Source organism: Eleutherodactylus coqui, chromosome 12 (assembly GCF_035609145.1).
Source record: "Eleutherodactylus coqui strain aEleCoq1 chromosome 12, aEleCoq1.hap1, whole genome shotgun sequence".
In the NCBI taxonomy this organism is placed as follows: domain Eukaryota; kingdom Metazoa; phylum Chordata; class Amphibia; order Anura; family Eleutherodactylidae; genus Eleutherodactylus; species Eleutherodactylus coqui.
Window position 1 is genome coordinate 28,396,176 of NC_089848.1, and position 288,358 is coordinate 28,684,533.

Here is a 288,358-nt window from a genome sequence, read left to right on the forward strand (position 1 = left end):
AAAGACTCGCCCGACCCCTGGAGAGACTCGCCCGGCCTCTGAAGAGACTCGCCTGGCCCCTGGAGAGACTCGCCCGACCCCTGGTGAGACTAGCCCGGCCTCTGGAGAGACTCGCCCCGTCTCTGAAGAGACTTGCCTGGCCCCTGGAGAGACTCGCCCTGCCTCTGGTAAGACTCGCCCTGTCCGTGGATAGGCTAGCCCGGCCCCTGGAGAGACTGGCCTGGCCTCTGGAGAGACTCGCCCGGCCTCTGTAGAGACTCGCCCGGCCTTTTTACAGACTCGCCCCGGCCTCTGCAGAGACTCGCCCGGCCTCTGGAGAGACTCGCCTGGCCTCTGGAAAGACTCACCCGGCCACTGGGGAGATTTGCCTGGTCATTGGGGATACTCGCCCGGCCTCTGGAGAGACTCGCCCGGCCTCTGGAGAGACTCGCCCGGCCTGTGGAGAGATTTGCCCGGCCTCTTGAGAGACTCGCCCGGACTCAGTAGAGACTCGCCCGGCCTCTGTAGAGATTTGCCCGGCCTCTGGAGAGACTCGCCCAGCCTCTGTAGAGACTCGCCTGGCCCCTGGAGAGACACGCCCGGCCTCTTTAGAGATTCGCCTGGCCTCTGGAGAGACTCGCCCGGCCTCTTTAGAGACTCGCCCGGCCTCTGGAAAGACTCGCCTGGCACCTAAAGAAACTCGCCCTGCCTCTGTAGAGATTCGCCCGACCTCTGGAGAGACTCGCCCGACACCTAAAGAGATCCGCCCGGCCTCTGGAGAGACTCGCCTGGCCTCTGGAGAGACTCGCCCTGCCTCTGGAGAGATTCGCCCGGCCTCTTGAGAGACTCGTCCGGCCTGTGGAGAGATTCGCCCGGCCTCTGGAGAGACTCGCCCGGCCCCTAAAGAGACTCGCCCGGCCTCTGTAGAGACTCGCCCGGCCTCTGTAGAGACTCGCATGGCCCCTGTAGAGACTTGCACGGCCTATGGAGAGACGCGCTCAGCCCATGGAGAGACTGGCCCAGCCTCTGGAAAGACTTGCCTGGCCTCTGGAGAGACTCGCCCGGCCTCTGGAAAGACACGCCCGGCCACTGGGCAGACTCGCCCTGCCTCTAGAAAGACACGCCCTTCCCCTGGAGACACCCGCCGGGCCTCTGTAGAGCCTCGCCTGACCTGTGGAGAGACTCGCCCGACCTCTGCAGAGACTCGCCCGGCCTCTGTAGAGACTCGCCCGGCCCCAGGAGAGACTCGCTTGACCCCTGGAGAGACTCGCCCGGCCTCTGGAGAGACCCGCCCAGCCTCTGGAGAGACTCGCCTGGCCTCTGCAATGACTCGCCCGGCCACTGGGAAGATTCGCCCGGCCTCTGGAAAGACTCGCCCGGCCTTTGGAGAGACTCGCCGACCTCTGAAGAGATTCGCCTGGCCTCTGGAAAGACTCGCCCGGCCTCTGTAGAGATTAGCCCAGCCTCTGGAAAGACTCGCCCGACCCCTGGAGAGACTCGCCCGGCCTCTGGAGAGTATCGCCCGACCCCTGGAGAGACTCGCCCGGCCTCTGGAGAGATTCGCCCGACCTCTGTAGAGACTCGCCCGGCCTGTGGAGAGACTCGCCCTGCCTCTGTAGAGACTCGCCCGTCCCCTGGAAAGACTCGCCCGGCCTATGTAGAGATTCGCCCGACCCCTGGAGACACTCGCCCGGCCTCTGGAAAGACTCGCCCGGCCTCTGGAGAGACTCGCCCGGCCCCTGGAGAGACTCGCCCGGCCCCTGGAGAGACTCGCCTGGCCTCTGGAGAGACTCGTCCGGCCTCTGGATTGACTCGCCCGGCCTCTGGAGAGACTCATCAGGCCTCTGGAGAGATTCCCCCTGCCTGCGGAGAGACTCGCCCGGCCCCTGGAGAGACTCGCCCGGCCTCTGGAGAGACTCGTCCGCCCTCTGGATTGACTCGCCCGGCCTCTGGATAAACTCATCAGGCCTTGGGAGAGACTCGCCCTGCCTCCGGAGAGACTCGCCCGGCCTCTGGAGAGACTCGCCCGGCCTCTGGAGAGACTAGCCCAGCCTCTGGAGAGTATCGCCCGGCCCCTGGAGAGACTCGCCCGACCTCTGGAGAGATTCGCCCGACCTCTGTAGAGACTTGCCCGGCCTGTGGAGAGACCTGCCTGGACTCTGTAGAGACTCGCCCGGCCCCTGGAAAGACTCGCCCAGCCTATGTAGAGATTCACCCGGCCTCTGGAGAGACTCGCACGGCCTCTGTAGAGATTCGCCCGGCCTCTGGAGAGACTCGCCCGGCCTCTGGAGAGACTCGCAAGGCACCTGTAGAGATTCGCCCGGCCTATGGAGAGACTCGCTCGGCCCCTGGAGAGACTCACCCAGCCTCTGGAAAGACTCGCCCGTTCCCTGGAGAGACTTGCCCGGCTCCTGGAGAGACTCGCCCGACCTCTGTAGAGATTCGCCCGGCCTCTGGTGGGACTCGCCCGGCCCCCGGAGAGACTCGCCCGGCCTCTGGAAAGACTTGTCCGGCCCCTGGAGAGACTCGCCTGGCCTCTGAAGAGACTCGCCCGGCCTCTGGAGAGACTCACCCGGCCTTTGTAGAGACTCTCCCGGCCTCTGGAGAGACTCGTCCGGCCCCTGGAGACACCCGCCGGGCCTCTGTAGAGCCTCGTCCGACCTGTGGAGAGACTCGCCCGGCCTCTGGAGAGACTCGCCCGGCCTCTGTAGAGACTCGCCCGGCCCCTGGAGAAACTCGCCCGACACCTGGAGAGACTCGTTCGGCCTCTGGAGAGACCCGCCGGGCTTCTGTAGAGCCTCGCCCGGCCTGTGGAGAGACTCGCCCAGCCTCTGGAGAGACTCGCCTGGCCTCTGCAAAGACTTGCCCGGCCACTGGGGAGACTCGCCCGGCTTCTTGAGAGACTCGCCCGGCCTCTGGAAAGACTCGCCGGGCCACTGGGCAGACTCGCCCGGCCTCTGGAAAGACTCGCCCGGCCTATGGAAAGACTCGCCCGGCCTTTGGGGAGACTCGCCCGACCTCTGAAGAGATTCGCCCGGCCTCTGGAGAGACTCGCCCGGCCTCTGTAGAGATTAGCCCGGCCTCTGGAAAGACTCGCCCGACCCCTGGAGAGACTCGCCCGGCCTCTGAAGAGACTCGCCTGGCCCCTGGAGAGACTCGCCCGACCCCTGGTGAGACTAGCCCGGCCTCTGGAGAGACTCGCCCCGTCTCTGAAGAGACTTGCCTGGCCCCTGGAGAGACTCGCCCTGCCTCTGGTAAGACTCGCCCGGCCTTTTTACAGACTCGCCCCGGCCTCTGCAGAGACTCGCCCGGCCCCTGGAGAGACTCGCCTGGCCTCTGGAGAGACTCGCCCGGCCTCTGTAGAGACTCGCCCGGCCTTTTTACAGACTCGCCCCGGCCTCTGCAGAGACTCGCCCGGCCTCTGGAGAGACTCGCCTGGCCTCTGGAAAGACTCACCCGGCCACTGGGGAGATTTGCCTGGTCATTGGGGATACTCGCCCGGCCTCTGGAGAGACTCGCCCGGCCTCTGGAGAGACTCGCCCGGCCTGTGGAGAGATTTGCCCGGCCTCTTGAGAGACTCGCCCGGACTCAGTAGAGACTCGCCCGGCCTCTGTAGAGATTTGCCCGGCCTCTGGAGAGACTCGCCCAGCCTCTGTAGAGACTCGCCTGGCCCCTGGAGAGACACGCCCGGCCTCTTTAGAGATTCGCCTGGCCTCTGGAGAGACTCGCCCGGCCTCTTTAGAGACTCGCCCGGCCTCTGGAAAGACTCGCCTGGCACCTAAAGAGACTCGCCCTGCCTCTGTAGAGATTCGCCCGGCCTCTGGAGAGACTCGCCCGACACCTAAAGAGACTCGCCCGGCCTCTGGAGAGACTCGCCTGGCCTCTGGAGAGACTCGCCCTGCCTCTGGAGAGATTCGCCCGGCCTCTTGAGAGACTCGTCCGGCCTGTGGAGAGATTCGCCCGGCCTCTGGAGAGACTCGCCCGGCCCCTAAAGAGACTCGCCCGGCCTCTGTAGAGACTCGCCCGGCCTCTGTAGAGACTCGCATGGCCCCTGTAGAGACTTGCACGGCCTATGGAGAGACGCGCTCAGCCCATGGAGAGACTGGCCAAGCCTCTGGAAAGACTTGCCTGGCCCTGGAGAGACTCGCCCGGCCTCTGGAAAGACACGCCCGGCCACTGGGCAGACTCGCCCTGCCTCTGGAAAGACACGCCCTTCCCCTGGAGAGGCTAGCCCATCCTGTGGAGAGACTCGCCTGGCCTCTGGAGAGACTCGCCTGGCCTCTTTACAGACTCGCCCGGCCTCTGCAGAGACTCGCCCGGCCTCTGGAGAGACTCGCCTGGCCTCTGGAAAGACTCACCTGGCCACTGGGGAGATTTGCCTGGTCATTGGGGATACTCACCCGGCCTCTGGAGAGACTCGCCGGGCCTCTGGAGAGACTCGCCCGGCATCTGGAGAGATTTGCCCGGCCTCTTGAGAGACTCGCCTGGACTCTGTAGAGACTCGCCCGGCCTCTGTAGAGATTTGCCCGGCCTCTGGAGAGACTCGCCCAGCCTCTGTAAAGACTCGCCTGGCACCTAAAGAGACTCGCCCTGCCTCTGTAGTGATTCGCCCGGCCTCTGGAGAGACTCGCCCGACACCTAAAGAGACTCGCCCTGCCTCTGTAGAGTATCGCATGGCCCCTGGAGAGACTCGCCCGGCCTCTGGAGAGACTCGCCTGGCCTCTAGAGAGACTCGCCCTGCCTCTGGAGAGATTCGCCCGGCCTCTTGAGAGACTAGTCCGGCCTGTGGAGAGATTCGCCCGGCCTCTGGAGAGACTCGCCCGGCCTCTAGAGAGACTCGCCCGGCCCCTAAAGAGACTCGCCCGGCCTCTAGAGAGACTCGCCCTGCCTCTGGAGAGATTCGCCCGGCCTCTTGAGAGACTAGTCCGGCCTGTGGAGAGATTCGCCCGGCCTCTGGAGAGACTCGCCCGGCCTCTGGAGAGACTCGCCCGGCCCCTAAAGAGACTCGCCCGGCCTCTGGAGAGACTCACTCGGCCTTTGTAGAGACTCTCCCGGCCCCCGGAGAGATTCGTCCGGCCTCTGGAGAGACTCGCCCGGCCTCTGGAGTGCCTCGCCGGCCTGTGGAGAGACTCGCCCAGCCTCTAGAGAGACTCGCCTGGCCTTTGGAAAGACTCGCCCGGCCACTGGGCAGACTCGCCCTGCCTCTGGAAAGACACGCTCTGCCCCTGGAGAGACTCGTCCGGCCACTGGAGAGACTCGCCCGGCCTATGGAGAGACTCGCCCGGCCTCTTTACAGACTCGCCCGGCCTCTGGAGAGACTCGCCTGGCCTCTGGAAAGACTCACCCGGCCACTGGAGAGATTTGCCTGGTCACTGGGTATACTCGCCCGGCCCCTAAAGAAACTCGCCCGGCCTCTGTAGAGACTCGCATGGCCCCTGTAGAGACTTGCACGGCCTATGGAGAGACTCGCTCGGCCCCTGGAGAGACTCGCCCAGCCTCTGGAAAGACTTGCCCGGCCTCTGGAGAGACTCGCCCGGCCTCTGAAGAGACTCGCCAGGCCCCTGGAGAGACTTGCCCGGCCTCTGGAGAGACTCGCCCGGCCCCTGGAGAGACTCGCCCGGCCCATTTAGAGACTCGCCCGGCCTCTGTAGAGATTTGCCCGGCCTCTGGAGAAACTCGCCCGACCTCTGAAGAGATTCGGCCGGCCTCTGGAGAGACTCGCCCGTCCCCTGGAGAGATTGGCACGGCTCCTGGAGAGACTCGCCCGGCCTCTGTAGAGATTCGCCCGGCCTCTGCTGAGACTCGCCAGGCCTACGGAGAGACTCGCCCGGCCGCTGGAGAGTTTGGTCCGGACCCTGGAGAGACTCACCTGGCCTCTGGAAAGACTCGCCCGGCCTCTGGAGAGACTCACCCGCCCTTTGTAGAGACTCTCCCGGACCCCGGAGAGATTCGTCCGGCCTCTGGAGAGACTCGCCCTGCCTCTGGAGTGCCTCGCCCGGCCTGTGGAGAGACTCGCCCAGCCTCTAGAGAGACTCGCCCAGCCTTTGGAAAGACTCCCCCGGCCACTGGGCAGACTCGCCCTGCCTCTGGAAAGACACACCCTGCCCCTGGAGAGGCTAGCCCGGCCCCTGGAGAGAATCGCCGGGCCTCTGGAGAGACTCGTCCGGCCACTGGAGAGACTCGCCCGGCCTATGGAGAGACTCGCCCGGCCTCTTTACAGACTCACCAGGCCTCTGCAGAGACTCGCCTGGCCTCTGGAGAGACTCGCCTGGCCTCTGGAAAGACTCACCCGGCCACTGGAGAGATTTGCCTGGCCACTGGGTATACTTGCCCGGCCTCTGGAGAGACTCGCCCGGCCTCTGGAGAGACTCGCCCGGCCCCTGGAGAGACTCGCCCGGCCTCTGGAGAGACTCGCCCGGCCCCTGGAGAGACTCGCCCGGCCCCTGGAGAGGCTCGCCCGGCCTCTGTAGATATTTGCCTGGCCTCTGGAGAGACTCGCCCGACCTCTGTAAAGATTCGCCCGGCCTCTGGAGAGACTCGCCCGTCCCCTGGAGAGACTTGCCCGGCTCCTGGAGAGACTTGCCCGACCTCTGTAGAGATTCGCCCGGCCTCTGGTGGGACTCGCCCGGCCCCCGGAGAGACTCGCCCGGCCTCTGGAGAGACTCGTCCGGCCCCTGGAGAGACTCGCCTGGCCTCTGAAGAGACTCGCCCGGCCTCGGGAGAGACTCACCCGGCCTTTGTAGAGACTCTCCCGGCCTCTGGAGAGACTCGTCCGGCCCCTGGAGACACCCGCCGGGCCTCTGTAGAGCCTCGCCTGACCTGTGGAGAGACTCGCCCGGCCTCTGCAGAGACTCGCCCGGCCTCTGTAGAGACTCGCCCGGCCCCAGGAGAGACTCGCTTGACCCCTGGAGAGACTCGCCCGCCCTGTGGAGAGACCCGCCCAGCCTCTGGAGAGACTCGCCTGGCCTCTGCAATGACTCGCCCGGCCACTGGGAAGATTCGCCCGGCCTCTGAAGAGACTCGCCCGGCCTCTGGAAAGACTCGCCGGGCCACTGGGCAGACTCGCCCGGCCTCTGGAAAGACTCGCCCGGCCTTTGGAGAGACTCGCCGACCTCTGAAGAGATTCGCCTGGCCTCTGGAAAGACTCGCCCGGCCTCTGTAGAGATTAGCCCGGCCTCTGGAAAGACTCGCCCGACCCCTGGAGAGACTCGCCCGGCCTCTGGAGAGTATCGCCCGACCCCTGGAGAGACTCGCCCGGCCTCTGGAGAGATTCGCCCGACCTCTGTAGAGACTCGCCCGGCCTGTGGAGAGACTCGCCCTGCCTCTGTAGAGACTCGCCCGTCCCCTGGAAAGACTCGCCCGGCCTATGTAGAGATTCGCCCGACCCCTGGAGACACTCGCCCGGCCTCTGGAAAGACTCGCCCGGCCTCTGGAGAGACTCGCCCGGCCCCTGGAGAGACTCGCCCGGCCCCTGGAGAGACTCGCCTGGCCTCTGGAGAGACTCGTCCGGCCTCTGGATTGACTCGCCCGGCCTCTGGAGAGACTCATCAGGCCTCTGGAGAGATTCCCCCTGCCTGCGGAGAGACTCGCCCGGCCTCTGGAGAGACTCGCCCGGCCCCTGGAGAGACTCGCCCGGCCTCTGGAGAGACTCGTCCGCCCTCTGGATTGACTCGCCCGGCCTCTGGATAAACTCATCAGGCCTTGGGAGAGACTCGCCCTGCCTCCGGAGAGACTCGCCCGGCCTCTGGAGAGACTCGCCCGGCCTCTGGAGAGACTAGCCCAGCCTCTGGAGAGTATCGCCCGGCCCCTGGAGAGACTCGCCCGACCTCTGGAGAGATTCGCCCGACCTCTGTAGAGACTTGCCCGGCCTGTGGAGAGACCTGCCTGGACTCTGTAGAGACTCGCCCGGCCCCTGGAAAGACTCGCCCAGCCTATGTAGAGATTCACCCGGCCTCTGGAGAGACTCGCACGGCCTCTGTAGAGATTCGCCCGGCCTCTGGAGAGACTCGCCCGGCCCCTGGAGAGACTCACCCAGCCTCTGGAAAGACTCGCCCGTTCCCTGGAGAGACTTGCCCGGCTCCTGGAGAGACTCGCCCGACCTCTGTAGAGATTCGCCCGGCCTCTGGTGGGACTCGCCCGGCCCCCGGAGAGACTCGCCCGGCCTCTGGAAAGACTTGTCCGGCACCTGGAGAGACTCGCCTGGCCTCTGAAGAGACTCGCCCGGCCTCTGGAGAGACTCACCCGGCCTTTGTAGAGACTCTCCCGGCCTCTGGAGAGACTCGTCCGGCCCCTGGAGACACCCGCCGGGCCTCTGTAGAGCCTCGTCCGACCTGTGGAGAGACTCGCCCGGCCTCTGGAGAGACTCGCCCGGCCTCTGTAGAGACTCGCCCGGCCCCTGGAGAAACTCGCCCGACACCTGGAGAGACTCGTTCGGCCTCTGGAGAGACCCGCCGGGCTTCTGTAGAGCCTCGCCCGGCCTGTGGAGAGACTCGCCCAGCCTCTGGAGAGACTCGCCTGGCCTCTGCAAAGACTTGCCCGGCCACTGGGGAGACTCGCCCGGCTTCTTGAGAGACTCGCCCGGCCTCTGGAAAGACTCGCCGGGCCACTGGGCAGACTCGCCCGGCCTCTGGAAAGACTCGCCCGGCCTATGGAAAGACTCGCCCGGCCTTTGGGGAGACTCGCCCGACCTCTGAAGAGATTCGCCCGGCCTCTGGAGAGACTCGCCCGGCCTCTGTAGAGATTAGCCCGGCCTCTGGAAAGACTCGCCCGACCCCTGGAGAGACTCGCCCGGCCTCTGAAGAGACTCGCCTGGCCCCTGGAGAGACTCGCCCGACCCCTGGTGAGACTAGCCCGGCCTCTGGAGAGACTCGCCCCGTCTCTGAAGAGACTTGCCTGGCCCCTGGAGAGACTCGCCCTGCCTCTGGTAAGACTCGCCCTGTCCCTGGATAGGCTAGCCCGGCCCCTGGAGAGACTGGCCTGGCCTCTGGAGAGACTCGCCCGGCCTCTGTAGAGACTCGCCCGGCCTTTTTACAGACTCGCCCCGGCCTCTGCAGAGACTCGCCCGGCCTCTGGAGAGACTCGCCTGGCCTCTGGAAAGACTCACCCGGCCACTGGGGAGATTTGCCTGGTCATTGGGGATACTCGCCCGGCCTCTGGAGAGACTCGCCCGGCCTCTGGAGAGACTCGCCCGGCCTGTGGAGAGATTTGCCCGGCCTCTTGAGAGACTCGCCCGGACTCAGTAGAGACTCGCCCGGCCTCTGTAGAGATTTGCCCGGCCTCTGGAGAGACTCGCCCAGCCTCTGTAGAGACTCGCCTGGCCCCTGGAGAGACACGCCCGGCCTCTTTAGAGATTCGCCTGGCCTCTGGAGAGACTCGCCCGGCCTCTTTAGAGACTCGCCCGGCCTCTGGAAAGACTCGCCTGGCACCTAAAGAGACTCGCCCTGCCTCTGTAGAGATTCGCCCGACCTCTGGAGAGACTCGCCCGACACCTAAAGAGATCCGCCCGGCCTCTGGAGAGACTCGCCTGGCCTCTGGAGAGACTCGCCCTGCCTCTGGAGAGATTCGCCCGGCCTCTTGAGAGACTCGTCCGGCCTGTGGAGAGATTCGCCCGGCCTCTGGAGAGACTCGCCCGGCCCCTAAAGAGACTCGCCCGGCCTCTGTAGAGACTCGCCCGGCCTCTGTAGAGACTCGCATGGCCCCTGTAGAGACTTGCACGGCCTATGGAGAGACGCGCTCAGCCCATGGAGAGACTGGCCCAGCCTCTGGAAAGACTTGCCTGGCCTCTGGAGAGACTCGCCCGGCCTCTGGAAAGACACGCCCGGCCACTGGGCAGACTCGCCCTGCCTCTGGAAAGACACGCCCTTCCCCTGGAGAGGCTAGCCCGGCCTCTGGAGAGACTCGCCTGGCCCCTGGAGAGACTCGCCCGGCCTCTGGAGAGACTCGCCCGGCCCCTGGAGAGACTCGCCCGGCCCCTGGAGAGGCTCGCCCGGCCTCTGTAGATATTTGCCTGGCCTCTGGAGAGACTCGCAGGACCTCTGTAAAGATTCGCCCGGCCTCTGGAGAGACTCACCCGACCCCTGGAGAGACTTGCCCGGCTCCTGGAGAGACTTGCCCGACCTCTGTAGAGATTCGCCCGGCCTCTGGTGGGACTCGCCCGGCCCCCGGAGAGACTCGCCCGGCCTCTGGAGAGACTCGTCCGGCCCCTGGAGAGACTCGCCTGGCCTCTGAAGAGACTCGCCCGGCCTCGGGAGAGACTCACCCGCCCTTTGTAGAGACTCTCCCGGACCCCGGAGAGATTCGTCCGGCCTCTGGAGAGACTCGCCCTGCCTCTGGAGTGCCTCGCCCGGCCTGTGGAGAGACTCGCCCAGCCTCTAGAGAGACTCGCCCAGCCTTTGGAAAGACTCCCCCGGCCACTGGGCAGACTCGCCCTGCCTCTGGAAAGACACACCCTGCCCCTGGAGAGGCTAGCCCGGCCCCTGGAGAGAATCGCCGGGCCTCTGGAGAGACTCGTCCGGCCACTGGAGAGACTCGCCCGGCCTATGGAGAGACTCGCCCGGCCTCTTTACAGACTCACCAGGCCTCTGCAGAGACTCGCCTGGCCTCTGGAGAGACTCGCCTGGCCTCTGGAAAGACTCACCCGGCCACTGGAGAGATTTGCCTGGCCACTGGGTATACTTGCCCGGCCTCTGGAGAGACTCGCCCGGCCTCTGGAGAGACTCGCCCGGCCCCTGGAGAGACTCGCCCGGCCTCTGGAGAGACTCGCCCGGCCCCTGGAGAGACTCGCCCGGCCCCTGGAGAGGCTCGCCCGGCCTCTGTAGATATTTGCCTGGCCTCTGGAGAGACTCGCCCGACCTCTGTAAAGATTCGCCCGGCCTCTGGAGAGACTCGCCCGTCCCCTGGAGAGACTTGCCCGGCTCCTGGAGAGACTTGCCCGACCTCTGTAGAGATTCGCCCGGCCTCTGGTGGGACTCGCCCGGCCCCCGGAGAGACTCGCCCGGCCTCTGGAGAGACTCGTCCGGCCCCTGGAGAGACTCGCCTGGCCTCTGAAGAGACTCGCCCGGCCTCGGGAGAGACTCACCCGGCCTTTGTAGAGACTCTCCCGGCCTCTGGAGAGACTCGTCCGGCCCCTGGAGACACCCGCCGGGCCTCTGTAGAGCCTCGCCTGACCTGTGGAGAGACTCGCCCGGCCTCTGCAGAGACTCGCCCGGCCTCTGTAGAGACTCGCCCGGCCCCAGGAGAGACTCGCTTGACCCCTGGAGAGACTCGCCCGCCCTGTGGAGAGACCCGCCCAGCCTCTGGAGAGACTCGCCTGGCCTCTGCAATGACTCGCCCGGCCACTGGGAAGATTCGCCCGGCCTCTGAAGAGACTCGCCCGGCCTCTGGAAAGACTCGCCGGGCCACTGGGCAGACTCGCCCGGCCTCTGGAAAGACTCGCCCGGCCTTTGGAGAGACTCGCCGACCTCTGAAGAGATTCGCCTGGCCTCTGGAAAGACTCGCCCGGCCTCTGTAGAGATTAGCCCGGCCTCTGGAAAGACTCGCCCGACCCCTGGAGAGACTCGCCCGGCCTCTGGAGAGTATCGCCCGACCCCTGGAGAGACTCGCCCGGCCTCTGGAGAGATTCGCCCGACCTCTGTAGAGACTCGCCCGGCCTGTGGAGAGACTCGCCCTGCCTCTGTAGAGACTCGCCCGTCCCCTGGAAAGACTCGCCCGGCCTATGTAGAGATTCGCCCGACCCCTGGAGACACTCGCCCGGCCTCTGGAAAGACTCGCCCGGCCTCTGGAGAGACTCGCCCGGCCCCTGGAGAGACTCGCCCGGCCCCTGGAGAGACTCGCCTGGCCTCTGGAGAGACTCGTCCGGCCTCTGGATTGACTCGCCCGGCCTCTGGAGAGACTCATCAGGCCTCTGGAGAGATTCCCCCTGCCTGCGGAGAGACTCGCCCGGCCTCTGGAGAGACTCGCCCGGCCCCTGGAGAGACTCGCCCGGCCTCTGGAGAGACTCGTCCGCCCTCTGGATTGACTCGCCCGGCCTCTGGATAAACTCATCAGGCCTTGGGAGAGACTCGCCCTGCCTCCGGAGAGACTCGCCCGGCCTCTGGAGAGACTCGCCCGGCCTCTGGAGAGACTAGCCCAGCCTCTGGAGAGTATCGCCCGGCCCCTGGAGAGACTCGCCCGACCTCTGGAGAGATTCGCCCGACCTCTGTAGAGACTTGCCCGGCCTGTGGAGAGACCTGCCTGGACTCTGTAGAGACTCGCCCGGCCCCTGGAAAGACTCGCCCAGCCTATGTAGAGATTCACCCGGCCTCTGGAGAGACTCGCACGGCCTCTGTAGAGATTCGCCCGGCCTCTGGAGAGACTCGCCCGGCCCCTGGAGAGACTCACCCAGCCTCTGGAAAGACTCGCCCGTTCCCTGGAGAGACTTGCCCGGCTCCTGGAGAGACTCGCCCGACCTCTGTAGAGATTCGCCCGGCCTCTGGTGGGACTCGCCCGGCCCCCGGAGAGACTCGCCCGGCCTCTGGAAAGACTTGTCCGGCACCTGGAGAGACTCGCCTGGCCTCTGAAGAGACTCGCCCGGCCTCTGGAGAGACTCACCCGGCCTTTGTAGAGACTCTCCCGGCCTCTGGAGAGACTCGTCCGGCCCCTGGAGACACCCGCCGGGCCTCTGTAGAGCCTCGTCCGACCTGTGGAGAGACTCGCCCGGCCTCTGGAGAGACTCGCCCGGCCTCTGTAGAGACTCGCCCGGCCCCTGGAGAAACTCGCCCGACACCTGGAGAGACTCGTTCGGCCTCTGGAGAGACCCGCCGGGCTTCTGTAGAGCCTCGCCCGGCCTGTGGAGAGACTCGCCCAGCCTCTGGAGAGACTCGCCTGGCCTCTGCAAAGACTTGCCCGGCCACTGGGGAGACTCGCCCGGCTTCTTGAGAGACTCGCCCGGCCTCTGGAAAGACTCGCCGGGCCACTGGGCAGACTCGCCCGGCCTCTGGAAAGACTCGCCCGGCCTATGGAAAGACTCGCCCGGCCTTTGGGGAGACTCGCCCGACCTCTGAAGAGATTCGCCCGGCCTCTGGAGAGACTCGCCCGGCCTCTGTAGAGATTAGCCCGGCCTCTGGAAAGACTCGCCCGACCCCTGGAGAGACTCGCCCGGCCTCTGAAGAGACTCGCCTGGCCCCTGGAGAGACTCGCCCGACCCCTGGTGAGACTAGCCCGGCCTCTGGAGAGACTCGCCCCGTCTCTGAAGAGACTTGCCTGGCCCCTGGAGAGACTCGCCCTGCCTCTGGTAAGACTCGCCCTGTCCCTGGATAGGCTAGCCCGGCCCCTGGAGAGACTGGCCTGGCCTCTGGAGAGACTCGCCCGGCCTCTGTAGAGACTCGCCCGGCCTTTTTACAGACTCGCCCCGGCCTCTGCAGAGACTCGCCCGGCCTCTGGAGAGACTCGCCTGGCCTCTGGAAAGACTCACCCGGCCACTGGGGAGATTTGCCTGGTCATTGGGGATACTCGCCCGGCCTCTGGAGAGACTCGCCCGGCCTCTGGAGAGACTCGCCCGGCCTGTGGAGAGATTTGCCCGGCCTCTTGAGAGACTCGCCCGGACTCAGTAGAGACTCGCCCGGCCTCTGTAGAGATTTGCCCGGCCTCTGGAGAGACTCGCCCAGCCTCTGTAGAGACTCGCCTGGCCCCTGGAGAGACACGCCCGGCCTCTTTAGAGATTCGCCTGGCCTCTGGAGAGACTCGCCCGGCCTCTTTAGAGACTCGCCCGGCCTCTGGAAAGACTCGCCTGGCACCTAAAGAGACTCGCCCTGCCTCTGTAGAGATTCGCCCGACCTCTGGAGAGACTCGCCCGACACCTAAAGAGATCCGCCCGGCCTCTGGAGAGACTCGCCTGGCCTCTGGAGAGACTCGCCCTGCCTCTGGAGAGATTCGCCCGGCCTCTTGAGAGACTCGTCCGGCCTGTGGAGAGATTCGCCCGGCCTCTGGAGAGACTCGCCCGGCCCCTAAAGAGACTCGCCCGGCCTCTGTAGAGACTCGCCCGGCCTCTGTAGAGACTCGCATGGCCCCTGTAGAGACTTGCACGGCCTATGGAGAGACGCGCTCAGCCCATGGAGAGACTGGCCCAGCCTCTGGAAAGACTTGCCTGGCCTCTGGAGAGACTCGCCCGGCCTCTGGAAAGACACGCCCGGCCACTGGGCAGACTCGCCCTGCCTCTGGAAAGACACGCCCTTCCCCTGGAGAGGCTAGCCCGGCCTCTGGAGAGACTCGCCTGGCCCCTGGAGAGACTCGCCCGGCCTCTGGAGAGACTCGCCCGGCCCCTGGAGAGACTCGCCCGGCCCCTGGAGAGGCTCGCCCGGCCTCTGTAGATATTTGCCTGGCCTCTGGAGAGACTCGCAGGACCTCTGTAAAGATTCGCCCGGCCTCTGGAGAGACTCACCCGACCCCTGGAGAGACTTGCCCGGCTCCTGGAGAGACTTGCCCGACCTCTGTAGAGATTCGCCCGGCCTCTGGTGGGACTCGCCCGGCCCCCGGAGAGACTCGCCCGGCCTCTGGAGAGACTCGTCCGGCCCCTGGAGAGACTCGCCTGGCCTCTGAAGAGACTCGCCCGGCCTCGGGAGAGACTCACCCGGCCTTTGTAGAGACTCTCCCGGCCTCTGGAGAGACTCGTCCGGCCCCTGGAGACACCCGCCGGGCCTCTGTAGAGCCTCGCCTGACCTGTGGAGAGACTCGCCCGGCCTCTGCAGAGACTCGCCCGGCCTCTGTAGAGACTCGCCCGGCCCCAGGAGAGACTCGCTTGACCCCTGGAGAGACTCGCCCGGCCTCTGGAGAGACCCGCCCAGCCTCTGGAGAGACTCGCCTGGCCTCTACAATGACTCGCCCGGCCACTGGGAAGATTCGCCCGGCCTCTGGAAAGACTCGCCCGGCCTTTGGAGAGACTCGCCGACCTCTGAAGAGATTCGCCTGGCCTCTGGAAAGACTCGCCCGGCCTCTGTAGAGATTAGCCCAGCCTCTGGAAAGACTCGCCCGACCCCTGGAGAGACTCGCCCGGCCTCTGGAGAGTATCGCCCGACCCCTGGAGAGACTCGCCCGGCCTCTGGAGAGATTCGCCCGACCTCTGTAGAGACTCGCCCGGCCTGTGGAGAGACTCGCCCTGCCTCTGTAGAGACTCGCCCGTCCCCTGGAAAGACTCGCCCGGCCTATGTAGAGATTCGCCCGACCCCTGGAGACACTCGCCCGGCCTCTGGAAAGACTCGCCCGGCCTCTGGAGAGACTCGCCCGGCCCCTGGAGAGACTCGCCCGGCCCCTGGAGAGACTCGCCTGGCCTCTGGAGAGACTCGTCCGGCCTCTGGATTGACTCGCCCGGCCTCTGGAGAGACTCATCAGGCCTCTGGAGAGATTCCCCCTGCCTGCGGAGAGACTCGCCCGGCCCCTGGAGAGACTCGCCCGGCCTCTGGAGAGACTCGTCCGCCCTCTGGATTGACTCGCCCGGCCTCTGGATAAACTCATCAGGCCTTGGGAGAGACTCGCCCTGCCTCCGGAGAGACTAGCCCAGCCTCTGGAGAGTATCGCCCGGCCCCTGGAGAGACTCGCCCGACCTCTGGAGAGATTCGCCCGACCTCTGTAGAGACTTGCCCGGCCTGTGGAGAGACCTGCCTGGACTCTGTAGAGACTCGCCCGGCCCCTGGAAAGACTCGCCCAGCCTATGTAGAGATTCACCCGGCCTCTGGAGAGACTCGCACGGCCTCTGTAGAGATTCGCCCGGCCTCTGGAGAGACTCGCCCGGCCTCTGGAGAGACTCGCCCGGCCTCTGGAGAGACTCGCAAGGCACCTGTAGAGATTCGCCCGGCCTATGGAGAGACTCGCTCGGCCCCTGGAGAGACTCACCCAGCCTCTGGAAAGACTCGCCCGTTCCCTGGAGAGACTTGCCCGGCTCCTGGAGAGACTCGCCCGACCTCTGTAGAGATTCGCCCGGCCTCTGGTGGGACTCGCCCGGCCCCCGGAGAGACTCGCCCGGCCTCTGGAAAGACTTGTCCGGCCCCTGGAGAGACTCGCCTGGCCTCTGAAGAGACTCGCCCGGCCTCTGGAGAGACTCACCCGGCCTTTGTAGAGACTCTCCCGGCCTCTGGAGAGACTCGTCCGGCCCCTGGAGACACCCGCCGGGCCTCTGTAGAGCCTCGTCCGACCTGTGGAGAGACTCGCCCGGCCTCTGGAGAGACTCGCCCGGCCTCTGTAGAGACTCGCCCGGCCCCTGGAGAAACTCGCCCGACACCTGGAGAGACTCGTTCGGCCTCTGGAGAGACCCGCCGGGCTTCTGTAGAGCCTCGCCCGGCCTGTGGAGAGACTCGCCCAGCCTCTGGAGAGACTCGCCTGGCCTCTGCAAAGACTTGCCCGGCCACTGGGGAGACTCGCCCGGCTTCTTGAGAGACTCGCCCGGCCTCTGGAAAGACTCGCCGGGCCACTGGGCAGACTCGCCCGGCCTCTGGAAAGACTCGCCCGGCCTATGGAAAGACTCGCCCGGCCTTTGGGGAGACTCGCCCGACCTCTGAAGAGATTCGCCCGGCCTCTGGAGAGACTCGCCCGGCCTCTGTAGAGATTAGCCCGGCCTCTGGAAAGACTCGCCCGACCCCTGGAGAGACTCGCCCGGCCTCTGAAGAGACTCGCCTGGCCCCTGGAGAGACTCGCCCGACCCCTGGTGAGACTAGCCCGGCCTCTGGAGAGACTCGCCCCGTCTCTGAAGAGACTTGCCTGGCCCCTGGAGAGACTCGCCCTGCCTCTGGTAAGACTCGCCCTGTCCCTGGATAGGCTAGCCCGGCCCCTGGAGAGACTGGCCTGGCCTCTGGAGAGACTCGCCCGGCCTCTGTAGAGACTCGCCCGGCCTTTTTACAGACTCGCCCCGGCCTCTGCAGAGACTCGCCCGGCCTCTGGAGAGACTCGCCTGGCCTCTGGAAAGACTCACCCGGCCACTGGGGAGATTTGCCTGGTCATTGGGGATACTCGCCCGGCCTCTGGAGAGACTCGCCCGGCCTCTGGAGAGACTCGCCCGGCCTGTGGAGAGATTTGCCCGGCCTCTTGAGAGACTCGCCCGGACTCAGTAGAGACTCGCCCGGCCTCTGTAGAGATTTGCCCGGCCTCTGGAGAGACTCGCCCAGCCTCTGTAGAGACTCGCCTGGCCCCTGGAGAGACACGCCCGGCCTCTTTAGAGATTCGCCTGGCCTCTGGAGAGACTCGCCCGGCCTCTTTAGAGACTCGCCCGGCCTCTGGAAAGACTCGCCTGGCACCTAAAGAGACTCGCCCTGCCTCTGTAGAGATTCGCCCGACCTCTGGAGAGACTCGCCCGACACCTAAAGAGATCCGCCCGGCCTCTGGAGAGACTCGCCTGGCCTCTGGAGAGACTCGCCCTGCCTCTGGAGAGATTCGCCCGGCCTCTTGAGAGACTCGTCCGGCCTGTGGAGAGATTCGCCCGGCCTCTGGAGAGACTCGCCCGGCCCCTAAAGAGACTCGCCCGGCCTCTGTAGAGACTCGCCCGGCCTCTGTAGAGACTCGCATGGCCCCTGTAGAGACTTGCACGGCCTATGGAGAGACGCGCTCAGCCCATGGAGAGACTGGCCCAGCCTCTGGAAAGACTTGCCTGGCCTCTGGAGAGACTCGCCCGGCCTCTGGAAAGACACGCCCGGCCACTGGGCAGACTCGCCCTGCCTCTGGAAAGACACGCCCTTCCCCTGGAGAGGCTAGCCCGGCCTCTGGAGAGACTCGCCTAGCCTCTGGAGAGACTCGCCTGGCCTCTTTACAGACTCGCCCGGCCTCTGCAGAGACTTGTCCGGCCCCTGGAGAGACTCGCCTGGCCTCTGAAGAGACTCGCCCGGCCTCTGGAGAGACTCACCCGGCCTTTGTAGAGACTCTCCCGGCCTCTGGAGAGACTCGTCCGGCCCCTGGAGACACCCGCCGGGCCTCTGTAGAGCCTCGCCCGACCTGTGGAGAGACTCGCCCGGCCTCTGGAGAGACTCGCCCGGCCTCTGGAGAGATTCGCCCGGCCTCTGGAGAGATTCGCCCGGCCTCTGGGGAGACTCGCGCGACCTCTGTAGAAACTCGCCTGGCCTGTGGAGAGACTCGCCCGGCCTCTGTAGAGACTCGCCCGGCCTCTGGAGAGACTCGCCCTGCCTCTGGAGAGACTCGCCCGGCCTATGGAGAGACTCGCCCGGCCTCTGGAAAGACTCGCCCGGCCACTGGGGAAACTCGCCCTGCCTCTGGATACACCCGCACGGCCCCTGGAGAGAATCGCCCGTCCTCTGGAGAGCTTCGCCCGGCCCCTGGAGAGACTCGCCCTGCCTCTGGAGAGACTCGCCGGGCCCCTGTAGAGACTTGCACGGCCTCTGGAGAGACTCGCCCGGCCCCTGGAGACACTCGCCCGGCCTCTGGAGAGACTAGCCCGGCCTCTGGAGAGACTCGTCCGACCCCTGGAGAGACTCGCCCTGCCTCTGGAAAGATTCGCCCGGCTTCTGGAGAGACTCGTCCGGCCTCTGTACAGACTCGCCCGGCCTGTGGAGAGACTCGTCCGGCCTCTGGAGAGACTCGCCCGTCCCCTGGAAAGACTCGCCCGGCCTCTGGAGAGACTCATCAGGCCTCTGGGGAGATTCGCCCTGCCTCCGGAGAGACTCGCCCGGCCTCTGGAGAGACTCGCCCAGCCCCTGGAGAGACTTGCCCGGCCTCTGGAGAGACTAGCCCAGCCTCTGGAGAGACTCGCCCGACCCCTGGAGAGACTCGCCCGGCCTCTGGAGAGATTCGCCCGACCTCTGTAGAGACTCGCCCGGCCTGTGGAGAGACTCGCCCGGCCTCTGTAGAGACTCGCTCGGCCCCTGGAAAGACTCGCCCAGCCTATGTAGAGATTCGCCCGGCCTCTGGAGAGACTCGCACGGCCTCTGTATAGATTCGCCCTGCCTCTGGAGAGACTCGCCCCGGCCTCTGGAGAGACTCTCCCGGCCCCTGGAGAGACTCGCCCGGCCTCTGGAGAGACTAGCCCAGCCTCTGGAGAGTATCGCCCGGCCCCTGGAGAGACTCGCCCGGCCTCTGGAGAGATTCGCCCGACCTCTGTAGAGACTCGCCCGGCCTGTGGAGAGACCCGCCTGGACTCTGTAGAGACCCGCCCGGCCCCTGGAAAGACTCGCCCAGCCTATGTAGAGATTCGCCTGGCGTCTGGAGAAACTCGCACGGCCTCTGTAGAGAGTCGCCCGGCCTCTGGAGAGACTCGCCCGGCCCCTAAAGAGAATCGCCCGGCCTCTGGAGAGACTCGCCGTGCCTCTGTAGAGATTCGCAAGGCCCCTGTAGAGACTTGCACGGCCTATGGAGAGACTCGCTCGGCCCCTGGAGAGACTCACCCAGCCTCTGGAAAGACTCGCCCGGCCTCTGGAGAGATTAGCCTGGCCTCTGGAGAGACTCGCCCGGCCCCTTTAGAGACTTGCCCGGCCTCTGCTGAACCTTGACCGGCCTCTGGAGAGACTCGCCCGGCCTCTGGAAAGACTCGCCCGGCCACTGGGGAGACTCGTCCTGCCTCTGGATAGACCTGCCTGGCCCCTGGAGAGACTCGCTCGGCCTCTGGAGAGTTTCACCCGGCCCCTGGAGAGACTCGCCCTGCCTCTGGAGAGACTCGCCGGGACCCTGTATAGACTCGCACGGCCTCTGGAGAGACTCGCCCGGCCCCAGGAGACACTCGCCCGGCCTCTGGAGAGACTCACCCGACCCCTGGAGAGACTCACCCGGCCTCTGGAGAGATTCGCCCGGCCTCTGGAGAGATTCGCCCGGCCTCTGGAGAGACTCACGCAACCTCTGTAGAAACTCGCCTGGCCTGTGGAGAGACTCGCCCGGCCTCTGTAGAGACTCGCCTGGCCTCTGGAGAGACTCGCCCGGCCTCTGGAAAGACTCGCCCGGCCACTGGGGAGACTCGCCCTGACTCTGGATAAACCCGCCCGGCCCCTGGAGAGACTCGCCCGTCCTCTGGAGAGTTTCGCCCGGCCCCTGGAGAGACTCGCCCTGTCTCTGGAGAGACTCGCCGGGCCCCTGTAGAGACTCGCACGGCCTCTGGAGAGACTCGTCCAGCCCCTGGAGAGACTCGGCTGGCCTCTGAAGAGACTCGCCCGGCCTCTGGATAGACTCACCCGGCCTTTGTAGAGACTCTCCCGGCCTTTGGAGAGACTCGTCTAGCCCCTGGAGACACCCGCCGGGCCTCTGTAGAGCCTCGCCCGACCTGTGGAGAGACTCGCCCGGCCTCTGTAGAGACTCGCCTGGCCCCTGGAGAGACTCGCCCGGCCTCTGGAGAGACTCGCCCAGCCTCTGTAGAGACTCGCCCGGCCCCTGGAGAGATTCGCCCGGCCCATGGAGAGACACGCCCAGCCTCTGGAAAGACTCGCCCGGCCACTGGGGAGACTCGCCTGGCCTTTGGAGAGACACGCCCGGCCTCTGTAGAGATTAGCCTGGCCTCTGGAGAGACTCGCCCGGCCCCTTTAGAGACTTGCCCGGCCTCTGCAGAGACTCGACCGGCCTCTGGAGAGACTCGCCCGGCCTCTGGAAAGACTCGCACGGCCACTGGGGAGACTCGCCCTGCCTCTGGATAGACCTGCCTGGCCCCTGGAGAGACTCGCTCGGCCTCTGGAGAGTTTCACCCGGCCCCTGGAGAGACTCGCCCTGCCTCTGGAGAGATTCGCCCGGCCTCTGGAGAGACTCGCCCGGCCCCTAAAGAGACTCGCCCGGCCTCTGGAGAGACTCGCCGTGCCTCTGTAGAGATTCGCAAGGCCCCTGTAGAGACTTGCACGGCCTATGGAGAGACTCGCTCGGCCCCTGGAGAGACTCACCCAGCCTCTGGAAAGACTCGCCCGGCCTCTGGAGAGACTCGCCCGGCCTCTGGAGAGACTCGCCCGGCCCCTCGAGAAACTTGCCCGGCCTCTGGAGAGACTCGCCCGACCTCTGTTGAGATTCGTCCGGCCTCTGGAGAGACTCGCCCAACCTCTGTAGAGATTCGCCCGGCCTCTGGAGAGACTCACGCAACCTCTGTAGAAACTCGCCTGGCCTGTGGAGAGACTCGCCCGGCCTCTGTAGAGACTCGCCTGGCCTCTGGAGAGACTCGCCCGGCCTCTGGAAAGACTCGCCCGGCCACTGGGGAGACTCGCCCTGACTCTGGATAAACCCGCCCGGCCCCTGGAGAGACTCGCCCGTCCTCTGGAGAGTTTCGCCCGGCCCCTGGAGAGACTCGCCCTGTCTCTGGAGAGACTCGCCGGGCCCCTGTAGAGACTCGCACGGCCTCTGGAGAGACTCGTCCAGCCCCTGGAGAGACTCGGCTGGCCTCTGAAGAGACTCGCCCGGCCTCTGGATAGACTCACCCGGCCTTTGTAGAGACTCTCCCGGCCTTTGGAGAGACTCGTCTAGCCCCTGGAGACACCCGCCGGGCCTCTGTAGAGCCTCGCCCGACCTGTGGAGAGACTCGCCCGGCCTCTGTAGAGACTCGCCTGGCCCCTGGAGAGACTCGCCCGGCCTCTGGAGAGACTCGCCCAGCCTCTGTAGAGACTCGCCCGGCCCCTGGAGAGATTCGCCCGGCCCATGGAGAGACACGCCCAGCCTCTGGAAAGACTCGCCCGGCCACTGGGGAGACTCGCCTGGCCTTTGGAGAGACACGCCCGGCCTCTGTAGAGATTAGCCTGGCCTCTGGAGAGACTCGCCCGGCCCCTTTAGAGACTTGCCCGGCCTCTGCAGAGACTCGACCGGCCTCTGGAGAGACTCGCCCGGCCTCTGGAAAGACTCGCACGGCCACTGGGGAGACTCGCCCTGCCTCTGGATAGACCTGCCTGGCCCCTGGAGAGACTCGCTCGGCCTCTGGAGAGTTTCACCCGGCCCCTGGAGAGACTCGCCCTGCCTCTGGAGAGATTCGCCCGGCCTCTGGAGAGACTCGCCCGGCCCCTAAAGAGACTCGCCCGGCCTCTGGAGAGACTCGCCGTGCCTCTGTAGAGATTCGCAAGGCCCCTGTAGAGACTTGCACGGCCTATGGAGAGACTCGCTCGGCCCCTGGAGAGACTCACCCAGCCTCTGGAAAGACTCGCCCGGCCTCTGGAGAGACTCGCCCGGCCTCTGGAGAGACTCGCCCGGCCCCTCGAGAAACTTGCCCGGCCTCTGGAGAGACTCGCCCGACCTCTGTTGAGATTCGTCCGGCCTCTGGAGAGACTCGCCCAACCTCTGTAGAGATTCGCCCGGCCTCTGGTGGGACTCGCCCGGCCCCCGGAGAGACTCGCCCGGCCTCTGGAGAGACTCGTCCAGCCCCTGGAGAGACTCGGCTGGCCTCTGTAGAGACTCGCCCGGCCCCTGGAGAGATTCGCCCGGCCTATGGAGAGACACGCCCAGCCTCTGGAAAGACTCGCCCGGCCACTGGGGAGACTCGCCTGGCCTTTGGAGAGACACGCCCGGCCTCTGTAGAGATTAGCCTGGCCTCTGGAGAGACTCGCCCGGCCCCTTTAGAGACTTGCCCGGCCTCTGCAGAGACTTGACCGGCCTCTGGAGAGACTCGCCCGGCCTCTGGAAAGACTCGCCCGGCCACTGGGGAGACTCGCCCTGCCTCTGGATAGACCTGCCTGGCCCCTGGAGAGACTCGCTCGGCCTCTGGAGAGTTTCACCCGGCCCCTGGAGAGACTCGCCCTGCCTCTGGAGAGACTCGCCGGGACCCTGTATAGACTCGCACGGCCTCTGGAGAGACTCGCCCGGCCCCAGGAGACACTCGCCCGGCCTCTGGAGAGACTCACCCGACCCCTGGAGAGACTCACCCGGCCTCTGGAGAGATTCGCCCGGCCTCTGGAGAGATTCGCCCGGCCTCTGGAGAGACTCGCGCGACCTCTGTAGAAACTCGCCTGGCCTGTGGAGAGACTCGCCCGGCCTCTGTAGAGACTCGCCTGGCCTCTGGAGAGACTCGCCCGGCCTCTGGAAAGACTCGCCCGGCCACTGGGGAGACTCGCCCTGACTCTGGATAAACCCGCCCGGCCCCTGGAGAGACTCGCCCGTCCTCTGGAGAGTTTCGCCCGGCCCCTGGAGAGACTCGCCCTGTCTCTGGAGAGACTCGCCGGGCCCCTGTAGAGACTCGCACGGCCTCTGGAGAGACTCGTCCAGCCCCTGGAGAGACTCGGCTGGCCTCTGAAGAGACTCGCCCGGCCTCTGGATAGACTCACCCGGCCTTTGTAGAGACTCTCCCGGCCTTTGGAGAGACTCGTCTAGCCCCTTTAGAGACTTGCCCGGCCTCTGCAGAGACTCGACCGGCCTCTAGAGAGACTCGCTCGGCCTCTGGAAAGACTCGCCCGGCCACTGGGGAGACTCGCCCTGCCTCTGGATAGACCTGCCTGGCCCCTGGAGACACTCGCTCGGCCTCTGGAGAGTTTCACCCGGCCCCTGGAGAGACTCGCCCTGCCTCTGGAGAGACTCGCCGGGACCCTGTATAGACTCGCACGGCCTCTGGAGAGACTCGCCCGGCCCCAGGAGACACTCGCCCGGCCTCTGGAGAGACTCGCCCGACCCCTGGAGAGACTCACCCGGCCTCTGGAGAGATTCGCCCGGCCTCTGGAGAGATTCGCCCGGCCTCTGGAGAGACTCGCGCGACCTCTGTAGAAACTCGCCTGGCCTGTGGAGAGACTCGCCCGGCCTCTGTAGAGACTCGCCCGGCCCCTGGAGAGACTCGCCTGGCCTCTGGAGAGACTCGCCCGGCCTCTGGAAAGACTCGCCTGGCCACTGGGGAGACTCGCCCTGACTCTGGAAAAACCCGCCCGGCCCCTGGAGAGACTCGCCCGTCCTCTGTAGAGTTTCGCCCGGCCCCTGGAGAGACTCGCCCTGTCTCTGGAGAGACTCGCCGGGCCCCTGTAGAGACTCGCACGGCCTCTGGAGAGACTCGTCTGGCCCCTGGAGACACTCGCCCGGCCTCTGGAGAGACTAGCACGGCCTCTTGAGAGACTCGCCCGGCCTCTTGAGAGACTCGCCCGACCCCTGGAGAGACTCGCCCTGCCTCTGGAGAGATTCGCCCGGCCTCTGGAGAGACTCGTCCGGCCTCTGTACAGACTCGCCCAGCCTGTGGAGAGACTCGTCCGGCCTCTGGAGAGACTCGCCCAGCCCCTGGAAAGACTCGCCTGGCCTATGTAGAGATTCGCCCGGCCTCTGGAGAGACTCGCACGGCCTCTGTAGAGATTCGCCCTGCCTCTGGAGAGACTCTCCCGGCCCCCAGAGAGACTCGCCCGGCCTCTGGAGAGACTCGTCTGGCCCCTGGAGAGACTCGCCCGGCCTCTGGAGAGACTCACCCTGCCTCTGTAGAGACTTTCCCGGCCCCGGAGAGACTCGCCCGGCCTCTGGAGAGACTCGTCCGGCCCCTGCAGAGACTCACCCGGCCTCTGGAGAGACTCTCCCGGCCTCTCTAGAGACCCGCCCGGCCTCTGTAGAGACTCGCCCAGCCTGTGGACAGACTCGTCCGGCCTCTGGAGAGACTCATCCTGCCTCTGGAGAGACTCGCCCGGCCTTTGGAGAGACTCGCCCAGCCTCTGGAGAGACTCGCCCGGCTTCTGGAGAGACTCGCCCAGCCTCTGGAGAGACTCGCCCGGCCTCTATAGAGATTCGCCCGGCCTCTGGAGAGATTCGCCCGGCCCCTGGAGAGACTCGTCCGGCCTCTGGAGAGACTCGCCCGGCCTCTGTAGAGACTCTCCCGGCCCCCGAAGAGACTCGTCCGGCCTTTGGAGAGACTTGTCCGGCCCCTGGAGAGACTCGCCAGGCCTCTGGAGAATCTCTCTCGACCTATGGAGAGACCCGCCCGTCCTCTGTAGAGACGCGCCCGGCCTGTGGAGAGACTCGTCCGGCCTCTGGAGAGACTCACCCTGCCTCTGGAGAGATTCGCCCGGCCTTTGGAGAGACTCGCCCGGCTTCTGGAGAGACTCGCCCGGCCTCTAGAGAGACTCACCTGGCTTCTGGAGAGACTCGCCCGGCCTCTGGAGAGACTTGCCCGACCTCTGAAAAGACTCGCCCGACCTCTGCAGAGACTCGCTCGGCCTCTGAAGAGACTCGCCCCGCCCTGTGCAGACTCGTCCGGCCTCTGTAGAGACTCGCCCAGCCTCTGAGAGACTCGCCTGGCCTCTGTAGAGACTCGCCCAGGCTCTGTAGAGACTCGTCCGGCCTCTGTAGAAACTAGCCCGGCCTCTGGAGAGACTCACCCGGCCTCTGGAGAGACCCGCCCGGCCTCTGGAAAGACTCGCCAGGCCTCTGTAGAGACTTGCCCGTCCTCTGGAGAGGCTCGCCCCACCCTGTAGTAACTCGCCCAGCCTCTGGAGAGACTCCCACGGCCTCTGGAGAGACTCGCCCTGCCTCTGGAGAGACCCGCCCGGCCTCTGTAGAGACTCGCCCGGCCTCTGGAGAGACTCGCCCGGCTTCTGGAGAGACTCACCCGGCTTCTGGAGAGACTCGCCCGCCCTCTGGAGAGACTCGCCCGGCCCCTGTATAGACTCGCCCGGCCTCTGGATAGACTTGCCCGGCCTCTGGAGAGACTCGCCTTGCCTCTGGAGAGACTCGCCCGGCCTGTGGAGAGACTCGCCCTGCCTCTGGAGAGACTCGCCCGGCTTCTGGAGAGATTTGCCCGGCCTCTAGAGAGACTCGTCCGGCTTCTGGAGAGACTCGCCCGACCTCTGGAGAGACTCGCCCGGCCTCTGGAAAGACTCGTCCGACCTCTGGAGAGACTCGATCGGCCTCTGAAGAGACTCGCCCCGCCCTGTACAGACTCGCCCGGCCTCTGTAGAGACTCGCCCAGCCTCTGAGAGACTCGCCAGGCCTCTGTAGAGACTCGCCCTGCCTCTGGAGAGACTCGCCCAGGCTCTGTAGAGACTCGCCCGGCCTCTGTAGAAACTAGCCCGGCCTCTGGAGAGACTCACCCGGCCTCTGGAGAGACCCGCCCGGCCTCTGGAGAGACTCACCAGGCCTCTGTAGAGACTTGCCTGGCCTCTGGAGAGGCTCGCCCCACCCTGTAGAAACTCGCCCAGCCTCTGGAGAGACTCGCACGGCCTCAGGAGAGACTCGCCCTGCCTCTGGAGAGACCCGCCCGGCCTCTGGAGAGACTCGCCTGGCCTCTGGAGAGACTCGCCCGGCTTCTGGAGAGACTCGCCCGGCTTCTGGAGAGACTCGCCCGGCCTCTAGAGAGACTTGCCCGGCCCCTGTATAGACTCGCCCGGCCTCTGGATAGACTTGCCCGGCCTCTGGAGAGATTCGTCCGGCCAGTGGAGAGACTCGCCCTGCCTCTGGAGAGACTCGCCTGGCCTCTGGAGAGACTCGCCCGGCCTCTGGAGAGACTCGCCCGGCTTCTGGAGAGATTTGCCCGGCCTCTAGAGAGACTCGTCCGGCTTCTGGAGAGACTCTCCCGGCCTCTGGAGAGACTTGCCCGGCCTCTGTAGAGACTCGCCCTGCCTCTGAACAGACTCACCCGGCCTCTGGAGAGACTCGCCCGGCCTCTGGAGAGACTCACCCGGCCTCAGGAGAGACTCGCTCAGCCTCTGGAGAAACTCGCCCGGCCTCTGGAGTGACTGACCCTGCCTCTGTAGAGACTCGCCCGGCCTCTGGAGAGACTCGCCCGGCCTCGGGAGAGACTCGCTCAGCCTCTGGAGAGACTCGTCCGGCCCCTGGAGAGACTCGCCCGTCCTCTGGAAAGTTTCGCCCGGCCCCTGGAGAGACTCGCCCTGCCTCTGGAGAGACTCGCCGGGCCCCTGTAGAGACTCGCACGGCCTCTGGAGAGACTCGCCCGGCCCCTGGAGACATTCGCCCGGCCTGTGGAAAAGACTCGCCTGGCCTCTGGAGAGACTCGCCTGGCCCCTGAAGAGTCTCGCCCGGCCTCTGGAGAGACTAGCCCGGCCTCTGGAGAGACTCGCCCGACCCCTGGAGAGACTCGGCCTGCCTCTGGAGAGATTCGCCCGGCTTCTGCAGAGACTCGCCCGGCCTCTGTAGAGACTCGCCCGGCCTGTGGAGAGACTCGTCCGGCCTCTGGAGAGACTCATCCGGCCCCTGGAAAGACTCGCCCGGCCTATGTAGAGATTCGCCCGGCCTCTGGAGAGACTCGCACGGCCTCTGTAGAGATTCGCCCTGCCTCTGGAGAGACTCGCCCGGCCCCTGGAGAGACTCACCTGGCCCCGGGAGAGACTCTCCCGGCCCCCGGAGAGACTCGCCAGGCCTCTGGAGAGACTTGTCCGGCCCCTGGAGAGACTCGCCCGGCCTCTGGAGAGACTCACCCTGCCTCTGTAGAGACTTTCCCGGCCCCCAGAGAGACTCGCCCGGCCTCTGGAGAGACTCGTCCGGCCCCTGCAGAGACTCGCCCGGCCTCTGGAGAGTCTCGTCCGGCCCCTGGAGATCCTCGCCCGGCCTCTGGAGAGACTCATCCTGCCTCTGGAGAGACTCGCCCGGCCTTTGGAGAGAGTCGCCCGGCATCTGGAGAGACTCGCCCGGCTTCTGGAGATATTCGCCCGGCCTCTGGAGAGACTCGCCCGGCCTCTGTAGAGATTCGCCCGGCCTCTGGAGAGACTCGCCCGGCCCCTGGAGAGACTTGCGCGGCCCCTGCAGAGACTCGCCCGTCCTCTGGAGAGATTCGCCCGGCCCCTGGAGAGACTCGCCCGGCCCCGGGGGAGACTCTCCCGGCCCCCGGAGAGACTCGCACAGCCTCTGGAGAGACTCGTCCGGCCCCTGGAGATCCTTGCCCGGCCTCTGGAGAGACTCGCCCGGCCTCTGTAGAGACTCTCCTGGCCCCCGGAGAGACTCGTCCGGCCTCTTGAAAGACTTGTTCGGCCTCTAGAGAATCTCTCTCGACCGCTGGAGAGACCCGCCCGTCCTCTGTAGAGACTCGCCCGGCCTCTGGAAAGACTCGTCCGGCCTCTGGAGAGACTCACCGTGCCTCTGGAGAGACTCGCCCGGCCTCTAGAGAGACTCACCTGGCTTCTGGAGAGACTCGCCCGGCCTCTGGAGAGACTCGCCCGGCCTCTGGAAAGACTCGCCCGACCTCTGGAGAGACTCGTACGGCCTCTGAAGAGACTCGCCCCGCCCTGTACAGACTCGCCCGGCCTCTGTAGAGACTCGCCCAGCCTCTGAGAGACTCGCCCGACCTCTGTAGAGACTCGCCCTGCCTCTGGAGAGACTCGCCCAGGCTCTGTAGAGACTCGCCCGGCCTCTGTAGAAACTAGCCCGGCCTCTGGAGAGACTCACCCGGCCTCTGAAGAGACCCGCCCGGCCTCTGGAGAGACTCGCCAGGCCTCTGGAGAGACTCGCCCGGCTTCTGGAGAGATTTGCCCGGCCTCTAGACAGAGACTCGCCCAGCCTCTGGAGAGACTTTGCCGCACTTCTCCTCCTGAAACTCCAGCACACTTCTCTGCAGTCTTCAGCTAGGGCTTCCTGGTCAGGAGTCTTAAAAATCCCACCTCCAGGAAGCGCTGGCTCTGATTGGTTCTTGAGCACCGCAGCTTAGCCAGTCACTGCAGTGCTAGATGAGTCAATCACAATGGCTGTGATTGGTTCATCAAGTGTTGTAGTGATTGGCTGAGCTGCGGTGCTTGAGAACCAATCAGAGCCAGCGCTTCCCGGATGCTGGATTTTTGAACCCATTGACCAGGAAGTGCTGGCTAAAGACTACAAGCAAGTACGGCGGAACTGCCGGAGAAGAATTGCGGCCTGTTAGGTAATGTATTCGCTTCTTTTGTTTTTTTTTAGTGCAGCCAGGGCTTATTTTCAGGATATGGATAATATTTTAAGACCCCCTCACCCCTGAAAATCCTGGCAAAAGAGTGCTAAAAGTCACACGACTTTGTAGCGCCACAAAATCACAGCGAAAACACAGCCATATAGCACAGAGCACAGCTGCAATATCGCTGCGATTTTCTTGCGCTATATTGCTGTCGCCCATGTGAAAGAGGCCTAAAGAACATATAAAATGTTAGGTTTATAGATCCACTAACGACAGATCAGCTGTAAAGCTTTATGGAGCGTTCAGTGTTGCTCCATTAAATAGACATTGGTGAAAAATGGATGAAAATGTTTTTCCATCCTGATTGTTTTAGTCTGATGCCACTCACCGCCCATAACCAGCCATCTTCATGTCACAAAGAAATAATCCCACTGACCAAGAAGCTTCCTGAAAGAGACAGGATTCATTACAGTCACAGAGAATGAGAAACAAGATTTTCCATGATGCATCCTGTACGCCGCGCCATAAATGCGTCACGATGCCAAGCGATTGCTGATGTTTGACAGCCTGACACAATTATGAGATGTAGAATGAATTGATGTTATATAGTTAGAACTCCCCGAAAAACTGGTTACATTTACAGTTTATCTGTTCTACGCGGCTCGTTCAAAAACAATCAGATTAAATGTTTTAGGCTTGGGGCTTATTCACATGAACGCATTTGTGCTGCGTAATACGCTGATTGTAATGGATTCGTTTAAATTAGCGACTTTTGTGAGTGCATCTTGTTCACACAAAAAATATGCTGCAAGTTCTATTTTCATGCTCATTGCGATCAAAAATAGCATATATTAACCCATTAAGGACATGGCCCTTTTTTTTTTACATTTTCGGTCTTTTCTTCCCCCCTTTTAAAGAATCGTAACTCATTTATTTATCCATCGACGTCGCTGGGCTTGTTTTTTGCAGGACGAGTTGCATTTTTCAATGGTGCCATTTAGTGTACCATATAATGTACTGAAAAACTTTTTAAAAAATTTTGGAGTAAAGTGTAAAAAAAATGAAATGCCACCATCTTTCGGTGCAACAGAAATGACATGATAACTGTATTCTATGTGTCAGTACGATTACTACGATACCAAACTACATAGGTTTTCTTTTTCTGTACTACTTGTATTTTTTTTAAAGATATTTAATTTTTTAAAATTATTCTCTGTTGCCATCTTCTGCGAGCAATAACTTTTTAATTTTTCTGTCGACATAGTACTGCACGGGCTCATTTTTTGTAAAACTTTTTTAAACTTAATTTTTACTTTTTTTTAAGTTCCCAGAGGATCAAGAACTTGCGATGCTTTCATCGCTCCTACAGTATGATGTAATGCCATAGCATTACATTATACCTCGGTCTGACAGGCATTCCCACGGGCATGGCTTGATAGGCATTCTACTGAGACAGCCCTGAGGTCTCTCAAGAAGGCTCCTGGCTACCATGACACCCACACAGCCACCCGCAATCTCATTGTGGGGACCCCGTACGGGACCCTAGAACTTTGGTCAGGGATTTAAATGCCACTGTCAGAATTGATGGGAGCATTAAAAGGGATAACAGCTCCTATGAACCGCGCGACTTATTGGAGCTGTTGCGGACAGGTATCGGCTGTAAAAAATAGCTGATGCCCACGTTGCATGGATGGAAATCACCCCACAATCTCCCTCCATACACAACCAAAACATGCAGGACGTAGCCTTGTGACATGTGTCGTTCAGGGGTTAAATATGGATGGCCTATCAATATCTGATTGGTAAGGCTTTGACATCTAACACACCCACTGATCAGTTGTTTGTAGGGGTCATGGTACTGTGATGAAATGATCTGCTACATGGCCTTTCTGCAACTCAGTCCCATGTCCCATTGACATGAATGGGATTAAGCTGCAATACCAGGAACAGCCACCTGGCAATGTATGGTGCTGTGCCTGATATACGAGGGGCTGCTGCTAAGTCTTTGGCTTTGTGTTCTTTTTTTGTTTCTTTGGTAACGAATGTTACATCACATGAAAGCCTTATGTGTCTAATATATGTTTTCAAAATTTTGTGTTTGTAGATTATGGCAACAGTGATCTAGGCACACGGAAAAACAAAATTGCAGAGTGTAAGGCGATATTCACAGCAAATGAGAGCAGAGGAGTGATACAATTCTTGTTTCTGCAAGGAAAGTCCGCGAAGGATATTCATGGTGATATGTGGTAGACATTGGGGGATCAATGCCCTTCATATTCTACAGGTAAGAACTGACGGGCCACTTCAGCACCAATGATGAGGAACATCCTGGACGACCGAGAGAGGTTGTTGTTCTGGAGATCGCCGATGCTGTGCACAACCCCATACTGGAGAATCGGCCAATTTCAGCTGCAGGAATAGCAGACATCATGGGGATTTCTGGTGAAAGTGTTTGTGTCATTATCCATGAACATCTGAACATGAAGAAGCTATCTGCAAAGTGGGTCCCCAAATGCTTGACAACAGATTAGAAAAGCATGCGAGTGAAAACTTCCCGGTCCATTTGTCAGCGTTTCCGGACTGATAAGAACTTCCTGGATCGACTGGTCACTATGGATGAGACCTGGATTTATTTGTATGACCCTGAAACCAAGGAGCAGTCTAAAGAGTGGAGGCACAGTGGTTCTCCTCGCCCAAAGAAGTTCAGACACTAAGGTGATGGCGTCTGTGGGATAAGGAGAGCATGCTGCTAGTGGACTACAGGTAGTCCCCGACTTACGAACAGGTTCCGTTCCAGGAGCCTGTTCGCAAGTCTGTTTTGTTCGTATGTCGGATTCTATTACTTGAATGCACATTCAAGTAATAGAATCGTTGGGTGTAAAAATAGTAACAAAAATAGAATCTTACCTTGATAAGGTGACACAGCTGGAGTACGTGGACTGGCTTTCTGTGGGAAATTACAGACTGGAACTGGAGGAGACGTTGGGCGATGGTGGAGCAGCAGAAATGGGAGACACTGATGCATCAAGAATTGGAGAGGATGAGTCATCAGCACTCAGTGGTAATGGGACATCAACATTAGAGGGAGGGTGAGAAGATGTTGGCGTGGATGCTGTAACACCTGACGTCGATGGCATTGGTTCAGTGTCATGATGAGACTCATCGCATCTTTCCATCCTCCTAAAGAACCGGTCTAAGGATGCCTGGGTGGTAGCTGCCTTTTTGTCATCGTATATGGCCTGGTAGCAATGAAGTGCATCGTGGACAGATGCTGCAACCTTGGTGTACCGTTCCACATTTAGGTCCTGTGATTCAAAGAGTGCCAGAGAGTCTTCAATTATTTGAAATGCCTTCGCCATCATCTTGGTCTGGAAATGCTTCGGTGCTGGTTCCACTTCCAGTTCGTCCTCTTTTTCTTCCTCCTTCCTCTGGTTTTCCAGTTCCATGAGATCTTCATTTGTCAGCTCCTGGTTGTGCACAGCAAAATATTCATGGAAGTCCTGTTCCTCAAGATGAAGGTCAAGCTTCTCGCTGATGCTCACTAAGATGTCGACTACATTTTGTTCTTCTGCCTGTCGCTTCGCTAAACTAGGGGAGTCGTGGACAAACATGGGGCACAGTTTCTTCCTAACCCCATTCATGGTGGCCATGGTAATTTCACGCCATGAAGCATCAATGTTATTTATGGCATTATAGATAGTGAAGTTCTTCCAAAATTCACGCAATGTCATCCCAGATTCACCCTCTGTTGCCTTCAGTGCCTGACGAAACGTGCGACGGAGATAGTATTTCTTGAAGGTTGCAATGGCCCCCTGGTCCATTGGCTGGAGTAGGGAGGTAGTGTTGGGTGGCAGGAAAACTACCTTCACATTTGCATGAAAGTCATCTAGGAAAGGAGGGTGGCCCGGTGCATTATCTAACAGGAGAGGAATATCGAAGGGAATGTTCTTATCCCGGCAGCATCGTTCCACCTCGGGGACGAAAAGGTGATAAAACCAGTCTTGAAACATAGCAAGAGTGACCCAGGCTTTTTGGTTACTCTTCCAAACAACACGAGGTGAGGCCTTAGCTATATTTTTCAGGGCTCTTGGGTTTTCAGCATGATACATTAACAATGGCTTGATCTTCATATCTCCTGCAGTATTTCCGCCAAGCAGTAGTGTCAGTCTGTCCTTTGCGGGTTTGAAGCCAGGCATAGACTTCTCTTCCTTACTGATGTAGGTTCTGTCTGGCATCTTTTTCCAATAAAGGCCTGTTTCGTCAACATTAAATATTTGCTGAGGTGAAAACGCACCTTCTTTGATAATTTCCTTAAGTGTAGCGGGGAACTCCTGGGCTGCTACCATATCTGCACTTGCCGCCTCTCCTGTCACTTTTATGTTATGGAGGTTATGACGTGCCTTGAAGCGGTTAAACTATCCATGACTTGCAGTAAAGGTTACATCTGCTGCTTCTTCCCCATATTTTGTCTTTACATCTTCAAAAAGACTTAAAACCTTCTCTTGAATCAGCATTAAGCTTAGTGGCTTTCTTTTCTGATGACAATCCTCCAACCAAATGCTCAGAAGGTTTTCAAGTTCTTCTATCACTTTTCCACGTTTCTTACTAATAATAGTAGAATGCATAGGCACTGAACTTCTCACATGTTCCATGATCCTATCCTTGCTCTTCAGAATGGTACCGATGGTAGAACGATTCATCTGGTATGAGCGAGCAACATCAGACATCTTCTCACCGCGCTCCACTCTTTTTATGATGTCAGCCTTTGTTTGCATCGTGATGGCCTGGCGTTCTTTAGAAATTCCAGCATCACCACTTCCTTTGCGCTTGGCACCCGACATGTTTGGAGTTCACAACACTCGTTGTACTGAAACCACGTGGGTACAGTAAGAAAGAGCTACTGTTTGCGGCAGGCGCGGTTCCTGCTCGCTGCTGCCACCACTCTGCCGCCATGTGAATTAGCCTTAGGAGCTTGAGGACGACCTTGTTCGTATGTACCGAAATTCGTAACTCGAATGTTCGTATGTCGGGGACTATCTGTACCTTTAAAATGGTTCCACCATCAACGCAAGGTATTACATTGAACTTTTGGACCAATTGAAGGCAGCTCTGAAGGCCAAAAGGCGCGGCAAGCTGTCCAAAGGAATCTTGTTCCTGCAAGACAACGCCTCCGCTCACACTGCACAAGCGACCACGGCAAAACTGGTGGAGCTAGGCTTCCAGCTGGTTGACCACCCACCTTATTCACCATATCTAGCTCCCTCCGACTATCATCTGTTTCCAAACCTGTAGAAACCCATCAAGGGTACCACATTTCACACCATTTCTGATGCCATGGCTGCTACGGATGACTGGTTTGAGGCACAACCGAAATCCTTCTTTTTACAAGGCTTATAGAACTTAGAATGCCAATGTAAGAAGTGTGTTGGCATCAGTGGAGTGTATGTGGAATAAATGTAAAGTTTCATCTTCCTATCTTGTTTCTTTCTGGGTAAAGCCAAAGACTTATCAGCAGACCCTCGTACAAAGAAGACAATTAAACACTGACCAGAGCTCTGTGGCCACTTTAAACAGTAGACCATTGGGGGTCAGGGGGTCAGATCCCAATGATTTGAAATTGATGACCTATCCTAAGGATAGGTCATCAATATTTAAGTCCCAGAAAACCCTTATAAGCAGAGAGCTTAATAATACAATGTGTCTAATTAACATTGCAATCTAATGGAGTACCAAGAAATTAATAGAAAACTTCAAGTACATTGTTGCAGATTAATAAAATTAGTCATGTTAACATTTATGCAGTATGACCTTAAAGGGGTTGTCCCGCGCCGAAACGGGTTTTTTTTTTTTTCAACCCCCCCCCCGTTCGGCGCGAGACAACCCCGATGCAGGGAGGTAAAGAAAGCTCACCGGAGCGCTTACCTTAATCCCCGCGCTCCGGTGACTTCTCTACTCACCGCTGAAGATGGCCTCTTCCTCCGTGGACCGCAGCTCTTCTGTGCGGTCCACTGCCGATTCCAGCCTCCTGATTGGCTGGAATCGGCACGTGACGGGGCGGAGCTACACGGAGCTACACGGAGCCCCATAGAAGACTGCAGAAGACCCGGACTGCGCAAGCGCGGCTAATTTGGCCATCGGAGGCCAAAAATTAGTCGGCTCCATGGGAACGAGGACGCTAGCAACGGAGCAGGTAAGTAAAAAACTTTTTATAACTTCTGTATGGCTCATAATTAATGCACAATGTACATTACAAAGTGCATTATTATGGCCATACAGAAGTGTATAGACCCACTTGCTGCCTCGGGACATCTCCTTTAAGTCAATACTGAGTGGATGCAACGCAAAACACAAAGGTGGTTATAGGCTAAATTTTAAAAGGGATTTGACAATTATTACCATGAAGAAAATGGCATTTGTGAACTAGATTGTTTTCTAGAGATATGAAATATTACATATAGTAAGTAGTTTGATAAAGACCTATTTTCCAGTCCCTTGTAAAGCTACTGCTAAACTGAAACTCTAAAAATCACTCTATTCCAAAAGTTTCTTTCCATAATAATATATTGAATCACTTAAACTTTCTGCAGTCACTGATAGCATTTTTATAAGTAATTTCAGAGAGTAGCACTTCTTCTATTCAGTGTAGGAATGCAGTACATAGAAGAGCCTGTGGGGGGCTGCAGACAGGACTGCTGGTACTAATAGAGAGAGAGAGAACACCTGGTGGGTGTAGCAGGAAGGAAGATAAAAAAGGTCAGTTCCTGCCACACTCAGGGCTCCTTCACATGGGAGATTGCCATATCGCTGCTAGAATCGTGTCTTTGTTCCAGTGATTGTTGAGTGTCATCGTTGCTTTTTCTCGCAAAAATATTGCAGCTGCTTGCAAGTTTTCTCATGTGCTTTTTATAGCGCAAAAGTCAATAGGACTTTCTAATGTTAAAAATTAGAGATGAGCGAGTATACTCGCTAAAGGCAATTGCTCGAGCGAGCATTGCCCTTAGCGAGTACCTGCCTGCTCGAGGCAAAAGGTTCGGGTGCCGGCGCTGGGCAGGGAGCTGCGGGGGAGAGCGGGGCGTAACGGTGGGGAGATCTCTCTCTCCCTCTCCCCCCCCCCCCCGTTCCCTCCTGTTGACTGCCGCTACTCACAGCTCCCCCACGCCGGCACCCGAACCTTTCGTCTCGAGCGGGCAGGTACTCACTAAAGGCAATGCTCGCTTGAGCAATTGCCTTTAGTGAGTATACTCACTCATCTCTATTAAAAATGCATCACATCGTACGTTGTGATAAAAAGGGGGCTCCATAGGGAAACAAGGCCAATATAAAAAATTCGCAAACCACAGAAAGATAGGACGTGCTGCGATTCACTTGTCTGAGTGAAAACATTGCAAATGGGATGAAACCATTGCAAATCATTGGTTTCATAATTTTTCATAATTTTTCACTCGCTCTCTCATCACGCAAAAATCGCGCAACTTTCTTGCCAGTGTGAGGGCACGTTCAGGTGGAAGAAAGCTGGCTGCTATCCAGAGTGAGAGGCAGTCTGAGGAGCCACATCAGGAACTGGGAGTCTGAGTTCCGGTGTGGACCAGTTTGGGCTCATCACTTAGTCTGAAAGAAGAAGACGCCCTCTAGACACCCCAGGTGGGGTTAGTGATGGAGACCCTGGGAGTTATGCACCCTGGTTAAAGGACTGTATGCTATGTACATTTGCTTTGCTGTGTGGGGAATAAAACTGACAGGCGCCAGATTTTAAAGACATTCCAAGTCTCCTGAGCCATTTCTATATGTGTGGTGTCCATTCTGGTCCGAGAGGTGGGCGATCCGCAGGTGAGTAACCCCGGCTTACCACATCAGTAAGAGAAACCTTACAGAAGAATACATTTAACTTTCCAGAAACTTTTTATGTTATGAATAATCTACAGAAAGTCCAGTTACATAAAGTCCCATCATAGCCCTAAATTGACTAAAGGAGTCTCTTGACAATTTTTAGGGACTCTACTCTCCTTATATTCTTAAGCCTCATTTAGATGGATGCAGTACACACACCGTTAACAGCAGGGCTGTTTCTAGGCTCTGGAGGCGAGTGTTGTGCCTAGGGGTGCGATTGAACAGAAGGGTCCCTTCATAATGAATGGGAACTTTTCATGTAATACCAAGCCTGGCCACCACACTAAGAATGGAGCTTTCTTATTCCTGCAGAAATCAGCTGAGTACACAAGCATGCCAGCCTGCAAACAGCTGATTGGCAGGGGGTCTCGCAAATGGACCAATCTTCTACTGATTACTTATCCTGAGGGTAGATCATCAATAGTTTACAACCAGACAACCCCTTTATCCTGGTTGTTACCATGTTAAACCACCAAGGAAGCAGTCAATGACCCCATACACTATTCTAAACTAGCAGATAAGCGGTTGTTAACCCCACCACCACCCTGGACCACCAGGAAAGCAGGGGTTTAAGGGTTTGTCCAGTTGTAAACGGACAATGCACTCCTAATTCTCCCATCCCCAGCTTATCCAAACCCTTCCCTTGGTTATTTAAGTCACCTAATCTACTGGAAAGTGCCTGAGTAGTAGACCAAGAGTAGCCCAAAGTCAAATCAGTCAGTGACACAGTGGGTCCATGCCGTTGTATTATAATCATTAATGGGTAAATTACTGTGGAATAAGGTTGGCATAAATAAAGTTTAAACATATTTCTAGTGTGGAGAATTTACAAAGACGTTAATTTAAATTCTATTGCGCCAACTGCAAATGATGTAAAACAAGTGTTCTTATATTAGCAAATCACATCTGCTCACATCATATTTTCTACTCTGAGACACAGTGCAGCAATAATTCTGCACAAGGCTGGATTAATGTAGTTGCTGCATATAAATTACATATGGTAGGAGTAAGAGCAAATTTCTATTAGTTGAGAGAAATAAGATAATAAGAATCAATGTAACCATCTGTAGGTAGAATTTCCCTTTGTGTTTTACCTTCTGATGTACATGTCTGATTAGTACATAATACATTTTTGTTACACAACTTTTTATGCTTTGTGACTTTTGATATTCTGCTTGTATGGACTCATCTGGGTGATTCATTGTTTCTTCTCATATTCATCTTTTCTTATCTTTGTCTACTGCAACAGTTTTCAGCTCCCTTTAGATGGAATGATTCTTGTTCGCACGAGTGCGTGACGTCACCACTAGCTCGTTCCCTCTTGTTCAGCCGATTTTCTTTCATCCCTCAGTCATTGGCTCGCGTTTAGACTGTAATGATTACACTGTGCAACACAATTTTTGTAACTGATAAGCAGATAGGCAGTTTATAGTAACTTTAGTGCGCTGAATTCAAATATGATGTTCGTCTTTTTTTGCTACGTAAGGTTTTCCAATTATGGGGAATAATGTAATCCAATTGCTGTATTGTATTGTATGCCTATACAATTAATCTAGCAGGCTCACCATTAACCTGGTTAATAAAAAGAACAAAAGTGATTGCGCAACAATTTTTCAATCACTGTTACACACCGCATGCTGACTGAACACTATAAGGGTAGGTTTATGTAACATATAGGGTATGTTTCAACGTGGTGGAAACACTGCGGACCATCCACCAGTAAGTTTTTATGTAATTAATGAACTGTGTTTTTACATTGAGTCATTAGTTAGACTAAATAAAAGAATCAAAATCATAAAACAAAAATACATGTTTGGTATTATTGCATCCATAAAAGTCAGAACTACCAAAATAATGTATTATTTACCCTGCACAGTGAACGTCATCAACAAAAAAAAATTAAGAATGCCAGAAATGCACTTTTTTTGGTCATTCAGTCTCCTAGAAAAAATGCAACAAAAAGTCATCAAAAAGTCGCATGTATTTCAAAATGGTACTAACACCAACTACAGGACATCCTGCAAGAAATGAGCCTTTGCTCAACTATGTGGACGGAAAATTTAAAAAGTTATCTCATGCAGGAGATGGTGGCAAAAAATAATTTAAAAAAAATTAAATGTCTTTGAAAAAAATAAAAGTAGTACTGCAAAAAACAAAAACTTCATAAGTTTGGTATCGTAGTAATGGTACTGACCCATAGAATAAAGTTATCAGGTAATTTTTGTTGCAGTTTGTACGCCATAGAAACATGCGCTCACTGAGTGACTCTTTTTAAAATCTCATTACATTTACATCCAGTAAAATGTAATGCTAGGTATACAGTAGTTGCCTGCTTTAGACCACCATCATTAACCTCTTCTCCTTAGCCATATAGTAAGAAACGTTATAATTCTATAATAATACATTTTTGACACTTAACCAACTTAAGTCCTTCAGGAATATTAGATATTCACCCGTAACCATTCTAGACCATCATGGATAATAATTAGTAACCCCATCATAACCACAGATACTATGTATTAACTGCTAAGCCACTCTAGACTCAAGAGATATTACAGGAATACTGTCATTGGCCTTAATCCACATAATGAAAAAAATTGATATATATAGTAATAAAGGTAGAATACTAACAAAATAACCACTGAAGTAGAAGTGGAAGGAAGTAAACTTTCCTTAATCTATCAACACCAATTCACTTATTAACACCCCTCTTAAAATATTACATTTGCCACAGGGCTTCATGACAGCAGTAACAGGTAGCAACATGGAATAAAAAAAATGTACTTAAAGGGGTTGTACCAGAATAGACTTTCATCACCTGTCCATAGAATGGGTGATAAAAGTATAATTGGTGGGAGTCTCACCACTCAGATCCCGAGAATGAGTGTGCCATATCCCACTGTCCTCCTCATTGCGTGCTCACTGCAGTGAAGAGATGATTGAATGGAGTGGAGGTTGTACTCAAATGCCCGCTGCTCCAGTCCCTCATGGTTTCCACTCACTTTCAAGTAGCTCAGACTCGTGCCATCTGCGGATGTGGCCACTGCGGCCAATCCCTGGCTTCAGCAGTGGTACGTACAGCTGAGACCAATGATTGGCCCAAACTGTCATGTGCTTAGATGGCCTCATGACAATAATCCACCTAAGTAAGTGGAAAATGGAACCAGAGCGGCAGGGATCTTAGCACCAGAGGTGACAAAACAGGTGAGCATAGTCTGGTTTATCCAACTACTAATGACCACTTGTCCATCCAGTTTGTATATGTGACCTGTGAGTTATATTCAGAGCCTGACAGCACCTGTGATGTCAGTTACCGGCTCTTAGCTCCGCCCCCTGATCACATGACTGTGATGTTATCACAGCTCCTTTATCCTCCTTCTGCAGTTAATGAGGAATAATGGGCAGACTACATCCTCCACAAACCCCTGGGCCTCAGTTGCTATGGATACAGCACTACTTAGTCTGCCACTTTGTACCTGGTTGTCAGATTGCTGCACACCTCCAATAAATGGCACCTCAAAAATTTGATCAAATGAGAGTGACGTCATCGCAGTTCCTTTACACATACATAGCAGGCGGTGCATATTGACCTACAACATTGAAGCATAGTCCTTCCCCACAATCTTCACATTTCCTATACGTGATATCATGTCATCTCAAGTGCTAATGCCGCCAACACCAGTCCAGCCTTCATCTAATCGTCAACTGTTGTAAATGTAGTGGCCCAGAGTTAAGTGTGAAAGTTGTGTTTGTCCCTGTGATGTGTATTTGTTTGTCTCCTGTCATTGTCAGACATTGTAGATGTTCAAAAGAAAGAGAGTGACTACTGGATACAAACTTGTTGAGGGAAAAATTCTCAGAATAAGTTTGCATGTTAATACTAGAGATGAGCGAACGTACTCGTCCGAGCTTGATACTCGTTCGAGTATTAGCGTGTTCGAGATGCTCGTTACTCGAGGCGAGCACCACGCGTTGTTCGAGTTACTTTCACTTTCATCTCTGAGACGTTAGAGCGCTTTTCTGGCCAATAGAAAGACAGGGAAGGCATTACAACTTCCCCCTGCGACGTTCAAGCCCTATACCACCCCCCTGCAGTGAGTGGCTGGCGAGATCAGGTGTCACCCGAGTATATAAATCGGCCCCTCCCGCGGCTCGCCACAGATGCATTCTGACAGAGATCAGGGAAAGTGCTGCTGATGCCGGAGCTGCTATAGGGAGAGCGTTAGGAGTGATTTTAGGCTTCAAGAACCCCAACGGTCCTTCTTAGGGCCACATCTGACCGTGTGCAGTACTGTTGAGGCTGCTTTTTGCAGTGTTGCACATTTTTTTTTTTTGTATATCGGCCGTGCAGAGCATTGCGTCCTCAGTCTGCAGTCATTGTACAGAGTATAGGGCCAGTACTGGTGAGGCAGGGAAAGAGATATTCAGGCTATATAGGCAGTGGGCTTTTTCCAAAAAATTGGGGAAAAATACTATATTTGGGCTGCCTGTGACCGTCTTCAGTTTACTGCGTGTCTGCTGGGGGTAGTAGTCCTAATTAATACGCAGCTAAGCGTTACAGCAGGCTTGCGCAAAATTGTTTCCTGGATCTGCTGTCTCTGTTACATCAGCGCCGTCATCCCGCCAGAGGGAAACAGTATACATAATATTATACGCTGCCTACAGTATCTATCTGCTGGGGGTAGTAGTCCTAATTAATACGCAGCTAAGCGTTACAGCAGGCTTGCGCAAAATTGTTTCCTGGATCTGCTGTGCGTTCTGTAAGGGAAGTCAGCCTCCAACCACAGGCCAATAAGCGGCACATTTAATTACAGCGTTCTGTTTCTGCACTACTGGTAATACAGCATGCTGAGGGGTAGGGGTAGGCCTAGAGGACGTGGACGCGGGCGAGGACGCGGAGGCCCAAGTCAGGGTGTGGGCACAGGCTGAGCTCCTGATCCAGGTGTATCGCAGCCGACTGCTGCGGGATTAGGAGAGAGGCACGTTTCTGGCGTCCCCACATTCATCTCACAATTAATGGGTCCCCGCGGTAGACCTTTATTAGAAAATGAGCAGTGTGAGCAGGTCCTGTCGTGGATGGCAGAAAGTGCATCCAGCAATCTATCGACCACCCAGAATTCTGCGCCGTCCACTGCTGCAACTCTGAATCCTCTGGCTGCTACTCCTCCTTCCTCTCAGCCTCCTCACTTCATTACAATGACACATTCTGAGGAGCAGGCAGACTCCCAGGAACTGTTCTCGGGCCCATGCCCAGAATGGCCAGCAATGGTTCCAAATCCTCTCCCACTGGAGGAGTTTGTCGTGACCGATGCCCAACCTTTGGAAAGTTCCCGAGGTCCGGGGGATGAGGCTGGGGACTTCCGGCAACTGTCTCAAGTGGGTGAGGAGGACGATGACGATGAGACACAGTTGTCTATCACTCAGGTAGTAGTAATTGGAGTAAGTCCGAGGGAGGAGCGCACAGAGGATTCGGAGGAAGAGCAGCAGGATGATGAGGTGACTGACCCCACCTGGTTTGCTACGCCTACTGAGAACAGGTCTTCAGAGGGGGAGGCAAGTGCAGCAGCAGAGCAGGTTGGAAGAGGCAATGCGGTGGCCAGGGGTAGAGGCAGGGCCAGACCGAATAATCCACCAACTGTTTCCCAAAGCGCCCCCTCACGCCATGCCACCCTGCAGAGGCCGAGGTGCTCAAAGGTCTGGCAGTTTTTCACTGAGAGTGCAGACGACCGACGAACAGTGGTGTGCAACCTTTGTCGCGCCAAGATCAGCCGGGGAGCCACCACCACCAGCCTCACCACCACCAGCATGCGCAGACATATGATGGCCAAGCACCCCACAAGGTGGGACGAAGGCCGTTCACCGCCTCCGGTTTGCACCGCTGCCTCCCCCCCTGTGCCCCAACCTGCCACTGAGATCCAACCCCCCTCTCAGGACACAGGCACTACCGTCTCCTGGCCTGCACCCACACCCTCACCTCCGCTGTCCTCGGCCCCATCCACCAATGTCTGTCAGCGCACCGTCCAGCCGTCGCTAGCGCAAGTGTTGGAGCGCAAGCGCAAGTACGCCGCCACGCACCCGCACGCTCAAGCGTTAAACGTGCACATAGCCAAATTTATCAGCCTGGAGATGCTGCCGTATAGGGTTGTGGAAACGGAGGCTTTCAGGGATATGATGGCGGCCGCGGCCCCGCGCTACTCAGTTCCCAGTCGCCGCTACTTTTCCCGATGTGCCGTCCCAGACCTGCACGACCACGTCTCCCGCAACATTGTACGCGCCCTCACCAACGTGGTTACTGGCAAGGTCCACTTAACAACGGACACGTGGACAAGCACAGGCGGGCAGGGCCACTATATCTCCCTGACGGCACATTGGGTGAATTTAGTGGAGGCTGGGACAGAGTCAGAGCCTGGGACCGCTCACGTCCTACCCACCCCCAGAATTGCGGGCCCCAGCTCGGTGGTGGTATCTGCGGCGGAGTATGCTTCCTCCACTACCACCCTCCTCCTCCTCCTCCTCCTCCTACGCAACCTCTGTCTCACAATCAAGATGTGTCAGCAGCAGCACGTCGCCAGCAGTCGGTGTCGCGTGTCGTGGCAGCACAGCGGTGGGCAAGCGTCAGCAGGCCGTGCTGAAACTACTCAGCTTAGGAGAGAAGAGGCACACGGCCCACGAACTGCTGCAGGGTCTGACAGAGCAGACCGACCGCTGGCTTGCGCCGCTGAGCCTCCAACCGGGCATGGTCGTGTGTGACAACGGCCGTAACCTGGTGGCGGCTCTGCAGCTCGGCAGCCTCACGCACGTGCCATGCCTGGCCCACGTCTTTAATTTGGTGGTTCAGCGCTTTCTGAAAAGCTACCCACGCTTGTCAGACCTGCTCGGAAAGGTGCGCCGGCTCTGCGCACATTTCCGCAAGTCCCACACGGACGCTGCCACCCTGCGCACCCTGCAACATCGATTTCATCTGCCAGTGCACCGACTGCTGTGCGACGTGCCCACATGGTGGAACTCTACGCTCCACATGTTGGCCAGGCTCTATGAGCAGTGTAGAGCTATAGTGGAATCCCAACTCCAACATGGGCGGCGCAGTGGGAGTCAGCCTCCTCAATTCTTTACAGAAGAGTGGGCCTGGTTGGCAGACATCTGCCAGGTCCTTGGAAACTTTGAGGAGTCTACCCAGATGGTGAGCGGCGATGCTGCAATCATTAGCGTCACCATTCCTCTGCTATGCCTCTTGAGAAGTTCCCTGCAAAGCATAAAGGCAGACGCTTTGCGCTCGGAAACAGAGGTGGGGAAGACAGTATGTCGCTGGATAGTCAGAGCACCCTCCTGTCTATATCTCAGCGCTTTGAGGAGGAGGAGCATGAGGAGGATGAGGAGGAGGGGGAAGAGACAGCTTGGCCCACTGCTGAGGGTACCCATGCTGCTTGCCTGTCATCCTTTCAGCGTGTATGGCCTGAGGAGGAGGATCCTGAAAGTGATCTTCCTAGTGAGGACAGCCATGTGTTGCGTACAGGTACCCTGGCACACATGGCTGACTTCATGTTAGGATGCCTTTCTCATGACCCTCATGTTACACGCATTCTGGCCACTACGGATTACTGGGTGTACACACTGCTCGACCCACGGTATAAGGAGAACTTTTCCACTCTCATACCTGAAGAGGAAAGGGGTTCGAGAGTGATGCTATACCACAGGACCTCGGCGGACAAACTGATGGTAAAATTCCCATCCGACAGCGCTAGTGGCCGAAGGCACAGTTCCGAGGGCCAGGTAACAGGGGAGGCGCAGAGATCAGGCAGCATGTACAGCACAGGCAGGAGAACACTCTCTAAGGCCTTTGACAGCTTTCTGGATCCCCAGCAAGACTGTGTCACCGCTCCCCAGTCAAGGCTGAGTCGGCGGGAGCACTGTAAAAGGATGGTGAGGGAGTACGTAGCCGATCGCACGACCGTCCTCCGTGACGCCTCTGCCCCCTACAACTACTGGGTGTCGAAGCTGGACACGTGGCCTGAACTCGCACTGTATGCCCTGCAGGTGCTTGCTTGTCCTGCGGCTAGCGTCTTGTCAGAGAGGGTGTTTAGTGCGGCTGGGGGAATCATCACAGATAAGCGTACCTGCCTGTCAACCGACAGTGCCGACAGGCTTATACTCATCAAGATGAACAAAGCCTGGATTTCCCCAGACTTCTCTTCTCCACCAGCGGACAGCAGCGATACCTAAACAATACGTGGGCTGCACCCGCGGATGGAAGCATTGTTCTCTATCACCATCAAAAACGTGGACCTTCTAGCTTCATCAATCTGTGTATAATATTCATCCTCCTCCTCCTGAAACCTGACGTAATCACGCCGAATGGGTAATTTTTCTTAGGCCCACAAGGCTCAGTCATATAATTTTTGTAAACAATTTTTATACGTTTCAATGCTCATTAAAGCGTTGAAACTAATTTTTATTTTAACTGGGCTGCCTCCAGGCCTAGTTACAAATTAAGCCACATTAACCAAAGCGATTAATGGGTTTCACCTGCCCCCTTGGTTGGGCATGGGCAATTTTTCTGACGTACATTAGTACTGTTGGTACACTAATTTTTTCGGGCCCTCGCCTACAGTGTAATCCAATTAATTCTTTGCCCACCTGCATTAAAGTTGACGTTACATCAGCTGTGATGGGCACTGCAATGGGATACATTTATGTACAGCCGGTGGGTTCCAGGGAGCCACCCATGCTGTCGGTCCACACGGAGTTGTAACTGCATGTGTCCACTTCTAAAGAACCCCAGTCTGACTGGGGCATGCAGTGTGGGCTGAAGCCCACCTGCATTAAACATGACATTACCTCAGCTGTGATGGGCAATGCAATGGGATATATTTATGTACCGCCGGTGGCTTCCTGGCACCCACCCATGCTGTCGGTCCACACGGAGTTGTAACTGCATGTGTCCACTTCTAAAGAACCCCAGTCTGACTGGGGCATGCAGTGTGGGCCGAAGCCCATCTGCATTTAATCGGACGTTACCTCAGCTGTGATGGGCAATGCAATGGGATACATTTATGTACAGCCGGTGGGTTCCAGGGAGCCACCCATGCTGTCGGTCCACATGGAGTTGTAACTGCATGTGTCCACTTCTAAAGAACCCCAGTCTGACTGGGGCATGCAGTGTGGGCCGAAGCCCACCTGCATTAAACATGACATTACCTCAGCTGTGATGGGCAATGCAATGGGATATATTTATGTACCGCCGGTGGCTTCCTGGCACCCACCCATGCTGTCGGTCCACACGGAGTTGTAACTGCATGTGTCCACTTCTAAAGAACCCCAGTCTGACTGGGGCATGCAGTGTGGGCTGAAGCCCACCTGCATTTAATCGGACGTTACCTCAGCTGTGATGGGCACTGCAATGGGATACATTTATGTACAGCCGGTGGGTTCCAGGGAGCCACCCATGCTGTGGGTGCACACGGAATTCCCATTGCGGAGTTGTACCTGCCTGTGACTATTTATAAAAAACCGCGGTCTGACTGGGGCATGCAGACACCTTGACAGAATGAATAGTGTGTGGCACATAGGTTCCCCATTGCTATGCCCACGTGTGCAGCTCCTGATGGCGGTGGCACAGGATTATATTTCTCATTGCTTCTGTACAGCATTGTGGGCTATCGCCCCGCCCCTTTTAAAGAGGGTCGCTGCCTAGCCGTGTCAACCCTCTGCAGTGCGTGCCTGTGGTTCCTCCTCATGGCAGACGCACTTATAAATAGACATGAGGGTGGTGTGGCTATGAGGCCAGCGTGTGGCATGAGTGCAGCTGAAGGCTGCGCAGGGACAGTTTTGTGTGCGCTGTGGACACTGGGTCGTGCGCGGGGGGGGGGGGAGGTTGGACAGCATGTAACCCAGGAGCAGTGGCAGCGGAGTGTCATGCAGGCAGTGATTGTGCTTTGTTGGAGGTAGTGTGGTGCTTAGCTAAGGTATGCATTGCTAATGAGGGCTTTTCAGAAGTAAAAGTTGTTGGGAGGGGGGGTCCCACTCTTGCCGCTATTGTGGCTTGATAGTGGGACCTGGGAACTTGAGATGCAGCCCAACATGTAGCCCCTCGCCTGCCCTATCCGTTGCTGTGTCGTTCCCATCCCTTTCTTGAATTGCCCAGATTTTCACAAATGGAAACCTTAGCGAGCATCGGCGATATACAAAAATGCTCGGGGCGCCCATTGACTTCAATGGGGTTCGTTACTCGAAACGAACCCTCGAGCATCGCGAAAATTTCGTCCCGAGTAACGAGCACCCGAGCATTTTGGTGCTCGCTCATCTCTAGTTAATACTTAAGACTGTTTATGGGGTGTATTGGAATTGCACAAGTTGCATTTATAAGTAAAGGAAAACCGAGTGCCTCCAGTTTTTGAAAAGTTATTAATTCGTCTGTGGACTCAATAATTTGCACCAAACATTGGAAAGGCGCACTGGCGTCACGAAGAGAAACAGGTATCAAGTGGTTCCTTGCACAGATAATATTTACGTTGCCTGTACGCGACTGGGATGCCTACGCCTGGGGCCTATAGGAAAAGGATAGTAGAGACACCCATGACAGAGTAAGTTCTTTACCCTGCCATCCAGCCCCAGCACCTGGGAGTGGTGCTGGGCCACTGCATAAACATATCACCACAGAGGGTTCAACGCCGCTTACATGACACAGGGACAAGCCACGATTTCACCCCAGCCACCAGCTGAAGTTCTTAAAACACATGCAGCTCATATGTGAAAGCTACGTAGCAGAGCTGTGTGAGTGTGATGTGAATGTAGTAGAGCTGTGTGGTGCATTGCACCACCAGAAACACTGGTACTATAATTTCCTAATAATTACTAGTTATTCTATAAGGAGTCACTGTACTTAGACTAAAAATGTTATTCCCTGGACAACCCATTTAAATCGTGTCATTAACCAAAGAATAAAATGCAAAAAGTTTATCTTCTACTAGTCTGTATAGCATTTTGCTTATCGTAGCAGCAGTTTGTGCTCCAGAGCTACTTTTCATCTGCAGTTTATATGTTTGATGGCTGACTTTGGTCACTCAATTAATTATCCCTTTCTAGACTCCTCATATACTCTATAAGGCTCCATTTACACAGCGTTGCGATGGCCCGGCCCACAGATAGCCAGGCTCAGGCTCACAGCAGTTTGTGTTCCAGAGCTACTTTTCATCTGCAGTTTATACGTTTGATGGCTGACTTTGGTCACTCAATTAATTATCCCTTTCTAGACTCCTCATATACTCTATAAGGCTCCATTTACACAGCGTTGCGATGGCCCGGCCCACAGATAGCCAGGCTCAGGCTCACGGAGGACAAGATAGCCCAGCTCAGACTCAAGGAGGACAAGATGGCCTGGCTCAGACTTACAGAAGACAAGATCGCATAGCTCAGGGCTCACGTATTTTGGCCATGTAATGCGAGACAAGTCGCTAGAAAAATCTATAATTTTTGGACAGATCAGTGGCGAAAGAAGACCTGGCCACCAAACGACTAAACGGCTAACAAGAAAACAGCAATAACATACATGAGCAACTCCTAAAAAGGAGTTGCAGCTGGTGTTGAACTGTGGAAGTGAAAGATTTGTGATGACTCCCAAGTCTACCATGTATTTAAAGAGTAACCACAATGGCAGGAACACCTCCAAACTTGTTGCTTGACACCTTCCTGAATGTATTACTCCCCCTTTTTATTGTACTACTTTGGTACAGATCCCCTAGGCCTGCCCTTAAAGGGGTTGTCTCACGCAAAAACGTTTTTTTTTTTTTCCCATAGGCCCCCCGTTCGGCGCAGGACAAACCCAAGGGATGTGTTAAAAAAAAAAATATATATTACTTACCCGAATCCCCGCTCTGCGACTTCTTCCTACTTCTTCCTTCACCAAGATGGCCGCTGGGATCTTCACCCACGATGCACCGCGGGTCTTCTCCCATGGTGCACCGTGGGCTCTGTGCGGTCCATTGCCGATTCCAGCCTCCTGATTGGCTGGAATCGGCACACGTGACGGGGCGGAGCTACGATGACCAGCTCTCCGACACGAGCGGCCCCATTCACCAGGTAGAAGACCGCACAGCGCAAGCGCGTCTAAAAACGCCAGAAGAAAGCAAAATTAGACGGAGCCATGGAGACGAGGACGCTAGCAACGGAGCAGGTAAGTGAATAACTTCTGTATGGCCAATATTTAATGCACGATGTATATTACAAAGTGCATTAATATGGCCATACAGAAGTGTATAACCCGACTTGCTTTCGCGAGACAACCCCTTTAATTACAGGATGGCTATCATATAGGCTGTCTTCTGGGTGTCTGTCCTACTTAAATGTACTCTTTAAATAAACTCTACTGGACAATTTTCATACTCGATTAACCACACTCAGCTGTTTGTTAGTTGAGCAAGTTTATTAAATTGTAGTACTATGTTTCATGCAATCCTTTTCCCATTCTCTTGTATATGTATACTGATTCTTTTTCACTAACCTTTAATTGGTTAAGTAAAAGAGTAACCACATTTTATTTATTTTTTTCTAAAATGTGCAGAATATGCAATTACAAGTATTTTACAATATGTTTAATCAGCCAATTCTGTACACTTTTCATAGAAAATCCCTATTCAGCTATGTAGATAGGGGAAGACGTTGCTGAGAAATCTGTCTTCAGTTAACTGCATAGCTAAACAGGGAGCTCCCGTCTGCACTGTTATCTCTGGTGCCGGCACATCAGCTTGCATAGAACACTTCTTATAATAAAATATCTGCCTTTAAGTTTTATTAGTTATACTTTTCCCCCATTATGTTCTCTCCTTGCACTGTACATTCTAGAAGCAATTAAATGACTAATGGCTATTCTACCTTTGACTAGGGCTCGCGCAGCAGGCGGATTACCCAAAAGAAACAAAAGGTTGTTAGAGCAATTGTCATGTGACGCCAGTGCCTCTGAGAGAAATGTCATTAGCAAATAAAGAATACAAGCCAAATAATCTCTGCAAAACTAGAGGCACACAGTTTTACTATCTCTTGTAGGGTGATGAAGATTACATACACAAAACAGTTCTTTCAGACAGGAGAAACTCCAACAGTACTTTACAAAGTCATATTGTTAGGAGGAGGCTCACCGTTGGGGGCGTTCGTTCCCGGCGTGGGCGTGCTGGCCTTCCCGGTGCCGTCAGCGGTCGGGCGGGCGGTGCTGCTTTGGGTTCCCCCGTACTGGTGGGCACTCGGGCTGATCGGTGATGCAGGTCCCGCCGCGCGTGCGGGCGGGTGTGTCTGCACCGGCCGGACTTTGGGTTCCCCTGTTAGGAGGCGTGGCTGGAGGCAGGCCGAGTTTATTGTATCACCGGCCGGCGCATCATTACGTCCCGCCCCGCCCTAGGTGGGGACCCCTGTATTTAGCTCGGCTGACACTGGAACCTAGATCACACCTGAACTAACGTTCTCAGTAGGAGCGTTTATCTGTCAATATTGTTTTGGGGTTACCATGGTTATGTCTTCATAACCCCGTTATTGATTGGGTAGCCTCTTAGTTGATACAGTGGGGAGCAGGTTGTGGAGATCATTTAACATCTGTCCAACTGCATTCTTCCAGTTGTGAGGTTCCTGGCCTGCCGAAATACCTAAAGGAGTTCGCTGATGTATTTTCTAAGAAACTTTCTGAAGCGTTGCCCCCTCATAGAGAATGGGATTACAAAATTGTTCCTGGGGGTAAGATTCCCAAGGGGGAAATCTACAATGTTACAGTCCCTGAACGGGAGACCATGAAGGAGTATGTAACTGAGAGTTTGGCCAAGGGGCATATTCGTCCCTCTGAGTCTCCTGCGGGGGCTGGGCTCTTCTTTGTTGAAAAGAAGGATGGTAGTTTCCGGCCTTGTATTGATTATCGAGCATTAAAAAAAATTACGGTTAAGAATCAATACTCACTTCCACTGATCCCCGATAAGTGGGTGATTGACAGGACACAGAGTGGGTTAGGGTGATTAATATACTGACAGACACAAGTTAGACAATACTGACACCAGACAATGACCTGTATATGACATGGCTAGGCCAATACACATAGAACAATACACACAGACAGACAAACACACACCACATGAGATTAGTCACATAAATAATGGGGGGGGGGGGGGGCCCTACTTCAGGGCACTACGCAGTGCTAGCAACTGAGCCACCACCCTACTTCTTTTTGCAACCACACGCATCTGTTCTGCTACAGACGAAGATGAGAACAACAACAAGAATAAACCCAAAGAGAACATAAAAACCCCATCCAGATTTTCCTCTTGACCATATTTTAACTTTGTACGCCAGCATTGCAAGGCAGCAGGGGTAACAACTGAACCACCACACTACTTCTTTATATAAAGGTGGTGACAGATTCCCATTAAGATGTATTATATGTGGCTTTAAGGTGCTGCCAAAGAAAGAATAATGAACAGAACAATTCTTGCTGGGTCTGTGCCTCGGGGGACATCAATGAAATGCTGGTCACCGTTTCACTTTGAATTACTTTATTTTGTATTAATTGTTAATTATTCGTATAATATAACATTTAAAGGTTGGCTTGCTTTGGGCTGAATTACATCCATGTTGACATGTTGTACTCGGTGATCCATGACGGGCAATGAAACACATTGCCTGTCACCTTCTAAGACAAGCTGGGACCATTTTATATTACGGGAATACAATGATGGTACAAGTAGTATGGAAAATATAGAAAGTAGTCACTGGTTGTATATCTATTCCATAGAGAAGACATAGACAGATCGATCTCTACTTACAGTTGTGTTGTGTCCTTTATACATCTGTAATATCTATTTATCTAGGATTCACTTTCCTCTAGAGCCATATGCAATAGAGTATAAAGCCAGTATAAAGCCAAGGCAAAAATCAATGTCAGACAAGTGTCTTGTGAATAACAAGGCCGTGGTCTCCTCCCAACTGCTTCAGTTAGATGTACTGTATATTAAGTGTGGAGATTCACATATTAAATAGACCAATACATCTTCATAATATCGCACTTAAGCCTCTATAAAGAAATAGGAGATTTAGCAAAATGACTTCAATAATTCACTTCTGAAAGTACTTTGCATAGAAAATCTAGGAATATATCACTGCACCAAAGTAGACTGTTATACATATTTAAAGGGGTTGTCCGGGACTATTGATGACCTGCCCTCAATGACCTATCCCTTTCATGAAAAGTGGTTTAATTTTCTAAGTACGTAAGGATTGGCCAAGATGTTGCGGGTTTTGACTTGAAATCAGTTGCATATCAGCAGCTGATTTCGGAAGATACGGCGCCCCCCTCAACTCCAAAGTCTTTGGCTGTCAGCACTCCCCGGCACCCGGCGGCCTGTAGCAAGCACAGTGCCACTGGTCAGATCATGTGGAAGCGGTGTCACCTGACCAGCGGTGCTGTTTAAACTATAGGCTGCCTGACAGCCAAAGACTTCAGAGGTGAGGGGAGTGCTGTATCTTCCGAAATCAGCTGCGGATATGTAACCGATTTTGATTCAAAATTTATATAACTTTCACTATAATATCAGTGTAAGCTTACATGCCACGCGGGTGGCTGCCACGCAAATATGAGCTGTATTAAAGTATGAGCTGGGGAAAGTATGATACAGTTCCATCATGGCAGTTCGACAGGGTAGGCGACAGGTAGGCCACAAACTCTGCCTTAATGCTTTACACTTAAAAGCTATCACTAATGTTGTCACTTCTGTTCTCATTCTTGCTCTCAGTTTCAGAACTTCTTTCAAGTGCCAACCTCTGGGGCACTCTATTCACATTAGCCCCTCTCTCCTGTCCTCACCTATGCACAGCTCGCATGCACTCTTTACCTTCTTGCTTAGCCTCAAACCCCCTAATGCCACTAACAAAAATAACAGTCATCCTCATAAATCTCCTAACCATCTGCTAACCCTAACTATTCTGCTGTTACTAGCTGCTGGGGATATCTCTCCCAATCCTGGCCCACCCTCCACTGCTCCTAGCTATTACCCCCTACCTGACTCACTAATAAAATCCCCAAGCCCAACTGCTAGCCCATGCATACCCTCCCCTGACTCCTTTAAATGTGCACTCTGGAACTGCCAGTCAGCATGTAATAAACTCCCCACCATCCATGACTTTTTTACTGCTAAATCTTTAAACCTGCTAGCTCTCACAGAAACGTGGATACAGCAGTCTGACACGGCCTCCCCTGCTGCACTGTCCTACAATGGCCTGCAGTTCTCCCATACCCCGAGACCAGATGACAGGCGTTGCGGAGGAGTAGGTGCTCTTCTCTCCCCAAAATGCACCTACCAGGTCATCCCCCCTGTACCCTCACTCACTTTTCCATCATTTGAGGTACATATGCTACGGCTTTTCCGCCCACTGTCCATGCAAGTAGCAGTTATCTATTGCCCCCCAGGTGCTGCTCGCCTGTTTTTGGACCACTTTGCTGCCTGGCTCCCCCACTTCCTATCCTGTGAAATTCCAACCCTCATCTTAGGTGATTTTAACATCCCCACTAATGACCCCAACTCCCCATCTGCCTCTCAGCTTCTTTCACTCACCTCCTCCCTTGGTCTCTCTCAACTAACAGCCTCTCCCACTCACAGGGATGGCAATACTCTGGATCTGGTCTTCCTCCGGCTCTGCTCTGCTGCCAACTTCACTAACTCCCCTCTCCCGCTCTCGGATCATAACCTCCTCTCTTTCTCTGTCACGCTCCCTAACATCTCTCCAGACTCACCTACCTACAGTACCTTAAGGCCATTCACACCCAGAAATTTGCTGAATCCCTACAGTCCTCTCTGTCCCCCATCTCTCTCCTCGCCTGCCCCAACCTGGCTGCCGCTCACTACAACACCGCTCTCAAACATGCCCTGGATGAAGCGGCGCCCCCCAGGACCCGAGCCATCCGATGTAGACCACGGCAACCCTGGCTCACGCCTCAAACGCGCTTAATCCGGCGGTGCTCTAGAAGTGCTGAACGGCTGTGGAGGAAATCGCAAACGTCCGCAGACTTCCTCCACTACAAATTCATGCTCAGAACCTACAACCTTGCCCTCCACCATGCCAAACAAGTCTATTTCACCTCTCTAGTCTCCTCACTATCCCACAACCCTAAACGGCTCTTTGATACTTTTCACTCCCTTCTCAGCCCTAAACCACAGCCCCCGATGACGGATCTCAGTGCCGAAGAGCTGGCTGCTTACTTCAAAAAGAAAATTGATGACATCCGTCAGGAAATAACTTCCCAACCCCAGACTAGCCCTGACCCTAGTCTTGTTAGCACTGCATCTAGCTCCTGCTCACTGTCTGTACTCAGACCAGCGACAGAGGAAGAAGTCTCCAAATTGCTCTTCTCTGCTCGCCCCACCACCTGCGCTAGCGACCCCCTCCCTTCACACCTCCTCCGTTCCTTTTTCCCAGTGGTCATCTCCCATCTCAGCACTATATTCAACCTCTCTCTGACCTCTGGCATCTTTCCCTCTTCTTTCAAACACGCCATCATATCCCCACTGCTAAAGAAGCCGACTCTGGACGCGACTGATGCTGCCAACTACCGACCCATCTCAAACCTCCCCTTCATCTCCAAACTACTAGAATGCCTGGTTTACTCCCGCCTTGTAAGCTACCTATCAGAGCACTCTCTCCTAGACCCCCTACAGTCTGGCTTTCAACCTCAACACTCGACAGAAACTGCCCTTACAAGGGTATCCAATGACCTACTGACAGCCAAATCGAGGGGCGATTACTCCCTACTGATCCTCCTCAACCTCTCCGCAGCATTTGACACTGTTGACCACAAACTCCTCCTCAGTATGCTTCGCTCCATTGGCCTAAAGGATACTGCCCTCTCCTGGTTCTCTTCCTACCTATCTGACCGCTCTTTCAGTGTCTCCTTTGCTGGCTCTACCTCCCCTCCTCTTCCCCTTGCTGTTGGGGTCCCCCAGGGCTCTGTCCTCGGCCCCCTTCTTTTCTCTATCTACACAGCCCCTATTGGACAAACCATCAGGAGATTTGACCTCCAATACCACCTGTATGCTGATGACACCCAGCTGTACACCTCTTCCCGTGACATCTCTGCACCTTTACTCCAAAACATCACTAACTGTCTGTCCGCTGTCTCTAACACCATGTCCTCTCTCTACCTAAAACTAAACCTCTCTAAAACTGACCTGCTGGTATTTCCACCCTCCACTAACCGACCTCCTCCTGACAACTCCATCTCAGTGTGTGGCGCCACCATAACTCCTAGACAACATGCCCGCTGCCTTGGAGTCATATTTGATTCTGATCTCTCTTTTACCCCCTACATCCAATCTCTGGCCCGAACATGTCAGCTGCACCTCAAGAACATCGCAAGAATCTGCTCTTTTCTCACTGTGGACACGCAAAAAATGCTTACTGTTTCCCTCATCCACTCCCGGCTTGATTATTGCAACTCGTTGCTGATCAGCCTCCCCTGCACCAGACTCTACCCTCTCCAATCCATCCTGAATGCGGCAGCCAGGCTCATCTTCCTGTCCAGCCGCTACTCGGACGCCTCTGCCCTGTGCCAGTCACTGCACTGGCTGCCCGTTAAATACAGAATTCAATTTAAACTTGCCACCTTCATCCACAAAGCCCTCCACAGTGCAGCGCCTCCCTATTTCGCCTCCCTCATCTCAATCCATCAACCAGCCCGGGCTCTCCGCTCTGCTAACGAAACCAGACTGAGCGCCCCTTTAATTCGAACTTCTCATTCCCGCCTCCAAGACTTCTCCAGAGCAGCACCGGTCCTCTGGAACGCACTACCAAAGGCTACCCGAGCAATCCAGGACTCGCAGAACTTCAGGCGTGCTCTAAAAATGCACCTCTTCAGGGAGGCATACCGAATTCCCTAAACAAACCCCTCTGTACTCCCCTGATAACATGCTCCCTGACCTACTGACTGCAATCCCTGCTAGCCATCATAAACCGCTCCTGCAGTCATACTGTTTCTGCCGTCACACGGCTAAATGTCTGACCATTGTCTATGTGTATATCACCCCTCACTTTCCACCTCGCCATACAGTGCACATTTCCAGCCCCTTTACCTTCTGTATCACCCCATTACTTGTAGTATGTAAGCTCATTGGAGCAGGACCCGCACCCCTATTGTTTCCATCAAGTGATTACTATGTAACCGTGGTTCTGTAATGTTTGTACTTTTGTCTTTCTGTATCCCCCGTCTATGTAAGCGCTGCGGAATATGTTGGCGCTATACAAATAAAGTTTATTATTATTATATCAATCGTACGCATTTCGACTCTGTTTTGGATGCTGAAATGCTGCAGAATTTACAGCGGAAATTCTGCAGTGTTTCCACTACATGTAAACATAGTCCTAAGGAATTCCATGTGTCAGTCTCTTACCTGTATTTTTTCTTGCTGCTTCTAACGCTAGATATCATACTGGGACATATGCCAGGGGGCACAAACTCCTATCACACTTAGGTCTCATGTCCACGGGTGGGTCGGGTTCTGTGGGCGGGAGCCCAGCCGCGGAATACCACCCTGCTCACGATATGAGGACATTACTTACCAGTCCGGATGTGTGCGGAGCGTCAGTCTTCTTCTCTGTGCATGTGGGTGGGCACGCCGGCATGTGGGCATGCCCGCCGGGTGGCACGCCTCCCGCACACGTGCAATGCTGGTGTGCCGCAGATCGGACGGCTTCCATTGACTTCAATAGAAGCCATCCCTGTGGGATTCACGGCAAAATGGAGCATGCTGTCGATTTTCTATGGGCGGCTTGAACTCCGGATCATCCGCGTGGGTGCCCCACATGGATCCCAGAATTCAAATCCGCCCGTGGAAATGAGCCATCAGTGCTGATGTTTAGATAGGATTTTGTCACGCAGGTACAGTTGAAAAAACAACCCTTTGGAACTACCTTGATTTCTGCATTGATCACTAATAAAATGTCGTCTGATTGTTCTGTAAGCCACAACTATAGCCAAGCACAATCTAAACTAATAACACAAATAGTTGTACCCTTCATGTCTTTTATTGAGCAGATCCACGAAAGGTTAAGAGAACTGCTGTATTAATGGCTTCTCCAAGAGATGTTTGGCAAACTGTGTTTCACTTAAGGAGAGGAGATTTGGAGTGTGAATTTCACATGAGCTTTCCCCATTAAATAAAGGCACACAAAGCCTGATTACTGACAAATCTGCTCTTCTTAAGAATGCAAACAGTTTTCAGAAGACTTCAGAAGATGCGTTATTGAGACAGAACCTGAGCTGCTGAGCCCCAATGCAAAATCTGTAAGTATAATGCTTCATTGATAGTACTTGTCTCCATATATGGGGAAAAGAGACATTATTGGCTCCCTAACGCTCCAGGGCCTGGATGTGACTGTTTCTTTTGCACTCATCATAATTAGGCCCCTGTTGGAGAAAATACTACAAAAGCATTGCTAAAGACCTGGGTGTACATCACACAGTCCACATTTACACTATTATATGATAATATGCAAATAAGGAAGATGGAAAATTACCTCCACAGTGCCACCTATAGGAAGGCAGCATTCCTTCAAGCCAAAGTTAGACTCTTCATACAAGCCTTGTAACAATGACAAGAAATTAAAAGCAAAGCCAGACTCCATGTACAGACAGCTGTTTCAGGGTATTTGCCCTTCATCAGTGTACAGTAGGAGTCTGGCTTTGCTAGTGAGAGGCCTGGGATGGGGGTCAGAAACTACGTCTTTTCTCCTTAGGGAGAGCACCTAGACGGTGAATGAGGAGACTCAAAAGGCCATTCATATGATGATGGAAAAACTTAACAGCCCACTATGGAAGCTCAGTTAACCCCTTATGGCTGCAGGATGTAAGTTAAAATCCTGGGTACATGGTACTTAACACAACAGGATGCAAACTTTTGACCTGTGGATGGCATGGGCCTAAAAGTGAGACCGCACCATCCCGGCAGCAGGAGCTAGCTGTAACTGATAGCCAGCCACTCATGGCAACAGCAGGGATCAATGAGTACATCCAACCCCAATCTTAACCACTTACACGTAGCAATCAATGTACATCACGGCATTTAAAGGGATCACAGAGGGAGTGCGCATGGGCCCTATGTTTTGTAATCGGAGAGGGCTGATGGGTTGGCATGGCAGCTGGACGCCATACACTGGTGTCCAGCTGGCCATGGCCTGTGATTGCTACCGTGAGCGATAATGCATTGCAGTACAGAAATAATACAATGCATTATCATAGCAATCAGATCTTTTGTGGATCAAGTCCCTTACAGGGACATAAAAAAATAATATTAAAAAAAAAATCACCCTTTCGGTATAAATTAAAAAAAACAAACATATTTGTTATCACCGTATCCATAACGACCTGTACAATAAACTGAACATACTATTTATCCTGCATGGCAGAAACTAAAAAAAAAACTGGAACAATTCTTATTTTGTTCATTTTGTCTCACAAAAAATGCAATAAAAGTGATCAAAAAAGCTGTATGTACCCCAAAATGCTACTAATAGAAATTACAGCTCATCACACGAAAAACAAGCCGTCACAGAGCTCCGTTCATAGAAAAATAAAAATACTGTATGACATTGAATGCAACAATGTAAAAAAAAAAACAACTTTAAAAAATAAAAAAGGGGTTTTATTGTGCAAAAGTAGAAAAGCCAAAAAAATGAATTTGGTATTGCCATAATTGTACCAACAGTAAGAAAATGATCATGCCATGTATCCTGCATAATTAATGCTATAAAAACAACGTCAGGATTGATGTGTTTTCTCTCCCTGCCCTCAAAAAAATAATTAAAGTTATACATTACATTATATGTACCTCAAAACGGTCCCAATAAAAACTACAGTGCGCCCCGCAGGAAACAAGCCCCCGTATGACCATGTCAACGGAAAAATAAAACGGTTATGGCTTTTGAAAGGCGGCGCTGAAAATCCCCCCAAAAATTGTTGCGTCTCTCATGTCCAAAATATGCCGTGTCCTTAAGGGTTTCAAAATGACGGCTTTTGGTCAAAAGCAACAGAATTCTAAAAGCGGCTTTAAAAATATAAGCAATACGTTGTATCTACCAAATCACGCAGCTTGTAGGTCTATTGTGTAGGTATCTATAGAAACGGAAACATAATGTACATTCTGCTTCATGTAGACAGCTACATATACATAGAGATTACAGGACTAATGGTTTCTTACTTACTGCCATAATTCTTGATTACTTAGCAATGCGTGCAGAATGTGCTGGCAGGATTACAAGCCTACAGCTAATTAATTAAATCCCATCCATTATAATTCTTAAAAATAGATCAGAGATTTTCTTGGAGTTGTGTACAAAAGCTCGAAGCGTTACCTACAGAGAAAATGTGTGTTTGCATGGAATAGTTCTGTAGTCTTATAATAAAGAACAGAAGCCGCTTTTTGTTTCATTCTTAATAACTGATGTGAAGAATGCAATTCTTAAAATGGAAAATTAAGGTGTAAGCAAAAGAATGTACACAAAAATTGGAGCATATTGTATTCTATGGGTCCATTAACCCCTTTAGTGGTACGCCCAGAAAATTTCCGGGGCTTGCTGCACTGACCATGCAGTTAAACCCCAGAAGATTTCTGTGGACAGCTCTAGTGCTGAAATGCTGGCCAGGACACACAGTTATTGTGCCACTGTACACGTTTGCCACGTCGAATTACCTCAGGAAAATCTCTGGGGCTTGCTGCACTGACATGGCAGTAATAAACCTGCCACTCAAGGAGTTAAAGGGGTTGTCTACCTCTGAACTGTTGATTATCTCAGGATAGGTCATCAAAAATTGATCGGTGCTGGTCCCTTACTCCTGATCGCCTCTAGAATCAATTGATCTTGGGTGGCTGTCAGTCTGTATGGAGCCAGGAATAAACAGCTGGGACTGTTAACCATTGAACTGAATATCCTGGGGATAGGTCATCAATAGATCAGACATGGACAAGCCCTTTAAGGCTGGGCTCACACAAATGGGTCGGATTCTGCTTGCAGATATCCACAGTAGGAGACCTGTGAGTGATTGCTGAAAGGAATTGCGAATGGTCGTGTATGCGTGCAGTTTTCCGCGTGGATGTACGCGTATGGACAGCATACGATTCGCGCAGAAGAAAACTCGCAAGCAGTGAACGAAATCAGAAAGTAGCATTGTACCGGCCGAGAGAAATATCCTATTCTTCTCCGGCTCTCCAGCTTTTCTATTTTGTCTCCTAGCAAGTTCGACCAATTCCGCTGCTCATACACAATGTTCATTGTGTATAGGCTGTGGGTTGCACGAAACCATGGACATCAATGGAGCCCGTCCGTGCAGAATCCATGCTAGGGCATGCTGCGATTTTTCTTCCAATCATGGAATACACAATTCATACCTGCATATATGAAGGAAATTTAGAAAATACATGCCTTGCAATGCCTGCATATTACTGCAGATCGTCCACGCAGATGGAAATCGCGAAATATGATTGTGTGAGACCGGCCTAACTGACAATTGAATAGATAATCTGACCTTATTCAGCAATTTTTGGGTAATTTTTGTTAACTTGACAAAATTCAACACTGTTCCTTCTCAAGTCAGTGGAATCCATTCTATATATGATTCTGGCCAGTATATATTTTTAACATGTATTCAAAACCCATAATAGTCAATTAGGCCATTCACACATGTGATTTTTCATTCCATTCATTGTAAGAGATCCGTGTGCCATCTAATGTTTTTTTCACCTAATTTTTGAGTATCCAATGTGGGCAGGTCTGTGTAAATAGACTCGTTCTGCATATTTTCTATACTGCAGCATCAAGTTGTTGCCGCAAGATAAATTCTTCCAATTTGGGCCATGAGGAGGCTCAGCATTAGGATGGTGCCTGCTTAGCATTACACAGGAGGCTGCACTGCATCGAAGTAACTGCAATACATGTAAGGGAATTCCAAAGTATGACAGGCAATCAGGTGAGGGGTGCAGTGATGGAAAAAGGTGCTTTTGCTGGAGTGACCCTTTAAAGCCCATTCACTTACACAGTGCTGTATGTTGGTGTGGAATTTGTGGCTCACATTCTGTAGCCAAAAGCTTGCAGCAATTTTTGTAATGTGTGAACTCATCCTAAGAGGGAGCTAGATGAACTCAAAGTTTGTAAGTGTCCTTCATATTCCACATTCCCTCTCTCCAAGATACGCAGTACTAAATTATTAGCAGGGTGACAGGAACCTCTTGAGCCTGACCTGAGCAGATGCTTTGGGTGGCCCGGATTTTGTTTCTGCTGAGCGCCAGCATCTTGTTGTGGCCTGCTGCTTCTTCTGCTTTTCTGCTGGCTTGTGCTGCCATCACTTTCTTTTCAGTGGCTGCAGCGAAAGTTAGTACCTCAGACGGCCCTGCAGGCTACAACAGGGCAGACACCACAAACGGGACTTTCAGTGTCATGGCGTCCTGCGTCAGATGTCTGCATCTGGTACTTGGGGGCAGAAGAGGACTCGGCTCCACTCATGTTTAGTTAAATATATACAGTGGTGCCTTGGGTTAAGAGTTTAATTTGTTTCGTGACGAAGCTCTTAAGACCAAAACACTCGTAAAAAATTTTCCCCATTGAAATATACTGAATTGCCATTAATCTGTTCCAGTTCATTTCAATTGGGAAAATTTTACACTACATATAAAAAAACCAAACGCGGGTCTCCTTTGCTGCTGCAGCCTGCCGCATCCCTCCTTCACGCCGACACTGCATTTCTTCTTGGAAGCAGAGCTTGAATACCCCGCCTCCAGCAAGCTAATGCTCTGATTGGTTCATCCAGTGCTGCGTCAGTCAATGAAAGCTGGCGCTGGGTTAACCAATCACAGCCATTCAATAACATCACCGCAGACCATCGCGAGGACCAGTACGCCGGCAGTAGGTGAGTATTAGAACCCTTCCCCAGCTAGCTTGCGAGCTTCTTGACTTGAAGTCATGAAGCTTGCAAGCTGAGTCACTCGTAAACCAAGGTACCACTGAATATATATATATATATATTGGCACTTGGGGGGCATAGGGGCACTATTACTATCTATGTGTCTAGGCAGCATAACTAATATAGTGGCACTTTTGGGCACTGTTATAATTAGAAGGGCACTTACAATGTTGAGGACACGAGGCTATTTGAGGCACTATAACTATTAATAGTATCCTCAAATGTACCTTTAAGGAGGCAATATTACTACCAAGGGGCCATTTGCAGGGGCGTTATTACTATTAAGGGGGGACTATAAATACTATTAAGGGAGACTTAAACATTTTTATAGGCTTAAAATATAGAAAAAAATGAATACTCCACTGCTCCAGTGTCTCCCCATCCTGCCCTGGTGCCCATTGTTCAGAACCTGGGAGATACCGGAAGGCGGTCAAGTGCCATTCATGTCCAGCCAATCACAGGTTTCGGTGGTTATTCTTTCATGACTGACTGAACAGTTATGCGCACAACGTATGGCTTATGATAGCCTTCTTCCAGTTGGTACCAGGGGTCATTTTTCTTTATTTTATACCATTTTTTAAGCCAATAAAAACTTTTTAAGTCCCAGAAAACTTTTTTAAGGGGCCACTATAAATACTAGTAAGGGAGCACTTGGGGACACTTAGAATTTAAAGTACAATATTCCTACTAGGGGGCCACTTGGGGTCACTATATGGGGTGCACAAAATGGGTATTACTGTGTAAGAGCACGAAGAGGGAAATATTCCTGTGTGGGACACTAAGTGGGGCACTATTACTTTTACTGTGTGGTACACTATTATTACATGTGGGACAATTATGGGCACTATCTGGCACTACTGTTTAGGAGTACGAACTGTGTGGCACTCTATTTTGGGTAGGTATTTATAGTTTTAACAAGTCCAGTTATTTTTTGAAGCACAGTATTTGCCGACACTGTACCTCAGTAATAGGGGCAGATATGGCAGCAACAGGCATCTAATTAGTGGCATAGTTTGTGTAGGTTGGGAAAGGGATAATGAAATGCTGGAAAAGTCCCCCCGGCAACCCCCATTAGACACATATATCACCACCCTGAATTCTACGTATTTGCCCTGTTGCTGAGCACACACCAATTCTTTCATTCATTCTACTAGACTGTTCTAAGTATTCTCTGAGCGATTCCCAGTTGATGTTCTGAATCGGCTCTTCTGCTGATAGTAAATTCGTACTTACTGTCATTCTGTCATTTCATTGCTCATACGTCTTCTCAGTTTGATTCATACCGATATAGATTTTCAGAACCTGCTGTCATTCTGATTCTAAGAATCTAAATACACTCTCTAGGTGTCTCAACAGTCTATTGTCTTCCTGCCTCATCAGGCGCTCTGAATCTATTCCTACAGAACAAGCATCAAAATTGAAATAAAGGAAAATGAAAGAAATAGACATCGAGCCTTGATGTACTGAGGTCCTTTGTATTTACAACCTGGTCGCTCCTCTCTTTATTAACTAGCTCATGGCTCATGCACATCAGTGTTAGGCGGGGGCATAGCTATAGGGGATGCAGAGGTAGAAGTCACTACCGGGCCCTGGAGCCTTAGGGGGCCCAAAGGCCCCCCTATCCTATTAGAAAACACTAGTATTATTAATGGCACATGGATGGTTTTGGGGGGGGCCATATTATGGATTTTGCATCGGGCCCCTGACATTTAGCCTCTGTCTAATCTTTTAAGATCCTGCTATTGTTGCATCAATGGGCTTCTTAAGAAACCCAAGGATGCAGAGGAAAATTGTGGGAGGGCCGTCATACTCAACTTTTGCACCTCCTGGCCAAATGGTTTTATCTTATCACAACGGCACCAAACAGACCCCCCATTGACTATAATGGGTTCCGTCTGATTTCTGGCCAGAATTGTGTAGGAATCTACATGATGAAATAGTGCTGCTTGCTGCGTTATTTCGTCCTGTTTTCCAGCAGTAATCAGTGATGATGAAACCTACAAAGCTGATGTGAACTAACCCTGAGACTGCTGCGTTAATGAAGAAAACAGGCAACAAGTCTGACTAAGGACCTAAACAGACAAGCGCGTCTTTACTCGTTTTCCAGCACGCATCATGCAGAGAATAGAAGCCATTGATTTCAACGGGTTCATTTTCACCCTTTGTTTTTTGTGCAAAAGTATAGAGCCTTCTCTATCTTGCATGCGTTTGTGCACCAAAGAGCCACATTGAGGTCTATGGGAGGTGTGCAAACACGCACATCTGCCACGCGGGTATGTGCTAAATGCTGCGCATGCCCACGATCACCGGCACAACATTACGCTAATTAGCCATTTAAATCAGGGCGGAGACCTAACAGAAGGGAAGACAAATGATGCCTTTTCATTTGCTTTCCGTTTTTTAAAACCCCATTAAAATCAATAGGCAGAAACGGATCTATTTTTTCTATTTCTTTCAGTTTGTTTGCTCCAAAAATGGAGGTGAGAGACGGAAATCCTGAGCTGACCCTAACGCAGGTGTGAAAGCAGCCTTAGCTTGGAAGCTATATGAATATATTATTCATATCAGCTCTTCATTTTAATACATATCTAATAAAAGTTACGTTCTAATTCCCTTACAATGATTAAGTTGGATGTAAAGGCTTTCAGAGATTAAACAGTTTTAGCAAAAAAAAAAAATATTTATAATTGACTAAGAATGGAGTTTTAGTTTACAGAAGCGTAACACAACTATCGTATGGCAAAGTATCAGGTCGCCTTACAAGAATTTGGATTCTGCATATCCCAGATGCCACTTAGTTCCAGTATGTGCCACCATTACCGCTTTAGTAAATTTGTGCCAACTTTGGATTCTACTTTTTTACAACACACAGTACATTAAGCAGCCACACAAAATATCCTGGTAAATGTAACTGAGCTCAGAGCAATGTGCATCTACTCTCTACCGCCATCTGGTGACTGATAACGTTGTTGCAAATAGTCTTTATTCCAAGCCCTTTATGAAAAGCACTTAACAAAGCAACCATTCTACGGGCTCCTTCACACTGGCAATCTGCTTTTTCTTTTGCAAAAGCGACTTGCAATTACTTACGCATTCTTCTTGTGCGATTTTACCACGATTTTAGGACTTTCTAATGTTAAAAACGCATCGTATTGCATGAAAATCACAAGTTTGTGCTTTGTGGTGTGATAAAAAGGAGGCTCCACAGAGATATATGGGAGGTTATAAAAAAAGCAAAATGCAGAAAGATACGACATGCCGCGATTTTGCATAAGTGAAAACAATGCAAATATGAACGAAACTATTGAAAATCATTGATTTCATAATTCTGCGTTTTCACTCTCCCATCGCCTGAAAATCGAGCGATTTTATTGTAAGTGTTAAGGCCCCATAAAATACAGAATACTAAAAAATAAATAGAATAAAACAAAATGTATTATTTTTTTAATTTATGGATAAATCATTATTAGAGTTGAGCGAGCACACTCGCTAAGGGCAATTACTCGATCGAGCATTGCCCTTAGCGAGTATCTCCCCGCTCGGAAAAAAAGGTTCGGCTGCCGGCGCGGGTGACAGGTGAGTTGCGGCCATGAGCAGGGGGAGCGGGGGGGGGGGGGGGAGAGAGAGATAGATCTCCCCTTCTCCCCTTCGTTCCTCCCCGCTCCCTGCCCGCCGCCGGCAGCAGAACCTTTTCTCCCGAGCGGGCAGGTACTCGCTAAGGGCAATGCTCGATCGAGTAATTGTCCTTAGCGAGTATGCTCGCTCATCTCTAATCATTATGCTTTAGTTACATTTATAATACGCTTTGTCTGCGATGTATGTATGTGTGAACTTATAGTTGGATCAGATCAGAGATCTGGAGATTAAGGCCGGCTTCACACAAGCATAAGCGTATTTGCACACAGCTAGGCATAGAGTTTTTTGCGGAGCATCCGTATATTTTACTGTACTTTTTACGCCTGCAAGGCATGTTCATTTGTGTGCAACATATAATGGCGCAGCGCATGAAATGTCACATTAGTCTTAGGGCGGTCTCACACTGGCGTAAGCGCAGAAACGCGCGACTTTTTGCGCTGTTAAGGTCAAAATCGTCCGAGTCCTTAAGGGGTTTGAAAGCTCGGAGTTTTATCATACTGTATGAAGACATTTTCACTTTCTCACACTAACAGATTTTAATTGTGGATTCTGTAATCGCTGTCCACGCGGAATATCAGCAGTAAAACGCGGCATTGAAAAGAATGTATTTTCCAATTTTTCTTCACACTTCAGATACAAATTGCATATTCTGTGAGAGGAAGAAAAATGGCAGTATGCTCTATTTTAACGCGGATTCCGCACCAGCGACCTGAATAAATGTCTATGGGCAAGAGTGATCCGCAGCCCATATGCAATTAAGCGCTCGCAACTTTATAGGAAACTAGATAGAAAAGCCGGAATGTTGGCTGGAGGGGAGACAGATCTTTCTTCCACACAGATGATATGCTGTGTATACACGTTTGTCTGTGTGGAAAAACGCTTGCATTCGCGATCTTCCGCAACCATTCGCAACTACTTTCCACAAATGATCGCAGGTCTTCAGCTGTGGAAATCCACATATAGAATCCGACCCATTCAGTGAGCCTGGCTTAAAGATGACAAAATGAGTGGCAAGAGGGAGAGAGAACCCAGCTGTTAGTTGTGCCGCTGGGACCTGTGGTTACACAGGTTTCCATGAGCACACCTTGACAGGTGAGGGTTAATTGAGCTGGCTGGGTGTGGTATTCTCCAGCCAATCCTTCTGGTCTGCTGCACATAAATACTGGCTTCTCTTTCCAGAGAATACTGGTCATTTTATCCTGTTTATGCGTGCTGTGTTAATCACAGGTGCGGCCTCCAGACGTCTGATGTCTTATGTGTGTGTCAGGTGGGTGATGTCTGACACTGTACCCTGTATGTCAGTACGGTGTCTGACTCTTTGCTCTTAGTGTGAGGACACTTGCACTAGCAATGGTTTATCTGTATGCACGTGAGCTTTGAGTGGTGTTTTTGTGTTGGATTTCTCTATCACCCTAGGGTTTTGCTTTTATGCATGATGTGCAGGTGGCCAGACATGTGTGTGAACAGTGTTGTGTTTGTTGGGTCTGTACAGGTGCCAGACAAGGTGTATGAACAGTCCTGTTCTATCTTGTGTGCGAGTCCCTGGGGTGTTGGTGTGAACAGCAACATGATCAGTGCCTGTGTAGGTTTGCAGACATCAGATGTGAACAGTCCTGTTCTCTGAGTTGGTGTGGATTGTTTGCTATCTAGGGATAGATAGGTCCTTAGGTTCCAGCGCAGGGCCGTCCTTATCAGGACAATTGCTCTGCTTGCAGGCAGGTTTTCATGTGATGGTTGTCCCGTTAGAGTAGGAATATGTTATGTCTGCCTGTGAGACCAGTTCGCAGTCCTTCCTGGGTGTTCAGTATGCATTTTGTTTGTGCTTATGGTGATTGTATGAACACCATATTACGTTTGTGCTGAAGCTTGGTGCCCTGGTGGCCCGGTGGATGTAACACCTACCCATGAGGGGTTTACAATCTACAAGGGATGGGGATGGAGACAGTAGTTGAAGGCAGAAGCTGCTATCATGGTGGTGTAGTGGGACCAGGTTTACTGTAGGATGTAGAGTTTTCTAAACAGGTGGATTTTAAGGTTGCTTTCAAAGATTTTGAAGGTGGGGTGAATCTGATCATTTGGGGTTGTGAGTTTCAGGGTATGGGGATCACATCTTGAAGACAACTGTAAGGAGCATGCAAGAACAAACAAAGAAGTAGGTCTTGTGAGGAGCAAAGACACCATGTGGAGTGTTATCAGGAGATTAGGATATAGATGTATGGAGGGGATGGGTTGTGGACAGCCCATTATTAATATTTGGAATTCGATTCTCTGGACAATAGGTAGTCTGTGTAGAGACTGGCAGAGGGGAGAAGTGGATTAGCTGGTCAGCAGAGTTAGAGACAGATTGGAGGGGTGCAAGAGTGTTGGATAGAAGACCGCAGAGGGCAATGTTGCAGTAGTTTAGGTGGGAGATGATGGGGGCATACACTAGCATTTTTGTTGACTCAAAGTTAAGGAAAGAGCAGACTTAATAGATGATTTTGAGTTGAGTTTGTCACTTGTAGAAACTAGAGGCTTATGGACAATTGTTGCTTTCATTGTTGATCTGCAGTAAGCACAATGACACACACCTACAGTTCAGACTCACTATGAAATACCATGTTATTACACGGGAAGCTAACACAACAGCTTGAGTCTGATTTTCATGTACGCCATTTTTGATGCTATCACTTTGATAAAAACCCTGCATTAGTTGCCACTATCACAGTATTTTCTAACTGTAAAACTTATCAAATGGGGTAAATATCACAGTAGGATTTGCAGAACACAGGCGATGTGTCCCTTTGTATCTTCTATTGAAAATTTAATGACATTTGGTTTATTTAATCAAATACACTGTACATTTTCCTGCCGCCGGCGAGCAGGTGATTCTGTGACTATATTTAGGAGCGCGGTAACATTGCGCATTACGCAGATAGCATATTGTTTCAATGTGACTAATTTGGATCCAGCCTTCCGCTGGAAAATAGATTGAAAGAGCACAGGTTAAAAAACTACAGTTACAGATAATCGCTGTCTGAGAGAGGCCTGAAAGGTTAGAAGAAATGCGATAATTATATTTAACCTCATTCAATTTTTTGTATCTGCTATAAATATGTTTACAAAATAAGTCCGGCAGAATGGAATGACTTGCAGAGAGCGGTGCAATTACAATTATAAGTCAGGATCCATTATCCCGTCATACTAAGCTATCGTCACCCTCGTGTGTTCCTCCATGTATGTTCTCAGCTTGATATAGTAGCTCCAACAAAATAAGCATTTAGCAGAATACAGTATGAGGAGGATGAAAATATCAGGTAGTGATCTGCTTTATTTGGTTTGCACACTTCAATGTGGAAAATGTAAAGTAAACTCTCTAAGCAGGTGCAGTTCAAAGATAAAGTAACTTTTGTTGTGAGACGATGAGTAGTCCAAAATTATATATATATACACATATACACACACACAAGCAGGGGGTGGACAAGAATATGGATGGAAACGCCATACGAAAGGCATGGGATTTTAACCATTAACTCCTCTTTTGACCCCAGTTTGGCTGAGAGCTTTCCCGATAAATTTGTGTTTACTTCACCTCTTGCCCTGCTCTGGGTGGTTTGGGGAGCTAGCTGGTAAGAGCAGCTGAGTGGCTGAAACCCCTGGCCAATGGAGCCTTATTGAGCTGGCAGCATCTGTGTAATATTACCTCCACATAAAATCAGTCTCTACATGTCTTATTGAAATATGATTTATAATCCTATGTAACTTAAGGCATGCACTCTGTACAGTGTTCCCAGCATTTCAGTAGCGGCATATGCACTTATTTCCATCTGTGTGCCCTCTACCACAGAGACACTTCCATTCATTTGCACAACTTCCTTATCCAGGACAGGAGTAATTTCTGAGGCCTTTTCCCGAGTCTCTGCTACCTTCGTGGCCTTCTCTGCTTCAGCAGTTTCACCTTCTGCCTTCTCTTTGGTCACCTGAGCTTCAGAGGATTACTCACCTCCCATCTGTAGCTCAGCTCTCACTTTCTCAATGCCTTTCACAATTTTTATCTCCTTTTTAGAATTCAACAGGGTCTTCTTTCTTTTCACTAGTCTGAACTGGGCCCTAGACCTCTCTAGTCTCTGAACCTTCTTTTCAGCAATTTGACCCTTTGCCTCCCAGAGCTTCACCTTTGCATTTAACTTCTTAGCGGACCTTTGCAATACCACCTGCAGGGGGCGCGTCAAGGTTAGCGCTTCTGTCTCTTTCTTAATCTTCTCCAAAAAGGTCTCCATTCCTTCTACCGGTTGTTGGAACACACGTTTTGGCTTTTCCCATATCAGGGTTCTCTTTTCAGAGTCTGTGTTGGCGACAATCCAGTTTTGCATTTCAGTGCGCACCCGCTTGTTCACCAGTTCTTTTGCATCTTTAGGAGACACTGATTTCTCTTCCGCAAGCCACTGTTCATACATCTTTTGTTTCCTCTCCCAGTTGGACACCATCTGACATTGGTAGCCAAGCTCCACACTAATGTCTTCTACTTCCTGCTGAAGACTCACTGTAAACTTCTCAAGTTTATCATAGACATCAGTTTGAAGACAAAACAGCTGATTTATCGCTTCCACTTCTTCTAGGATTTCACTGTCTTGCTCTTCAACCATAACCCAGCAGGCAGGGTTCTCATCCAGTTTCTCTTTAAGACTCCAGGGGGAGCCCATGGTGGCAGTACCAATGTGGTTCACTGATGGAAATGCAGGGCAACCCGTCGAATTATCATGGCGTCATTAATAGGTTGCTCATCTGCATGGTGAACTACATATATCAGAATGGTCTGCCACCCTGTATCCACTATGTGTGGGAGTAAACGCCAAGCAGCCACCCCCCTCATTATCAGGAGGCAGTGTGAGTGGCTGTCTTATCGGTGTCCTGCACAGGTGTTATTCACTCCTCAATTTGGTAGTCAGCTACCTGCATGGTGAGAGGAGGATGCATCTATATGCACTCCTCACTCAGTAAGTAACAGCCATTTTCTGTGATTGTTTTTAACGTTTTATTTCCCTTTCTGTGATGCATTTATATTAGTGTAGGGACCCACTTGTTGCGTCCTCCGGACATGCAACCTCAAAAACACAAACAAAAGGCACAACTGTGCAAAAAGAAACAAAAGCTAAGGGGAATTCTCTCCCTATCGTCCCCTAACCTGGGAGGGGGCCCGGCCTACTCAGCGGACCGACCGCGCTGACAAGTGCGAGCCCACACTCGTGCCTGGGCCACTGACCAGTCCCTGTCAGGGAGCCCTAGCACAACAGAAAGGAAAAAACAGAAAACCAAACAAAGCATAAAAGTACTTAGCTAGGAGCTTCAGTCAAGGTATGTTCCTCCATCGCTGTTCAAAGGTAACTGAAGGATTGACCAGCACAGGAGATAATGCTGGCACTGTTTAAGTAGGAGCCAAGCTACTCAGCACCAGGTCCTGACTGACGTTACTCCTGCAACTACCACACCTCTCAGCTCTAGGAGAAGCAAGGGCACACCCAAAACCTGGTCTGGCCTGCAAGCAAAGTGCAGGCCTCAGAATGGCTGCAACACCACTACAACGCAAGGAACCGTGAAGTGGTTAGTGGGTTTAAGACTCCAGAAACTGCGCGTCATACCTTTTATTAGCAGTCTGACATACTTCCTCCAGAAACTTTATATAAGCTTGCATTGGTGCAAATCCCTCCTGAAGTTTAAACAACTGTTCTCTTGCTGTCTCACCCTGGACCTCAGGATCTGCACTGACAACCTCACTTGACTCCCTTGCAGCAGTCTTTTTCTTCTTTTTTCTCTTTTTTGCAGATTTAGTACGATCTATCCTTTCTCTCTCTAAAGGCATAGTACTAATAACTCCAGCTTTTCTAGTCCTACACACACTATCTTCGTTATTTCCTCCCTCTTTCACTAGAGGTATATTTGCCCTGATTCCCACATGGGCATTTGCTGCCCTTATTGCAACCTGTTCACACTGTGGCCTTAACCTACACATATTAGGCACAGAATACTGTACATCCCACCATCTCCCACACATGACACTTCAGGGTTAATGGTTTTTTCTTGCACCACCGGGTCAGCAACACAGTTCTCAGACAAATGTTCATTCACACTGTGTGGCTTTCACGGTATCATTATGCACAGAAAACATTCTATTAGTGGCCTCACCACTCCATGGAGTTTTCTCCGAATGTTTGACACAGTCCTTTGGTGGGGACACCTCCTGTTGTGCCCTCAAAGCCCTGCTGTTAGCCTCCAATACAGACCAGTGGGGTTTTACAGGCCACTTTGCCACTGAACATCCATACATGCACCAGTCCATCTGCAAACACCCCCAGCATGGCTCTTGTTTGTTGCCCCCCGCACCACTCGCCATCTTGAGTTCTCAGTTCAACATAAACAAACAAGTTCACAAACTTGCCTCGCAGACTTCCTCTGCCTGGTCCTCTGTTTCTCCCACAGCAATTGCAAACTTCGGCGTCCTGGCCCTTTAAACGCAGCTTCAGCCTCCTGGCCCTTTAAACTCTGCATACAGCAGCATTGCTCCCAGCAGACATCCACGTGTTATTCCTGCAGTTTTGTGCGCCACTCCAGATCATGCCAGCGCATTCTCCACCAGATGTGGCAAGTTGGGGTCATGTGCCTTGGGATTGCTGACCTCTCTTACATGGAAATGGCGCACCACACATGTAGAAACTGCACAGGAGATGTGGATTTCTTTGTCTGGCCTCTCCCAGCCTTTATTTTACAGCACATCATACAACGTCAATATACAAAGTGAAAATAAGCACCCCACCTGGGTGTGGAGTTTAGGGTCGTCTTCCCTGTCAAACTCGTGGTCTGCACTAGACCCTGGGCTAACAGCCCTACCAGCTCCGTGAAGCTGGCTCTCTCTCAGCCAACGTCTCTCTCAACTTGGGTGTGAGTCCAGGGTCGTCGTTCCTGTCGGACTCTGGCCTTTGTAGGCCACCAGCCTGCAGCACCTAAGCCCTGCTGCACTGGTCCTCTCCCCCTGCTTCATGCACAACCTGCCTTTTGTACCTAACTCTGGCTACACCTAGGGTATTAATCCTTTCTTTCCCTCTTGCAGGTATTAGAATGCCTGACTAGCACACTCTGCAGGTCATTCTGTGTTCTGCACCACTACAATATATATATATATATATATATATATATATATATATATATATATATATATATATATATATATATATAAAATGATTGCAGTTGAGGTTGATATTAAAGTGCCAGGCACAGTGTGCCACTTATAAAGTGTCAGTGTTAGCGCAAATGCACTCTTAGATATACTGTGGGTGCCATATTAGATATGGTTGGTACGAGCTCAAAAAAGCAATGAATAGCACACAGTATAGTGTGTAAACCTAAGGACATCAACATTTACACAAATCAGGACATTATTCACAGACAACATAACAAAACACACAGTAAATCTACTTCATAGATTTTTTGACACAGACTTATAATATTTTCAATTTACCTGGATATGGGGAAGATCATTCCAGAGAGGGACAGAAGTAAGAAAAACTGCTTACCTTTTTGGAGCTCCTTATAATCTGTCCATCTCTGAATAGAAGTCCCCTTGTGGTCCGGAAAAGGTGAAAACGGCATCTGTGCTCCACGTTGGGTGCCAATTTCTGCTAGCGCAAATAGCTCTTAGATTTACTGTGGGTGCCATATTAGATATGGTTGGTATGAGTTTGGAGGAGCCAATGAATAACACCCAGTATAGTATGTAAACCAAAGGACATCTACTTTAATTTTGGCGAAAAGAGCCTAAATTGTAACTCAAACAGAAGGTGTTACATTCGGATACATTACAACATATTGTGTGCTAATAGGTCATTCTCATGGGGTGTATTCATGAGGTAATCAAAAAGGGAGGGAAATAAGAAGACATGCTCAGTAGGATCTTGCCACATGACAAAGTTAACATTTGGTTCAAGCTGGTTTTCAAAGTGCAAAGAATGATAGGTTCCTGCTGACTCGTCTCTGGTCCAGTCTGCTATCTCTATTGTATTCTTGTCTTTTGAAGACTCTTTTCTGGATTTATGTGCCTGACAAAAATCCTTTTTTTCCTGTTTATGTAAACAATACATTGCTCACTCATTGTGTATGGAGGATGCTTGCTGACACAGGCCGCCTGCACACGGGATTTCCGCCGCTGAAAGTTTGCATAGGAGTGCATTAAAATACGCACTCCTATGCAGACGGCCGCGGTTTGGCTGCGCGAAATCTCGCGCGGCAAACAAACCGCGGCATGTCCTAATTTTCTGCGGGGCACGCACTCACCCGGCCGCCGGCTCCGGTCTGCGCATACGCCGGCTGCGCGGCAGCCGGCACATGAAAGAGCCGGGGCCGCCAGGCGCGGGTGAGTACGCGCTCGTCCCTGCAGGCGCTCGGGTCGGATTGTGCGGCGAGAATTCTCGCTGCCGGATCCGACCCGCTCATCTGCAGGCGGCCATAAGCAGATCTAAAGTGAAATACAAACCTATTTGTAATTTTTCTGTCACCCCCCACACCAGCAACAGTTTTTCCCTCAGGGCTTAGTCACGTGTTACTGCAGGAAGAAGACAGCCGTACTTCAAGACGGACGTCTCTCTGCAGCGCCGGGAGAAAGAACATGTGACCGGCTTCATTGCCGGTCATGTCTTCTTTCTTCAGCGCTGCGGGGAGTCGTCCGTCTTGAAGTACGGCCGTCTTCTTCCTGCAGTAAGGGCTCAGTCAAACAGGCACATCGGCGCCCGTGTACGGGTGCCGATGCGCCCGTGTGACTAAGCTCTCATAGAATACCAGCGACAGTGTTCCCCCAGCACCAACATCTAACAAAGTATTAAATCTGTACTATGGACAACATATATGATCATGGGCATATGATCTCAACAATGCGTCGAAAACCTATACTGGGGTCTTGAATTAATCATCTGTGCCTGCACCTATTGGATTTACATCACTTCCTCGTGAACTTGTGTTGCAGTTAACATTCTGAGACGAGCAACAACCAGCAAGCATTTTAGGAATAGCACCTACAGTACTGTGCAAAGGTTTTAGGCTGTTGTGGAAAAATGCTGCAAAGTAAGAATGCTTTCAAAAATAGAAGTATTAATAGTTTTTAGTCAACCACCAAAATGTAAAGTAAATAAGCAAAAGAGAAATCTATATCAAATGAATATTTGGTGTGGCCACCCTTTGCCTTCAGAACAGTATCACTTCTAGGTACACTTGCACAGGGTTTTTGAAGGAACTTGGCACGGAGGTTGTTGCAGACATCTTGGAGAACTGACCACAGATCCTCAGTGGATGTCAGGTTACTCAAATCTTTCTGTGTCTTCATGTAATCCCAGACAGACTGGATGATGATGAGATCAGAGCTCTGTGGGGCCAAATCATCACTTCTGGGACTCATTGTTCTCCTATGTATATTGCAGTCACTTCCATGCTGTGCTGTTTCCTGTCTGATGCTTATCGGACACCATCTAGATGCTGAGATTTCTGCTTTCACTTCCACTACTCTATGCTATCAATCCCATGATGCCTTAAGACAACATTGCATGAGCAGCTAGAGACTGTACTATCTATGCTGCAAGGAAGACACTGCCATTGCATTCTCTATTCACCTAAATAAGGTACAGACCATAAGTAGACAGTCAGCAGGATGAAATGTGATCTCCTCTATTATAACTGTGTGACAGGAGCTATATGGTCACTATCAGTGACTGTAATAGGAGTATCTGCATTCTTTTCTGAAGAACATGTATGCTACACCCCATGTAATATCATCATACAGGAGTTATGCTGATATGAATACTGACTAGTTTGAGTATACATAAACCCAAGTAAATCAGAGCTGGCCAGAATTATGATCACATGACTACTCGAGGAGAAAGAGACCAGGAGTTTCAGATGGAAAGCAATAACTAGCCAAGGTAGTATCAGCTGTTATATATATGGGGGTATAGATCCATAAGGATATGTGTACTTATGCAACCAAATCTTTTTTTATTGGTCCAGTTCATCTAAAATAGAAATAAAGCAAATTTGCTAATGATTGATTAAAAAATGTCCTACCATATAAAGTATACAGCTCCTATGCAAACCTATGTGATAACAAACAAACTCTGTAGTCTGATCATCATGCAGTTGTATTACTTGTCTCCACCTTCTACCACTTCAGAGAGAGAAGTAACATGACTGCAGTATCAGACTACATACAGGGTTTGCCTTTTTTGTTTTTCCTAAGACTCATACTATAGGTCTGTAAAGATGCTGAATACCCCAGATAGCAAACTACTTTTAATCGAGACTGTATATATAACGTTGGTGGGTTCTTCTGGTTGGTAGCATCTCCACAATACATCTCATTTTTTCAACCTTGGCTAAGGCTTTTGGTTTCATCTGGGACTCAAGCCCCTGATACCATTGGGCCTGCTTCACCCCTCTTCCCTCTCACAGGTCTTCTATTCTCAAGCCAACCAAGTAATACTCTGGAAAGAAGAAGAAGGAGGTGTTACTATTCAGTAATTAAAATGAGAAGATGGAAGAAGGCCTTCACAGCACCACTTATTAGACCTGTAAGTCAATGTCAGACCTCACTGACCTTAGAATAATGACTAGGAATATAAATAAGCCAAAGCCAGAGTCTTCTCCGGAAGGAAAAGATAACCATGTACAGACAGACATATTCCTGCAATCTCTTCCCTATAGCAGGTTACAAAATGTTAACAGTTCTTTAGGCAACATCTTCATTTTTCTCTAGCTTTTATGACAAATGCTAATAAAAAGTGTGTCCTGTATTTTACTATGTGATGGTTCTTATGTTGTAAGTGGAATCCTTTTGGGTAAATCAAATCCCTCAAGATGAAAACAATCAGAAATCTGGAATCTATTTCCTTGAGGTGAGCAAAAACTTTTAAATAACTTTCTATGACTTTCTTGAAAAACTCCTTTACAGTGAAACTTTAATTTTAAGCTATAGCCTTAGAAACAGGATATGAATCGCAATATTAAGGGGCCTATAAAAAGTAAACAGCAAAATGACACATTTGTCTCCTGTGTAGCCTTCTCGCTATAATCCGTACTACGGCGTAATATTTCTGTCTTGAAGATATCGATTTATGTATTTGATTCCACCAACTTCACATGAAAGCTTAAAAGATCAGCGCTTAGAAGATACTCTTTATTGGCAGTGATAAAAGAAGAAATATTCCCCTCCCTTTGTACCAAAAAAAGTGAACAGAGAGTCTACATTTGATTCACTGGAAGAAAAAAAAAAGAGTCCAAAATTTTTGGAAGGAAGCCAAATAAATATAAATGGTATATTCTTGGCAGGCAAACTGCACAGCGGTAAATCTTCATTGTGCTTTTATGTCAGGATTTGCTGGGTAGTAGTAATATGCTACAATTTATAAAAACTGACTGAAGAAATGCTCACTAGGCTGTTTGCATTTCAGCAGAGTAATTACTGCATTCTCTCACATCTAGTTATGAGGAATAAAAAATAACACATAAATCCATGAAGATCAACTCCCAAAGCTCCCGTATGAAAAAGCAGGTTAACTTCAATTGAGAAAAAACATCTATTGCAAAGAATAAACTGAAAGTCTAAGTAAATATTGAAGCAATGCAAGAAGACTTGTCGTTGTACAAAGTTCAAGACTTCCCTAATAATTTCTCATCTATCTTCTTCTCATGTTGTCAACCCCTTTACCAATTAGGCAGTAAATCTGCGCTTTCAGAGGGAATGCTCTTCATTTCTACTAAAGGGCTTCTTCACATAGGCTACAGAATCACGCAAAAGCTAGCTGCGCTAAAAAAAATTGCAGCTAGCGCTGCAGAAAGTTGGGTGGATGGACGATTTCCCGCTATCAAGTCCTGAGCTCTTCTCCGTAGGACTTCCCTGCATCTTAGCAGGGCTGGAGGAATCCCCCAACAGCGGCGAGACCAGGGTCTCTCTGTAGAGGAACCCCTCTTTCGCCGCTGCTGGGGGATTCCTTTTTTCCCCCCTGCAGAAAAACCCCGGTTTTGCCGCTGCTGAGGAATTATTCACCCTTTGCCGTCCGGTTTGCATAGTCTCCCATAGGAGTCTATGGAGGCTTCTGCGATTTTCTGCAACAAGATAGGTCAAGGCATATTTTGTCACAAAGCAGGGAATTTCACTCGCTGAATTCTGCCGCTGATGTCCTTTCTTTTTTGGTGCGATTTTTTTGACGCGGCTACAAATCAGCCATCTGAAGGTTTCCATAGGAAACCATTGGTTCTATTACATGTGATTTTTTGATGCATGTAACTTTGCTGCTGGGTGAAGTAAAAAAAAAATGTTGAAAAATGAACTCATTTAGAATCTGATGGCAGCAACACATCAGTGTTTACACATTTTTGTGATTTTTAGTGGCTATTTAAGCCTAATAAGTTCTAGCCTTTAAACCCTTCCCGTTGCATATTCGCAAACCTGCCATAAAATTCTATGGCATGTTCACTCGCAAAATGCAGGAAAATAGAGCAGGTCTTATTTTTTTGTGCACGCATTATAAGAACGAACCCATAGAAATCCATGGGTTTTATTCTCTGTGTTCAGCACACGCAGATTTTGCGTGCGCAAAAACGTGCAAAATCATGGCCGTGTGACCCAATCCTAAATAAGAAACTTTCCTGCATATTGGATTAATGGATTAGTGAAGGCAGGGGAAGTATATGTGTGAGGCCCACATGACTGATAACTGTGCTTTTATCATGCTGGCATATTGCTATTTACAAATTCATTTGCATGAATTGGATTTATAGTATATATATTCGGGTGTTGTTTTGGGAGAAAAGTACGAAAATTATAGGAATACATTGCAAATGTGTTCTGACAAATCTAAGAATGGGATGAGATAAATAAGTGACGGTAGTGATGATGATTATTGTTATTATGTTGTAATCGTGATTGACGTGACTTGAAGTGTTTGTTACTTTTTTTCCCATATATTATGTTATCAAACTACTTGATAGAACTCCAAATGTTCCAACGTGGGAAGACATTCCAGGAGCCTGGTCCAGGGAAGGGCTCATACCCTGATCGTCACAAAGAGATGTGCCCACATTAGGGTATGAGGATTTGTGACATATTTGAAGAAACAAGATTGACCTTCTGATCGGAGGCATTTGACTCAGAGATCGGAAGATGATTCAGAGGAAGATTAACATCAGTGATTTGTAGGCCAAGCCCTTAGGCATCATTCACACGAGCGTGTATTTGCATGTACAGATGTTCGTGCAAAAACCGTGCATCTATTAGAACAATTGGTGGTGTATTCACATGTCTACGTTTTACAGGCGTGCAAACGCGCACACCTGCAGAAGATCAGACATGCATGCACCGGGAATATCCATGCTGCGCGTAAATATTCCCCGCAGGGAGTCCCCTTATCACTGAACACTGTGACAGCACTGTCACAGTGTTCAGTGACAAAGAGACTCCCTGCGGGGAGTAAAGAATCCCCTGCCATGGCTGTGACAGCTGTGGCAGAGGATTGCAAAGCTCCTCCATTGATTCCAAAGCCATGGGATGCCAGGATCCCATGCAGTGATTTTCGTGAAAGGTCTTTAAATATAAGCCCTGCCCTGAAAAATCAACCCTAGCTTGTGTACAAAATAAAAAAATCCCCGCCTGGTGAAAGGGCTGTGTCTGATTGGCTGAGCGCTCAGCCAATCACAGGCAGCGCTCGGCCATTCATTGAATTCAATCAGACACAGCACTTTCAGCAGCCGGGGATTTTAAATCCCCGCCTGCTAAAAAGCATTTCACTACAGTGCCAGGGACCAAGCAGAGAAGACGTGCCTGAGCACCGAAAGTGGCAGAGAGGTGAGTGTATGTATATATATATATATATATATATATATATATATATATATATATATATATATATTTTAACACAAGCTAGGGTTGATTTTCAGGGAAGGGCTTATATTTAAAGCCCTTCCCCGAAAATCATTGCAGGGAATGTCGGCATCCCATTGCTTTCAATGGGGCCATGGGTAGCATCCGTGACCCCATTGAAAGCAATGGGTATGGAGCCTTGTTCACGCGTGCTTTGACACATGCATGGACGCGCAGTTTTGCACAAGCGTGCATACGTGAAAAATCTAAAATGGACATCTTGGAGTATAAGCCGCTTAACAGTGGGCAGTCTCAAGAAGGGTGCCCATCAGGTTAGAATTGGTAAAAGGAATGATATGAAACTGCCCTGTTTGTCAGCATGTGCAGCAAAGACAAATACCGCATACAAGAAGGAGGCAAATAGTGAGAGGAAAGTCACCAAGTCAGATTTGGCAAGTAGATTTTGTTGGGCCACTATATCTGATGGTGGATGGAATTCTGTATGTGTATCTGTAGATGCATTCTGAGGATATTTGATAGCACATCTATGTGAAGTAGTTAGTGCAAACAGTACAATAAAGACATTACAAACCCTAATATTATATTATGGTGGCCCCTTGCAAATTCAGAGAGATAATTGATCACATTTTAAGAATTCTAAAATATGGGCATGTTGCAATCAGAATAAGATAAAATAGATATTTCATATTCCCTATTACCTGCAGGCTGTTGGGTAAATAGAGAGAATGAATGGGTTACTGAAAGAACATCTATGTAAGTTAGGCTTGATTCCACTGGTTTCCAATGCATCAGATCACATGGCCGTATTCTCGTGACGTAAAAGCGCCCGGCCGGCCAATATAGCGCCGGGCGTTTTTACGTCTGGCCCAAAAGATAGTCCTGGAACTATCTTTTGGGCCGGAATATGTCAGCTGCTGCATGGGCTCCTATGGGAGCCCATGACAGTATGGGTATAGGTTCCGGGTGAGAAAACGCCTCCTGAACCTGCAGATGTGATTGCTTGGGTGAAAGACAATACTGTAAGACCTTGATCAGACGAGCGCTGTTTTAGCACTTGAGAGGCACGGGAAAAGAGCGCTTCTATAGGAACCAATGGGTTCCTATAGAAGCATTCACATGCGTGTTTGTTAGACATGCTGAATTAGCGCATCTAACAAAGATAGGACTTTCAAGTGCAAACTCACAAGTCGGATCCGTGGTGCGCACAAAGATAGGACCTGCCCTATCTTTGCTGTGTGCTTTCCATAGGTGCCTATGAGAGCCTTGAAAGCACACAGCATACACCTCGGATCGTGTGAATGGGCTACTTCAAGTATCGTGAAGTAGCCCGTTCACACAATGTTTTCAGCACTGTAGCAGCACTCTTTTCTTGCTGCTAACAGCGTGAAAACAGCGCCCGCCTGAACGAGATCTAATTGTAATGAAATATGTTCCCAGAGAAAGAGTTTATCTCAGAAAATAATTATGTGTTGTTTAGATCTGGTTATGCATCCTGGCCATCGGTGTGCTGTTACTTAAAGTCCATTTTGTACCCCGAGTGGAGAACTAACAGATGCACAGTCGTTTCACGGAAATGAGACATGGACTAATAGTACAAAACAAAGACAATGGGACAATCTTACAGGTAAAGCGAATCAAAGATGTATAATCATGAATGGGACTTTTGGTGGAATATCACAATTTTTCAATGGTAAAGGACAACCTGGACGACTTTATGCACAAAGAGAAGGAGATGACCCGCGTATAGTGTTACACAACAACAGAACAAGTATTAAATGTTGCGCTATAAATGAAACAAGTATGGTTGCTCCGGAGAGAAAACCTTCAGATATGGCTGTTAGGAGTGGCATAAACTTGGTGTGGAGCTAATCTTTTTAATACTACTATTTGGGTGACTACCAACTAGCGTTTTTTTTTCTGCTGCAAATTTGCTCCTATTTTTTCTTCCAATTGTCAATGGGACTTTCTAATGTTAAAAACGCAAAGTTGCGTTGCGTCGGGATGTGTCGCGTTGCGGTTTTAACATTAGGAAGTCCCATTGACAATTGGAAGAAAAAATAGGAGCAAATTCGCAGCAGAAAAAAAAAACGCTAGTGCGTAGTCACCCTTACCTTGAAAAATAGTTATACCATATGATGTCAAAATACAAGTGAAATTCAAAGCCAGACTGATTGGATACTAATCATAACTATTGTACATAATGATAATTTGGTAAAGACAGCTGCTATGTGTCAAAATGTATCCACCAAATTACAGAAAAGGTAATACATTTCAATATTTCCTTACCGGAGATAAAGAAGTGTACTAGGCAAAAAAGCGCATGCTATGATACATTGTTGGGAGGAATTGGAACCAGAGTAGGCGTTTTAGATTCTATTGATATGGAAATGAAGAAAAATAAAGTGTCAAGAGTGGGAAGGGATGTTTCCCAATTAATCAATTTACAGGCACAGTGGATGTCATTATCATTCCTCCCTCAATGTCTCTCCTTAGGTTATGATAAGGATTTATTGATGTTGCTGAATTTAAGTTTTGCCTTACAATATGATTTATTTGCTAATGTAAGTGCTTTAGTTAATTATATTTAATGCAGCCTGCAATATATATATATTTCTTTATGTCTACCGGGCGCACAAAGCACCAACACCTCAGCACAGAAGGAAGATGGTTTCCTAGAAAACCCAAAAACACTCACAGTATCTGCAAGTACATATTACACCACTCCAGGCAAAGATAGAAGGACAACTGTCCCTTACTAATCGGGAAAAGTGAGGCATGTCTACCTAAAAGTGGGGAAGGCGCCCTAATAAGGACGGCCCCACTGTCTTCATCTGGCTATCCCTAATTAGGAGACTGGAGAGATGCACCAAACAAAGGACACGACACTTCATACACCTCATGTCTGGCCAACTGCACAGAACATGTCACTGTTCATACCAACACACTAGGTAATGCATACCACACAGAACAGGATGGTTCATACACCACATGCCCGGCCACCTGCACAGATATACAAAACATGTCGCTCTTCACACCAACATACCAGGTATTGCATACCACACAGAACAGAAATCACACTCAGAACTGGCATGTAAAAACTAGTAGCAAACCATAGCTAGACCAAGTGTCCCCACAGAAAGGGAAAGGAGAGTCAGCTACCATGCTGACATAAAGGGAACCAGGTCAGGAATCACCCATCTGACCATACGTGACATCAGACATCTGGAGGCCACACCTGTTAAAGGGGAAGGGAGAGGGGGTCTGCATAAGATACAGATGGGAACAACAGGTGTCCAGACCATCCTCAGGGAAGATTAGAGAGACACTACAGACTAACATGCATAGCACCCAGCTCTGAGTGGGAATAACACAGAATTAGTAAAATGACCAGCATCCTCTAATCAGAGAAGCTGGTATTTATGGGCAGCAGACCATCGGGGATTGGCTGGCTGGAGAAAACTCCACACCCGGCCAGCTCAATTATCACACATGTGTGAAGCTGTGCTCCTGAAAATTTATAATACAACCTAACATATATATATATATATATATATATATATATATATTCTGCATGAAAAAAAGGTAATGCACAAATGTAATGACAAATAAGACGAATAATGAGCAATTATGTATAAATATCTTAAAATATATAACAGAAATCAATTAAATACAACTGAAATGTATAATTTAACTTCCCCTGTTTCTGGTTATTTATGAAACATGTCACTATTACATTGATTTCATGATACCTATACTTTCTTGCCTGATGCAGAACAATTATCATCTTTCAATGTCTTTTGAGAAGATTATTAATCTTATGAAAGAATACAGAACACTTAAAGAAAGAATTGGAAGTTACTAATCAATCATTAATAGAATTTGAAAAACAAACTATAGTTACGTCAAAAGCAATGATAGGTATAGGGACAAAAATTCAAGCAGAAAGAGGATACCATTGATATGATATATTTACTGGATGGTCTCCTACTTCTTCTCAAACTCTAAATTGCATAATAATTGTATTAATTTTATGTATTTTACTTACATTATGGAATTGTTGTTTAACATATAATTTGTGGAATCGTAATCCATGATTCCACGTAGTTACTCTAAATAATAATCAAGGGTGGATTGTCAGGAATATGCTGATTGAATATATGATTATTTAGACTCCATTTTTGTCTCTTTTGGCAATTTATGAACTTTAAATAACCGTTTTCCTACTGAGCACAGAGCCAAATCATGTATGCCTAATAGAGATGAGCGAACGTACTCGTCCGAGCTTGATGCTCGTTCGAGTATTAGCGTGTTCGAGATGCTCGTTACTCGTGACGAGTACCACGCGATGTTCGAGTTACTTTCACTTTCATCTCTGAGACATTAGCGCGCTTTTCTGGCCAATAGAAAGACAGGGAAGGCATTACAACTTCCCCCTGCGACATTCAAGCCCTATACCACCCCCCTGCAGTGAGTGGCTGGGGAGATCAGATGACACCCGAGTATATAAATCGGCCCCTCCCGCGGCTCGCCACAGATGCATTCTGACATAGTTCTGGGAAAGTGCTGTCTTGCTGGAGTTGCTATAGGGAGAGTGTTAGGAGTGATTTTAGGCTTCAAGAACCCCAACGGTCCTTCTTAGGGCCACATCTAACCGTGTGCAGTAGTGTGGAGGCTGCTTTTTGCAGTGTTGCACTTTTTTTTTTGTATATCGGCCGTGCAGAGCATTGCGTCCTGCAGTAATTTTACATAGTCCAGGGCCAGTAGTGGTGAGGCAGGGACAGAAGACATATTTAGTGTATATAGGCAGTGGGCCTTTCCAAAAACATTTGGGAAAAAAAATCTATTTGGGCTGCCTGTGACCGTCCTCAGTGTACTGGGTCTCTGCTGGGGGTAGTTGTCCTAATTCATACGCAGCCAGCTAAGTGTTACAGCAGGCTTGCGCAAAATTCTTTCCTGCCTCTTCTGTGCGTTCCGTAAGCGAAGTCAGCCTCCAACCACAGGCCAATAAGCGGCACATTTAATTACAGCGTTCTGTTTCTGCATTACTGGTAATACAGCATGCTGAGGGGTAAGGGTAGGCCTAGAGGACGTGGACGCGGGCGAAGACGCGGAGGCCCAAGTCAGGGTGTGGGCACAGGCCGAGCCAGTGCGGTGGCCAGGGGTAGAGGCAGGGCCAGACCGAATAATCCACCAACTGTTTCCCAAAGCGCCCCCTCGCGCCATGCCACCCTGCAGAGGCCAAGGTGCTCTAAGGTGTGGCAGTTTTTCACAGAGACGCCTGATGACCGACGAACAGTGGTGTGCAACCTTTGACGCGCCAAGATCAGCTGGGGAGCCACCACCACCAGCATGCGCAGGCATATGATGGCCAAGTACCCCACAAGGTGAGACGAAGGCCGTTCACCGCCTCCGGTTTGCACCACTGCCTCTCCCCCTGTGCCCCAACCTGCCACTGAGATCCAACCCCCCTCTGAGGACACAGGCACGAGTGCCTACCAGCCTGCACCCACACCCTCACCTCCGCTGTCCTCGGCCCCATCCAGCAATGTCTCTCAGCGCAGCATCCAGACGTCGCTAGCGCAACTGTTTGAGTGCAAGCGCAAGTACGCCGCCACGCACCCGCATGCTCAAGCGTTAAACGTGCACATAGCCAAATTGATCAGCCTGGAGATGCTGCCGTATAGGCTTGTGGAAACGGAGGCTTTCAAAAGCATGATGGCGGCGGCGGCCCCGCGCTACTCGGTTCCCAGTCGCCACTACTTTTCCCGATGTGCCGTCCCAGCCCTGCACGACCACGTCTCCCGCAACATTGTACGTGTCCTCACCAACGCGGTTACTGCCAAGGTCCACTTAACAACGGACACGTGGACAAGCACAGGCGGGCAGGGCCACTATATCTCCCTGATGGCACATTGGGTGAATTTAGTGGAGGCTGGGACAGAGTCAGAGCCTGGGACCGCTCACGTCCTACCCACCCCCAGAATTGCGGGCCCCAGCTCAGTGCTGGTATCTGCGGCGGTGTATGCTTCCTCCACTAAACCACCCTCCTCCTCCTCCTCCTCCAACGCAACCTCTGTCTCGCAATCAAGATGTGTCAGCAGCAGCAGCACGTCGCCAGCAGTCGGTGTCGCACGGCGTGGCAGCACAGCGGTGGCCAAGCGTCAGCAGGCCGTGCTGAAACTACTCAGCTTAGGAGAGAAGAGGCACACGGCCCACGAACTGCTGCAAAGTCTGACAGAGCAGACCGACCGCTGGCTTGCGCCGCTGAGCCTCCAACCGGGCATGGTCGTGTGTGACAACGGCCGTAACCTGGTGGCGGCTCTGCAGCTCGGCAGCCTCACGCACGTGCCATGCCTGGCCCATGTCTTTAATTTGGTGGTTCAGCGCTTTCTGAAAAGCTATCCACACTTGTCATACCTGCTCGTAAAGGTGCGCCGGGTCAGCGCACATTTTCGCAAGTCCAGGACGGACGCTGCCACCCTGCGGACCCTGCAACATCGGTTTAATCTGCCAGTGCACCGACTGCTGTGCGACGTGCCCACACGGTGGAACTCTACGCTTCACATGTTGGCCAGACTCTATGAGCAGCGTAGAGCTATAGTAGAATACCAACTCCAACATGGGCGGCGTAGTGGGAGTCAGCCTCCTCAATTCTTTACAGAAGAGTGAGCCTGGTTGGCAGACATCTGCCAGGTCCTTGGAAACTTTGAGGAGTCTACCCAGATGGTGAGCGGGGATGCTGCAATCATTAGCGTCACCATTCCTCTGCTATGCCTCTTGAGAAGTTCCCTGCAAAGCATAAAGGCAGACGCTTTGCACTCGGAAACGGAGGCGGGGGAAGACAGTATGTCGCTGGATAGTCAGAGCACCCTCATTTCTATATCTCAGCGCGTTGAGGAGGAGGGGGAGAAGCATGAGGAGGAGGGGGAAGAGACAGCTTGGCCCACTGCTGAGGGTACCCATGCTGCTTGCCTGTCATCCTTTCAGCGTGTATGGCCTGAGGAGGAGGAGGATCCTGAAAGTGATCTTCCTAGTGAGGACAGCCATGTGTTGCGTACAGGTACCCTGGCACACATGGCTGACTTCATGTTAGGATGCCTTTCTCGAGACCCTCGCGTTACACGCATTCTGGCCACTACGGATTACTGGGTGTACACACTGCTCGACCCACGGTATAAGGAGAACCTTTCCACTCTCATACCCGAAGAGGAAAGGGGTTCGAGAGTGATGCTATACCACAGGACCCTGGTGGACAAACTGATGGTAACATTCCCATCCGACAGCGCTAGTGGCAGAAGGTGCAGTTCCGAGGGCCAGGTAGCAGGGGAGGCGCAGAGATCAGGCAGCATGTACAGCACAGGCAGGGGAACATTCTCCAAGGCCTTTGCCAGCTTTATGGCTCCCCAGCAAGACTGTGTCACCGCTCCCCAGTCAAGGCTGAGTTGGCGGGAGCACTGTAAAAGGATGGTGAGGGAGTACGTAGCCGATCGCACGACCGTCCTCAGTGACGCCTCTGCCCCCTACAACTACTGGGTGTCGAAGCTGGACACGTGGCCTGAACTCGCGCTGTATGCCCTGGAGGTGCTTGCTTGTCCTGCAGCTAGCGTCTTGTCAGAGAGGGTGTTTAGTGCGGCTGGGGGAATCATCACAGATAAGCGTACCCGCCTGTCAACCGAAAATGCCGACAGGCTTACGGATGAACAAAGCCTGGATTTCCCCAGACTTCTCTTCTCCACCAGCGGACAGCAGCGATACCTAAGCAATACGTAGGCTGCACCCGCGGATGGAAGCATCGTTCTCTATCACCATCAAAAACGGGGACCTTTTTGCTTCATCAATCTGTGTATTCTATTTATCCTCCTCCTCCTGCTCCTCCTACTGAAACCTCACGTAATCACGCCGAACGGGCAATTTTTCTTAGGCCCACAAGGCTCAGTCATATAATTTTTGTAAACAATTTTTATACGTTTCAATGCTCATTAAAGCGTTGAAACTTGCACCTGAACCAATTTTTATTTTAACTGGGCTGCCTCCAGGCCTAGTTACCAATTAAGCCACATTAACCAAAGTGATTAATGGGTTTCACCTGCCCTCTTGGTTGGGCATGGGCAATTTTTCTGAGGTACATTAGTACTGTTGGTACACCAATTTTTTTGAGCCCTCGCCTACAGTGTAATCCAATTAATTTTTTGCCCACCTGCATTAAAGCTGACGTTACATCAGCTGTGCTGGGCACTGCAATGGGATATATTTATGTACCGCCAGTGGCTTCCTGGGACCCACCCATGCTGTCGGTCCACATGGACTTCCCATTAGGGAGATGTACATGCCTGTGTATACTTATAAAAAACTCGAGCCTGACTGGGGCATGCAGTTTGGGCCGAAGCCCACCTGCATTTAATCTGCAGTTAGCTCTGCTGTCCAGGGCACTGCAATGGGATATATTTATGTACAGCGGTGGGTTCCAGGGAGCCACCCATGCTGTGGGTGCACACGGAATTCCCATTGCGGAGTTGTACCTGCCTGTGACTATTTATAAAAAAACGCAGTCTGACTGGGGCATGCAGACACCTTGACAGAATGAATAGTGTGTGGCACATAGGTTCCCCATTGCTATGCCCACGTGTGCAGCTCCTGATGGCGGTGTCACAGGATTATATTTCTCATTGCTTCTGTAAAGCATTGTGGGCTATCGCCCCGCCCCTTTTAAAGAGGGTCGCTGCCTAGCCGTGCCAACGCTCTGCAGTGTGTGCCTGCAGTTCCTCCTCATGGCAGACGCACTTATAAATAGACATGAGGGTGGTGTGGCATGAGGGCAGCTGAAGGCTGCGCAGGGACAGTTTGGTGTGCGCTGTGGACACAGGGTCGTGTGGGGGGGGGGTTGGGCAGCATGTAACCCAGGAGAAGTGGCAGCGGAGTGTCATGCAGGCAGTGATTGTGCTTTGTTGGAGGTAGTGTGGTGCTTAGCTAAGGTATGCATTGCTAATGAGGGCTTTTCAGAAGTAAAAATTGTTGGGAGGGGGGGCACACTCTTGCCGCTATTGTGGCTTAATAGTGGGAGCTGGGAACTTGAGATGCAGCCCAACATGTAGCCCCTCGCCTGCCCTATCCGTTGCTGTGTCGTTCCCATCACTTTCTTGAATTGCCCAGATTTTCACAAATGGAAACCTTAGCGAGCATCGGCGATATACAAAAATGCTCGGGTCGCCCATTGACTTCAATGGGGTTCGTTATTCGAAACGAACCCTCGAGCATCGCGAAATTTTCATCCCGAGTAACGAGCACCCGAGCATTTTGGTGCTCGCTCATCTCTAATGCCTAATTATTATTTAATGCATTGGAGAGGAATACAGTGAGAAACATCCAAGTGATGTTCCCAAAGCTCTTCTGAAGCACTTTATTACTGCATAGTTTCTCTCCTCGAGTTCTCCTCGCCCCGTCAACATCCAATCAAAATCTAATAAGCATTTCATAGCGAATCATAGAAAGGTTACAGCCCCCTGCATATTCATGCATCTTAGCTGTGGAAGAATAGAGAATTTGTATACAAATTATTCCATTGCAAGGAAAATAATCCCTGAAAAAAGACACTCAGTACATAAGCCAAGAATAATGCCACACTATTTAGAAGCATAATTATGAACACATTTTTTAACCCCTTCATGACGTGGCCCTTTTTTTTTCCATTTTCGTTTTTTCCTCCAACCTTTAAAAAATTCATAACTCCTTTAATTATCCATCGACGTCACTGTATAAGGTCTTGTTTTATGCAGGACAAGATGTATTTTTCAATGGTGCTATTTAATGTAACATATAATGTACTGAAAAACTTTTAAAAAATTCTAAGTGGAGTAAAATGAAAAAAAAAAAAAAACATTCCGCCATCTTTCAGTGCGTCTTGTTTCTAGGGCGCACAAACTGCAACAAAAACGACATGATAACTTTATTTTATCGGTCAGTACGATTGCTATGATACCAAATTTGTATAGGTTTTTTTTTACTATACTGCTCTTTTTTTTTTCAAAGACATATCATTTTTTTCAATTATTTTCTGCGATCATTTTGTGCGCGCAATAACTTTTTTATTTTTCCATCGACGTAGTTGAGCGAGGGCTCATTTTTTGTGGAATGTCCTGTAGTTTCCGTTAGTACTAATTCGGAATATATACAACTTTTTTATTGCGTTTTTTCTAGGATACAGGGTGACTGAAAAAGTGCATTTCTGGTGTTCTCTATTTTTTTTTTTTCAGACAGTGTTCATCATGTGGGGTAAGTAATATGCTACTTTGATAGACTTTTACGGATGTGGAGATACTAAATATGTATTTTTATTTTATTATTTAGACTTTTTAATTATAGATATAGCAAAAGGGGGGTGATTTAAACTTTTATTACTTTATTTTTTTTACAATTAAAAAAACTTTATTGCTCTTTTTTTAACTTTTCTTTTAAGTCCCCCTGGGGGACTACAATATGCGATACTTTGATCACTTCTGCAGTATGACGTAATGCCATGGCATTACGTCATACTGCATTCTGACAGGCAGCCTGTCAAGCCACCCCACGGGGATGGCTTGATAGGCAGCCTCTCAAGGCAACCCTGGGGCCTTTCAGAAGGCCCCCGGTAGCCATGACACCTGCACGGCTCCCCCGATCTCACCGCGGGGGGGGGGGCGTACGGGACCTCTGAACATTGTTTGGGGGCTTTAAATGCCGTTATCAGAATTGAAAGCAGCATTTAAAGGGTTAATAGCCGAGATCGGCCGTTTGTCCGATCGCGGCTGTTGCCTGCGCGACCTCTCTGCATATATACCCCGACGCTCCAGGACGTAAATGTACGTCCTGGAGTGGGAAGGGGGTTAAAGAAGTCATTATTATAAATTGTATTTTTCCATCACTTTTTGAGGATATAAACTGGCTAAAGGAATGATGGACTTTTAACCCAATATTCTTGAGCTACTTTTATAATAGAAATGTTCATGCAAATAGCCATAAAGAACATTTCCTTGCTGACACCACAAAATATTTCACCACAGAAAAGAAAAGTTGTTTGGCTGAAAATAAATAGTTGATTTAGCATTCATGCCGTTACTCTCAAGTTCTGACTCACTGACCTGAGCTGAAGGGCCAACGCATTTTCAGCTAGCAAAATGTAACTGCTTTTGTTTCTCATTTCTGTGTAAAACATCCATCATGATAAATTGCTCAAATATTTTTCAGCTGTCACAATAGTCAACATAGCAATCAGAAAAGTAAAACATTCATCCGCCGATCAGCCGTAGCACTAAAACTACTGACAGCTGAAGTGAATAACTTTGATTATCTTGTTACAATTTCCTCTGGGTGAGATATGCTAGGACACATTTAGGTTTTTTCATGTTTCTTGATGGAGTTTCTGAAGCCAAAACCAGTTAAGGATCATAGAAGGATAAAAAGAATAAAGAATGGATACAATGTCTCTTTTTCTGGATCCACTTCTGGTTTTAATGTCAAAAACCTGATTAAAAACTGCACAACAGCATGCACACTTAGGTACCAAGTGAACAGTCAGTTCTTGAAGTTAACCCTTTCCAATCCAATTTCCATGCCACCCATACACTCCCTAGCTCTTATTTATTTTCAGTGGGTATGACAATTGTGGATTCCTTGGAATTACTCAACAGAAACACATAAAAATGAACTGTCATAATGATTTTGCTATATTTTGTATATTGGAACCACATTGGCAATACACCAATCGAGTGGTACAACCCCGGTCTCAGTGGAGTCCCTAAATATAAGAAATAGTGGTCTAGCTATCACATTACCTAATTCCCTTAGAACCCTTGGGTGTATTCTATCTGGGCCTGGCAATTTGTCGATTTTAATCTTTTTTTAATGACTGCACTATCTCCTGCATTAAGCAGGTGATATTTATAGGGACAGGGGTTCACCTTATCCCCTTGTATCTCACATGACATTTCTTTTTCATTCATGAATACACTTGAAAAAAAACTTACATACATTCGCCTTCCCTCATCGTCTTCTATGATTTCTCATGCATTATTTGTTAAAGGGCCAGTACTTTCAGTGCAGAAGCCATTTATATAATTGAGAAATAAATTAGGGTTATTTTTGCTCTCTTTGGTAATCAGTCTCTCTGCCTCCTCCTTGTCAGTTTCTTTAACTTACATAATTTGTTTTTTTTCCTGTGCGTTTTTAGTGCTATTTCACTGCCTTGCTTTAATAATTTAAACCCTTTCTTTTTTTCACTTACTGCCCCCCCCTTACAGTCTTGTTGAGCTACATTGGTTTCCTTCTACTTGTAGTTCTTTTATTTTTGAAAGGTTTGAACTGCTGAGATGAGGTAATTGGGATGTTTTTAAACGTCTCCCATTTGTCACCGATACTGTTATCTTTGAGGACAATGTCCCTCCCATTAAATGTTGCCAATAGTAATTCTGAGCTGATCAAATTTTGACTAAAGTTCAGTTTTTATGCCACTCCATGATAAGGCTTTCTATTAAATGACAACTGGAAATTGATTATATTGTGGTCACTATTTCACAAGTTTCGCTCAACCTGCAGCCTCATGATTCTGTCTGTTTTTTTGATTAATAATAAGTCCAGAGTGACCCTCTGTCTAGTTGGCTATTGCACAAGTTGGGCAAGGTAGTTATCTTTAATTGTTCTCAAGAACCTATCGCCCTTGTGAGATTCATAGGTTTCATCTTCCCATGCTATATCTGGATAATTAAAGTCCCCCGTAATAATTACTTCTTTACATCTGCCCAAGGTCATGCTTGTACTTAGAAAGCCATAGTTTTCAAAGCAGTTATTCTGAGTACTGCACCATTGGCCCACTTATTGCAAGTCCAATCCCCACTGAGTTCAGTTAAGAGTCCAATCCCCAGTGATCAAATATTGATGGCATCAAATTTCAAAACTTGGCTATCCCAGTTAAATGAATGAGATAAATTATATCCCCTTGTTATCTGCTAACTACAATATGCTTATCTTCATTGGACTTTCCGATTTCTGTTTATACAGGGTGATACATTGTTGAAGCGGTGTGGCCTCGGCGCGGCCCGTCAGCCTATGCGTTTTGGCCAAAATGCAGTACTAACACCCGCATTTTATTAGTATGCATTAGTACTTTTGTATGTAGTTTGCTAGTTGTTGGGGGAGCCCAAGATGTCAGCCAGTGTGGCCCACTTTAGAGATACAGGGCAACCCGCTGTTATATCAGCCAGGGTTGATATCCTGTATGGTGGGTCACCATCCATCTATGGCTGGCATCTTTGGTATCGTTCACATGTGCAGGCTATTAGTATATGCAGTCACTCCTCCCCAATCTGGGCTGGGTTGAGTGGGTGACTGCATATTAGCCTGCCAAGAACAAGCTGCTCCTCCACTTTATTGTCTGGCTGACTGCATATCTCCAGGGCTTACGGCCATTGCGCCTGCCCTACGGCGATTGTGCCGATGGCGATTGTGCCTGCCTTATGGCGATCGTGCCTATGGCGACCGTGTCTTTGCAGACCTTCAGGTATTGTATTTTTGGCTTTTTCTGTGAAAAATGTCTTTGTTTTTTCCCTCACCTCTGGAATTTCTGTTTATACAGGGTGATATATCGTTGGATCATTTAAATGAGAAATCGTTCAGTCTTTCACATTCGCTGTACAAGTGTCTGAGAACGACTGACCGATCGCTATTTAACCCAAATGATAAGTGAACGAGCCAGCGATGATTTTTATGCTGCATAAAATGAACTTCGAAAGAAAATTGAATGGATTACCCCACATTGTCCGATCGTTGGCTGCGTTTACGCTTAACGATTATCGTTCATTTTTGCTTGTTTGAACAATTTTTTTGTTAACGATTAGAGATGAGCGAGTATACTCGCTAAGGCACATTACTCGAGCGAGTAGTGCCTTAGCCGAGTATCTCCCCGCTCGTCTCTAAAGATTCAGGGGCCGGCGCCGGTGACAGGTGAGTTGCGGCGGGGGGGGGGGGGGGGGGAGAGAGAGAGAGATCTCCCCCGCTGCTCCCCGCCCCCCCGAATCTTTAGAGACGAGCGAGGAGATACTCGGCTAAGGCACTACTCGCTCGAGTAATGTGGCTTAGCGAGTATACTCACTCATCTCTATTAACGATGTTTGTTAAGTGTAAAAGGGTCTTTAACTAGTCGGTGCTTTAACCTAACTTATCTTTCTAGATAGAGCTACAAGAAAACAGTAATTGTTTTTAAAACCTTATATTACAGAAGGAAGTGGATTTATGATATGAAAATGTATGATGTAATATTCATAAGCCAATCAGCAGAAGTGGTAGAGCCTGGTTAATATTTCAGATGATTATGAATATTTCAGATTTCAATAATAGTATAAAATGTATTAAGCCGGGCAGCTTGGATTGATTTTATGATGTGGAAGATTCTGTACAAAGTACAAAGTGTTGCCAGGAGCACCAAGGCGAACAACGCATTCTCCATTACCTGACAGTGCAGAAATTCATTATAAAAGGCTGAGTCTCTAATGTGCCGGCATTTGTAATGATCAGTCCTAGCATCACACTGAAGAACAAACTTCTGCACATAGAAGCATCCCTGCAGTAGTTGCCAATTCTAAGGATTTTCCTAATTATCTCAGAATGCTGTCCTGACTTGCCTGCTGCGCTCTTTCAGTCCATGCCATTGCCTTACCAGTCTGTTCGCTAATTAAGAATGATCCTGCCATGTCCGGTCTCGTCACATGTTCTGCTTTCTTTTTTTTTTCCTTCCACAGTTTTTGCTTTTGTGAGACACTTATAATCTGCATATGAACCCAAACAACTGTGGCTTAATCTAGTGGTCACTACCATGCTGTTCCTTCTAGAGGTACAGCCAGAATTGACATGCTCCCATAGTAATGGAAGAAATGGGCATCTGCCTTGCTGATAGTAATCTAACCAAACATTAAGTGCCCCTTCACACAACTGTATGCGCAAATGTGTCATTCGCGCTACGAATGAGGTAGATTTGCATGCATATTGGTGCTTTGTAATCTACTTTTTGCACATGCAGGGCAGGTTCATTTGCACACGGCAGACAGACATGCCCCAATTTAAATGGCTATTTAGCCTAATGAAGTCCAGATGTGTTCTTTTTCCAGCAGTATTGAGCAGCGTATTTCACATTGCATGCACATTGAGCGGGAATTTGCGCACCTCCCATAGACTTTTATGGGGACCTTTGCTGCACAACTGCGCAGGAAAATACAACAGGTCCTATTTTTTGCACCATAATCCGCGATTCAATGCAATGACCAGCATGCTAAGTAGTTTGCACATTATCAAATTGCTAACGACCACTTGTTCGTCATTACGTGTGTGATGTGTGAGTTACATGCAAAGCCTGACAGCACCTGTGATGTCAGTTACAGTCTCTTAGCTCTGCCCCTGATCACATGACGGTGACATCATCACAGTTGCTATGGATACAGCAGTACTCCGTCTGCCTGCTTTTAGCTGGTTGTGAGACAGCTGGACACCTGTGTGGAGAACCCAATAAATGAAACCTCACAAATGTCCACATACATAGCTGGCGGTGCATATTGACAAACAACATTGAAGCATAGTCCTTCACCACTATCTTCACATCTCCTGAATGTGATATCATGTCATCTCAAGTGCTAATGCTGCCAACACTAGTCCAGCTTTCATCTAATCGTGAACTGTTGTCCAGTGTTGAAACAAACCGCCGCTGTCATGCCAACATGTCACCACAGAGGAATCAATGTCGTGGTGAAGCTAATGCAGGTTACATGACACAGTGGCAAGCCACGATTTCACTTCAGCGAGTAGCTGAAGTTTGTTAATCCCATGCAGTAGATATGCAAAAGCTACGAGTGAACATGTCCCTGCTGAAGTTCGTAAGTCACGTGCAGCTCATATGCGAAAGCAACGTAGCAGAGCTGTGTGTGTGTGACATGCATGTAGCAGAGCTGTGTGGCACATTGCACCACCAGAAACACTGGTACTATAGTTTCCTAATAATTAATAGTAATTTTACAATTGGAGGACTAATTAGCAGTGCCACACAATGCATTTAGAAGCAGCTTTCAGCGCTGACACCAAGAGGATGATGATGGAGGTAAGTATAACACTAACATCCCCAGAGACTCAGTGGATCACCTATAAGCCTAGCTTATAGATCTAAACGTAGGTGACAGTCTCTTTACAATGTACCTCTTGGGCTATAGGCCCATAGTAACAGTTATGGCTATAGACATGCGCATGCCATAAAGGGATTGTGCCAAGTTATAAAGTTATCCCCTATTTACAGAATGAGGAATAACTTTATGATCGGTGGGGGTCCAACTGCTGGGACTCCCACCATTCCTGAGAATGGGGGTCTGGTCTGTTCTTAAGTGAATGGAGCAGAGGTCGATCAACCTCATCGCTGCTCCATTCTCTTCAGTGACAGCGCCTGAAATAGCAAAAGTGCTTGTACTCAGTAATGCCTGATGCTGTCATTGCAGTGAATAGAGCAGAGGTGTGGCTGTGCGACCACCGCGCCATTCAATTGGAGACTGACCAGACCTCCGTTCTCAGGATCAATGGAGGTCCCTGAGGTCGGAACCGGAAGATCATAATATTATTCCCTATCCTCTGGATAGGTGATGACTTTAAAACTTGACACAATTACTTTAACCCACAGATATATTAGGTCTATAGTATGGGAGTCTTGCTGTACAGGCTTCATTTTAATGAACAGGACCATCCTTGCAAACGCAGTCTTAGGATGCATTCCCACGAACGTATATCAGCTCGGTTTTCACGCCAAGCCGATATACGTCCTCCTCATCTGCAGGTGGGGGGAGGATGGAAGAGCTAGGAGCAGAAACTGAGCTCCCGCCCCCTCTCTGCCTCCTCTCCGCCCCTCTGCACTATTTGCAATGAAAGGAGGCGGGGCGGGGCTAAGTTCCGAGAATTAGCCCCACCCCCGTCCTGCCTCTCCCCATTGCAAATAGTGCAGAGGGGCGGAGAGGAGGCAGAGAGGGGTCGGGAGCTCATTTCCTTCTCCTGGCTCTTCCATCCTTCCCCCCCCCCCTGCAGATGAGGACGATGTATATCGGCTCGGCGTGAAAACCGAGCCGATATACGTTTGTGGGAATGAAGCCTAAAAGATAGAGCTTGCACTCAGTTTCTATTTCTGTGCTGCAATAACTTTTTGACCCTTTAACCCCTTAAGGATCAGGCTGTTTTGTACCTTAAGGACCAAACACTTTTTAGACATTTTACCCATGTGGTGGTTTTACTCCCCTATTTTTTTTCCTTTAGCTATCAAAATTATTTTCGCTGCGTTTTTTTCCCGTGACATATAGGGCGATTTTTAAAAATATCTTTTTAACTGCTAAAAAAAACATTTCTAGTTATTTTTTTTAAATTAGTATATTTATGCTAAAATAAAGTATGGGAACAGATTCCTCTATTTGTTTCGGATGTTTTGATATATAATATGTATGGTTTTGTATTACCGGGCGCTTATAGCGATGTTTTTGGTTGGCGTCTGCTTTGTGTTATTTTCTAATACATTATACATTAGTCACTGTCAGAGCTGGCCAGGGTCTAGTATGACCCTCCAGCTCTGCTGTAGCAGGGAATCCCGGCGGTCACATGACCCCCACACTCCTTCCCCCCAGGCTCCCGTAGTGAAAGTTACACATTTACTTTAACTTTCTAGTACACTGCACTCATTGTGCGCTGTATACTCAGGGAAGCAGAAGGCAGAAAGGCTTAAAAACCACTCCTGCCTTCTCCGAGTTATCGTCTGTCACTAACAGAAACATGCTTCTGATTGATTGCAGAGACAGGAGGCTTAAAGCGCCACCGTAATTATACATATGGCTAAGCTTTAAGCCCAGAATCAGGCGCCGTAAATTTACAGTGTCTGGTCCTAAATGGGTTAAGGAAGGACATGTCCTATTTTGGCCAAAAGGATGCGACTATTTTTGGGGGATTCCACTTTTTAAAACCCATAGGCCGCCTGAAGACGGCCGGGTCGGATCCGGCAGCGAGAATTCTCGCCGCGGTACCCGACCTGAGCGCCTGCAGAGAGCAGCGTGTACTCACCCGCGCCCCGCAGCTCCGGATCTTTCATGTGTCGGCTGCCGGGCAGCCGGCGCATGCGCAGACCGGAGCCGGCGGCTGGTGAATGACGTTTCTGTGTGGGGCTCTGCGAGTCCCGCACAGAAATAAAATATGCTGCGGTTTGTTTGCCACACGAGATTTCGCGCGGACAAACCGCAGGCGTCTGCCTAGGATTGCATTTGCTAACGCAATCCTATAGCAGCTTCCAAGGGCGGAAATTCCGCGGGAAATCCCACCGCAGAATTTCCGCCCGTCTGCAGGCGGCCATAACCTTTGTATTTTTCCGTTGACACGGCCATACGAGGCCTTGTTTTTGCACAGTAAACTGTAGTTTTTTATTGGTACCATTTTTTGTACGTATGATGTATTGTAAAAAAAACTTCTATACATTTTATTTGGAGGGCAGGGAGAAAATACCTGAATTCTTTCATTGTTTTAAATTTGTTTTTACAGCATTAATCATGTAGAATTAATGACATGATACATTTTTTCTGTACATTTTTTTTCTTTTTTCACTTTTTCCCAATAAAACCCTTTTTTTTAATTTTTTTTTTTTTACAGTATTGCATTCAAAGTACCATAACCTTTGTATTTTTACTTTGACGGACTCTGTGAGGGCTTGTTTTTTTGCATTACGAGCTGTACTTATTATTGGTACCATTTTGGGGTACATACACCTTTTTTGATCACTTTTATTGCGTTTTTTTGAGGAGGTACAATGCACACAATAAACATTTTGCCTGTTTTTTTATTGTTTTTTTTTTTGCCATGAAACCACTTAGTGTGTTCAATTTATTGTACAGGTCATTATGAATACGATGATACTAGATATGTGGCTTGGTTGTTTTTTTTTATACAAACGGGAAAGTCCCCAAAATAGATTTTATTGTTATTTTTTGTGTTTCTTTTACACCATTTACATTTTGCTTTACATTTTTTATGTCTCTGTAGTGAAATTGAACCATTAAAGCTCTGATCACTATGATAATGCAATGCAGTACTGTACGCATTTTAGATCAGCTCTTTTCCTACCCTGTACAGCGACTAACAGAATGACGCTGCGACCACTTTAGCACAGCCAATTCCGTTCCTAGGAGTCTCCTGTACACCTCAACATGCCTAAATGGGCAAAGAGAGCTTCTCCTAACAAGCTAAGAGATTTCTACGGTGCATGATGAGGAAAAGAACCCAAAGATGGCTGCCCTGAGCCTCTCCACTCGACGTGTGAGTATTGGTGAGTACCTTCACTGCCCTCACTGCAGGTGGTGGAGGTAGAGACCATGGACAGCAGATACCCGAATCTTTGGCAGGTAGGAGCGGGTCCCCTCTCGGTGCTTCCCCTGCTGTAACCACTGCTGACAGTGCAGACAGTGGTTCAGACCTCATCAACAATGATACCTGGAAGAGAGGGAGAAAGCCTGAATAAAGGCTATATAAAATAAGGTGCAAAAGATAGATCTTATGCAACAGGCTCCCACAGTATGCATGCCCTCAGTGGCAACCCCAGTGCACTCAAGTATGCACCATCATCTACTGAAACCCCTGCATCTCTGGGAGATGGGAATTCCCGTGGTTGGCAAAAACATGCCCAAGCAGTAGCTCGCTTTCACTGGAACCCACCAAACACACCTCGATAGAAACCCACACTAAATCCACAGTGCACAGAGAACATCAAAGATTAGAGATGAGCGAGTATACTCGCTAAAGGCAATTGCTCGAGCGAGCATTGCCTTTAGCGAGTATCTCCCCCGCTCGAGACTGCAGGTTCGGGTTCCGGCGCGGGGGAGCGGTGAGTAGCATCTGTCAGCAGGAGGGAGCGTGGGGGGGGGGGGGGAGAGGGAGAGAGAGATCTCCCCTCCGTTCCGCCCCGCTCTCCCCCGCAGCTCCGTGCCTGCTGACGGCACCCGAACCTTCAGTCTCGAGCGGGGGAGATACTTGCTTTAGCGAGTATACTCGCTCATTTATATCAAAGATCAATATCCCCAGCATCCTCCAAATCACGGAGAAAAGAAGTCTATGCAAAATAAAGAGGCTCTTTCAGTGAACAGCATTACTCCAGATACCCGAGAAATTCTTCCTATAAGCAATAAAAGATGCGCACCTACTATTACTTTCCTCGCAGCAATGACGAGGCCACCAAGTCAAGCACCGCTAGTCCACTCAAGCAACGAGTTTGCTACTTCTCCTCTCACCATAACAACACAGACGAACTAACCCTAGAAGACATCCTGGCTAACAACTAAGCAGCTTCTGAAATGTTTCTGAAAGAAGCAATGGTGGCGCTACATACTTCAATACAAAGGGACATTGCCAATGGCCTCGCGAGCACAAATGCATTGATGGAGGTGTTGGGGGAACATGTCAACCTAACAGAGCGGAAGATGGGAGAATTCGATTCAGCCCACAACTCGCTAGTAGACTCCCACAACAACCTGGAGGGAGAAGTGGAGATTCTACAAAACAAGTTGCTGGATATTGAAGATGGAAACCGTAGAAATAACGTCAGGTTTAGGGGCATTCCTGAATCAAAGGCACCAACTGAACTGATGGCATTTCTACAGAGCCTGATGCAAGCTGGTCTTCCAAACTGTTCCCCCCTGGATTTCACTATTGACCGGGCGCACTGACTGCCAATAGCCCTAAACATACTGGCCTCCACTCCTCAAGATACCATCACCAGAATCCATTTTTTTCTACATCAAAGAGCAACTTATGCAGGCCTCATGGAAAATAGCAATCTTGCCAGCTCTGTTCCAGAATGTTACACTCTTTGTCGAGCTTTAAAAAATAATGCAGGAGAGATCATTGAAGATGACGGAGGGAAGGCAAATCTACTAAACAGTTTCTTCTCAAGTGTATTCACAAAAGAAAAGGAAATGCCACACGAGATGCAGGGGAATAAAATGAACCCATCACAAAATATCTCATACCTAACGCAGGAGGAGGTGCGGAAGCGACTAAAGAAGACTAAAATTGATAAATCGCCAGGCCCAGATGGATTACACCCAAGGATACTAAGGGAACTAAGTGATGAGATAGCTAGGTCGCTATATCTAATATTTCTAGACACTATCAAGACCGATGTAGTACCATTGGATTGGCGCATTGACAACGTGGTTCCAATTTACAAAAAAGGGAGCAAAAGTGAGCCTGGTAACTACAGGCCACTTCAGTAATGGGAAAAATTTTCGAGGGATTCTGAGAGACGCCATCGATGAGTACCTCAAGGAGAACAAGGGAATAACTCCTCACCAGCATGGTTTCATGAAGGGTCGCTCATGTCAGACAAATCTGATCACTTTCTACGATGAAGTAAGCTCTAAGCTGGACCGAGGTGAATCTATTGATCTCATATATCTGGACTTCTCTAAAGCCTTTGACACCGTGCCACATAATAAGCTAATATACAAAATGAGGCAGCTCGGACTGGGCGAAAACGTGTGTAAATGGGTAAAAAATTGGCTCAATGATAGAAAGCAGAGGGTGGTAATAAATGGTTCGTACTCTGATTGGACCACAGTCGCTAGCGGGGTGCCACAGGGTTCGGTATTAGGCCCCACTCTGTTCAACATATTTATCAACCACTTGATAGAGGGGCTGCACAGCAAAATATCAATATTTGCAGATGACAAAAAATTATACAATATAATTAATGCAACGGAGGACAATGTGCAGCTACAAATGGACCTGGATAAGCTGGGGGCTTGGGGAGAAGAATGGCAAATGAAGTTCAGTGTGGAAAAATGTAAGACTATGCACATGGGCAGGAGAAACGGATGTCACCAATATTCAATTAATGGAGTACCGCTAGGAAAAGGTGATATGGAAAAGGATCTAGGGGTATTAGTGGATAGTAGACTAAACTGGAGTAACCAATGCCAGTCAGCTGCTGCAAAGGCAAATAAAGTCTTGGGTTGCATTAAAACAGGTATAGGGGCGAAGGACGAGAACATTATCCTTCCATTATATAAGGCACTAGTCAGGCCTCACATGGAATACTGCGTATAGTTCTGGTCACCGGTGCTCAGGAAAGATGTTACAGTACTGGAGGGGGTTCAAAGAAGGGCAACTAAACTAATACATGGAATGAAGGCACTAGAATACCCAGAGAGGCTATCCAAATTGGGATTATTTACTCTAGAAAAAAGACGGCTAAGGGGTGACCAAATAACTATGTATAAATACATGAGGGGACAATACAAGGATCTCTCCCAGGATCTGTTTACACCCAGGACCGCGACGGTAACAAGAGGACACCCGCTACGATTAGAGGAAAGCAGGTTTCATCACCAACATAGAAGGGGATTCTTTACTGTAAGAGCAGTTAGACTGTGGAACTCTCTGCGGAGGAAGTGGTGATGGCAAAATCCATAGAGGAGTTTAAAAGGGGACTTGATGTCTTTCTGGAGAGGAAGGATATTATAGGTTATAAATCTAAGGTTAATTGTTAATCCGGGTATACAGGCAGGTAGGAACTATTAGGGGTTGATCCAGGGAACAGTCTGATTGCCATTAGGGAGTCAGGAAGGAATTTTTTTCCCCAAAAGGGCTATCTGGCTTCTGCCCTTGGGGTTTTTTGCCTTCCTCTGGATCAACACAGGAGGATAGACAGGCTGGACTAGAGGGACATTGTCTTCATTCAGCCTAACGAACTATGTTACTATGTTACTATGACCTTTCCCAAGCCACAATAGCAGCAAGGAAGAAGCTGGCACCCATAACTTCGGCTTTGAGAAACCATCCCATAAGATACAGATGGGGCTTCCCAACTAAAGTCATCGTTGCAAGAAAAGGGAAAACTCATACCTTTGCTATGCTCGACAAAGGAATGGAACTGCTGGAGATTTGGAGTATCCCTCTGCCGATGCCACCAAATCAAGCTAGAGCCCGGGAGAACAATGTTTCCCCCAAGATCACCCAGGAATGGAGAAACGCAGGCAGAGAACCCTGAACTACTGGACTCAGATGCTACAAGAACAGGTTTAGTCACACCAATTCTGCAAATTCTTCCCAAGTTTGTGAAGTCTGACCCACTGCACGGTTTTGTTTATGTTAATTGTTATATTTACATCAACTTCCTTAGTTTCTCATAATGAACCACACCCCCTATATCCTAAACATAATGCTTATCTCCTGACATATTGCACTAGACTGTTACACAGCCACACATTTCTCTGCTACCTCTACTCTGCTACACAGCCACACATTTCTCCGCTACCTGTACTACCTAAGGCTGGTTTTACACGAGCATTTTATCGTGGTAATTTTGCCGCAATAAATCGCTGGGCGAAAATCCCAACCATATGATGCATTGGATTCCAATGCATCAGTTTATATGCACGATTTTCCGATGCATAAAAAGATAGGGCATACGGTGCGCTTTTCGGTGGCCATTTTTATGTCTGGACCTATCTTTTCTGCCGGAATATGGCGGCTGGTCCCATAGACTCCTATGAAGGCCCATGGGAGAAGCTGAAAAAGGGAGGTGGGAAGGAGTTTAGCAGAGGCTCTGCTAAACTCGCTCCCTTTCTCTCCCCCTCTCCGCCCTTTTCCAGCTGCCAGCAAGAGGAGGGGACGGGATGGGACGGGAGATTAGCACACTAGATCTTGCTCTGTCCCGCCCGCTCCCCTTGCTGGCAGCCAGCAAGTGGTGAAGAGGGGACGGGAGTTTAGCATAGTAGCTCCCGCCCCCTCCCATTGCCATGAGCTGGCAAGGGGCAGAGAGGGGGAGGGAAAGGGGAGGGAGTTTAGCAGTATACTCGCCGAACCCGGGCCGTCTGAACGGGCATTTAAACAGGAGATTCTGACCAAAATACCACTTTAATAATGTCCACATACCATAAATTGCTCCCATAATTTTTATTTTCACATTAAGTAAGCTTTCTGGTTTTATGTAAATAAATTTTAACTGATGGATAATGAAAAGTTAAATGTTTGCATGATTGAAAATAAACAGTTTTTACATCCAGAAGTATTTCCTTCTGAAAGCCCCCGAGGCTGCCATTACAGATTTCCTATCAAGCGGAAATTAGTACAGCAAAATAAATTATATAAATTTGGTATCGTAGTAATTGTATTGACCCATAAAATAAAGTTCCTTGTCATTTTGCTGCAGTGCGTACACTGTATAAACAAGACTCTCCCAAAGATGGCGAAATTGTGTGTTTTTTCCATTTTACTCCACTAAAAATATATTGAAAAACTTTTATAAAATTCTATTTACATTTAATAATACCATTGAAAAATACAAAAAAAGAAGCCCTCAGACAGCTATGTTGATGGATAAGTAAAAGAGTTATGATTTTTTAATAGTGAGAGAAAAAAACTAAATAATAAATAAATAAATTAAGGGCCGCGTCCTTAAGGGAGTTGTCTGGTTTAGAGACCAAATTTCAACAGACCCTATTAGACATTCTGAGTTAATAATATTATTATATAATATAATCAGAGCTGCAAAGAGCGTTTCGACTCTGGAGAACTCCACGGATTTGTGGATTACACGGTAAACCTTTTGCTTTCAATGAGCACTATGTAATACTTTGGTTGCCCTGTGGTGGCACTGCAGAGTAATTCCTGATCATGTTGCTCATTAGAGATGAGCGAGCACCAAAATGCTCTGGTGCTCGTTACTCGGGACGAAATTATCGCGATGCTCGAGGGTTCGTTTCGAGTAACGAACCCCATTGAAGTCAATGGGCGACCCAAGCATTTTTGTATATCGCCGATGCTCGCTAAGGTTTTCATTTGTGAAAATCTGGGCAATTCAAGAAAGTGATGGGAACGACACAGAAACGGATAGGGCAGGCGAGGGGCTACATGTTGGGCTGCATCTCAAGTTCCCAGGTTCCACTATTAAGCCACAATAGCGGCAAGAGTGCCCCCCCCAACTACTTTTACTTCTGAAAAGCCCTCATTAGCAATGCATACCTTAGCTAAGCACCACACTACCTCCAACAAAGCACAATCACTGCCTGCATGACACTCCGCTGCCACTTCTCCTGGGTTACATGCTGCCCAACCCCCCCGCACGACCCAGTGTCCACAGCGCACACCAAAGTGTCCCTGCGCAGCCTTCAGCTGCCCTCATGCCACACCACCCTCATGTCTATTTATAAGTGCGTCTGCCATGAGGAGGAACCACAGACACACACTGCAGAGGGTTGGCACGGCTAGGCAGCGACCCTCTTTAAAAGGGGCGGGGCGATAGCCCACAATGCTGTACAGAAGCAATGAGAAATCCAATCCTGTGCCACCTCCATCAGGAGCTGCACACGTGGGCATAGCAATGGGGAACCTATGTGCCACACACTATTTATTCTGTCAAGGTGTCTGCATGCCCCAGTCAGACCGCGGTTTTTTATAAACAGTCACAGGCAGGTACAACTCCGCAATGGGAATTCTGTGTGCACCCACAGCATGGGTGGCTCCCTGGAACCCACCGGCTGTACATAAATGTATCCCATTGCAGTGCCCATCACAGCTGAGGTAACGTCCGATTAAATGCAGATGGGCTTCTGCCCACACTGCATGCCCCAGTCAGACTGGGGTTCTTTAGAAGTAGACACATGCAGTTACAACTCCGTGTGGACCGACAGCATGGGTGGGTGCCAGCAAGCCACCGGCGGTACATAAATATATCCCATTGCATTGCCCAGCACAGCTGAGGTAATGTCATGTTTAATGCAGGTGGGCTTCGGCCCACACTGCATGCCCCAGTCAGACTGGGGTTCTTTAGAAGTAGACACATGCAGTTACAACTCCCTGTAGACCCACAGCATGGGTGGCTCCCTGGAACCCTCCGGCGGTACATAAATATATCCCATTGCAGTGCCCAGCACAGCTGATGTAACGTCAGCTTTAATGCAGGTGGGCAAAAAATTAATTGGATTACACTGTAGGCGAGGGCCCCAAAAAATTGGTGTACCAACAGTACTAATGTACCTCAGAAAAATTGCCCATGCCCAACCAAGAGGGCAGGTGAAACCCATTAATCGCTTTGGTTAATGTGGCTTAATTTGTAACTAGGCCTGGAGGCAGCCCAGTTAAAATAAAAATTGGTTCAGGTGAAAGTTTCAACGCTTTAATGAGCATTGAAACGTATAAGAATTGTTTACAAAAATTATATGACTGAGCCTTGTGGGCCTAAGAAAAATTGCCTGTTCGGCGTGATTACGTCAGGTTTCAGGAGGAGGAGCAGGAGGAGGAGGATGAATATTATACACAGATTGATGAAGCTAAAAGGTCCACGTTTTTGATGGTGATAGAGAACAATGCTTCCATCCGCGGGTGCAGCCTACGTATTGTTTAGGTATCGCTGCTGTCTGCTGGTGGAGAAGAGAAGTCTGGGGAAATCCAGGCTTTGTTCATCTTGATGAGTGTAAGCCTGTCGGCACTGTCGGTTGACAGGTGAATACGCTTATCCGTGATGATTCCCCCAGCCGCACTAAACACCCTCTCTGACAAGACGCTAGCCGCAGGACAAGCAAGCACCTCCAGGGCATACAGCGCGAGTTCAGGCCACGTGTCCAGCTTCGACACCCAGTAGTTGTAGGGGGCAGAGGCGTCACGGAGGACGGTCGTGCGATCGGCTATGTACTCCCTCACCATCCTTTTACAGTGCTCCCGCCGACTCAGCCTTGACTGGGGAGCGGTGACACAGTCTTGCTGGGGAGCCAGAAAGCTGTCAAAGGCCTTAGAGAGTGTTCCCCTGCCTGTGCTGTACATGCTGCCTGATCTCTGCGCCTCCCCTGCTACCTGGCCCTCGGAACTGCGCCTTCGGCCACTAGCGCTGTCGGATGGGAATTTTACCGTCAGTTTCTCCGCCAGGGTCCTGTGGTATAGCATCACTCTCGAACCCCTTTCCTCTTCGGGTATGAGAGTGGAAAGGTTCTCCTTATACAGTGGGTCGAGCAGTGTGTACACCCAGTAATCCTTAGTGGCCAGAATGCGTGTAACGCGAGGGTCACGAGAAAGGCATCCTAACATGAAGTCAGCCATGTGTCCTCACTAGGAAGATCACTTTCAGGATCCTCCTCCTCCTCCTCCTCCTCCTCAGGCCATACACGCTGAAAGGATGACAGGCAAGCAGCATGGGTACCCTCAGCAGTAGGCCAAGCTGTCTCTTCCCCCTCCTCCTCATCCTCCTCATGCTCCTCCTCCTCCTCCTCAATGCGCTGAGATATAGACAGGAGGGTGCTCTGACTATCCAGCGACATACTGTCTTCCCCCGCCTCTGTTTCCGAGCGCAAAGCGTCTGCCTTTATGCTTTGCAGGGAACTTCTCAAGAGGCATAGCAGAGGAATGGTGACGCTAATGATTGCAGCATCGCCGCTCACCATCTGGGTAGACTCCTCAAAGTTTCCAAGGACCTGGCAGATGTCTGCCAACCAGGCCCACTCTTCTGTAAAGAATTGAGGAGGCTGACTCCCACTGCGCCGCCCATGTTGGAGTTGGTATTCCACTATAGCTCTACGCTGCTCCTAGAGCCTGGCCAACATGTGGAGCGTAGAGTTCCACCGTGTGGGCACGTCGCACAGCAGTCGGTGCACTGGCAGATGAAACCGATGTTGCAGGGTGGCAGCGTCCGTGTGGGACTTGCGGAAATGTGCGCAGAGCCAGCGCACCTTTCCGAGCATGTCTGACAAGCGTGGGTAGCTTTTCAGAAAGCGCTGAACCACCAAATTAAAGACGTGGGCCAGGCATGGCACGTGCGTGAGGCTGCCGAGCTGCAGAGCCGCCACCAGGTTACGGCCGTTGTCACACACGACCATGCCCGGTTGGAGGCTCAGCGGCACAAGTCAGCGGTCGGTCTGCTCTGTCAGACCCTGCAGCAGTTCGTGGGCCGTGTGCCTCTTCTCTCCTAAGCTGAGTAGTTTCAGCACGGCCTGCTGACGCTTGCCCACCGCTGTGCTGCCACGCCGCGCGACACCGACTGCTGGCGATGTGCTGCTGCTGACACATCTTGATTGCGAGACAGAGGTTGCGGAGGAGGAGGAGGGTGGTTTAGTGGAGGAAGCATACACCGCCGCAGATACCACCACCGAGCTGGGACCCACAATTCTGGGGGTGGGTAGGACATGAGCGGTCCCAGGCTCTGACTGTCCCAGCCTCCACTAAATTCACCCAATGTGCCGTCAGGGAGATATAGTGGCCCTGCCCGCCTGTGCTTGTCCACGTGTCCTTTGTTAAGTGGACCTTGGCAGTAACCGCGTTGGTGAGGGCGCGTACAATGTTGCGGGAGACGTGGTCGTGCAGGGCTGGGACGGCACATCGGGAAAAGTAGTGGCAACTGGGAACTGAGTAGCGCGGGGCCGCCTCCGCCATCATACCTTTGAAAGCCTCCGTTTCCACAACCCTATACGGCAGCATCTCCAGGCTGATAAATTTGACTATGTGCACGTTTAACGCTTGAGCGTGCGGGTGCGTGGTGGCGTACTTGCGCTTGCGCTCCAACACTTGCGCTAGCGACGGCTGGACAGTGCGCTGAGAGACATTGGTGGATGGGGCCGAGCACAGCGGAGGTGAGGGTGTGGGTGCAGGCCAGGAGACGGTAGTGCCTGTGTCCTGAGAGGGGGGTTGGATCTCATTGGCAGGTTGGGGCACAGGGGGAGAGGCAGCGGTGCAAACCGGAGGCGGTGAACGGCCTTCGTCCCACCTGGTGGGGTGCTTGGCCATCATATGTCTGCGCATGCTGGGGGTGGTGAGGCTGGTGGTGGTGGCTCCCTGGCTGATCTTGGCGCGACAAAGGTTGCACACCACTGTTCGTCGGTCGTCTGCACTCTCAGTGAAAAACTGCCAGACCTTTGAGCACCTCGGCCTCTGCAGGGTGGCATGACGCGAGGGGGCGCTTTGGGAAACAGTTGGTGGATTATTCGGTCTGGCCCTGCCTCTACCCCTGGCCACCGCACTGCCTCTTCCAACCTGCCCTGCTGCTGCACTTGCCTCCCCCTCTGAAGACCTGTCCTCAGTAGGCGTAGCAAACCAGGTGGGGTCAGTCACCTCATCGTCCTGCTGCTCTTCCTCCGAATCCTCTGTGCGCTCCTCCCTCGGACTTACTCCAATTACTACTACCTGAGTGATAGACAACTGTGTCTCATAGTCATCGTCCTCCTCACCCACTGAAAGCTCTTGAGACAGTTGCCGGAAGTCCCCAGCCTCATCCCCCGGACCCTGGGAACTTTCCAAAGGTTGGGCATTGGTCACGAAAAACTCCTCCGGTGGGAGAGGAACCATTGCTGGCCATTCTGGGCAGGGGCCCGGGAACAGTTCCTGGGAGTCTGCCTGCTCCTCAGAATGTGTCATTGTAATGGAGTGAGGAGGCTGGGAGGAAGGAGGAGCAGCAGCCAGAGGATTCAGAGTTGCAGCAGTGGACGGCGCAGAACTCTGGGTGGTCGATAGATTGCTGGATGCACTTTCTGCCATCCACGACAGGACCTGCTCACACTGCTCATTTTCTAATAAAGGTCTACCGCGTGGACCCATTAATTGTGAGATGAATGTGCGGACGCCAGAAACGTGCCTCTCTCCTAATCCCGCAGCAGTCGGCTGCGATACACCTGGATCAGGAGCTCGGCCTGTGCCCACACCCTGACTTGGGCCTCCGCGTCCTCGGCCGCGTCCACATCCTCTAGGCCTACCCCTACCCCTCAGCATGGTATATTACCAGTAGTGCAGAAACAGAACGCTGTAATTAAATGTGCCACTTATTGGCCTGTGGTTGGAGGCTGACTTCGCTTACGGAACGCACAGCAGAGGCAGGAAAGAATTTTGCGCAAGCCTGCTGTAACACTTAGCTGGCTGCGTATGAATTAGGACAACTACCCCCAGCAGAGACCCAGTACACTTGTGGACAGGAATACAGCGGTGATGTAAGAGGCAACACAGAGGCAGGAAAGAATTTTGCGCAAGCCTGCTGTAACACTTAGCTGGCTGCGTATGAATTAGGACAACTACCCCCAGCAGAGACCCAGTACACTTGTGGACAGGAATACAGCGGTGATGTAAGAGGCAACACAGAGGCAGGAAAGAATTTTGCGCAAGCCTGCTGTAACACTTAGCTGGCTGCGTATGAATTAGGACAACTACCCCCAGCAGAGACCCAGTACACTTGTGGACAGGAATACAGCGGTGATGTAAGAGGCAACACAGAGGCAGGAAAGAATTTTGCGCAAGCCTGCTGTAAAACTTAGCTGGCTGCGTATGAATTAGGACAACTACCCCCAGCAGAGACCCAGTACACTTGTGGACAGGAATACAGCGGTGATGTAAGAGGCAACACAGAGGCAGGAAAGAATTTTGCGCAAGCCTGCTGTAACACTTAGCTGGCTGCGTATGAATGAGGACAACTACCCCCAGCAGAGACCCAGTACACTTGTGGACAGGAATACAGAGGTGATGTAACAGGCAACACAGAGGCTGGAAAGAATTTTGCGCAAGCCTGCTGTAACACTTAGCTGGCTGCGTATGAATTAGGACAACTACCCCCAGCAGAGACCCAGTACACTTGTGGACAGGAATACAGCGGTGATGTAAGAGGCAACACAGAGGCAGGAAAGAATTTTGCGCAAGCCTGCTGTAACACTTAGCTGGCTGCGTATGAATTAGGACAACTACCCCCAGCAGAGACCCAGTACACTTGTGGACAGGAATACAGCGGTTATGTAAGAGGCAACACAGAGGCAGGAAAGAATTTTGCGCAAGCCTGCTGTAACACTTAGCTGGCTGCGTATGAATTAGGACAACTACCCCCAGCAGAGACCCAGTACACTTGTGGACAGGAATACAGCGGTGATGTAAGAGGCAACACAGAGGCAGGAAAGAATTTTGCGCAAGCCTGCTGTAACACTTAGCTGGCTGCGTATGAATGAGGACAACTACCCCCAGCAGAGACCCAGTACACTGAGGACGGTCACAGGCAGCCCAAATAGATTTTTTTTCCCAAATGTTTTTGGAAAGGCCCATTGCCCATATACACTAAATATGTCTTCTGTCCCTGCCTCACCACTACTGGCCCTGGACAATGTAAAATTACTGCAGGACGCAATGCTCTGCACGGCCGATATACAGAAAAAAAAAAAAAAAAGTGCAACACTGCAAAAAGCAGCCTCCACACTACTGCACACGGTTAGATGTGGCCCTAAGAAGGACCGTTGGGGTTCTTGAAGCCTAAAATAACTCCTAACGCTCTCCCTATAGCAGCTCCGGCACCCGCAGCACTGTCCCTGATCTCTGTCAGAATGCATCTGTGGCGAGCCGCGGGAGGGGCCGATTTATATACTCGGGTGATACCTGATCTCGCCAGCCACTCACTGCAGGGGGGTGGTATAGGGCTTGAACGTCGCAGGGGGAAGTTGTAATGCCTTCCCTGTCTTTCTATTGGCCAGAAAAGCGCGCTAACGTCTCAGAGATGAAAGTGAAAGTAACTCGAACATCGCGTGGTACTCGTCTCGAGTAACGAGCATCTCGAACACGCTAATACTCGAACGAGTATCAAGCTCGGACGAGTACGTTCGCTCATCTCTATTGCTGATAGGTTCCACTGCAAACTACAGCTAGGGCACTGGGGATTTATTGGTTGTAGCAATGTAACCACATGTGGGTGTAACAGATAAGACATCTCTAGTGCATATTGTTTATGACTAGAGATGAGCGAACACCAAAATGTTCGGGTGTTCGTTATTCGTAACGAACTTCCCGTGATGCTCGAGGGTTCGTTTCGAACAACGAACCCCATTGAAGTCAATGGGCGACCAGAACATTTTTGTATTTCGCCGATGCTCGCTAAGGTTTTCATGTGTGAAAATCTGGGCAATTCAGGAAAGTGATGGGAATGACACAGTGACGGATAGGGCAGGCGAGGGGCTACATGTTGGGCTGCATCCTAAGTTCACAGGTCCCACTATTAAGCCACAATAGCGGCAAGAGTGGGCCCCCCCCCCCTCCCAACAACTTTTACTTCTGAAAAGCGCTCATTAGCATGGCATACCTTTGCTAAGCACCACACTACCTCCAACAAAGCACAATCACTGCCTGCATGACACTCCACTGCCACTTCTCCTGAGTTACATGCTGCCCAACCGCACCCCCTCCCCCCCACAGCGCACACCAAACTGTCCCTGCGCAGCCTTCAGCTGCCCTCATGCCACACCACCCTCATGTCTATTTAGAAGTGCGTCTGCCACGACGAGGGACCGCAGGCACACACTGCACAGGGTTGGCACGGCTATTTAGCGACCCTCTTTAATAGGGGCGGGGCGATAGCCCACAATGCTGTACAGAAGCAATGAGAAATACAATCCTGTGCCACCGCCATCAGGAGCTGCACACGTGGGCATAGCAATGGGGAACCTATGTGCCACACACTATTCATTCTGTCAAGGTGTCTGCATGCCCCAGTCAGACTGGTTATATGCACCTTAACAGTAACCGCGTTGGTGGTAATGTGGTGGTGACTGCGGACCTAGTACCACGGTTGTATTTTGTTGGTTTTCGGAATGTGGCCAGGATTAAGTGGGCCGTGGCGGGGGGATGGTGGGGGGGCTCTCTTGTAGTGTCGGTAAAGGTGAAATTCTTGGACTGCCACCAGACGAACCAATGCAAAGGCATTTGCCAACAATGTTTTCCCTGTTGGAGGAGGAGGGGGATGTTTTTGAGGCACTACGTGTCCTATCCACGTGTCCGTGGTTATATGCACCTTAACAGTAACCGCGTTGGTGGTAATGTGGTGGTGACTGCGGACCTAGTACCACGGTTGTATTTTGTTGGTTTTCGGAATGTGGCCAGGATTAAGTGGGCCGTGGCGGGGGGATGGTGGGGGGGCTCTCTTGTAGTGTCGGTAAAGGTGAAATTCTTGAACTGCCACCAGACGAACCAATGCAAAGGCATTTGCCAACAATGTTTTCCCTGTTGGAGGAGGAGGGGGATGTTTTTGAGGCACTACGTGTCCTATCCACGTGTCCGTGGTTATATGCACCTTAACAGTAACCGCGTTGGTGGTAATGTGGTGGTGACTGCGGACCTAGTACCACGGTTGTATTTTGTTGGTTTTCGGAATGTGGCCAGGATTAAGTGGGCCGTGGCGGGGGGATGGTGGGGGGGCTCTCTTGTAGTGTCGGTAAAGGTGAAATTCTTGGACTGCCACCAGACGAACCAATGCAAAGGCATTTGCCAACAATGTTTTCCCTGTTGGAGGAGGAGGGGGATGTTTTTGAGGCACTACGTGTCCTCTCCACGTGTCCGTGGTTATATGCACCTTAACAGTAACCGCGTTGGTGGTAATGTGGTGGTGACTGCGGACCTAGTACCACGGTTGTATTTTGTTGGTTTTCGGAATGTGGCCAGGATTAAGTGGGCCGTGGCGGGGGGATGGTGGGGGGGCTCTCTTGTAGTGTCGGTAAAGGTGAAATTCTTGGACTGCCACCAGACGAACCAATGCAAAGGCATTTGCCAACAATGTTTTCCCTGTTGGAGGAGGAGGGGGATGTTTTTGAGGCACTACGTGTCCTCTCCACGTGTCCGTTCCATGTAAGCAATAGTAGCACTCAAGACAGGCCCCAGTAACAATTCTGAAGCAGCAGTATAGCGGGAGCGCAGTCTTCGTTCCATGTAAGCAATAGTAGCACTCAAGACAGGCCCCAGTAACAATTCTGAAGCAGCAGTATAGCGGGAGCGCAGTCTTCGTTCCATGTAAGCAATAGTAGCACTCAAGACAGGCCCCAGTAACAATTCTGAAGCAGCAGTATAGCGGGAGCGCAGTCTTCGTTCCATGTAAGCAATAGTAGCACTCAAGACAGGCCCCAGTAACAATTCTGAAGCAGCAGTATAGCGGGAGCGCAGTCTTCATTCCATGTAAGCAATAGTAGCACTCAAGACAGGCCCCAGTAACAATTCTGAAGCAGCAGTATAGCGGGAGCGCAGTCTTCGTTCCATGTAAGCAATAGTAGCACTCAAGACAGGCCCCAGTAACAATTCTGAAGCAGCAGTATAGCGGGAGCGCAGTCTTAGTTCCATTTCAGTAGCCTTAGTATAGCCAAGGCACAAGTGACATTTATGTAGCTAAAGTGTAGGCCAACCCCACACACCTTTCTGTACCATGAGTGCAGGCGAAGAACATAGAAATTACTATGATTACACTGTAGGTGAGGGCCCCAAAAAATTGGTGTACCAACAGTACTAATGTACCTCAGTAAAAATTGGCCATGCCCAACCAAGATGGCAGGTGAATCGCTTTGGTTAATGTGGCTTAAGTGGTAACTAGGCCTGGAGGCAGCCCAGTGTAACGAAAAATTGGTTCAAGTTAAAGTTCCAATGCTTTTAAGCTAATTGAAACTTATAAAAATTGTTCTGAAAAATTATTTGAGTGAGCCTTGTGGCCCTAAGAAAAATTGCCCGTTCAGCGTGATTACGTGAGGTTTCAGGAGGAGGAGCAGGAGGAGGAGGAGGAGGAATATTAGACACAGATTGATGAAGCAGAAATGTCCCCGTTTTGGATGGTGAGAGAGAACGTAGCTTCCATCCGCGGGTGCAGCCTACGTATTGCTTAGGTATCGCTGCTGTCCGCTGGTGGAGAACAGAAGTCTGGGGAAATCCAGCCTTTGTTCATCTTGATGAGTGTTAGCCTGTCGGCACTGTCGGTTGACAAGCGGCTACGCTTATCTGTGATGATTCCCCCAGCCGCACTAAACACCCTTTCCGACAAGACGCTAGCCGCAGGACAAGCAAGCACCTCAAGGGCATACAGGGCTAGTTCAGGCCACGTGTCCAGCTTCGACACCCAGTAGTTGTAGGGGGCAGAGGCGTCACGGAGGATGGTCGTGCGATCTGCTACGTACTCCCTCACCATCCTTTTGCAGTGCTCCCGCCGACTCAGCCGTGACTGGGGAGCGGTGACACAGTCTTGGTGGGGAGCCATAAAGCTGGCCAGGCCCTTAAAGACTGTTGCACTGCCTGGGATGTACATGCTGCTCGATCTACGCACATCCCCTGCAACATGGCCCTCGGAACTGCGCCTTCTGCCACTAGCGCTGTCGGCTGGGAATTTTACCATCAGCTTGTCCGCAAGGGTCCTGTGGTATAGCAACACTCTCGAACCCCTTTCCTCTTCAGGAATCAGAGTGGGCAGGTTCTCCTTATACCGTGGATCGAGCAGTGTGTACACCCAGTAATCCGTCGTGGCCAGAATGCGTGCAACGCGAGGGTCACGAGAAAGGCATCCTAACATGAAGTCAGCCATGTGTGCCAGGGTACCTGTACGCAACACATGGCTGTCTTCACTAGGAAGATCACTATCAGGATCCTCCTCCTCCTCCTCCTCCTCCTCCTCCTCCTCCTCCTCAGGCCATACACGCTGAAAGGATGACAGGCAATCAGCCGGTGTACCGTCAGCAGCGGCCCAAGCTGTCTCTTCCCCCTCCTCCTCATCCTCCTCATGCTCCTCCTCCTCCTCCTGTACGCGCTGAGAAATAGACAGGAGGGTGCCCTGACTATCCAGCGGCATACTGTCTTCCCCCGCCCCCGTTTCCGAGCGCAAAGCAGCTGCCTTTATGGTTTGCAGGGAATTTCTCAAGATGCATAGCAGAGGAATGGTGACGCTAATGATTGTAGCATCGCCGCTCACCACCTGGGTAGACTCCTCAAAATTACCAAGGACATGGCAGATGTCTGCCAACCAGGCCCACTCTTCTGAAAGGAATTGAGGAGGCTGACTCCCACTGCGCCGCCCATGTTGGAGTTGGTATTCGACTATAGCTCTACGCTGTTCATAGAGCCTGGCCAACATGTGGAGCGTAGAGTTCCACCGTGTGGGCACGTCGCACAGCAGTCGGTGCACTGGCAGCTTAAAGTGATGTTGCAGGGTGCGCAGGGTGGCAGCGTCCGTGTGGGACTTGCGGAAATGTGCGCAGAGCCGGCGCGCCTTTACGAGCAGGTCTGACAAGCGTGGGTAGCTTTTCAGAAAGCGCTGAACCACCAAATTAAAGACGTGGGCCAGGCATGGCACGTGCGTGAGGCTGCCGAGCTGCAGAGCCGCCACCAGGTTACGGCCGTTGTCACACACGACCATGCCCGGTTGGAGGCTCAGCGGCGCAAGCCAGCGGTCGGTCTGCTGTGTCAGACCCTGCAGCAGTTCGTGGGCCGTGTGCCTCTTATCGCCTAAGCTGAGTAGTTTCAGCACGGCCTGCTGACGCTTGCCCACCGCTGTGCTGCCACACCGCGCGACACCGACTGCTGGCGACATGCTGCTGCTAACACATCTTGATTGTGAGACAGAGGAGGAGGAGGAGGAGGAGGGTGCTTTAGTGGAGGAAGCATACACCTCCGCAGATACCAGCACCGAGCTGGGGCCCGCAATTCTGGGGGTGGGTAGGACGTGAGCGGTCCCAGGCTCTGACTCTGTCCCAGCCTCCACTAAATTCACCCAATGTGCCGTCAGGGAGATGTAGTGGCCCTGCCCGCCTGTGCTTGTCCACGTGTCCGTAGTTAAGTGGACCGTGGCAGTAACCGCGTTGGTGAGGGCGCGCACAATGTTGCGGGAGACGTGGTCGTGCAGGGCTGGGACGGCACATCGGGAAAAGTAGTGGCGACTGGGAACTGAGTAGCGCGGGGCCGCCGCCTCCATGATACTTTTGAAGGACTCCGTTTCCACAACCCTATACGGCAGCATCTCAAGGCTGATGAATTTTGCGATGCGGACGGTTAACGTTTGAGCGTGCGGGTGCGTGGCGGCGTACTTGCGCTTGCGCTCGAACACTTGCGCAAGCGACGGCTGAACGGTGCGCTGAACTACACTGCTGGATGGGGCCGAGGACAGCGGAGATGAGGGTGTGGGTGCAGGCCATGAGGCGGTAGTGCCTGTGTCCTGAGAGGGGGGTTGCATCTCAGTGGCAGGTTGGGGCACAGGGGGAGAGGCAGGGGTGCAAACCGGAGGCGGTGAACGGCCTTTGTCCCACCTTGCGGGGTGCTTGGCCATCATATGTCTGCGCATGGTGGTGGTGGTGAGGCTGTTGGTGTTGGCTCCCCGGCTGAGCTTTGCGCGACAAAGGTTGCACACCACTGTTCGTCGGTCGTCAGGCGTCTCTGTGAAAAACTGCCAGACCTTAGAGCACCTCGGCCTCCGCAGGGTGGCATGGCGCGAGGGGGCGCTTTGGGAAACACTTGGTGGATTATTCGGTCTGGCCCTGCCTCTACCCCTGGCCCTGGACACCGCACTGCCTCTTGCAACCTGCCCTGCTGATGCCCTTGACTCCCCCTCTGAAGACCTGTCCTCCTGAGTAAGCGTTGCACACCAGGTGGGGTCAGTCACCTCATCGTCCTGCTGCTCTTCCTCCGAATCCTCTGTGCGCTGCTCCCTGGGACTTACTGCCCTTACTACTACCTCACTGCAAGACAACTGTGTCTGATCGTCATCGTCCTCCTGACCCACAGAAAGTTGTTGAGACAGTTGGCGGAAGTCCCCAGCCTCTTCCCCCGGACCCCGGGAACTTTCGAATGGTTGGGCATCAGTGACGATAAACTCCTCTGGTGGGAGAGGAACCGCTGCTGCCCAATCTAAGCAGGGGCCCGAGAACAGTTCCTGGGAGTGCTCCCGCTCCTGAGCAGGTGTTATTGTAGTGGAGTGAGGAGGCTGGGAGGAAGGAGGAGCAGCAGACAGAGGATTCGGATTGGCAGCAGTGGACGGCGCAGAACTGCGGGTAGACGATAGGTTGCTCGAAGCACTTTCTGCCATCCAGGACAGGACCTGCTCACACTGCTCATTTTCTAATAACCGTCTCCCGCGTGGACCCATTAATTGGGCGATGAATGTGGGGACGCCAGAAACGTGCCTCTCTCCTAATCGCGCAGCAGTCGGCTGCGACACACCTGGATCAGGAGCTTGGCCTGTGCCCACACCCTGACTTGGCCCTCCGCGTCCTCGGCCGCGTCCACGTCCTCTAGGCCTACCCCTACCCCTCAGCATGCTGTATTACCAGTGATTTGATTTCACAGGCAGGAAATAAATTGGCGCAAGACTGCAGGCCAAATATAATTTTTGCCCTTTTTGGAAAACGAAAGGCCCCACTGCCTCTAGTGAATGAATTATCTAAGTTTAATAACTGTGCTGTGTCCCTGCTTATGTGTCACAGAACGTGAGGGTAGCAGAGTTATTATAACTCTTGGAGAGCAGGTATTTTTTTCCCAATTAAGGAAAGCAAATGGCGAAGCCAGCAGTAAAGCGTAGCTGGGTGCGTATGATTTAGCACTGTTCTTCACGCAGCTCACACGTCTCCACCGCCCGTAAGGACGGACAGAGGCTGGACAAATAGATTTGTTTTCAGTTTTTTCCCACCAACAGGCAGCACTGCGTATATTCAATGAACATGAGAAGTTTAATAACTGTGCTGTGTCCCTGCTTATGTGTCACAGAACGTGAGGGTAGCAGAGTTATTATAACTCTGGCAGAGCAGGTATTTTTTTCCCAATTAAGGAAAGCAAATGGCGAAGCCAGCAGTAAAGCGTAGCTGGGTGCGTATGATTTAGCAATGTTTTTCACGCAGCTCACACGTCTCCACAGGCGTAAGGACGGACAGAGGCTGGACAAATAGATTTGTTTTCAGTTTTTTCCCACCAACAGGCAGCACTGCGTATATTCAATGAACATGAGAAGTTTAATAACTGTGCTGTGTCCCTGCTTATGTGTCACAGAACGTGAGGGTAGCAGAGTTATTATAACTCTGGCAGAGCAGGTATTTTTTTCCCAATTAAGGAAAGCAAATGGCGAAGCCAGCAGTAAAGCGTAGCTGGGTGCGTATGATTTAGCAATGTTTTTCACGCAGCTCACACGTGTCCACAGGCGTTAGGACGGACAGAGGCTGGACAAATAGATTTGTTTTCAGTTTTTTCCCACCAACAGGCAGCACTGCGTATATTCTATGAATAATAACTGTGTTGTGGCCCTGCCTATACAATTCTTTCCCTGCAGTATCAATGGAGGGTGGAATGCTCTGCAGAGGCGATTTTGAGAAGCCCAAAAAAAATGCAGCACAGCTAACAGCAGCCTGGACAGTACTGCACACGGATAAATATGGCCCTAGAAAGGACCGTTGAGGTTCTTGAAGGCTACACTCACTCCTAACACTCTCCCTGCCTATGCAGCACTTCTGTCCCTAATGCCGGGTGCAACGGTCTGCAGAGGCGATTTTGAGAAAAAAAAAAATCCCACTGCTAACAGCAGCCAACACACAGCTATCAGTGGCCCTAATAAGGACCTTTGGGGGGTCTTGAAGCCTACACTAACTACCAATTCTTTCCCTACAGCAGCTCCGGTATAAACAGCACTGTCCCTCATCTAACTCACACCGCATCTGAGGCGAGCCGCGGGAGGGGCCGACTTTTATATTAGGCGAACACCTGATCTCGCCAGCCACTCACAGCAGGGGGGTGGTATAGGGCTTAAACGTTGCAGGGGGAAGTTGTAATGCCTTCCCTGTCTTTCAATTGGCCAGAAAAGCGCGCTAACGTCTCAGGGAAGGAAGTGAAAGTAACCAGAACACCGCATGGTGTTCGTTACGAATAACGAACATCCCGAACACCCTAATATTCGCACGAATATCAAGCTCGGACGAACGCGTTCGCTCATCTCTATTTATGACATTTTGTTTTTGATTTCAAAAGAAAGGATCAGCTTAAACTTGGTAATTCCACAAGAATTGAAACTGGCCAGTATACTGTAGTGGAAAGCATATTGAGGCGATAGATTAAATAGAATCTCATTATTTTCCTGCCATTGAATTTCATGTTTGGCTCATGCAATGATAAACATTACTGTACAAGTTGGACTTTGCCTTTTCTATAATGGATTTCCAAGTGATTCTATGGAGGAGATAAAAAAGATAAGTGCCTACAAGAAGCTATTCAAGCAGATAAAGGGAAGAAAACCATTTTTTCATAATCACTGAATGAAACCCAAGGATGAGTTCACAACACGGGAAGTTGTAAGATAAGCATACTAAGTAAAATGACAGGAAGTAAGGCCTGTGAAACCTTGTAGATAATTAGGCACCTTGCTTTTTCTAGAAAATGTATATTAAATCTGTTTAAAAGGTCATTGGTGAACTAGAATAGAATCTCTTATATAGTGGAATCTACTTTGAAACTCATAAACATTCATCCTACGGAGAAGGAAATATTGCTAAGAAAAATATATTATTTTTTTTCTGTATAAACCCACACAAGACGAAAAAAATGAACCACTTGCATGTTTGCCACAGTAAGGGTGGTTTCATACCTGCATATTCCTGCTCCGTCCGTGGAAAGGGGAATTCCATGGCTGAATGTGTCTGTCTTATGATGGAACCGAACAGTGCCGAACGTACCCCATTGACTATAATGGAGTCTGTTCGGTTTCCGCTCAACTGCTGAGCATTTTACCGGAAGAAAGGAGCTGCATGCAGTTCTTTTTCTTCCAGCATTTTGTGACCAGAGATGCCAATGCAGATGTGAAACCACCCTTATTTTTAGGTCTGCAACTCCGACTTGTCTGTCTCCTGCTTTTTGTGGCAGACGTGGGTGTCGTCCTGCTTTCCCTGTAACTTGAACTGCTGCATACTTCTCTCCAGCACTTCAATAGTTACCTGCTCCAGTGTTCCTGATTCAGCTGTAGGGCATTGGTAATGACCTCCCTATTTGGGGAACCGTCTCTCTTTGCCTCACTGTTGTTGTTTGTACGCCTCTGATACCCAGCATAGGTCTCATCTCTGTCTTCTTATCTTCACTTATCTTGTACTTTTTCAGTGTCTGCTGCTCTCCAGTCTTTGTATGTCTCCTGTCTTGTATCCCGTTGCTTGTTCCTCATCCTTGTCCATGTATGCTTCTCCATTTGCCTTCATATCCCTGCTCTATTCCCGGGCATGTGTTTCTGGTGTGTTCAGTGTCCAGTCAGGGTTAGTCAGGGCTAAGAGGAAGACTGTGGGGCCGTTCTTATCAGAGCGCCTACCCTGCTTCTAGACAGGGTTGCTTCTCATCTCCCTGACTAGTGAAGGGCAAGGTTTTCCATCTATATTGCTTCTCACTGGTCTGTTTCTCATCGTCTGGTACCAAAGCCTCTGATCGCCAAGGGCCAGCTGCTAACCTCACCTGGATTGGTTCTATGCCAAAACTGGTAGGTTGACTCCCTATTACTGAATTCTCAGTTAATAGAAAAGAAGAAGATCCCCCATTGAGGACTCTATGAACCAGAGGGAAGAGTGGTTATAAAGAGCATCTCTCATTCTGGAGGACCTAGCACATTCATCAATTATTTAAAAAGTTCAATGCACTAGTTCAATGACCACTCTAATGCTTTATTTTTTTTTCTGGTGGTGCTAAAGAGAAATTGTACACACACAGGGTACCCTCACAGATGACTGATAGAAAATCACTAGAGTGTGTTCTCACCGTAGGATCAGCTTATCTAACGAAAAGTGATTATTCTAAACGCAAAATCCAGGGGGACCTGTCAACTCTTCTGACATGTAGGTATGTTTTAATAAGTACTTGTGTTTTTCATAAAATAACAATTCTGTAGTACTTTTCCTTGTAATCCCACATTGTGCAATTATGTTACTACTCCTAGAAAAATTATAAATAAATTGACAGCTGGATGTTGCCAGTTGTGGGGTGTACTTACATTGTTCTCATAATGTCCGCTACTGGAGCATCTTGTCTCCACCGGAACTAGGGGTGGGGACATGGGTTGGGCTGGCTCAGTAACGGGGAAGATGATGCTCCCTAGCAGTGGATTGGCTAATGCAGGTGTGTTCCCAGCCCGCGTTCAGGCTCCCGGGCCGCGTTCATTGTCCCCCTGGCAGACTTCTATCTCCACTGGCGACCCCGCAGTAAACTTTCCCAGTGGTGCAGCATAATCTCCCCTCCCAGCTCCTGTAAGTGTTCCCCTGGCGGCTCTTGTAACTTTCCTAGCTGTAATACCATCATTTCTCCTCCAGGCTCCTGTCACTCACTCTGCTGCTCTGCCTTCTGGCATTGTGGCTCCTGTGTTGTCAGGCTCCCCAGCACTGTGCTCTGGTCCTCCTGCAGCGCCGCTTACACGGGCCCCCCTCTCACCATGGCTGCATCAATGGAGGCACTGCCGCAAAAGACAGCACCGCTGTTCAATGCTCGGTCCTCCATCCTGACAAGCAGTGCCTCCAGCAACATGGAAGTGACAAGCAGTGCCTCCTGCAGCATGAAACACACTCCTCCATCCACCGCTGTCATGGCTCATCCTGTGTTCCGACCAGCTGCTGTGCTCCTATGGCCCCTGCTACGCTTGCTCCTCAATCAGCCAGTGTCATGTCTCCTTGTTCTGTGTCCCCAACAGCTGTTTCGCTGCTGAGGCCCCATAGCTGCTGGCAGTCAACCGTCCTGAAGGTTGCATGTGTAGTGCACCGCAGCAGCCAATCCACACCTGGGGGCATGAGCAGGCCATTACCTCTCACTGATTCTGGCCAACCCATGTCTCCACCCTTTAGTTCCAGTGGAGACTAGATGTACCAGTACCATAAAGTCCAATTAGTGCTGACTGCATAAAACAGTGTAAGTATATGGTAACCCCAATAGTCAATTTATTCATAAACACTTATTGTAAAAAAAATAAGTGAACCCTTAAGAAGTCTACTTCTGGCTCAAACTGTACCTACAATTTTCCCATATTTCTTGACTCTAAAGGGCTAATCCAATCACAAACACAGTATGAGTATTTGCCTGTAATCTAATAGATCTTATGCTTCAATGTTGCTATGATATAAAGCAAAGAAGAAGTAATATGGCAGAAAAAAACATTGTCAAAAAGCATTACTTCACTAATGACAGAGAAAAATTATATATATATATATATATATATATATATATATATATATATATATATAATTATCCCTGAACTAATAATCCAATAAAACAATTACAACACACCCAATAATTACGATCACAATACAATATTGCAATCATTAATACTAGAAAAGTTCATTACATAAGTGCAGCCCCAGTACCAAGCTCTGCACATGCATACAGCACTAGAACCAAGCTCAGTACATACAGCATCAGAACCCAGATCAATGAAGGGAAAAACTGGGAATAAAGTCAAGTCAGACCCTGCTATTTAAGTTTATACTTCCTTATATGATCTTAACGATAGAAAAAGTATGATGGGATTTGTCAGTTCACAAACAAGATTACTACTACCCATCATCACTCTACAGACCATACAGTGATTACTAGACTGATTAAAGGCAGCCAGTGGCAGAATAATCAATGATGTTGTTACTCATACATGACATCATCTCTAATTAGCATTGTCGTTTTCTTCTCCATCTTGTCTAGATTGACATGACAACTTCTTCTGGGCACAATTTATCTCTTAAGAGATTACCACACAGATAACTTTGACTCTTTGCTTTTGCATAGCTATAATCCCTATATTAAGATAAGCTTTTAACACTTTGCAATCCAATTTTGGATTCAGGGTTTTCTAGGGGGCTTTCTCTTTCTGCCATTATACAATGGTGCCATCTGCTGGCTAGAGCCAGTACTGCGGTATATGACATGCTGGAGAGGCCCTTGACAACAGTGCGGCCAGTAATATACAGTAAGAATACCCTGCCGGACGTCTTCTGATGAGAACTGTACAGCCTTTAATTAGAATGTCTTCAGACGTCAGACAGTGGATTGGAAAGGGTTAATAGTGCCACACAGGATTTCTCCTACATACTGTACAATGGTGCAACTCACAGCGTCTTCTGAGTAATGAATAATGGACCCCCTGTAATGAACAATCATCTGCACTGTCCCCTGCAGTAAATAAGGATCCATACTGACTCCTGTACTAATAAATAGCCATACTGTTGCACTGTAGTATTAGATAGGTGTACTGTCTCTGTGTAGTAATATGTATCCTTACTGTCCCCCTGTAGTAAAAAGGAGCTATACTGTCCTCCTGTTGTAATAAATAGCCATAATGTCCTCAGCAGTAATTTCCATAATTCCCCCTATAGTAATAAATATGTGCACTGTCCGGTGTAGTAATAAATAGCCACAACGCCCCTTGTAGTAATAAATAGCCACAATGCCACCTGTAGTAATATATAGCTATACTGTCCCCACCTTGGTAAACCACATTGGTACTGTCACCCTGGGCTTCCCCGACATCTAAAAGCTGCACTGCATGTGAATAATGCATACTAAATGTGAGGTATTAGTTGGATTTTGGCCAGTCTCTGTGTTGCCCTTCTACCTGTACATGAATCCTAGCACACACATACATTCAATTTTGCTCTCTTATTTTCTCTTCTTAAGTGCCAAACAAAATGTTGCCCAATCATGGAAAAAAAGTGCACCTCTTCAGGTATTAAATCTAGAATGGATGGTGCTTTTACAAATGAGAAAGCAGCATTCAAACAGAACTCAGAAATATTGACTTTATTAGGCAAATGGAGACCGAAGGTGCAGACTGGTCTGACAGGGTTCATTTTCATTTCTTAATTTTTGAAGGATACAGAATAGTGATGAGCGAGCATTGCCCTTAGCGAGTACCTGCCCGCTCGAGAGAAAAGGTTCGGCTGCCGGCGGCGGGCAGGGAGCTGCGGAGGAGAGCGGGGAGGAACGGAGGGGATCTCTCTCTCCCTCTCAACCCCCCCCCCCCCCCCCCCGCTCCCCCTGCTCACTGCCGCAACTCACCGCTCCCCCGCGCTGGCACCCGAACCTTTTCTTCCGAGCGGGCAGGTACTCGCTAAGGGCAATGCTCTCTTGAGTAATTGCCCTTAGCGAGTATGCTCGCTCATCTCTAATACAGAAACATAGTCAACGACATTATTGTGTCCTCCCAAACTGAGAGAGATGAACAGAAACAAAACAAACTCAAACTGAAATTTGCACTTTTGGTCTCATTAAATCAGTTTTTCCATTTTAATACCTTCTTTGGCTATTCAAATAGAACCCCAGGATGAAAAGGCTCAGCGTAGACCAAAGCAGTATGTGAACGTACCCTAAGACAGAAATGGAACTCTGACTCAAAAATATATAAGGAAATTAATGAACAACTTTAAATGCTAATTAGTAATTAGCATTTAAAATTGTTCATTAATTAGTAATTACTCTTTGTAATTTTCTTTTGTAATGCCACAAATCTTATAATATTGAATATCATATCCAAAAGTTTCCAATAATTAATTTATAGAGCGATTTGCTTAATGCAAGCACATTGTTAACTGAAATAGATCACTGGTACGTAATCACTAATGTTTCAAATGTCTTATTATCTACCTTATATGGAAGCAAAGTTCTTCATTTTAGCAAATTAAAGCTTAAAATAGGATTGACTTGAAATCCAAATTAGTAGCATTAAGTACATTAACATGACACCTTCCCGAATAGTGAAAGAGAGATAACCTCTAGATTACTTCATGGACTTGTGTTAAGTACAAAAGGAGGCCACACAATATGGCATCAATAATTAAAACCCATGTTGCCTGTTTTTGTCTTATTAGGTTACACTTTCCTTTTGTACAAGTCCTTTTATTTAAGACTTGTCGTTATAAGGATATTGAAAATAGAAAATAATGATGATACGATTCCAGAATATTCCTCATTTACAGGCAGAGAAGCTACAATATGAAAGTGAGTTGGCTCCAAGTCTTTATTATTGCCTGACACACATGGTTAATTTGTTTATCTCTCTTCATCAATAATGTAACCCCTTCAGTAGCAACCTCTCAGGGGAAGAATGAGGCACAAAGAAGTTATCATGTAGAAGTGGAAAAGTGAAATATCAATGTCCAGACAATGGATGCATTTCTTCCGAAACAATGTAGCATACAAATTACAGCTTTAAAGAGCCACTCCAGCGAAAACACACTTTTCCATCAGTGCTCCACCGGATTGTCTGTCTTATTCTGGATGTATTCTGTGTATATTGAATGTTATTACACTCAGTAAGAGGAAGAAAATAATCATGTAGACAGGATACCGTTTAATGGCAAAGCAATAGAAATGATATTAAAGCAACCCACCAGTTTCACGAGAACATTTTGTCCTGGAAATGGAGGGAACAGTTAAATCACTTGTTGTTGGTCTTTTGAGCTGATTACCCTCTGATCCACTGATTCGGGGTCCAGTTGTCTAATATGGGTGATGCAATTTTCAGACTATCCAATTCCGACAGTGCATTGGTAGTGTTAGACTACCAATGTACTATACCAGCTCTCTGATTGGCAAGCACTGCTCATGTGATCAGTGCTGGCCAATCAGAGAGCAGTGCACAGTGTGCATCAGGTAGATAGAAAATTGCATTGGCCATCTTGGACAGCTGAAAGCAGGATCACAAAGTAGTGGATAGGTAGAAGAAAATCCTGGCAGCATGTAGAGGTGCTATATAAAATGTGCTCTTTATTCTCCCATCACACAGAGACAGCAACGTTTTGGCTGTGAGACCTTTCCTAAGCTTAGCAACCATATTGACAACATGTATAGTAAATCACATATGCCCAATAATTAGTGTCAGCCAATTGCAGTGAAGTGGTAATCAGAACCCACCCACTGCTACAAGTGCTGCAAATTACATGTGTCCATTAAAATGTAGATAACCCATGTGTTGACGTCCGGAGCGGTATGAGACGAAGGAAGAGATGCTGACCTCAAGGTACTTATCATGGGTTGTCTACATTTTAATGGCCACATGTAATTTGCAGCATTTGTGGCAGCGGGTGGGTTCTGACTACCACTTCACTGCAATTGGCCGACACTAATTGGGCATATGGGATTTACTATATATGATCATGTTGTCAATGTGGTTGCTAAGCTAGAGAAAGGCCTCACGGCCGAAACGTTGCTGTCTTTGTGTGATGACATGTTGTTTATGTGCTTGAATTGTTCTTGCCCTAGAGTTTATGTACGACATACTACACAAGAGCGCCGCAGATGTATCTAGCAACATCTATCCACAGTGGCACTTGTCAAAGGGGACTTGAGTAGGAGGGGGGGAGATCCTCTACTCTAAGCAAGCAGAGTGGGTATATCAACAACCACAGTGGGTATATTAACAACCACAGTGGGTATATCAACAGCCTGAGTGAGTATATCAACAACCACAGTGAATATATCAACAACCTGAATGGGTACATCAACAACCAGAGTGGGTACATCAACAACCAGAGTGGGTATATCAACAACCTGAATGGGTACATCAACAACCAGAGTGGGTACATCAACAACCAGAGTGGGTATATCAACAACCAGAGTGGGTATATTAACAACCACAGTGGGTATATCAACAACCTGAATGGGTACATCAATAACCAGAGCAGGTATTATCAACAACCAGAGTGGGTACATCAACAACCAGAGTGGGTACATCATCAACCAGAGTGGGTACATCATCTACCAGAGTGGGTATATCAACAATCAGAGCGGATAAATATAAACAACCAGAGTGGGTATATCAACAACCAGAGTGGGTACATCAACAACCAGAGTGGGTACATCAACAACCAGAGTGGGTACATCAACAACCAGAGTGGGTACATCAACAACCAGAGTGGGTATATCAACAACCAGAGTGGGTATATTAACAACCACAGTGGGTATATCAACAACCTGAATGGGTACATCAATAACCAGAGCAGGTATTATCAACAACCAGAGTGGGTACATCAACAGCCAGAGTGGGTACATCATCAACCAGAGTGGGTATATCAACAATCAGAGCGGATAAATATAAAAAAACCAGAGTGGGTATATCAACAACCAGAGTGAGTATATCAACAACCAGAGGGGGTATATCAACAACCAGAGTGGGTACATCAACAACCAGAGTGGGTACAGCAACAACCAGAGTGGGTATATCAACAATCAGAGCGGATAAATATAAACAACCAGAGTGGGTATATCAATAATCAGAGCGGATAAATATAAACAACCAGAGTGGGTATATCAACAACCTGAGTGAGTGTATCAACAACCAGAGTGGGTATATCAACAACCAGAATGGGTATATCAACAACCGGAGTGAGTATATCAGCAACCAGAGAGGGTATATTAACAACCAGAGTGGGTATATCAACAACCACAGTGGGTATTTAAAAAACCAGAGCAGGTATATCAACAACCAGAATGGGTATATTAACAACCAGAGCGGGTATATTAACAACCTGAGAAAGTATATTAACAACCAGAGCGGGTATATCAACAACCGGATAGGTATATTAACAACCAGAGCGGGTATATCAACAACCAGAGCGGGTATATCAACAACCAGAGTTGTACACAATAAGGTTACTTGCAGTACAGAAGAAATGAACATTATGAAAGCAGAGTGCTGATATACCCGTTATAACATATGACCAAACATACTAAAAGACAGCACAAACCATAGAATGTCAATACTTTGTTCCAGTCATATGAATGAGTAGTCGTAGTCTGTAGGGTTCTTTTCATGGACAAATTTGATATCTGTGCCTAGAAACAAAAGCGTGACTACTTGACGTGTGTTCTGTGTGGGGAAATCCACATGTGGGATTACCTATTGAGAAGGCCCAGCTGAAGTGTAATCCCCAGCAGTAATCTGGTGATCAGCCATTGATGTCTGCTGTGGATTTTGAGGTGGAATCAGCACATAAAATTCTAACAGGGATTCCGTCCGTGTGAGCGCAGACGTAGGTATTACTATTACCAAACCATGGTAAACATTCCAAAGGACAACCCTATTTAGATCGCTGTCACATTGGCGTATTTGTGTATTCAAAGTTTGTGTGGGCAATCCGCAGTGAATAGACCCCATTGATTTCAATCAGTTCATTCACGTGCACATTTTTTCCTTCGCATTTCAGTTGCACAAAAAATAAAAGAATGCAGCATGCTCTATTTTCCTGTGCAATTGCGCACCAGAAGTGCACATAGAAGTCAATAGGAATGCGCAACTGCACGCTAAATACGCTAGGAGATGCGGACACACTGCGTAACTGCACAGGGAAAAGAACACATCTGGAACTCATTAGACTAATTAGTCATTTCAGTCACATTTCTTTGCTGTGTGCAAATGTCCATGCGTTGTAACAGTACAGTAAGACACGCCAATGCGCATGCAAAAGAGCATTGTTGGTTCTGCAAAAATGCAGTGCTCCTGTGTGCGCAAATACGCATACACTAACCGGCCTTACTCACAGCGCAAATGAAAACTGTGTAAAGAGCGGGGGTCCCTAAGGCCACTCTCACACATGCCACTTTTTTACCGTGATTACCACGGTGTCCTGAGTGTTGCGCTAACCCCCATTGATTTCAATGGGGCCTAACAGACAAGCACTCGAACGCAACGTTTCTAACAACGCGATTATCGAATGCTGTCTGTTCTATTTTTGCGCGTTTTAGTGCTTTTTAATGCACCTCATCACCCATCGCAATAATGGAGTGCATTAAAAAGCGCTGTCAAACACCATCGCGTGCTTTCAACAGCGCAACTCAAAATCGCGGTAAAAATGCCGTGATTTCAAGCAGCGTTTTCTGAACGCATGTGTGAGAGGGGCCTCAATGTATATGTTCGTGATGGTAAAATCTGTTCATGTGACCCCATCCCTTTGGGTGGCTTCAGGTGAGAGTATGTGCAAATACGCTCGCCTCAGTGCAATGTATTGGTGCAGTGAACAAGATCGATTTGCGCACACGTCAGCACATAGAACTGTACTTCTTTGCGCATGCTGGGCCTGTTCATATGTGCGCACAACACCCCACATCCTAATTTAGAAGCCTATTTAGCCTAATGAGGTCCAGTTGAGTTCTTTTCCCTGTGGTTTTGCGCAGTGTGTTACACATGTCCTTGGATTTTGTGCACCTACCATAGACTTCATGGAGACCGCTAGTGTGCGAATACGCAGGAAAATAGAACAGGTCTTATTTTTTGGTGTTAAGTGCATGCAAAAAATAGTTCATGTAAAAGAACCCATTAACATCAATGGATTCTATTCTCTGTATTGCGCGCTATTTTTGCATGAGTGAATACATGTGAGTGAAGCCGCCTTTACCTGTGGCTTATTAACACAAGTGATAGTAGTGCATTATAGTAAGACTAAAGTGAAAAGATAAAGTCATGAATTCTGCATTCAACGCCTCCATCTGATCTCCTGCGGTTCCCTTCATGTTTAAGTGATACGCTATGTAATCTAATAGCCCAGGTGCAGCACGGGTCGGAAGGAAAAGGAGATCAGTAGATATATGAGGCTGTAGCTGAATGCAGGAACCAGACTGAGAAAGTTGTAATATGTGTTTTTAACAAAACACTAAGAAAGTCCAATTATTAGCCACAGTTGGTGGAGAAACTGACTGCTGCGAGGGGTCATTCAGTAGAAGACATCTCAGAACATCAAACATGGGGAAGAAGAAGAAGAGTCGCTTAGCAATTATAATGGAGGATGGTAAGTACAACTCTGGCCTGGACTTAGTTATATATACTACCCATATCTATCTATCTATCTATCTATCTATCTATCTATCTATCTATCTATCTATCTATCTATCTATCTATCTATCTATCTCATATCTATCTATCTATCTTACTCATATCCATCTATCTAATATCTATCTCATATCTATCTAGCTAATTTCTATCTAATATCTATCTATCTCATATCTCTCTATCTATCTATCTATCTCATCTATCTATCTATATAAAATCTATCTATCGCTTGTCTATCTATCTCATATCTATCTATCTATCTATCTATCTATCTATCTATCTATCTATCTATCTATCTATCTATCTATCTATCTATCTATCTATCCCATATCTATCTATCTATCTATCTTATGTCTATCTATCTCCTATCTATCTCACATCTATCTATCTATCTATCTATCTAATATCTATCTATCTCCTATCTATCTATCTATCTAACGCTTATTGTTGCCCTCATCCACTCCCACCTCGATTATTGCACTCGTTGCTGATCAGCCTCCCCTGCACCAGACTCTACCCTCTCCAATCCATCCTGAATGCAGCAGCCAGGCTCATCTTCCTGTCCAGCCGCTACTCGGACGCCTCTGCCCTGTGCCGGTCACTGCACTGGCTGCCCGTTAGATACAGAATTCAATTAGAATTCACCACCTTCATCCACAAAGCCCTCCACAGGGCAGCGGCCCCTTATATTGCCTCCCTCATCTCAATCCATCACCCAGCCCGGGCTCTCCGCTCTGCTAACGAAACCAGATTGAGCGCCCCTTTAATTCGAACTTCTCATTCCCGCCTCCAAGATTTCTCCAGAGCAGCATCGGTCCTCTGGAACGCACTACCAAAGGCTACCCGAGCAATCCAGGACTCGAAAAACTTCAGGCGTGCTCTAAAAACGCTTCTCTTCAGGGAGGCATAACGCATTCCCTAAACAAACCCCTCTGTACCCCCCTGATAACATGCTCCCTGACCCACTGACTGCAATCCCTGCTAGCTACCATAAACCGCTCCTGCAGACATACAGATTCTGCCATCACACGGCTAAATGTCTGACCATTGTTTATGTGTATATCACCCCTCACTCTCCACCTCACCATACCGTGCACATCTCCAGCCCCTCTACCTCCTGTATCCCCCCATTACTTGTAGTATGTAAGCTCGTTGGAGCAGGACCCTCACCCCTATTGTTTCCATCAACTGATTACTATGTAACTGTGGTTCTGTAATGTTTGTACTTTTGTCTTTCTGTATCCCCTGTCTATGTAAGCGCTGCGGAATATGTTGGTGCTATACAAATAAAGATTATTATCTTATATCTATGTATCTATCAATCTATCTATCTCATATCTATCTATATATCTATTTATCTCATATCTATCTATTTAATATTTATCTCATATCTATATATCTAATATCCATCTATATATCGTTTTATCTCATATCTATGTAATATCTATCTATCTATCTATCTTATCCCCTTGTTGACCAGTGTACAGCATATTTGCATACAGAGAACACATACTACACATACAAATATATGTATGCCTTTAATGTATTTTCATTTATACTTTACTGTAATAATATTATGCAATTGTTCTCACATTCTAATACTAAACAGAAAAATGAAAATATTACTGATTGTGGAATTGTTGCACATTGATGGCTCAGCTATTAAGTAGTCTCACTCTATATACTTTAGAAGTTCACCCTTAGGGCGCCTACCCACTTGCGTTGCCGATTTTCGCGCGTGAAAAATGTGGCATTTTCGTGCGTTTTTTGCGCGTTTTTCGCGGCGTTTTTTGCAGCCCTCCATTGACAATCATGGGTGCATTAAGAGAAAAATAAGGAGACATATGCAACTGACAGTTCCTATGTGAAAAAACCCCACGAACCGGAAAAAAAAACCCAGATGGACAAGAACACATTCTATACTAATTGCTCTTGAGAAAAAACGCAAAACATCACAGGAAAAAAAATCGCAAGTGGGTAGGCGCTAGAGATGAGCGAACGTACTCGTTTCGAGTACTTACGCACCCGAGTACCGCCATTTTCGAGTACTTCAGTACTCGGGTGAAAAGATTCGGGGGGCGCCGGGGGGCGGGGAGAGGCCTCTCTCTCTCCCTCTCCCCCCACTCCCCACTGCTACCCCCCGTGCCGCCACGGCGCCCCCCGAATTTTTTCGCTTGAGTACGGAAGTACTCGGAAATCGCGGTATTCGGGCGAAAAAGGGGCTTGGCCGAGCACGTTCGCTCATCTCTAGTAGACGCCCTTACATGGCAGTCAAGTCAGAAAAAAACTAAAAATCAGTATTGCAATAAAAATATATTTTTTAATATCTAACTCATATATCCACACATTAAATGTAATCTAAGGCTGCAATATTTATTATGTTGAAATTTAGTTGCAAATGTGGTTCTTGGGTTTTATGACCTCAAAGGAAAAGGAACTTCCTCGTATCTTCATAGCAATCCTTACAGATGTTTCCTTTGGATAGCCAATAACATACATTATCAATGTGCAGTGAGATCACTTGTAGGTTACCATCCAAATTTGGGTTATAAAAAGTTTTTTTAGAGGGGTGATCAACTCAAAGAAAATAGATGTACAATAGAAAAAAGCAGGTGGAGCAAAACTCATATGAACTGAGTGCCCAGAATATAGGTGAGAGCCGTGGAGGTTTGAATTGTGCGAGAAATTCTAGAGATGCTGCCGACCAGAAGACACACCACCTAAATGGGCGTGAGTGTGTGGGGGAGTGATTTTGCACTCCTCCAACTCAAAGAAAATGACCAGTGTACATAGTATATGATGGAACTGAAGATTTGCTACAGAGAATCTTGCTTGGGTAGAGGTGGTGTTCTCGAAGAAGCGGTCTTTGCAGGAGGTTTTAATGTATATGAATTGTTATGTAGATGTCTTAGTTGGAGCCCAGATTTGGGGCAAAATTTGAGTATACTGTGCTGTAACCTAGAACATACCATATATACTCGAGTATAAGCCTAGTTTTTCAGCACATTTTTTTATGCTGAAAAAGCCCCCCTCGGCTTACACTTGAGTGAGGTTAAAAAAAACAACAACAAAAAACCCGCTGTCATATGCTAGCTCAGTTTTGTATTCCCTCACTGTCAGCGCTGTGTAAGTAAGCGCTGTCACTGGATCGAGTGCCAGCCAAACACAGCCGGCACTCGATCATTCACAGCCATTCAATGAATGACATCACTGAATGGCTGTGATTGGTTTATCGATTGCCGGCTGTAACTGGCTGGCACTCGATCCAATCACAGCGCTTACTTACACAGTGCTGATGGCAGGGGAATTAAAAAACGTGCAGGGAGAAGAGAGCAGGGAGAAGTCTGAAGCAGCTTGCCGCACCGCTGAGGAGACCATCGCGCCGGGGACACAGACGCAGGCTGGGAGGTGAATTTTGCGGCTTTTTTTAACCTAGTATATACTCAAGTATAGCTCGGCTTATACTCAAGTCAATAAGTTTTACCAGTTTTTTTGTGGTAAAACTTATTGACTCGGCTTATACTCAGGTTGGCTAATACTAGAGTATATACGGTAATTATGTCTGAAAGTCAGAAGGTCTACAGACATTACAGTAGAGATTCATAGAAACATAAGTGAAAGGAAAGGCACTGGAAAGTTCTTAGTTCTTACCACAGTATACACAAAATATTCACATGTCTTGTTCTTTTTTTTGTCAGCGGGCATTGAAATTGATGGAGAACTGGATTCTGATTCAGACACTGATGGTGAGTATTCAAATGGAAATCGTTGGTTCATCTTTTGGTGTCCTGGAAAAAGCATATAATAACAGAGATAGAGAGATTGAATTGAAATGTTCATGAAAAAAATGCAAGCCACAATACAATGTTTAGGACTCATTGCTTTACAGTATTTACACGACCAGAGTCAAAATATCATGTCTACATTAGTAATAAATTACAGGTTCTGCATATAAACCTAATTGCTTTTATTTCTCAACTCCTTAGAGACGGCCAATATGCCTTTTTACTGACCTCACTAATAAGCTTTTAACCGGCACATACATCTTTTTAAGGTGGTGGCTTGGCTGACTACTGACAACCAGGCTCCTGCTCTAACTGCCAGATGCGGAGAAACCTCAGATCCTGGCAGTTTAACCCCTTACATGCCAAATCAATAGCAACTGCACCTCTTTAGCAGATGACAGGAGGATGGGGATCCTTTTGTCATCTGTTGGCATCACACAGTGTGATTGCACTGTACCAATAGGTTCCTGTTTGAGCCAGAAGCCTGACAAAAGCCTACATGTTTGCCATGTAGCTCAGCCTATTGGACCCTGGCTCCAGGAGAGTCTTACACGCTGCTGTTGTAGGCTTAGTAAAATGCACTAGGTAAGTAATGCAGTGTGCTATCCTAGCGAGCAGTGGAAATATAACATCATCAAGTTCCCTTGTGGAACTACAAAATAGCGTCAAAAAAGTTTAATTAAAGGGAAAAAATCCAGTTTAAAAGAATACGTGTTTTTCCCCCACAAAAAAGTTTTTAAATGGATAAAATACCAAAGAAAATTTTATAAAAAGTGGCACATAGTAGTTATTACCACATTCGTAATGGTCCCAGACAATGAAAATGTTTAGTTAAATGGTGAACACTGTAAAAATAAATAGAAAAACTAATGCCATAATTGTTTTTTTTTTGCCTCCAAAAAAACACAATAGGAAGCAATCCAACAGTCACGGGTACCTCAAGATTGTACCAATAAAAGCTACTACTCTTCCCACAAAAAACAAGACCCCACAGAGCTCCATTGCCAAAGAAAAAAGAATGCTATTGATCTTTGAGCTTCTACCCACCAGCATTTTTTTTATCGCTGTGATATCACTGCGCTATTTTCAATGGGACTTTCTAATGTTAAAATCGCATCGCACAAAAATCGCAAGTTTGTGCTTTTGTGACTTTTTTGCGATGCGATTTTAACATTAGAAAGTCCCATTGAAAAAAACACAGCGATAAAGAAAACACTATTGGTTAGAAGCCCTTAGACTGCGGTGATGCAGATTCAATTGTTTTTTCTAAAAATGTGTTAATATTGTGCAAAAGTAGGAAAAAAAATATTTTAAAATGGTATTGTAGTAATCAAGCCGAAAAAATTATCAAGCTATTTTTACCGAATGGTGAGCGCTGTAAAAACAGAATGCAAAAACAATGGCGGAATTTCTGGAATTTTTTTCTACCTCACCCCAAAAATGTAATAAAAGTTCTACAGCACATTATATGTACCATAAAGTGGTGCAATTAAAAAATACAACTCGTTACAAAAACAATCAAGCCCTCATACGGCTACACCAATGAGTTATGGCTCAATTGAACCTGAAGGCACAAAATAGTTCGGTCACCAACACACGAAGTCTCACCGGCGTAAGAGTGGAAAATGAAATAGGAAAATTCAGAATCTCATTTCAATTTTCTATAAATACTTCCTGGTGGTTTCTTAAGATACAAAGATTCCCGAGGTGAATGTAATAATGTAGATGTTTAGGAGACTGGTCAAACTAAGCTTTGACTAAAACATACCACTTACCGCCTTCTTTCTCCTTCCAACTTCTAACAACTTATAATACAAGCAGATTTCCATGTAAGAAGAAATAATCCTCTATAAAACTGTAAATGGTGTTTGACGGCACAAAGCTGAGTTATGGCTCAGGGAATTGCTGTCAGATGCATTCCTTTCAGAAGTTTCTTAAGATAAATCGGAGCGTTCTTACTTTGGCAATTTGAAGACTTTTTTACAGAAGTTTGCAAAATTGAATAGGAAGGAAATCAAGATTAAACATGAAAATATCTTGAGAAAAGAATCTGCTCTGCAGGACATGAAAGAACAGAAGACATGGAGCGCATTCTGAAACCACCTTCCCATTGTTACCAACATTTTGATATAATTTCCAGGGGCGTTTTCCTACTGTCTCATACTATCTCCAATGACCACTCCGCTCTCCACCACACTTAGAAGTACATTTTATGCATTCCAAAACTTTATTTCTATTAATTATTTATATGGTAATTAATTCAGGTTAAGAGTAACGTCTCACAAACTTCCCTAAAGACAATAACTTAATTGAACTGTTGGCAATTATATAAAGGAGCCTGCTGGGCACTTGCTTAGGGGCGCCACAAGCATAGGGGCCTCATGCTAATCTATGGATGTTAACATTTCAATGCATCTTGTATCATGTATAATAATGTTGTGTGGCGGGATATGAGCTTGGCTTCAATCTCTCTATGCCGGGTGTGAAGACTTTAATTTTGTCACTTTCTGTTTCACTTTCAAATTCCCCATAATTCCTTTTGTAAATTACCCATAATTTCTATAATAAAAAGACAGATTTACAGCTGAATGAATGTGTGGGTCATCTTGTGAAGCGTAGTACATCGTCTTGTTACTTTTTAGTGTAAAGTAGCCTGGCACTGATCTGGATCATATTTTCCTCCAGCAGGTTTCAGGGTATTCTGTAGCTTCCTAATTGTATAGTGTGCACACATAATGAAAGAATCCAGCCAGACACAAGTCATCAGCCTTGAATCTCAACCAGCTCTCTCTCGAGTTACAGAGCCTCGGGGCTTTATTGTAACACATGATACCTGCCCTTTATGGGCGTGCAACAGATTACATCAGTAACATATACATTTTCTTATTCGCTGGATCATATAGAATCCCCAGCCTCCTTCTCCTCCTGCTCTCAAGTCCAGTGTAGTATGGACTTTGTCCCCTCAGCATGCAGTCGAGCTGAAGGAATTTCAGTGTACGTGACAAGTCATTGTTTAAGTAGTTTCTGTGCTATTTAAGAAGTTTCTGTGTGGGGGCAGGGCTGGGGAAACATCCAAGGTGAACACAAGCAATACATATAGCACTGTGATTTAACTCTTTCCTTATGCAGCAGAACTCCACATTTGGCTGAAGTAACAAAACACACATCTTTCACCATGCCATTGTCCAGCAACTACCATAATGAAATTATGCAGTCATTAGCCTCTATAGAGTCAAATCACTACAGCTGCGTAATACTTCCAGTTCATTACAAATCAATGAAACATAAAGTTTAATTGAAATTTTTATTCTTGCAAGTAGTTGTCGTAGGGGCCCCAGTACACTGCTTGGCACAGGGGCCCATAATACTGTTAAGGAAGCACTGAGATAGGTAGATAGATAAGTAGATGGAGATAGCTACCATAAAAAGGTAGATGCTACATTTGTGCAGGGTGCAAGTACGATGCCCTCTAAGAATGCCACCAACACATCACACCAAGATGCTATTAATGTCTGCCATAGACAGATATAGACATATATTATATCACTAAAACACAGGAAACACAAAATAGGGAAAGTAATGGAGACAGAGAAAAAGGGTATGGGAATGCCAACCTTAACCAACTTTGGTGTGACAGACATTGCTTAAAGGAGAGTGATCACTCTGATAGGGGCGGCCCCACGTCAGGATACTAGGGAGCCTAGTCTGTCCCTAGATGAAGGGGGAAGATGTTTACTGCAAATAGAAAGAACAATGTATATAAAACAGTATTTGGTAGAAGTGAATAAGCCACACACAGAATAAATAGCCACAGGTACTTTGCTGACAGGAGTCCGTTGCCTCACCAAACAATTTTGGCAGGACAATAACCGGCGCCCATGAAGAGGTAGGCTCAAAATGCTTCCACTTATGTTGTTCAGGCTGGTGGTTGACCCCTAGTTAACCAGGACTGGGGTAGAAACCCCTTAGGCTTCATGTTCATGGGCTGATCGGATTCCGCATGTGGGAGCCTGCAGTGGAATCTGACCCTGCCCATGGCCGAGGGCACTGCGGGTCCTCTACTTACCCCTCCGGGTCTTCATTATCTTCACTGTGGACGTGCACAGTGAAGTTTTTTCTTTTTCTTAAACTCCTGCTTTCCTGCGGAAACTGCAGCCTGTCCACAATTGAATCCACACTGAAATAGAGCATGCTGCAATTTTTTTTCTGGACCAAAAGGTCCACAAATCAAATCCACATGCTTTGTTTCATTTGCGGATGCCCATGTTTCCCTATGGGCAGCTTGATTTACCGATCTTCTATGCGGGTGACCAGCGTGGATTCCGCACATCAGTTCCATCCATGGACATTGGGCCTTTGTGTAGTAAGTGGGAGTATAGCTATAAAAGGGGACAGCAAAATGACACATTCAGTTTTCAGACTGTGGCGAGAAAGCAGTAGTTAACAGTATGGAAGAAGAACTGATCCATCAACAGACCTGAGATGGACCTAGTCAAAGTGTCCACTGCAGAAAGTGGTCAGTTGAGCATAAGATGTAATTGCCTTCCGATCGAGTAGAAGACAAGAGAGTTGCTGAGTTGAGAGAGTGATACAAATAGGCAGCCTCCAGTCTGTGTTTCGTTGTCTGAAACCTTTCAAGTCTCTATGTCCATGACAACAGTGAAATATTGTGTTGAAAAGTTACTCAGCCTCCTCATCATGACTTGGGATCGGGTGGATTTACTTCATTCTCTGGCCCAGTGAAGTTGTGGCTGGCCATGCAATATTCAAGTTGCACTTTTCTGACCCATATTGAGAATCAGAGATATAACAGAGTTCCCTAACTATTTTTTACTGACATTACTGCAACAATTTTACTATTTTTATTAACATCACAATTATCTGCTTAATATTATATTATAGATGAAGAAGAGGAGGAGAACATAAAGCCAAAAATAACGGGCAGAAAATTACCGCAAAAAGAACCTCAAAGGAAAAACGATAGTGAAGAAGATAGTGAAGATGAGATACCGAGAGGAAACCGAAGGAATAGGAGCAGAGCTAAATCAAATGATGATGATGAGGAGGAGGAAGATGAAGAAAATGGAACCAGTAAGAGAAGGAGCAGGGGCAGGATTAAAAGGAAGGTGAAAGAGGAGCAAAATAACGAGATCAAGGGAAAGAAGGGTCAACAGAAGGATGAGCAAAAGAAGAATGGCAGGTATTGTTGTGGGCTGGAGAAACTACTGAACTTACCATCATGCTCTTGAAGAGACATTAACCCCTTAAGGACATGGCCTATTTTGGCCATAAGGACGCAACGATTTTGGGGGGATTTTCTCTCTACTTTTCAAAAGGTGTAACCTTTTGTATTTTTCCATCAACATGGCCGTATGACGGCATCATGTGTTTTTGCATATAGAATTGTAGTTTTTATTAGTACCAATTTTAAGTACATCTAATATATAACTTTTATGGATTTTTTTTGAGAGCGGCGAGAGAAAAGACATAAATTCAGCTTTTTTTTTTACAGCGTTAATCATGCAGCATAAATTACACGATACATTTTTTTGCGAGTTGGTACAATTATGCCGATGCCAAAGTTATTATAATTATTTTTGGTTTTTCCACTTTTGCACAGTAGAAACCCTTTATTTGGATTTTTTTTTTATAATTGTTGCCTTCAAAGACCTATAACTTTGGGGCTTGTTTTTTATGTGATTAGCAGTAATTTTATTTGTACCATTTTGGGGTACATACAGCTTTTTTGATCACTGTTATTGCATTTTCGAGAGACAAAGCAAACAAAATGAGAATTTTGCCTCCAGTTTTTAGTTGTTCTTTTTTTTACAGTTTTGTTGGCTAAATATTGTGATCAATTTATTGCACATGGCTTTACGGATACAATGATACCAAATATGTGGGATTTTAAAATTTTTTAATTTTTTAATACAAATAGTGCACAAAAAAGGGAATTTAATTTTTTGATATTTTTTTTTACGCTATTTTCATTTTTTTTTTACATTTTTAATGTCCTTGCAGGGGACATGAACCATAACAGCTATGATCGCTATGATAATTGCTTGCAATAGTGCTATAAGTCTAGCATGTTGTAGGTGGGTTAACAGCAGGAATTGCTATTCTTATCTATCCCCGCTGTTGCAGCAGGAGTCTGGTTATCCGTGACAGCCACCTTCTGCTGCGGAATGGGGTGGGTTCATCTTCTGAACTCGCTCCATCCATAGAATGTAAGTTTACATCTTGTTCCATTAAGTACCCTGCAGCCAGGATGTAAACTTACGGGGTTAAAAAATATATATCTTATTTCCATTTGTTGCAGTTGGATATAGTGTATTATTTCCTGTAATCAACCAACTCAAACAAGCAGAGGCTGTCTGCGTTCCTTAATGACCTTAATGACAAGAAGTCCAAAAAATTGTTTGTCCCAATGACGTCTACTTTATCCAACATATCTTTATTCTTTGGTTGTGGAGGGCCTGTGGCAAGTTGGGGTTACTTGCCCAGGATCTCCTGTTTACTTTCCCCTGCCCTGGGGTGGCAGCACCGCAATGATGTCCAGAAACAGGGTAAAGTCCAAATGCTGGTTCCTCCAGCATTTATTTCAGCATACGTATTCAGTTTACATACAGTCCAGCATATCATATGCAACATGCAAATGCACACTGTTATCCACCACAGTGCTCACAGCAACACGTACCGCTTCCTTCAGCGGACCTTCCAGGAAGGTGATTTCGCCTCGACAGGCAGTGACCGAGGGGCCGACTACCCCCTGTCTGCTCCGTGCTTCCAGGTCCCTCACAGACCAGCAGCAGGTCTACATAGACCTCAGGCCCCACGGGCCTCAATGGACCCAAGCTCCACAACTTCAAGGACCCTGATTTTGTGACGGAGGGAAATTTAAACTGTGCAGCCGCACCCTTGCAGGTGCAGGTTAACTAAGTCAAACACAGTGACTGTGCTCAGAAGCCCTCTACAGGCCACTCTTCTTACTGACCATAAACATATCAAACAAGCAAGTGGTCACAGTACTGACTAAACTTTATCACATACAGTATGGAATAATCAACAATTGGTGCCGCTACTGTCGTGAATTTATTTTGGGGTCTACGGCGTAATCAATAGGAATGTTTGCACCCTTCCAGATTTATGTTCAGAGTTTGTGCGCACAATGGAAGAGATCACACGGAGACAAGACTGTCAGTGTAGAAAGTCTTCCTGACTCTGTTTATTAGTAGGCGTATAGCATCTTATATAGCATGATGAGTTAATTGCCCTTTATTGGCAGCAGGAAGCAATACGTGGTTGGAAATTAAAGCATGGGATTGGGTGGTCAAAATATGGTCTTTTGGGATCCGGTCCTATGTGAGTTGCTGTCGTCATCAACGTCTGACATCACGTGTTTTCAGATGAAGAGCCAGCGCCATCTTTCTGAGTTCGATGGAGGGGGCAGGGGCAGGAATGAGCAATGTGTCGTCAAATGATGCCTGAGGGTTATGTGCGGGTAAAAAGCGTGACCTGAGGTTATGAGCGTGTGTTTCTATCAAGTTGCACATTCTGATAACGGTTAATAGTACAGGCCCGCGGTTCAACCTGCCCATAGGAAAGCATGGAGCATCCGCACCTCCATGCACACATGTGGATTTCTTTTGCTTTTTTTGCAGAAAAGAAATTGCAGCATGTTTCATTTTACGTCGAATTCCGTGCGGATGGGCTCCATCAATCTCTATGGAAGCGAGCAATCCGCAATTCAATTGCGGATGCATTGCAGATTTGTAGGCAGACACCTCTGTGGTTGCTTGGTGACCAAGTAGGGAGGTGAGGAGGAGGGCGAAGGCAGTCACTTTGGGCTTGTGAATTTTTTCCTCAGTGCAGCCGCGTACATCCGTGCAGAAAAAAAAAAATTGTATCTGCGATCGCCGGCAAGCATTTAAAAATTATTTTCGCAAGTCTTTTGCTGCAGAAATCCGTGTGTGCCGTGAACATCAGGCATAAGGTTGGGTCCAGACGGGGCTGTTTTGCAGTGGGCATTGCGCTGCAGATCAGCAGCAGAAAGCCTGCCTCTAAACCAGCACCACTTGGGGCAGATTTTGAATCAGCTTTTATCACATATTTCTGTGTGGATTTCACTCCCTTCTCGAGAAGAGATAAATTCTGCAGCGGAAACAGCGATAAAATTGACATGCTGCGGAACTGAATACTGCGCCGCATGTCAATTTCCTCACGATTTTTGTCTGGATTATTTCTGCAGCTTGTGGGTGAGATTTTCAGAATCTCAAACACTCTGCTGCTACTGTAAGTGCTGCGGAAATTCCGTGATACATCCATCTCTTCTGTATCCCCCTTATTTGTCAATAAGGGCTCTTTCCCACGAGCGGATATATGGCAATGACGTTTTTACGTTTTCCTGCCTGCTCCATATAAGCATCTAAATGGGCATTTTTCCGCGATCCCGGCCAGCTTTTTCTTGTCCAATTACACGACCGCGAGCATCCTTTTTAGCGAAGAAATACACCGCACCCCGGAAAACCCTCGCTCTGCCAAAAACCTTGGAATTGCTTCCAATGCCTATATAGAGGCACCTGTAAGCTTTTCGCAGCATTGGATGCTGCAAAAATGTCTCCCCCTCCCTTCACTTTCCCTCCTCCCATAGGAGTCTGTGAGACCCACCAGCGTATATTGGCCAAAAGATAGCTCCAGAACTGTCTTTTGGCTGAGTGTATATGCGCGGGCTGCGTATATGTTATATTTTTTGCGCTACCGGCGTATAAACGGCTGCATTGGAAACCAATGCTTCACATGGATACCATATATATGATCCAGGAGCGCTCTTATAATGTAAACATATCAGTTCTTCCCGTAGCAATCTTACTTGGCTTGGTTGGTCTATTTTGGTCTATTGTTAGACATTGTAAAATGCATATACATCACTAGAGACTTTGTTATTTTTTTAATCACTACTACTTATGTACATTAAACGTGCCTGTGTATTAGCGCTGTGTTCATGTAGCCACATCTCAACTGAAATTTGTCAGTCACAAAAAGATCAAGTTGTCTTACTTTAAATGCCATGGAAACCATTGTACATGAAAAATCAATACATCAAGTCCCTGCAGAAAAAAATGATGCGCTTGTTAGTTTTTGCATTGAGTTTTCATTGTCATGCATTTAGAAAGCCTTATTCTTGGTTTGCAGGCTGTTCTACATTGAAGTTTCTTGCTCAGGGATATTCCCAGCATTGATTAGTTGGTGTCTCTCATAAAAGCTTAGAAGCTCAACTTCCCAACCTCCTATTCTCTTTTTAAAGGCTGTGTAGCATAACCATGCCCACTCAAAAATACACAGCTATCTTTCACCCTTTCTCTGAGTAACTGCTGATCCTGTTCCCCCTCACTGCTGATAAGAGCAGAAAATTCACCTGGAGCGAATTACAGCCCTCTGTAATAGTAGCTTTAATTATATACAGGAGATACACAGGTTTCACCAGCATGGTACATATCACTATATACAGGATGCATATCCCCCTGTATATAGTCCCATGCTGGTGTAACCTGTGTACCTCCTGTATATAATTATATGTATACAGCTTGTATAACTTATACCAGCCATACATATGTAATTACAATTCCTTCTCTACTCACCTCTGCAGCAGTCTCTGGGCAGCCTGTAATGGAAAGTCCCCTGTTGTTTGATGTGATCTGCAGCCACAGGTCCTCTCTCAGGTCCTGTGCATCCAGTGCTCCGGAGGTGAGTAGAGCCGCACTAGCCCCTTCCCCTGGTAAGCGCTGGCCATCAGAGACTGATAGACTGCAGCTGTGACCACTCACAGCTGTAGCCTATCAGTGGGAGGGCCACATGCTGTGGGGGTCTGCAGCCTGTAATTGGCTGCCGACTCCACGTGTAACAGCCCTCCCCTCTGCGAATGCCGACCTGCGGCACTACCTCCCGTCTCTCCTCTCCTTCCTCCCCTCTCCCTTCTCAGCCATCATGCGTCCGACAGCGCCGGTCCCCTGGGCCCCCTCAGCTCAAGGGCCGGATTGCCATTGCGATCCCTGCTTCACCTCACCATACGCCAGTGGATGACCTATCTTCAGGATACGTCATCAATAGTTGATCAGCCGGGGTCTGCTGCTCAGTATCCCAAACGATCAGCCAAATGTGTGCCCGCTGACAGCGCTGCAAATACACAGAGGTCAGAGCGGAAGCATCTGCTACACCCTCTGTGTAGTGGCTGGCCCTGGTAATTGCAAGCGCAGTTTTCATTGAAGTCAGCAGGCGCACAATCAGCTGATTGCTCACGGTCCCGAGCGACGGACCCCAGACGATCAACTATTGATGACCTTTTCTGAGGATAGGTCATCAATAGTATGTTCCCCGGAAAACCCCTTTATAGGCTTTTTTCTAGGTATCTGTAGCTTTCCCAAATGCCAGATGCCACTGATGTGAGGCCATTAAAGTAATTAATCATCAATTGGTTGACATAGAATATGTTAGATTTATTACTATTTTATCACATTCTTCTTCAGGTGCCTGGAGACATTTTAGTTTTATTATATGGGTTTGTTGTGTTACGTGACTAGTAATTACTATTGAGCTATTAGACAGCATGTGCCTTCTTGGGGCTTTGAGTTATTTTCTCTAAAAGGCTTATTGATTTCCAATTGATTTAGCAGTGGCTTTATATTGATATTGCAGTCCTTTACAGTATTTATTGCTATAGAGTTTCTGATAAAATACATTCCTCATGTGAGCACTGTGATTACTAGTCCACAGATATGGACCATCTAGAACAGACTAAGACTGGTGTCAGTAGTATGAAGCCTTTAAGCAGGATGAGAGTTATTTTTACAGGAGCTGGAAAGCAACAAATTTGGGAACACTGACTAGAGGGTTTTTTATGAAATGTGATATTGCTCCTATTGAGTTCCATAGGACTTGTATGCAACTTTGTATGGATCACCAGGACTGTAACACATAGCATGTATGAATATAGGATCCATGCTCTGCAGTACAAAATTGAGCACTAAAAGGGTACTTAAAGGTCTTTTGCGACTGCAAATAAATGATGGCCCATTCTCAGGATACTATGTTTCCCAGAAAATAAGACACTGTCTTATATTAATTTTTGCCCCAAAAGAGGCAGAGTGTCTTTTTTTCGGGGGGAGTGGTGCTTATACTCACCTGGTCCGCGGCGTCCTGGTGCCTCGCACTGCTAGTCTCCGGTGGTGATGCGGCAGACTGCTGTGTCCTCTGTGCTGAGGTATATTTTTCTTTCTGGTGACGGAGCTTTGAATACCCTGCCCTCAGCAAAGCAAGCGCAGTGATTGGATCAAGTGCCAGCCAATCACAGCCGGCGCTCGATGAGCCAATCACAGCCATTCAGTGATGTCAGCTTCACAGCTTCAACTTGTCTAGTTCTTTTTTAATCCCTTGTCTCTCTTCTCTAATGTTAACTATCCCTCCTAACTTTGTTTCATTGGTAAATTGGATCAGTTTTACCTCAATTCCTTCCTTCAGATCATTTATAAAAATGTTGAACACCACTGGGCCCAGAACAGAGCCTTGTGGTACCTCATTTGACACATTTTTACAGCTACATGTGCAGCTATTTATGACCACTTTTTGAGTACTATCACTCAGCCAGTTGTGAATCCACCTAACAGTTGCCTTGTCAATCCCATATTTGGTTATTTTTTCAATAAGCATGGTATGAGATACTTTGTCAAATGCTTTACTAAAGTCAAGATATACTATATCCACCGCATTTCCCTGAGGAACCCAGTCGGTAATTCTGTCATAGAAGGAAATTAGGATTGTCTGACATGACTTGTTTGTTACAAACCCATGCTGGCTCTGGTTAATTACTACATTTTTATCCAAGTACTTGCATACATGTTGTTTAATAATTTGTTCAAAGATCTTTCCCGGTATAGATGTCAGGCTCACAGGCTTGTAGTTTCTTGGATCCACTTTCTTTTATTTTTTAAAGATTGGGACAACATTTGCCCTTCTACAATCTTCTGGGACTTCTGTTCTCCAGGAATTTTCAAAGATTTTGGTGAGTGGTTCAGCAATTATCTCTGCCACTTCCTTCAGTATGCTAGAATGTAATTCATCTGTACCTTGAGATTTCAATTCATGTAAGTTAGCTAAGTGTCCTCTCACCATCTCTCTGCATATAGGTAGCCTGCATTCTTTAATTCCCCCAATAGCACAGGGAAGATCAGCTGATGTTACATTTACTTTCTGAAAGAAAACAGATACAAAATAGAAATGTAAAAGTTTGTCCTTCTCAACAGCATTCTTAACCAATTCTTCACCATTTTCATTCTGTAAACATCCTATAGCATGTTTGACTTTTCTTTTGCTTTTGACATACCCCCCAAATCCTTTTTTTAATTGTTTTTAGCTTCTCTTGCAAGCCTCAATTCAGTTTTAGCTTTAGCTTTTATGACACTTGCCCTACAGTTTCTGCAGACTGCATTTGCTAAACATTTTTTTCTTCTAACATGTAAAGTTCTGAGTTCATCCAGCCTGGTCTCTTTAAATGCTTTCCATTCTTCCATCTTTTAGGGACTGTTAATGGTTGAGCTTTGAGAATCTCATTCCGCTAAGCTTCTCAACCTTCCTGGACATTTCTGGTCTTAATAACATCAAGCCCTCTTTCTGAGTTCATTAAAATCTGCCTTTCTGAAATCCAAACTTGAGGTCTGAGTTTTCTCAGGTCTTCTTCCCCTTATTATCCAAAATTCAAGGATAGCATGATCACTGGCTCCTAAGGTCCCAACCACCCTTACTTCCTCAACCTTTTCCTCCTTGTTAGTAAGAGTTAGGTTCAAGATAGCAGATCCCCTTGTTTTCTCTTCTACCTTTTGGAATATAAAGTTGTCAGCAAGGGCTGAAAAGAATTTGTTGGATCCATTACTTTTACCTGAGAGAGATTCCCAAAAAATGTCTGGATAGTTAAAATCTCCCATGATCACTATGTTGTGCTTTTCTGAGAGCTTGGCCATCTGATGTAGAAACAGTTCATCAATATCTTCTGCTTGTCCAGGTGGCCTACAGTAAATGCCTACAATGGTGTCCTTTCTGTTGATCTCTCCTTGTATTCTTACCCAAACAGTTTCTACAGAACTATCATGCTTGGAAGCTTGAATCTCTGTGGAGATTAATATTTTTCTAACATACACCACAACACCTCCTGCCCTTTTATTAGGTCTGTTTCTTAAAAAAAGGTTGAATCCTTCAAGTCTTGTATTCCAATCATGTGTATCATTCCACCAAGTTTCCGTGATGCGTATGATATCATATTTCTCTTTCTGTGTTAGGAGCTCCAATTCTTTTTGTCTGTTTCCCATGCTATGGGTATTTGTATTGAAACACTTTAGTTTGTGATTGGTGTCTCTTGCACCTCTACCTTCCTTCAATATTTTCGTCTTTGTTCTTTTTTCCTACTTCTAACAGCAAGATTATTGATTGTATTCATTAGTTGTATATCTCTACCTGGCTTTCACTTCCCTTCCCATATTGTTTTAGTTTACAGCTCTACTGATGAGTATAGCAAGCTGCCTGCCAAAAATATGCTTTCCTGTTTGTTTCTCCTTCATTACAAAAAACTATTGTTTTACACTTAATTTCAACACAAAAAGAAAAATGAGTATGAAGCCAAACAATTATTTATTGAATACATACATAAAATACGTATCACAAATAACATAAGAAGACTAAAATAAAATCATGGATCTATTGAATAGGAATTGAAAGTGCATAACAGATCTCAGTGTAACAAAGAAGTATATGGGTCCCAAAGACTCAGACTAGTTGTTCACAATCATATAATAAGAGCAATACTGCGCATAAGTTATAATAAAGTGAACTGAGTACAGAGTCAAAACCACATACTGGAAAAGCACCCACCAATGGAGCCAGGAAACACCCCAACACGCAAGGGGTGACAAACAAACACTCCTCTATCTCCTGTTATACTCCTGCAGATGATCATGTCACAAGAAATTGTGCCAGAGACAAGAAAGTGCGTGAATTTGCGAATGAAAAAATGCCCCATATATTGTTTTAGACCTCAGCAGTCCAGAGGGACACTCTTAAGAAAACCTGCGCTTAGAGGAAAAGTTTCCACTCAATGGCTTTCCCAGCTGCTCCCTGCCTCTTTCAGTTTACTTGAAAGATCTCTCCCTATACACAAATAGGAAAAGACCTGCCAATCAAGCCAAGCCAGAGGTAGAAGTCATGGGAGCAACCCAGTAGACACTCCTTCCCATACCCAGCTCCTTCTAAAGTTATGTTTTCTCTGAAATACCAAAAGCATTTCACGGTAAAAGATTTTTGTAAAGTGGGAGTCTGCCATTATTTCATGCTGCCCATGGTACATGGTATTGGCAGCATGAACTTGATGACAGGTTCACTTAAGAGCTCATTCACATGCACGTGAAAATCACGCAGAAGATAGTAACGCAAAAAAAATTGCGTAAAAATCGCATGAATAGACAATTTTCCATGATCAAGTCCCGAGCCTCATTAGCATGGAAATCGCCCATTCACGTAATCGGGAGCGGCGTGTTGCAAAAAAATGTGCTGCTGAGAGAGAGAGATTATTTAATTCATCTGGGCAGCAGAAAAGCTTCAACTCACTACATATACCTATGTGACATTCTTTATCAGCACTCCCTTCTACTAATCTCTTTTCCCCTCCCTCTAGCTTTGTTTCACAAACTCCCTCTGTAGGGGCCCAGTACATCTATTCTTGGCCCCCTCCATAAATGTCATACATGTCATGTCTTATGTGGTGCACTGTGCAAAAGTGTCTTTCTGTTATATGCATTGCACAGCTGCAGAGTATGATGGGTTAAGTGTCTGCAAAAGCCTGGGAATTGCCTGTAAATGTATCAATTTGTCTTGTCATGTGGTATGAGGGAGAGTATAAATAGGAGTGTGTGAGAGCGGGTAAGAGAGATTCTTCTGGGTTCCAGAGAGAGAGTGCCAGCCACATGGCGGTAACTTCAACCCTCATGTGGTGAAGAATGGAGGAAGAAGAGAGGTTCCCTGAGAGTGCATGTTCCAAAGATGAGAGAGGTGTGAGCCCCAAATGAAGAGAGAGAGAGAGCATGAGCAATAAGCAGGTGAAACTTGCAAGGCCTAGTGCATTGGTACTCTTCATTCGTCTTTGCCTACGCAGCTGTTATGAAGTCTGGGATCACCATGTAGAGGCACACCCATTTGCTTTTCACATATGGCCGTCCTGAAGTCTGGGATCACCGGGTGGAAGTACTCTCAAGTCTGTCTAATACCTGCACTGCAAGTCATTGTCATTTGTGCCTTGTATACAAGAAGTTGTTCCAGTAAAGTTTTTGCCAGGCCCTGACCATTCCCAGGGACCCGAGGTACATTACTTCTGTCTGCAGCTCCATTTATTTACTGCCGAGGGTCATACCGGTAGGTAATGGAACAGTGGCGTTACCCGTGACATCTGCTATCCCTGCTCTATAATGTTACCATGCGACAGCTGCCGGGGCCGCGGGTGGTTGGTCGGCGCGGTGTGCGCGCTCGTGGGACCGGGTGACGGCGTGTGCGCGGGCGTCTGTGAGTGCAGCTCTATGCACGAGTCCCTATCATGAGATTCTGCTGGGAGGCGTCACCTCCCCCTCTCCGCCCCTGGGCGGAGGCTTCTGTTTACAAGGCTATCAGTGAGGTCCATTCCCTGCCAGTTAATGGTTTCTGTTTGAGTGTGCTAGGTTCCTGCCTCTGACAGTCCCCTGTTTTCAGCTTTTGCTATATCTGCCAGGTTAACCATCTGCCTTGGTCTGCTGCTATTTTCTGTTGTTAATTCACCTACCCTTCCTGTCCGTATCCTACCCTGTTCCATTTTGGTACGCCAGCGTCCCTCCTCGGTCCCTAATGAGTGTAGGGACTGTCGCCCAGTTGCCCGCCTGGGGTTATCCAGGAGTGGAGGCAAGTAGGCAGGGACAGTGGTTGCGGGTAAGTTCTAGGGCAACCCAGGCTGGCATATCATCGGGTAGGATACCGGAACATATAATTTATTAGGCATCCCTATCCTAGGGGTGTCCGGAAGAGGCCCAACGCTGCTCTGGCCGAGGCTACGTGTATCCCTCCAGGAGGGAGCCTGGTAAGTGCCACTGTGACAAGTGACCACTCTACCCTCCCAGCCCCTCAATGTGTGGCTTGTGTCTGGGGTGCCCCTACGGGATGCTGCACCTTTCCCTGCCATTGCCATTGTTTAGCAGTGTTACCTAAACAATGGCAATGTTTAGCTAACATTGCTAATCTCACCCCCCCCCCCCCCCCATATACTTCTCTAGCACTCTTTGTCAACTGGTTGCGTTTTTTTAGTCAAAACATAGGTCAAGACCTATCTTTTTGCGCAGCAAGGAATTTTAGTAGCCAAGCTCAGTTGCTTATGTTCTATCTTTTTAGGTGCGATTTTTTTTATTGTGTGGCTGAAAATCGCGCATCTGAACATTTCCATCGGAAATCAATGGTTCTATTAGTCACGATTTTTCTTTGCATGTAACTTAGCTGCGCAAAATCGTCCATATGAATGAGCCATTAAAGTGTTACAAAGCTGAATGTATTAAATATTTTTGAAGACGCAATTAAAGGGACAATTCCATAAGGAAACCACTTGAACACTTACTGTTAGTCAAAGCAGAGTTTCTTACGGGGGTAACAGCTGATGACCAGTGCGTGCTCATTTAGACAGAACGTTGTCCATTGTCTTAATTTGGAATGTATTAACTAACGAAATATAGCCAACTAAATAATGGTCGGAAAGATACATGGTGGACAAAAATATGGAAACACCATATGAAATGCATGGAATTTTAATCTCAGCTGCCCTTTTTATCTGTTTGGCTGAGAGATTTGCCAGCAAATTTGTTTTACTTCACCTCTTGCCCCGCTCTGGATGGTTGCCCAGGCAGATGTTCATATTTACCAGGCAGCATCTGTGCCATATTACCTCCACTTAAAATAAGTCTCTACCTGATTTATTGAAATATAATTTATAATCCCATATAATTTAAGGCAAGCATTTTATACAGTAGTTTCCATATTTTTGTCCACTCCCTGTATCTTCCAGTTGTTGCTTACTTTGTAATAATGTAGATTGTGCAGTTCCTTTCACTGGAATATTAGCTGATATTTCCTGGCATCCCATGAAGCATACTCTAAATTATTCTAAATTAGGCTCTATAGAGTTACTCTCCTTCACAATCAGTGATTCCTTGTTTTCTCATTATTCCCCCCCACTGTGCAAACCTTTCTGCAAATATTTAATCAGTTCATAGCAAAAAGCTATTTAACTGAAATCTGCAGGATTATTTCTGGCTTCTGAAAATCGCAACGTATTTTTTCCATTTCTTGCCTTTTTTCCTGATTAGTCTGGACTGCTTTCTATGAAATATCTTGTAATTATAATAGTTTTTGTAACAATAATGGCCATAAATGGAGCATAAATTGTAGCAAAATCCTCAGTAAGCACCACTGTATGCTGATCATAATAATTAGAAGCAAGAGGATAAAGATAAGAAATGAGAATTAAAGCAATTGTCCAGTTTTAGTACAAAATTGTGCCCAGAGGGTGAGGAGGGTGTATTACCTGCAGTTGTTCCTTTCTGCTGTCCTTCCAAACCATTGGTTCCAGGTCCTGTTGTCAACCTTCCAAGATGACCAACGCAATCTTCAGACTAGTATTGGACTACTAATGCATTATATCTAGTCTCTGATTGGATCAAGTGGACAGCACTGGCCAATCAGAAAGCAGTGTACAGTGTGCATACCACCCAGCTAACACGGCCATATGCGTAAAACACTGCGCAAGTAACACAAGGTTTTACCGCTATGGAGTCAGCAGTGAGTCAGCCTATCGCCGCATATGGCAGCGATATTGTACTGCGCATGCGGGCTCTTTCACACCGCCACAGCGCAACTGAAAATCACATGAACGAGAGGCAGCCATGTCCAAGTCACGTCTTTTTCTCCCGTTTATGCGCCCGTTCAGACGGCTGAGTGTGGCGTGTATACGCCACACCCAGAATACCGTATGGGCGAAAGGAGAGAGCTTAGCTCTGCTAAACTTCCTCCCCCTCTCCGCCCCTTGCCAGCTATCTGCAATGTCTGCAATGGGAGGGGGCAGGACAAAGTGGCAGTCAATGGGGGTGCGCATAGGCAAGGCGATGCATGAATCACTGCATAATTCCACTGGAAAAAGCACACATCAGGATCTAATTGGTCTTTTTTAATTGGTGTGTTTGTGTGCTACGCGCAAATAAACATGCCTTATGTGCAAAAAATGTACAGTATAATACAATGATAAGTACTCAAAAAGCCTTATTCATAGTGCAAAAACATTGCTCTGAGGCCTTATTCACATGACCGTATGTGTGTAAATATTTAGCTGCATCCAAAAATCGGGCAAAAATCACGACATTCTGAAGCATTGTATTTCAGCGTCTTCATTCAGATGAGCGATTTTTAGCTTTCGGTCACTGATTTTATATGCTGCGTCAAAAGATAGGTCTTGTCCTGTCTATTGCCAAGATACGCTGGAACCTCCCCTAGACTCCTATGGGAGCAGGAAAAAAAGGGAGGGGGCGGAAATTTAGCTGCATTCATTGTTTGGGAAAAAAGACAGCCGGCTCTATTAAAGCATTAGCAGTCATTCCGAGGATTTCTGCCATTCGAAGGATTTATGCGCCACATTGTATTTTTTTTGCCAATCCGCTGCAGCCGCCCATGTGATTCGCTGAAAATACGCGGCTAAAGATCAGAACTTGATCGCGGCTATTCTTCATTCATGCGATTTTTCAGTGCGTACGGGCGACTGTAAAAATGCATACCATTGTATGAAAGAGGACTGAGGCACACGCAATTATGTTTACGTTTGTATAAAGCCCGCCTAAAATTGGAAAAACCATCCTGAAAATGCCGGAAAAAACTGATCAGCATGCTGTGCTATTTTTTTGGTAGAATGACAGAACCCCTGCATGGAACAATGTGGAACCCATTATAGTCAATGCGTTCCGTTGGTTTCCGTTATTTTGACAGATCCAGCGGTTGTTTCATTTTCATTCTTCAGTTTCATAACGGATCAGAAGAACGGAAATTAATGGGTGAGTGCTGCCTGTGATTGGCTGAGCGCAGGGACCAATCACAGGCAGCTCTCAGCTGTCATTCAATAGCTGAGAACTGCCTCTGATTGGTAACAGTGCTCAGCCAATCAGAGGCAGCCCTTTCAGCAGGAAGGGATTTTAAATCCCCGCCTGCTGAAAGCTCTTAATAGCAGTGCAGGAGAAGAGCTGGCTGGACGTGCCTGAGCCCCAGCAGCTGCAGAGAGGTGAGTATAGATTTTTTTTATTTTTCACACATTTTAGGGATGTTTTTCTAGGAAGAGCTTATATTTAAAGCCCTTCCCCGAAAAATCACTCCAGAGCTTTCCGGCAGCCCATTGCTTTCAATGGAGCCGGCTGCAGCGCCGGCTCCACTGAATTCAATGGGAGAACATCACGCTCCAACATCACGCTCCTGTACCACAGCTGTATTGCGGACTCCATTGAATTCAATAGGAGAACATCGCTCTTCTCTGCCACAGCAGTGACAGCTGTGGCAGAGGATTTCTTCATCTCTGCAGGGAGTCCTATTTTCACTAGACACTGTGACAATGCTGTGACAATGCTGCCACAGTGTCCCGTGACAAGGGGACTCCCCGCGGAGATGAAGAAATCCTCTGTCACAGCTGTAGCAGAGGATCGCAATGTTCTCTGTATGTCAATGGGGCCGCCGCAGCTGCCGCCGGCCCCATTGACCACAGGTGAAACCCCTGGATATGACATCCAAGGAATCCCCTGCTGCAGCTGTCACAACCGCAGCAGGGGATAGCGGGCAGCACACTTTTTGAGCGGAAAAACGCAGCCAGGTCCGGTTTTTCCTGCGTGCCACCCACTTCGGTCACACGAATTTTTGAACGCATGCGTTATGCACACAAAAATTTGCACGTCAAAACACCCGTGTGACTGAGCCCTTAGTTTAATGAGTTCTCTTTCCTGTGCAATTACGCAGTATATCGGGCATCTCCTAGTATATTGCGTGCGCATTGGCCCACCCTCATTGACTTTTATGGGGACTTTTGCTGCATAAATGCACAAAAAAAGTAGAATATAGTGCATATTTTTTGCACAACCCAAATACACAGGAAAGATACACGCATGTGAACCAACGCATTGAAATGAATGGGTTCTATTCACTGTGTATTGCACATTGACATGTCACGCGCACTAATATACCCATGTGACTCTGGCCTTACAGTCCGGTGAAATCACTCCCTTGTATGCATCAGGCAGCGTGTTTAATTCTTTCATTAATGCCGCCCTGTGGACGAGTCGCGCGAGCAGGAAGAGCTGCAGATTTCCTAAGAGTCATCTTAATGAAAAATATATATAATTTTTAAAAATTATTTATTTGGAAAGAAAATTGGAATTGGTTTATTTTGGCGGAGACTTGGACAGCGGCGCTCAAGCAAAGGTGGAGGACAGCCTTGCAGGGAAGATGAGGACAAGACAACTGGGTGCATTAAAAGCTTTTTCACTGCAGGTTTACTGCATGTTTGCAGCAACTTTAGGGTGACTACCCACTAGTTTTTTTTTTACAGCGAAATTGGCTGTGTTTTTTTTTCCTGCAGGGGTCTATGGGACTTGTAATGTTAAAATCACGACTGCGCAAAATCGCGATTTCACGGTAAATTGCAATTTTGCGCGATCGCGATTTTAACATTACAAGTCCCATAGACCCCTGCAGAAAAAAAACTGCTGCGAATTTCGCAGTGAAAAAAAACTGTAGTGGGTAGTCACCCTAACAGGGCTTTTTTGTTTGTTTGTTTTTGCAGCGATTCCCAATCCTCAGCTTCGTCAGATGAAGAATCAATGACTGAGGAAGAGATGGAAAAACTGATGGAACTGGTTGAGGAAAAAAAGAAGCTGATTTCTATCATTAGGAATAAACCATGGCGCATGAAGAAGAAACTTTCCATTTTAAGGTACTATACGAATAGCGAGTTTATGGAAAACAAAGATGGATCCTCAATTTGGCTTTCTATGAACTCCATGCCATGCAGCGCACTGCTCAGCTATACAACGCTCAGCTAGAAATCAGAAATCCAAGGCTCAATGTATGAATTGCGCAGCAGATTGCAGTAGGTGGGCTGCTGTGGATGTATTAAATTCTGATGAGGATTAGCGGTTGCGGACGAGCGTATGCGCAAATCCGCTCACCTCAGCACAACGTATCTGCGCGGTGAACGAGGTTGATTTGAGGGCGTGTCTGTGCATAGAACGTAACTTTTTTGCACACCGGGCATGTTCATATGTCCCCCCGTCATCCGGATTTAAAACACTCTTTAGCCTAATTTGGTCCAGATGTGCTCTTTTAATCACAATTTTCGCATGTTCTTACGTATTGCACCCGCATTTGCGCCCCTCCCATAGACTTCTATGGGGCTCTTTGGTGCGCAACTATGCAGGAAAATAGAGCAGGTCCTATTTTTTTTGTGCTGGCGAGAAATGCATGGCAAAAAAATGAAATGAAAACAAACCCATTGAAGTCAATGGGTTCTATTCTCTTTGTTCTGCGCACGTGAAAATGCACACACACAGATACGTCTCATGTAGAAGTACTCTTTTAATTATGAAATTGTCACTGTTTTTATAATGGGACACTGGCCATTTTCCTGCAGTCCACTTTTTGTCCTTTTTGCTCTAGTCGAGCTCCTCTAGTGGACTGCTCTGTGCCAGACCTTTTAAGGCCTCCTTCCCACGAACGGATTTCCGCCGCGTAATTCGCGGCGAAAATCCGCTGCGTTGCACGCAGCTATTAGGTTCTATTGAACCTAATAGCTCCATGCTCACGATGCGTAATTCCACCGCGGAATTACGCACCGCGATTTCTCCCGTCCTCACCCGCAGCATGCTCTATTTTCTGCGGGTGAGGACGGGCTGTACGCACTGACGGCTTCCATTGCAGTCAATGGAAGCCGTCCATTCACGCTATCTCCCGCTGTAACCAGCGGGAGATAGCGTGAAAAAACGCTTTCCCGCCCACCGCCGAGCGTCATATGACGCCAAATGACGCGGTCCGGCCGCGTCACGTGACACGGCTGGTGACGCGAGAGCGGTGGGCGGTGACGAGCGGTGACGAGCGGTGACGCGGCGGTGGTGGGCGGGGAAGCGATTTCACGCTATCTCCCGCAGGTAAGTATAGGGGCTCTGGGGGGCGCCGTGACGGGCTTCACAGCGGAATATTACGCTGCGGAGCCCGTCACGCTCGTGGGAAGGAGGCCTAAGTCAAATGGTTCCTGTGATGGAGCATATCTGAGTACTTAAAGGAGTTATGCCAACATTTAAAGTTATTGCCTATCCCCAGAATAGGGGATAACTTTCTGATTAGTGTGACTGCTGCGACACGAAAGTAGCATGCATTTTTAAATTTTCCTTCACATTCACAGATACGAATTAGTATTCCGCGAGCGTAAGAAAAATCGCAGCATGCTCTATTTTACTGCGGAATCCACGGACGGCCTCCATTAATGTCAGTAGAGGCGTGCGACCAGCAGCCCATACGCAATTGATATTGTGTATGGGCTTGGGGCACTCGTGTTATTGCTAAGTGATGCCGCAGGAAATACAGACAAAAAAAATCTGTACTGCGCATGACCGCCTGTGAGCATCCGCGGTCACACGCAATATAGGAAAGGGTTGTACGCAAGGTCACCAACCGGGCTCACAGCCGGAATCCAACCCATTCGTGAGAGTCAGGCCTTTACCTGAGTTGGGCTGCACATCTGACCATTAGAGGTGGTATCTCATAAATTATATTTTAGCAGAAGACCGGAACTATTGTATGTACCAGGAAGCGGAGCGCTGCTATGTTAGGGAAATGTGCCCTAACATCTACGCTGCCTACGTAGAAATAAACTGTAATGTAATTACACTTCATTAAAGTCACACAGACTGAACTGCAAGAGAAGCTTAGAGATTCTAAATAGATCTGTGAAACTAGAGATATGACATCCAATGACTTTCTCCTACTGCTATCGGAAGCAGATCACATTTACTCCTTTAATTAAAGGCACATTGTAAAGTAATACTGTGATCACAATTACCTGGAGTTGTAGAATCCCCAAAAGCCTGACATAGGCTTAAGTAGGTTCAAAGACAGTCAAATAAAGTAATAAACAGAATGGGCGGACTACAATACCCAGAGAGGTTATCAAAATTGGGGTTATATTTACTTTAGAAAAAAGATGGCTGAGGGGCGATCTAATAACTATGTATAAATATATCAGGGGACAATACAGAGATCTCCAACCATCTATTTATACCCCAGACTGTGACGTCTAGAGGAAAGAAGGTTTCTACACCAACATATAAGGGGATTCTTTACTGTAAGAGCAGTAAGACTATGGAACTCTCTGCCTGAGGACGTGGTGAGGGCAAACTCATTAGAAGAGTACAAGAGGGGCCCGGGCACCTTTCTTGAACGCAACAATATTGTATATTATAGTCACTGATTACTTCGGAAGGGTCGGTGATCCAGAAATCATTTTAAATGCCAGATTGGAGTCAGGAAGGAACTTTTTCCTTTATACGGGGAAAATTGGCCTCTAATTCATTGGTAGGGTTTTTTGCCTTCCTCCGGACCAACATTGGGGGGTGTGGTTGGGGAAAGAGGGGGAAATGTGTTGAACTGGATGGACATTGGGTGGCCAAGGGTATTACATATCCTTAACAGCACACTGCTTCACTGAAGTCCTGCAGGTGGGCACAAAGCCAAACTTGGTGGTCCAAGTTTCATAGTACCCCAAGACTTTCGTGATATTTTTTTGTGTCTGTCCCCTCCTCTCTTTCCCCATCTTACTCTTTCTCTTACTCCACCTCTTTGTACCACTTTTCAACACCCTCCACATCACCACATCAGCACAGATATTCGTACGTGGCAAAACCTGGCCTCCATGTAGCGCTGCATATGGAAAAAGACAATATGCTGTCCTAAAACTCCTAAGGCTGCGTGCCGCAGCCACGCGGCCAAAGAGCTCTTGACTACTTTGCAGGCCCAGGCTGACACATGGCTGACCCCACATAATCTTAAACCAAGCAAGGTCATGTGTGACAAAGGGGCCAACCTGCTGGCAGCCCTTTGCCTCAGAATTCACACACTCATACCTTGCCTGGCCCATATGATAAATCTGGTAATGCAACACATCCTAAACAATTGCACAAGTTTACAACCACTGCTGGAAAAGGGCAGGGAGCTGTGCTCTCACTTCCTGAATTCACATCAAGCCACCTCTCGTCTGGCAAAGGTGCAATAACAGTTCGGGCCAGCACCCAACCACCTCATGTGTCTACATGGTGAATTCCACATTGCATATATTGCCGAGGCTAATATTTTTGCAGAGCCACCGACTGAGCCCACATAGAACTTCAAATTAATTCTTTAATTTAGTTCATGCTTAACAATATGTATAATGTTCTGTACAACAAAATTTTATTTTGTGATACCCCACAATGACTTATTTTAAGAGGCACAAGCCTCCTATTACATTAGTCACATTTGGTGGTACCTCAGTGCAGCAGAATGAAACTTACACCAGTTACATAGTTTCACTTATAATTTATACCATTTTCTGGTGTGGATTGTAGTATATCTGATGGGCTGAGTGTGGCAGCACTCCCCAATGGTAGGACACACCCACTTATAAAAACCAGTGTTGGAGCCCAGGTAAGCCTTCAAATAGTTGCAATTTTGGCAATTGTGCCAAAATTAAAACCTTTTGGAGCCAGAATTCTTGCATTTAATAAATGTTTCACTTGTTGTTTGGTTTCATTTCAACAACATAATTGTTTCATATCCCATCATGACATTTTGTATTTTAGTTAAAAAAAAGGGTTATTTCACCATTTTGCATACAGTAAGAACATATTCTACAGTTCTCTATAATCTGACATATAATATGTATAATAAGGTATATAAACAAAATTCCGTTTGACAAAAGCAATACAGAAATTTGAAAATTAAACAGTCAAGAAGAACCAAAGAGATGTTTGCATCCTAGTGCTTAGAATTTGATGAGATTGAAGAATATGCTATATGTGCAGTAGAGGCTCTTAGTTTTTGTGATAAACCTACCAACAGACATTCAAATAGGGTTCTTTAAATATGGTAGTTTCTTGGGCTAACAGATATGAAAGTATTGATTGTGTGTCCAAGGGATTAATTTCCTATGGTGAATCCAGGGTGTTGAATCGAGATGAGCGAGTATACTCGCTAAGGCACATTACTCGAGCAAGTAGTGCCTTAGCCGAGTATCTCCCCGCTCGTCTCTAAAGATTCGGGGACCGGCGCGGGTGACAGGTGAGTTGCTGCGGGAAGCGGGAGGGAGCAGGATGAGAGAGGGAGAGAGAGATCTCCCCTCCGTTCCTCCCCGCTCTCCCCCGCCGCTCCCCGCCGGCCCCCGAATCTTTAGAGATGAGCGGGGAGATACGCGGCTAAGGCACTACCCACTCGAGTAATGTGCCTTTGCGAGTATACTCGCTCATCTCTAGTGTTGAAGCCTCAAACTAGCTTATTTATTGACTAAGCTTATTTTGGATTGTCTTTAGGTCAAACTCCTAGGTGTAGACCTCCATCCATGACCTTTCTAGGTCCTACAGCAGACTATTTTTGAGGGTAAAAAGCATCATACTCTAGTAGTAAACTAATGACTATTACTACTAAGTGTAATCTAAGTGTATATGATCATCGAATTAATGAAATAGTTTTGCAAGGACTCTTGAACACAATCGGTGAAGTAAGCAGCGCTTATCATGATCTGTTTTCTACTAGGGACGCTCAGAAATTTGTGGAGAAATTTGAAGGTGCAATGGGAAAGGGAAAAGGAAAAAAATTCTATGCGTACAAAGTCATGATGCTAAAGGTATGTCTGACTCATTGACTTTGCTATGAACCACATAGTCTCACAACAAGCATGTAGATATATGTTATTTTATAGTACGGTAACCTGTACGTGCATTTGGATGTTGTACTGATTTTGGTAATTTAATAATGTGCACCAATCATGAGAAAGTAACAGGAACAGGACCTCGAAATCTAAAAACGGCAGATAATACATTCATGCAATGCAGTGTTTTGCAGTGCAATGCAATGTACTAAAATTCACCACAAAAATAGCTTTTCTTGCTTGATACAATACATGAGATTTTGAAACTATTACAAAAATTGTAAGAATATCAGACAACCAGGAGTCCCATCTGATGACTTTTATGCAAATCATGAGTTCCAATATTCTTTATACTTTTTAGAAAGGGTCTCACTATTCCTTACCCTCTTAAGGACCAAGCACAGTAAATTTACGGCGCTTGGACCTGGGCTTTATTCCTGCCTGAGAGTAGAAATAGGGCGTGGAATTACAACTTTCACCCTTGCAATGTAGCAGGAGCAGGTCGGGTCTTAGTCACAGCCAATTACCCAGAGGAGAAGGCAGAAGTGGTTTTTAACTGCTTCTGTCTACCCTCTTGCAAGCTACATAACGATCAATGAGTGCTATGTGGTGAAGAGAGAAACTTCCATTCTTCGACCCGGCGATCACGTGACCGGCGGGTTTCCATGTCTAGGCAGAGCTGCCGGGTCCTAGCAGACTCAGCTGTATTACTGACTACTATTACTATAGGAGGATGTTTTACTCTGTAATTCCTCTGTAATTAGGATGTCTATGGATGCTCCCGCTACAGTGGAAAAGTGTGAAATGAAAAAAAAACACAACGTGAATGTCCCCCAAAGGTTCTATAGGATTGTCTTTTTTTAAAATTTCATGTCATAAAGTACATAGATGTTAAAAAATGGTTACAAAAGTAAGTAAAAAAAAGTTACAGAATTAAATTTTATATATATATATATATATATATATATATATATATATATATATATATATATATATATATAAAGACTGTGACCCACTGCCACTAAAACTGTTGCCATATGCGCTCTGTAAACCAAGACTATACAAATTATATAACAAAACATCCAAAATAAAATAAGGAAACCCATTCCTGTACTTCATTTTAGTGTAAATAAATATACAAATTTTTTTTTAAAAGTTTAAATTAAAAAAAAAAATCTTTTTTTTAGCTCTTTACCCCTAAAAAAATTATAAATAATGGGTGAAAAAAATCTGTGAAAAAATATCCCTATATGTCACAGGAAAAAAACGCTGCAAAAATAATTTTGGTAGCTGAAGAAAAATAAATAGGGCAGTAAAACCTCCACCTGGGTAAAATCTCTAAAATGTATCTGGTCCTTCAGAACCAAAACAAAAGCCTCTACAGAAGCGCTCTTTAGGCCTCTTCCACACGAGCACTGTTTTGGCGCACTATAGCCGCAAGAAAAGATCGCGCCTACAGTGATGCAAAAGATCGTGTGAACGGCTACTTCAGGTTACTTGAAGTAGCCCATTCATATGATCCGAGGTGCCGGCTGCGTGCTTCCAAGGCTCTATGTAAAGCATGCAGCAAAGATAGGACATGTCTAGGGATGAGCGAGTATACTCGCTAAGGCACTACTCGCTCGAGTAATGTGCCTTAGCCGAATATCTCCCTGCTCATCCCTAAAGATTCGGGGGCCGCCGCAGCTTACAGGTGAGTTGCGGCAGGGAGCAGGGGAGAGTGGGCGGGAGAGAGGGAGAGAGAGATCTCCCCTCCTTTCCTCCCTGCTCTCCCCCGCAGCTCCCCGCCCAGCGCCGGCCCCCGAATCTTTCGGGACGAGCGGGGAGATACTCGGCTAAGGCACATTACTCGAGCGAGTAGTGCTTTAGCGAGTATACTCGCTCATCCCTAGACATGTCCTCTATTTGCGTGCACCTCCCAGCCGGCATGCAAGTTTGCCCTCACATGTCCCATTGTTTGCAGGTGCGAGCATTGTGCTCATCTAAAATTCCTTCGAGTGAACGCTTCTATAGGAAACCATTGTTTCTATTTAGATGCGATCCTTTCACGCGCCGCTAATGTGCGCAGAACGCGCCCATGTGAAAGAGCCCTTAGAGAGGAAGCTGAGGCTTAGTATCAATTACCTGTTTAATAGTATAAGCTTTGCTTCTCCTGGTCTCTAGTATCTATGTGAGAATGTGACTTAGAATGCCCAACTGAGGGTGTGGCCCCACATAGTGCCAGCCATAGTGATGGCAGCCGCTGTTCCCCTCCATTGTCAAACACAATGTCCCTCAAGCACTGGCTTAACTATAGGGGATTTGGGGGATGCGGTTGCACCCAGGCCCAGGAGCTTTAGGGGGCCCATAAGGCCTCTCTTCTCCATATAGGGAGCCCAGTACAGTACTATGAACAAAGCATTATAGTTGGGTGCCCTGTTAAAGGTTTTGCATTGGGGCCCAGAAGCTTTACGTTACGCCTCTGCATTAAGGGGTTAAGAGAAGTTGGGGGGCTCCAAGATAAGCATTTACCCCCCCGGGCCCATGAGCCTTTAGATACGCCCCTGCCCTCAAGTGCCAGCTACTGCCTCCCAGTGGTAATGAATACTTGTCTCCCACACATTGCTTTGGTGCTGCCCTGCCTTTCCCTCTCTGCCAGGAGGAAGTAACCTCTGTCGGGTCACAGATAAATAGTTTAAACATGAAGGAGAACAGGCTTTTTTAATTTTTACTTTGTGAAAATCATTCTTTTTGTAGATTTGCCCAAAGAAAAAAGAACTTGGTTTATGGTGTCATTTATATTTAACTGCTTCTCCAATATCGTCGTAATTTCACAAATGACTCTCCTAGACCATTTACTGTAAATGTGTGAAGGTCGATAGTGACATGATATAGTAGGAAGTTACCGTTATGCAAGCCAAATGTGCTATTATTTTTGTTAGTTACGCATAACCAATACAGAGACAAATTTATTAACCTTTATTGTTGGTCTTTGTAATTAATTAACATTGACTTAAGGGAAAAAAGAGCTGATCCCATTAAGTATTACATTGATGTATTGCAATTCGCTGGAAGGTCTGCCTAGAAGGGTCGGCGAGGGCACGCAATCAGCTGAAAGCTTTTACCTAGACTACTGAGCCCTATTAAATCATAACCTAATGAAGTCGCAGGCAAGGTCACTTTTTCTCTTAAAGGCTGTGTACAACTTCGCACTCCTATTTTTCTTTAATCAATATGTTTTTGGAAATGAAGACTTTTTGTAATTGGTTTTCATTACAAATGTCTGATTTTTTCGTTTCTATGCTTGTATTGTTTTGCAAGGCTCTGCAGATTCGAGGACTGACATATTAGCAAAATCCTTCAGTGAGAGTAAACTGATGGCTGCTTTTCAGCCTTCCACTAGCCTTCTCATCTGAACTAGCATGCTGTGAGGTGGACACATTACACAGTAAGGGATTTGAGAGACATGACCACCCAGGGTCTTTATACAGTGAGAGCAAGAAATCAACTGCACAATACTTATCTGTTCCACAACCCCCAATCATTCCCCCACTAGGAAATAGTAAACTAAAGCCCCATTTACACACAAAGATGATCGCTTAAAATTTGTTCAAAAGATAGGGAGAATGATAGTTTGAGCGATCATTTTCCATAATCTGCTAATGGGAGCTAATGCCCCCTAGCTGCTTATTAGCCTAATTTGCATATAAATGAGCCTCCCTGAACTGCATGCAGAGAACAGTAGGTGGTCTGTTATCCGCATACAGCCCCTTTGTTCTTCTAGGACTGCAGCTGAATACAATGTTATCAGAGCTCCCTTGGAGAATCACAGCGTGCAGTCCCTGCTATTAGCTCTCCGGCCAAACAATGGATTTTATGCTCACCTAAAAATCATTGTTTGACCGAAAACTAAACAATGGTAGCATTTGCATGCAATGATTATCGCTCAAAGACATCGTTTGAGCAAATTTTGAGCGATAATCGTTGCATGTAAATGGGGCTTTAGAGACAGCATTGTGTATTATTTGTGTAGTATTGAGTGGGCATAGCTGCACAGCCTCTGACAGAGGAGAGGGGAGGGGGGAGGTAAGCTTTTGCTGATGATTACTGGGAATACCCCCAGGCAGACATCTCAATGGAGGACTTGAGGTACAGCAAGTATGAGGATTTTTAAATGCATGAAAATGAAGAGTCAATGCAAAAAAAAAAAAAAGTGCATAATTGTTTCTCTCTGCAGGGACTCAGTAAGATATGTGTGAATTAATTTTTCATGTACAAAGGATTCCCTAGCCATTAAATAGGACTGATCCGGACATAGCTCATAGACAAGAATGACACTGTTTCGGAAAAAAAGCTGACATTTTTTCTAATCTAACTCAAAGCTTTTAAATCTCACCTTCTTCTGATGCACATTGGCTTCCTTGTTTTCTATACGTTATATTGGATTCAGAAGAAAACCCGAACACGGAGGTCAGATTTGTGATCCATGTAATGCTCTCCACTGACCCAGATAATCATCGTACTGGCCGCACAGTGGCAGGCAAAACAAACGGACAAGTCAAACTGAGCTGTTCTAATGCGATCCGAGCTTTCACAATTACAGGGAGATTTGTTAAGTAGAGGTAATAAAAAAGTAACAATAAAAAAGCCTTAAGATTCTGAGATGTCGCCGGATATGGGTGTTATGTATACTTAACTGCATTCCATTCTATGTAACTTGTTTGATTGTGATTAATACTCTAAGAGGTAAATTACTTCTTGCTAAGAGCATTGAATGATAATGGATCCATGCAGGAGGATATGCCTTGGATCTTGTTAAGTGTCTTCATAACTCATTGTTATTCCTTAAGTAATGGGAAATACAAGACAGAAACAAGGAATGGATCAGGGCTCACATCCTGAAAGTTCTAAGTGATTGAAGTGTACTGGGTAGACTTTGTACATTTGTATTCCGAGAGTAAAACCCACAACAGGGGGAGAATAGAGGGATTAACCCCTTAAGGATTTTCATCTCCTCTCCACATTTCAAACACTTTTTTATTTTTCTGTCGACACGGACGTATGAGGGCTTGTTTTCTGCGCTGCGAACTGTAGTTTTTATTGGTACCATATTTGGGTACATATCATGTATTGTAAAAATGATAGACATTTTTTTTGCAGGAAGAGAAAACACATAAACTCAGCCATTTTTTATAGCATTAATCATGCAGCATAAATTACATGATAGTTTTATTTTCGCGCCGGTATGATTATGATGATACTAACATTTTTTTTTCAGGTTTCTTCATTTCTTCACAATAAAAACCATTTATTGAAATATTTCTTTTCAACGTTGTTGCATTCAAAGTCCTATAACCTTTTTATTTTTCCATGGATGGAGCTCTGTGAGGGCTTGTTTTTTTGCATAACTCGCTGTAGTTTTTATTGGTACCATTGGAGTGTATATACAACTTTTTTGATCACTTTTGTTATGTTTTTTAGGAGACAAAAGAACAAAATAAGCATTCTGCCCCCTTTTTTGTACAGGTTTATTGTACAGGTTGTTACAGATACAATTATACCAAATATGTGGGTTTTAAAAAAATATTTTTATACAAATTGGAAAGGGCGCAAAAAGGTGTTAGATGTTTTTTAACATTCTTTTTATTTTTTTTTTACATTTTTTTTGTCTCTGTAGGGCTATTAAACCATAAAAGCTATGATAGCTATGATACTGCATTGACGTACTTCTGTATGGCAATGCGGTGTTGCTCACAATAGGAATCACAGGCCAGGGCAGATCTAGACACCAGTGATTACATAGCTGAGTGTCGATATTGCCCATTGTTTTCAATGGGGCTGGCACTGCATTGAAAGCAATGGGAGAAACCCACAATCCTCTGTCACAGCCGCGGCAGGGGAAATCCCTTCAGCCCGAGCGAGGGGAATCCTTTCAGCCCCATTGGGGGGGAATCCCTTCAGCCCCGGTGGGGGGAATCCCTTCAGCCCCGGTGAGGCGAATCCCTTCAGCCCTAGCGGGGGGAAATCCTTTCAGCCACGGCAAGGGGAACCCCTTCGGCCCCGCTTTGATGAAGGGATTCCTCGCAGTGATGCAGGGCTGTTTTCACTTGAAAACACTTCACATCCACTGGGCTTTCACATCCCCTAGGTTGAAACAGGCTGAACTAGATGGACATTGTCTTCATTCAGCCTAACCTACTATGTTACATGGTGGAAAGTGCGATATCGGCCTGTGAATGAGCCTGCTTTCGCTCTCGCCATGACCAGAATACCAGTTTAAAGCAAGAGTGCAGGTCCTTCTGCAGTACTGTGCACACAGAAGGACCTGCCCATCTAGAGGGAGGGGAGTGTGTGTATATATATATATATATATATATATATATATATATATATATATACACATATATGCAGAAGCTTCATTGGACTCATCTCCAATCCAGCCCTGCAAAGTTTCAAATGTAAGACTTGCAAAACCACTAAGATGCTCAGTATAAGCACTCATTCACACGACCGTATGCATAAATGATCATGACTGCGTATCTCACACATGCTGTCATGCACTGTGACTTTTTTCTTTTATTATTTTTATTCCCCGCTCTGTCTCATAGCGGCATAGAGTATTTATCATATTGTATTACATATGGAGGGCATTGCAAACACTGCCTATAGAAAAGAATAGGGCTCACACTTAATGATACGCAGTGAAATAGAGCATGCTGCAATCTTTTCACACGCGTAATACGCAATGAAAGCGTGGCTGTGTGAATGAGCCCTAAGCGACAGACTGCTGAAGTCAGTGTATGTGTCACTATACTATGATGCCCATAGCCCGGGCAACTTAAGGGACTTGATTTCCTTCTAGTTTGCTGTTTACTGTCTGGGCGAAGTGATGCTATCTCTAGTAACAGAGAGAACAAGATGAAGAACAGAAAGTGGAGGAGGGTGATGGCTCATGCTGCCAATAGATGTCTATGGAAAGGAGAGGGGAAGGCTCTGCTAGGGGATAATAGACTCACATAGAAGTGCTGTTGGAGCTATGGTGAGTTATTTAATGTTACAGCTACTGGAATTACATCTACACTGTGAGGTTCTGCTGTATAATATCTTACATGATGCTGGTATTTATGTGTGTTATACCTTCACAGTTTAGACACAAGTAATATAAAATCAATAAACTTTATTAGATATATTTAAAACCATATAACACAAATAGGGCACTACACAAACAAACCTCTATATATCAAGAGGTATACAGGTCTCTATCAAAAGAGACTATCACCACTTCTTTTTAGTACCAGGGGTCCCTAGTGTGTGTACAGGTACTAGTAGAGTGGTGAAGAGAAAAAACGCAGGAACTAGTAGATAAAGAATTCCTTTCTTGTTTAACTTTCCCCGTCCTTATATCTTTCTTTTGAACATATTCATATAGTGTGGAAGTATTTTATTTGGATGAATTGGATGTCATCATCACTCCAGTATTTCTTCTAGTACGTGTTCTAGAGAGATATAGTATGGGAATACATTTATCTTCCCTTTGTTTTGGGATTATAGAGTTACACAGGTGATAGCATGATATGGACCATTGGTATGCAATATTGATATTGAACAATACCCAATTGTCTCAGTACTGTCACCTTATGTTCTCATAAAAAAGAGAAAGGTACAGATGGTAGCCCTCTTTTAGAGAAATTCGTCTTGGGGCGACCACTTTGTGTTTTCTGATAGTGATTCCACTTTATAAGACTCAGTATCAGCTAATAGTACTATGTATAATCTCAGTCTCAGTCTCGACGCGTTTCCCCGTTCATAGAACGGATCATCAGGAGAACTTGTCAATTAGTACCATCTGTGTATAGTTATAACTGATCCGGCATTTTTTAAAACAGTAGCACATATATTATGTCTCACTCCTATATCCTTTTAATTTGAAAGGGCAGAAAGACTAGCAGGTATTTTCCATGTAATGTTTGACTATAAGGTAACTGAGCACCTAGTGCATGAGTGATATCTTAGTTTGTCAGAATATCCTCAGTGAGCTTAAAGAACATTTTATAGTGCACTTTAAAAAAGATATATACTTTCGTGCACGTAATAATCTTTTAGTTTTCTTTGTTATAGCTCACAGGTATGCTCTATTACCCAACAATAGAGTATTCATATGCTATGATGATGTTAAGCATATGTATCTCTTTTATTTTTTGCACCTAGCTGGCACAGGTGCAAAGGCCTAGCAATGAATGCAATAGATGCAACTGATAGTAGGAGTATGTCCCGTATCCCAATGGCATCTCCTTATTGCATCAGTAGCATTCAGTTAACTGTGGGACTGCAAGGTAGATGCAGAGCTCACAGTATGCTAGAAAAACAAACCGAATGCAGAGCTAACATAGATGAATTGGCATTCTAAATAGAGATGCACTTGTGTAGGTGATGTTAATCTAGCTTTCTTTTTTCAAAGATTGCTCTATTACCCAGCAAAGGAGTATTCATATGCTATCATAGTATTGAGCATATGTATCTTTGTTTTCACCTAGCTAGCAAAGGTACAAAAGCCTTGCAATAGATGCGGTTGATATACTATAAAAGGAGTATGACCCATATCTTATTAGCATCTCCTTAGTATATCAGCATCCATTGTACTGTGAGATTGCAAAGTGTATGCAGAGATCACAGTGTGCTAGGGGGAAATAGAATCAAGAGCTAATATGAGTAAGTTAGCATTCTAGATAGAAGTGCGGTTTTCTTTGCTAGGATTTAGTTAGTCTTTTTCTGCTATGTTATAGGAGTCATCATATATTTAGGATCAGAGAGGTAGCGCCTCTGGCCTGGATGGTAGGTCAGAGCTATCTGTGTGGTGTGCATGTGTTGAGCTTTATAAAGCTCACTTGTCCCCTCCTCAAAGGGAGGTATCCCAGGTGTCGGCCAATGGTCATGCAAGTGGGCGGGAACTTTTTTTTTATTTTTTATTTTTTTTTTTTTATTTAAAACTATTATGTTTATTCATAGTATGCTTCTACAATGCCACTTTGTTATTAACCCTCTTGTTTGCTTAGTCGTTAGGGAAGAAAAATATGGACATTGATCGTTTTGTCCTTGTTTAGATTGCATATAATACTTTGATCGTGCTTTGTATTATGTGCATATACGTCCCCATATTGGGCTGTGCCGATTTTCCAACCCTCCCATAGGCTGGATTAAGGGGGCGCTGTCTCTGATGCACCACGCTGACGCTACGGCGTCATGGCTCCTCCCCATGTGCGTGTGTTGGATATTGAAGCCCGGCTCCGCTTGAGAGTGCGGTGCGTCACATGACGCGTCTAGTGCGCGTCGCCTAGCATAGATACGGTCAGGACATTGTTGTCACATGACTAGGCGACGCGGGCTGACGTGCTGACGTCATCGCGTCACCCAGACGCGTCATACGACGCGTCTAGTGCGCATCGTCCAACATAGACACCGCCGGGACCTCGTTGTCACGTGACTAGGTGATGCAGGCTGACGCGACGACGTCATCGCGTCACCAACACGTCATCGCGTTCTCATCCACTATATTCTGCATTGATATACTAAGGAGATGCTAATAAGATATGGGTCATACTCCTTTTATAGTATATCAACCGCATCTATTGCAAGGCTTTTGTACCTTTGCTAGCTAGGTGAAAACAAAGATACATATGCTCAATACTATGATAGCATATGAATACTCCTTTGCTGGGTAATAGAGCAATCTTTGAAAAAAGAAAGCTAGATTAACATCACCTACACAAGTGCATCTCTATTTAGAATGCCAATTCATCTATGTTAGCTCTGCATTCGGTTTGTTTTTCTAGCATACTGTGAGCTCTGCATCTACCTTGCAGTCCCACAGTTAACTGAATGCTACTGATGCAATAAGGAGATGCCATTGGGATACGGGACATACTCCTACTATCAGTTGCATCTATTGCATTCATTGCTAGGCCTTTGCACCTGTGCCAGCTAGGTGCAAAAAATAAAAGAGATACATATGCTTAACATCATCATAGCATATGAATACTCTATTGTTGGGTAATAGAGCATACCTGTGAGCTATAACAAAGAAAACTAAAAGATTATTACGTGCACGAAAGTATATATCTTTTTTAAAGTGCACTATAAAATGTTCTTTAAGCTCACTGAGGATATTCTGACAAACTAAGATATCACTCATGCACTAGGTGCTCAGTTACCTTATAGTCAAACATTACATGGAAAATACCTGCTAGTCTTTCTGCCCTTTCAAATTAAAAGGATATAGGAGTGAGACATAATATATGTGCTACTGTTTTAAAAAATGCCGGATCAGTTATAACTATACACAGATGGTACTAATTGACAAGTTCTCCTGATGATCCGTTCTATGAACGGGGAAACGCGTCGAGACTGAGACTGAGATTATACATAGTACTATTAGCTGATACTGAGTCTTATAAAGTGGAATCACTATCAGAAAACACAAAGTGGTCACCCGAGACTGAGACTGAGAGTATACATAGTACTATTAGCTGATACTGAGTCTTATAAAGTGGAATCACTATCAGAAAACACAAAGTGGTCGCCCCAAGACGAATTTCTCTAAAAGAGGGCTACCATCTGTACCTTTCTCTTTTTTATGAGAACATAAGGTGGCAGTACTGAGACAATTGGGTATTGTTCAATATCAATATTGCATACCAATGGTCCATATCATGCTATCACCTGTGTAACTCTATAATCCCAAAACAAAGGGAAGATAAATGTATTCCCATACTATATCTCTCTAGAACACGTACTAGAAGAAATACTGGAGTGATGATGACATCCAATTCATCCAAATAAAATACTTCCACACTATATGAATATGTTCAAAAGAAAGATATAAGGACGGGGAAAGTTAAACAAGAAAGGAATTCTTTATCTACTAGTTCCTGCGTTTTTTCTCTTCACCACTCTACTAGTACCTGTACACACACTAGGGACCCCTGGTACTAAAAAGAAGTGGTGATAGTCTCTTTTGATAGAGACCTGTATACCTCTTGATATATAGAGGTTTGTTTGTGTAGTGCCCTATTTGTGTTATATGGTTTTAAATATATCTAATAAAGTTTATTGATTTTATATTACTTGTGTCTAAACTGTGAAGGGCTTTCTGGTTGATTATTAGACAATTCTGCCTCTGTGATAAATTTATGTGTGTTATACAGAGCAGAAACTGTAGTCCTCTGTGTGCAATGTACAGAACATAGCTTAAGAGCAGTCTCCTCCCAGCAGCTCAGAGAACTGAAAACTGGAAATACAGTCTGCTGAGGGGGAAGATGGTGATAAATGCAGGATACAAGTCATATAATGCTCAAAAATAGTGCTATTTCTCATGTACATGGCAGATTATTCTGAAAAGTCATCTAAAATGTTAGGTAATTATAAAAGATATAAAATTACATGTTTTTGCTTACAGAAATGGATCAAATTTAAAAGGGACTTTGAGAATTTTAAAACAGCCTGCATCCCATGGGAAATGAAGATTAAAGAGGTGGAAAGTAAGTGCCATTCTGCATATGCTGCGCACACAGATGGCATTGTGTGTCTATACTCTTCATGTTACTGTCAGTTTTTAAAGAGTAGCTGCACTTTTGTGAAACTTTTGACATGTTATAGAGGCATGAAAAATGTATTGATCAGGAGGGGTCCCGCTGCTAAGACCACCGTACAACGAGTGAGCTGCAGTGCTCACATGAGCGCTGTGCCCCCTCTTCTGTCTTTGTTACTTGCTGGCTCCTTCTAGCAGCTGCAGATGGCCTCGTAGGGGGGTATAGGGGGTTTTATGGGGGTCTCAGCAGCGGGACCCCTAGTGATAATAACTTTTGACATGTCAAAAGTTTCACAAAAGTGCAGTTATGCTTTAATGACATTCAGAACAAAATACTTAACCTGCAGCAAATTACCCCTTAGTAGTATACAGGCTTCATGCGCCTAGTAGAGCGTGTGTACATACCAAAAAGCAGAAGACACTCCGTTTTCACTATATCGTGCCTCTAACACTAATTTCACATGGGCAAGCCTGATATTGGGCCATGAAACTCAGGCTGATATCACGCTCAGGAACGTGAATGTGAATTATTTTTGTATCAAAAATGCCTCCCATCACTTCAAGGAAGTAGCGATCCTCCGGCGCGGCTGAAGGATCGGCAAGTGTTTCCCATTGTTTTCAATGCAATGTTGTTTTCTGGCCTCATTGAAAACAATGGGCGATGCGTTCCGAGGGAATGTCCAAATAGGACATGCTGTCATTTTTTCTCACACTGTGATGCGTGGAAAATAAATAAATAAATTGCTCATATGAGCCCATTCAAAAGAATGGGGTTCAGATTCATGGAAGATTTCTTGCAACACACAAATCTTGCATGATTTTTCGGCCGTGTGAAAGTGGCCTTATGTAGCAACATATCACAGAGGTATAATCTCTTAGAAGTATCTCTCAATGCAGTATTTGAGTATTTGAGTTTTCTGATATTCCATATGAATCTGATAAAACAACCATCAATATCCTTCTGATTTCACACATGGAAACATAGAAGATTGACGGCAGAGAAAGATCGTATGGTCCCTGGTCATTGTGGTGTTGTCTGCAAAAAATATTGGCAGAGTGGATGGCGCCAGTACATGGAGTGGGTGCAATGTTGGATTGTGAGCTCCGGCACACCTCACTCTGGTCAACAACTCCCAGGTGGTGGCACAGCTCTGCCAGCCCTACCCGGGCACCCTAGCCAACCTCCAAGGTAGGAAGCTCAGTGCTAAAGAAGTGGAAGGGGAGAAACCCATCATAGTGCGTAGAGCTCCATAGCCGTGTAAGGAGTAATTGGCGCTGATCTCATGCAGAGGCATATGGGGGATTTTCCTTTTAGTTCCTCTATAAATCCATAATGGCTTATTACAAAGTTTCCACTAAGAACACTGCATCAGGGAAAATATTACATTGTGTGGAAGATGTTTCATTATATGAGGGGGAACCCAAAAGAAACAGGAATCTTCCTTTGTTGGCCAGGGTGTTACTAGTACAGCCTTCCATTGCTGGGTGGACGTCTGCGGAACCCTTCTGTGGCGAAATGCCAGCTGATTCTGTTGGTGAAGTTTGCGTTCTGCTTCTGTAATTCTTTTTAGCAAGTTGTTTAGTTTTCTTTACCTATTTTGTGATGGCGGATTAATACAACTAGTGAAATCAGAAGGCAAAACGAGGCTCGATAGTTTTTCTGATAGCAGAGGGATAGCGCACTTAGAGTTTGTAACACCGGGTCAAACTCTGAAGGATGCTGAAGTTTCAAAATGTACAAGTAAGAGGGGTTTCACATCTGCATCGGGGGTCACGCTTTCCTGCTCCATTCAGTGAACGGCTCCCTCTTGTCACGGAACCAAACAGCACCATAAGGAACCCATTGACTATAATGAGGTCCATTCACTTTCCGCTCAGCTTCCCGGCTTTTAGCAGGAAAATTACTGTTGCGTGCAGCACTTTTTTCTCCAGCATTTTGTGCCGCATCTGCAACAGAACCTTCAACCGGGGATCCCACACAGAGGTGAAACCACTCTAAATAGGTTATTTTTAATGAATGAATTCCCGTTTCTTCTGGGTGCCGCCTCCTATACACGTATCAGTATATATATATATATATATATATATATATATATATATATATATATACACTCAGGTTTGGCAGTGACTTTGTATAAGGACATTGTAATTATATTATTTTTCCTTTTTTCAGGTCACTTCGGTTCGTCGGTTGCCTCTTACTTTATATTCTTGAGGTGGATGTATGGAGTGAACTTGGTGCTCTTTGGGCTGATATTTGGGCTTGTAGTAATTCCTGAGGTATGGACCTTTTATAGGGAATTACACACTTGTACTATAAGAATATTGTGCTGATATATAATGAAGAATTAAAGTCAGATTTACAGTAAATGAACTAAATAACAGATTACTGCAGTTTAGGAATCATTTTCATGCACAAAGAACCATCTGTTTAGTTTGTGAATAATCTGAAGAGTGCTTAAAAAATAATACACAAAAGTGAACTGATTCAACCTTTTCTTAAAGGGGTTGTCCGAGTTAAAGTATTTTTTAAAAATCATGCTCACCGTACATAAAAATAATAAGCAATCCCATATTCATCTCTCTTGGCTCCCTGCAGCTCCAGAGCTGGTCACACCCTTCGCTCTCCACTGTGATGCTGCAGCAGCCTATGTACTGGGTGTCACAGGCTGCTGCAGCCAATCATAGACTTTATCGCAAGCCATGGCATCAGGCAAGATCTAATAAATATGTAAAGGGAAAAAGAAAGTTACATGGTTACTTTATTTGACCCAACACATATGAAGCTATACAGCCAAGACCTGTCTTATTGTACGTGATGGCGCAGAGATGATAGGCAGAGGTGGTGGCGGCACATTAAAAAAAAAACTTTTACTGAACAGCAACAGTATTAACAACATTTCACTCCTGAGGGTACCTGTCCATAGGCGTATGCGGAAAACTCATATTGACATCATTCTTGTAAAATTTGCGATTTGGATGCACACAAATGCATTTTTGCTTAACAAACGCATCACCTCACATCTGTGTACTTGCAATTTTCATGTGCGTGAAAAGATTGCAAGCGATTCCAATAGATTTCAAGGGTAAAAAAATTGTATTACACTTGTGCGCAAACCTCATGGCATGTGAGTGTGATGCGATTATTGTTAAAGATCCCATAGGAAATAAATGGGCGATTTGCTACGAGGAATCACCCAAAAATAGGCACATTGTGATTTTTCAATCTCGCAGCACTTCTGCGAACGCAAATTCGCTTATGTGAATAAACACATTGAAATAAATGTGTCTTTGACACGCACGAGTTCTGTCCCTATTGTTATTGGATGGAGCTTCTGCATGAAAGTCGCCTCTGGGTGGAAACATCCTTAGCTGTATGCCAATAGGGAAATATGCACTAGAAATAGTGCAGTTATATTGTGGCATTTTCTATTTTGGTGCATTTTTTTAGTTAGTGTTTTTTTTTTCAAATATTTTAGAAGTGAAGTTTTTTCTCACATTTTCTCGCACATTCATCTATAGGATTGAAAACTTCATGAAAAAAAAAACAAATAAATGTCTAAATAAGGCTAGGGCTACACAGCGGTGTGTGTCATGAAAACGAAGATCGCAAAGTTCCATGTGACGTTACATCTAATGATTGTAAATGGGGTCAGATGGCAACTTGTGACCTAACAGTACTGTAACGTGACAGCTGAGGAAAATTACTGGATTCTATTCTCTGCATATTGTGCAAATTTTGCGTGTGCAAATATGTAGAAGGGTCCTAAATTTAGAAAGGCATTCGTTTTCAACCAAGAATAGGCCTAGCAATATAACATTACCGTTCATGAACCTACCAGAACATTTCCGTTATTTATAAACATTGTGATGTTTGCGATTTTTGTAGCATTTTATGTGAGTATTATAAATGCTTCCATGATGCCAGATAATCCGGAATATTTGCTTATCTGGAACGCAGCAATACCGGATGAAAATCATTTTACTAATCTAACTTCTTACATGACCTCAAGCTTTACTCCATGTTTCCTCTTCCCATATCAGATTTTAATGGGTTTACCATATGGCAGTTTACCACGTAAAACAGTGCCTAGAAGCGAAGAAAAAACCGCCATGGATTTCTCTGTCCTTTGGGACTTTGAGGTATAAAATACTGTAGAACATATTGGGAGGGGAGGAGGGTGGATTCATCATCCATGGAGTTGGTGATGCAACTTGTCTGGCAGTTCGCTGCCTTCTTCAGTCTAAAATGCAACAAATGTATCAAATGTTGCACAATGTTAATAAATTTATTGCATCTTGATATATGTCACTTTGTACACCACTCAGCTATAGCTGTCAGATTAAAAGCCGGGCAGCTGAGCGGAAACCAAACAGACCCCATTGGTTCGCCCAACACTTTTCACTGTGTCCTAAGACGGAGCCATTTGGCCATGGGGATTCCCCTTTCCTTTATCCCCGAATAAATGCGGCTGAATGTTCGGGTCTCGTTGTGTTTTACTTAATATTCATACATGTCAATAGAAAGAAATACAATACTGTGAATTCTAAGCCATGAAATGTAACATAACTGAAAATCAAAAAGGAAGATTAGTAGGATTAATAAATTAACTCTGTTAAATACAGAATATGTTGTTCAGGATTCTGCGGATCCCATAATAGTAACGAATGGACGTCATTAGGGTCCGTTCAGCAACGCTCGTGTCCTTCATAAGACAGATTAGTTCATCCAAGGCATTCCGCATTCCCATAAACGAGCCGTAAAACAGAAACTCCATAGTGGATGTGTACAAGCGCTAATCGATTCACATTCTATGTTACAGGGTTACGCCAAATATTCTGTTTTGTTCTACGGCTTCTACAATGACCAGCGCACCGTTGGGTGGCTGAAGTTCAGACTGCCACTTTCTTATTTCTTGGTTGGGGTTGGTGTCTTTGGATATAGCCTGATGGTGGTTATCAGAACGTAAGTAGCTCAATTTGACACATGAGGACAATTACTATATAATATATACAGTTGACCGTTTTTTATTATTTATTTACCGGAGGTGGAGTCTGCCAATCTTTCACAGCACCCGTAAGTACGGTAGCAACCACTACATACTAATTCCAGTGTTACCTAACTGAAGCTGTCAGCCTTAGAGGAGTGTCGAGGACTTACCTCAACCCGTTCCACCACTGATTCTTCCTGGCAGCTGCTCCCACAATGAGTCCATGGTGCTGGCAGAGATACTGAGCAGTGTATATGCAGAGTGCATTGCTGGTCAGCCACTATGTCTTGAAGTCACATAAGATGCAGTATACTAGCTAAGCGTGTGTGTAAGCACAGCACATTTGCGCTGTGACAATGAGCTTGTGCGTGTGTTTCTGTGCATAATACTGTCATTTTTGCACATGGGCATGGGACATCTAATATAAAAAAGCCTACATGCTTTTTCTTGCACCAGTCTTTGAGCACTTTGCTTCACCTTTGGAGGATGATCTTGGTGTCATTCGCTTCCTCAGATCCCCACCACTGGTGTAAAATCCTAAAATTTGAGGTGGGTACATTGAGTGTTTTGTGAGGCCATGTCAGAGTTCCCATGTTAAGTATAGCAGTGAGCTCCGTTATGGAGATTCAGGCGTTGCTAAGTGACGTTCATAGTCTCACAGCATCTCTGTCCTCACCATCGCGTGACTATGAATGTCCCTGCTGGCTGAAGCGTTGGTTAGAGAGAGAAGTATGAGAGAAAGAGAAGTGCCAAAAAGAGAGACAGAGAGAGAAACGTACTCACACATACACAAACTCATAGAGTAGTGGCATGCAGAGAGAGGGAGAGAGAAGTGGCATGAAGAGGGGAGGGAAGGAGAGAGAAGCGGCATGGAGAGAGAGAGAGAAGCAGCATGGAGAGAGAGGCGGAGAGAAGTGGCATAGAGGAGAAGGTAAAAGGGGAGAGAAGTGGCATGGAGAGAGAGGGAGAGAGAAGTGCATGGAGAGAGAGGAGGAGAGAAGCGGCATGGTGGAGAAGGAAAGGGGGAGAGAAGTGGCATGGAGAGAGAGGAAGAAGGAGAAGAGAGAAGTGCATGGAGAGAGAGGGAGAGAGAAGCGGCATAGGGAGAGTGATGCACCATATTTATATACTGCCAGGTGACAAATTAATAAATCCATCAAAATTAAAAGTTAGAGGACAGTGGAAAAGAAGAAAGGGGGTGGATCAAGTTTTTCCGTGATGAACATCTCCATTTCTACAAAAGAGAAGGGAGGTTATAGTATATCTAGCAGTAGAAGCCAACCCAAGAATCATCTCAACCTTTCAGGAGTATATATAATTTATAATGTATAATATATAATTTGTTCAGTGGATATTTTTTAAAAATGGTTGAAGTTGCGACCATCTTAGAGAAGCACAAGACTTCAGGGTATTTGCTCAGCTCCTCTGTTTCATTAAAAGCAGCATTTAAGACATGTTTCAGGGCTAGGGTGCCTCTTCCTCAGTATCTGCTGGGGATACACATCTGGAGCATCAGCAGCACTGCAATGTGTGACTCTTGTGCTTCTCTCCTCTGCACAAGAGTGGAGGTCCTTGGGCATGGAATTTCATTTCATAGGCTCCTCCTTGCCTTATCGGTACCATTTATTAGCAATCCCAACATGCTAATCCTTGTTCCAACTAAGTCATCTTCCCTATGTGAGGCCTCCTGCACATTTTGTGCGCATTTTTGCGTGAAGACATTCGGTCGCAGAAACGATATCCATCAAAACGTATTGATTTCAATGGGTTCCCTCACATTGCTCTATTTTCCACGTGCATTTACGTTAGGTGAGAAATATGCAACATGCTCTATTTTTGTGCAGAATTGCGCACCAAAGGCCCCAAAAGAATCTATAGAAGCATGAAAATTCGCACAAACTGTGAACAAACCTGCATGAGAAATCTGTCAGGGTGATATATAGTTTGCAGGTCCTTGCGATATCACTGCATTTTCTCTACCCCGAAAATAAGCCCTAGCTGCAGAAAAAAAACTAAAAAAATAATACATCACTTAAGAACCTAAGAAGCACTGTCATCTCCGGCGCAGGTCTCCTCTTCACCTCTGGCACTTGTCTTCAGTCTTCTGCCAGCCCTTTCCTGCCTGCAAGAAGGGTTGGCTGTGATTGGTTTATGAGCACCATGGCTCAGCCAATCAGACCCGTGGCTGTGATTGGTTCATCGAGAACAGGAGGAGTGTCGTGTCTCCTTAAAGGGGTTCTTTGATTGAAAAAGAAAAAATTCTATACTTACCTATTCCTCCCCCGTCAGTCTACTTACCAGATCTTCACCTCCCCCATCTTCTCTTGTCTCCTGCAGTCCAGGGGGGTCACTTCACCTGCAGCTGCCTGATTCTTCTTCTTCCTGTGAGATTACGTACATTGGTTGGCAGTCTTCTGCCTGCCAACCAATGTACGTTATGTCACAGCTCACAGGCCAGCAGAGGGAGTGCCTATCTTTTTCAGAGATTGCTCATGCAAGCTGCCTCTGAAAAATATTAGAATGCCTTCCTAGCCAGTGAACGCTACAGCACAGGGACGTGACCTTCACTGACCCGGCTGGAAGGAACGTGAGGAATGCAGCCTTCATAACAAGCTGGCTGGCGGACTGAGGTGAGGTGAGTTGGGACACTGCAGAAGCTCAGTCAGAGAAAGACGTGGTGAGGAGACTGAGGGGGAGGAGGAATAGGCTAGTATAGATTTTTGTTTATGATAAAACCCCTTTAAGGACAGCACCCAAAATGTGTGTGGAGACACCTAGCGGGTGAGTGGGTCAGGGGATGGTATAGTCTCTCCCCAAGGAGAGCACTCAAAAGGGATGTGGGGACACCCAGAAGTGTGCATGAGGTCTGAACCTCTAAGCATGGACACCTTTTTTTGCAATAGGATGACTCTCTACTCTTCTTGGCTTCTTCATTACTTGTCAGCAGCTGCATTAACAGCCATGATTGGCTATGATGTGATGTCTGTTGTTCTGATGGCAAAAAACCTCACTGCATGATGCACTATTTTTCCAGTTGAGTAGGATTGAATCCCAGCTTCCCATGCAGATTGCACATAACTTTATGGAGGATTTGTGTGGGTGTCTTTCCTACAGCTTTCAGTGATTAACTGCTATTTTGTTTTACATTTCTAAGTAGTGTCATCTACCAATTATCTGGCCGCGAACAAACAGACTATAATTAGAAAAGCAGCATTTTCTTCTCTAACATTATTCCCGAAAGGTCTTATTTATAGTGACACAAGAGCCGCCGTAAATGCCATCCAGATATGAATTATTTATATCCAGTCATAACGCTATTTGCTGGCTGCCATGTAATTGTTTTCTGTTATCCCAACTGATGAGCTTTTAGCTTAAGTGAAAGGGCAACTATGTTCTCAAATATCAGTAATGGCCAGCTATTACTTGTCGCTTTATTCAAATGTGCAGAGGACTCTGCTACATGATGTGTATGTATATGTACAGGAGGTGGACAAAAATATGGAAACACCATACGAAATGCATGGTATTTTAATCATTAGCACTATGCTGCCCTTTTGACCCATGCTCGGCTGTCAAACTTGTGTTTACTTCACCTCTTGCCCTGCTCTGATGGTTTCGGGAGCTAGCTGGTAACAGCAGCTGAGTGACTCAAACCCCTGACCAATGGAACCTAGTTGTGCGGGCAGATGTTCACATCTGCCTGTCAGCATCTGTGTTATATTACCTCCACTGAAAATCGGTCACTCATGTCTTATTGAAATGTGATTTATAATCCCATGTAACTAAAGGCATGCATTTCGTATGGTGTTTCCACCCCTGTATATGCAGCTAAATGAAATGATTAAGTTCAGTGCAAAGATTACATTCGTGAATTACTTTAACCCCTTAAGGACCAGCCTATTTTTGCCTTAATAACCAAGTGATTTTCATCATAACATTGCAGGAGACATAACTTGCTGACACAGCTGTATGAGGGCTTGTTTTCAGTGGGATGATTTGTATTTTTTATTGGCACCACTCTGGGGTGCATATTAATTTTTGGGGGGGAGATGGAAAAAATGTGCAGAAATTCTGCCAGTGTTTTTGGGTTTTGTTTTTACAGCGTTCACCAGATGGTAAAAATAACATGATAACTTTCTTATCTGGATCAGCGTGATTACTGCGCTAACAATTTCACAGAGATTTTTTTATTGTTTACTACTTTTGCACAATTAAAACCCATTTTTAAAAAAGAACAATTGAATATGTAAAAAGTGTGTGTTCCATTGGGGGCTACAGTATGTTATACTATTAATGCAAGCTGTACTTGGTGTAAGTTTTTTATTTTGGGATGACTTTGGAAGCAGGAGTAAAAAAAATATGAAAGGGGTTTCCCCACCACTTAAAATTGCTTCACAACCACTGTGTCCTTCCTTTGCTTACCAGGACATGTGACTGTTGCAGCCAATCGCTGGCTGCAGAAAATCACCGCCAAAACAAGGTGCAGGGTTTTCACTAGAATAATGGCCAAGCCACAATTTACCCATTGCCATTTACTATAGAGAAACAAACTTAAAGGGGTTGTCCCACGAAAGCAAGTGGGGTTATACACTTCTGTATGGCCATATTAATGCACTTTGTAATATACATCGTGCATTAAATATTGGCCATACAGAAGTTATACACTTACCCCCTCCGGTGCTGGCGTCCCCGTCTCCATGGCGACAATCAAACTTCTTCTCTGGTCGCACGAACAGTCGGGCTTGCACAGAGAGGAATCCTCTTCTGGATGGTCCGGGCTCACGAGCTGCGTCCTGGCTCCTCCCCCTTCTCAGTGTCATCACGTAGCTCCACCCCCGTCACATGGTGCAGATCAGCCAATGAGGTGGCTGGAATCGGCAGTGGAACGCAGACAGCAGAAGAACATCCACAGTGCACCATGGGAGAAGACCCGTGGTGCACTGTGGGAGAAGACCAGCGGCAGCCATCTTGGACAGAAGATTTTTTAAAGTTGCTGAACGGGGATTCAGGTAAGGGAATTTTTTTTTTAAATAACACATGTCAGCGGTTTTCCTTTACAGGTACTGGGGGACTGGGCAAAAAAATTTCATCTTTCGGTGCGGGACAACCCCTTTAAGGAAATTGGCATGCACAATCTTCGTAGTTATTTCAGATGGTTTACAACACGGATCAGTAGATGTGTATACATTTCAAAAGCATTTCATTCCATTTCTAAAATAAAAAAATCTTGTTATTTGTATAGCGCCAACTTATTCCGCAGCGCTTTCGGGTAATTTATTTACTACCCCCCACCAAGCTGGGTACTCATTTTACTGACCTCGGAAGGATGTATGGCTGAGTCAACCGTGAGCCGGCTACCTAGGACTGCGTCAGTAACAAGAGGGAATCTGCTACGTCTAGAAGAAAGCAGGTTTCATTACCATTACAGAAGGGGGTTCTTTACTGTAAGAGCAGTGAGACTGCGGAACTCTCTGCCTGAGGACATGGTGATGGCAAAATCTATAGAGGGGTTTAAGAGGGGACTAAATGTCTTTCTAGAGCGGAAGGATATTACAGGATATACACATTAGGTGACCAGCGGGTTGTTGATCCGGGTCATACAGTCAGGTAGGAACTATCAGAGGTTGATACAGGAATTAGTCTGACTGCCATTATGGAGTTGGAAATGAATTTTCCCCCCAAAAGGGCTAATTGGCTTCTGCCTCTTAGGGTTTTTGCCTTCCTCTGGATCAAAAAGGAGTTTGAGACAGGCTGAACTAGATGGACATTGTCTTCATTCAGCCTAACATACTATGTTACTATGTTACCAGACCCAAGTGGGGATTGAACCCGCAACCTTCAGGTCATGAGCGAGAGCTTAGGACTGCATTTCTGCTGTCTAAACACTCTGCGCCAATGTGTAAAAATGTAAGATATATTATTTCTAAGATGGATATGCAGCCTAATGCAAAAACAGAACAAACTTTTCAAACTTAGTGCAACACAAAGTTGATTTTGAGATTCCAGCCGAGGAAGTTTTTTGACTGGATCTAGTGAATCCTGTATTGAGCAGGGGTTTGGACCCGATGACCCTAGAGGTCCCTTCCAACCCTACCATTCTATGGATAAAAGACAATATCAAGAATATTAAGTTGGTACTTGGTATATATGTGTCAGGAAGAAATTATGGAGGATGAGAAATTGCTACACAGAGGCATGAAGAAGCCAGCAAGTACCTGGAACTAAAACATTTCATGCTTTCATACCTGGAACAAGGAAGGGCTTCTCAAAGGGCTTAAGAGTGAAGAGCTATGGAGACAACCAGTGAAGTTCGTATTTCATATGAATCATTGTCTTTGAAAGACTTGTATGTATAATGGATGTGAGTGCAACATCACAGGGGATTTTGATCAGTTTTCTACACCCAAACATATTAAGCATTCCGAGACAACAAGTTATCACTAAGGTTGATGCATATACTGCAACTGGGCGAACCTACATGCTAACTGCTACACCCAAACCACACCAGAAGCCCTGCTGAGAAGATGCTGATTTGTAACTGTTCTTCAAAATTGTATATAGCATTATAATGCTAAGGTTATTTCATTGAATGTGGTGTATATGTCCCCTTTTTTTTCACTCATGTTATCAAAGCCATCCCAAAAGAAAATTTGCACCAAGGAGAGATTGTGTTTACCTGTATTAAATACTTTATTTCCCAGAAAATTGAGCATACATTTTTTTAGATATTCCAGTTACGTCACATGACCTAGAACTAGATATTTTATTATATTATAGTTTAGTATGGAATGTGTGCTCCCTTAATGTCAAAGCACGCCCAAGATGAAAGTTCTATCATAATTAGAAGCAAAGTTCTGATTTTATTTCTTTCGTTGAACCTGTAAACATAAGTTTCACACATTTTTTTTGGTCTGCAACCCTGCTGTATGAATACCGTGTATGACTGAAGGCTACAATTTTACATATGGGAGTCACTTTATGCCCACTACAGTCCTACAAAATGTCATGAATATCTGAGATGATTGGGAACTGTGATGATCTGGCATGAAATGACCCCATTGAACAACCTTTCTATTTTTGCAGCATGAAGCTATTTTAAAGTGAATAAGAATGGCTGTTTTACTTAAAAAGCATAGAGCTCTGTAGACAATTATCCAGTGATTTATTCTGTCAGCAAGGATAGATGCAGGAGGCATCTCAGGGCTTCTAAAGGGAGAGATGCAGGAGGCATCTCAGGGCTTCTCAAAGGAGAGCTGCAGGAAGCATCTCAGGGCTCCTCAAAGGAGAGATGCAGGAGGCATCTCAGGGCTCCTCAAAGGAGAGATGCAGGAGGCATCTCAGAGCTTTTCAAAGGAGAGATGCGGGAGGCATCTCACGGCTTCTCAAAGGAGAGATGCGGGAGGCATCTCAGGGCTTCTCAAAGGAGAGATGCATGAGGCATCTCAGGGCTTCTCAAAGGAGAGCTGCAGGAGGCATCTCAGGGCGTCTCAAAGGAGAGATCCAGGAGGCAGCTCAGGGCTTCTCAAAGAAGAGATGCAGGAGGCATCTCAGGGTTTCTCAAAGGAGAGATGCAGGAGGCATCTCAGGGCTTCTCAAAGGAGAGATGCAGGAGGCATCTCAGGGCTTTTCAAAGTTCTGTCATTACTTGAGATCTACAGGCTTCTTATCACCCTGCTGGCCAGTGCACAGCTGATGTCGTGGAGGTGCTGTTAGTGCTAATCTGAGATACACTTGAAGATCCAACCAGTCATTGTGAGTATTGTAGTCAAACCATGCATTTGATAGGCTGAATCGTCCACCCAATCGCATGGGCTGCACATTCTAAGTTAAATATGCATTCAAGTTACAGCCAGGAGAGGTCATTGCGATTGAAATATATCCTTCTCTTCCGTGCATTACAAGTTGGGGGACCAGTGTATAACGTTAGCATCATTTTTGAAAACGCACCAGCATGATTGCTTTTTTACAACCTATGTTTAAGGAACATCTTTATTGATCAATTATGCCTAAGAATTAGTTTCTGTTACTTTTATGCCTCCAACATATTCTGTGGTGACTTGGTTCAACATCTAAGTAATTTAACCCAGGTACTCGTACTTCAATAAACGTTTCTGTATACTTTTTTGTGTGGGTAAAATCTAGACAGGAAATCCATACAAGAATCGGCCCCTGGTTGTTGACGTTGTGTACCTAGAGTACATTTTGCTAAAAGCTCAGCTTTGTTTTGCAATTCTAATTGATGTGTTGCCTACTAATTTATTGCAGCACAGAACGTCTTTCCCTACAGCTTTCATTAACTGATTTTCTCATTTCTAAGTAGACGAAAAAGCAAAACCTGAACCTCAAAGTCGGTAAAAGCAGCAAATCTATTGTCGGTCAACCCCTCCAATTGTTTCGTTTGTCTATGAATATTTTAATAGAATTGAATATTAGAGCGCCGGGCGGACGTGAATTATTTGTTTACAAGTAAAAGTATGCGGCAAATCTAATCGCTGTCAGTATGACTGCAACCATTGTAAATGCAGCTAGAAATAACAGCATAAGATGTAAGACTCCAGAAATATTCATACTCCAAGCCTTTTAGCAAGTAAACCGTTCTTTGTTTTGTGCAATCTTTACTTTGTGGTTTAATTCAATTAAAATGTATTTATTAATTTTACTTATTAATAGAATAAACAAGAAACACTGAAAAAAGTATTCACAGGGGAAAAATACATGAGGAATTTCTATGATATTCTAGCTGCCTGTAGGAGCTTTTTACAGAGTGCTAGAAAGAGTCCCTAGTGAACTCAATGATAAATGAAGCTAGTGGTGGCTGCAGATGGATGAACCGTTCCAAGGGCCAGTCTTTGATTTTTTCTATGCAATCCTATAATAGTGCAAATCGAAAAAGGATTTCTCCATCAGGAAGCTGGAGAAATCTTTTTGGGATTAGTGCTTTGGGATATATTACCTGTTCATCCATTCAACATCTTTCGGCATGCATCAAGCGATTCATTGATTCCATCACATCGTACTACGAAGGCGGTGAGTTGATTGCATATTGTGTGTTTCTTTAATATTATCTTCAAATGGCTACTATTAGAGATGAGCGAGTATACTTGCTAAGGCACATTACTCAAGCGAGTAGTGCCTTAGCCGAGTATCCTCCCGCTCGTCTCTAAAGATTCGGGGGCCGGCGCGGGTGACGGGTGAGTTGTGGCGGAGAGTGGGGGGGAGCGGGTGGGAGAGAGGGAGATCTCCCCTCCGTTTCTCCCCGCTCTCCCCCGCCGCTCCCCGCCCACCGCCAGCCCCCGAATCTTTAAAAAACAAGCGGGGAGATACTCAGCTAAGGCACTACTCGATCGAGTAATGTGCCTTAGCGAGTATACTCGCTCATCTCTAGCTACTATAGTTACTTATGATACTTTGATTCTTTGTCTTATAGGATGGCGAGTAATGCCAATGAGAGCACCAGTGACGGAGATGATGGGAATTATAATTTCAGTTTTAAAATGTTCACTAGCTGGGATTACTTAATAGGAAACCCCGAGACGGCAGATAACAAGTTTGCATCCATAACTACCAGCTTTAAGGTAGGAACAAAAGCCGATTGATCTTCATGCTTAAGGGCACTATTACTTAGCATCAATTCAGAACTTCATTTATTATTCTTCTGTAATGTAAATGAATCCAATAATTCATATTTTAAATCAATTTTTATTGCCAGGTTTCCCATTTTTAGTAGAAATCTTCATGTGAACAGGAAAGGCAGCTGTTAGGAATGAGAACACCTCAAAGTAGTATCTAACAGTAAGGGACATGTTAAATAAAACAAGTGTATGTTCTGTGAGCTGCTGCAAAAGTTTAATATACCATGGGTACAGTACCAGTCAAAAGTTTGGACACAGCTTTCCATTCCATGGTTTTTCCTCTCTTTAGTTTATACATAGTAGATTCATATGAAACATAAAAACTATGAAGGAGCACTTATGGAATTAAGTCATAAATAACATTTTTTTTTTTTTTTAACTTTGTTTTATTTGTCAGAATACAAAGATCACGGTACAGAGCACAATTGTTTAGAAGAGAGCATCATATAAGACAATGAGTATTTATATGCGAGTAATATAGATGCATACAAATACACCTAGAGCTGGTCTGTACCTGTATAAACTGGACAATAAAGGCATTGCTTTTTTAGTTTTGCTTGGTTTCATGTTGAACAGTTGAATAACAATAAGGGGGGAGGGAGTGTCGGAGAGCCCGCGCCGGGCAGCCGCTCAACGCCTGGTGGAGAGGTGAGGAGTACATCAGAAATGCGAATGGAATGTAGAGAGGAATGAGAGAGATGAGAGAGAGGGAAGATATAGATATAGATATAGAGGGGGGAGGAGGAGGAGGAGGAGGAGGGCAGGAGCCCGGATAAGGATCTGGTATACTTCAAGGGGAAGGCCATCTGGGCCCGGGGATTTGTTGAGTGCCATTTCTTGGATGGTTTGTTGGATTTCTTCTAGGGAGATTGGGGCTTCCAGAAGCGCTATTTGATCGGCATTGAGTGTTGGGAATACCAAATCTTGAAGGTAGCTGAGGCTGTCTGTAGTGGATTTGTTAGTAGAGGAGCTGTAGAGATTGGCATAAAATTCTCTAAATCGCTCTGTGATGGAATGTGCGTCGGTAAGCGTCTCGCCTTGTAGATTTTTCATTTTAAGGATGGTGCTGGCCTGGCCCTCCCGCCTGATGAGATTAGCCAATAGGTGGCTAGATTGATTCCCCAGTTCGAAGTAATATTGTTTGGTGAAAAATAATTTACGTTTGGTTTTTTCGTGGATTTGAATTCTATGTAGGCGGGACATGCCAAGCCATGCTACCTTGTTGGAGTCCGTAGCGTCAGATATATATAGTTTTTCCGCTTCCACAGCCTGGGCCTCGATGTCGCGATCGGACTGGCATGTAGATTTTTTAATGTGAGTGATGGCAGATTTAAGACAGCCTCTGAGGTAAGCTTTGAGGGTATCCCATTTCAGGACATAGTGGGTGTTGTTGTTGTGGACGTCCAGAAAGGTTGATATGTGGGCGGGTGTTTGGTCGCCGGTATCGATAAGTTTGAGCCAGAATGGATGTATTTTCCAGGTGGGGATGATCTTGTATTGGGGGAATTCTAAGGATAATAGTATCGGGCAGTGGTCCAAAATGCCTCGCGGGCAGTGTGTTATGTTGGAGAGGTAAATTGCCAGAGATGGGGAGCCGAATATATAATCAATTCTGGATAGGGTGTTGTGACCCAGGGAGTGACAGGTGTATTCATGGGTAGTGGGGTGATTGATGCGCCAGAGATCCACCCAACCCACACTGTCAGTTAGCTGTTGCAGGGGGGATTTAGCTGTGGTAGGGGTTGTGGAAGATGTATGGAACCTGTCTATATTCGAGTCCATTACTTGGTTAAAGTCCCCCATGCAGATGACATTTGCCAGGGGGTATTGGTGGGCGAATGCTATGGCCGCTTGTAAAGGATATACATTGTTATGGGGCGGGTTATATATACATAAGATGGTATAGGGCTTAGAATCTATTTCCGCATATACGAAAATAAATCTCCCTTCGGGGTCTCTACGGGCGCTAATCGGGTTCCATCTTACTGTTTTGTGGATGAGGAGTGATACCCCCTGGAAAAGGAGGTGTGAAAGGAGTGGCTTATCCATTCGACCCAGGGTTTTTTGAGGAATTCGGCTCTTTCTGTAGTGCGATGAGTTTCCTGCAAACATACAATGTGAGGGTTAAATTGTTTGATGTACGAGAAAACAGCTTTGCGCTTGGCGGCGGTGCCCAGGCCTCTCACATCCCAACTGAAGCATGTTAGCGGCATTTAAGTAGTATAGAATGGTAAGTCATAAATGGGGCGTTTAAGAGCGACGACATTTTGCGTATGATAGTAAGGTAATGGCACCAGCGCAGACTCTCCGGAAGTTTAACAAAAACTGAACTATAATCACACAGATAGTTAACATGTGATATTCCGTTTAACTGTTGTGTCAAGAAAAGAAAACTTTAAGCTACGCTCTATCAAGAGAGTAACGGTTGTTACAAGTGGGGGAAATTCCTATGGCCTTAAGGGAAGTAGTGGCACCGACTGAGCCTAATAGGTTTTGCGTCTTATTTATTATGTGTTGAGGTCCCGATATGGGAGTTATTAAGTATTAATTGTGCATTGTTCCCAGTAGGCCAGGGGAATTATAGGAGGCAAGATTGTAAATAAGATTTAGAATATAGCTGCAACATATTTAAGATCAAGCATCCGCGGGCGGTATGGGATGCATACGGAGCCATTCCATGGCTTCGGTTGGAGACTGCATGAAAAGGACTTTTCCGTCCACTACGATGCGCAGGCAGGCAGGGTAAGCCATGGAGTAAGGGATGTTTCTGTCCTTGAATTTTTTCTTGACCTCTATAAAAGGTGGCTCTCTGCTTCTGTAAATCCTCGGGGGAAAAAAAAAAAAAAATCAGGAAATATGGAGATCACCGAATTGTTGTATTTGAGTGGGCCTTTAAGCCTGGCTTGACGCAGAGCGACGTCACAGTCTCTGCAGTTTAGAATCCTTGCCAGGAAGGGATGCAGGGGGGCCCCTGGAGGCGGGGGTTTGGTTGGGACAGATGGGCTCTCTCCACGGTAAAGGAGGCTGAGAACATGTGGTTCCCCAATATAGATTTTAGCCAGTTCTCGGTGAATACCTCCGGTTGGGAGCCCTCATTCTGGCAAACCAATTATCCGTAGGTTGTTACGGCCGAGGCGATTTTCTAAGTCGTCCATCTTGGACTGGCAGAATTCTGATTGTTTAGTAGCTTTTTGTATTGCTGCCGGGAGTGGCCTCAGGGAGTCTTCAATATTAGAAACGCGGTCTTCCATCTCGCTCATCCTGCCTCGCATATTTTGTAAATCCTGCCTCAGCAGGGAAACGCCCGCTTTGATTTTGTCTATTTTGCCCGTGAGGGAGGATTTGCAGATATTGATAGCTTCAAGAAGTTGTTGCATAGTGGGTTCTGGAGTCTGCCCAGGGTCTGTCTCGCTCTCCCTCGCCTGGGTGGTTCGCGATGGGCGTGGTGTATGTTCAGGCGTATCTGTCCGGGAGAATTCTTTGAGTTTTTTGGCTGCAGTGCTGCCCTTGGCTCGGGTACTCATGTTGAACAGATGTTGAGCGGGGAGGTTAATGGAGGCTGTAGGAGTGTTGCTCCGCGATGATATTGAGAGAGAATGTATGGGGCGGGAGAGAAACCCTGCTCGTGATGTTATGGAGAACTGGGTGGCCTGAGACACCTGGTGGTGTTAGCTGGTTGCGGTCAGCAGTTGGGGATGTGGGTTGTGGGCCATAGAGCTCTGTGTAGGGGCATGGATTACAGTCCGGTCAGTCTGGCAGGAGGTGGTGGTTCAAGGAGACACAAAGACTAAGCCCCTGAGGCTGGGTGGGGGTCCTGTGGTGACTCCAGGGTGATAGCCCTCGGGCCTCAGGCAGGTAGGTGCCTTAACGGGTCGGTTGCTCCCGCTGCCCTCTTTTGCGCAGTCGGGGGTCCTGCCAGGGGCTTTATCAGGTGGATGCTCCCAGTGCGCTGGGTGACCCCCTCCTCCAGTATCGCCCAGGGGACGTCGACCCACCAGGGTTTACTCACTGTTTGTGGCCTCCTGGAGCAGGGGTTCAGCAGTAGATGGAGTTCGCCGCAGGTCGTGTGTGCCGGCGAGCAGACTGGCACAGTGCAGCAAGGTGGCAGCCCAGGTCGGCGTGCCGCTAGTCTGATGTAAAGTCCTGTCTGGCGGGAGAAGGCGGACAGCCCGCAGTCTGATCGGGGCCTGCAGGGAGAAAGTTCGCCAGGGGCTCCGTCAGCAGGTCGTGACAGGAGGAATCCGGCGGCGGGACGGCAAGTCCCCGGCACGTCTGCTGATGTGTCCCGTCGGGTTCAGGGGGATGGCCCTTGTCTGGGTCTGCGTGGATCCTCGCTGATCGCGGGGTGACCGTCGGATCACGGCTGGGAGTACTGGCAGGGCGTTGGCGGGCGATCACTCCCGCGCTCCGTCCCAAGGTCCACGCCGTCCGGTGAGGTCTCGGAGGCGCCGCTGTCTCTGTTCTGCAGCTGCAGCAGGGTGTGTGGGTCCTGTCGGTGCCTCGGGGAGGTGAGTGGAGCGAGATGGGCCAGGATTTTGGCAGGATTTTAGAGGATCCCCTGCGGAGCTTTACTTAGGTGCGACCGTCCATCTTGGTCGCAGGCCCCGCCCCCCAAAATAAAAAATTGTTAAGCAAACCAAAATATATTTTTGATTTTTTACATTAGCTCCATTTTGCTTTAACACTTTTGGCATCTACTCAATCAGCTTCATGAGGTCGTCCCCTGGAATGGTTTTCAGTTAACAGGTATGTCTTGTCAAGAGTTCATTTAGGGAATTTCTTGCCTTCTTAATGTGTTCGAGTTCATCAGTTGTGTTGTGTAGAGGTTGGGTTGGAGCACAATCCCATACCGTGTTCAGTCTTATTCAATTTGTTTTCTAATCCACATTATGGCAAGAATCAATCAACTAAGTAAATAGTAACAACAGTCCATCATTATTTGAAGACATGAAGGTTAGTCAGTATGAAAAATGTCAAGAACTTTGAAGGTATCCTTAACCGCTTCTGCTACAGGATGAACATTTACATCCTGGAGCGCCGGGGTATATATGCAGAGAGGTCGCGGGGCGACCTCTCTGCATACAGCGCGGGCATCACCTGTTTAGTACAGCTGACACCTGCGGGCAATAGCTACACCGACCGTTCGTCTGATCGAGGCTATTAACCCTTTAAATGCCGCTGTCAATTTTGACAGTGGCATTTAAATCCCCACAATGTTCGGGGGTCCCATATGGCCCCCCCTCGCAGTGAGATCGGGGGAGCCATGCAGATGTCATGGCTGCCGGGGGCCTTCTGAAAGGCCCCAGGGCTGCCTTGAGAGACTGCTTATCAAACCATCCCCATAGGGTGGCTTGATAGGCTGCCTATCAAATTGCAGTATGACGTAATGCTGTAGCATTACGTCATACTGCAGGAGTGATCAAAGCATCGCATATTGTAGTCCCCCAGGGGGACTTAAAAGTAAGGTAAAAAAAAGATCAATAAAGTTTTTTTAATTGTAAAAAAAAAAAGTAATACAAGTTTAAATCACCCCCCTTTGCCATATCTGTAATTAAAATATCTAAATCATAAAATTAAAATACATGTTTGGTATCGCCGCGTCTGTAAAAGTCCAATCTATCAAAGTAGCACATTATTTACCCCGCATGGTGAATGTCGTCTGAAAAAAAAAATAAAGAACACCAGCAATGCACTTTTTCAGTCACCCTGGCTACCAGAAAAAAACGCAATAAAAAGCAATCAAAAAGTCATATGTATTCTGAATTAGTACTACAGAAAATACAGGACATCCCGCAAAAAATGAGCCCTTGTTCAACTACGTTGACGGAAAAATAGAAAAGTTTTTGCAGGCAGAAGATGACCGCAGAAAATAATTGTGTAGTATAGTAAAAAAAACTATACAAGTTTGGTATCGTAGTAATTGTACTGACCCATAGAATAAAGTTATCATGTCGTTTTTGTTGCAGTTTGTGTGCCGTAGAAACAAGACGCACTGAAACATGCCGAAATGTCATTTTTTTTTCCATTTTACTCCACTTACAATTTTTTAAAAGTTTTTCAGTACATTATGTGGTGCTTTAAATAGCAACATTAAAAACTACAACTCGGCCCGCAAAAAAACAAGATCTCATACAGCGACGTTGATGAATAAATAAAGGCGTTATGATTTTTCTAAAGGGGGAGAAAAAAAATGAACGGCATTAACGGGTTAAGTACAGTCATAAAACTATAAAAAACTATGATAAAACTGTCTCTCATGAGCATAATCACAGAAAAGTAAGATCTAGGCCCAATGTCCATGGCTGTATTTGCACTGCGGGGTCTGAAGCCAGCATTCGCCTCCGGATCCCGCAGCAAATACTGCCCATAGGACATGCAAGGAAAACGATTTTTCCTGCCCACGAGTGAAAATCAACTGAGATCTTCCACTCGTCGAGGAAAATCGCAGCATGCACTATTCTGGTGCGGATCTCTGTCCGTCCTGCTGTAAGTCGTGGCGGATTTACGTCATTGCTGGTGCGACTCTCTGACTGCACATCCACAGAGCAGAGAGAAGACACCGGACAGTTATGCAGGGGTCAGTGCCGGGGCACAGGCTCTGATTCCTCTGCGAGATTTTGCAGTCGGAATCCGACCCGGCTGGGGTCATTCGGCCTTAGAGTTATCTCTGCTGCAGAGGAGAAGTTCATTAGAGTTACCAACCTTATAAATCGCAGATTAGAGTCTACATAAATGCTTCCCAGAGATCAAGTATCAGACACATCTCAACAGCAACTGTTCATAAGAGACTGAGAGAATCGGGTCTGTATGGTCAAATTGCTGCATGGAAGCCACTACTGAGGAACATCAACAAGAAGAAGAGAATTGTTTGCGCCAGGATACACAAGGAATAGACATTAGATAAGTGGACATCTATACTTTGGTCTGAGTCAGAATTTGAGATTTTTGGTTCCAACAGCCATGTTTTTGTGAGGCACAGAAAAGATGAGCTGATGACTTCTACATGTATGGTTCCTACCATTAAGCATGGAGGACGAGGTGTGACGGTGTGGGGCTATTTTGCTGGTGACAGTGTTAGTGAGTTATTCAAAATTCAAGGCACACTTAGGCCGGCTGCACACAACCGGATTTGCATTCTGGAATCCAAGGCGGGCGTCTGCACCGCAGGTCCACAGCAAATACCATTCATAACATGCTGTAGAAAAGCGCTTCTTTCTGTACACGAGCGAAAATCAATTACGATTTCCGCTCGGGGAAAAAAAATTACAGCACGTTCCATTTTTGCGCTGATTCCGCGTGGACAGCTTCCATTGAAGTCAATGGAAGTTGTCCGAACCACAGCGCTGTCACAATGACATTGCGGAAATGTCACAAGTCCCCACGTCATCACCTAGCGATGCTGGTTATAGTCTTTCTGCTGGTTATACTCCATATGTAATAAAAATATTTTATTGTACCATCGTCGCCATTTTTTGGAGTCATTGAGCCATTTTTGTTTCACTTCCACCGTGCTGTGTCAGATGACATGGCCTCCACAACCACCCGACCCAAGCCCAAATGAGATGATTTAGGATAAGTTAAACTGCTGAATGAAGGAAAGGCAGCCAACAAGCGTTCAACACCTCTGGGAGATCCTTCAAGACTGTTGGAAAACCATTCGTCATAACAGAATGCCAAGAGTGTGCCAAGCAATCATCAAAGTAAAAGGAGGCTATGATGAAGAATCTAAAATATAAAACATATTCTGGTTTAACACTTTTTGTCTTCAACTTAATTACATATTTGTCCCTTAATTGTTTTTATCTCTTTAATATGAATCTACAATATAGAGTATAAAAAAACATGGACTGAAAAGTGTTTCCAAACTTTTGACTGGTACTGTAAAATCTAGGTCTTAGCTCAGAATGAGCAATGCTATAGGCCATCCTCAGAGAACAGTGTTTACAGAGTTGCTAAGGCATGGCATTGTGTGAGTATAGATTCATAAAAAAATTTATTAATAATGCTGCACTTGTAGCCGGTATTAAGGGCTCATTTACACGACCATATGTGTAAGAAGCTATCCCCGCATATGGCAGCTAGTGCATTATGTATCACACACACACTGTCCTGCGCAGTGTGACTTTTGTCTTTTTTTTTTTAAGTTCCCCGCTCTGTTTCATAGCGAAGTTGCGTATGTATCACTGCCCATTCGCAATGTATTCCGTATGGGCTCACGCTGCGTGGTACATGGTGAGAAGGATCACGCTGCGATCTTTTTCACACACATATCTACATGCAGTGTTTACACACTAATGTGAGCAGATCAATGATAGTCTATGTACTTTCATTGACTCCATTCACCGAATGTCACATGGCAGGGGTAATACACGCCAATATCATGGTCATATGAATGAGCCTTAAGGCCTACTGGAATCTTTCTTATAGGTAGTACTGACTTAGGACTTCATGGAGCATGGCACCTTACTGTACCTCATAGGCCTCCAATTTCATATGCAGGCACACAGAGGTTTTTATCTGATTCTATACAAATCAGAAAAAACGAAGTGTAGTGCCACTTCTGGAATTGCAGATGCCCATTATTCTAATCATTTGCAATCTCTATATGTGCAAAATTAGTAACATATACCATTTTTTCAAGAAAATAACCCGAAAATAAGACCTAATTACAGTTCATTAAAAAAAAGTCAATTTAAATAGTGTCCAGGCAGCTATGTATGTAAAAAAGTAAAATCAATGGAATGTAGCAGGACAGATAGTACCTTCACTAAGAAAAGCAGACAGCCCCAAGAGAATTACACTCAAAAGACCCCACTAGACCCAAAACAATAAGGACTGGCGAGTGCTAAGCTCTCACACATAGATTGGGTAGTCCCGCTGGCACCACTCCACTCCTGAGCATTGTGGCTGCTTCCGGTCACCAGGGGGAGCCAACTGCTACACTTGGCTGCAGTGAAACACAGAAGAGAGCAGCTGGAACTCTAAGGGACCATACAGAAAGTAAGGCACCTGTGACCAGCATGATGCTGGTAGGACTAACCGATCTATGTGTGAGCCTGGCACTTGCCAACCCTTATTATAAATTGCCGTTCATGGAAAAATAAGACATGCCCTTGGCTATCGCTAGCAGTCCCATTAAAATGAATAGAGCGGCACTGCATCACTCCATTATAGGACACTCAGGACCCCCATGCTCCAGTTGTTGGACCCCCTACCATCAGATACGTATTCCCTATACTGTGAATAGGGGTTAACTATTGATGACCTATCCTCAGCTAATCAATATTTGATCGGCTGGGGTCCGCCCCTTGTGATCACCACCAATCAGCTGATTGAAGAGTCTGCAGTGATTGGTGAGTGTGTGATATCACATTTACCAGTCACATAGCTTGAGAGTAACTCAGTCCCATTCAAATGAATGGGATTGAACTGCAGTGCAGAGTACAGCAGCTACACAATGTATGGCGTTGTGCCTAGCATGGATCCTGAGCGACTGACTCCCACCATTTAACTATTGATAACTTATTTTGAGATAGTTAAATGGCAGAATGGCAGAAAACCCCTTTAAGTTAATTTCATGGACAACCCCATTTAAAATAATATTGACACTTAAACAACCCCATTTAAAATAACACTGCATGACAGTCACTTAAATGGGTTGTCAGAGACCCAAATAGCCATAAGTCATCACACAATACTATAATAAGTGCATCCATTTCCTTTCCTCTTGATGTGTTTAAGCCCTCAGCTCTCCTTTTGAGGGCTTAAACACATGGGCGCGACTTTGTCCCATCTTGCGGCCGTGAAAATTACGGCTGCATAACGGGACAAAATGGTTTCATTTTCACAATTGGGATTCTCGTAGATTAATGCTATGCGTGAGAAAAGATAGGACTTTCTCGCATGTAGAATTAATGCATGAGAAAGATAGGGCAAGTCATATCTTTTCACCTAGTGAAAGCACAGGAGCTTTGATCTTTGGGACGACTGCCGAGCGCTTAAAGGGGTTTTCTGGGAACAAAATAGAAATTCTGAAAATGCTGAAATCTAGAATGTACAGCTAAGTAGCAGAAACCTGAACCTTTTATGTGCCGCTCTGGATGCCATAGCTCCTGATCTGCTGCTGTATTTACAAGCATCACTTCCGCAATAAACTCAGCAACAGACTGTAACCTACAACTTCCAGCATACATAGAGCTTGTCTCCCTAACAGCGCTGTAGCTCCGCCCACAGCTAGAGGTCCTACAACTTAGTAGCACCAACTTCCTTCTCACTAAGTGTAACGACTTACCGACATTGGAAAGGAGCTGTGGGAGTAGTAGCCGTGCACGGCACTAGAGAATAGTCAGATGAAAGCCAGGAGTCGGTAACTGGAAGTCTTGGTTGCAGTACAAACAATGAGGCGATGTAGTCAGGAGGAAAAGCCAGGAGTCGAGATTGAGAAGTTTTGTAGCACTAGAAGGCAAATAAAAGCTGGATCAAATGCTCTGGAGCAGAATAACCAGTGCAGAAGTGGCAGGGCCAGGCTTATATATGAAGTGCAACCAAAGACAGAGGTGGGGTCAGGACCAGGAGGCAGGAGCTAGAGAACTGGCATCAGGGAACAAGGTTGAGGTATACAGGAGAACTTGTTCAGCAAGCTGGATAGCTCACTGGGGAGAGCTACTGACTGGAAAACAGGAGGTCGTGAGCCCTGACACTAAGAGTGCCAGAGAGCCTGCTGCAGCAGACTATGCTCATATGCTCAATCTCAGAAGCGATTGCTTACTGAGCATGCATGATCATGATTGCCTGCTTGAGATGAGTATTCAAACCGAAAATGGACTGGAAGAGCACAGCATCATGTTAATGGACATGACATCAGCAGAAGGACAGAAATTACAATTCAATGCGGTCATCTGATGGCCGCTAGTAAAACGCCACAAAAACGGTACAGTAAATACATTGTAAAACCTCATCCTGCTTCCAAAGAATGCGTAAAGTTAAAAAGTCCCCAAACACCCCTTTTAAACTCCTTCCATATTCGTATATAGTTTAGAGGTCTTACTACTTGGCCGTATAATAACTGAGATATTAAGTAATATGTTATGGTTCTATTCCAGCAATGAGCTGACCCATTCTATAAAGACTTTGTATTTTTCTGTTTGAGTCTTGTCGACACATTATATAATTGTTCGAGCTCGCCGTTAGGGTCGCCGAAGGTAGTAAAAGCCTAAATGTCTAACAACAACATGATTGTTCAGGCTCCTCCAAGAGCTAACGACTTGATGTGCTTTGCATCCTTTCCTTAGGAATCTATTGTAGATGAAGAGGAAAGCAATAAGGATGAAAACATTCATCTTACTAGATTCCTCCGGGTCTTGGCCAACCTAATGATCATATGCTGCTTGTGTGGAAGTGGTTATCTTATCTACTTTGTTGTTAAACGCTCACAGACATTCTCCAAGATGCAGAACGTGGGCTGGTATGAAAGAAACGAGGTAATAAGGACGGTTTCCACAATAATCTTGTATGCTAATTACATAAAATCTCATTCTTAAGAATTAGAATTAAACAGAAATAATGAAGATTGCTTTGCCATATAATAGTCCTAGCATGCAGTCATATATTGTACAAGGAGGCAAAACTCGCAGCCGCTATCCTCGGCTTGCTGTACGGTAATGTTGGCTACCTGCAACTGCTACTAATGGGAATTCACTACATGGAAATATATACAGCACTACTTGTGGAAATCTATATACCGTTATCTCTTACCTGGCGGGGCTGCATGTATGCAGAAACATGATATCTAAACTCTCTTTGGCCGCTCTCACAGGAGCAGATTGAATTGCGTTGACTTTCACGGTTTACTCATACTTGCGGGTAGAAATTGCAGATTCCATAAACGGAAGAAAAATCACAGCATGCTCTATTTTACCGTAGATGGGCTCCATTGATCTCTACGGATGCATTCGATCCAGAGTGCATACACAATTAACGTTGCATATGGATGCGAATTCGTATTTGGACACCAGATACAAATGGTATAAAGAAAGGAGGAGTTTGTGGGGCAGACACTGCAGGACAGAGTTTAGGGAGCAACACCCATCCAGACTGCTGTCTGAAACCACCACTGCTGTCTGCAACCTCCGCTTATTCTTCTGGGCTCTTCCTCCACAAGAAGAAGTGTTTGTTTTTAGAGTGGTTTATACTACTTCCAAAAAAAGTAGTATAAACCAGCCATGCCCAGAGAGCAGTATCCCATTCTGAAGGCATGGCTCTTACCATAACAGCACAAGAGTGTCGCCTGGGTCGCCACCTGAGCAATGGAAGGGTGTTTCCAGAGGGGTTGGGCAACTTTCTGAAGTCATTTGCAGCTTGTGTTAGTTCTTCCGCATGGACGATACGCTGTTATACGCGTTACATCTTCAAAGAAAACTGCATGCATATGCAATCAAATGCAACCGTATGCAATTTGCTTCCGCGATCATTCATAGGTCTTCTCCCGAGGATATCCGCACACGGAATCCGAGCCGCTCGTGTGAGCTCGGCCTTACCCAGATATTATAAAAGGATTCCACAAACAATTTCAGACCTAAAAACAGAATGATGGATGTGAACTTTAATGAATGGCAGAACTGTGACTAGGGAAGTGGGCCCATGTTGAGCTTCTTTATGGGGGTACAGGTTCTCTGTCCACACTCCTGATGATGCAAAGAAACATGTTATATTAGCGCTAATATGAGTAAGTATTTCTCTAAATGCAGCACAAAATGACACATTTAAAGGGACTGTCCAGTAGTAAACTATTGATGGCCTGTCCTTGGCATAGGTCATCAACAGTAGATTGGCAAAGGTGCTGCTCGGGACCTCCACCAATCAATTGTTCACCATGCTGGCATGCTTGTGCACTGAGCTGATTTCTGCAGGAAGCAGACAGCTCCATTTTTAATACAGTGGTCAGGCTTGGTATTGCAGGCAAAATTCCTGTCCATTAATAAAGGCTGTTGGAACCACAAGTGATACTAAGGCGCTTTGAGTAAACAACTCGCTCGTGGCAATGTACTAGTTCAACGCAGGGTAGTTAAATCAAACTCTACATTAACCACTGGGCAAAGCATATTATTATGTCCATTCAGCGCTCTAAAGCGCGACGCCTCAGCACGGATGCAAGAAGGTGTCCTAATAAAACTGCAACAATTATCATAATGTTGTATAGACCAATTACACCTCTTCAGGTATAGATGAAAGGACACCTTACTAATCAAGGAAAGTAGCAAACCTCTGACTAAGGGCGAGCACCCACTGGCGTTTGCGTTTTCCGCGGGAAAAAAACGCAGCGTTTTCGCCGCGTTTCCCGCAATTTTTCCACGCGTTTTTCGCGGCGTTTTCGCGGCATTTTCGCGGCTTTTCCGTTAATTTCCATTGACTTTCATGGGTGCATTAGGAGAAAAAAAAGGACACATATGCAACTGACATGTTCCTATGTTAAAAACGCAAACGCAACGCAAAAAAAACGCCAGTGGACAGGAACACATGTTATCTCTATGCCTGTGCAGGAAAAACGCAAAACGCAGGTAAAAAAACGCCAGTGGATGCTCGCCCTTAAAAGCAGGGTGATTGTCCCCATAAGGACAGCCCCACTGTCTTCATCTGGAAACTAGCTGTCCCTGATCAGGAACCTGGAGATATGCACAAAACACGGGACACGACACAGTTCACACACACTAAACACAGAAGATGACAGTTCACACCTTATGTCTAGCCACCTGCACAGACATACGGAACAAATCACTGTTCACACCAATACACAAGGTCATGCATACCACACAGAACAGGATTGCACATACACCACATGTCTGGCCACCTGCACAGACACAACAGCACAAGTTGCTATTCACACCAACACACAAAGTTATGCATTCCACACAGAACAGGAAACCCACCCAGAACTCCCATGCCTACAGATAATAAACCATTGCTAGCCCAAGTGTCTTCACACCAAGGTGATAGAGAGTCAGCCATCGTGCTGAAATAACAGGGAATAGTGACAGACATCACCCACCTGACACACACATAAGACATCAGACGTCTGGAGGCTGTACCTGCAAAGGGATAAGGAGAAACCTGTGGGTGTATGTACCTATGTGGTCACTGTACCACACACCACTCGATGCAAGCACCCCAGAACGCAAGGAGGGGAGGGACAACAGATGTCCAGACCGTCCTCAGGGAAGGTGAGAGAGGCACTTCAGACAAGCATGCAAATACCAGCTCTGAGTGGGTTTACAACAGAGTAAAACACTAAAATGACCAGCAGCTACTACCAAGAGATGCTGGTGTTTATGTACAGCAGATAAGAGGCGATTGGCTAGAGAAACACCCGGTCAGCTCAATTATCCTTCACCTGTGAAGCTGTGCTGATGAAAACCTGTAGAACCACTGGTCACAGATGCACAACCTAACACATAGACACTGTTATTCCGAGAGCAGGGCTGGAGGCGCAGGGTTTAACATGGATTTTACATGGGTTTTTGGCCACTTTCACATCTGCGTTGGAACCGCGGGTTGGAGGCTCTGTTGCAGATCCAGCACAAAATACCAGTAGAAATAGCACTGCATACAGTGCTTTTTTTCTGGTAAAATACTGGTCAGCTGAGCAGAAAGCAAATGGACCAAATTATAGTCAATAGGGCCCGTTCAGTGCTGTTCACTTCCATCATAAGAGAGTCGTTCGGCTAGAGGATTCTCCTTTCCTGTTTCCTGAACGGAGCTGGAAAATGGAACCCCCAATACAGATGTGAAACCACCCTAACAGTTTGGTGGTTGTTTATTCACCACCACCTCGTTGAAGCCCTGCTCTTGGCATAACACAATGTATATATTGTGCCTGAAGGCTTCCTTAATTTACTGACTAATATGTGTGTATATGTCTGAACTTTAAAAAAGGTTTGGTCCAGTGTCGCCAGTAGAGCAAAGTGTGATGGTTCTCAGTGAGAGAAACCAAGTAATCTTGTAGATATGAGACTTTTTACTGGCTAACAAAAATACATGATGCTACAGCGAGCTTTCGGATCTCCTATGGACCCTCAATGTTTCATTGAGCCTGAGGAAGGGTCCATAGGAGATCCGAAAGCTTGCTGTAACATCATGTATTTTTGTTAGCCATTAAAGGGTGTTGTATCTACAAGATTACCTGGTTTCTCTTTCTGAGAACAATCACACTATGTTTGAACATTGAGACATTAAATTAGAAAACGAAGTGTTCCTTTTCTGAACTTCTTATAGGTCTCCTTTAAGGCTGACATCTTGGCACACTGACGGGGTTCTTTCTCATCATCATTTTACAGGTTGAGATAGTGATGTCTTTGCTTGGAATGTTTTGTCCTCCACTTTTTGAAACAATTGCAAATTTAGAAGATTACCATCCTCGGGTGGCATTAAAGTGGCAGTTGGGAAGAATCTTCGCTTTGTTCCTTGGCAATCTGTACACATTCCTGCTGGCGTTGATGGATGATGTTAATGAGAAAGTAAGAAGTGAATAGCCCAATGCTCAAACTGCTGCTAATATGCATCCGTGCCTGAAACCATTCTTTTGTCTTGTTTTGTGGCAGCTAGCTCAAGAGGACAATATAAAGAATATCACTCATTGGACTTTATTTAACTACTATAATTCAAGCACCTTCATTAATGGAAGCGATACCACCCCCCCGCCACTACATCCGGCTGATGTCCCCCGGGGTCCCTGCTGGGAAACTAATGTTGGAGTGGTAAGAATACTTACTGTTCTCCTAATATAATGGGCTCTTTTATCTTCTCTTCATAAGGGATTCAATCCACTATAATTTCTTGACCTTTTATCACTCCGAATAAATTTTAAGTAATTCTGTGTAACCAGCAAAAGACACCAAAGGCAAATCTAAAACTCCACAGAAGTGGGGATAAGAAACCCAGCTCAGCTGAAGAGAGAGAAAAAAAGTGACTCCCACGCACAGAACACTTTAGGCTATGATCACAGCCGCGTTTTTCCCTTGCCTTTGTCTCTTCTGTCATAGGGGAAAAATGGAAAGCATCATGTCCGTTTTATTCCCTATTGAAATGTATTGGGCTTCAGTTATGCTCAGTATTGCTCCATTCGCATCCAGCGCATCAGATTTCCGTTTTCTTGACTAAGAAAATAACGCAGACTGCGGAACTTTCTTCTCTATCCGAAAAAAAAGGAAGTCAGACGGATCCATTCTTTTTTAACATTGTATAACGGAAGGCAATCTGTTAGCATTCGTTATCTATTCCGTTAAGTGGATCTGTTTTTTTGTTTGGGCATGTGCAAAGCAGGATAGATGACCTTCCTGGTCCCAAGAAAAAAGATGGAGAAAAAAAAGATATTGACATTCTTAAATGGGTCCGTTAAAAAAAAAAAAACAGCCACAAACTGTTTTTTATATTTAAATCTCTTCCCCCAAAATCACTGCAGGGGTTGCAGGCAGGCCATTGCTTTCAGGTATTATTGTACCTTGATGCCACCGGAAGCTAGGGGTGTGACAGCCCTTCAATGGAGGGACGCCCCTGTCACTCTCCTAGCACCTGATTGGCTGGCAGTACCTCTCCTGTGTCCCACCCTTCTCCTGTGCCTCCTGCTAACTCCTGGCTGTCACCCCTTCTCCTGTGCCCATGTGTACCATTAGGTATGGGGCCAGTCTTTCCCTGCTTAGTTGTTTCTGAGTGTCGCCCGTGCCATCTGCCTCAGTTCTCTGCTTGGGCGGGAGTCCAGCAGGTGTGGAGGGCTGGATGCGGTGAATGTAACCCCTCCGTCGCATGCTCCCCGGAGCAGCGTAGGCTCAGATTGTCCTCCCCGGCCGTCGGACAGCGCCACACGGAACTTTTCAATGACAGCGGACACACATTTGTGTCAGGCAGTAGCTCGGAGGATGCAGCGGAGGGGGAGCTAGATCCTGGTCCTGTGCTCCGTGGCTGGTGCCACTGCTATGCGGCCACCTGGGCGCCCTGCTCTCTGCTGCTGCATCTGTAGTGTCAGCCGGGAGGTCGGAGAATGCAGCAGAGGGGGGAGCTGCATGCTCATCCTCTGCTCCATGGCCCCTGGCGCCGTTATGTTGCCACCTGGCCGCCCTGCTTTCTGCTGCAGCTTCTGCAGTGATTGTAGCCTGTGCTGGACAGTTAGGCCTCATGTCCACGGGGAAAATCAGGCCCCCTACGGATTCTTCATGGAGAATCCCGCAGCAGGTCCCTCCTGCCCCGCGGACATGAGGCTAAAAATAAGAATAAACTCACCTGTCCGGACGCTGCGGATCTTCCCTCCGTCGCGGCCGGATCTTCTTTCTTCGGCCCGGCTGCTGTGCTCGGCACGCCAGCTGCGTGTCGCGCACATGCGCCGGACACATCTGCCGGGCCGAAGAAAGAAGATCCGGCAGTGACAGAGGGAAGATCCGCAGCGTCCAGACAGGTGAGTTTTAATTCAGGTACGGGTGTTCCGCGGATCCGGACGGCTTCCATAGGCTTCAACAGAAGCCTGCGGGAGCCTTCCCCGCGGGAGACCCGCACTATAATGGAGCATGTCGCATTTTTTTCCCGCACCTGGATCCGCGCCTGAAGGGAAAAATGACATCCACAGGTATTTAACTACCTGCGGGTGTCCATTGCATCCCTATGGGGCGCGAATCCGCGTGCGGGAAAAACACTGTGGATTTAAAATAATCTTTTCCCCGTGGACATGAGGCCTTAAGGTTAGGGGTGGTCTGAGCAGTAAGGCTTAGATTATTAGCTGTACATGCTGCCATTTTACACCTATAACATGGCAGCATGTTCAGTTAATAATGTACGCCTAAATGCAGCTGCCACCGGCCCCATTGGCCACAAGTTATACCCCTGGATGTGACAGCATCCAGGGATTTCACATCCAAGGAATCCTCTGTGCAGCTGTCACAACCGCAGCAGGGAATAGCAAGCACCGCACTTTATGTATGAATTTTAGGTGCGCGTTTAGCGAATCGCTGCCTTATTTTTTTACAGGTGCGAATTTTATTCGCATGTAAAAAACGCACATGTGACCGCTTTCATTGAAAAGCATTGGTTCTTAATAGATGCGAATCGCAAATGCACCAAACATGCATTTTAAAAAAAACGTTGTCTGACTGAGCCCTCAAGGGGTTTTATCATTAAAATAAACCCCGTCCCCCAGCTGGGCCCTGCCTAAAATAACAAAGAAGGGTATACTCACCTCTCCTGTGGCTCCGAGACGCAGCTGACAGCCGACACTGCCATCGGCGTTGACTTCCAGATCGCTGCAGCCAATCAGATGTCACAGCGTCACGTCCCAAACTCCTGGCATCATGGCGGCCTAGATATGAGTGCTGATGCCAGGAGCACCGTCTGTCAGCTGCGTCCCGAAGCCCCAGGAGAGGGGAGTATACCCTCCTTTTTTATTTTAGGCATGGTCCAGCTGGGGCACCGGGCTTCGTTTTTAATGACAAACCCTTTTAAGGCTTACAAAAAGTAATAGTTTCCCTTTGTATTTCCTTCTGGATGGCATCTAAAGGGGAAACCATGAAATTTGTACTAAACATGAACATTGAGTTACTAATCTATTGCGACTCTGTCTGTACATTATTGTAGATGCCCAATATAATCGTACCCGTATCTGCCAACGTCTCATACTCTACTTTGTTTTTTAATGCTTGTATCCCCATTAGGAGTTTGTAAGGCTGACGGTATCTGACATCATGGTGACATATGTCACTATCCTAGTTGGAGACTTCCTCCGTGCCTGCTTTGTAAGATTCATGAACTACTGCTGGTGCTGGGACTTGGAAGCCGGGTTTGTAAGTCGTTTTTTATGTCTCGGGAATCACATCTATTTTATTATATGTTTAGTTTGTATGCATCTCATTTGTTTATTGCTTAAGAATTACTAAAGAAAGCTTGCCAGCATTAGCATGCCATTAAAGGGGTGATCAGGGGTAACCTCAGGATAGGCCATCAATATCTCATCAGTACCCCCGCTGATCAGCTGAATGAAGGGTCCGACATGCTCATACAAACACAGTGGGGTCTCCAATGTTCATATGTGTCCAGTTAGTGAATGCTGTAGTTTTAGCAGCAACCATTCTGAATATTGCTTCATTCACTTCAATGGACAATGCTGCAATACTCAGAATGGCCGTTACTAAAAGCATAGCAGCTGAGACAGAGATTGTTAACACTGAAGAGACTGAGTGCAAACAGCTGATTGACGGTGGTCCATAGAGTCAGACAACCACCATAGAGAGGAGAGGAAGGCACAACAGTGCCGAAACGTTGCATTCATTTGTAATGGGGTAATAAAACGATTTTATACCTTCATACATCCGTTTATGCTGCCAGTTCATCATTCATATAACCACCAATCAGATATAGATGCTAAGGCTCTATGAGATAATGCACATATTTATCCTCTTTTAAATGACTTCATTGAAAACACATAGCTCATAATCTATCATTTACATTAGGCCGCTTTCACACGGGCGATTCTGTCTCAATGTGACAAATCACATGTTTGTAGAGCCCATATTTTCCTACAGGCTCTTCAACACGAGCGATGTTTTATAGCCTGCTACAAAAGTCCTATTAACTTTCTCGCTACAAAATCGCGCAATTTTCCCCTACAAAAAAAAGCATCACTGACGCTACAAAAATTACATGTACATAGTAGCGATATCGCAGCTATTTTGTAGCAGCAATATCGCCATCGTCTGTGTGGAAGCAGCTTTAGGCTAGATTCACACAGGGCGGATTTGCCGCGGAGTTTCCCTGCGGCAAATCCGCCCACAGCCGCTAATCCTGGGATTAGCCAGCAACGTGGACGAGATTTGTCAAAAATCTCGTCCACACAGGGCGGACAGTCCGTCGCGGCAAAGTCAGCATTAGCCGCTGCTGCGAATTCCTGGGACACCGCATGTCAATTCTCTTTTTTTCCTTTCGTTGCGACCTCACTCCTCTCTATGGGAGAGCTGGCCGCAACGGAAAAGCATGTGGCGAAGCTGCTTCAAACCTCATGGCTGAGTGCCGCTGGTTTTGAAGCTGTGCTTATTACGCAGAAATCTGGCGGGTTTTCGCTGCGGTAAAACCGCAAGATTTGCTGCCTGATATCGCCCTCACAATGCATGTGGAACACCTGGATGTGAGGCATTTTCATGTGAAAACAGCCTCACATCACTGCAAGGGTTCCCTTCATCCCATCGCTTTCAATAGGAGAAGATCGCGATTCCCTGCTAAAGCTGTGACAGCAGCGGTAGGGGATTCCCTAATTCCCGCACAGTCCCATCATCACTGAACACTGTGACAGCTGTGGAAGGGGATTCCTTCATCACGGCAGGGAGTCCCCTCATCACTGAACACCCTGCCGCTGCTGTCAGTGTACAGTAATGAGGGGACTCCCTGTGGGGGATGAAGGAATCCCCCGCCAGAACAGAAGATCGCGATAGTCTGTCATTGCTTTCAATGGGGCTGCCGCCGATCCCATTAAAAGCTTAGTGAAACCTCTGAAGGAAGAAATCCCTGCCACAACTGTCACAGCTGCAGCATGGAATCATGATCTTCTCCCATTGCTTTCAATGGTCAATATCGCAGAAAAAAAGTAGATGCTGCGATTTATTTTCCACCCAGCATCACAAGCGTGAAAACATCGCAAATGAGTACGGAACTATTAAAATTCATTGGTTTCATAATCATGCATTTTCACTCGCTCTTGCAACACAAGAAAATCGCCCAATTTTTTCGCCAGTGTGAAGGTGCCCTGATGGATATAAAAACGTGGTATAGCAAATACACTGTGTGACCATCTGGGGAATTGTCACTCGCTCAGGATTACCGTCTTCTTCTCTGAGATGGTTGGCAGCACTCAGAAAAACCCACACAAGCCAGTTTTGGTGAAAGTAAAGCAAGTCTATCTATTCTCAACATAAGACAGGTATCCAGGCTTCATGCCATTATTCACGTCATTGCATACCCGTTATGCACAGTCCATCAATAATATTCCATTCAGAAGTTCTGGCAGGAAGCATCTCAGGGCAGCACACATATATATATATATATATATATATATATATGTATGTTCCTCTTTCACAGGCCCTCATCCCAGAGAGGGCAGTCTTCTCCAGCATTGAGGAACTCCACTCTCTTGAGTGTGGCAGGAACTGAAGCTTTTACCTTCCTCCCTGCCACACCCACACAGGTGTTCTCTATGATCAGTTAGCAGAATGACTACTTTAGAGCCCTCCGGTGGTCACTCTGCTAACTACACTATCACAACTAAATGAGGTTGAAATATAAAAGAAAATCAATAGATTTTAAAAATCCAAAAATATTAATGTGTTTTCCATAAAACAGTTCATAAACTCCTCATCCTCTGTTGTACTACAGCATTTTTAAATGCAGATGCGTATCAATTTGTATCTTCAGAATGAATCTTAAAGGTAATGCAACCAGCAAATGAAATTCTATATAATATCCAACAAGCAATTAGTTAAAGGAGTATTCCTATCTTGAGTATACCATAATATTAGGATTTCTGAGGGTCCAATCTTTTAAACACCTACTGAAAACAAGAAAGAAGGGGCAGAGGTCCATTTGATTTATTCCATGCATAGCGGTGCTCTCAACCACCAATTCAGCAATGATATTCAAATGAATAGAGCTTTTAGTTCCCTGCACAAGTGTCCCTCTGTACAAGAACTAGCAACAGTCATACTCCGACTGATCAATAAGTCATACTCTAGTGCTATACTATATATTACTATCAATAGAATACCCTTTTAACTCCTTAATGTCCTATGGCCTATATATATGTCATAGGTTGAAGTGGGGTATGGAACCGACAAAGCATGTTCCATATATGATAGATTCTGTGTCAAACAGCTGGTGCTGACAGTAGCTGTGATCAGCAATAACTCTTATTTAACTCAGGCTATCCAACCACTTAGATGCTGCGGTAAATGCTAATGACAGCATTCAAGCCGTTAGACAAAGAGGGCTCCCTCTTTTATCCCATTGGCTCACCGTGATGTGATCATAGGGTGCTGAGGTGAGCCTAGAGAAGCCCTCATACCAAGCAATGCCATTTATTGAATCCTAAGATTGACAAATACAATAAATCTGTGTTGAATTACATGCCACTGGAACCTATCAGAACGCCTTTGCTTACAGCAGAAGCTCCATTTTCAGGACGACATGAGAAGGTTTGAAATGGGCTATTAGGGAACTGCAGAAAATGAAAGTATATTAGAAAGGTGCTTTTAATTTTGTGTTAACACACCCCAGTAAATGATTTTCTGGCATCAGACGTCACCTTTAATAAGAGACTAGGATTTTCTAGCTCAACTGAAATCAAACGGCATACATATGCTTGCCATCAGAAGTTAACCAGTAGCCAACCGGCTTTGGAAAACCTTAATTGTGAAATGACTGTTTTTCTCTCAGTATTAATGTCTAATGTAGTCATTTCCCCTACAGCCTTCCTATGCAGAATTTGATATCAGTGGTAATGTGTTGGGTCTGGTCTTCAATCAAGGAATGATTTGGTAATACAATTATGATGGATTGTGTTTTATGTATTATGTGCCACACTTCTTACTTCTCGTAGAAAGGCTTCTGTGACATCTATGTTTACATGCAGCATTTATTTTCCTATAGAAGTATCACTGGACTAGACTAAGATTAGTCAGTGGCAAAAGAGAAAGAATGTAAAATGTTATGCTTTAATTATTCTATTCCATAACAATCACATTTTGTTTTCTTACCGTAACGTCTTAAAGGGGTAAGACTGGTTTCATATTTGCATCAGAACATTTGGCCGCAGGTTCCATCACAGATGCTGCTGAAAATCTAAAAGCCATCCAGCTGTGTGGAAAGCCGGCGAACCCCATTGTAGTCAATGGGGCCCACCCGGCGCTGTTCGGTTATGTCCAAAGACGGAACTGTTTGGCCTCAGGGTTTCCCCTTTTCTGCTCCACAAATGAATAAGGAAAGTAAAATCCCTAGCAAAGATGTGAAACCATCTATATCCAGCCTTTAAGAATTGATGGCCTATCCTCAGGATAGGCATTCAATGTCTGATCAGTAGCAATCCACCACTCAAGACCAACGTTGATTGAAGGGGCCACATTGCGACTCAGAATATCGCATTATATATAGAGGCCATTCTTTGAATTATAAGCTGGTCACATTGAAGTTTCAACAATAAGTTTTTATTCAACAGCTTGCAAACAAGACAAAACGTGCACAATGGAAATTTGCAAAAAGATAGGTAGCAATATAAAATCTCAGATAAGGAGTAATAAGTATAATGAGAGATTTACATTGTAGAGCACTGCACGGAGCTCGACATACAAGCATTTTCCATTTTTATTTTTAAGGAGAGAGAGGAGTAGGCAAGTAGTGGTAGGGAAGCATAGGAGGGGGGAGGGTATGGAGGGGGGGGAGAGGGAAGGGGGGGGGGATATGTGAGGGGAAGGGGGGGTGGGCAAGGGGAAGGGTACATTAGATGCAACGTGAAACAAGAAGTTAAACAGCAGAAAGGTTTGAAACAAGGCCTGAATCAAGGACTTAACGTCATGAACTGGATATTGAGGATTACATCTCAAATCCTAAATCTCAATCGGTCCACCATGACTTTATTCTGTTTTTGAGAATTTTCTTAACCACGGGTTCCATGTCACGTTAAATTTAGAGATCATGTCGTTACGTAGGGCAAGAATCTTTTCGTATGAGCTATGTTCAGTTATCAAGTTAATAAGTTCTGAACGATCTGGTGGAACTTCGGACCTCCATTTTTTGGTAATTAGATATTTCGCTCCCAATAGGATATGTCCCATAAGGGTTTTGGAGAGGGGGTCAATCCCACCAGGATCCAACAGAAGGATGGCTACTTTCGGATTGAAGGGAAGAGTTTCCCGGAACACATCACGTACTAATTGGAAGGTTTCCTTCCAAAAGGGTTTTACTAGTGGGCATGACCAAAATATGTGAAGGAGGGATCCATGTCCCCCACAACCTCTCCAACAATTGTCGTCTAAGGCTAACTTCCTATTCCTCATGAGGGTTGGCGTGTAATACCACCTCGTGAGTACCTTCAGGTGAGTTTCTATTAAATTTGCCCCTCGCGAGGCTTGTCCCGCCCATTTGAAGGCTTTCAGCCAATGGTCTCTGGGGACTTCCATCTCTAGATCTTTTTCCCAGTTTAAAAGATGGCACTTTTTTGAAGCTCTCAGCTTGCCAGTGAAGATGTCATAAAAAAATCTAGTTTTGGCGTTCATTTGGGTGTTGTTGAGTACTGAAAGCACTTCTTGTGGGATCTTCAGAGAGTTAGATTTTTGTGCATTAAGAAGTGAAGCAATTTGCATGTGTTTATAGGCTTCGTTTTCTGGGATATGATATTTGGACCTGAGATCTTGAAAGGGGAGCAGATGGATTCCAGAAAACAAGTCTGAGATGAAGTGAATTCCACCTTTAGACCATGAATTCAGCCTGAGATTAGGTATAAAGAATTCCAGTGTTCTAAGGGGAATGTTGTAGGAGGGAGCGGAAGAACTACTCTCGGATTTTTGGAGGAACTCTTTCCAGGCTTCTATTGAAGCTTTCATCGTAGGAGAGAGATCAGACAAGATTAGGTGTTTTTTAAGACTGGGAGCGTATGTGGCTAGGGTTAGCGCATGAAGTAGGAGGAATAGAGGCCTTTGATTGTTGTACTCTAGCTCTAGAGATGTCCAACTTAAATGAGGGTTATGACGTGTCCAAGCGGGTATTTGACTGAGGATCGTGGCTTTCCGATAGGATTCTAGATTAGGAACGCCCAATCCGCCTTGGTTTTTATTTAAAGATACTGTGGATAGAGTCATTCTTGGTTTTTTATTTTGCCAGATATATTTAGATAGCTGTTTCTGGAAGCTCTCCATTGTGTGTTTTGGGATTTGTAGAGGTAGGGTACGGAAATAATGAAGGATTTTGGGCAAAATGATCATTTTATATGAGATCACTCTACCCAGCCACGAAAGAGGCTTTTTACTAAAGGAATCTAGTTCCTCTTGTAGTTGTTTAAGTAGGGGGGGATAATTGACGTTTATAAATTCTGAAATATGACAACACAGATTTATTCCTAAATACGGGATGGACTTGGTTTGCCATTGAAATGGGAATTCATTCTCAATGTCTTGTTTTAGTGTGTCCTTTATGTACATGCCTAAAATTTGGGATTTGGTGATGTTGAGTTTATAAAAGGATGCTTTTGCAAATCTGGTAAGAGTTTGATGGACTTCTCTGAGAGAATGTAGGGGGTTGGTGAGAGAAAGCAAGATGTCATCTGCGAATAGGCTAATTTTATGTTGGCGGAAACCTGCGTGGATACCATGTATGTCAGGGTTGCTTCGTATGTGTTCAGCTAAAGGTTCCATAACCAGCGTGAACAAAAGCGGTGACAGAGGACACCCCTGACGAGTACCATTAGTAATGGGAAAAGAGTTTGATAGGGTTCCGTCAACCAAAACCTTCGCGGATGGATTAGTGTACAATGCAGTTATTGCGTTAAAAATATTGCCACTAAAACCAAACTTCACGAGTGTAGAAAAGGCAAACTCCCAATGTAGGCGGTCAAAGGCTTTTTCCGCGTCGAGCGCGACCAAAATTGAGGGGGAGCGTGTGATGGAGTTTTTGTGAAGCAAATTTAAGATCCTTCTGGTCGCATCCGATGCCTGTCTTCCGCACGTGAATCCAACCTGGTCTGAGTGGACTATATTGGGTAGAATTTTTAGGACCCTACGAGCTATTGTTTTGGCATAAATTTTTATGTCGCAATTCAACAGCGATATGGGCCTGAAGTTGGCAGGTGAGACGGGGTCTTTCCCTGCTTTGGGAATGGTCACAATTGTTGCCTCCAACATTTCTGGAGGGAAAAAACGCTGTTGGATACCTTGGTTGAATGCTTCTGACATGTGCGAGATGATCGGTTGGTAAAAGGCCTTATAATAGTCATTAGAAAAACCGTCTGGTCCGGGAGCTTTTTGGGGTTTTAGAGAGTGAATGGTGTCTTTGATTTCCAAAGGAGTTATAGGGTTATTTAGGGAAAGGAGCTGGTTTTGTGAAAGGGAAGGGAGCTTTATGTCATCCAAAAAGGAGTCTATTATTGGGGTTGAGGGTTGTGGTGTTTCCGCGTCGTCTTTTAGATTATACAGCTTGCTGTAGTAGTGTCTAAAGGCATCCGAAATTTGAGAAGGGTGATGTAGCTTTATTTTTTTGTTCTTTGGGTCTAGGATATAGGGGACCAAAGATTTTTGAGTTCTTTTTTTAAGTATTTTGGCTAACAAGCGGGAAGGCCTATTATTTGAAATGTAGAAGGTCGCCCTGGAGGATTTTTGCTCCCTGTCATAGTTGTCTAAAAGTGTATTTCTAAGTTTATGCCTGAGATCAAAAAGTTCCCTATGTAGATCTTCTGTGGGAGAGTTCTGTAGTAATTGTTCTGTATTAGACATTTGGGCTATGAGTGTGTTCATCTGTTTCATTTTTTCTTTTTTATGGTGCGAGCTAATTTTGATTAGGGTCCCTCTTATGAATGCTTTGTGAGCATTCCAAATGGTTATTGGGGATACATCCGGGGTGATGTTGTTTGCAAAATATTCCCTAAGGTCCGTCAGTATCATTTCTCGATAAATTGGAATTTTCATGAGAAATACATTATTTCTCCATGTTTTGGCTTTTTCTTGTGTATTTTCCAAATCTATAGAGATTTCTGTTGGAGCATGATCGGACCAGGTTATTTTGCCTATCTGGGCATCCTTCAGAATTGGGAGGGCCTTTTTGTTGACCAGAATGAGATCTATTCTGGAGAAGGCTTTGTATCTGGCTGAATAGAAAGAGAATTCCCTCGACGACGCGTTTAAACATCTGAAAGTGTCGAACAGATTTTCCCTCTGTAGCCAGGGTAGTAGGGAAGGAGAGGTTCTCAGATGACCCCTTGACGAGTCTAGGGTTTTGTCTGGGACTGCGTTGAAGTCTCCGCAAATTAACAGAGTTCCAGTTTCACATTTCCTAATTTTCTTAATTATTTTATTTAGGAAGCGTATCGGGGCCTGGTTAGGTGCGTAGAGATTCACTAGGGTGAAAGGTTTGGAGTTTATTGTTCCAGTCAGGATAAGATATCTGCCTCTGGAATCCGCGATTTGTGAGTGTATTTCGGTAGTAATGGTATCTCTAAATGCGATTAGGACCCCTGCCTGTTTTTTAGATGAGCATGCAGAGAAGAGCTTGGGGAATTTTTTGTGTGAGATTATTAGAGAGGTGGATTCTGTTAGGTGGGTTTCTTGGACACATAAAATGTCCGCATTAGAGGAAACGGCTTGTTTCCACAGGGAGGAGCGTTTGAAGGGGGAGTTCAAGCCATTCGCGTTTAAAGAAAGAATTTTGATAGGCATAGTGGCTTGTGTGTTTATGTGTTAGAGATTCAAGACGTGAGAAACGTGCTACAAGGACCTTAAAGCAAACAAACCTTAACAAGTCAGAGAGTAAGTATTCTTTAACTATTACTTTACTGTATAGGAGCCAATCATGGCTCTAGGTATCTAATTCCTTCAAGAAAAAGCGTTAATATTGAAAAGGAATTAGATTTAGGACAGAAACAACAAAAAAAGAGAGCAGGGTGGAGTAAGAAAAATAAAGAAGTTGTCTCAGGTTAGAAAAGTAAACCTGTACAATATCGGTGTGGGGGGAAAAGTTCGCCTGGGGATAGCCGGGCAAGTCCACCATAAATTTGGAAAGCGGAAAGACTTCTTGTATCCCAGTAGTCTTCAGTTAAAGGGAAGTTCATGGTTAACAGCTTGAGGTCTTTTTGTGGAGGGGTGCTGGTGGTGCGACGAGGGGAGGGTTAAGCCCCATTTTTTACACATCTGGGTAGCGTCCTCTGGATTGAGGCAGACATGGGTAGTGTCGTCCTTCCTTATCAAGATTTTGGTCGGGAATCCCCATCTATAAGGAATATTTGCCTGGCGCAAAGCTGTGGTGAACAGGGAGAATTTCTTCCTTTCAAGCATTGTGGCTTTAGAGAGATCCGTAAACAGATGTATATTTCCATAGGGAGCTGGTAGCGGATTAAACTTCCTTGCAGCTGACATTAAAGCTTCCTTTGTTTGGAAAAAATGTATCCTTGCTATAATGTCTCTTGGTATGGAGTCAGCTAGATATCTAGGCTTGGGAAGCCTGTGCGCTCTATCAATAGATAGATCAAGGCTGGAGGCATCAGGAAGCAGGGCGGACATTAGGCGGTTTAAGTAAGCAGGGATCTCCGATGTTGTTATGTTTTCCGGGACTCCCCGGATTTTGATATTGTTTCTCCTGTTCCTGTCCTCCATGTCCGCTAATTTCGTTTTTAGTTGGGTTACTTCATCTACCAGCTCATAGTGCGCATCTATAAGCGCATTATGCGACTGCGAGAATTCTCCCATTTTATTTTCTGTGTGTGTTACTCTCTCCCCTATGTCATCTATTGTGGTTTTCAATGAATTTCTCAGGGAGTTGAAGTTAAGCTGTAGGGAGTCGCTCAAAGCAATCACCATCTCCTTAATAAAGGTTTCAGATGCTGGCTGAGAAGACGACGGAAGAGATGTAAAATATTCCTTTAAGGATGAAGATTGTTGTTCAGTATTGGATAAAGCGTCTATCTTGGGTCTTTGTTTGAGCGGGCTATCTGTAGGGGATATATCTTCCATGCGAGGTAGTAAGGAAGAAGAAGAGGCCGACGCCATTTTATAAGCATCAGATAAGCCTGTATCCTGACCCTCCTCTATTCTTATGTTAGATGTTTGTTTTTCTTGAAATGCACTTTCAGAAAAAGAGGAAGAGCGTTTCTGTAGCGAGCTGCTCTGGGACCCTTTTTTTTGTTTGGATGGGCTATTCAGCGCAGCGGTGACATGTGGCAGATGTTTGGTGGTGACAGGCGCCATTTTGGAGGCATGTTGCGGGGTACTGTTATAGTTAGTGTCTGCCTCTTTGTGTGGTGCAGAAGTGTCGGCTGCCTCACTCACCACATGTCCTGCTGAAGGCTCCGGAGAGGATCCTCTGTGCGCCGGGGGTGAGAGCGAGCTCTCTCTTCTGCCTCCCGCGCTGGATGAGGGAGACGTCAGAGCGCTCGCTGCAGGGGTCCGCCTGGCTGCTTGTGCCGAGAAGAAGTCAACCAGTCTCTTCGGTTGCGTGCGCTGGTTTCTCCGTCGGGACATCTCCGGGAGGAGTCGTGAGACCGACAGCACTGTAGGAGGTAGGAGTATATCGGGGAAGTCTTTTTTTCTGCCGATTTAAGTCGCTTTTAGGTGGAATGCCTAGCGGAGCTCCGGTACTACACAGCCATCACGAGCTCGTCCAGGCCACGCCCCAGCTGGTCACATTGAAGTGAAAGGGACAAGTCTATAGTACTAAAAACAAATGCTATAAATAATACAGGTTTGTGCTCAGATGTAAACATTGAAGAAGCTGCGCGAGCGTCGTGGCCCCTTCAAACAGCTGATTGGCCAGGGTCTCAAACAGCAGACTCCCACCAATCATATGTCAGCTGTATATTACAGTTGGCACCTGCTGCTCATTACACAAGCACAGCTCCTGTGTCAGTGTTATCTTGTGCATAACTATCTATCCATTTGTGTTTAAAGGGGTTTTTCCCCTATAGTAAGTGACGGCGCATCACTAGGATAAGAGGTCTGACTGCTGGAAACATTGTAGATCCTTGGAATAAAGGGGCTACAAGGCAAATTAAGCACTACTGCTCCTTCACTGATGTCACCTTACACGGAGACGCTCATAGACACCGGCACTACAATACCGCCTGATTCACATGAATGGAGCTACATTGCAGTTCCCTGCACAACGAATGAACAGGAATGTTACTGCGCAGCTGAGAAACCTTGCTACGGAAAATCCGTCTTTAGCTGCATAGCTAATATATAGTCATTGAGTGTGGACGGCTTTTCATCTGTGCCTGCAGTCTTCAGCCATATGATTGGCACACATTAGTATACATAACTTTGTAGTAATTCTGCTCACTTAAGGACAAGTTCTAAATTATTTCCTTGGGCTCTCTTATCTTCTGTTGGCTATAGACGATGTGAAAAGATAAATGCAGCTAGAACCTTTTGGGGGTATTTTGGGGTCATAAATTCTGAAAAGGACATTAGTTTTTCTCCATTCGGTTGGGTTACCAAGATATGAGATATGTCCATATTAATGTATCCATGTACACATCTTGTATTATAAATGTAATAACGCCAATCAAAAGCTGAAGATACAAAGATAAATCCCAAGAAGCCGAAAACACAAATAAAACAAGAGTTTCTTCACTGAGATTTCGCTGAAACTAAATTTCCTTGATTTCCTGCGATGAGATATTCCTGGACATTCGTGCTGTATGTTTCATCATTAGTCCGCCATCATATGTGTATCCCATCATCTGCAATCCTTTTCTTCCACGTCCTCATAATTGGTAAAATCGCTCATCCTGTTCACCCCTTACATCACCAAGACAGTCTGGAAATCCATCCAGAATGACTGCAGGTCCTGCGATCTGATGCTCATGTTATACCCAAGTGTTCAGGAACAGAGGTGATCATACGCTCCACAAGTTCACCGGAGTTAGCGGCTTTATAGTTCCAAAGGAAATACTTTACAACCATACACCGCCTCAAAGTTGTCCACTGAGTCTTGGAGATGCCGGTCTTTCATGAGTTCCCGGATTTGTGGTCCATCGAATTTACCTGCTTTTAGCTTCTCCAAGTTCATCAAAGGAAATGTTCTACATTTGTAGTCGAAAGACCTTCCATTTGTCTTCAGTGTCTTTACACACTGTTTCAACCCAAGTGTGTTGTGCGGTGGTGGCAATATGAATGATATGTACTAATAGTAAGCAGATGATGGCGGGTAAATAAAGTAAATATAGCCCAAATAGATCATGACATCAGGAATGCCTCAAACACTGCTAGAGCTCCTAGAATGAAATGGAATCAGCAGTACAAAAATACCCAGAAAAAGATCTAAAATTCCAGGTATCATGAAAAACAATTTTTCTTTGTTCCCCAGTGTTATCTTCAGGTTCTCACTGGATTGAGGGAATCTGAATGATAATGTTTAATTCTGGCAATGACTGAACACTGAATGATAATTCATCTGTTGTTCAATTCCTGCTGGCATAAAAATCAAACAATGATCGGCAGTCACTTATCTATGAATGACTGCCTGTTTACTGTTATGGAGGCGGGTGGGCAAAGAGATCTCCGGCTCATTCTGCTTACATTCATTGAGCCATCCTTGCTCCTGTGTGTAGCACGGGCGCAACTATCACTGGACGACTGGCGGACACTTAGGTGCCCAACAATAGTCCCATGTAAAAAGACCCCTACTTCACAGCATCTGTGGCCGGCCAGAAACAGAAGAGAACAGAACCAAAGGAAATACAGTAAATTAGAACTTGTCAGTAATACTGTTGAAGACTGCAGGCTCAGGAAAGCAGCTGTCGGTACTTGGTGGCATTCAGCTGTGCAGCTTGGGATGGAGTTTCCTTAGCATCATTCCTCAACTGCAGAATTGCATTGGATAGAGGCCCCCTATCAAAAGTATGTTGCTGTTAATGGCACCTTGAATCTGTTAATTAAACAGATTCAATGTGCCGATTTCGATTAGTCTTGATATCGCCTGTTTTTTCCATTAAAAAAATTTTGATGACAGTTACACTTCCATTCAACATTTTTGCATGGATTTGGACTAATGGTGAGAACAGCAGAAAAAAGTCATGAAGCGCAGCTTACTGTCTGTGCTCATATAACTAGATAATAATTTCTATTTCCTTTAGAAAAAACATTTAATTCTAAAAATGTAAATGAGTAAAAAGCACAACAGGTTGACAGCATAGATGTCCTCCAGTGACCTTCCAGAAGTACAATATGCTGAAATATCTTGGATTTATTAATACTTATTTTAAAGTATTTCTTGCGAAAACCTTGGTTATCACCGAGGGAATCACTAAAATATAACTTTTATTAGGTAAAGATAAAAATAAAAATGTATAAAAGGCGTGGACTCTTATTCCAGTTACACTCCTACTGGACAAGTAGATATTCTAACAGTAGTAAGTCCATATAAGTATATACCAGATGATGCGCTAAGTTCTAACTCCACAACCACAATGACCCAATCTATATTGTTCGTGCATGGGTCGAGATATATATTATGGTTGTGTACAGCTCCACGTGTATAAATGGCCACAAGGGCTAACAAAGCACAATGTAGGTTATATTTTTTGTATTTATACGTTGGAGCCGATAAATGGGTAAAGGCCAGAATAATAAATGTAACCCCCGTCTGGCAGAGTATTGAGGCATATATTAATGCCCAGGAAATATAGCATCAATCAGGTATATACTATGTGGTATATCCCCTATTATGGTGGATTATACCCTGATGCGATAACCAGCTATAGTAAACACGGTCACTAATTTCATCTATATAGTGACTCGCTTGACTGACGTCATTTAGCGTGTTTATCTAGTTTATATAAAAGCTGGCAAATAGACTGCAGCGCTGAGTGGTCTGTAACTAGGAGTTAAATGGTGCAAGGACATATTACAGCACCAAACGTTCCTTTTATTTTACCACATTCCCATTAGGGACAGACACAGCGGAGAGTCTTAGACCAGGGTCATTCACTCATAAGACCCTGTCACATGGACTGAACACTGCTGAGTGCAGCTAATAAAAACAGCTGATCACTGCTTCACTAGAGATGAATGCCGCTGTTTGTGAGATTTTATAATCACCAGCAGCTACGAGCAGCTGAACTGAAGAGAGTTCAATAAGATGTATAATGATAATGAACCCTCTTTGTCAGTAACTGCTGCATTCACTATCACCATTTAAGCATAGATAGCCCGATATACAATGATGTAATTATCTGTGGCATGTCAAGCACAACAATAAGGCTATCTTAGGCTTGCTAACACCATCTACGCGTTTCCGCGGTTCTTAATGCAGTGACCGCATCATCAGGATGGTGAGTCTAGGTTATAGAACCGAACAGCCTGAACGGCTGTGTGAAAATGAGCAGCAAAACCTTGTTTAGTATAAAAAATCTGCAGTTTTTTTAACTTCTTCACCTTTTCTTGTCTGACAACACAAAAGACGCAGAAAATATGTTAATTAAAATAATTACTATGTTTGCTAACTCTCCTGCTCCACTTCAAGCGGTAACCTTAGCTGATAAAAGCCAAAGGATATTAACCGGCCAAACTGTCTCTTTTATACATTTGGTGCTTGTTATACTTGTGGGGTCTGTTGTATGCAGGAGGACAGAACTGATATGGATGAATATCTTTGCATTACCTACCTATATTACTTCATTTCATTTCATTTTCTTCAATTGTGGAAAAAAATATTTGTTTTTGATGCTCTACTCTAAAAAAACACATCAGAATGGATACTCTCCCAAACCTTCTCTATTTATCCAAACTCTGCCCTTGGATCTTCCTAGAGCCTTTTTGATATCCCTCCATAGACTGACCTCCAGGTTTGTGTGGAGAGGCGCTAAGCCTCACTTGAGCTATCGCTTCTTCCCTTACCCTAAGGCACCCTTCATGTGAGCGTATGCATTCTCACATTGGCCGCATCGCGAGCGAAAATCGAGTGAAAAGAAAAAAGCTGTGATCAAGTCCCAATCTAAATAAGTGTTTTCTTTTTATTCACACGGGTGGCTGTGGCGTATTAGCGAAAATATATGCTGCAGCGTAGAAATCCCTCGGTCGGCATAAATCCTCGGAATGACTTCTAATGTTTAACTAGAGACAGCTGTAATATTTTCCTAGCGCTAAACGCAGCTAAACTCCCTCCCCTCCATTTTTTTCAGCTCCCATTGGAGTCTATGGGAGCCTCCAGTGTATCTTAGCAAAAAGATAGGGCAAGACCTATCTTTTCTGGCTGCATATAAAATTGGTCGCCGTTTTCGGCTCCCAATGTCCTATTATTAGCCACGTAAAAACGTTTGTGTGAATAAGGCCTAAGGTTTTAGGAGGAGTGGGAGTCACACTATTTTAGGGCTTCCATCTGCAGCTGTGTCCTGGACTTCTTACACCACTGGCAGCAGAAAGTTGTGGGTGGAGATGGTACAAGACCTTACACCACTTCCCATTCAGGGGTTATTCTGGCTTCCACAAGGGTTATTCAAAAACATTTCTCCTCTACTTCCACACTGGATTATCCTGTTAAAAGCATGGGATGGTTTGCTACCTGCTTATAACTGGTCTCTGTTCCAGGTCCTGCTGGTAGTCAACCCACAGTTAAGGCCCATTTACACATAATGATTATTGCTTACAATTCGTTCAAACAGCTGAAAATGAGCGATAATTGTTACATGCAAACGCAGGCATCCTGCACTGATTTGAATGATGATTTTAGGGTGAACTTAAAATCCATCCTTCAGCTACTGAGATGTAAAGCAAACACATTTATCTTTCAGTAGACTGCAGGTTGTTATCACCACCCGAGGCGGCAGATAACATTGTAATCTGCCATGAGCTGAACAATGCACCTTTTGCACAGCTTGGCGTGTGATTAATCACATGATTGGCTATGCAAACAGATTCTGTGGCCCCTTTACATGCAAATGAAGATAATAAAGTGTTAACGACTGAGTCCATTAATGATATCATGCACATGCACAAACTATTGGTGGAGGATAACACAGTGGATGCCTGCCTTTATTGCCATTTGGGGACCTTGGTTCATTTTCTGCTCCTCTCCTGAGATGGATATTTGAATAATGCGTGGTGCAGTGCCTATTTATACTAAACCAAACAGAGGGTTGACCTTCTCTTTCTCTTTGATTCAAGGTATAGGTCTAATCGGGTGGGTTTTGTTTCCCTTTTCCGCCTTTTTTTCTTTTCCCCCCTCTCTGTCTTCTTTTTTCTCCTACCTTTCCTTTCTTACTTTCTTCTTCTTTGACTTAGTTCTTGCTATTAAAGAATATAAGATGGAAGCACCATATGATATAGTCCTTGCAGAAAAGACAAGACTCTGATGCTCTTTGACACACATTTACTGTATTTTGTAAAGTCATACCATGTTTATGTTATTAGCTTTTAATAAAAGTTATTGAACCATATTAATACATCTGAAGCAGGCAATATTTAGATTTTTTTGAATTGGAAATTTTAAAGTTCTTATCTTTATGTTTTTTATAGAGGTATGAAAAACTAATTTACAAAGTTACCCATCAAGGAATTTCATTATTTCAGTGGGTTGTAATTAGATGGCAAAACACCTAATGCCATTGGTTTGCATTAGAGATGAGCGAGCACGCTCGGTAAAGGCAGATACTCAAGCGAGCATCCGGCTCCCACCTGCTCACCCCTGCCGCATTTGCTCGGACGAGTATGCAGTTACTCGAGAAGAGCGATGCTCGCTGGAGTAGCGGCCTTTACCGAGCGTGCTCGCTCATCTCTGGTTTGTACTCATTTTTTGCCCCACAATAGTCCTCACACAGCCTCATAGACAGAAAACTAAAAATGTTATGGGTGTTAGAACATGATGTCAAAAAGCACATTTTTAAAACAAAGTTTTTTTAAGGTTGCAAAGCATAATAAAAAAACATACATTTGTTATGCTTATAATTGAACTCACCCATAAAATAAAGTGAAAATTCAATTTTTACTGCACTGCATAAAAAAACAAAATGGCATGATTGCATTTCTTTTCCATTTTACCCCATTTAAAATTGTTTTAAAGTCTTTCAATACATTATATGATGCCTTTAATGGTACCAATAAAAAATATAAATTCTACTACAAAATACAAACCCTCATATGGCCATGTTGATGGAAAAATAAAGTTTAAAGGGATTCTGTCACCAGCTTCCTGACATTTGACTCAAAGCTGAGCTCTGAGGTGGGCAATGTTGGCCTCTCCTTGGCTGCAACATGCACAGTGCCAGCTCTCTCCCTATGCTCAAAAGGGGTGAGAGCTGTCCGTCTGTGTGATGTACGCCAAAAGAGGCCGGTATAGCCGGCCTCCATGGCTCAGAGTTCAGCTCCGAATCAAGCTTCATGAACCCGATGACAGAATCCCTTTAAGCTCTTCGAACACAAAGGCAAAAAAAGCTTAAAAAGTCAACAGTCCTTAAGGGTTTGATCAAAGCAAATCCCCCCTCCAGACGTTGTTGTGCACTCCCAAATTTTCGCTGATTCTCTACTGTGGCTTAAACTTAACTAATTTGTGTTTGAACATTGCAGGATGGGCTCTTTTTATGCGCCTGGATTGATAGGAATCAACGTCCTCCGATTGCTGACCTCTATGTACTTCCAATGTTGGGCAGTGATGAGTAGTAATGTTCCTCATGAACGTGTATTTAAAGCATCTAAGTCAAATAACTTTTACATGGGTCTTCTTCTGCTCATCCTGTTCTTGAGTCTACTGCCGGTAGCGTACACAATCATGTCTCTCCCACCTTCATTTGACTGCGGACCTTTCAGGTACGATCATATAACTACACTAATGCTATGAGCTGTAATTCAAATGTGTTCATATTTTGTGACCAACTACAATTAGTCTTGAAGGCATGACAGGTTCTCTTTAAGGCTTGCCATACACATTAGATTTCAGTTGGCTGAACCTGCCAATTTCAGCAGGGCCAGCCGATCAGCTAATATATATGGTGGCCCCCTGACATTGTCCTGGTGGCAGATGTTGGGGGGCATATTGGATTTCAGCTGACCAATCCTTTTGTTCTATGGGAGATAGGCTGCTCTGACGGCAGCTTTCTCCCCTCTCTGCAATCAGAATGTATGTACGCTAGGCCAAACGTACATATGTATATGGGTTTTGGTCAGCCCAATGAGCATTCTGCTGCCAGTTATCCTATATGTAAGTGTAGCTGGAAACTGCAAAGTTTACGATCAAAAGTAAAACATCTACAGCTAGTTGATAGCTGGTTAGGTAATGCTAGCATTTAATCGTTAATCCCTTAAGGGCTCAGTCACACAGTCGGATCGGCGCCCGTGTTACTGCAGCCAGCAGACAGCCGTACCCGAAGACGGATGTCTCTCGGCAGCACCGGGAGGAAAAACATGTGACCGGCTTCATTGCCGGTCATGTGTTCTTTCATCAGCGCTGGAGAGAGACGGCCATCTTCAGGTACGCCCGTCTTCTAACTGTCAGTTACATGGGCGCATGTGTACGGGTGCCGATGCGCCCGTGTGAGTGAGCCCTAAGGAATAAGTACTGTAAATTGACAGCGCTTGGTCCTCGGCTTTAATCCCGTCCAATAGTAAAAATACGGTGTGAGATTAAAGCTCTAGTTCCTGCAATCTAGCAGGAGGAAGTTGGGTTCTCTGGCTTCTGCCTTCTCCTTTACAGGCTACATAGTGCTTAGTGAGCACTATGCAGTGAAGAGAGAAAGCAGAAGTGTTATTTCCACTATTTGACTCAGCAATCACGTGACCGCAGGGTGCCCCCTGCCATGGTAGAGCTGCAGGGTCCTAGCAAGTCCATATCAGCTCTGTTACTAACTATTGTCACTACAGGGGGATGTTTTTCCCTGTAACTGGGGCTCCGATGAATGCCCAAGCTACAGTGGAAAGTGTGAAATTAAGAAAAAATGTGAATGACTCACAGAGTCTTATATGACATCATGGGGGACATTGATATTGAAAAAATAGTTACACGAATACATTTAAAAAATTACAGAATTAAATATATTATGTAATATAAATATATATAAGTAAATGACCCACCGCTGACACCAACCAAGGCCGTCACCATATGCGCCCCGAAATTCAAGACTATACAAAGTATATATCAAAATGTCAGGTGATGGATCCTGGGGATTTGTAGCAGCTAAAGACCTTGTACCGCCTGAGGAGGTAAGAGGATGAAAACCTGCAGATGTTGCCAGCCATAGTAACTTGTGCTAATTCTCACTGTTGGTGTGCGTTTGCTAGACAGGCATGTTTCCCGACATTAACCTAGCAGACACATTACAGTCTTACATAAAAGGATGTTTTCACCATATTATGTATAGGTTATTAATTTAGGATTCTATGTTTATACAAACTAACACTTCTGTTGCTCCTAGTGGGAAGAAACGAATGTTTGATGTTATCCAAGAAACTATGGAAAGTGACTTTCCACCCTTTGTTGCCAAAATTCTCAGTTCTATTGCAAATCCTGGACTAATCATACCGGCTATTCTCCTTATGATGTAAGTCCCAACTTAGATGAGTTTTCACACAACTTAACATTGCCTCACGATCACTTTGTCCTTCCTGGTGGCTGCTGACCAAGACATGTGACTTCTGCAGCCAAAGCAGTGGCTTTATATAGCTAGTGATTGGCTGCAGCAGTCACATGTCCAGGTCAGAAGCAACCAGGATGGACAAAGTGGATGGGAGGCAATTTTAAGTTGTGTGAAAACTCCTCTAACAATGATCAAATGTTTTGTTTCAATGATGGGATTGTTCTGGTGAATACCAGCCTGAATGCGATGGCACTGAGTGTATTATTGGGGAATTTCCTTATCACTTTTTTTGTTTACCTGTAGTTATTCATATATTAGAGATTCTTCACATGAGACTATGCGCAAAAACGCTTGCTGTAACACAGTAGCGTGTGCGCGCATGTATGAGGTTTGAAGAGGTAGGTTTGTGCATGTGTCTGCACATAGTACTGTAGTTTCTGCGTATGCAGGGCCAGCTCACACGCAGGCGTGACACACTCTTTCCATGGATTTGATGGCTATTTAAGCCTAATGAGGTGCAGATGTGTTCTTTTTCCCATGTTTTGCGCAGTGTCACACCCTTCCCCTAGGAAACTAGAGCAGGTCTGACATTTTGAGAGGTCAAACTAATTGAGATCAATGGGTTCTATTCTCTATGTTTAGCAAGCACAGTTATGTGAAGAAGCCCTTACTGAGATATTCACTTGGTCTGCTGTGCCCACTAGACATAGCCAAAATATGCTCGTCTGAATGAAGCCTGAGCGCTGCCTATGATTGGCTGAGCACTGTGACCAATCACAGGCAGTGCCCAGCTGTCATTCAATGAATGGCTGAGCGCTGCCTGTGATTGGCTCAGTGCTCATCCAATCAGATACAGCCCTTTCAGCAGACGGGGATTTTAAATCCTTGCCTGCTGAAGGAGCTTCAGAGCAGTGCAGGGAGACAAGTGGTTAGACGCGGCTGAGCTCCAGCAGCGGTGGAGAGAGGAGTATATATTTTTTAAATATTTTTTACACATGTTAGGGATGATTTTCAGGGAAGGGCTTATATTTCAATCCCTTCCCCGAAAATCACTGGAGGGGTTGCCAGCAGCCCATTGCTTTCAATAGGGCCGCCGGCAGCAGTGGCAGCCCCACTGAAATAAATGGGAGAACATCGCGATCCTTTGCCACAGCTGTCACAGCTGAGACAGGGGATTCCTTCATCCCTGCTGGGAGTCCTCTTGTCAGTGAATACTGTGACAGTGCTGTCACAGTGTTCAATGATGAGGAGACTCCCTGCGGAAAATATTTACACGCACCATGGACCTATGTGGTGCACGCATGTCCTATCCTTTGCAGGTGTACGCCTTTGCATGCCTGTAAAACACGGACATGAGAACACATCATAGGGATACCAATGGTTCAAAAAGTACGCGTGAACATACACTCGTGTGAACGAGGCCTAAGTGTGCCTTCAAACAGGTGTATGTGCAACTGAGCTATTTTGCATGCATAACAGCGTATTTTACTGCACTTTTTGCGCACATAGGGCACATTTTTTTGTGCATGGGACACTAGCACGTCCCAATTTAATGGCTATTTATTAGAGATGAGCGAGTATACTCGCTAAAGGCAATTGCTCGAGCGAGCATTGCCTTTAGCGAGTATCTCCCCGCTCGAGACGGAAGCTTCGGGTGCCGGTGGCGGGCAGGGAGCTGCGGGGGAGAGCAGGGCGGAATGGAGGGGGGATCTCTCTCTCCCTCTCTCCCCCTCGCTCCCTCCTGCTGACTGCCGCTACTCACCGCTCCCCCGCGCCGGCACCCGAACCTTCAGTCTCGAGCGGGCAGGTACTCGCTCAGGGCAATGCTCGCTCCAGCAATTGCCTTTAGCGAGTATACTCGCTCATCTCTACTTTTTATCCCAATGAGGTCCAGATGTATTCCTTTTTTCACATCATTATGCAGTGCTTAACGCATCTGCTTGCATATTGTGTGCACTTGCACACCTCTCATTGACTGCTATGTAGCACATAATACATCCCATACAACTGCAATGTTTACTAATGCCTGTACTCTACAAATATGTCTTCCAGATTAGCAATTTATTACCTCAATGCCGTATCCAAAGCCTACCAGCAAGCAAACATAGATTTAAAGAAGAAAATGCAAATGGTAAGATGTAATTTTATTAAATGACAAACAGCCAAAATACGTAGATTTATCGAGAATGGAAGACAATTTGGAAAGGCAAAGAAAAAACTTCAATTGAGAAATTAAGTCTAGCGGTTGTTCTTTTACGGTGCATTACACAAGGTCTGCCAAAGTCAATTAAGTCTAAATATTTAGCATGTGCCTCATTTAGATGTAATAGGTTTGCACATGGATTAATAAGAAAGGACCAGAACTTCTACTTGTCATGGAGTTGAACTATAATCCTGTTATCTTCTAATTGCACGGAGATGTAATCGCAATTTCCTTCCCCAGCAAAGAGAGGAGGAAAAGAATAAGCGGAATAATAACACACAAGCTAATTCCGTCATGAGAGATCTCGAAGACTTATTGCCTCCAAGTGCAAGAAATGCCCTCAGACTACAAAATGCTGCAGCAGGTATGAAACAAAGTCAAGGGAAGCTTCTGTACAGTATGTATGGGGTGGAGCTAAGTGTGCTAGGTCAGTTTACAATGTAATCTAAAATTAAGATTGCATTGATATTCCAGGGTACTCTCGGTATTGGATAGCAGGTTGGTTCATATGTTATATGCATTGGGACAATACAAAAATGGGTTTCTTAGGGAAATATAGTATCTAAAAAACAGATATGGCAATTTTAATGAAAATGCTCATGTATTATAAACATACACTGATTTGGACCAGATTCATTTTAACGATTTTAGGGCTCTATTTTTTTTCCTGACCTGCCAAAATTATTTTCGCTGTAAAGTTTGAATTTCTTTGGATGCTGGCTGTGCTGCTCAATTTATATGTTACTCGGATGAACTTTATAGTCCTAGGGGTCAGGACTTTTTTGAGCTTTGTACATACCAGCCCCACACCTTACACCTATTGGTGTACTCCAGAGGAGTGCTGCTGCCTCTACAATTTGTTTATATAAGACCTCTGAGGATCATTCACACTGTATGTTTTACTTTATTTCACACTTTTCCACTGTAGCTGAAGCATTCATAGGAGACCCAGTTACAGGGGAAAACATCCTCCTAGTATAAAAGTAGTCACTGTCAGAGGTGGTCATGGGTCTATTAAGAACCTGCAGTGATTACATGATTGTCGGGTCCCATGCAGGAAACATCACTGCTTCTTCCTCCATGTCTACATAGCACTCACTGAGCACTATGTAACTTGTTGAGGTGAAGACAGAAGGGGTTAAAAGCGGCTTCTGTGTTCTCCTCTGGGTCCTCAGCTGTCAATGACAGCTGAGAACCCAACCTGCTCCTTTTAAATTAGAGGAGCAGGAGCTTTAATCCTGTGCCTTATTTTTACTATTGGATTAAAGCCCAGGACCAAGCATCATATATTTATGACCCTTGGCCCTTAATGGGTGAAAGTTAAGCCAACATAACTATCTTTTGTTTCTTCTAAGAGAGCCCGGTTAATGCAGGACATACAAGCCCGCTTCCAGGTAATGGACCAAGCTCATCAAACAACTTAGCACCAAGAAGAGATGGTTCAATGATGCCAACACCGCGCATTGCTGTCACAAGTCCACCTGTGCCAAGACCCATGGGGCCACACATGGGAGGATCACCACGTTTCCCTCACCCACCAAGCCCACATCCTAGATATTAAGGGTTTACACTTTTGTTTTATGACTCAAAGCTGCATTGCTATTGGACCAAAGAGACTGCAAATAAACATGTCAAAACTATGGGCAATAAATGAAGTTTTTCCACAATTAGCTTCTATGGTTTTTGAAGCATTTTTAGAAAAAGCTTTTAAACTTCTTTTCCCGTTTTTCTGTGGTGATGATTATTACTCATTTTACATCTTTTTCATATTTTTTCCCCATTGAAGTTAATAATTATAAGAGCGACACAAATGTCAATAGAGGGCTTCATCCAGTTTTTAAAACTCACATCAAGACCTAAATAGTTATACTCTACATATTGTGAGGGATTAGCGTTTAGGATCGGTAGCAACCTGGGCATAAGCAGTCAGAGACAGTGACACATTGGATAAAGTCTTTAGTCCAAGCTTTGCCTGGGTTTATTTCCAAGCAAACAAAGCAAAATACAGGCCTTTACATCAGGCAAACATAAAGTAAATCCTGCTCGTCTGAGCACTTACTATACATGGAGCGTCCCTGTCTACACACTGGTAACCAAAATGGCTCCTGCACACAGCCAGCCAGCACTCTCAGACCTGCAGAGGTCTCAGCTCTCTCCTAGGCCCTGTAGGCCCAGGCTTTATATGGCCTGGTACTAGCCTCACCTGGTACATGGGAGTAACCATCCCACCCTTCGCTTTGGTCACTCCAGGAAAAGCCGGCCCGGATTATGCGGCTTAAGCCACTTACTTGCTACAGCGTGTTAGTAGCTTAATGCTACTAACACTATACTGCCGGCTTCCTCCACCGAGCCCAGGCTGCTCGTTGGCACGTATCGGCCCAAGCGCTCCCCAAGGCAGCATAGGAGAGCATCTTAGGCGACACATACCTGCCCTCCAGCACCTTGCCGGTCACCGTCTCACATACCCTCCCCCTCTGTTCGAGCCTGTGGGGTCGGACACCTTTCGCCGTCATGCAATGCGTCCTTGATAAGGCATCGGCATTGCCCTGTAGCTTTCCGGCCCTGTGCTCTACCGAAAAACTAAAATTTTGAAGGGTCAGGAACCATCTAGTGACTCTGGCATTTCTTTCTTTTGCCTGTGACATCCAGGTTAAGGGGGAGTGGTCTGTGATCAGCCTGAAGTGACGACCTAGCAGGTAGTATTTTAGGGATTCCAGGGCCCACTTGATGGCTAGGCACTCCCGCTCAACGATACTGTAATTTTTTTTCCGGTGGCATGAGCTTCCTGCTCAGATAAATTACGGGATGTTCCTCTCCCTCTACTTCTTGGGACAGAACTGCTCCCAGTCCCACATCGGATGCGTCTGTTTGGACAATAAATTCCCTTTTAAAGTTGGGTGTGACTAACACTGGACGTTTACAGAGGGCCCGTTTTAATTCTTGGAACGCCTTTTCTGCGTCAGGGTTCCACTTGACCATGACTGACTTACTGTTCTTGGTTAAGTCTGTTAGGGGCGCTGCTATGCTAGCAAAGTTTTGCACGGACCGCCTATAGTACCCTACAATGCCTAAAAAGGCTCTCACCTGCTTTTTAGTTGTGGGTTGTGGCCAGTTCTGAACGGCTTCAACTTTATTGACCTGGGGTTTTATAATACCCCTACCTATTATATACCCCAGGTATCGTGCTTCTTCAAGACCCAGGGCGCACTTCTTTGGGTTTGCTGTGAGCCCTGCTTTTCTAAGCGAGTTCAGTACTGCCTGTACCTTGGGTAGATGGCTGTCCCAGTCTTCGCTAAAGATGATGATATCATCTAAATATGCTGACGCATATTGACGATGGGGTTTGAGTATGATATCCATCAATCTTTGGAAGGTTGCTGGGGCTCCATGCAAACCGAAGGGTAGGCAGATGTACTGAAACAACCCTTCTGGTGTGGCAAACGCGGTCTTTTCTTTCGCGCTCTCTGTAAGGGGAACCTGCCAGTAGCCTTTAGTAAGGTCGAGAGTGGAAAAGTACCTGGCATGACCCAGTCTCTCAATTAACTCGTCCACTCTCGGCATTGGGTATGCGTCAAATTTTGACACGTCATTTAGCTTCCGGAAGTCGTTACAGAAGCGCAGAGAGCCATCAGGTTTTGGTATCAGCACGATAGGGCTGGACCATTCGCTTTTCGACTCCTCAATTACTCCGAGGTCTAGCATTTTCTTGACCTCCTGTGAGATGGCTCGTCTGCGGGCTTCTGGAACCCTGTACGGTTTCAACTGAACCTTTACCCCTGGTTCAGTTATAATGTCGTGTTTTATGACACCAGTACACCCTGGTATATCAGAGAACACATCTGAATTACGTTGTATAAATTCCCTCGACTCTTGTTGTTGGGATTTGGACAGGGACCCTGATACACACACCTCTGGGACCCCACCATGGGGTGTGCTCACTGCAGTCAGGGCTTCTCTGTCCTTCCATGGCTTAATTAGGTTTACATGGTACAACTGTTCTGGTTTCCGCCTACCTGGCTGGTATACCTTATAATTTACCTCTCCGACTTTCTCAATTATTTCATAGGGCCCTTGCCATTTTGCTTGGAATTTACTTTCTAGGGTGGGCACCAACACTAGTACCCGATCCCCAGGGTTGAAGGTTCTCACCTTGGCGGACCGGTTATATACCCAGCTTTGGGCTTCTTGAGCCTGCTGTAAATGTTCTCTAACAATGGGCATGACCGCCGCAATTCGATCTTGCATGAGGGAGATGTGTTCAATAACACTCCTGTAGGGGGTGGACTCGTGCTCCCAGGTCTCCTTAGCTACATCAAGGAGCCCTCGGGGATGTCTACCATAAACTAATTCAAAGGGAGAGAACCCAGTGGAGGATTGTGGGACTTCACGGATTGAGAACATTAAATATGGCAGCAGACAGTCCCAGTCCTTCCCATCCTTATTGACTACCTTTTTTAGCATGCTTTTTAGGGTCTTATTAAATCTCTCAACCAGACCATCCGTCTGTGGGTGGTACACAGACGTCCGTAAGTGCTTAAAGGGGTTGTCCCGCGCCGAAACGGGTTTTTTTTTTTTTCAATAGCCCCCCCCCGTTCGGCGCGAGACAAACCCGATGCAGGGATAAAAAAAAAAAAAACGTGTAGTACTTACCGAATCCCCGCGCTCCGGTGACTTCTTACTTACCTTGCGAAGATGACCGCCGGGATCTTCACCCACGGTTGACCGCAGGTCTTCTGTGCGTTCCATTGCCGATTCCAGCCTCCTGATTGGCTGGAATCGACACACGTGATGGGGCGGAGCTACGAAGAGCAGCTCTGCAGCATGAGCGCCCCATTCAACACAGAGAAGACCGGACTGCGCAAGCGCGTCTAATCGGGAGATTAGATGCTGAAAATTAGACGGCACCATGGAGACGGGGACGCTAGCAACGGAACAGGTAAGTGAATAACTTCTGTATGGCTCATAATTAATGCACAATGTACATTACAAAGTGCATTAATATGGCCATACAGAAGTGTATACCCCCACTTTGTTTCGCGGGACAACCCCTTTAATATTCAGCAGCTTACACAATTCCTTCATGACCTTTGACATAAAGGGGGTTCCTTGGTCCGTCAGGATCTCTTTTGGTATGCCCGTGCGGGAGAACATGTGAAGTAGTTCCTTTGCAATACCCTTGGATGACGTATTGCGTAAAGGAACGGCTTCGGGGTAACGGGTGGCATAGTCTACAACCACTAATATATGTTGGTGACCCCGGGCAGACTTTACCAAGGGCCCAACTAGGTCCATAGCGATCCGCTCAAACGGCACCTCTGTGATGGGCAAGGGCACTAAGGGGCTCCGGTAATGGGGCATAGGAGCTCTTATTTGACACTCCGGGCACGACTCACAGTAACGTTTTACATCACCATGTACCCCCGGCCAGAAAAAACGCTGAAGGATGCGTTCCCTAGTCTTTTCGCTCCCGAGATGACCTCCCAGCACATGCTTGTGCGCCAGGTCTAAGACCATCCTACGATAGGACTGAGGTACCACCAGCTGTTCCACAACCTACCCACGGACCTTGTCAACCTGATACAACAATTCTTGATTGACTGCCAGGTGTGGAAACACAGTATCAGCCCCTGGGAATTGAGGCTCCCCATTTAGTACTGGCCTTTACTAAGGTGGGGTCTCGGAGCTGCTCAGTTCCGAAATTGGCACGTGAGACCTCTAAGTCAGGCATAGCAACCACTTCGTCCTGTACCTCCGTCTCACCCGCTAGTACTGTTAAGGGAAAGTTATCCCCATTCTCTTGGGTCACCCCTACTGCTGGAACCGTACCCTCAGGGTCAAATGGTTCTGGAGACACATCATACACATTTGCATTATCATGAACCTTATTTGCAGACGACCCTCGGTGTCGCCACAAGTCCCAAAATAGGGGAAAGTCTCTCCCGAGGATCACAGTGTGCATTAAGGATTTTACGACGCCCACCTCATGGGTGGCAAGTCCACACGGAGTCTCAAGTCTTACAAGGGCAATAGGATACTCCTTGGTGTCCCCATGCACACAAACAACCCCCATGCGACGGCCGGTGACGGTTGTGGGATCGACCAAGCTGGAATGCACCAGCGTAACCAAGCTCCCTGAGTCCAGTAGAGCTGTCACCGCAAAGTCATACACCTTTATGTGACATAATGGTCGATCAGTCTCTGACGCAGTCTCTGCAGAACATACTGGCCGTGCGAACATTGACCTCCGCCAGGCAGAGTCACAGTCCATTGGTTCCACAGTAAGTGGACAGTTGGCGGCAATATGCCCGGGCTCACGACAGCGCCAACACAGTACGGGGCCCCGGTCCCCTTGGGGTTCTACCCGGGACCAGACTGTCCAGTTGGGACTCCTCTTCTGTCCCAAATGATCCCCCTCTGAGCCGCCTCCCTTTGGGACACTTTTGACACCCCTGACATACGGAACAGTCTTACCAGGTGCTCCGGCCGACTTGCTGTTCCCGGGGTTGGAACGTCGAGGAGGCACGGCTTGCAGTAAGTCCTCCGTGGCTTTATACCTCTCGACGAGGCTCACGAGTTGGTCCACGTCCTGGGGACCCCATTGTCCCACCCAGCGCTGGATTGCAGGGGGCAACGAGCGGAGAAATTTGTCCAGAACAACTTTTTGCACAATCTCCGCTGGGGTCGACTCCTCCGGTTGCAGCCACTTTCTCACCAGGTGAAACAGGTCGTACATCTGGGAGCGGGTTGGCAGGTGGTCAGCAAAAGTCCAGTTGTGCACCCGTCGGGCCCGCACATGGGTGTCCACGCCCAAGCGTGCCAGGATCTCACCTTTGAGCTTAATATAGTCCTTGGCACCCTGCTTACCGAGGTCAAAATAGGCCTTTTGGGGTTCTCCCGTCAGGAAAGGCGCTACTACCTCAGCCCACTGAGGCGCCGGTAACTTCTCCCTCTCGGCCACTCTCTCAAAGACCGCGAGATAGGCCTCGATGTCATCGGTGGGTGTCATCTTTTGTAAGGCCGCCTGTACCGCGGTACGGGTAGTGGGGAGCGAACCAGACGACCTCTGCAGACTTTGCGCCAGGAGAGCATTAGTCTCGGCCTGAGCATTCATGGCCTCCTCATGGACCTTATGCTGGGTCGCCGCCACTTGTTGCTGCTGGGCCAACGCTTGCTGTTGCTGCACGTTCATTTGTACCAGCTGCTTTATCAGTTCTTCCATCTTGGCCGTGTCTGGTTGCTGCGCCGTTGCAGCTTTCACCCAGGACATGGGGGTTACAGCACTCTCCCGTCAATCTCAGTTGGGCGGTTGCCCTTAGCATCGGTTCTCCAGCTGCTGCAGCAAAATGTCCATTAATTGGTGTATGTCTCTTTAAGACCGAGTGCCCGCATCCCCCACCATATGTGAGGGATTAGCGTTTAGGATCGGTAGCAACCTGGGCATAAGCAGTCAGAGACAGTGACACATGGGATAAAGTCTTTAGTCCAGGCTTTGCCTGGGTTTATTTCCAAGCAAACAAAGCAAAATACAGGCCTTTACATCAGGCAAACATAAAGTAAATCCTGCTCGTCTGAGCACTTACTATACATGGAGCGTCCCTGTCTACACACTGGTAACCAAAATGGCTCCGGCACACAGCCAGCCAGGACTCTCAGACCTGCAGAGGTCTCAGCTCTCTCCTAGGCCCTGTAGGCCCAGGCTTTATATGGCCTGGTACCAGCCTCACCTGGTACATGGGAGTGACCATCCCACCCTTCACTTTGGTCACTCCAGGAAAAGCCGGCCCGGATTATGCGGCTTGGAGCCACTTACTTGCTACAGCGTGTTAGTAGCTTAATGCTACTAACACTATACTGCCGGCTTCCTCCAACGAGCCCAGGCTGCTCGGTGGCACGTATCTGCCCAAGCGCTCCCCAAGGCAGCATAGGACAGCATCCTAGGCGACACATACCTGCCCTCCAGCACCTTGCCGGTCACCGTCTCACAATATATACATTGTAAAGAACTGAACAAAGTCATGAGTACATGCACTGGCGTAACTATAGGGGATGCAGAGGATGCAGTTGCACCCGGGCCCATGAGCCTTTAGCTATGCCCCTGAGTACACGTTTTACCCTCCAAATCCCAGGAAGATTGGCCATACAATGCTGTGGCATAAATGTAACTTGGTATGTGTGTACCAGCCTCTTGCATGCATTCAAAGTTATTGAACATGCAAACAGTGGATATAAAAAGTCTTCACACTCCTATTGAAATGCCAGGTTTTTGTCATGTTAAAGAAATCCAACAAAGATGAATCAAAGCTTGCCAAGTCAAGATGTGCCATGCTGATAGACACCAACGCAAGAAGACTGAATTCTGTCATAGAGTCAAAGGGTACATAAACAAAGTATTAGTTTTAGGGCTCTCTCACATGGGCGCTACAATTTCCGTCCGGCCGCGTCACCGCCAAGAATCACACAAACGAGAGGCATTTACTGTTTTAGTGCCCTTTCAGACGGCCCAGGTGCGGCGAGTATACACCGCAGCCGGAATACTATCGGGCGGGGAGAGAGAGCTTAGCTCTGCTAAACTACCTCCCCCTCTCCGCTCCTTGCCATTTTCAGCAAAGGGAGGGGGCGAGATCGGGCAGCATTTAGCTCCACCCCCGCCCCCTCCCATTACAAAGAGCAAGTGGGGAGGAGAGCAGAGGGAGGGAGTTTAGCAGCCACGCTGCTAAACTCCTTCCCACCTCCTGCCGCTGTCATTGGCTTTTCATAGGAACCCATGCAGCGGCCGACATATTCCGGCCCAAAAAATAGTTCCAGGACTATCTTTTGTGCCCGATGTAAAAATGCCTGGCACTATATTGGCCCGCCAGGCGCTTTAACGTCGCGAGAATAGGGCCATGTGATCTGATGCATTGGAATCCAATGCATCAGATCACAGTGTATATCGTCCGTCCGTGAAAACAGCCGGATGATATACGCTCATGGGAAAGAAGCCTTAAAATGTGAACATCTCATGCAGGACTGATACAAAGTAGATGCTACTGAGGTATACCCGGATGCTTACCATTGATGCTGTATGAGGGCAATAATTCTGCCTTTTAAGACATGCGTTAGAATATAAATATTACAACACAGGGTTAATACAGTAAACTCATAAAATTACCTGAAAGTTCACACAGAATTCCCTATTAGGGCTCGTTCGCACAATCGTGGTTTTCACGCTTAAATAGTCGTGAAAAAAATCATATCGCTCGTGCGAAAATCGCGTGAACGGAGGAATTTGCTGCGCAGAAGGTCCGAGCTTCTTTCGCACAAAAAGCACACGTTCACACAAGGGAATGTGCACGGCTAACAGCATAGCAGCGCAAAACACTTGAAATGCCGAATCTTCATCCCGGAACTAATAATCCTTGTTCAGCCCACTGCAAGCCGCTATAAAATGGGGGCAATTATGTCTGCGCTTTATTCTGCTTCTGGTTCTGCCTGGATTTGCAAGATAGTGTTACTGGACTTGGAGACATGTCGTCCCGAGATGATGTTTTTTTTGGCTAGTTGCTGTTAAGCACATTTGGGGAGTGGCCTCAGACCCCAGAGGAGGTGCCTAGTGGCCTTCCTAGTTACCAACCTACTACTAGCAATAGTGCTGGAGTGGTCAGGAGGAGTAGGAGGATCTGGTGCATCCGATGCTGTCGTAGCGTGACATATTGGGCAGTTTTGCTCCCTTTATGGAGGACTTGAGGCGCCACCCAGAAAAGTTAATCTCCTTCTGTCGTTTGTTGGTAGCTTAGTTTGATAATCTTCTGGATGGGGGGGGGGGGGTCCAGGAATACCCACAGAAATACCACCATGCGTGAGTGTGTCTGTCCTGAGCAAAGACTCTGCGGTAAGTACATATGTGGCTCAATGTTCTAAGATGCTTATCTTTTCATTTCCTTCCCCCTTTTTTTGTGGCCTCTGTTGGGTTGGTTCATTACTAGCCACGTTGTGTTTGCCTACAGCTCCAAGGCTCCATTCACATGGGTCAGTTTATGTTCAATAAAAATGCACCATAAGGCTCCATTCACATGGGTCGGTGGTTTGGTTGTGGTAAAAACCGTACCAAAAAGTGGTTTGGTCAAACCATGTGTGTTTTTACTATGTTTGTAGGAAAATGTGGCAAAAAAACGCACAGAGATTTGCAAATGCACTTTTTGGTTGGGTTTTTATTGTAGCCATACTGGCCCATGTGAATGGAGGCTAAATGGTCTTTTTTCTAAAACTGGGTGGCTTTTTAGCTACAGTATTCTCTAACAAAGATGACTGAGCCAGTGGCCTTTGTGTCGTTTTTTTTATGGCAGCAAAGCAACCCCGTGTGGATGGAGGTTATAAAGTGTATATGCCAAACTTAGTACAAACACACATGGTTTAACCGCGCAGTTTATGGTTGCTGATTTTTTCCCCCAACCGACCATGCTGTCCTGGATGGTAAGCCACCGTGAGCCCACCCAGCGCTGATGAGTGTTATGGATGTCTTTTTTGGGGGAGGTGAGGCGGGAAGAGGGTGGGGGGCTCTGGTACCTTGAAATCTAATCTCACCCGTTGTGCCTAAAGGGTTGCATTTTGTTTGTAATATCTCTACTCTTTCTCTTCTTCCCCCAAGATCCTTGCCACTAAGAATTCATTTGCTTCACTGCATTTGGGTTTCTCGCTTGGCATCTCTACCACCTCTGGGATCGACCTGTGATGTCATTTGGCAGCGTCTGGTGCTTTCGATGATTGCTCCACCCTCTCATCAAGATTGGATGGCCATCTCTGAGGGCTTTCTGGATGCTGTGCAGTTTTTGAACTGCATTGGGGTTATGGACAGGAACCATATTTGTGTCAGAAAGCCACCACCCTCAGGGTCTTGGTATTTTAACTATAAGCAGTTTTTTGGGGATTCTGTTGGTGGTAGCTGATAGTAACTTTCGATTTTTGATGGTTGATATTGGGGTTTTTGGAAGCACTGCGGATGCTCGCATTTTCAGGGCTTTCAGAACGGGTAAGCGTTTTTTTGCAGAGCAGCTCTCAGTGCCGGAGGCCCAGAAGCTTCCTGGCTCGACAGTCCACCTGCTCTATTTGTCCTTGTGGCAGAAGAGGGATTTGGCCTGGCGACTCATGTTCTGCGTCCCTTTTCTCACAGGGACATGGACACCAGGAGGCAGGTGTTTAATTATCACCTCACATATGCCGGGTGTTATGTGGAGTGCGCATCTGGGATTCTCACCAACAGATGGAGAGTTCTCCTAAGTGCCATTCAGCTGGCTCCGACCAACGTGTGTGCAGTAATTCGCACCTGTGTGGTTCTACATATTTTTGGCCAGCAATATAATGCTGTTTGGAATGCAGGGGAGGCTCAGCCAACTACTTTCGCACGGGAAGTTGTGGAGGAGCTAATATTGTATGGCAGACTAGTAGAATCTACTCACCAAGTCAGGGACAACTTTGCAGACTACTTCCAACACCTAATAGAGTGGCCCCATGGCAGATGGACCATGTGCAAGGGGGCAGATGAGCTGATCTCTCTACATAGTACGTTTTGTTTTTTTAAGCTGGCTATTCCATTTTTTTTTTGTAGTTAACTACTTATTGGCACCTGTTTATAGTTAGGGATTTGAAAAACAAGAACCCTTGATGCCAGTTGGGAGCCTGTACTAAGTTTGCCAGCTGCCACTCCCTTAAATTAATGTGTGACAACATTTGGACGTTCCAACCCTTTTGGCCACAGGAGTAGAAAGTGGCCAACATAGGAATCCGATACCTTATATTTTGGTCCTCACAGGGTCCACGTCAAAAATGATAGTCGATGCGCAAAGTGTGAAGTTATTTTTCTCCCATTCAGAGGCCCAGCGGGAGACAATATTACCTTGATCTTGCAGCCCATGGTCAGCAGCTACAGATTTTCACCATTGTGGTAGCTTAAGCCCTTTAGAGCCAGACAGAATACAGTATTATCTTCATAACAGTTATGGTCTTCTTATTTCCAGGACAGTATGTCTTTGGATGTTTGTCTGTGGCAACTCTTGGAGTGTTGCTCAATGCTTGAAGCAATATAAGGTCTTGCTTAAATTTTTCATGATTCAATCCTAGTTTGCCAAGTTCAAACAATGTAGACAATTACTGACATAGAAATGAGGATAAATGTTATGAAGTGGAATCTATTACCTGCATGGGCCAAAATAGCTGAACCCAACATGTGCACCTTAGCAGTCATTCACCTCTGGACCTGTCAGCCGGGGACCATTTTTAAAGTTCGGAGATCTGTTGGAGCGGGCTGAATTTGGGTTGCCCTTGCTAGCCTTGTTTTCTATTTCAGGGCTCATCACTGAAAGGCAACTGTCCAAGAATGGTGGGCCCAAACAATGTTAAGTGTTGTAATTGGTTTATTCTTGCGATAATCTATTCCCCTTCCACAGTTTGATTATAGGCCATCTGCATTTCTAGGAACATTTGGCTACAGCAAATGACTTTTCCTTGACTAAATTGTTGTGTATCGCTAACATACCTAGTTATGATAGGTATCAGACAGCATCAAAATACGAATTAGTCCAACATGGACATTCTTTAATTTTCCAAAAACAGGACAGTGCAACGTATTGATCCCTGTTGTAGGAATCTTTCTCAAGCAAACACAGAAACCAAAGTGCTGTCACTATATACAAGTCTAAAAAGGTCAGCCCCCTACATAAGCCTATCCTGGAGAAGTCACACAAGTGAGAGGTATGTGTGTTTAAAGAGAAACCTCTTAACCGACAGAATTTGTGTACCGATATACTCTGTAAACCGACACGTCAAAACAACCTCCTCATGTTTGATAGTTGCCATTCACGGAGGATGATTGAGTCACTGCCATCGAGCCAACTATTACGTGTTCGTCGCATCACTCATGATGAGACACTAGACATGAGGCTAGAGGAAATGAGCAGACGGTTTCTAATGAGGGGTTATCCACAAGATCTGGTTTGAACATCCACCATAAAAGTGAAGGGCATCTCACGTGACGATTTGATGACCCCGAAGGCACAACCAGAAAAAATGTTGAGAATTCCATTTGTTTCAACCTATGGTCTAGAGCAGTGTTCCCCAACTCCAGTCCTCAGGGACCACCAACAGGTCATGTTTTCAGGATTTCCTCAGTATTGCACAGGTGATGTAATTATTGTCAGTGCCTCAGACATTGCCACAGGTGTTCTTACTATAGGAGATCCTGAAAACATGACCTGTTGGGGGTCCCTGAGGACTGGAGTTGGGGACCCCTGGTCTAGAGAGTACGTCCATTTCTAAAATTGTTAGAAAGTATTGGCATATACTTACAAAGAACTGCCCTCAGATTGGGGAATGGAAATAGCCTCCACTCATGTCTTATAGAAGAGCCTCTAACCTGAGGGATAAGCTTGTACATGCACATGAGAATACACCTGGTACATCCGAACAAACACTCTTGGCCCCATTAAAATCTGGAAATTTCCCTTGTGTGAACTGTTCATACTGCAATAACCTCATTTGTGGGGACACCTTTTTTCATCCACGGACGGAAAGAAAATATAAATTCAGAGATTGGTACTCATGCGAATCTGCATTTGTAATATATGCAATCACATGTCCATGTGGACTTATATACATAGGTGAAACCACGAATGGGGTTAGAGTACGCATTACGGCGCATAACAGCATGATTCGGACGCGCAAACAGGATTTGACCGTACCTCAACATTGCGCACTAATTGGGCATACTGTAAGCAAATTTAAATTTCGGGTCATTGACCAAGTCCCTAAATCCATCAGGGGTGGTGACCGGGAGAAACTATTAAGGAAAAAGGGGCTTCAATGGATTTTTAATAGAGATGAGCGAGCATACGCTCTAAGGGCAATTGCTCGACCGAGCATTGCCCTTAGCAAGTACCTGCCCGCTCGGGAGCAAAGATTCAGCTGCCGGCGGCGGGCGGGGAGCAGTGGGGAAGAGCAGGGAGGAACGGAGGGGAGATCTCTCTCTCCCTCTCTCCCGCCGCTCCCCCCTGCTCATGGCCACAACTCACCTGTCACCTGCGCCAGCAGACGAACCTTTTCTCCCGAGCGGGGAGATACTCGCTAAGGACAATGCTCGATTGAGTAATTGTCATTAGGGATATACTCGCTCATCTCTAATTTTTAATCTTGAGACGGTGACTCCTAACAGGTTATCTTTAGATGACAATTTTACCCCTTTTATTTAAATGTATCTGAATATTCTCGTTGCTCTTGTCATTTCCTTTTGTGTATTGTATTTTAGATCGCTGTCCCATGTATCAGTCTTACCTGAGTTTCTCATTATTTGTCTCTTCTTTTTCAGGCATGTGTAGTAGTGGGTAAAATCCCTGGCATCCTGTTCCTGCGTTTCCCTGTTGTGTTATTCCGGATATGATTTATTATATTTTTTTCTGCATAACGGATTTTTTCAGGCAAAATTATTTTACTTTAGGGGGACTACCCACTAGAGTTTTCTTTCACTGCGAAATTCGCAATGTTAAAATCACGATCGCGCAAAATCGCAATTTACCGCGAAATCGCGATTTTAACATTACAAGTCCCATAGACCCCTGCAGAAAAAAAATGCTGCGAACTTCGCAGTGAAAAAAAACTGTAGTGGGCAGTCACCCTTAAAAAAATGTAATTTCCAGAAAGATTGACATTGTGTTACTTGTCTTGGATTAATAAATAAAATATACTTTGAAGCATATATGCTGTGATTCTTTGTATAAAGAGAGACCTCTATACACGTACAACATCTTTATGCATTATGGGTAAATTAATAGGCAAACGATACACAAGTGATAACACGATGTGATGTGGATAGAATGGGTATTGCCATAGACAGTGGTTATGTTCCGTTGGTTTAACAGGCTGTACCACATTGTACTATTAGTGAATGGACATGACACCGCTTAGCATTATAAGGGCTTAGTCACACGGGCGCATCGGCCGATGCGCCCCATGTGACTGTGCCCTTACTGCAGAAAGAAGACGGCCGTACTTCAGGATGGACGACTCCCCGCAGTGCAGAAGAAAGAACACATGACCGGCAATGAAGCCGCTCACATGTTCTTTCCTCCGGCGCTGCAGAGAGACGTCCATCCTGAAATGCAGCCGTCTCTTTCCCGCAGTAACACGGGCGCCGATGCGCCCATACGACTAAGCCCTCACACGTTTGGCGGTTGCTTTCCGTCAGGGCAGTGGGCTGTCTTGCTGGTGGCTGCTGTGAGGAGCAACTTGCACGGAACTAAAATGAGCAGATGCGCATGTGGTTGATACTCAATACTTACACATATGGTTGGTGCCTGTTAAGATGGACGCCTGACGCTACGGAGTTATAACGCCAGTATTCTCATGAGTACGTGGGAATGTCGCATATGCACAGTTGACTGATAGGCCCGAGAAATGCATAATGTGGCGGTTTGATTAGAAGACATGCGTACATTGAAAGCTATAGATATTATGGCAAACACAGTGTGTGGAGGCTGCGAGGTGAGACATAAAGGTTTCTCTTTAACCCCTGCTCGCTCCAGGGCGCACAGTTACATTCTGCAGCGTCGGACTATTTATGAAGCGAGATCATGGGGCGACCTCTTTATTTAGCGTGGGCGGCAGCTGTTTAATACAGCTGACACCCACGGGCAATAGCTGCAATAGGCACGGCCGATCGCGGCTAGTAACCCTTTAAAAGTTGTGACAGCGGCATTTAAACCCCCCGAATGATGTTTAGGGGTCCCAGACGCCACCCTCCCAAGATGAGATCACAGGGAGACGTGCAGGTGTCATGGCAGACGGGGGCTGTTTTAAAGCATTAAAGTTTAATTCACCCCCCTTTTGCCATATCTATAGTAAAAAAAACCCTAAATCATAAAACAAAAATACATATTTAATATCGCCAAGTCCGTAAAAGTCGGATCTATCAAAGTAGAGTATTATTTACCCCGTACGGTGAACATCGTCTGAAAAAAAAGGAAGGCCAGAAATGCACCTTGAGTCACCCTGCCTCCCAGAGAAAAATGCAATAAAAAGCGATCAAAAAGTCGCACTGAAAGATGGCGGAATGTCATTTTTTTTCCCTTTTACTCCACATAGAATTTTTTAAAAATTTTTCATTGCATTATATGGTACATTAAATAGTACAATTAAAAAATACAACTCAGGGCTTATTCAGAAGTGCGTATATCAGTTAGGTTTTTACGCCCCGCCGATATACGCTGTCCCTTTCTGCAGGGGGAGGAGGTGGACTGGGCCAGGAACAATGCACTGAGCTCCCGCCCCCTGCCACTGTTTTTAATAGGAGGGGCGGTGGCGGAGCCAAGTTCCATCCCCTCCTTTTGCAAATAGTGGTGAGGGGGCGGGAGCTCAGTGCATTGTTCCCGACCCAGTCCACCTCCTCCCCCTGCAGAAAGGGACAGCGTATATCAGCCCGGTGTGAAAACTTGGCCGATATACGCACATCTGAATAAGCCCTCATACAGCTACATCAATGGATAAAGAAAGGAGTTATGATTTTTTTAAAGGGGGACTGTGTGTGGGGAGGGGGGATGAAAATGAAAAGAAAAAAAGAAAGAAAAAAGAAGGGCTACATCATCAAGGGGTTAACACACATACCTCTCACTTGTGTGGCTGCTCCAGGATAGGCTGATGTAGGGGGCTGTCCTTTTTTAGACTTGTCTATAGTGACAGCACTTTGGTTTCTGTGTTTGCTTGAGAAAGTTTCCTGCAGCAGGGATCGAAGCATTGCACTGTCCTGTTTTTGGAAGATTAAAGAATATCCATGTTGGACGCATTCATATTTGGATGCTGTCTGATACCTATACTTCTCCATATCTGCATTGTTGGTGAACTTGGATCCAGTTCCCTCTCGGGCGTGCATCCTGCTTTATAAGCTGTGTATTCCTGGTGAGTGCTGCTGACACCGTCTACCTGCCCAACATACATAGTTATGGAGTAAAATACAGAATTCAAATGGTGTTGGAAGTTTCTTCTTTTTAATAAAAGTTTTTAAAAATTAAAAGATTTTTTTTAGAAATCCAACCCGGCAAATGTACAATAGAACCTCTGGAACAGCAGGAAAACGCTGCTGAGTGCAGGGGCCCATCTGCACCCCAACTCCCACAAGTCACGGCTCCTGAGAATGATCCACAAATGATGGAGTCGATCGAGAGACTGTGGGCGACATGGAGCGACCTCTCTTCTGTAGTGGGGAAGTTATGTACTTCCCACTGATGGAGGTTGGCCAGGCGCTCCCGGAGACCGTCCAACACACTCTGCATGGCACACACCTGCAGAGTGCACAAACGGACCTCCTGGAAGTACCAGGCCAGCCTCTCATCAGGGAGAGCATCGCGCCACGCTGTTAGGAAAAGAGAGATTGTATTAAAGGCAATTGAGCTTTTCACAAACAAAATACACAATCCAAGTCGACTAAAACAAACCAACGGGCTCTGCCATTTGTAACCCTGCTGATTCACTTGACGGCCCACCAAACACCCTGTCTGAAAACTGCCCCAGCTTGGTGCAGTAAGGACACATGTTTGCTTGCATTTGTTACAGCCCCAGGATAAGGTGTTCTTGCAGAAAAGATTAGCCACCATTTTGCCTGGTATGTGAAGACTCAATGGAGGAATAGGTGCCTTTAAAAGGTGCTTAACAAACACTTTTTTGTCCCCCCCTTTTAAGGTCTCTGAGCTAAAGAGCTTGGTGTAATTGAGCAGCCGCTTGGGACCTAAAATTGTGTTCTGACAACTATCGGCGACTAGAAAAAAAGGCGCCCGGTCATAGCTCAACCACTGCAAGGTCCAAAAAGCTTCCGTAACAAAGGGTCTGAATCTTGAACTACTCTCTATGACACTCAGCCAATCTTAAGGTGCCCACTGACTGCAAATAAACTAGTGAAAAGGTCAGTTGCTCATTCTCAGTTGGCTAGACAACACTAGTGCCACAATCTTTTACTAGTCCGTCTACATGGGCCACTGTGAGAACTACAGTCACCAACATGTGGTTTGCACTTACTAAACACAGGGCAGGACTCCAGGATCCGGTGTGTAGCCTCCTCCATCACAGGATGGGGTGGCTCTAGAGGAGCCACTGATGAAGGTAAACCCTCTGGCTCTAGAGAAAATTGTGCCAGCGGCTCTTCTGCTGCAAGGAGACAAGTATAGTGTTGAGGAAAGTGTTCCCAAGCAAGCCTATCATAACACGCAACATTTCTTGGCTTTTTGAATACCTACAGGGGTGCTCCTCCATAGATGATTGTGGTGGAGGGGTTGGCAGCTGGACTTCCATCTCTGCAGCTGGCACTGGCTGGCCATGTCCCATCCTGTGGCTGCATTGCGCTTCTGTTGGGACATTTAAAAAAAAAAAAGGGAATGGCAACTTTAGCAATACCCAAAGAGATAGACGCTTATGCTAAAAGGTAAGCATCAAGCAGTTTGATAGCCCACATCTTTGGATCCACATAGCAGACAGCCACCAGTGTAAAAAGAACAAAATGGTGCAAGCTTCAAAACACTTATTCTAATGCTCCTGCTGTCACTAAGCGAAGGCAACCCAAAAAGTGAAAGTGTTGGTCATCCCCATTGCAGGGCAAGCTACAGGGCAAGTGCTGGAGATCTGTACAGTGCCCATGGTTGCATACATGTCTCAGGCCTCTTTCACACGTGCGCCGTTTTAGTGCTGATTAGGTGCATGGCAAAAAAAAACATCTTAAAAAAAGCCCATGGTTTCCTATGGGTTCTTTCAGATGTGCGTCTTTTGGACGCCCAAGAAAATTGCTTATCAAAAGATAAGACATGTCCTAAGCGAGCACTCATGGCAAAAAAAAGTTCACTAGCATGGCAAAAACTCACAAGTTTGGCGCAATAAGATGCCTAAAATGTTCCGAAAAATACACACCCAACACCCACATGTGCCAATACTTGTGACATCACCAACCACACAGCTAGCCTACCTCTTCCCTGGCACAGAGTTTCCCGCCAGATCTTCCGTAACTGGGCTGGGTTCTTTAACTTTAGGTTCCTCCACCTTTTTTGTAGCTGCCCATGTTTTCTCCATCGCCCTTGAGACCTTCTGCAAAATCTACTTTTTGTGAATGTTGGGATGTAAATGTGGGCCATGCTTTCCGTCATAGTCGAGCTGGTCCATCAGATGGACCAGCAGTTGGGTTTCCCGCTGTCCCAGAGGAGATGCACGTCTGCTCATTTTGTGGCCCTAAGGTTATGAAAACAAAATGACAGAATATTTTCACTTTCAAGCGTAAGCTGCCATCGGGGAATGCTCGCAATTACGTGGGGTTGGGCCAGCAGAAGCTATGCCAGGCGCACATGCAGCCACCTCCTCCTCTTGCAGTTGGGCCCCATGCCAATGTGTATTCTCGCCCGACCCCAAATACTGTTTGTGGCGCTTTTTAGCACGCTAACACAATCACTTTGGCGGCCACATTAAACAGAGCTCAAACTTTCATAGTTGAAACTAGTGCCATGCGTTTAAAACCATAAATAGTCTGACTCTGGAGCTCATGGGGAGACAAGTGCATAAAGGCTGGTCAAAAACGCAGTCATAGCCCTGCAACTATTTAAAGCCACAAGTGCAGCCAATAGACCATGCTGTTATTAACAGTCACAAAGCACAGTTTTTTGGTGGTGAAATTAGATTTTAACCAACAGTGAAATTTTGATTCTCTAACAACGAGTAGCGGGGCAAAGCCGGTGGTGTGATGATGTTTGTGCGAATCCTTAAACAAGCCAATAAAGGCTGGCAAGCCAAGCAAATGCATGACTGCCATAGGGTTAAAAATCAAGGCACCCATGTACATTTAGCCAATTAGAAAACCCCTGGACTAATGTGGTGGTAAGAAGAGATCTTGTAGCAGGGAGGGCGCCGAAAAAAGCTTGGTGCTTAGGTTGGGCCCAGCCCCAGACTGATTTCTGGTCCACTGCTCATAGGGCTGTCTCTGGTGGTGACTTTCCCTGCTGTTGAGCCACCACAGGTCCAGAAACCAAAAGACCTCCTTGGCAGGTTCAGGTTGCAGGGCAGCAGCGAAAAGGGTCTCAATGGCCCCCTCTTGGTGGTTATGCAAACGGATCACCAAGTGTCCCAAATTAATATTGCCCGTGTGTAGGCTCCATTCCACAAGGCCCCTTTGGTTGTGGTCTCAAAAAATACAGTGCTTAGACCATGTATCTTTTTACTTTGTTTACCATGTCCACTGAGGCTAAAAGCACCTCATTTCGTGGACTTCGAATAACAGGAGGGTGAGCAAAGGAATCGGCGGAATGACCTGGAAAGTGCAATTCAGTGAGAGAACGCCTACTCCTCCACTGCACCGGTCATCTGATCTGGGGGTGTGGTAAGGCTTGGGGGGTGGGTGTTTTGATATTATTGGGGGGGTGGTGGTAGGGAGCACTATGAGGTGGGCTTGAGTTGGGGATAGCGAGGGTGAGCAATTGTGGAGTGCGTGTCAGCTCTGCGTGGGTAAGAAAAGAGGAAGGGACTGATGTGGATTGAGTGCATTAGAGACAGGCGTAGGAAGAAAGTATTAAGGTTGGCAGTGAAGATAGCGATGGAGGCTATAGCAGAGATGAGGTTGTTAATGTGCAGTGTGTTAGTGTTGGTGGAGTATACCTGTCTTCCCCCCGTCAAGCAGCCATGTCTAGATGCGCGGTTCGCCCAATTGAACAGTTAAGCAAGTGAGGTAGGGTGTATGTGAAGCAGACTATTGCAGGTGATGAGGCAAGAGAGGAGGGGAGCGGTCAATGACTTTGACTTTCAGGGGCACTCAGTAGTGGTGTGCTGGTGATCCTGTACTGCTCCTAAATCCCCTCTCATGTGGGCCCTCTCTCTTTTCCCCCCAGTCCCCCACAGCCATGGGGGGAGAGCAGGGTTGGCTCTCTTCCCTGTTGCCCTGCTGCAGGATGGCGGTTGCCCGGCAGGGGGTGGGGGCTGCAGAGAATTTCAGAGACCAGAGGTGTCTCAAAGTCAAGGGATTTGGGGTGTCGGGGCAGCGGGAGCGAACGGCCCGGGGTCCGTTCGCCGTGAGACCATCTGGAACTGCTACTGATGGCAGTGAAACTCACTCAGCTGCGAGGCGGTGGAAGCAGAGGTGGGCAGCAGGTCCTGCTCCTGCGACGGATCGCTAGTTGGGAGGGTTTCGGACGGACTCCTTTTAAGTGCCAGTATGCTAACCTGGGGATCATTCTGCCAAGTAGGCCTGATGGGCTCATACTCCGGTGAGGCCTTGAGAAGGCTCTGGCTGCACCACCGGAGCTAAGGAGAGCAGTGCTGGGTCAGGACAGCAACTCTATCCATGCAGCAGCTGCCTCCGGATCACTGAAAGGTTCCAGCCGCCACTCTAGCCCAGGGAAGCTCGCGCCCAGTAGGTCTCGTGGGCCGCAGCGGCTCCCATGCTCTGGTGAGGCCTTAAAAGGTCTCTAACTGACAAGGCTTGTAGCTATATTATTGTATTAAGATGAAAAATCTTTTTATACACTGCTACACCCTTGTATGTATTATTGAAAATTCAATAAAAATTATTGCTACAAAAAAAAGGTCTTTAACTGCTCCTCCGGTGCAAGGGAGAACAACGCGTATTCACAGTGGGTTTTGTCGGGCCCGAGTGAACAGTTTAGGAGGAGAAAGGAGGAAAGGTGCCTAATAGAGATGAGCGAGCACCAAAATGCTCGGGTGCTCGTTACTCGGGACGAAATTATCGCGATGCTCGAGGGTTCGTTTCGAGTAACAACCCCGTTGAAGTCAATGGGCGACCCGAGCATTTTTGGATATCGCCGATGCTCGCTAAGGTTTTCATTTGTGAAATGCTGGGCAATTCAAGAAAGTGATGGGAACGACACAGCAACGGATAGGGCAGGCGAGGGGCTACATGTTGGGCTGCATCTCAAGTTCCCAGGTCCCACTATTAAGCCACAATAGCGGCAAGAGTGCCCCCCTTCCCAACAACTTTTACTTCTGAAAAGCCCTCATTAGCAATGCATACCTTAGCTAAGCACCACACTACCTCCAACAAAGCACAATCACTGCCTGCATGACACTCCGCTGCCACTTCTCCTGGGTTACATGCTGCCCAACCCCCCCCCCGCACGACCCAGTGTCCACAGCGCACACCACAGTGTCCCTGCGCAGCTTTCAGCTGCACTCATGCCACACCACCCTCATGTCTATTTATAAGTGCGTCTGCCATGAGGAGGAACCGCAGGCACACACTGCAGAGGGTTGGCACGGCTAGGCAGCGACCCTCTTTAAAAGGGGCGGGGCGATAGCCCCGATGCTCGCTAAGGTTTTCATTTGTGAAAATCTGGGCAATTCAAGAAAGTGATGGGAACAACACAGCAACGGATAGGGCAGGCGAGGGGCTACATGTTGGGCTGCATCTCAAGTTCCCAGGTCCCACTATTAAGCCACAATAGCGGCAAGAGTGCCCCCCCCCCCTCCCAACAACTTTTACTTCTGAAAAGCCCTCATTAGCAATGCATACCTTAGCTAATCACCACACTACCTCCAAAAAAGCACAATCACTGCCTGCATGACACTCCGCTGCCACTTCTCCTGGGTTACATGCTGCCAACCCCCCCGCACGACCCAGTGTCCACAGCGCACACCAAAGTGTCTCTGTGCAGCCTTCAGCTGCACTCATGCCACACCACCCTCATGTCTATTTATAAGTGCGTCTGCCATGAGGAGGAACCGCAGGCACACACTGCAGAGGGTTGGCACGGCTAGGCAGCGACCCTCTTTAAAAGGGGCGGGGCGATAGCCCACAATGCTGTACAGAAGCAATGAGAAATATAATCCTGTGCCACCTCCATCAGGAGCTGCACACGTGGGCATAGCAATGGGGAACCTATGTGCCACACACTATTCATTCTGTCAAGGTGTCTGCATGCCCCAGTCAGACCGCGGTTTTTTATAAATAGTCACAGGCAGGTACAACTCCGCAATGGGAATTCCGTGTGCACCCACAGCATGGGTGGCTCCCTGGAACCCACCGGCTGTACATAAATGTATCCCACTGCAGTGCCCATCACAGCTGAGGTAATGTCAGATTAAATGCAGGTGGGCTTCGGCCCACACTGCATGCCCCAGTCAGACTGGGGTTCTTTAGAAGTGGACACATACAGTTACAACTCCCTGTGGACCCACAGCATGGGTGGGTGCCAGGAAGCCATCGGCGGTACATAAATATATCCCATTGCATTGCCCATCACAGCTGATGTAACGTCAGCTTTAATGCAGGTGGGCAAAAAATTAATTGGATTACACTGTAGGCGAGGGCCCCAAAAAATTGGTGTAGACACAGTACTAATGTACCTCAGAAAAATTGCCCATGCCCAACCAAGAGGGCAGGTGAAACCCATTAATCGCTTTGGTTAATGTGGCTTAATTGGTAACTAGGCCTGGAGGCAGCCCAGTTAAAATAAAAATTGGTTCAGGTGAAAGTTTCAACGCTTTAATGAGCATTGAAACGTATAAAAATTGTTTACAAAAATTATATAACTGAGCCTTGTGGGCCTAAGAAAAATTGCCCGTTCGGCGTGATTACGTGAGGTTTCAGGAGGAGGAGCAGGAGGAGGAGGATGAATAGAATACACAGATTGATGAAGTAAAAAGCTCCCCGTTTTTGATGGTGATAGAGAATGATGCTTCCATCCACGGGTGCAGCCTACGTATTGCTTAGGTATCGCTGCTGTCCGCTGGTGGAGAAGAGAAGTCTGGGGAAATCCAGGCTTTGTTCATCTTGATGAGTGTAAGCCTGTCGGCACTGTCGGTTGACAGGCGGGTACGCTTATCCGTGATGATTTCCCCAGCCGCACTAAACACCCTCTCTGACAAGACGCTAGCCGCAGGACAAGCAAGCACCTCCAGGGCATACAGGGCGAGTTCAGGCCATGTGTCCAGCTTCGACACCCAGTAGTTGTAGGGGGCAGAGGCGTCACGGAGGACGGTCGTGCGATCGGCTACGTACTCCCTCACCATCCTTTTACAGTGCTCCCGCCAACTCAGCCTTGACTGGGGAGCGGTGACACAATCTTATGGAGCCATAAAGCTGGCAAAGGCCTTGGAGAATGTTCCCCTGCCTGCGCTGTACATGCTGCCTGATCTCTGCGCCTCCCCTGCTACCTGGCCCTTGGAACTGCACCTTCTGCCACTAGCGCTGTCGGATGGGAATGTTACCATCAGTTTGTCCACCAGGGTCCTGTGGTATAGCATCACTCTCGAACCCCTTTCCTCTTTGGGTATGAGAGTGGAAAGGTTCTCCTTATACCGTGGGTCGAGCAGTGTGTACACCCAGTAATCCGTAGTGGCCAGAATGCGTGTAACGCGAGGGTCTCGAGAAAGGCATCCTAACATGAAGTCAGCCATGTGTGCCAGGGTACCTGTACGCAACACATGGCTGTCCTCACTAGGAAGATCACTTTCAGGATCCTCCTCCTCCTCGGCCATACACGCTGAAAGGATGACAGGCAAGCAGCATGGGTACCCTCAGCAGTAGGCCAAGCTGTCTCTTTCCCTTCCTCCTCATGCTCCTCCCACTCCTCCTCAATGCGCTGAGATATAGACATGAGGGTGCTCTGACTATTCAGCGACATACTGTCTTCCCCCGTCTCCGTTTCCAAGCGCAAAGCATCTGCCTTTATCCTTTGCAGGGAACTTCTCAAGAGGCATAGCAGAGGAATGGTGACGCTAATGATTGCAGCATCCTCGCTCACCATCTGGGTAGACTCCTCAAAGTTTCCAAGGACCTGGCAGATGGCTGCCAACCAGGCCCACTCTTCTGTAAAGAATTGAGGAGGCTGACTCCCACTACGCCGCCCATGTTGGAGTTGGTATTCCACTATAGCTCTTCGCTGCTCATAGAGTCTGGCCAACATGTTGAGCGTAGAGTTCCACCATGTGGGCACGTCACACAGCAGTCGGTGCACTGGCAGATTAAACCGATGTTGCAGGGTGCGCAGGGTGGCAGCGTCCATCTTGGACTTGCGGAAATGTGCGCTGACCCGGCGCACCTTTCCGAGCAGGTATGACAAGTGTGGGTAGCTTTTCAGAAAGCGCTGAACCACCAAATTAAAGACATGGGCCAGGCATGGCACGTGCGTGAGGCTGCCGAGCTGCAGAGCCGCCACCAGGTTACGGCCGTTGTCACACACGACCATGCCCGGTTGGAGGCTCAGCGGCGAAAGCCAGCGGTCGGTCTGCTCTGTCAGACCCTGCAGCAGTTCGTGGGCCATGTGCCTCTTATCTCCTAAGCTGAGTAGTTTCAGCACGGCCTGCTGACGCTTGCCCACCGCTGTGCTGCCACGCCCCGCGACACTGACTGCTGGCGACGTGCTGCTGCTGCTGACACATCTTGATTGCGAGACAGATGTTGCGTTGGAGGAGGAGGAGGAGGAGGGTGGTTTAGTGGAGGAAGCATACACCGCCGCAGATACCAGCACCGAGCTGGGGCCCGCAATTCTGGGGGTGGGTAGGACGTGAGCGGTCCCAGGCTCTGACTCTATCCCAGCCTCCACTAAATTCCCCCAATGTGCCGTCAGGGAGATATAGTGGCCCTGCCCGCCTGTGCTTGTCCACGTGTCCATTGTTAACTGGACCTTGGCAGTAACCGCGTTGGTGAGGGCACGTACAATGTTGCGGGAGACGTGGTTGTGCAGGGCTGGGACGGCACATCGGAAAAAGTAGTGGCGACTGGGAACCGAGTAGCGCGGGGCCGCCACCGCCATCATGCTTTTGAAAGCCTCCGTTTCCACAAGCCTATACGGCAGCATCTCCAGGCTGATCAATTTGGCTATGTGCACGTTTAACGCTTGAGTGTGCGGGTGCGTGGCGGCGTACTTGCGCTTGCGCTTAAACAGTTCCGCTAGTGACGTCTGGACGCTGCGCTGAGAGACATTGCTGGATGGGGCCGAGGACAGCGGAGGTGAGGGTCTGGGTGCAGGCTGGTAGGCACTCGTGCCTGTGTCCTCAGAGGGGGGTTGGATCTCAGTGGCAGGTTGGGGCACAGGGGGAGAGGCAGTGGTGCAAACCGGAGGCGGTGAACGGCCTTCGTCCCACCTTGTGGGGTGCTTGGCCATCATATGCCTGCGCATGCTGGTGGTGGTGGCTCCCCAGCTGATCTTGGCACGACAAAGGTTGCACACCACTGTTCGTCGGTCGTCAGGCGTCTCTGTGAAAAACTGCCAGACCTTAGAGCACCTTGGCCTCTGCAGGGTGGCATGGCGCGAGGGGGCGCTTTGGGAAACAGTTGGTGGATTATTCGGTCTGGCCCTGCCTCTACCCCTGGCCACCGCACTGGCTCGGCCTGTGCCCACACCCTGACTTGGGCCTCCGCGTCCTCGCCCGCATCCACATCCTCTAGGCCTACCCCTACCCCTCAGCATGCTGTATTACCAGTAGTGCAGAAACAGAACGCTGTAGTTAAATGTGCCGCTTATTGGCCTGTGGTTGGAGGCTAACTTCGCTTACGGAACGCACAGCAGAGGCAGGAAAGAATTTTGCGCAAGCCTGCTGTAACACTTAGCTGGCTGCGTATGAATTAGGACAACTACCCCCAGCAGAGACCCAGTACACTTGTGGACAGGAATACAGCGGTGATGTAAGAGGCAACACAGAGGCAGGAAAGAATTTTGCGCAAGCCTGCTGTAACACTTAGCTGGCTGCGTATGAATTAGGACAACTACCCCCAGCAGAGACCCAGTACACTTGTGGACAGGAATACAGCGGTGATGTAAGAGGCAACACAGAGGCAGGAAAGAATTTTGCACAAGCCTGCTGTAACACTTAGCTGGCTGCGTACGAATTAGGACAACTACCCCCAGCAGAGACCCAGTACACTTGTGGACAGGAATACAGCAGTTATGTAAGAGGCAACACAGAGGAAGGAAAGAATTTTGCGCAAGCCTGCTGTAACACTTAGCTGGCTGCGTATGAATTAGGACAACTACCCCCAGCAGAGACCCAGTACACTTGTGGACAGGAATACAGCGGTGATGTAAGAGGCAACACAGAGACAGGAAAGAATTTTGCGCAAGCCTGCTGTAACACTTAGCTGGCTGCGTATGAATTAGGACAACTACCCCCAGCAGAGACCCAGTACACTGAGGACGGTCACAGGCAGCCCAAATAGATTTTTTTTTCCCAAATGTTTTTGGAAAGGCCCACTGCCTATATACACTAAATATGTCTTCTGTCCCTGCCTCACCACTACTGGCCCTGGACAATGTGAAATTACTGCAGGACGCAATGCTCTGCACGGCCGATATACAAAAAAAAAAAAGTGCAACACTGCAAAAAGCAGCCTCCACACTACTGCACACAGTTAGATGTGGCCCTAAGAAGGACCGTTGGGGTTCCTGAAGCCTAAAATAACTCCTAACGCTCTCCCTATAGCAGCTCCGGCACCAGCAGCACTGTCCCTGATCTCTGTCAGAATGCATCTGTGGCGAGCCGCGGGAGGGGCCGATTTATATACTCGGGTGACACCTGATCTCCCCAGCCACTCACTGCAGGGGGGTGGTATAGGGCTTGAACGTCGCAGGGGGGAGTTGTAATGCCTTCCCTGTCTTTCTATTGGCCAGAAAAGCACGCTAACGTCTCAGAGATGAAAGTGAAAGTAACTCGAACATCGCGTGGTGCTCGCCTCGAGTAACGAGCATCTCGAACACGCTAATACTCGAACGAGTATCAAGCTCGGACGAGTACGTTCGCTCATCTCTAGTGCCTAATATTGTGAATGGAGGCAGAGGCATTTTGTGTGATGAGATATACAACCCCAATTACAAGGAAGTTGGGATGCTGTGTAAAATATAAATAAATTAGAAGAAAAAAAGAATGCAATGATTTGTAAATCTCATCTAACCACACTTTATTCACAGTAGAACATAGAAAACATATCAGAGGGGAAGGGAGACATTTTTCCATTTCATTAAAAACAAAAAAAATAAATAAAACTCATTAAGAAATTGATGGCAGCAACACATCTCACAAAAGTCTATCCAGGGCCATGACTACCATCGTGTAGCATCCTCTCTTCTGGGAGTGAGGAGACCAAATGCTGGAGATCTGGGAGAGGAATGTTGTCCCGTTCTTGTCTGATATACGATTCTAGCTGCTCAACGGTCCTGGGTCGTCCTTGCCGGGTTTTTCATGTTGTAATTAGAGATGAGCGAACACCAAAATGTTTGGGTGTTCGTTATTCGGAATGAACTTCCCGCGATGCTCGAGGGTTCGTTTCGAACAACGAACCCCATTGAAGTCAATGGGCGACCCGAGCATTTTTGTATTTCGCCGATGCTCGCTAAAGTTTTCATGTGTGAAAATCTGGGCAATTCAAGAAAGTGATGGGAATGACACAGAAACGGATAGGGCAGGCGAGGGGCTACATGTTGGGCTGCATCTCAAGTTCACAGGTCCCACTATTAAGCCACAATACCGGCAAGAGTGGCCCCCCCCCCCCCTCCCAACAACTTTTACTTCTGAAAAGCCCTCATTAGCATGGCATACCTTTGCTAAGCACCACACTAGCTACAACAAAGCACAATCACTGCCTGGATGACACTCCGCTGCCACTTCTCCTGGGTTACATGCTGACCAACCGCCCCCCCTCCCCCCCACAGCGCACACCAAAGTGTCCCTGCGCAGCCTTCAGCTGCCCTCATGCCACGCCACACTCATGTCTATTTAGAAGTGCGTCTGCCATGAGGAGGAACCGCAGGCACACACTGCAGAGGGTTGGCATGGCTAGGCAGCGGCCCTCTTTAAAAGGGGCGGGGCGATAGCCCACAATGCTGTACAGAAGCAATGAGAAATAGAATCCTGTGCCACCGCCATCAGGAGCTGCACACGTGGGCATAGCAATGGGGAACCTATGTGCCACACACTATTCATTCTGTCAAGGTGTCTGCATGCCCCAGTCAGACTGGTAATATGTACCTTAACAGTAACCGCGTTGGTGGTAATGTGGTGGTGACTGAGGACCTAGTAGCACGGTTGTATTTTGTTGGTTTTCGGAATGCGGCCAGGATTAAGTGGGCCGTGGCGGGGGGATGGTGTGGGGGCTCTCGTTGTGTCGGTAAAGGTGAAATTCTTGGACTGCCACCAGACGAACCAATGCAAAGACATTTGCCAAGAATGTTTTCCCTGTTGGAGGAGGAGGGGGATGTTTTTGAGGCACTACGTGTCCTCTCCACGTGTCCGTGGTTATATGCACCTTTACAGTAACCGCGTTGATGGTAATGTGGTGGTGACTGCGGACCTAGTAGCACGGTTGTATTTTGTTGGTTTTCGGAATGCGGCCAGGATTAAGTGGGCCGTGGCGGGGGGATGGTGTGGGGGCTCTTGTTGTGTCGGTAAAGGTGAAATTCTTGGACTGCCACCAGACGAACCAATGCAAAGACATTTGCCAAGAATGTTTTCCCTGTTGGAGGAGGAGGGGGATGTTTTTGAGGCACTACGTGTCCTCTCCACGTGTCCGTGGTTATATGCACCTTAACAGTAACCGCGTTGGTGGGAAATGGCCTCGCCGCCATCATGTCTTTGGGAAGCCTCTGTTTCCACACCCCAGAGACATACCATTAGCAGCGGTATAGGCAGAGGCCAGAATTCGTAACATTTCAGCCGTAGCATTAGGACAGGCCCCACTAACATATCACTAGCAGCATTATAGGAGGAGCGCAGTCTTCGTTCCATGTCAGCAATAGTAGCACTCAAGACAGGCCCCAGTAACAATTCCGAAGCAGTATAGCGGGAGCGCAGTCTTCGTTCCATGTCAGCAATAGTAGCACTCAAGACAGGCCCCAGTAACAATTCCGAAGCAGTATAGCGGGAGCGCAGTCTTCGTTCCATGTCAGCAATAGTAGCACTCAAGACAGGCCTCAGTAACAATTCCGAAGCAGTATAGCGGGAGCGCAGTCTTCGTTCCATGTCAGCAATAGTAGCACTCAAGACAGGCCCCAGTAACAATTCCGAAGCAGTATAGCGGGAGCGCAGTCTTCGTTCCATGTCAGCAATAGTAGCACTCAAGACAGGCCCCAGTAACAATTCCGAAGCAGTATAGCGGGAGCGCAGTCTTCGTTCCATGTCAGCAATAGTAGCACTCAAGACAGGCCCCAGTAACAATTCCGAAGCAGTATAGCGGGAGCGCAGTCTTCGTTCCATGTCAGTAGCCTTAGTATAGCCAAGGCCCAAGTTACATTTATGTAGCTAAAGTGTAGGCCAACCCCACACACCTTTCTGTACCATGAGTGCAGGCGAAGAACATACAAATTGCTATGATTACACTGTAGGTGAGGGCCCCAAAAATTTGGTGTACCAACAGTACTAATGTACCTCAGTAAAAATTGCCCATGCCCAACCAAGATGGCAGGTGAATCGCTTTGGTTAATGTGGCTTAAGTGGTAACTAGGCCTGGAGGCAGCCCAGTGTAACGAAAAATTGGTTCAAGTTAAAGTTCCAACGCTTTTAAGCGCATTGAAACTTATAAAAATTGTTCAGAAAAATTATTTGAGTGAGCCTTGTGGCCCTAAGAAAAATTGCCCGTTCAGCGTGATTACGTGAGGTTTCAGGAGGAGGAGCAGGAGGAGGAGGAGGAATATTAGACACAGATTGATGAAGCAGAAATGTCCCCGTTTTGGATGGTGAGAGAGAACGTAGCTTCCATCCGCGGGTGCAGCCTTCGTATTGCTTACGTATTGCTGCTGTCCGCTGGTGGAGAACAGAAGTCTGGGGAAATCCAGCCTTTGTTCATCTTGATGAGTGTTAGCCTGTCGGCACTGTCGGTTGACAAGCTGCTACGCTTATCTGTGATGATTTCCCCAGCCGCACTAAACACCCTCTCCGACAAGACGCTAGCCGCAGGACAAGCAAGCACCTCCAGGGCATACAGCGCTAGTTCAGGCCACGTGTCCAGCTTCGACACCCAGTAGTTGTAGGGGGCAGAGGCGTCACCAAGGATGGTCGTGCGATCCGCTACGTACTCCCTCACCATCCTTTTACAGTGCTCCCGCCGACTCAGCCGTGACTGGGGAGCGGTGACACAGTCTTGGTGGGGAGCCATAAAGCTGGCCAGGCCCTTAAAGACTGTTGCACTGCCTGGGATGTACATGCTGCTCGATCTACGCACATCCCCTGCTACCTTGCCCTCGGTACTGCGCCTTCTGCCACTAGCGCTGTCGGGTGGGAATTTTACCATCAGCTTGTCCGCAAGGGTCCTGTGGTATAGCAACACTCTCGAACCCCTTTCCTCTTCGGGAATCAGAGTGGGCAGGTTCTCCTTATACCGTGGATCGAGCAGTGTGTACACCCAGTAATCCGTCGTGGCCAGAATGCGTGCAACGCGAGGGTCACGAGAAAGGCATCCTAACATGAAGTCAGCCATGTGTGCCAGGGTACCTGTACGCAACACATGGCTGTCGTCACTAGGAAGATCACTTTCAGGATCCTCCTCCTCCTCCTCCTCCTCCTCCTCCTCCTCCTCAGGCCATACACGCTGAAAGGATGACAGGCAATCAGCCGGTGTACCATCAGCAGCGGCTCAAGCTGTCTCTTCCCCCTCCTCCTCATCCTCCTCATGCTCCTCCTCCTCCTGTACGCGCTGAGAAATAGACAGGAGGGTGCCCTGACTATCCAGCGGCATACTGTCTTCCCCCGCCTCCGTTTCCGAGCGCAAAGCAGCTGCCTTTATGGTTTGCAGGGAATTTCTCAAGATGCATAGCAGAGGAATGGTGACGCTAATGATTGTAGCATCGCCGCTCACCACCTGGGTAGACTCCTCAAAATTACCAAGGACATGGCAGATGTCTGCCAACCAGGCCCACTCTTCTGAAAGGAATTGAGGAGGTTGACTCCCACTGCGCCGCCCATGTTGGAGTTGGTATTCGACTATAGCTCTACGCTGTTCATAGAGCCTGGCCAACATGTGGAGCGTAGAGTTCCACCGTGTGGGCACGTCGCACAGCAGTCGGTGCACTGGCAGCTTAAAGTGATGTTGCAGGGTGCGCAGGGTGGCAGCGTCCGTGTGGGACTTGCGAAAATGTACACAGAGCCGGCGCGCCTTTACGAGCAGGTCTGACAAGCGTGGGTAGCTTTTCAGAAAGCGCTGAACCACCAAATTAAAGACGTGGGCCAGGCATGGCACGTGCGTGAGGCTGCCGAGCTGCAGAGCCGCCACCAGGTTACGGCCGTTGTCACACACGACCATGCCCGGTTGGAGGCTCAGCGGCGCAAGCCAGCGGTCGGTCTGCTCTGTCAGACCCTGCAGCAGTTCGTGGGCCGTGTGCCTCTTATCGCCTAAGCTGAGTAGTTTCAGCACGGCCTGCTGACGCTTGCCCACCGCTGTGCTGCCACACCGCGCGACACCGACTGCTGGCGACATGCTGCTGCTAACACATCTTGATTGCGAGACAGAGGAGGAGGAGGAAGAGGAGGAGGGTGCTTTAGTGGAGGAAGCATACACCTCCGCAGATACCACCACCGAGCTGGGGCCCGCAATTCTGGGGGTGGGTAGGACGTGAGCGGTCCCGGGCTCTGACTCTGTCCCAGCCTCCACTAAATTCACCCAATGTGCCGTCAGGGAGATGTAGTGGCCCTGCCCGCCTGTGCTTGTCCACGTGTCCGTAGTTAAGTGGACCGTGGCAGTAACCGCGTTGGCGAGGGCGCGTACAATGTTGCGGGAGACGTGGTCGTGCAGGGCTGGGACGGCACATCGGGAAAAGTAGTGGCGACTGGGAACTGAGTAGCGCGGGGCCGCCGCCTCCATGATACTTTTGAAGGACTCCGTTTCCACAACCCTATACGGCAGCATCTCAAGGCTGATGAATTTTGCTATGCGGACGGTTAACGTTTGAGCGTGCGGGTGCGTGGCGGCGTACTTTCGCTTGCACTCCAACAGTTGCGCAAGCGACGGCTGGACGGTGCGCTGAACTACACTGCTGGATGGGGCCGAGGACAGCGGAGGTGAGGGTGTGGGTGCAGGCCAGGAGACGGTAGTGCCTGTGTCCTGAGAGGGGGGTTGCATCTCAGTGGCAGGTTGGGGCACAGGGGGAGAGGCAGGGGTGCAAACCGGAGGCGGTGAACGGCCTTCGTCCCACCTTGCGGGGTGCTTGGCCATCATATGTCTGCGCATGGTGGTGGTGGTGAGGCTGTTGGTGTTGGCTCCCCGGCTGAGCTTTGCGCGACAAAGGTTGCACACCACTGTTCGTCGGTCGTCAGGCGTCTCTGTGAAAAACTGCCAGACCTTAGAGCACCTCGGCCTCTGCAGGGTGGCATGGCGCGAGGGGGCGCTTTGGGAAACACTTGGTGGATTATTCGGTCTGGCCCTGCCTCTACCCCTGGCCACCGCACTGCCTCTTGCAACCTGCCCTGCTGATGCCCTTGACTCCCCCTCTGAAGACCTGTCCTCCTGAGTAAGCGTTGCACACCAGGTGGGGTCAGTCACCTCATCGTCCTGCTGCTCTTCCTCCGAATCCTCTGTGCGCTGCTCCCTCGGACTTACTGCCCTTACTACTACCTCACTGCAAGACAACTGTGTCTGATCGTCATCGTCCTCCTCACCCACAGAAAGTTGTTGAGACAGTTGGCGGAAGTCCCCAGCCTCTTCCCCCGGACCCCGGGAACTTTCGAATGGTTGGGCATCAGTGACGATAAACTCCTCTGGTGGGAGAGGAACCGCTGCTGCCCAATCTAAGCAGGGGCCCGAGAACAGTTCCTGGGAGTGTTCCCGCTCCTGAGCAGGTGTTATTGTAGTGGAGTGAGGAGGCTGGGAGGAAGGAGGAGCAGCAGACAGAGGATTCGGATTGGCAGCAGTGGACGGCGCAGAACTGCGGGTAGACGATAGGTTGCTCGAAGCACTTTCTGCCATCCAGGACAGGACCTGCTCACACTGCTCATTTTCTAATAACCGTCTCCCGCGTGGACCCATTAATTGGGCGATGAATGTGGGGACGCCAGAAACGTGCCTCTCTCCTAATCGCGCAGCAGTCGGCTGCGACACACCTGGATCAGGAGCTTGGCCTGTGCCCACACCCTGACTTGGCCCTCCGCGTCCTCGGCCGCGTCCACGTCCTCTAGGCCTACCCCTACCCCTCAGCATGCTGTATTACCAGTGATTTGATTTCACAGGCAGGAAATAAATTGGCGCAAGACTGCAGGCCAAATATAATTTTTTCCCTTTTTTGAAAACGAAAGGCCCCACTGCCTCTAGTGAATGAATAATCTAAGTTTAATAACTGTGCTGTTTTCCTGCTAATGTGTCACAGAACGTGAGGGTAGCAGAGTTATTAACTGTGGCAGAGCAGGTATTTTTTTTCCCAATTAAGGAAAGCAAATGGCGAAGCCAGGAGTAAAACGTAGCTGGGTGCGTATGATTTTTAAAGGTGTCACACGCAGCCGACACGTGTCCACCGCCCTTAGGACGGACAGAGGCCGGACAAATAGAATTATTTTCCGTTTTTTGGCACCAAAAGGCAGCACTGCGTATATTCTATGAACATGAGAAGTTTAATAACTGTGCTGTGTCCCTGCTAATGTGTCACAGAACGTGAGGGTAGCAGAGTTATTAACTGTGGCAGAGCAGGTATTTTTTTTCCCAATTAAGGAAAGCAAATGGCGAAGCCAGGAGTAAAACGTAGCTGGGTGCGTATGATTTTTAAAGGTGTCACACGCAGCCGACACGTGTCCACCGCCCTTAGGACGGACAGAGGCCGGACAAATAGAATTATTTTCCGTTTTTTGGCACCAAAAGGCAGCACTGCGTATATTCTATGAACATGAGAAGTTTAATAACTGTGCTGTGTCCCTGCTAATGTGTCACAGAACGTGAGGGTAGCAGAGTTATTAACTGTGGCAGAGCAGGTATTTTTTTTCCCAATTAAGGAAAGCAAATGGCGAAGCCAGGAGTAAAGCGTAGCTGGGTGCGTATGATTTTTAAAGGTGTCACACGCAGCCGACACGTGTCCACCGCCCTTAGGACGGACAGAGGCCGGACAAATAGAATTATTTTCACTTGTTTTACAAGCAAAAGGCAGCACTGCATATATTCAATGAATAATAACTGTGTTGTGGCCCTGCCTATACAATTATTTCCCTGCAGTATCAATGGAGGGTGGAATGCTCTGCAGAGGCGATTTTGAGAAGCAAAAAAAAATGCAGCACAGCTAACAGCAGCCTGGACAGTACTGCACACGGATAAATATGGCCCTAGAAAGGACCGTTGAGGTTCTTGAAGGCTACACTCACTCCTAACACTCTCCCTGCCTATGCAGCACTTCTGTCCCTAATGCCAGGTGCAACGGTCTGCAGAGGCGATTTTGAGAAAAAAAAAATTGCCACTGCTAACAGCAGCCAACACACAGCTATCAGTGGCCCTAATAAGGACCTTTGGGGGGTCTTGAAGCCTACACTAACTACCAATTCTTTCCCTACAGCAGCTCCGGTACAAACAGCACTGTCCCTCATGTAACTCACACCGCATCTGAGGCGAACCGCGGGAGGGGCCGACTTTTATGTTCGGGTGACACCTGATCTTCCCAGCCACTCACAGCAGGGGGGTATAGGGCTTGAACGTCACAGGGGGAAGTTGTAATGCCTTCCCTGTCTTTCAATTGGCCAGAAAAGCGCGCTAACGTCTCAGGGAAGGAAGTGAAAATAACCAGAACACCGCATGGTGTTCGTTATGAATAACGAACATCCCGAACACCCTAATATTCGCACGAATATCAAGCTCGGAAGAACACGTTCGCTCATCTCTAGTTGTAATGCACCAATTGTTATCTATCAGTGAAAGGTCTGGACTGCCGGAGGCCGGTTCACCCCTGGATCCTTCTTCTGGGCAGCCATGCTGTTGTGATGGATGTAGTATGTGGTTAAGTAGTGCCTTCCTGAATTATACAAGACCTTCCCTGAAAGAGACGTTGTCTGGATGGAGCATATGCTGTTCTACAACCTCTATATACAGCTCAGCACTGATAGTGTATTACACAATGCAATTTCAAAATCATTGCATTTTTTTCTTTACATTTATTAACATTTCACACAGCATGCCAAGGGTGGAAATACGGACTATTCATCAATCCCTAAACAATCCTTCCTTGTACCTTTATGGTCTGCTCTTTTATCTAGGAAGAACAGTGATTCAGCCAATTATATGTTGGATACTACTTACCTTCTGTTTCACTCATATGAAGAGTGTGTGTCTTCTATGTCCTACGTAATACCGAGCCTAAGGGAAGATATAGGGGCAGGAGATGAACATGTGGAATCTCTGTGGGTAGAAATACAGGGAGAAAAAAAATAACTAAATCCTGATAGGGGTTTTCTATAGGCCACCAAAAGCAACAGAAGAAACTGAAACCTTACTACTAAGGCAGATAGAAGAGGTGTCAAACCGCAACGAAGTAATTATCATGGGGGACTTTAATTATCCAGATATAACATGGGAAAACAAAACCTGCAAATCTCACAAGAGTATAAAGTTCTTGAGAACAATTAAAGATAAGTACCTTACCCAACTTGTACAGGGGCTAACTAGAGGGAGGGCCCCTCTGGACTTAGTACTAACTAACAAACCAGACCGAATAATGGGGCTGCAGGTAGAGAAACACTTGGAAAATAGTGACCACAATATAATTAATTTCCAGCTGTCATCACCAGGGAGCGACAAAAAAACTAAACTTTAGTAAAGCAAAATTTGATCAGCTTAGAACTACTAATCGGTAACATGAATTGAGACAACATCCTCAAAAATATCAGTACAGACAACAAATGGGAAACGTTTAAAACATCCTAATTACGTCATGTGAGCAGTTCATACCCTTTAAAAAAAAAGAACCACAAGTAGAAGGAGACCAATGTGGCTCGACAAGACTGTAAGGGGGGCAATAAACGAAAAAAAAGGAAGCGCCTAAATTATTAAAACAAGAAGGCAGCAAAGAAGCTATAAAATCATACAGGGAAAAAAACAAAATATGTAAAGAAAAGATCAAGATTGCTAAGGAGGAGGCAGAAAGACTGATCGCCAAAGAGACCAAAAATAACCTTAAACTATTCTTCAACTATATTAACAGCAAAAGGATTTGTACTGTTAGCACTGGCCCTTTAATAAATAATGCAGGAGAAATCATAGAAGACAATGTGGGGAAGGCAAATCTATTAAATGGTTTCTTTTCAAGTGTATTGACGAACTAAAAGAAAATGTCACACGAGATGCAGGGGAATAGAACGAGCCCCCCGCCAACTATTGTATACCTAACACAGGAGGAAGTACAGAACCGGTTAAAGAGGATTAAAATCGACAAATCACCGGGCCCAGATGGAATAAACCCAAGGGTTCTAAGGGAACTAAGTGATGTGATAGCTAGACCACTATTTCTTATATTTATGGACACTATCAAAGCCGGGGTTGTACCATTGCATTGGCGCATTGCCAATGTGGTTCCAATTTACAAAAAGGGGTCCAAAAGAGAGCCTGTTAACTACAAGCCGGACAGTCTCCTTTCAATAACTGGAAAAACATTTGAGGAGTTTCTGAGAGATGCCATCCTGGAATACCTCAAGGGAGAACAACGGTATAACTCATCAGCATGGGTTCATAAGGCGTCGATCATGTCAGACCAATCTGATCAGCTTCTACAATGAAGTAAGTTCTAGGCTGGACCTGGGAGAGTCTATTGATCTCGTATATCTGGATTTCTCTAAAGCATTTGACACTGTGCCATAAGAGGCATAATAGGTTGATATATAAAATGAGACATTTCAGACTGGGTGAAAATGTGTGTATCTGGGTAAAGAACTGGCTCAGAGAAAGGAAGCAGAAGGTGGTAATAAATGGTTTGTACTCTGATTGGGCCACCGTCACTAGTCGGGTGCCACAGGGTTCAGTACTAGAAAAGGAACATATTGAAACATTATTGGAGCATCATTGCGAATGATCCAGACCTCACAGAGATCCTGCCATCCACCCCAATGATAACCTTCCGCAGAGGACACAATATAAGGGACCACCTTGTCAAAAGTCACCTAAACCCCGACACCAACGAGAATTGGTTGAATAGTCGCAAACCGTCTGGGACATTCCCCTGCCACAACTGCACAGCTTGCAAATTCATCTTAAAAAGCAACACATTCACAAGTGCGAGTACAAAGCAAACCTATTCTAACCGCGGGTTCATCAATTGTAGAACCCGCAACGTGGTGTACATGGCCTCCTGCCCGTGCCCCAGGAACTACGTCGGAAAGACCATACAGGAGTTCCGGTGTCGTATCCTGGGGCATGTTGGCAATATTCAACGTGGGGAATCTACCCCACTAGCGGACCACTTTCGGGATGTTCATAATGGTGAACTAAAAGACCTGAAATTCCAGGGAATTGAGATCCTACGGACGAATGCAAGACGAGGTGACATTGATAAAAAATTGTTACAAAAAGAGGCCAACTGGATATTTAGACTAAACACGCTAAAACCAGAAGGCCTTAATGTGACACTAAGTTTCAACTGCTTCTTATAGCCTCTAAGAGGCTCCCTCCTTCGGCCAAAGAACCATTATAATTCTCCTTTGTCAATGATAATATCTCTTAACATGGATGTTTGTATGAAATAATATATATATATATGCAAAAATCTTTTTTTCTAGGTATCATCCTATAGATATATATCTACACATCATACAACTTCCCGGCACTACAAAAGCTTCATCTGACCTATCTTTTATATTGTCAATCTAATATCTTGGATATCACATGACTTATGCATGACACTATGATTTAAATGGAGTGCTACTGACAGAGCAGCCAGCTGCAGACCTGGATACCAAACCTCTAAAGTTTTCCTTCCCCCTGTAATCTTCAGGGTAATAAACAAATCCCTTCTATCTGGTTACTATGAAACCTTGTATTACAAGACTGCCTGAGGGGTTTCAGATGCACTTCTATTAAAGTAGAAACTGACGCTGTCTACATCCCTTATAGCAAGTCGATTGCTGGCATGTCTATATACAGTTCATCATATGAACCCTCGGGGAGGGCTGGGCTACGTTCAAATCACACCTTCATTCACGCCCATCTGTCATCTTGGGGTAACGCCCCGCTTGATGACGTGTGACTGTCATATGTGATACACCTATACGTGACATGCAGCCCCTTCATATGATGTGCCGCGCGATTATCGTTTGATGCGGCAGATGCTATAATAAGACAAGATTTAGTGGCTCTCTTACCATCCTTGAGTGATCCTTTTGGCAGCTAAGCCACCGTACTATAGTACATCTGACCTCCGATACCAAGCTCCACCTATGCCAGCATATTATCCAATAAGGAGGCTCGCTACGTGATGACGTCATCACGTGGCGCGTCATGCGTTCTACTGTGGAACGTGGAAGCCTCCACTAACCTTGACCCCTCCTGGTCATCTATCCAATGAGTAGGCACGCTGCGTGGTGACGTCATCACGCGGCGCGCCATGCGTTCCACCGTGGAACGCGGAAACTAATACACGGTCACCTCAACAGTGGATCGCTCAGACTTCCACCACGATCGGATGGGGGATTATAAACCACGAAAGAAGGGTCTGCAGGATCGCCCAACGATTGCACCATCTCGAGGTATATAAATACAATAACCGGGCATTATCCCCAGGTGGGCGTTCCTTAAGCTAGCTGATACCGCCCCTCGGGGCTCTAATAGGTTGGATCACAAAACTCCTCCCCTAGAGGAGGAGCTACACTTCCTTTTAAGCACTGTCAGAAGCCTCAGCACTTCATAGCCGGCCGCTCACCATCAGAGCCGCAGGCGCTACTTCTTCCACTCTGTCCCTGCTTTATACCCCGGTCTAATCCAGCTTGGACTGACACCTATGGGGTTCTGTCTTCCCTTGCTTTCCTGAATGAAGCCCAAACGGGGCATCCTTCCCCGATTGTAACTAGAATAACCTGTTCTCCTTTCTGAGCTAACCTGTCCTTTCTCTGGGACATATGCTGCTTCGTTCTTTTTTGCCATCCGTCTCTAAGGGCATTTTCCCTGACATACACAGATTGGACATACACCAACTGTGTTAGAGCGGATATAGAGCAACTATAGGGGAGCGTTCCAGTGTAACAAATGCTGACAGATTACCCATTGTGCTGAACAAACGGGCACTAATCTGTATCGATCTGAGAAATCTGGAAGACCAAGGTCTTAATACTGATAGACCTAGCAGTGAATATTCAGGGAGTCATTACCTGGCAACACTCTAATAGTGGCCGACTAGGCTTGATCTGAGGCTGTCATCCACTGCCTGGAGGTGCCTCTTGACATACCTGAAGGGATATTGGTATATATTACTTTATATGCCAGATCTAACCAAAGACCATTTAAAATTAATCCGGCAGCAGTACAAACTTAAGATACTGCGTCGGGAATGGCAATCACGGAGTGGGGACTGTAATTTCTAAGAAGTGGGGACCGTAACTTTACAGAAATATCGAATAAGTGGCACCATTTAAACAGGACCAAACCGTTACTAACGTCCTGATTTTGTAACAAATCTTGCTCTATTGCTCTATGACTCCTTAGATACCCAAATTAATGGGTGATAATCACCCGTGTTCCTGAGGAACTGCCCTTTACTAGGACAGGGAAACGCGTCGAGCCTTCTGAGCCTTTTTTTGTTCAGCATCATTGATGTGCAATGAGCCCATGTTCCTAGCACCTTCAGATGTGCCAACAAAAGTGTGCTGGAACTGAGTACCCATTGAAAACTACTTTAAGCGTCATCAATATGCAAAACAATATTGTGTTTTAAGTGAGCCGTTTGAGCTTTTCTTGTTCAGCACTGCTGATGTACAATGAGCCCAGGCTTCTAGCACACGCCTATGTGCCAACACAAGTGTGCTAGAACTGAGTACTCATTGAAAATTGTTTCAAGCATCATTAACATGCTAAACAATATCGTGTTCTAAGTGGGTATCAATCCACGTACCGCATTAACCCTTAAAGCATCTGTCCTCCAGTTTGGGATACAGAAAGGGGGTAGAGAATCTTTCCTTCTTCTTTTCAACCATTGGAACCTTTACCCGGTCTCTATATCTACGAGCGGTACTTACTCCCCTTATTATACCTGGGAGATACATTACCCCACACGATCCCTAACCAGGGTTGATCCCTTTCGTATGTGTGTTACTTCTGTGTATCGTCTGAAAGTGTTATATGTGAGCCCATGTTTTTAATATTTATTAATAAAAGTCATTAAATTTTAAATATCTATATCTGTGAAGGGTTCAGTATTAGGCCCCATTCTGTTCAATATATTTATCAGCGACCTGATAGAGGGGCTGCACAGTAAAATATCAATATTTGCAGATAACACAAAATTATATAAAACAATACAACGGAGGGCGATGTGCGGCTACAAATGGACCTAGATAAGCTGGGGGCTTGGGCAGAAAAATGGCAAATGAAGTTCAATGTTGATAAATGTAAGGTTATGCACATGGGCAGGAGAAACGGATGCCACCAACATACACTAACTGGGGTACTGCTAGGGAAAAGTGATATGGAAAAAGACCTGGGGGAACTAGTGGATTGTAGAATTATCTGGAGCAACCAATGCCAGTCAGCCCCTGCAAAAGCAAATAAGGTCTTGGGGTGCATTAAAAGAGGTATAGGGGCAAAGGACGAGAACATTATCCTTCCACTATATAAGGCACTTGTCAGGCCTCACATGGAATACTGTGTACAGTTCTGGACACCGGTGCTCAGGAAAGATGTTGCAGTGCGTGAGGGGGTTCAAAGAAGGACAACTAAATTAATAAATGGAATGAGAGGAATGGAATATCCAGAGAGATTATCGAAATTAGGATTATTCACCCTGGAAAAAAGACAGCTAAGGGACGATCAAATAACTATGTATAAGTACATTAGGGGACAATACAAGGATCTCTTCCATGATCTGTTTATACCCAGGACTGCGTCAGTAACAAGAGGGCATTCACTACATTTAGAGGAAGGTTTCATCACCAATATAGAAGGGGGTTCTTTACTGTAAGAGCAGTGAGACTGTGAAACTCTCTGCCTGAGGACGTGGTGGTGGCAAAATCCATAGAGGAGTTTAAAAGGCGGACTAGACATCTATCTAGAGCGCTATGATATTACAGGATATAAACATTAGGTGACCAATCGGTTATTGTTCTGGGTCTTATATTCAGGTAGGAACTATCAAAGGTTGATCCAGGGATTATTCTAATTGCCATTATGGAGTCGGGAAGGAATTTTCCCCCAAATGGGCTAACTGATTTTCTGCCTCTTGGGGTTTCTTGCCTTCCCCTGGATCAACAAGGTAGTTGCAACAGGCTGAACTAAATGGACATTGTCTTCATTCAGCCTAACCTACTATCTTACTATGTTTTGCCCAAAATTTTACATTACATTGTAAACACTTGTGGTGCACATATAAATGGCTATTCATCAACAATGTAACAAACCATATGTCCCAGCAGAGCCAACACCGGCGGTGACAATAACGATTGGCAATTGTTCACCATTACCACCGACTCAATATCTGACCAAAACAAAAACCTCTGATCAGCCAGCTGAGCGCCCCATGCTTCCAGAGCCATTACTACAGGATGTTTTTTACTGTACTGTAATCTTAATGATCTCCCTCTCTTTCCACCAACCTGAGCAGGGAGTTCTGCACCCATAGTTGCCAAAAATACCCAAATTGATGACTCCCACTGCATCCGTAAGATCTTGCTACTAGCTAAATACACGATACATGGAGATAGCTCTCCATCCGCTTGTTATGCAAACAAAACGATGCGATTCTGAAACTCCCACCATTGCCAAGGAACATCTCCTCAAAAAGGATGACCCATAGAGATAATCTAACACACCCATCTCGGCAACTCTAAGGCACCTGAATTTGGTGAAAAGTAAGCTTTGCGTCTACTCACTGCATTGACCACCGGCTGCAACCACATTACTTTTTTGCTTGGCAATCTGAAAAACCCATACTTCATTAAGTTCGATCCCTAAGAAAAAAATCACGCGTGACCCGGCCCCAACTCGGACAATGGGACGCCGGACTGCGACATCAACCTGTGAAAAGACGTTACTAAGACAACAATTCACAAAACAGTGAAACCTTCGAGCGACAGATAAAAAATCATCTATATAGTGAATGACCGCTGATACCCGCCACCACTCTGAAAAGGAACTAAAGAACTCAAAAATAATAACACGAAATGAGGCAATCACATATAACCTACCGCCCAAAAATGAAAACCATCTCGGGCTTTACTGAAATACCATCCTTTACCGCTCTCCAGCAGGGAAACGGCAACTGATGAATGCGCGATCAAAGATGTGTACGAAAAACGCCGTCAGCTGGACTTTTCTTGTCTCCTTCCAGGGAACTAAACCGAATGAGGACACGAGCAATCTCGTAAAAGATTGTCCTAAAATGGGACCGCCATACCCTCTTTAACCCACAGGACACTAAAAGCCCCTTTCTTATCAAAAAAATTAAAACGCCTTCAACACTACCTTTGTTTTTTACATCAGGCAGGCTAACCAAGCCCCCTGTTTTCATCAAAAATTGAAAGCGATTTTAACGCTACCTCCATTTCCACATCAGGTGGGCTAACCAAGCCCCCTGGGCCACCACAGGACACTAAAAGCCCTTTTTCATTATCAAAAATTAAGAGCGATTTTTAACACTACCTTCTTTTTCACGACAGGTGGGCTGACCAAGCCCCCTGGACTAAATCAACAAGTAAAAGCGATTTTCCACATCAGGTGGGCTACCCAAGCCCCCCGGGTCCAAAGAGTTTAAAAGTGAATTTAACGCTATCACAAATTCACTGTCACCATAAACAACCACAGGAACAGCATTTCAAGCAATTTGACAAATCCACTCACTGCCTCGTCCGTTCTCTGGCTCCGCCAAGGGTAGACTCTGCGCCGATCCGCGTTGCCGTCTCGTATTCTACATTGTTACATGCTGTTCCTTACTGCGCCTGGAAGAAGCACCATGATCCCCATCGATCCGACGACCGCTGCACAGGTCTCGGGCCCACTGACTGGATCCTCCCCTGCGCCTATGCTGCTATTTCTGAACATCCCCCATCAAGTTTGATGTTGACTCAGATAACAAGCGGTGGCTCCTCTTGTGAGGGTGCCGTCCATGACGCATGCTCTACCCAGAACCATTGCTTGCCTCGTGATAATACATAACCAGCTGATGGACTTTCGTCCTGTGCTGCTGATGTTCCGCTGCAGCTAAACATAAAAGCGAACTGCGATCTCAGAACTGCCTAGCTTGCACCCCTGTCTCACCCTCCCTATCAGCCAGCTACCACTCCCTCCCACCCTACCCTTATCCATACTACCCCTCCTTGTGGCTGATGCCCTCCCTCCTTTCTCGAATACCCGCTATGCACCCATTAAAACACCTCCCCACATGCCTATGATCCCCCTCTTGTGCCTCTGCTGCAAATTGGCTTCTAACTTGCCCCTCCCCCAACACAGAGGGACATTTACTCTGCCTCTTGCTTCTGCATAACAGCCCATAATCCTCCTTCCCACTCTCTCCCCTTCCTTCCCCTCCTCCCTCTTCCCCGCTCAATTACCCACTGCCATATCCCCTGCTTATTGCTGCTCCTTTCCTACCGGCTTCACTTTCAAACATATGGGTTGCTGTTCCCGGTCCCCTGTGCGCACTCCCAAGCGCCGTGGTGCTGCCATACCACATGTTATCCAACGCTTACTCTGGCTGGCTCCCCTATCCCAGCTGACAGATGGCAGCCACTTCTCCAGGCTCTCACTCCACTGCCACTGGACTGCACCAGTACGCGTCCCTGTGCGAGCCTGCTCACTTCCCGACACATGTGAAACGCAAGGCTTGTGGGACAGATCCGGCCAGCCACCTCATTTTAGATGGCCCATCGGCTGTGCAGCTACTTAACAGGTATTCCACTCACCCAACCTGCAGCTCAGATCTGGAGGCCGCACTTAGTCTGTGACTGGTGAACTCTTCCCCCGGGCGTTGTTACTGAGATCACTATGGGAGTCACTATTACTACTGGGACTACTGCAGAGGTCATTGTTACTATGGGGGTCACTATTACTACTGGGACTACTGCAGAGGTCACTGTTACTATGGGGGTCACTATTACTACTGGGACTACTGCAGAGGTCACTGTTACTACTGGGGACACTATGGGGTCACTATTACTACTGCGACCACTATAGGGGTCACTATTACTACTGGGACCACTAAAGAGGTCAGACAGAAAAGATAGGCAGATGGACGAGATATTTTTTCATTACATACAGGCCAGTTAGATTCCTCTCAGTGTATAGGCAGATAGAAGAGGGATTTTTCTCAAACCGTATGTAAAAATTTCCCTCCACAAAATGTCCACCTCTCACACGCTGCTCATAACACACAGATCAGATAGATTCCTCTCAGTGTATAGGCAGATAGGAGAAAGATTTATCTCAGACTGTGTGTGAAAATGCCACCCCACAGAATGTGCCACCTCACACACTCGCCTCATTTTTACCCTGAAAGGTAACGCCCCTTTTTATTCAAATTTCCTACCCAGACTGGAGGTTGCAGCCCCTTGTTATACTTAAAGACATACTCCATCCCATCAGTCCATATCCACTTCCTTTTGTACTTTACAGCCTTTCAATACATACGACAGTCAGTTTTATTCCTGTCAGTATATACTTTTATTTCTAAATGCGTTTTGTTTTGCCGAGAAGATAACTGTCTCATATATTGCGGGGTACAGATATGTTATTAGTTACATAACATAGGAATGGTCATGCCAGATTTCAGATTTGTGCAGTAAAGATGTGTGTTATTAGTTAACTTACATAGGGGGTCACTTACTTTTATGCATAGGATTGAATAATCAAGTTGCAACCCTTTAAATTTCCAATATTTAGTAGGTAAAGAATGGTTATGGCAAATTTTACATTTGTGCGGTAAAAATTAGCTTTTCCTATTTATGACATAATCATGCTTGTGCCAAATTTCAAGTTTTTATGACATCAGGAAGTGAGAGAATTAGATTACGTACGTAAAATTTGGACACTAATTCTTTTTTGCTTAGAATTGAATAATCTAGTTGGGACCCCTTTACTTTTCCTATTTTTAACATATTCAATGCTCGTGCCAAATTTCATGTTTCTACGACACCGGGAAGTTGGAGAATTAGATTCCGTACATAAAATTTGGACGCTAGTTATTTTGTGCTAGAATTGAATAATCGAGTTGGGTCCCATTAACTTTTCCTATTTATGACATAATCTATGCTTGTGCCAAATTTCAAGTTTCTATGACATTGGGAAGTGAATTAGATTCCGTAAGTAAAATTTGGACGCTAGTTCTTTTGCGCTAGAATTGAATAATCACATTGTGACTCCTTCACTTTTCCTATTTTGGACATATTCAATGCTCGTGCCAAATTTCATGTTTCTATGACATCGGGAAGTTGGAGAATTAGTGGCAAGTCAGTCAGTCAGTGAGTAAGTGAGGGCTTTCGTCTTTATATATATGGATAACCTGTTAAATCTACTGCAGCCATTATGTTACCATAACTTTTCTTTTTTTCTTCTTTGTTGGCAAACAAGGCTGCTAAACTTGACTTGCCACGTTTAGTCCTGGTGGCCTATTATGTACCAGGCCGGCCGCTGGCTCGCTCAGACACTAAGGCCTTAGGCCCACGTGCAGAATCCCACAGCGGATTCCACCTGTGCCACAGCCATGGATATTCTCTCACCTGTCCGGCTTCGGTGCGGGTCTTCTCCGTTCTGGCTGGATCTTCTTTTCTTCTGCAGTGCGGAGCATGTGGACACACCGTCCAGCGTGCCGCACGCATGTGCAGTTCTTTTTTTTAAAAAATCTCCTGCTTCCTCACAGATCCGGGGCCCGTCCGCAGTGTCAGCTGCGGGTGTCCTGCAGATCGGAGGGCTTCCATTGTCTTCAAAGGAAGCTGTCCATCCAGGAATCCGTAGAAAAGGGAGCATGCTGTGATTTTTATCCTGCGTGTGCGATCCGCACGCTGGGATAAAATGACATGCGCAGGTATTTAATAACCTCCACATGTCCAATGATTGTCTATGGCCATATTGAACTGCGGATCGTCTACAGGTGACCCGCACGCATTCCGCGATTCCATTTTGGCCGTGGACATGAAGCCTTAATGTACATTTACACGGGAGATTATCACCTGAATTATTGCTGGAAACAGTGAATTTGGGCAATAGTCATCCCGTCTACAAGCCGCCGCCGCAGCCAGGCACCGAGAGGCAAACCAGAGTTGCTTGTTTTTTCAGCAGGACCAAAAACCAAATGACTGTCGGCTGCAGAAACAAGAGTCACTCAATCTTTGGGCGACTCCTGTTTACAGTGAATGATGGCGGGCGGCCAGAACGATCCCCGGCGCATGCCACCTCCATTCACGTGAACGACTATCGCTTCTGTGTAAAGTGCAGCAGTAATAGTCGCCGGTACAGCTGTCATCTCACGCAGATGTGAATAGAGCCCAAGAGCGGCTTCACCCGACCGTATTTGTGCGCAAAACACAGAGGATAGATAGGACCCACTGATTGCAGCGGGTTACTTCTCATGTGTTTTGTGCGCACATTTCACATGTGAGGAAAATAATAGGACCTGCTCGATCTTTCTACGTTTTGCACAGCAAAGGCCCCATAGAATACAAATGTCCAAGGGGATGCGTGAAGCACAGCGCAAAAACGCTATTAGGTGAGCTGAAGAGTAGCGACTAGCAACTACTGAGCGCTTCCTCACATGGCGCCCCGTCAGGTCCCGGATTTACACGGGACAACTACCGCTGGAAATCATTCATTTGAGAGATTTTTCGGCCGATAGTTGCTCCATGTAAAACCACCCGAACTCCGTATTCCCTCTTGTGGAGGATAAATACAGCAGATACGAGAAAAGGGGTTTATAATTCTTTATTTATATTATATACACAAGTATATATTTAAAGAAGCATCATAATAATTGCATTTTCTTTGGTGGTAGCTGATGCTCTATTGGCATGTATGGGAACGCTATGGTTCCTGGGTGAACAGGCTCTTCTCTTGTTCACCATCCATAGTCAGAGTGGGAACTATGAATTTTAGCCACATGACTGGTCCTGGGGCACTACGGACATCCAGTTTTGGGCATCGCATCTTGATAAAGACTCCAAAGCATTTCAGAAGATGATTAATACGCTTGCGGCACTCTGCATGTTTATCAGCCGCAGCCTGATGCGGAACCTCTTTAGCGGAAGATGCTGTAAATAAATATATATACATTATAAGAGGAGCACTTATAAACCAATCCATGTGATACAATGACACGGCAGGGAAGGCGATCTTCATCATTACCGCTACTCACTTTTACCCCGTGGTTTTTAGTTTAAGAATTTAACAACTACTAATTGCTGTTGCTTCCCTGAACTAGCAAAAGTCTAAAGAAAGTACATTTTACTTTAATTTTAATGCCCCATAATAATATAGTATATGGTATAATCCAGTCCCGTCCCTATGATATACCCTTAGTGACCGGCCAACAAGTCAGCAGCGTTGGTTTACAGACAAACTGTAGAAAACATTCACATTCACATTTAACATTCAAGCTGACATTTAACACAATTAAAGCGGTTGGAATAGTCAAGTTAACGTTTGCTACTTCTGTACATTGCACTGTCTGAGCTTCTGGATTGTCAAGGAGTCTCCGAAAATAATGGAAGAGCGGGCGAATCCCCCACAGGGACGGACAGCATCGCCATACCGGACAGCATCACTATACCGTGACTGTTAATCACTACAATGCAGTGACTAAATACGGCCACCATAAAGTAACCTGATAACATCACTATCATGATTGTGTAATACCGCCATACTGGGACCAGGTATATGACTAAATAAGGCCTAAATAGAATATGCAGGCGGAGCAGGACACCGTCGGGGCACGGTGTCAGTGGATTTAGACAGAACGAGAATCACTCAAAAGACGCCTTTGAGCGACTTTTAAGCGATTCTCGTTGTGTCTAAATGGGCCTTGAGGGTGACTGCAGCGATCGTGTAGTGGTCCAAGACCACCCAGACGGCTGCAGAGTATCACCCCCTGCAGACTGCAGACATTAATAAAATACTGACTAGACGCAGAAAGAAGAAACAAAGTGACTTACAGGTGACGTCCACTCTGATGGGCAGTACTTTGGAGTCTTCGATTTCAACTGGTTCTCCAGAGAAATCCTTTCGGAATAGATTTCCCATCTGCAGAATTAGATACAAAGACATCGTTAGCGGATGCTGGAGTTCTGGTCAGAGCGGTGGGGATACGCGGAGGATACGCTCACTTCACAGTAATGTATGAAGTGGAAAGATAAGCTGTGTGTCAGTCACCTAACGGTTAATATTCAAATACAGGACTATAACGACTGTTGCTATGGCAACAGCACCTGTCAGAGTTAGTAAAATTCTGGTGTAATGGCGCAAAAATCATCATTAAGTGGAATCCTTTTAAAACCTTATTTGTGGTAGATAAATTGTTAATTCACACAATATTTACTTCTAACACCTGAATATTAAATTACAGAACATTCCTCACCCCCCCCCCCATGCACCTAGGAAAGCCCTGACTATTCACTACAAATGCATAAGCCCCGCCTCCTTGTGCTCCCGCTCGCCTAAGAACATCCATACGGGAAAGAAATGTTACGCAATTTTTGAATAGAAAATCCCCAGAATTCATTAGCAGTAAAGTAGATGAGATCCCAAAAAATATCATCCACCGGCTGTGGAAATTGGCGCGTAGTGCGGATTATTACATGCACAATATGTCCGTTTCCGTGAGGATGACGGCGGATTTGTTGCAGATTTTCCTCTTTAAAACCAATAAGGATGAGGAAATCTGCAATCAAATCAATCTACAGGTGATGGAATGCAGTTATTATACCCCTACTGTACCTTATCAGATGAGGAGATCCTTTCTGTCTCACAGATTGGCGAATCACGTTGACGTAACATAATCGCCGGGAGATACACACGGAGTGCATATCTCTTCACCCGTAAAGGATGAAGTGTAAGGAATACCTGAGTGTCGGTCACTTATGTTCTAGCGGTCAGTGTTCTAGAACCGCTTACAGAACAATGGTTACTGTGACATCACAGTGCAGAGAGTTACTGGAAGGGCTTTTCTTAAAGGCGCAGTATCATCATTAAGTGGAATCCTTTCCTAGACCGGTGTCACATGAAGTCTCTTCACAAATATCATGTTTTTTGTGATTTTGACACCGGCGTTCTTCTGCAGCAAAAAATGCCATGTCCATTTGTTAGCTATAGGTCAATATGGAACACGAAATGCGCTACAAACACGGCATGTTTTGTGTTGTTTTTCATAACTTTTGGTACATTTTTGGAGTCCATGGCATTTTTTTCAAACTCGCCCCATTCTGGAGGTGAGATGCTTCTTCTGGTGTTTTCCTCCAGGCTTCTCTGTAACAAATGAAATAGTGGAAATAAAAAGATGTGCGTTCAAAAAAAGCGCCACCAAAAGGCACTTGGAAAAAAAGGTCCAGGAAATCCGTGGTGTTTTTTTATAACCCTAAAGACGCGATACACACAGACAATCTTAGAGGAAGCTCGTATTTTCTTTCGGTGGACAATAAATTCCTAAGGCCGCTCTCACACTTACGTTGAGTTAGACGCCGCTCAAAACTGCGGCATTTTACCAAGATTTTGAGCGCCATTTTTGAATGCATAGTGCAAAGCTTTACAGCGCTTTTTAACACACCCCAACACTGTGACGGGTGATGGGTTACGTTAAAAACCACGAAAACACTGATAAAAAGAACAAACAGCACTGGTCTGCGAGGCCTAATGGAAATCAATGGCGGTGTTGTACTGTGGTTAGCGCGGTGCTAAGAACGGCGCACTAATCACTGCGCTCAGAATGCCGCACTAATCGCGGTTAAAAGCGTCGAGTGTGAGACCGGCCTAACACTTGAATGCCAAATTGCTGGATATTTCTGTCCCCGTCCACCTGAGAAAGTTCTCAAAATTGACTATAGATGCCCTGTTCCATAAATCTGCATAAGCCCCGCCTCCTTGTGGTCTTGTTTGATAAGGGCTCATGGGAGCGCTTTTATTGTGTATTACACATGCAATGCACGGCCGCGTGACACACGGTGAAGTCAATTAACGTAAATGGGCTTTCATTGATCCATTCACATTAGCGTGTAAACACTGCGTGTAGATACCTGCGAGAAATAGATCGCAGCATGGTCTTTCTCTTGGCCTACCACGCAGCGTGAGCCCTATGCATTTCTATGTGCAGCGTATCAGGATCCGCTTTCTTTGAGGCTCTAAATCAAGGATTGACATGTGAGCCCTGAGCTTCCTCCAGTGTGCTTACTGCGAGGAGCCACATGGTTACATTATAAAGGTTACACATGTATCTACTACAAGGTGCTGCAAGTCTCCCAACAATTCACATCCGCATGCAACAATGTATCAGTTGTAACACTGAACACATGTGACCTGTTAGCTGCACTGCTGACTGCCTGAAAATATGGATCCATTGACATTTATCTGACATTCCCAAAATCCGTGATAAACATGTATTGTAGCTTCTCACCACTTTGCTGAGGTCCAGAATGGGGCTTTCTTTTACTTAGAAGTTTAGGGCATAGAAAGAGTTGATGCAACTGTGCCAATCGATAGCGCCGATCGAAATAAAGTGAAGAAAAAAAGTAAAAGATTTAGCTGCCCGGGACCCGCCGCCGCTCTTTTGCGCATGCGCGACAGACGGATGACATCACGCGCATGTGCAGAAGACGGGGAGCCTCGGCAAATTTAAAATCTCCTGGCTCCCAGCTCCTGAAGGTAGCCAGGAACCAGGAGATGCCACCGATCCCTGGACCTGTGATCGCCGCTATCCAATGGAAACGAAAAAGTTGTAAAAAGTTTTTAAAAAATTCAACTTTCACCTCCCGTCATGGATCAGATCCATGGGGGAGGTAAAAATACTCACCCCGGGTCCTCCATGATGTTCCGGTCTTCAGGGACATGAAGCCCCCTTCTTCACATGCCCGCCCAATGTCATTCATTGGGTGCATGCACAAAGGGGCTCGTGCCTCGGGAAATTCAAAATTCAAAAAGGGCTCTACAAGTGGTCAATGGGGCCTAAATCACCTTCATGCAAAATTTCTGTTCTGAAAGCCACCAACTACTCCTTTCATTTTGGGCCCCGTTGTGCATCCAGACATAAAATTAGGGCCACAGTGAGTATGTCTCTAAACACGGGAGAACAGGGGTATCCATTTTGGGGTGCAAGTCTTCATTCATGTGTGTGCTGTACAAAAAAAGCTGTTTTAAAATGACAGAATTGCCCAAAAAATGAAAATCACAAATGTTTCCTTCTGCTTTGCTTAAATTCATTCAAAAATTGTGGTGTCAAAATGGGCAGTACACCCCTAGATAAATTCATTAAGGGGTCTAGTTTTTAAAATGGGGTCATTTGTGGCGGTTCTCTATGGTTTTCGCTGCTCAAGAGCTCTACAAGAGGGCTATGGGGCATAAAAGGCCTTCAAGCAAAATCTATGTTCTAAAAGACACTGACTACTCCTTCATTTTGGGCCCCATTGTACACCCAGACATAATATTAGGGCCACAATGGGTTTGTTTCTGAAAACAGGACAAACGGGGGTATCCATTTCGGGGTGTCAATCCTAATTTTCATGTGCGCTATAGGAAAAAAATATGTCTTTAAAATGACATATTTGCCAAAATATGAATTTCTTTTTTCTCCTCTAAATTGAATTAATTCCTGAAAAAAAAACTGTGGGGTCAAAATACTCCTGACCCCCCTCAGTGAATACATTAAGGTGTGTAGTTCTTAAAATAGTGTCATTTGTTGGGGTATCTATCATTTTGACACCTGTGAGCCTTTGCAATCTTGGCTTGGGGCAGGAAAACAAAATGTTACTCAAAATGCTGAAAAGTAATGTTAAATTTGTACGTCTCCTAAATGGTTAAAAAACATGAAAGTTTTTCAAACGTGCGCCCAGAATAAAGTAAACAGATGGAAATATATATCTCAGCAAAAAATTGTACGGTATGTTTGCACATATTTTAGATATTACAGTTAAAATTGTAAACAAAATGACTTTTTTTTTTTAAATGTTCCCAATATTGGCACTTTAAATTCTATCGGTCTATTTTTACAACCAAACTGAAGTACAACATGTGGCGAAAAAACAATGTCAGAATCACTTGGATATACAAAGCCTTTACGGAGTTATGATATGTTAAGTGACAGATTTCCAAAATTTGGCTCCATCACTAAGGCGCAAACAGGCTTCGTCTTAAGGGGTTAATGGATGCAACTTAATTGGTGGCCTCTTGTGTTCATTCCGTGCATACACACTCACTAGTATGCCATGACTAAGGGCACGATGGGTGGATTTTGATGAGGATTCAAAGAAGATTTCCCCCCTTCAGTTTCTGGGATGTAGTCTGCTGCGGGTCCTAGTCAAAATCCACAGCAAATGGTGCAGATCTCTGCCTCTCTCCTCCCCTCAGGCTGTTGGCAATGGAAGAGGGCGTGGTGGGGGTGGAACTAAGCTCCCGCCCCCTCCCCTTGTCCGCAGCCAGCAATGGGAGGGTGCAGGAGGGGCTTAGCTCCACCCCCATCCAGCCCTCTCCCATTGCAAACAGCCAGAGGGGAGGAGAGAGGCAGACAGGCAGCGAGGGGGAGGGAAGGGGGAAGACAGCTCATATGGTAGCATATATCGTCTGGCCATGAAAATGGCGGCCGATATACACTCCTGTGATAAAAAGCCCATAGGCCGGGCTCACAAGAACATATCTGGCAGGGTGCAATGACATTGTGTACAGGCTGCGTGCCGACCATAGCCATGTACTATAGTGACATGTATGCAGGTGTAATATGTGCCCAGATAGAACATGCTGTTCATTACATTGTATATTAATTATGAGGACACAAAAATGGATCCACACATAGAGCTTATAGTAATGAAAATAGATAAACTTTATTACAAAACATAATAATAGTTAAAAACATATATATAGTGGGAAACAATGAGTATCTGGATTGCAGGAACAGGACTTAAATAGAGATGAGCGAACGTACTCGTCCGAGCTTGATATTCGTACGAATATTAGGGTGTTCGGGATGCTCGTTACTCTTAACGAGCACCACGCGGTGTTCGGGTTACTTTCAGTTTCCTCTCTGAGACGTTAGCGCGCTTTTCTGGCCAATTGAATGACAGGGAAGGCATTACAACTTCCCCCTGTGACGTTCAAGCCCTATACCACCCCCCTGCTGTGAGTGGCTGGGGAGATCAGATGTCACCCGAGTATAAAAGTCGGCCCCTCCCGCGGCTCGCCTCAGATGTCTTGTGAGTTAGCTGAGGGAAAGTGCTGCTGCTGGTGCTGCTGTAGGGAGAGTTTTAGGAGTGAGTGTAGGCTTCAAGAACCCCAACGGTCCTTCTCAGGGCCACATCTATCCGTGTGCAGTACTGTGGAGGGTGCTGTTAGCAGTGTTGCACAATTTATTTTTATTTCAAAATCGGCAGTCTGAAGAGCATTGCGCCTTGCAGTAATAGTCCAGGGACAGAAGTGGTGGTTAGGTAGGGAGAGTGTTAGGAGTGAGTGTAGGCTTTAAGAACCCCAACGGTCCTTCTTAGGGCCACATCTATCCGTGTGCAGTACTGTGCAGGCTGCTGTTAGCAGTGTTGCATATTTTTTTCTTTTCAAAATAGGCTGTCTGCAGAGCATTGCGCCTTGCAGTAATTCTACAGGGAGAGAATTGTGTAGGCAGGGCCAGAAGACATATATTATTGATTGAATATAGTCAGTGGGCCTCCGTTTCCCAAAAAGGGAAAAATTGTATTTGTCCTGCAGGCTTGTGCCAATTTATTTGCTGCCTGTGAAAAGTCTCCGCTCTGCTGCACTTCATATAACTGCATTTCTGTGCAACTCATATCTTATCTGATTGAATATAGTCAGTGGGCCCTCCGTTTCCCAAAAAGGGAAAAATTGTATTTGTCCTGCAGGCTTGCGCCAATTTATTTGCTGCCTGTGAAAAGTCTCCGCTCTTCTGCACTTCATATAACTGCATTTCTGTGCAACACATATCTTATCTGATTGCATATAGTCAGTGGGCCCTCCGTTTCCCAAAAAGGGAAAAATTGTATTTGTCCTGCAGGCTTGCGCCAATTTATTTGCTGCCTGTGAAAAGTCTCCGCTCTGCTGCACTTCATATAACTGCATTTCTGTGCAACACATATCTTATCTGATTGAATATAGTCAGTGGGCCCTCCGTTTCCCAAAAAGGGAAAAATTGTACTTGACCTGCAGGCTTGCGCCAATTTATTTGCTGCCTGGGAAATCACTGGTAATACAGCATGCTGAGGGGTAGGGGTAAGCCTAGAGGACGTGGACGTGGCCGAGGACGCGTAGGCCCAAGTGAGGGTGTGGGCATAGGGCGAGCTCCTGATCAAGGTGTATCGCAGCCGACTGCTGCGCGATTAGGAGAGAGGCACGTTTCTGGCGTCCCCACATTCATCGCCCAATTAATGGGTCCACGCGGGAGACCTTTATTAGAAAATGAGCAGTGTGAGCAGGTCCTGTCGTGGATGGCAGAAAGTGCTTCGAGCAAGCTATCATCCACCCACAGTTCTGCGCCGTCCAGTGCTGCAAATCCAAATCCTCTGGCTGCTACTCCTCCTTCCTCCCAGCCTCCTCACTCCACTACAATGACACATGCTCAGGAGCGGGCAGACTCCCAGGAACTGTTCTCGGGCCCCTGCTCAGATTGGGCAGCAGTGGTTCCTCTCCAAGCAGAGGAGTTTATCGTCACTGATGCCCAACCATTCGAAAGTTCCCGGGGTCCGGGGGATGAGGCTGGGGACTTCCGGCAACTGTCTCAAGACCTTTCAGTGGGTGAGGAGGACGATGACGATGAGACACAGTTGTCTTGCAGTGAGGTAGTAGTAAGGGCAGTAAGTCCGAGGGAGGAGCGCACAGAGGATTCGGAGGAAGAGCAGCAAGACGATGAGGTGACTGACCCCACCTGGTGTGCAACGCCTACACAGGACAGGTCTTCAGAGGGGGAGGCACGGGCAGCAGCAGGGCAGGTTGCAAGAGGCAGTGCGGTGGCCAGGGGTAGAGGCAGGGCCAGACCGAATAATCCACCAAGTGTTTCCCAAAGCGCCCCCTCGCGCCATGCCACCCTGCAGAGGCCGAGGTGCTCTAAGGTCTGGCAGTTTTTCACAGAGACGCCTGACGACCGACGAACAGTGGTGTGCAACCTTTGTCGCGCCAAGATCAGCCGGGGAGCCACCACCAACAGCCTCACCACCACCAGCATGCGCAGACATATGATGGCCAAGCACCCCACAAGGTGGGACGAAGGCCTTTCACCGCCTCCGGTTTGCACCGCTGCCTCTCCCCCTGTGCCCCAACCTGCCACTGAGATCCAACCCCGCTCTGAGGACACAGGCACTACCGTCTCCTGGCCTGCACCCACACCCTCACCTCCGCTGTCCTCGGCCCCATCCACCAATGTCTCGCACCGCACCGTCCAGCCGTCGCTAGCGCAAGTGTTTGAGCGCAAGCGCAAGTACGCCGCCACGCACCCGCACGCTCAAGCGTTAACCGTCCACATAGCCAAATTTATCAGCCTTGAGATGCTGCCGTATAGGGTTGTGGAAACGGAGTCCTTCAAAAGTATGATGGAGGCGGCGGCCCCGCGCTACTCAGTTCCCAGTCGCCACTACTTTTCCCGATGTGCCGTCCCAGCCCTGCACGACCACGTCTCCCGCGACATTGTACGCGCCCTCACCAACGCGGTTACTGCCAAGGTCCACTTAACAACGGACACGTGGACAAGCACAGGCGGCCAGGGCCACTACATCTCCCTGACGGCACATTGGGTGAATTTAGTGGAGGCTGGGACCGAATCAGAGCCTGGGACCGCTCACGTCCTACCCACCCCCAGAATTGCGGGCCCCAGATCGGTGCTAGTATCTGCGGCGGTGTATGCCACCTCCACTAAACCTTCCTCCTCCTCCAACGCAACCGCTACCTCGCAATCAAGACTTGTCAGCAGCAGCACGTCGCCAGCAGTCGGTGTCACGCGGCATGGCAGCACAGCGGTGGGCAAGCGTCAGCAGGCCGTGCTGAAACTACTCAGTTTAGGAGATAAGAGGCACACGGCCCACGAACTGCTGCAGGGTCTGACAGAGCAGACCGACCGCTGGCTTGCGCCGCTGAGCCTCCAACCGGGCATGGTCGTGTGTGACAACGGCCGTAACCTGGTGGCGGCTCTGCAGCTCGGCAGCCTCACGCACGTGCCATGCCTGGCCCACGTCTTTAATTTGGTGGTTCAGCGCTTTCTGAAAAGCTACCCACGCTTGTCAGACCTGCTCGTAAAGGTGCGCCGGCTCTGCGCACATTTCCGCAAGTCCCACACGGACGCTGCCACCCTGCAGACACTGCAACATCGCTTTAATCTGCCAGTGCACCGACTGCTGTGCGACGTGCCCACACGGTGGAACTCTACGCTCCACATGTTGGCCAGGCTCTATGAGCAGCGTAGAGCTATAGTGGAATACCAACTCCAACATGGGCGGCGCAGTGGGAGTCAGCCTCCTCAATTCTTTTCAGAAGAGTGGGCCTGGTTGGCAGACATCTGCCAGGTCCTTCGAAACTTTGAGCAGTCTACCCAGGTGGTGAGCGGCGATGCTGCAATCATTAGCGTCACCATTCCTCTGCTATGCATCTTGAGAAGTTCTCTGCAAACCATAAAGGCAGCGGCTTTCCGCTCGGAAACAGAGCCGGGGGAAGACAGTATGTCGCTGGATAGTCAGAGCACCCTCCTGTCTATATCTCAGCGCGTTCAGGAGGAGGAGGAGGAGCATGAGGAGGATGAGGAGGAGGGGGAAGAGACAGCTTGGCCCACTGCTGACGGTACCCATGCTGCTTGCCTGTCATCATTTCAGCGTGTATGGCCTGTGGAGGAGGAGGAGGAGGAGGATCCTGAAAGTGATCTTCCTAGTGAAGACAGCCATGTGTTGCGTACAGGTACCCTGGCACACATGGCTGACTTCATGTTAGGATGCCTTTCTCGTGACCCTCGCGTTACACGCATTCTGGCCACTACGGATTACTGGGTGTACACACTGCTCGACCCACGCTATAAGGAGAACCTTCCCACTCTCATTCCCGAAGAGGAAAGGGGTTCGAGAGTGTTGCTATACCACAGGACCCTTGCGGACAAGCTGATGGTAAAATTCCCACCCGACAGCGCTAGTGGCAGAAGGCGCAGTTCCGAGGGCCAGGTAGCAGGGGAGGTGCGGAGATTGAGCAGCATGTACAGCCCAGGCAGTGCAACAGTCTTTAAGGGCCTGGACAGCTTTATGGCTCCCCAGCAAGACTGTGTCACCGCTCCCCAGTCAAGGCTGAGTCGGCGGGAGCTCTGTAAAAGGATGGTGAGGGAGTACGTAGCCGATCGCACGACCGTCCTCCGTGACGCCTCTGCCACCTACAACTACTGGGTGTCGAAGCTGGACACGTGGCCTGAACTAGCGCTGTATGCCCTGGAGGTGCTTGCTTGTCCTGTGGCTAGCGTCTTGTCGGAGAGGGTGTTTAGTGCGGCTGGGGGAATCATCACAGATAAGCGTACCCGCCTGTCAACCGACAGTGCCGACAGGCTAACACTCATCAAGATGAACAAAGCCTGGATTTCCCCAGACTTCTCTTCTCCACCAGCGGACAGCAGCTATACCTAAGCAATACGTAGGCTGCACCCGCGGATGGAAGCATCGTTCTCTCTCACCATCCAAAACGGGGACATTTCTGCTTCATCAATCTGTGTATAATATTCATCCTCCTCCTCCTGCTCCTCCCCCTGAAACCTCACGTAATCACGCTGAACGGGCAATTTTTCTTAGGGCCACAAGGCTCACTCATATAATTTTTCTAAAAAAATTTTATACGTTTCAATGCTCTTAAAAGCGTTGGAACTTTAACTTGAAACAATTTTTCGTTAAACTGGGCTGCCTCCAGGCCTAGTTACCACTTAAGCCACATTAACCAAAGCGATTAATGGGTTTCACCTGCCCTCTTGGTTGGGCATGGCCAATTTTTACTGAGGTACATTAGTACTGTTGGTACACCAATTTTTTTGGGCCCTCACCTACAGTGTAATCATAGCAATTTCTATGTTCTTCGCCTGCACTCATGGTACAGAAAGGTGTGTGGGGTTGGCCTACACTTTAGCTACATAAATGTAACTTGGGCCTTGGCTATACTGCAGCTACTGAAATGGAACTAAGACTGCGCTCCCACTATACTGCTGCTTCGGAATTGTTCCTGGGGCCTGTGTAGGCTGCTACTATTACTTAAATGGAACTTAGACTATGCTCCTCCTATACTGCTGCTTCGGAATTGTTACTGGGGCCTGTCTTGAGTGCTACTATTACTGAAATGGAACGAAGACTGCACTCCCACTATACTGCTGCTTCGGAATTGTTACTGGTGCCTGTCTTGAGTGCTACTATTACTGAAATGGAACGAAGACTGCGCTCCCACTATACTGCTGCTTCGGAATTGTTACTGGGGCCTGTCTTGAGTGCTACTATTACTGAAATGGAACTAATACTGTGCTCCATCTATAATGCTGCTAGTGATATTTAAGTGGGGTCTGTCCTAATGCTACGGCTGAAATGTTACGAATTATGGGCTCTGCCTATACCGCTGCTAATGGTATGTCTCTGGGGTGTGGAAACAGAGGCTTCCCAAAGACATGATGGCGGCGAGGCCATTTCCCACCAACGCGGTTACTGTTAAGGTGCATATAACCACGGACACGTGGAGAGGACACGTAGTGCCTCAAAAACATCCCCCTCCTCCTCCAACAATGAAAACATTCTTGGCAAATGCCTTTGCATTGGTTCGTCTGGTGGCAGTCCAAGAATTTCACCTTTATCGACACAACAAGAGAGCCCCCCCACCATCCCCCCGCCACGGCCCACTTAATCCTGGCCACATTCCGAAAACCAACAAAATACAACCACGCTACTAGGTCCGCAGTCACCACCACATTACCACCAACGCGGTTACTGTTAAGGTGCATATAACCACGGACACGTGGAGAGGACACGTAGTGCCTCAAAAACATCCCCCTCCTCCTCCAACAATGAAAACATTCTTGGCAAATGCCTTTGCATTGGTTCGTCTGGTGGCAGTCCAAGAATTTCACCTTTACCGACACAACAAGAGAGCCCCCCCACCATCCCCCCGCCACGGCCCACTTAATCCTGGCCACATTCCGAAAACCAACAAAATACAACCGCGCTACTAGGTCCGCAGTCACCACCACATTACCACCAACGCGGTTACTGTTAAGGTACATATTACCAGTCTGACTGGGGCATGCAGACACCTTGACAGAATGAATAGTGTGTGGCACATAGGTTCCCCATTGCTATGCCCACGTGTGCAGCTCCTGATGGCGGTGGCACAGGATTATATTTCTCATTGCTTCTGTACAGCATTGTGGGCTATCGCCCCGCCCCTTTTAAAGAGGGTCGCTGCCTAGCCGTGCCAACCCTCTGCAGTGTGTGCCTGCAGTTCCTCCTCATGGCAGACGCACTTATAAATAGACATGAGGGTGGTGTGGCATGAGGGCAGCTGAAGGCTGCGCAGGGACAGTTTGGTGTGCGCTGTGGACACTGCGTCGTGCAGGGGGGAGGGGGGTTGGGCAGCATGTAACCCAGGAGAAGTGGTAGCAGAGTGTCATGCAGGCAGTGATTGTGCTTTGTTGTAGGTAGTGTGGTGCTTAGCTAAGGTATGCCATGCTAATGAGGGCTTTTCAGAAGTAAAAGTTGTTGGGAGGGGGGGGGCCCACTCTTGCCGGTATTGTGGCTTAATAGTGGGACCTGTGAACTTGAGATGCAGCCCAACATGTAGCCCCTCGCCTGCCCTATCCGTTGCTGTGTCGTTCCCATCACTTTCTTGAATTGCCCAGATTTTCACACATGGAAACCTTAGCGAGCATCGGCGATATACAAAAATGCTCGGGTCGCCCATTGACTTCAATGGGGTTCGTTACTCGAAACGAACCCTCGAGCATTGCGAAAATTTCGTCCCGAGTAACGAGCACCCGAGCATTTTGGTGCTCGCTCATCTCTAGACTTAAACAATAGAATAAAAATATATTCATGGTATAAATAGGATAGCAATAAATACAATAACGTATCTACTATGTCATATACAGTATAATACAAGCCAGACAAACAAGGCAATAAATTAAGACTCTCAGATCACACAAAGTATAAATGCAAAGCTGTTACCACATCCTAGTCAAGACCTGTATCCTGAGCCACAACGCATGTTTAGCATCTGCTTTCTCAAAGGGCCCCTTTGCGAAAGCATTGGGATTAGAGATGAGCGAGCGCACTCGTCCGAGCTTGATGCTCGTTCGAGTATTAGTGTGTTCGAGATGCTCGTTACTCGAGACGAGCACCACGCGGCACTCAACTCCATTACATATCCTTCCCTGAGTAATTTGCGCCCTTTTCTGGCCAATAGAAACACAGGGAAGGCATTACAACTTCCCCCTGTGACGTTCCAGCCCTATCCCACCCCCCTGCAGTGAGTGGCTGGCGAGATCAAGTGACACCCCGAGTATTTAAATCTGCCCCGCCCGTGGCTCGCCACAGACACATGCTAAGAGAGATCAGGGACAGTGCTGCTGATGCTGCTGCTATAGGGACAGTGTTAGCGTCTTCAAGAACCACAACGGTCCTTCTTAGGGCCACAGCTCACCTAGTGCATTACTGTTGTGGCTGCTGCGAGCAGTTTTGCACAATTTTTTTTAATGTATATCGGGCGTGCAGGCTATAGCGTTCTCAGGCTGCAGTCTGTACTTGAGTATAGGGGCAGTATTGGTCAGGCAGGGACAGTGGTAGTGTAGAATTCTGTCTACAAGAACCCCAACAGTTCTTCTTAGGGCAACCGGTGACCGTGTGCATTTAACTCCGTGGTTGCTGGGAGTTGTAGTACCTGTAGTGGCTGCTGTGAGCACTTTTGCACAATTTTTTTTTTTATGTATATCGGGCGTACAGGCTGTAGCGTTCTCAGGCTGCATCTGTACTTGAGTATAGGGGCAGTATTGGTCAGGCAGGGACAGTGGTAGTGTAGAATCCTGTCAACAAGAACCCCAATGGTTCTTCTTAGGGCA

At 47.4% G+C, this 288,358-nt stretch overlaps 2 protein-coding genes and 1 pseudogene across 2 annotated transcripts; 1 reads left to right on the forward strand and 2 right to left on the reverse strand.

Annotated features, from left to right (window-relative positions):
* Positions 1-31,617: 31,617 nt before the first annotated feature.
* LOC136586543 (tigger transposable element-derived protein 1-like) lies at positions 31,618-33,501 on the reverse strand (annotated as a pseudogene).
* Positions 33,502-129,508: 96,007 nt separating this feature from the next.
* On the forward strand, positions 129,509-227,622 carry TMC2 (transmembrane channel like 2). Its single transcript, XM_066584678.1, has 20 exons — positions 129,509-129,554; positions 133,294-133,341; positions 138,283-138,580; positions 154,292-154,441; positions 159,286-159,376; positions 170,832-170,913; positions 173,137-173,243; positions 175,008-175,106; positions 175,787-175,929; positions 185,382-185,529; positions 196,878-197,066; positions 200,916-201,095; positions 201,180-201,335; positions 204,273-204,401; positions 208,069-208,136; positions 221,856-222,095; positions 223,697-223,822; positions 225,911-225,989; positions 226,302-226,425; positions 227,417-227,622. Exons 1-20 carry the CDS (start codon positions 129,509-129,511, stop codon positions 227,620-227,622), a joined length of 2,709 nt encoding a protein of 902 aa, XP_066440775.1.
* Positions 227,623-274,146: 46,524 nt separating this feature from the next.
* On the reverse strand, positions 274,147-276,144 carry LOC136586545 (cyclin-dependent kinase 5 activator 1-like). Its single transcript, XM_066584679.1, has 3 exons — positions 276,055-276,144; positions 275,274-275,361; positions 274,147-274,373 (listed from the first exon to the last, which is right to left on the reverse strand). The coding sequence occupies exons 1-3, from the start codon at positions 276,112-276,114 to the stop codon at positions 274,147-274,149; spliced, it is 375 nt and encodes a 124-aa protein (XP_066440776.1). The 5' UTR covers positions 276,115-276,144.
* Between the last annotated feature and the right edge of the window lie 12,214 nt (positions 276,145-288,358).

Excerpts from the sequence above, each read along its gene's own strand:
- TMC2 (XM_066584678.1), top strand. The coding sequence starts at position 129,509 with ATGGGGAAGAAGAAGAAGAGTCGCTTAGCAATTATAATGGAGGATG. Across the intron at positions 185,530-196,877 it reads CCATAACTACCAGCTTTAAG|GAATCTATTGTAGATGAAGA; the intron begins GTAGGAACAAAA and ends TCCTTTCCTTAG. Across the intron at positions 208,137-221,855 it reads TTCAATCAAGGAATGATTTG|GATGGGCTCTTTTTATGCGC; the intron begins GTAATACAATTA and ends TGAACATTGCAG.
- LOC136586545 (XM_066584679.1), bottom strand. The coding sequence starts at position 276,114 with ATGTTACGTCAACGTGATTCGCCAATCTGTGAGACAGAAAGGATCTCC. Across the intron at positions 275,362-276,054 it reads GGATCTCCTCATCTGATAAG|ATGGGAAATCTATTCCGAAA; the intron begins GTACAGTAGGGG and ends CTAATTCTGCAG. Across the intron at positions 274,374-275,273 it reads CATCAGAGTGGACGTCACCT|CATCTTCCGCTAAAGAGGTT; the intron begins GTAAGTCACTTT and ends ATTTATTTACAG.